This window comes from Schistocerca cancellata, chromosome 1, assembly GCF_023864275.1.
Source record: "Schistocerca cancellata isolate TAMUIC-IGC-003103 chromosome 1, iqSchCanc2.1, whole genome shotgun sequence".
Classification (NCBI taxonomy): Eukaryota; Metazoa; Arthropoda; class Insecta; order Orthoptera; family Acrididae; genus Schistocerca; species Schistocerca cancellata.
This window is the reverse complement of record NC_064626.1, coordinates 395893805-396182162: the sequence shown is the minus strand read 5'-3', so window position 1 is coordinate 396182162 and position 288358 is coordinate 395893805. Positions and strand designations below refer to the sequence as shown.

At 44.0% G+C, this 288358-nt stretch overlaps 1 protein-coding gene and 1 pseudogene across 1 annotated transcript; both read left to right on the top strand.

Annotated features, from left to right (window-relative positions):
- Window positions 1-118047: 118047 nt before the first annotated feature.
- Window positions 118048-242830, top strand: LOC126178419 (translation initiation factor IF-2-like). Its single transcript, XM_049924534.1, has 6 exons — window positions 118048-118185; window positions 130627-130798; window positions 176096-176423; window positions 194380-194688; window positions 242380-242549; window positions 242631-242830. The coding sequence occupies exons 1-6, from the start codon at window positions 118048-118050 to the stop codon at window positions 242828-242830; spliced, it is 1317 nt and encodes a 438-aa protein (XP_049780491.1).
- Window positions 190971-191088, top strand: LOC126096405 (5S ribosomal RNA; annotated as a pseudogene).
- Window positions 242831-288358: the final 45528 nt, after the last annotated feature.

Genomic DNA, 288358 nt, shown 5'->3' with positions numbered 1-288358 from the left:
GTACTACATTAGGTACTATTTGATAGGTAGTACATCGTATATATGAATATATAAAGGAGACTGACATTGCCACATACGTCTTGTAAATAATTGTTAACTCTTATTGCATGAAGGGTGACGGAGTGTCTTCATCATAAAAAAGGCGTAATGAATGATTGCCTGTACTAGTAGAGGTTGGAACGCCAGTGGAAATGAAACAGCAGGCGAAACTCAAGCCCTGGGTGGAAAGTCCACACAGGTGTGTTGGTCCTGCTTAAACACAGGAAATAAGACCGATGTTGTAGCACCTAAGCGCTGGAGCACAATAGAGTCGCGTTGTAGCCGAACTGGAAGGATTATACTTCTGGAACTATGAAAATCTTGGACGCTGGTAAGAGGAACGAAGAAGCAGCACCTCGGAAACCACACAGCCTGGATTACTTCCAAGGAGCTTTACTCAGAAGCATACCATTGTACGAGTATAGGTTTTTCCTCGCAAACTTTCCGCAGTGGACGACAATAGACTAAAATATGGTTGGTCGGCGTTCGGAAGAATCTGTAGAGAGATAGAATATTCCGTGGTTTCGGGAATATGATTCGTGAACCGTGCTCACTCGCAACTATGCGTTTTCGTGAACTTCGCTGTCTATCTGTGTTTGGTTTCCCGCCCTTGTTCTGGTTACGTCGTGATTCTTCTACATCCTACGTGTGGCAGCAGTGATGTGTATCGATATTTGCGCCGTGTACCGTCTTTGGTTTCGTGCGTATAGTTTCCGGCTAGGGGGTCTGCAGTGAGTTGGTCGGTTGCTGTGGACCAAGGAAGTTATCATCCCTGCAGGTTGCAGTCGGCTGGGTCCGCTGGCGGTCCCTGTGCAGTTTTGGAGCTTGTGTGGAGCTGTCTGATCGCTACGAGCTTGTGTTTCACCGATCCAGAACGTCAAAGTTGAGTAATGGTTTCAACTACCCAGGCCACGTCCATTCATGTTGTGGTGGTTCGTTCCGGTTGTTCGTTGTTGGGGACGTTTCCCTGTGAGCAACACCGAGTATTTCTATTGCTGAAATTTAGCCGCCATGCGGTGCAATTGACTATATTGGTTGACTACAATTCGAGTGCACCAGCGGAAGTTTCTGCCTTGTGGCCGTTAGTGTTCTGGTTACCTGCCCTGGCCACTGACGTAAATTCAGGCAATGTTAACTATATTATCATATTTCAAATTCAAGTGTACCAGCGGAATTTTCTGCCTTGTGGCTGTTAGAAGGTGAAACTGACCCCAACCTTATTGGTCATTTCCACAATCCTAATTACCTGTTCTACCTAGCGGGTTTGGCGGGCGTTTCAATTCATTTTCGGAATTACGATGGTGGGGACTTGAGCCTTGCTGGGAGTCCAGCGATGGAGAGACGTGGTCTTCCGTTGTGAGCGCCCGTGTGTGACGGTCGCTCGATAACAGCTATTGTTAGTACAAACGGACTTGCTGTCTTTGCTCTCAGGAGAGTTTATTGTTAGAACAGTTAGGCATTGTACTGTTGCGAACCTATACGATTCTGGACTTCACCTCCGGGTTCGAAGTCGTCGTTGAGTACGCAGCGTTCAGTAATTGAGAGCACTTCCTCTGCCTATACTTATACGTTGAGACGTTATCTGAACTCCGTCCTTGTGGCTGCGAGTTCGTGTTTCACGTTTGTAGAACAGAGATAGGGGAAGACAGTATTAGAATATATTAGTCAGAGGACCTCCTTCTGCCGTCCTAGTGTTTGAAAGAGTTCATTTATGGCTGCAGTTCTCCCATCGTCGCAGACCAGTACGAGAACCATCATTGACGCACCGGACGCAGTACATACGGTGATATCGCTAATTGCTTCGGCTTATTAGGGCCAAAGAGGTGTGATCACGTTAGGTTATTTACACTGAGGTTCCACACCACCGTAGATCATCTTTGAAAGTAGTGTCTTCTAGTGTTTGGTATGTAGATGATGTCAGTCATTTCGCCTTTTTGATATCAGATCGCGCAGTCATAATAAGGGGCAGAGTTGGGCAATTGATTAGCAATTTTCCTTAGCAAATGTAAACTTTGCAATCTAAAGATTCTTTTTTTTTAATCTACAGTAAATATATAAGCAGGAACAACGTTTATCATTTAGTAGGATTAGTTGTCTTCATTATTCATTTATGTTTAGATTGTAATTTATAGAATTAAGAGATCCTACGATCTGCTTCAGGGGGTAGTCAGACAGGGCCGGATCTTCATTTAGCGTTTATTAGTTTCCGCTGCGCACATTCATTTTACACCCGCCTGGAGTAGCATCTTGGAAGCTTAGTGAATGGTCTCGATGAGCAAGTTCTGTTCTTCATAGATACTGAATTCGTACTACCTTTGTAGTCTTCTCTATACTAAATCTTATGACTTTTTTATAACAATTGAGTGGTTTTATTTGTTTTTATTAAAGATAAGAATATTGCTTAGCTGCTCATGTACTGTTTCCCTCGGAGAGCATCCTTCGTGTGGCCAAACAAACGGAAATCCGAAGGTGCGAGATCCTGGCTGTGGGGTTGATGAAGAAGAAAAGTCCGATGCAGTTTTGAGAGCTCTCCTCGGGTGTGTAGATGTGTGTCAGGCCTTGCGCTGTCATGGAGAAGTCCTTCTGCATTTTTGTGGCGACGAACACGCTAAAATCGTTTATTCAATTTCCCTTAGAGCAGCACAATATACTACCGAGGACATCGAATAGAATACCCCCCTGAGACCCCATGAGACCATGACTACCGGCGGTTTGAATTTTGTTTCCGGAGAAGAGGTCCACACCACGGACTGCCGATTTGTTTCCAGTTCGAATGTGTGTAAATTCCTAAGGGACCAAACTGCCGAAGTCATCGGTCCCTAGACATGCACACTACTTAAACCAGCTTATGCTAAGAACAACACACACACACACACACACACACACACACACACACACACACACACACATGCCTGAGGGAGGACTCGAACCTCCGGCGGGAGGGGCCGCGCAATCCGTGACATGGCGCCTCTAACCGCGCGGCCACTAGTGCGGCCCCGGCTCCGAGTTTCAGGCCCATGTTTCACCACACGTGACGACGTTCGACAAAAAATTGTCACGATCAGCCTTGTAAAGCGCAAGCAATTTCACACAGATGGTCCTTCGTTACTCTTTATGGTCTTGTGTTCGGCGGTGAGGAACGCGGCGGCCACGTCTTTGAGTACTCCAACTGGTGGATGAGTGTGTCAGAATTACCGGCAGAGATGTCCATTTGAGGAACGAGGTGTTTGAGTGTGCTCCGTCGATCACCTCGCGTGAGACTGTCCGCACGTTCCAGCACTGCAGGCGTCCCAGCTGTTGCGATGATGACAGACGCATCGCGCATGACTCATCGTGCTTTTAATTCACTGCTAGATCTGCAAGCGTATTTAAATATCTGCGATTCTTTGGTTTTTCGCTGAAAGAGACAATGACAGCTCTGTCCTTGGAACGGATCTCCTTTACAGATGCCATTTTGAAGGTTACATAAAGCACCGCCATCTATTGAAACTTCGTGAAGCTATAGAGGATGAAGCGGGAATATTCGATGATATACCTCAACAAATTACTCATTTTTTCAACCGACTGACCGAGAAAAAAAAAGAAAAAAATTTATCTTGCATTACTTATTGAACACGGCTCGGACGACAACGTCCAATAAAAACTGGTCGTGCCTGAGTAAGTTAATGGTTAAGTTGCTGTTAAGCCCTCTCCTCGTACAGAAAGATACATACCATTGGCTGGGCCGTTGGTTGCTATGTGCCTCTTTGCTACAGCGAATCTAAGCCTAGAGGAAACCCTGAAAAACCGGAGCCCAGAATCTTGATCCGAAGGTGGTGTTAGATCCCGACAGGTACACAGAATCAAGACAGGCGATAGGGTTGGTGTGGTGACGGGGACACGCACCTTAATGGATGGCAGCATCAGCGAGAACAAGCCAAGCGTCGGCAAGAAACGTGATGAGGGCGAATGACGGGCACAGGCGGGGAACGGTAGGCCGCATCTGGCGTGGTTGCCGGGCTGCCATTTGAATAACAAGGGCTGTTATTTTTCAGCCATTAGCCGAAAAACGGTGCGCACCTGCAGCCCCCGGTAGTTACCGGCGATGGCCGCGCCGCGCCGCTGCGGTCGCCGCACCACTTACGGAAAACCGCCGCCCCCGGCGGAGAAACTCGGTGGCTTACCTGGAATGCAAGAAAGAGAAAATTAGCCCGAGCCAAACGAGCCGATGCTGCAGTGTGGAAGCGATATAGGACGATGGAAATGTACTGTTGGTGAGAGAGCGTTTTGCTAAAGAAATTACATTCTTTTAAAAAAAAAGTCTGGAATTGAAAGCAAGCTCAAAAAACATTTTTTAGCGGCCAATGCTTTTTGTGAAAACGACTTCGTACATTAAGTCAAATTGCATTGTATTTTTCACAGAAATCGTCTAAAAAATTAAAAAACTATTAAAATATTCTAAAAAGTTCTGGTAGTTGCATGAGCTGTTGATAGTTTCTCTATTACAGAATAATACACCATTGGTTTTGCAATGATTTAACCATATCCTCAAGTCTATATATCTATGAAAAATAAAATGAGAATTAGAGAGTGTAATAACGCTAAAAAATAATACACTTAAACCAGGAATTAACATTGGATCAGCTTCACAATTTTCGGATGGCGTTCGAATTATCAGAACCGCATAAGTTGGATGTAAGTATTTGTTCCCCTCTCTTCCTAGTTTAAATGACCTATTTTTTGAAATTATTATACCTTCTGATTCTCATTATAGTTTTGATAGATGTGTGCACCTGAGGATCACAACACAGGTCTTTATGGACCTGTAATTAGAAAACTGTTAACTGTTAGTGCGGTTACCAGGCGTTTTAGAAGTCAGTAATGGCTTTTAAAAGAAGACTTTAAAAAATGGTTCAAATGACTCTGAGCACTATGGGACTTAACTTCTGTGGTCATCAGTCCCCTAGAACTTAGAACTGCTTAAACCTAAATAACCTAAGGACATCACACACGTCCATGCCCTAGGCAGGATTCGAACCTGCGACCGTAGCGGTCACGCGGTTCCAGACTGAAGCGCCTTTGACCGCACGGCCACACCGGCCGGCAGAAGACTTTAAAATATTCCTACTACTGTGCTTGCTCAAACAGTAAAATCTCTGTACTTTTAGTTCAGCTCTTGCACCTTGAGCTAGAAATAATGTTTCATAAACTTAGGTTTCTCAGAGTAAGGTAAGACTATACCATCTGCAATAGGAGCGAGGCACTGCGGTGTTCAGACCAGTCTTACAGCGGGGGACGTTAGTAAATCTCGTTACAGTCTGACATCAGTCTAAGTGACTGTACCAAAGGCACCCTTAGAGAGGAATTCTGCCTTATGCAAGACTCTTAGCAAGCACAGAAATAAGAACTGCAGCATATACAATATGTTTAAAAAGACGCTCTGTTACTTGTCTTCCGGGTTTTTCAGGCATAGTCAGTGAGCACTTTGAAAGATTATTTTAATTTTATCCACATTTCGCAACTTCAGACGTGACCGTATTCAATAAACTCGAGTTATGAATTAAAAAACGCCTTCAGTCACAACTTTTCGTGTCTTATTCAGTACACGATGCATTTCGGACCCTGTGGGTCTATCATCAGGTGTAATCCGTCTTAATACATGCTTTATTTTTTCTCTTGAATGAGGTGAAATGCGTATTCCTGTCACGAAAAGGTGTGATATTGGGTTACCTAAGACGAATTACACCTGCTGATGGACCCGCAGGGACCGAAATGCATCGTGTACTGAATAAAACACGAAAAGTTGTGACTCAAGGCGTTTTTTAATTTATACCTCGAGTGAAAGATTATTATTTCACACTTGTACGACGTATTTTAGATAGTCGTCATCAAGACAGCGATTAGGAAACGATAACGATAATTCGGGCTTTGAAGGCGAGGGTGAGATTATTAAGATGATTATTATTGATCTTACACGAAAAAACGCAGGGACTGACTCTTGCGAACTTGTAGTCTTTGCCATGTTTTAAGAAACGTTTATGAGTTACGTCAGGGGTAATCTGACATACAAACTAAGATTTGACTACGAATACAATTATTGCCTTTCAGCGAGCCTTTTTTTATCACATTAAATACTCTTAGCTGGTATAACGTTCGTTTCTCTTACGATTCTCTCCAACTGCAGTTTTTCTGCAGGTTCAATCCTCACCAATATCGGTCACATCAAGAAAGCCCTTTTAGGACACGGACAAGGTTGATTCTACTGGTACGTTCGCCAACATTCCAAACAACGATGAAAGCTGAGACATGCAAATCAGTCTACTGTCAGAATGATTCGAAATGTGTGTAGCTGTATGAGACGTTGATCCCATAGCTTTCTCTATCTGTGAAATACACCTATAAGTATCTTCCTTTAAACCGTACATGCCATGTAAATAGTTGGGTGAGCCTCTTCTCACACGGAAGTAACGTAGCAAGGTGACGCATAAGAGAGGACAGAGATCACTTCCGTAAGCAGTGCCATTAATGCACCAGGAAACATGGCGTCTGAGCTAACATAGGAAAATTATAAGCGCATGTGGAAGCAAAGAGAGAACTGGCAATGCGAATCGGTGTCATAGACATTAACGTGGGCTCGCTGCAATCACCAGCAAATTACGGGAGGCACTCCTAATGACCACGCCTCCAGTCTTATTATAGCAGCGCCCTCACGCCGAGGTGGTATAGTCGAGCGAGAAAGCGCTCTGCCCCTGTTCATGACTTCAATTGAAGGAGTCACCTTCCTAGTATAGGCCTAACGTGATAGCGAAAGTTTCTGTTGGACTCGTTCATTTCAATGTGCAACATTGCAATGCAAGAGAACAGTTCGTTAATATGTACGTCAAGTGATACTATGATAGTCAATAACAATTATATCTTAACAGTGGTTATGATCTGTGTCGAAGTTATTCGTATTTATAATAAAGTCAGCTTGTATTCCTTGTTTTCTAGCTTTATGAGTCTTCTCGCAGAGCAACCATAGACCCACAGTCGTGATCGGACGAAAGTAGTTTTTCCTGGTCACAACAGTGGTTGTGTACACTTACTGATCACAAAATTATGGACCAGTGTCGTGTCCTGTGTTAAACCACATGTTCTCATGGGGCAAGAGAATTTGTGACTGTTAATAATTACCCATTAGTCGGAAAGCTAGGCTACCCTAAGGTTCATTTTGAAGAGACAGCTATGCTTCAGTGCCGTATTTCTGCCTCTACCTCTCTCTATCTTTATTTGTGTCTGATCGTCATTAACAATACAAAGTGGACCCTTCATTCTACGTGCATCTGCTACAGCTATAGAAGACATGTTGAGAGATTTCAGGGCACTCTCACTTCTGATTCAGTGTAGGGAATACAATCTATGGCAATTTGACTTAATACATTGTGATGAAATGGTGGGCAGCAGTTTATGGTCTTGTTTGCGACCGAGCGGGGTGGCGCAGTGGTTAGACACTGGACTCGCATTCGGGAGGACAACGGTTCAATCCCGCGTCCGGCCATCCTGATTTAGGTTTTCCGTGATTTCCCTAAATCACTCCAGGCAAATGCCGGGATGGTTCCTCTGACAGGGCACGGCCGACTTCCTTCCCAATCCTTCCCTAATCGGATGAGACCGATGACCACGCTGTCTGGTCTCCTTCCCCGAACCAACCAACCAACCATCTTGTTTGCGTGCCCTAGGGAAAGGAACAAGGTGCCAACTTAAATGACTGCAGTAAAAGCACGGTGTTGGTAGGGTGACAAAGCGGGTTTTTTCTGGGGAATGATGAAGAGACATTTCCAGACGGCGCGTGCAGCGGTCGCATTGTGCAAAACACATTAGCTTTGGCGCCAGACATCCAGGTATACGTCCTAGCGCCGAAAAGTCGCCGACAGCACATTGTAGGCCTTGTTAGCGAGCAAGCCACCAAAAGAAATGCAAAGGTTCTGCAAATGTCCATGGGACATGGAAACTGAGGCACAGACGTTCAGACTCTGTTTCAAAACATGTTTTTTCAATGTCAGTTTATGGTCGTTGTTTGCAAACTTTGAAATGGACGCAACAGGGGAGATGATAAGCTGTTTAGGGAGGGCTGTGCTTCCACCCTGTATCGTGTTAGCAAAAGACACGGCAAACGTGTGGGAAAGAGGCCGCGAAGCTGAATTTTTTTCCGTTTTCTGCCAATTAACTTTAAATCTCTAATTGATCAAATCGGTTTACAGTGCAAAGACCATTCACCGAGCTTAGAATGCTGGGTTCCAGCTCATGATTGGCTTGTGTGAAAATGGGGGAAGCCAAAAAAGAGAAATGTGCTTTTGGAACCGAGCTGACGAGGAAACGGGGAGAAAGGGAGATCGGCACTCTTGCACAAGTCTCTTGTACTGGCGCTTCGCTAGTAAAGAACCGCTGGTCTCTACCTAAACGGTGAGACTTGTGTCCTTTGCTAAGGTGCGACTTAGAGCCTGTGCCAGTCACCTTCTGAACCGTCAGAGGTACTGCTTATATCATCACGGTCACGAGTGACGCGTGGGTGTACTTATTTGTCTTGAGTCGGCCGTCTAAACATTAGACGTATTCCGACACGCACAGTCGTGGCACGGAGTCAAATTGGTTTGGCAGACCAGCAAACGGGTCCACTTGTACACTGGAATCCGTCGGGATTTCAGAGGCTCTTAGGGAAGTACCTGCGTTCTGAATTAACCAAATGCGAGACCGCGTACTTGCATTTTTCGCGGACGCGCATTTATTAACAGATTTCCGCCGTCCATGACTTTAGTCGCCGAGCGCATCGTAGTGTGCTGTCTTGACCAGTAGGATGGTGAAGTATTCGCTGCTGCGACGTAGGGCTATAATATCTATTTCTCAGCACCCTGTTCTTTCGAGCCATATTTTTCCCTTTCTTTGTATGGTAGAATATAGATGCTTGGTGGTGGCGTAGTTTGATGCCATAACCTGGATTCACGTGTATGAAGTGAGATAGAGCGAGTAGTGTTTTGGTTAGTGTCGTGTGGCGATCACCAGCAGATCACTTTATCCACCATAGATCCCATTTTAGTAAGGCTTTTGTTAAATAAATATTTTTTGTACGATGTTTCTTTAATAATTTTGTTGTCTTGTCTTGTCCGATTGTGAATTAGACTACAACTTCTCCCTGAGTTCTGATTAACAGTTCCTTCGCATTTTTGTGACAGAAACATAAGGAGTAGCTTTTTCATTTGGTGTCCACTGCGTGGATCTTTTACTTCATTAAAGTAATCTTCTTACAACGTTCATGAAGGCCTGTCGCACAGTCCAATGCAGTAACCTGTGTCAATCGAATTATTGATATGTATTGTCTTACCGTTTACTGTCAAACTTTGTTACACTGATAAACTGTTTCGTTCATATCCTCAATATCTTCAGATCATAGCAGTTGCAGAACAACCACTCGTTTGCAAATGCTGCGTATAGCGCCTTTGAGTCAGTGAGGCACATGAAATAATGTGCTGGACTGTTATAAAAACAAGTGTTTCAGCAAAGCAGGGTGACTTACGTACAGGACTGTCAAACATCGCAGCGAAAAATTTCCAGTGTGCACGAAGGGCGAAAAAAAAAAAAAAAGGCTGTTAAGGTGCTGAAACTATCTGTTAAGATTTCCTAGGAGGCAATACAACGCAAGTTTACTGTTTCGGGGGAGAATTTTGGCGTTCAAAAAATGGCTCTGAGCACTATGGGACTCAACATCTGAGGTCATCAGTCTCCTAGGACCTAGTACTACTTAAACCTAACTAACATAAGGACTTCACACACATCCATGCCCGAGGCAGGATTCGAACCTGCGACCGTAGCAGCTGCGCGGTTCCGGACTGAAGCGTCTAGAACCTCTCGCCCACAGCGGTCGGCAATTTTGGCGTTCATCCAGCTCTTGACGACCATGGTATTTTAACTTTACGACACGTCCAGGGAGCCACCTTTACGTCGCCCAATATGTGAATGCGACACGCACGAAGCACCCATCGTCGTTTGCTTAACAGCGACATGTACACGACACAGAGAGATAGCTATATACCTTCCCAAACAGGATGTATTCGTACCAACATTCGCCTGCAATATGGTTACGCTGTAAAAAAAAGGTTGTGCCTCTGCACCGAGAGCCTTCCTTCGCGGCTAGAAAAAAATGGGAAAAAAGAAAAAAAAGGGGAACCGCAGCGAATAAAGATTTTCATGGTTGGAAATGTATTCTGAGGAGCTACAGCACGCAGGAGCGTCCCGTCTGTTTTGTATTTATTATTCAGCCGGCAGGAGCGGCGTCTGTTGCTGCTGCTGCGTTTCCGATAACATCAAAGATAGGCGAGTGGGTTTGCATCATTATGCGGCGGGCTAGGCGCTTCATTATATTCAGTATTCCTCGGCGACGGCGTGTCCTTCCCTCCCTGCTTGTCCGCGTTATTACTCCAGAGGGAGGCGGCCCCCGGCGCGGCGTTAATATTTTACGTGCGCTCCCGTGGATGCGGTCGCACCCGCGCCGCGCCGTGCAGGGCCAATTTGCGGCGGGAGGGCTCGGGTATCGCCGGCGCAGCCAATAACGACGCCTATCGGCCAGGGAGGCAGGCTTTCTGCTCCGGCTTCCCGTGACGGATGCCGCACCGCGGTCAGGCGCGGGGACTCGCGCCAAATGGAAATACGCAGCAGGGGGAAGGAAAGGTTCCCGGCCTTATTTAGGGCGGAGCGGGTGTCGTTGACAGGGGGGCGATCGCTACTTCGACTCAAATAAGACAGCACTTCGCTACAGTTTCAGGACGCCCAAAAAACACAGACAATAACTGAGGCCTTGACACTGGAAAGACAGTAAGTCAAAACAGAGAAGAATACAGGAAAAGATTAGAGTGTCACTAGTGGAGCCGACAGGAGAAACGGGGACTGAAGATCTCGGAAGAAGAGCGGGAGACAAGAAGAGAAAGAATGAAGAGATTCTGGGAGAAGAAGAGGAAGCCGGCCGGAGTGGCCGTGCGGTTCTACGCGCTACAGTCTGGAGCCGAGCGGCCGCTACGGTCGCAGGTTCGAATCCTGCCTCAGGCATGGATGTGTGTGATGTTCTTAGGTTAGTTAGGTTTAATTAGTTCTTAGTTCTAGGCGACTGATGACCTCAGAAGTTAAGTCACTTAGTGCTCAGAGCCATTTGAACCGTTTTTGAACAAGAGGAAAATGCAGTTCACGAAGTGGCTACCCGTGGTCCTACAGAGGCCGTAACGCAAGAAGAAGAAGATAACATTTTTCAACTTCTTTATCGAAAAGATAGTAAGACATGTCACCAGCAGCATGCAAGCAACAGAATGTCAAAATCGAGAGCGGTTACGTACTTACAAACCACGCAAGATGGTCCTTGTAGTAACATCACGTGAGCTGGCTTGGATATGGGTGGAAGCCAAGTCATCGAGTTACCAACTTCTACCCTGCGATCAAACCTTCTTTATGTAAGTCTGCAGGCTTTCGTGGCCGTTGTCAGTGAAGTTAAAATCTGGGTTGTCAGGCCGCGTCATGTTTCTTCTAAAATGTTCGATGTTTCGACCCGTCTGCTGGGATCTTCCTCATGATCTATTGGTGTCCACTACTGTTAGAACAGTGTTCTAGCAGTAGTGGATCTTTTGGTGTCCACTACTGCTAGAACAGTGGATCTTTTGGTGTCCACTACTACTAGAACACTGTTCTAACACTAGTGGACGCCAAAAGATCATGAGGAAGATCCCAGCAGAGGGGTCGAAACGTCGAACATTTTAGAAGAAACATCACGCGGCCTAACAACCCGGAAGATTTTAACTTCAGAAACCTTCTTTACTGTGCTACTGATCTGGTGGTAACGTTACTTGGAGTTGTTAATGCAACAAAATGCCTCCGAAAACTGTTCCATGCAAAATGATAAGTCCTATTTTCCGTCTGCAACGAAATTTACTTTCTTTCATTCAGTGGTAACGCCTAGACTTTCGTTTTATTATGACCTAACCGATTTGTGTACTTACTTTTTACAGGCTACTTGTAAATGCAGAGTTTACTGCCGTATTTTGAAGAGAATTGCGTACGGAAGCTGTATTCAGAGTTTTGGAACCAAAAACTGGATATGTCAAGGTAATTTCCTTTTTAGATTAATCAACATAGTGCAGACAACTTCACCGGCCAAAATAAAAACCGGACAGTTTTAAAGGCTTTAATCTACGCAGTGGTAAATAGTATGGTTGACAACGTCAGTTTTAAATTTGCAATGTCAGGGCACTCGTACATGTCTTTTGATCGAGATTTCCCCATAATACAGAAAAGAAAGAAGGTTTCACAGCAGGTGACTGCTGACGAAATAGCTGATACGATTAAAAAAGCAAAGAATGTACAACTATTCAATATTGTAAAGATGATGGAGGAAGATTTCTGTAATTTCGGCTCGGTATTCAATACATTACTGCATACAGCACAAGTGAAGATCAGTTCTACTTCTGGCAATGGAATTCTAGGATGAGCTGTCTGTTATAGAAATAAAAGATTCGTTCACTGAAATAGAAGCATGACATTTTGAAAAATGGTAAATCTGTCAAGAACATCTTTGCAGCTCGTTCTCTACCGTTAGTTGGACGAAAGCCCATCAACAGTTAGACGGAAGCCTGTCATCAGCGACGCTAAAAAAAAAAAAAAAAAAAAACCTTCTGACGATATTAGACTACATGGACATCAAATACCACGCATTTTACCGCAATCTTTGTACACCGTATTTATATTTCATGTACAAATGTGACAGCTTACTAGCCGGCCGCGGTGGCCGTGCGGTTCTTGGGGCTCCAGTCCGGAGCCGCGCTGCTGCTACGGTCGCAGGTTCGAATCCTGCCTCGGGCATGGGTGTGTGTGATGTCCTTAGGTTAGTTAGGTTTAAGTAGTTCTAAGTTCTTGGGGACTGATGACCACAGCAGTTGAGTCCCATAGTGCGCAGAGCCATTTGAACCATTTTTTTGACAGCTTACTCTAAACAAATTTGTAAAGTTAATTTCGAGTTTCTGTAAACGGTTTGTTAATACAACTTCGTATCTCCAAGTGTCAAAGCCGATTTTTGCTTCTCCTGTCACATACGCTTTCCACGACTTATTCCTTCCCCTTGTCAACGCCTTATCAATTCCCCATGCCAACGCATCAACTGAAGTTCTGTAATAAGCACAAACATCGAGCACCGCGTCAGTTACATATAGATTTTTCACTTACGGATGAAGATGTTGTTGTATACGAGATATTGTCATCCGCACTAAACCATTTTCATGTGATCTGTAATTCTTTGTGGTCACACTTCTGCCTACCGTCATCTATTTATTGTTGTATCTACCTGAATAAAATCTCGAGTACTGTTATAAACATAGCCATCGAGCATCGCATCTTTACTTACTATAGGCCTTTGGTGACGTATCACACATCTGATTTCCGGATGTACTTTGTGCCTACTTAAACTAAAAACTAGAAGATCTTGTAAACCTCAGAAACTATGTCACGAGCTCCACACAGTTTTTCAGTAATCCACTAAGCGGTTACACTGACACATTAACCCATAATTCTTTAATGAACGTCTTGTACTTAGACCACGAACACCGAATCATTTGCATATATGACTTACTGTAGTTCTTTAAAAATGGACACTCACAGTCTCGACCGAAAAACATTTATTTTGATTTTACGAACTTCGAGCACACTAGAGTAGCTTGGGTCAGCAACTTCTGTTAATCAGTAGAACGAAAAACCAGTCAAATTTGCAAATTTTTACTTCTTATTCATTCTATGACTAGTTTCGAGCCGAGATCCATTTTCAGATCATCATAACGTAGTCGAAAATGGCATTTCCGAAGATGTCAAAAATGCGCAATGAACATTTACAGCGCATACAGATAACTGTATGCTATGTAAATGTTCATTATCATTATCTCACGGCACTATGTAAACAACTGTAAACTTACTTATCCGTGAAAATCTTATACTAGCTAAGTGGCCATTGTGGTGTCAGGTGATGGGACATCAGCACAGCATGTTGTATGGTTTAATTGTGCGTTATTTCATTTGCAATATGCTGGTTTTCACTACTGTTATTCATTACAATATGCTGAAATATCACTATGTGTTGCAAAAAGCAAGTGCATATAATAACGTTAGAAGGACGGTCTAATGTTGCAGTATTGTACACAGTTGTCACATTAAATCGTGTATGTTTTAGCCACCTTCACTTGGGAGATTCTTTTTGAAACTTTCAGATACGATGATGAAAGCTTAGATCTCTCGAAATCGGTAATACTAATAAAAAGAATAACTAGCGATCTTGGCAAACTTGATTCTTCAACAATAATACTTGAAGATCTTAGAAGTAATAGGTAAAGTTGTCCTGACAACGGGACGTGATTCTCACCACGTAGCACGCCCGACGTAGTGTTCTTATTTGGACACTGTACACTCTGAAACGACCTGCTGCATCTTACGAAGCGTGCTTTTCATCGTGATTTGCGACCTCAGGGTTCTCCAATGGCAGTTCGTGGTTGCACCTGTCGCGTAAATCACACAGTTTCTTTACGAAAATGGACGCTCGTAAAGTTGCTGCGTGAACTCTGTACCCTTTGTCGAGAAAGAGCGGAGAAAATCGGAAGAAGATTTTGGATTTGCCTATGGCTTGAACAGCAAGTTGCTAGGAGAGACACACCGCATAATGCTGTACAACCATCCGAGATACACGCTAGTAGAATTTCTTCTACTAGTAGAAGTCATTCGTTAATTCAATTGAAACTTCATCACGTTTCCGTTTTAAATTGAATATAATTAAAGTATAGCGTCTGTGAGTTTCCGCATATATATTGTCCATATTCTCCATGTAGCATTAATTACAATCACTCTTGAAGTAACGTACTTCATTACACAGATTTCAACATCGAGATACGTTTAGTAATTTCATTTGAGTTGAAGAGAAGATTTTTTCTTCCTGGGCTGATAACCACGATTAAAATGTTATTTACTGACAAGATATAAACATGAGGCAGTCCATACGACCAAAATATAGGTACACAAAGTTTCACTTGCTCACTGTTTTAATACTTGTACTGAATTAATAAGAATGACCCAGAAGCTTTTAGAAAATAAAACGTGAAGAAAATACTTGGAAAGGGGTGCATGTGAACCTGCTACCTTTATCTTTACAGCTCACAGCACTATCAGCAACACTACTCCTTCGACATGGTAGCTAAGCGTCTGTGTATGGATACACTATGTAAAAATCTTTATGTATTATTTAACTATGACAAATATTACCAAAACAACCCCCTTTAGACATGTCATCATTGGGCTGTAGTATTGAAATGGTATAGCTTCCTAGCACACATACGCTGAAGAGCCGAAGAAACTGCTATAACTGCCTAATATCGTTTAGGGCCCCCGCGAGCACGCAGAAGTGGCGCAACACGACGTGCCATGGACTCGACTAATGTCTGGACTAATGCTGGAGGGAACTGACTCCATGAATCCTGCAGCGCTCTCCATAAATCCGTAAGACTACGAGTGGTTGGAGATCTCTTCTGAATAGCACGTTGTAGGGCATCCCATATATGCTCAATAATGTTTACATCTGGGGAGTCTGATAGTCAGCGGAAACGTTTAAACTCAGAAGGGTGCTCCTGGAGGCACTCCGTAGCAATTCTGGACGCGTGGGGTGTCGCACTGTCTTGCTGGAACTGCTCAAGTCCGTTGGAATGCACAATGGACATGAATAGATGCAGGTGATCAGACAGGATGCTTACGTATGTGTCACCTGTCAGAGACGTATCAGGAGTCCCGGTGATCAGACAGGATGCTTACGTATGTGTCACCTGTCAGAGACGTACCAGGAGTCCCATGTCACTCCAACTGCACACGCCCCACATCTTTGCAGAGCCTTCTCCAGCTCTAGCAGTCCCCTGCTGACATGCAGGGTCAATGGATTCATGAGGTTGTCTCCATACTCCTAGGACGTCTATCCGCTCCATACAATTTGAAACGAGACTCGTCCGACCAGGCAACATATTTCCAGTCATCAACAGTCTACTGCCGGTATTGACGGGACCAGGCGAGGCGTAAAGCTTTGTGTCGCGCAGTCATCAAGGGTACACGAATGAAACTCCGGCTGCGAAAGGCCATATTGATGCTGTTTCCTTGAATGGTTCGCATTCTGACGCTTGTTGATGTCCCAATATTTGAATCTGCAAAAATTTGCGAAAGGTTGCACTTCTGTCCCGTTGAAGAGTCTCGTCAGTCATCGTTGGTCTGTTCTTGCAAGTTCTTTTTCCAGCCGCAGCGATGTCGGAGATTTGATGTTTTACCGGATTCCTGGTATTCACAGTATACTCATGAAATGGTCGTACGGGAAAATCGTCACTTAATCGCTATCTCGGAGATGCTGTGACGCATCGCTCGTGCGCCGATTATAAAACACCACTCAAACTCACTTAAATCTTGATAACTTGCCATCGCAGCAGCAGTAACCGATCTAACAACTACGTCAGACACTTGTTGTCTCATATAGACGACACTTGTTATCTTATGTAGGCGTTGCCGACCGCAACGCCGTATTCTGCCTGTTTACATATCTCTGTATTTGAATACGAATGCCTATACCAGTTTCTTTGGCGCTTCAGCGTAACACTAAATACATCAAATACGGCAAGCTTATAACTGCTGATATACAGTTTCCTGTCATTTTATTATAACAAATTGTACCTAAAGCGACGCGTTTTCGAGATGTCCTCAATTTTCTGGTGCAAATACGAGGATTAACTCCATGAAATGGCGGCTCCTAAGTAGTTCTTGTGACTTAAAAATGACGTCGCGACTTATTGGCTACTTTCCTCTCTAGGTAGCAAAAATGCGATGTCAGATTCTTCTTTTCACTCCTTGCAGTGTAGTGGAACGTAGAATTCCACGCAGTGACGTCATCAGCTCCTCGTGCGGTGCTTAAAAAAATGTCGATGAGAACATAGCTATTGCATGTCAAACACAGTTCGTAACGGGCTTCATTTATATTCGTTGACACTTCCACGATAAAACAAAAAACTGCAGCTCTATCTCTAATTTCAGATTCCACAAACTGAAACTTTGTCACGATGTGTACATGTTAACAGTGGCATGTGCCAAAAATCTCGGCTGCCATTAGAAGTAACGTGTGCAGTGTTTGTATCATCAAAAGTCTTTTCAGGGACGATTTCTATAAATCAGACGGTGATATAGATAACTACGACTCAGATAAAGTTCCTGAATATGTTCCCAAACGGAAATGCTCCTCAAAAGTTTTTTTATAATCACGTGAATAGTTATTTAATGAAGTAAACTATTTTATATCCCTTCCCACTGTTTAAGTGGTGTCAGAAATATTAAGGAAAATCCTTAACATTGTTTACGTGCTGTAGTAAGGCAACGATAAAGTTAATTTTATATTGCGGTGAATCAGCGATTAATTTCTGAGGTTGTTATACTTTATTATTGGACAAACTGTTAATGCGAATCTTAGTACCATAAACTGAAACAATTTGAACCTTTCAAATTTGTGTTTCTCAAAGGTTTCAGAGTAATGATTCGTTGACTCACCGAGCAAGTAAATGTCAGATGTACTCAATTTGTAAGTAAGCAATGTTAAGTACACATGACGTATTTTTAAGAATAAAGTCATGGACAGAATTTACCATTTTAAATATAAGTCGTTACCCTAGGAATGCGTGAAAACAATGACTTAGCCGAATAAAATAATCACAATGGATATACTGGAAATACCTTATTTATGATATTTCCCGTCTGAAGTTCGAGTCCTCCCTCGGGCATGGGTGTGTGTGTTGTCCTTAGTGTAAGTTAGTTTAAAGTTAGGCATGGGTGTGTGTGTTGTCCTTAGTGTAAGTTAGTTTAAAGTTAGATTAAGTTGTGTGTAAGCCAAGGGACCGATGACCTTAGCAGTTTGGTCCCATAGGAACTTACCACAAATTTCCAATTTATGATATTTCTTTTAAACTTTAATGATAAATTTCTCAGAACAATCAACTTGTCCATTCCCACTATATATATTATGGTAAGAACTACGGATGATGAAGTGTAAATGCGGGCATTTTTGGTTAGGCTTTACCGTCACTGTTAGCAGTATTGAATGAAACAATAAGTTTACACAGCTCTTTTCGTAGTTTTAAATCTCAATCATCAGGTTGATTTATTTAGATAAATATAGGATGTATATATAGTGTTACTCCTTTGGAATAACCTGTGGCACATGTTTCTCCACTAGACAGTGCCACAGGCTGCTGCGAAGTCGTAACCCAACACATACGTGCCATATTACTCCACATATACCCACATGGTGATGGACTGTGGAAATAAACAAACAGCGACAGGTAGCAGTAAACTTGCTGTTTCATTCATACTATGGATATCTGACGGTCATCGGTGCTTATAAAATATCGGTTTTCGGAGTTTAAAAACGAAAATTTTAATATCGATAGTGGCATCGTTTGGCACATCGTTACATCGTTGTTAAAGACCAAATACGATGTCGATAAATAATAATAATAATAATAATAATAATAACGTTAGCGCTACATTTTATTACTGCGAATAATTTCTCCGCCATATAAACGAACCTTTTCTGTGAACATATCTCCATCACTGCAACACCTTTTCACTTTGTCAAATATGGCAAAAGAGATGGAGGGAAGCGATATTTCAATAATTTTGACCAAACTAAGGCAGGAGCATTGGCTATCGTCGTAACTGAACGCGTATTAATGCCTTTCCTCGTTCATTCAGTTCGCGCTTGAGTGGTGTAAACAATTGTTTGCCCGAAATTATGGAATACAATAAGTTACATTCAGTCCACGAAGTTGCCAGTACTTACGTAAACGAAACGAGCTTATAATCAGTTAAGGCTTTTCAGATGTTTGCGTTCTATCAGTTCTCGAACAATTTTGCTGTTTTTGTACGCTACATTGAAAGCTAGCGTTTTTTAAAAAAATTGTGTTGACATTAAAGAGGATTACGAAATGATACGGCTGCATAGGAACGTCATATGGACCGACAGTGTCGTTAGTGGTCGTTGATAATTTTTAAATTTTTTAACAGTTACTTTGTTACGAAACTCATTACAGTAACGCAGGAGATTTCCGTGTAACATTAGATGTGGCGTAAACTGAAAGAATCAATTTATGCCTTAATTACTAAACTACCAAGCGGTAACAGAAAGCTTTACAGTTGTTGAGTAGCTAATGTTAATTGTGGCCGTTTTTATTAGTTAATAAATGACAGATGTATTTTTATACTGCTTTTTATGCCCTTTTAACTTCCATGAATTGGAGTCGACTACTATCGGCCATTGGTGATTAAATGCAAATGATTAAATCTTAAGCGTCGAGAACTTGCCATTATCGAACATCCCTCTACCCTCTTCTTCTTTCGGTTAACACTTATTTTGGCTGTATGTGTGTGTGGTGGGAGGGGGAGGAAGGGAGAGGGAGGGGGAGGGAGGGGATAGGGGGTGCGGTCTTCAGTCTCCTATACCCTCTTAAAACGACTTTCGACTTTACGACTGACAGTTCGGTGGGCATAAGTGCAGAGCAAAGTTGCCAAGTCTTGCACGGGACACACGCTTAATTTTACGTTCCATACATCTTGCTCAAACTCGCAAACTATTCAGAGTGCAAATATGCAGCTAGCACCTGTTTTTCTAAAAGTCATACACTATGTTTTAGTTCTAGTTTGATTTACGGCAACGAATTTTTAAGACAAGACAATTTTGAAGATCATCACAAATTTTACGAAAATTGATTTCTTGCTGACGTCGGCAAATTTTCGAAAAGTAAGAAACGCTGTTCTTTTTTTAAGTTTGATGTACATATTAGACGAACGAAATCTTAAAGAGTATATCATATTTTACAAGTTCAAAGCAGATCATCCCAAGGTCCTAAATAACTGTAATTTCTCTGATATTTCTAATCGCACGTTGGATAGTGAAATACTGTTGAATTCGATTTTTTTCCTTTTTTGGTTTTAAAATACAAGACTAGCAGCTGAAACTACCACAATCCCATTTGCCATTAAATAAGCGAGGTTGGTACCGATGTTTCTGTAATACAGCAACGAAAAAGTACTGTACTTCGTTTAGTGAGGACTTCCTCACAATTCATTTCGGTGAAAATGGAATTATATCCTAAACGGTTCTGGAAAAGTCTGAGATGAAGAGATTAGTTGTATCACTCCCTAGTTAACTAGGCCCTTGAAGGAGCATTAGAGAGGAAAAATAAAAGGGGTAAACGGGCTAGAACAAGTAAAGCAGATTGAAGATGTAATGTAAACAAGAAAAAAGAAAAGGTGGACAACATCAAAACAATTAACTAAACAAAGAATAACGAAGAAAGTATAATACTGCAACACACCTGGAAACATTATATGAGACATTCGTTACGTACAAATAACAGGTCATTCAGGATGCTTAAAAACAGAGGAAGAAAACAACATATAATATAAAAACAAACAATTTAACAACATTTTAAGTTGTTGCATAGACGGGCTACATCTCTAAGAAGATAATAATAATAATGAATCAAACATTTCTGGTTACTTAAAACTCGTATAGAAATATCCGAATCTTTAATTCACGCAACATGTTCTTCCTAGCTTGTAAAGTCTTGTAGATAGTCCATACCAACAGAAGACTAAAATCTCAGTTATAATTTGTTCCCAGAATTTATATGCGGCTCGAAAGAGGATTTCAAGTCCTCTTGAGCATTAACATTCGGGAGAGATTTTCAGTATACATTCTACGGGCGCAAGATGCAAGGAGCGGAATAATCCACAAAACTTTGAATGTATTAAGACCGGCGCATATAAAAGAATTGTTTCTGATAAGGTAAAGTAATAATGTCCAACTAGAACACAGGACCCTGTACTGTGGGTGTATCTCAGGGAAAGGTCAAACACACTACACTGAGACGACTAAAGTCCGGCTGCGTGACGTTTAAAGTGGACTCATACAACGCGGTTTATCGCCCTTCATAAACAGCAGATAAAGGAGCGCATCGTAAATGGAGTGATACACGACGTCCCGTAACAATGGGTGATTCACGTGGCTGTAGCTTCACGGTCACAAACTGCGTCGTAAGCCCGGTATCGAACTGGAATGTCCCGCGATATGGACTACACGCGAATGACAATGTCGCCAAAGAAAGAAGTAAAGGTGTTCCGGATTCTTTCACTTGCACAAGGATCCATCTCATCGTCGAACCACAAATGACTAAATTCACAAATAAGATAATCACAGTAACACATGTCCGAAAATATATTTAAACCGTGTTGTAAGAACCTCTTCACAGCATATGTTTTCCAGTGGCAACAATATTGTCACATTCATATTCTACTAATACGAAAAACTGCATTTAAACGATACTTTAGTAGGAGTCACAATACACACTTAACGAGTAAATCCACACACCCTCCTTCACCTTTCTTACGAAAAAAATAAATAAATAAATAAAAATAAAAAACAAAAACGGGGAACGAAGAGGAATGTTTGGATGTCCACGATAAGGTAATTAGAGAGAGTTCAAGCTCATAAAGATGCGGAACGAAATCAGCCGTGGCCTCTTCAAAGGATCTACGCAGACATTTGAGTCAAGCTCCTTAAGGCAACCATAAAACGCCAAAAAACGAATTGCAGGATGGGGATTTTATCCCCAATCTTACCGGATGCGAGTCCTGTGTCTTAACTTCTGCATCGCTTCGTTCGGTTTATCAGTTAACAGGACGATGTTCGTAGTGTTGAAAACTCTTATAAAAATTATGGAGGAATTGCGAATAACATGCTCTGCATGAAATTTTGTATTTTGGTACGAAGCAGAACTTTAAAGCTACGCAGGTCGATCACCAAGAGCGAAACAATCGAATGTTCTTCGGAAGTCGGTTAGGAGGAATCAAAGGCCGCCACGTGAAACGTAGGATATGTATAAGTAGCACGTTCTCTGCTAGAAAGACAGAAAAAGATAGGCATAGAGTGACATGTCTCACAAGTAGCTTCTTTTAATGTAAACGTCTTCTTTTCTACTCTCGGGATGAAATCGCTTGAGATATCGATCTGTAGCTCCATATGTTTTGTCACTGCCGTATTGCCCAACTAATACTTTTAACCACACGAAAATCATCTTTAGGAGAAAAATTAATACAAGCAGTCAGAGGAAACGTTAAAAAAAAAGGTAATAAATGGCCCACGTAACTGCTGAGAGAGATGACGTAGTGTTTAAGAACGAGTGGAGTTCTTATATCCATCTGGTCACCATCATTAACAGTTTGCCTAATTATTTTCAGCCTAATGTCGAGATGGTTCCTCAATTGATTGTCCTAATATTTTTGTCAAGATCATCTGTTACTTCGACTCTGTTGCAGAGTTGGGCGATAACTTGCCTGGAAAATACGAATACACACTTATTTAACTGGATCACTAGAAGGCTGTGAAATGCTAACAACAAACTAATGAATGCTAGGTTGGTGTAAACATACCTAATATTTGACCACGGTCAAAAGCAGCAGCAGAAGTTGGTGGGAGTCTGTAACACGAACAAATACGGCTGGGATCAGGCTAGCATTGGGCGTGAGAGCTATGTTGTATGTTCTGGGTGTCCTCTGACATATTCGTCTTTGATAGGTGCAGTGAACGATGATCTAATTCACGTCCGCTGTCGGGACTACGAAAATATTTCTTCAATTTATTTCTGCTCGCATAGGGGCACTAATAAGGGTAGAGAGAAAGAGTCAGTTTTCTATAGAATGATGGTGTTCAAGTCTGCCGTAGGCACCCACTTTTAATAAGAAACTAATGAATGCTAGGTTGATGTTAACATACCTAATATTTGGCCACGGTCAAAAGCAGCAGCAGAAGTTGGTGGGAGTTTGTAACACGAACAAATACGGCTGGGATCAGGCTAGCGTTGGGCGTGACAGCAGTGTTGTATGTTCCGGGTGTCCTCTGACATTTTCCTCTTTGACAGGAGCAGTGAGCGATGATCTAAATCACGTCCACTGTCGGGACTACAAAAATACTTTCTCTCTTTCTTTCTGCCGACATAGAGGCACTAATAAGAGTAGAGAGAAAGAGTCAGTTTTCAATAGAGAGATGGTGTTCAAGTCTGCTGTCGCCACCCACTTTTAATAACTAACGGGATCAGTTGAACTAATTATGCCAGAACTGGCTGTAGCAGATTACAATTTTCTCAGTAAACTCATTGTTACGCGAGATAATTAAACAGGGAGTCAGCGCCATCCGAGACCTTTTAGTAAATTATAATCCATCGCCGACGTTCCACCTTAACAATCTGCCGGAGCGCTGCCCTGTGGCTAGGCGTCATAAGAACGCGCATTAACACAAGTGATTGGTTATGAGTCGACCAGCGTGTGCGAGTAATTGATTATGAATCCTTAGAAAATATCCGCCGAGTGTAAGGCTATTGATTTGCGAATCAGCCATTGTTATGTATATCATTCATTATACGATTTGCATGCCATTTACAGACTGCTTCAACATTAATACGATATGACGTTGTCAGCGACATGGGCGGCGCAGCTGCCTTGTCAGCAAATATTGAACCGGGATACTAGAGTAACACCACTGAGGATTTGTCGATACGGAAAGAACTAACAGCTAAATAAGTAAAATATGTAGGTTTCTGAAGGATATAATTACATATTTCTCAAAATTATTACCTATGAAAACAGTTATGCACTAAAATAGCAATCTGTACCTTAAGACATCCTACAGGTTGAATCTGCCTACAGTAATACTGTGATCCAAAATCGAATTTAATTTCTACAAATCGATATTAACACGCCAGTTGACAGCTGATCGCCAAGCCATATACACTACTGGCCATTAAAATTGCTACACCACGAAGATGATCTGCTAACCACGCGAAATTTAACCGACAGGAAGAAGATGCTGTGATATGCAAATGATTAGCTTTTCAGAGCATTCTCAGAAAGTTGGTGTCGGTGGCGACACCTCCAACGTGCGAACATGAGGAAAGTTCCCAACCGATTCTTCATACACTAACAGCAGTTGACCGGCGTTGCCTGGTGAAACGTTCTTGTGAAGCCTCGTGCAAGGAGTAGAAAAGCGTACCGTCACGTTTCCGACTTTGATAAAGGTCGTCCGCCCGCATCTCGTGGTCGTGCGGTAGCGTTCTCGCTTCCCACGCCCGGGTACCCGGGTTCGATTCCCGGCGGGGTCAGGGATTTTCTCTGCCTCGTGATGGCTGGGTGTTGTGTGCTGTCCTTAGGTTAGTTAGGTTTAAGTAGTTCTAAGTTCTAGGGGACTTATGACCACAGCTGTTGAGTCCCATAGTGCTCAGAACCATTTGAACCATTTTTTGATAAAGGTCGTCCGGATTGTAGCCTATCGCGATTGCGGTTTATCGTATCACGACATTGCGGACCACGTTGGTAGAGATTCAATGACTGTTAGCAGAATATGGAATCGGTGGGTTTAGGAGGGTAATACGGAACGCTGTGTTGGATCCCAACGGCTTCGTATCACTAGCAGTCGAGATGACAGGCATCTTATCCGCATGGCTGTAACGGATCGTGCAGCCACGTCTCGATCCCTGAGTCCACAAATGGGGCCGTTTGCTTGACAACAACCATCGACACGAACAGTTCGACGACGTTTGCAGCAGCATGGACTATCAGCTCGGAGACCATAGCTGCGGTTACCCCCGACGCTGCATCACAGACAGGAGCGCCTGCGATGGTGTACTCAACGACGAACCTGGGTGCACGAATCGTAAAACGTCATTTTTTTTCGGATGAATCCAGGTTCTATTTACAGCATCATGATGGTCACATCCGTTTTTGGCGACATCGCGGTGAACGCGCGTTGGAAGCTTGTATTCGTCATCAGCACGCTGGCGTATCACCCGGCGTGATGGTATAGGGTGCCATTGGTTAAACGTCTCGGTCACCTCTTGTTCGCATTGACGGCACTTTGAACAGTGGACGTTACATTTCAGATGTGTTACGACCCGTGGCTCTACCCTTCATTCGATCCCTGTGAAACTCTGCATTTCAGCAGGATAATGCACGACCGAATGTTGCATGTCCTATACGGGCCTTTCTGGATACAGAAAATGTTCGACTGCTGCCCTGGCCAGCACATTCTCCAGATCTGTCACCAACTGAAAACGTCTGGTCAATGGTGACCGAGCAACTGGCTCGGCACAATACGCCAGTCACTACTCTTGATGAACTGTGGTATCGTGTTAAAGCTGCATGGGCAGCACGCCATCCAAGCTCAATTTGACTCAATCCCCAGGCGTATCAAGGCCGTTATTACGGCTAGAGGTGGTTGTTCTGGGTACTGATTTCTCAGGATCTATGCACCCAAATTGCGTGAAAATGTAATCAAATGTCAGTTCCAGTGTGATATATTTGTCCAATGGATACCCGTTTATCATCTGCATTTCTTCTTGGTATAGCAATTTTAATGGCCAGTAGTGCAGATACCATTTTCGGCTACCAGATGGGAAAATTCCAGGAAAAGATATTCCCTTTTCTGTTCAGTATTATATGATTGGATATACTTTCTTTGATATTTAAGACCAGTAGATCCGAAGGAGAGGCGCGGCTTCTAGAAGTAAAACTTCTGTGTAGTATTTGCTGTGTGAAAGGTGCTCGTAAGGACCAGGGCATGGGCAATGGCTATGTAAACCAACGGTGCAAAACTCACAGTGATAATGTACGCTGAGGATCTGTACTTGGCGCCTGGCACTGCTGGCAGGCTTCAAAATCTCATTCCTACAGTATGCTTTATCATTATTGTCGGAGATTTAGTCTTCAAACAAGCAAGACTGAAATTATGCCAATCAGCTTCTTGGTATCCATCATGTTGAAGGTAGTTTCAAGAAATGGCAACGGCCTTGCCGCAGTGGTAACACAGGTCCCCGTCAGATCATCGACGTTAAGCGCTGTCGGACTGGGCTAGCAGTTGGATGCGTGATCAAATCGGTCTGCCGAGCGCTGTTGGCAAGCGGGGTGCACTCAGACCTTGTGAGGCAAACTGAGAGCTACGTATTGAAAAGTAGCGGCTCCGGTCTCGTAAACTGACATATGGCCGGGCGAGCAGTGTGCTGGCCACATGCCCCTCAATATCCGCATCTGGTGACGCCTGTGAGCTTAGGATGACACGGCGGCCGGTCGGTCCCGCTGGGCCTTCCAAGGCCTGTTAGGACGGTGTTTAGTTTTAGTTTCAAGAAAGTAAATTAGTTTAAATATTTGCGGAGCAACTGAACACTGAACAACTGTCTTGATGCTAATATCAATCGGATATTCAGCTATCGAGAAATCTTTACTCAGATTATTTACTCTGAATCTTACGCGTTCTTCTGAGACGTGGACTTGAGTAGCGCAGGTACGTACGAACACTGTATCTCGTCCACGTAAAATGTCTCCGCAACATCAAGAACATCAGGTGGCCAGACCTCCATCAATATAGAGGTGGTTTGAGGAGCTAAAGTAGACTTTACTGAAATTTACACAGCATAAAGAAACATGGTAGTTAGTTCGCCAGTTGAAAATGTTTTCAAAAGAGACATACGAAATGAGGCAACACTGAGTCCTCCAAGCGCAAAGCATCGGCAAACATTCGTCTAAAGTGGAGCTCATTTCTGTAATATAGAAGATGAATTTGAGGATAGACGGGAAACTCATCTCGACATTAAACTAGATAATTTGAATAATTTAATGGCTAGAACTCATACAGCCTGGGGCCTGGTTGTACCAGGAGTAAATCTAACGATTGCCCTCTAACTAGAAGTCTGCGAATATATATGTACACTAATTAGCTTATTTTAAATTGACATGTAAATACTTTGACATTTCCTATATCTTTGTAAAAAGAGATCTACGGATGAATAAACCTACTACGGCTACTACTAGCAATAAGAAATTATCGTCGGTGGAAGAACATGTTTTGACCCGTCTTGTAATTTTATCTGCATCAAAATGTTTATCCACGTTTCGACTAAAATTTTCCTTGTTGCTGCTAGTGTACACATAAATCACCATTGTTCCCTATTTCGTGAGAAAAAGTAAAGCTAGCATGAGCTACTTAAACTTTTTAAGGGCATTAGTATCAAGGGCGAGTGACAAAACAGACGACACCCTTGACTACTGAAAACATGGCGGGCAGGAATTCAATCAGCTTCAAACGTGGCGGGCGTACAGCCACTCTATGATCTTTAAACTCGTTGTCCAAAACTCAGAGGTAATGCAACAAGGAAACTGCCACTTTTGTTTATTTGTACCGTCATTAGTATGTGTCATTAGCCCATGATATGTTGGTAATTCTTACACGTCACTGCGACACGCCAAAATACTTAGGCGTCACCTTGGATAGAGCACTCACCTATAAAAAGCACTGCATGAACACTAAACACAAAGTAGCCGCGAGAAACAACGTTGTGCGCAAACGAACGGGCACTACACGGGGGGCACAGCCTGGGATAGTCATAACGACAGCTCTTGCTTTGTGCTATTCAACAGCAGTGTACGTGTGCCCAGTGTGGTACAATTCTAGCCACGCCAAGCAAGTGGACATACCGCTTAATGAGTCCTGCCGCATCATCTCAGGCTGTCTGAGACCAACCCCGACTGATAAATTGTACTGCCTGGCACGCGTGGCCGCACCAGATATTAGAAGGAAAGTAGCGGCCAGGCGTTGACCTCACCTGCCCCCCCCCCCCCTCCGCTGTACAAACACCAGCCAGCCCGCCGTCGACTAAAATCTAGAAAAAGCTTCCTGCACACAGCAGAAAACATCGTCGGGACACCGCAGCAAGCGAAGCTAGCAATGTGGTGAGAAGAAAACGCGCACCACCTTGGGGAATGGTTAGTCCCAAACGAAGAACTCCCTCCCGGCCATACGGAAGGGTGGACGACATGGAAATCTCTTATAGGCTGCGCTCTGGTGTCACACAATCCAAAGAGAATAAGCGCAAATGGGGCCTCTCAAATGAACCGGCGCTGTGTGACTGTGGACACACTCAAACCACCATCCACCTCACGCAGTGTGTGCTGTGCCCAAGCACCTGCACCATGAAGGATTTGATGAGTGCCAGCCCGGAAGCGCTGGACGTGGCCAGGTTCTGGTCCAAGACTTCATAAAATAAAAAACTACTTGACCCTGCTTATATATCTGTATACTTTTATACTCTTTTTGTATTTGTTATATACTTGATATGTATGTGTTACTTATTCTGATTTTATATACGATGCTTCTGACACGATTAAATAAATAAAACTGCCATGTCTTCATTCATCAGTAGCTTCGTCACCGACATTTACGGTCTGCACGTTGAACTGGCAATGCGGCATGTAGTTGGAAACATTTCTTGTGTAGCTCTGTTCTTTTTATTCTGCTCCTCACTCTGCTCTCGCACCTGCTGCCCTAACGGCGTGGTTGGCCCGCATGCTGCTGTCAACACACCATGCGGGCACCAACCTGCGTCGACCGAATGGAAAATGCCTTGCTCCCGCCTTCCCACCCGCTCCCTCACCCCTCTCTTTCTCCTCCTCCACCACCTCCACCACTACCACCACCCCCACCGGCGACCTGCCGAGATGATGAATTGCGCAAAAAAGCAGGAAGCGCGTCTCCACATGATCCTCGCAGGTCTTCCGGTTTTTACGTGCACCCTCGCCCATTCTCTTTTCCCTCCCCTTCCGTTCTGTTCCTCTACCTCCCGCTTCCTGCCGAACAAAGGTATCTAGCGGCGAAGACAATGGGCCGCACGGAAAGAATACAAATAAAACGAGTGGCTTGCTAAAGGAAATGATTCGTCAGAGCCATTCTTCCCGTGTGATAATCGGGCAATCAATTCGCCATTAACACGCGTTGCACGAAGCAGTTCTATGTCGTCGACATCGGCCGACAGTTGCTTTCACTCTGTGTGAAATCGCACTGAACGAGCACACGTAACGACTAGAAAAACGAAAGGTAAAGACGAGAGAAAAACCGCACTTACAACTTGCTGCAGATAAAAGGCACGTAATTACGACTACATTAACAACGAATCAGACCCGCTTCTGCTGTCAATAATGACACCGCCGATTTCTTTCAACGGGCCATAGAGAGTTGTAATCGAAAGAAAACGGCGTAGGTTGCTGAAAATAACAGAGTTCGACCATCTGTTGCCTCAGGATAGGCTAGGCCAATGAAATAAGCTGATGTTGACGATTTTATATGCGTACCATCGCAACTTTACCATGTGGAGTTTTTGATTGTCTGACAGGTTTTTCGAATGATCTCTCGACGTCCTACGTATTCTGTTGATTTTTACAAAATTCAGATAATAACATTTTCTCTAGAGTGTGATCATATCGCTATGTGAAATACTCCCACTTCTAGCGAAACGTATTCGCATTACCCATCCTTTCAATCCTGACCTTTATCCAGTTGCTGAGGAACTCAGCAGTTCATACGATTAAAGTCAGTCTCGGGTGAAATTTAAAGAATTGTTTCAAGAGCACGTTCTCATCATCAAACACATAGATACTCCCATATCATGCATTTCCTTGACATCATGTAACTGCCGTACTTACGCTAAGCGAGTTCATTGATTTATTAGTGGTTCAAATGGCTCTGAGCACTTTGGGACTTAACAGCTGAGGTCATCAGTCCCCTAGAACTTAGAAGTACTTAAAGCTAACTAAACTAAGAACATCACACACATCCATACCTGAGGCAGGATTCGAACCTGAAGCGCCTAGAACCGCTCGGCCACACCGGACGGCTGATTTATTTGAGACAGGGTATAGGCATAATTTGGCATCGAACCTACTTAGCAAGAAACATTCGTCTTCAAGACGCAATACTTGATTACCGCTTTAACAGGACTAAGAAATCAACTTGTAACAATAGCAAAAGTTTTGAGAGGTACTATGTTATCCACTAGCCAGGTTTACAGCTATCGTAGAACAATTCCGTTGAAACTTTCAAGCACAGTGGCCCAAAGCAGGAAGAATGATAACAAATTTCAGCATCCGCGTATGTAACTTTATGGGAAGCCTTCCTCTGTGACTAAACACCAAAACAGTAGGGAAATGTGGTCCCATAAGCCCTCGGTTACTTGGCGAACGAGCCGAAACGGATGTTCGGAGACATATCGTCACATCGTGTGTGAAAAAATTAGTCACGGCCCAAGAAGTACAACAAAATAAAGTCAGTGGACAGTGATCAATGATGACTCCTTAATGACGACTGCTTCATGACGACTGCGTGTGGCAACTCTAGTAGCACACATCCGTTGCCAGTTCAGACACCTCCGTTTGAACAATAGAGATTGTCGTTACTATCGCTATTTCTGCGCGTGATATACGAGTCCTGGATGAAATTCAATTCTTGACAGCTAAACAGAACCATGTTTTTCAGTGCAGGGGAGCGTTAAGGGGCTTAAACCCCATCTCAAAGGAGACCGTTAGCGCAGAGCTGCTGCAGCTTATCCCATTTTAACAAGCACACAGGAACAAATGGCCATTATTTTGCAAAATATCATCTCTAAACACGCCCCAACAACATAGCAACGGAATTTACGGAAAAAAGAAATAGGAAAAACGAACAGGAAACAGACGTCCGGAGTTAGCGAGCTACTTGCTACGTGTTGGTTATTTGCCTTGGGGACACAATCCACGTTAGCGTTCCCTGTGCATATTGATCTAAAAGTAACTGAATGATTTGTCGCGTTTTGGAAAAAACTCTTGGATGTGATCAAAGAATAAAATGCTACACTAGAAGGAAAAAAGCTTCGTCTCCTAAAAGATACGGTGAAAATTTTTGTCACATATAAACACGTTATTATTACTACAGAGGAGATAAGTTGTGTTCGTTTTTTAGCAGTTAGGGGTTTTCTTGTGCGATTCTTCAAATTTTCCCGGCGTATATTTGCTGTTTTTCTTGTGATTATTATTATAATTTTTAATTCCTTACAGTGATGACGAAGAGGTTTGGGTTGTTTGGGGAAGGAGAACAGACAGCGAGGTCATCGGTCTCATCGGATTATGGAAGGACGGGGAAGGAAGTCGGCCGTGCCCTTTGAAAGGAACCATCCCGGAATTTTCCTGGAGCGATTTACGGAAATCACGGAAAACCTAAATCGGGATGGCCGGATGCGGGATTGACGAAGAGCATACGGGGCGAATCCAAACTCCACTTTTGGAGCTAACTCAATGGTATTTTGTTACAAGGACCCCCTGGTCTGTCGGCCGGTGTGGCCGTGCGGTTAAAGGCGCTTCAGTCTGGAACCGCGTGACCGCTACGGTCGCAGGTTCGAATCCTGCCTCGGGCATGGACGTGTGTGATGTCCTTAGGTTAGTTAGGTTTAATTAGTTCTAAGTTCTAGGCGACTGATGACCTCAGAAGTTAAGTCGCATAGTGCTCAGAGCCATTTTGCTCAGAGCCATTTGAACCATTTTTGATGTCGTAGTATAGTAATTATATTTTTTTTTATTTGTTACCTCAGTTACCTTTGTTTCTGTGAAAATACCTTCACAGTAGTTAAAAGTTCCGTATTGTGCAATTACCGAAAGGTAAAACACGAAACACAGAGTAATGCAACAACCCTCAGACGAAACACGTACAATTTTATTACACCGTCTTTAATCTGTTCTTCCAGGACACAGCACAGAAGAAACGCAGAACTCTTTCCTAACAGGTATTATTTAAAATTGTTGACCACCATGATCACGGCAAAGAGTACAGAGAAGCAGCATCGACTTACACGCTCATGAATTCCACGAGTTTATCGTACTTCTTCTGCGGCTGTCACTGATCCTACCAACCACGTTCACGTGAGTATCCACCGGAGTCTTCTAAAATAGTCTCTTGGAATAACATCTGACGACGAAGTCCAATTGTGTAATGTGTGGTGACCAAGCTGGTCATGGAACTAAATAGCTGTAACCAATCGATTGTTGCTCAAAATGGTTGAAATGGCTCTGAGCACGATGGGACTTAACTGCTGAGGTCATCAGTCCCCTAGAACTTAGAACTACTTAAACCTAACTAACCTAAAGGCCATCACACTCATCCATGCCCGAGGCAGGACTCGAACCTGCGACCGTACCGGTCGCGCGGTTTCAGACTGTAGCGCCTAGAATCGCTCGGCCAGTTCGGCCGGCTTTATTGTTGCTGAAACGAAATTCAATTACCAGCCACCGCAGAAAGCGCGTATCTGACACCAAAACAGTCAGAAAATATCCACGAATAATGTCCCAGATTTTGTTGGGGGGGGGGGGGAGGAGGGGGGGAGAGGGTTCAAATCCACCCTGAATACAAATGATTATGTGATAATAAATTCAAATGAAGAAACGATCCTGATTTGGTCGCAGATTTTTTTTCCTTCTTTGTAAGTCGCTGTATGTGAGGCGACTGCTGACTAGTTTACTGACGCGTTTCGATAACAGTCATCACGAGAAACTCTGGAAAGGCTACAAGGAAACACGAGAGCAGAACAGTGACGGTGGCTAAGAGACAAACCAACAAATATATTAACACTGTGCATGGAAGACACATACCAGTGCAGGGAGAAGAATCCGTACAGACATTATGGGGTAGTGTGAATGTGACACACTCCATAACGTTACTGAATTTCACAATACATGACGTATTTCGAAGGTAATGAAGTGGTCAATGGGTGGCGCTAGTAGCAACTGTCGTGGCGTTAAACGCAAGGAAAAACATGAATTGAAACACATGGAAATCATTAAAATGTTTTTACATATAATGTAGCACATCTTGTAAATATACTATCAGAGACATTATTAATATGCTGTTGCTAAAATAATGCTGTATGCAACTAAAAGTGAGAATAGGGAAGGGAGTGGAGAAGATGGGGAGGGGCTAACCATAAGTGAAGAGGGCTGAATTTGTTGTATTACAAAGTAAATATCAACGAAGACATACGTAACATATTTAACAACAAAGTTATGTTCTGAATGGAGTATGCAGTCATTGTAAGACTATACATGAAACATCATGGAAAGAATTACATAGAGCTAACAATTTGTGTCTGACATGGGAGCCTGTGTAGCCACGACATATAACCACTAGAGCCACTTCTTGGCCGCTTTGTGAGTTCAGTAATGTTTCGTGATATGTTACATTCACATGATCCCATAACGTCTGTATGGAGCTCTTCTGCCTGCACTGATTCGTGTCTTTCGTAAACTCCGTAAATGTATTTATTTGTTTATGTCAGCGATTTTCACTGTGTTACTCTTGCGTTTTATTTTATTTGTGTTTTTTTTATATTTCTGAGATTTTCTGATGATGATTGTAATCTAAACACGTCCATAAACTAAAGTTATTCACTGTCCATATCAGCACTGTTTCTCCATTTTAATTCATAAAATGGCCGCATACCTCTTGCGTAATTATGTGACACGCCTTGTAATATAACATGATAACGGTAGTTGGTATGCTAAGGTAAGGTAAGCATCGGAGAAGGTTTCCAAGTAGTTTCTTTTCCGATTGCCGCTGACACAAGTGAGCGAGTGCAAAGGGTACACGGCAAGACCAGACCGTATATTGCGGGACTAACGTCTCCAGGAAGCGAGGAGAGGCCGCACGGGACTCAGTGAACCCGGAACCGTGTAACACAACACGCTCACTGGCTCGCTTTTCCACTGGGCCACGCGTCTTACGCAGTCATACTTTTCGTCTCACTTTATGGTGTTTGCGACAGCATTCTTTAGTCGTTGAGCATTTCTGAAAGCAATACAGAAGAAGATAAACAAGGAAATTCTAATGTGGAGTGTTTCCTGCTGCCACTGCGTTTTGTAGTAATCTGTCCGGAGCTGCTTATTTGTTTGCCTTGCCCTGCGTTATTAACATGCCGGCGAAGTGATTAAATATCGAATGCTGTCTTATGTTATGTAAGTTATGTGGGCTATTTACTAGCAGCTGTTGTCTTTATTTTGGGTCGCGTGCAAAAAGTGAGGCGAAATTAGGAAAGGTTCTCTGAAATTTGGGAAATTTGTGGTAAGTTCCTAAGGGACCAAACTGCTGAGGCCATCAGTCCCTAGGCTTACAAAATACTTAATCTAACTTAAATTAACTTACGGTAAGGACAACAAAAACACCCATGCCCGAGAAAGCACTCGAACCTCCGACGGGAGGTGGGGTGGGGTGGGGGGGTGGGGGTGCAGCCTCTGTAGTTCTCTGAGTCGCCTGTTTCCAAGAATATGTACTTACATGGATATGGTGTCTGTTCTTTCCGACATGTCCGAAAGAACGGACACCACTGATGACCTGCAGCCGTCTGGAACGAAATTAGAATTATATTAATACCTTCACCTGCTGACGGGCGTTGATATAAATCAACAGGGACAGGTGAAAATGTGTGCCCCGACCGGGACTCGAAACCAGGATCTCCTGCTTACATGGCAGACGCTCTATCCATCTGAACCACCGAGGGAGCAGAGGATGGTGCGACTGCAGGGACAATCTCATGGGAGGCATGCGCGAGATAGTCCCTGCAGTCGCAGTATCCTCTGAGCCCTCAGTGGCTCAGATGGATGCCGGCACGGCAGCTCAGCGTGTTCGGTCAGAGGGCTGCTTGCCCTCTGTAATAAAAAAAAGAGTAAAGGAAACAATGGTCAACTTGAGCGGGCTACGGTCGCAGGTTCGAATCCTGCCTCGGGCATGGGTGTGTGTGATGTCCTTAGGTTAGTTAGGTTTAAGTATTTCTAAGTTCTAGGGGACTTATGACCTAAGATGTTGAGTCCCATAGTGCTCAGAGCCATTTGAACCATTTTTGAACTTGAGCGGATGTCTTGTGGCGTTCGCCCACACCAAACGCACGAACTAGATCGAAGAATAAAAGATGGCTAGAGCGTCTGCCATGTAAGCAGAAGATCCTGGGTTCGAGTCCCGGTCGGAGCACACATTTTCACCTGTCCCCGTTGATATATATCAACGCCCGTCAGCAGCTGAAGGTATTAATGTAATTCTAATTTTATTTCCAAGAAAGTGACGAAACTGACTTGGCTTAGGAGAAGGGAGCAGAGTGGAATGAGAGAGCAGAATGGAAGGAGGGGGGGGGGGGCAGATTAATCGCTAAACATTTCACCTCCTGCGCCGTTCCGGCAGGAGTGCATTCTTTGTCCAAAGAGTACTATCCTCTCGTATGCCCGCCCGGCTAGCCGCGCGATCTTATGCGCTGCTTCTCGAGTGGGAAAGGGGGCCGGTCCCCTGCACGAATCCGCCCGGCGGATTGCTGTCGAGGTGCGGTGTGCCGGCCAGCTTGTAGATGGTTTTTAAGGTGGTTTTCCATACGCCTCGACGAATGCGGCCTGGTTTCACTTATTCCACCCCAGTTACACTATGTCGGCGATTGCTGTGCAAACACAGATCCACACACGTGTACACCATAACTACTCTACCACGCAAACATTTTCGGTTACACTCGTTTGGTATGAGACGTTCCTGGGGGAGGGGGGTTGGGGTCCACGGTCCACTGGGGACCGATCCGCACAACTATCCGGGACAAAGCCTCTTTGTCGTTTCTAGGTTTCCGGTTTAATACACAATACACACACTATCCTCTCTGGCTGAGGAGGTTCTTCAGACAATAGGCAATATCCTCTCTGGCTGAGGAGCTTCTCCACACAATAGGCAAGAAAGGAAATCAAATGAAACTATATTGTTCTATCTGTGACATACATATGCGAACTGAAGCGACGAATGAAAATTTGTATCAACGCCGTGTTTCGAGCCAGGATGTCCTGCTCACTAGGCAGATGCGCTAACCACTACACCTCCCTGGCACAATAGCTTTGCACAACTGCACTGACAACTTCAGCACGCTTCTCTCATCAGCTAAAGTACCCATTCACGACTGAGCCCGCTTGGAATTCCCCTAAACTCGAACAGCACTGCAGACGCTCTCCAACTGTACTAGAACAGCACCTCAGCAGCTGCCCGCGGTGGCCGTGCGGTTCTGGCGCTGCAGTCCGGAACCGCGGGTCTGCTACGGTCGCAGGTTCGAATCCTGCCTCGGGCATGGGTGTGTGTGATGTCCTTAGGTTAATTAGGTTTAAGTAGTTCTAAGTTCTAGGGGACTTATGACCTAAGACGTTGAGTCCCATAGTGCTCAGAGCCATTTTTAGCACCTCAGCATCGAAAGAAACGGGATATGTTGCCTGAAACCCAGGCGAGGGTACTTTTTATCAAATGAAACTATATGCTTCCAGAGAGATTTTCAAGCCTCAGACAACAATGATGTTTACACTGACGAGCAAAAATGTTATGACTGCTGCCCACTGCGAGGTTGTATACTGCTTGGTGGCGCTGAGGGCATGTGGCGCGGTAAGAGAAGAGCGGAGCAGAGACGAATGGGGAATTATGATAGCGACGATAAGTGGTCCAAACGGGGAAATCCGCCGACTTACGCGACTTTGACAAAAGCCAGATAGCTTTGGCCCAGTGCCTGGGAGCGTGCATCTCGGAAGCGGCGAAGCTGGTCGGCTGTTCCGTGCTACTGTCGTGGTTGGAGAATGCTGAAACCACGAGTAGGCTACAAGAAGTTGGACGTCCGTACCCCATCACAGAACATAGGAATCGGAGGCTCGCCCGCTCGCTAAAGCAAGGTAAGTCCCATAGTGCTTAGAGCCAAAGCAGGGTAGGCGGCGTTCTATGGCAGATCTGCTGACAGAGTAACGGTGTTGAACATGGTGTCAGTTTCAATGACAGTGGGCACGGGATTATCGAGACTGGACCGCGGATCAATGGAATTATTTCGCCTGGTTGGATGAATCCCGTTTATTGTAAAATCCAAGTCGACGATCGCCTCCAGATATGCCGTCATCCAGGCGAACGAGCCGGCCGGGGTGACCGAGCGGTTCTAGGCGCTACAGTCTGGAACCGCGCGATCGCTACGGTGGCTGGTTCGAACCCCGCCTCGGGCATGGATGTGTGTGATGTCCTTAGGTTAGTTAGGTTTAAGTAGTTCTAGGGGACTGATGACCTCAGAAGTTAAGTCCCATAGTGCTCAGAGCCATTTGAACCATTTGAACCAGGAGAACGGCTGCTCGAAACAGGCAGCGCGCCACGGACGCAGGCCGGTGGGAACAGTATTATACAGGCTGTACCAAAAAGAATACCTGTTACGTCATTTGAAGGCTGTACCAAAAAGAATACCTGTTACGTCATTTGAGATATGTGCGTGAACAACGTACTGTTGAAAGAGCAAACTCTCGAGTTTCACATGATTCCCGCTGGGTAGCAGCAGTGTGGGCCCACTTCAGTTCTTGTAAAAATGGTGTCGGGACAACAGAAACTGTTTTGTGTTCTACTTTTTGCGCAGAGCGGGTCAGTAATAAGTGTTCAGCGAGACTTTTGTGGATCCTCCTACAGCACAGAGCATTAGACGATGGCATGAACAATCCCGAGAAACAGGTTGTTTGTGTATAGGCAAATCGCCAGGCCTTCCCCGAGTGTCTGACACAGATGCCGAACGCATCCGCATAAGCAGAAATCCGTTGGCCGTGCAGCTCGATAGTTCAGAATGCCGGCGATGTCCGTCTGGCGTATGTTGCGTCGACGTTCACACACGAAACCATACAGAATTCAGCTACTGCAAGCTCTTCGTGAAGGTGACAAACAACAACCTGTAGAGTTCTCTAATTTCGTTCTTGGCGAGTTGGAGGATGACGGTTTTCTTCCACGCCTAGTGTTTAGTGAAGAGGCAACATTCCATTTAAATGGAAAAGTGAACCGTCATAATGATAGGATATGGGGTACGGAACAGTCACATGAAGTTGTACAACGTGAGAGGGACGCTCCAAAATTTAATGCGTTTTGTGCTGTGTGGGAACAATTTGAATACCGCATGGACGTACGCCGTGCGTCTCAAGGGGGGTACATTGAACATCTATGAAAAAGAGTAAAAAAAACTTTTTAGTTTCCCGTTCATCCACAAACATTGTACATGTTGATTAGTTTCAGAAATATAGACGTACCAAATCGGATGATTCTTCTTGATACACCCTCTGCTATGGGGGCCATTCAGCCGGCCTTCCATGGGACCGGTGGGAGTAATCGAAGGCGTTATGACATCTGTGGACTGCGTGAACTTTATTAGGGATCACCTTTAACCTGTTATGTTTGATGTCTTCCTCAACAGCGATGGCATCTTCCAGCAGGAAAACTGTCCGTGTCACAAGCTCAGAAGGATTATAGTGAATTCACGATGACGTCTTGACTATCAAATTCCGCTTATCTGAATCTGATGAAACCCAACTGGGACGCTATCGGGTGCCAGCTACGCGCCTACAAACAAGCCGCCCACAAAATTACGGTAAATGTTTGACTTGTGTGTTGGTACCTGGTGCCACAAATCTCTAGAAACTTAACGAAGTACCTGTCGAAACTAATTCACACAGAATCACTGTTGAATAGAGTTCCCGAAGTGGACTAGTACGCTTTTAAGTAGGTGGCCATAATGTTTTGGGTCATCAGCGTGTATGCGAGCTGAATCGGGCAACGAAAAGTTTCATTCGCCGCTTCAGTTTTCGTATATACAGTTCATCGAGGAAAGAAAATACCTCGAAAACACTGTCAAGAATAAGCGATAAAATGACAAGATGTGTGTTAAAATCGGTAATAACTTCCGTGGTGCTAGAGGGGCTGAGAGGGTAAAAACTGTAATAGAAGACAGAGACTGAAATATATCCAACAAATAATTGTGGACGTTGGGAAGATATGCTACTCTGAGATGAAGCATTCGTGGCGGGCCGCATCCAACCAGTCAGAAGACTTATGAACCCGCAAGGGGAAATCGAAATCTCGAATTTATGAAATACAATGTAGCTTTGACCTAGAGGTGTGACGTTTTCTCGGACACACTGTGCATTGTAGTTACAGCCATCATTTTACACTGGCGTTAGTTCCTTAGTGATATCTACACTACTGGCCATTAAAATTGCTACACCACGAAGATGACGTGCAACAACTACAATATGCTGACATGAGGAAAGTTTCCAAACGATTTCTCATACACAAACAGCAGTTGACTAGCGTTGCCTGGTGAAAAGACGTTGTGATGCCTCGTGTAAGGAGGAGAAATGCGTACCACCACGTTTCCGACTTTGATAAAGGTCGGATTGTGGCCTATCGCGATTGCGGTTTATCATATCGCGACATTGCTGCTCGCGTTGGTCGAGATCCAATGACTGTTAGCAGAATATGGAATCGGTGGGTTCAGGAGGGTAATACGGAACGCCGTGCTGTATCCCAACGGCCTCGTATCACTAGCAGTCGAGATGACAGGATCTTATCCGCATGGCTGTAACGGATCGTGCAGCCACGTCTCGATCCCTGAGTCAACAGGTGGGGACCTTTGCAAGACAACGAACATCTACACGAACAGTTCGACGACGTTTGCAGCAGCATGGACTATCAGCTCGGAGACCATGGCTGCGTTTACCCTTGACCCTGCATCACAGACAGGCGCGCCTGCGATGGCGTACGCAATGACGAACCTGGGTGCACGAATGGAAAAACGTCATTTTTTTCGGATGAATCCAGGTTCTATTTACAGCATCATGATGGTCGCATCCGTGTTTGGCGACATCGCGGTGAACGCACATTGGAAGCGTGTATTCGTCATCGCCATACTGGCGTATCACCCGGCGTGATGGTATGGGGGGCCATGGGTTACACGTCTCGGTCACCTCTTGATCGCATTGACGGCACTTTGAACAGCGGACGTTACATTTCAGATGTGTTACGACCCGTGGCTCTACCCTTCATTCGATCCTTGTGAAACCCTACATTTCAGCAGGATAATGCACGACCTCACGTTGCAGGTCCTGTACGGGCCTTTCTGGATACAGAAAATATTCGACTGCTGCCCTGGCCAGCACATTCTCCAGATCTCTCACCAATTGAAAACGTCTGGTCAGTCGTGGCCGACCAACTGGCCCGTCACAATACGCCAATCACTACTCTTCATGAACTGTGGTATCGTGTTGAAACTGCATGGGCAACTGTACCTGTACACGCCATCCAAGCTCTGTTTGACTCAATGCCCAGGCGTATTAAGGTCGTTATTACGGCCAGAGGTGGTTGTTCTGGGTACTGATTTCTCAGGATCTATGCACCCAAACACTGCGTGAAAATGTAATCACATGTCAGTTCTAGTATAATATATTTGTCCAATGAATACCCGTTTATCACCTGCATTTCTTCTAGGTGGAGCAATTTTTATGGCCTGTAGTGTATGTGTATTGAACAGTGTCAACCATTCATGAGGAGTAGAGCAAAGCAGCTTTCCTCAGTCTACGTGTTCGTCAACTCGTCTCACTGACGGTTGCTCTAAGAAATTCAGCAGATGAGGACCAGTCTGGCTGCATCTACCCAGCATCTAATTAGGTACGCACATCTGGTTCGCTGGAACGTCGCGCGTGTTCCCCGCTCCAGAGGCCATGCGTCAAATTCCAGCACGCACGCGGACACGGCGACGCCGCAGCAAGTACTCGCCAGGGGCCGGTCCTTTTACGGTTTATTACATCTCAGGCACGCGAGAGGAAGAGGCGAGGCAGCGGGACGAGTTGCCGGATGAAATAATCACCGCGCGACGGAGCGCGCTGCGGCGCGAGTCGCGGCCCGTGTACCGATGCCTATCTGGCGCGCCTACATCTCCGCCGCCCGCCTCCCCGACCATCTGTCAAGCCGGCACCGGGTTACGCCCTTCTGGAAACAAGCGCCGCGCCTGCATCGCTGAATATCGCCCGCTAATGGCAAGGGATATTCTGATCGTCGATGGCCGAAAGTAAGGAAGATTTAAGGGAGATGCCGAAGGTGGTTTCTTACTTCTCATGCTGCGCGCACCTTGATAATAGTCGCGTCGAAGACAAAGACGTTAGGCTGCTAAGATTAACTACTTGCTGTCGCTTTGGGAAAGGAAAAGGAACCAGCGGAACAGTTCTGACGTTAGTCTTGACAATGGAAGCTATACTCAAGATATACAGAGACATGCCATCAAGTGCAGACGCCAAAGAGTGTCGGAGGACGGGCCATTCTACTGTAAAAGGGTTGAACGCAAAGTAATGCCTCCACCTTTGTTAATTGGGATTCGATGGGAACATTTTAATAAACCAAACACATAAATAATCCTTACAATGTGATCTTTAATTACCAATATTCACTTCTCCACATAATCACCAGCCAACTGGATACATTTCTGCCAACGATGAGCAAGTTTTCTGAACCCGTCACGGAAGAAGTCGACACACTGTTTCCGCAACCACAGTCTCACAGTTCTCTCCATGTCTCCACACGTGAAGTGTGTGGTTTGGCAATCTCATGCTGCAGGAAAACATTTCTCCATTTCCGTTTTCTTTTCGGACGCTTGTTAGCCGTCGTTTCAGAGTTCGCAGCATTGTGATGTAACGCTCTGAATTTATATTTGTTCCACGATCAGGGAAATCAACATGGATAAAACCATCTGCGTTCCAGAACACTGTGGCCATGATTTTTCCAGCTGAGGGCTGCGTTTTGAATTTCTTTTTCTGGGGTGAGACTTCGTGTCATGTTCCACAGATTGACGTTTCGTCTCCGGGTCGTAATGGTGTACCCATGTTTTGCCTCTTGTCACAACTGAATGAAGAAAGCCGTCACCTCCATTCTCGTAACGCGAGAGGCGTTCCTGGCAAATTTCAAGTCTGTGCACTTTCATTTCAGGAGTCAGCATCCGGGGTACCCATCGTGCACAGATCTTCCGATAGCCCAGTAAGCAATAATGTGACTCACACGTTGTTGTGAAATGCCCATTGTGCTTGCAATTTCTCTCTGAGTGATACGACGGTCGTCCTGAATCAATCTGTCAAAATTTCACTTGTAAAACTCGATGGTTGCTGTCACAGGACGTCCAACTCTTTCTTTGCCACACAGGTCAGATGTTCCCACCTCAACATCTTTAAACTTACTCGCCGAACGATGCACAGTACTCAAAAAGATGGTTCAAATGGCTCTAAGCACTATGGGACTTCCAATATCTGAGTCCCCTAGACTTAGAACTATTTAAACCTAACAGACCTAAGGACATCACGCACATCCATGCCCGGGGCAGGATACCAACCTGCGACCATAGCAGCAGTGCGGTTCCGGACTGAAGTGCCTAGAACCGCGCGGTCACAGCTCACAGTACTCACATCAATACGATCACTATCAACTGCTTTCATTCTCTGATGAAACTCCTTTGACGTGACACCTTCTGCTGTAAAGAATTCAATGACTGCACATTGCTTAAATCGCACTGACCAACCGTCCTCGCAGGGTTCCGTACTTTACACTGTAACGACACAGTCGTTCACTGCTAAGTCTTCCCGCCAACTGGAGCTGTAGAGAAGAGGGTGTAGAACAAGCCAGTACCTGCCGAATACCAATGCTGCGAACTGTTGAAGAGTTACGAAGGTGGAGGCATTACTTTTCAGTCAACCCTCGCAGGATAACGCCCGCCCACATATTGCCGAGGTTGTTTCGACTACGCAGCAGAAGTTCCACTGGGAAGCCATTACATGTACTCTGTACAGTTCTGATCTCTCCCCATACGGTTTCCATGTCTTCGGAGCCCTGAAGAAAGACATTCCTGGTCGTCGATTTGCTTCCGACAAAGAGTTTTAGGTCTGGATACCAACGCAAAGTTTTTTCCATGAAGAAACTGACAAAACTGTCACACAGTGGGATATATTTATTAACATTTCAAGCGAACACTTTTGAAATAGAAAACAGTTTCTAATTTTTTTCTGTCTGTCACTTTTTCATTATAAGTATAAGGTATAGAGAAAGACGGTTAATATACATGGTGCTCGAAAATTCCGCTTACAGTCTTCTGGGACTTACAGACGGAACTGAGTAGATAACATTTTGAACTGGAACCCATGTTCGGAAACGTACCATTTCCGTGCGACAACCGTTCGGAAACATGTTTGCTAGATAGGTATGCAGCAGGGTACTTGTGGTGCGGTGTGTGCTTACGTCGCATCGGCTGATTTCATTTGACGTCCGTCCTCCATCTATGTCCTGGTTCGAGTCTCATTCACGTGTCTGTGAGTGTTAGAGCAACATGGCTGAGTACATCTTTCACGTCATGTTCTGGTACGTCTGTGTTCGGGTATATCTGGACAAGCGATTCGGAAGCGGATGGATAGGCAGAGTTGGTCCAATCGCATGGCCTCCAACACCACCGGATTTGACTCCAGTGGAATTTTTCATCTGGGGCCAAAAGGAGTTTGGTTTATGAGACTCCTGTAGAGATAGAAGATCTGGTGGCACGAGTTGCGGTCGCTGCAGGGCAGATTCCAGAGACACTAGTAGCGATAGAGCGTGTGTACCATAACATCATTCGTAGGTACTAGGTGGTCGCCATATCGAACCTTATTTGTAGCGCATCAGAATGTTAACTCTCCTTTGAAAAACAACAAAGACGTTTTAACTGAATATAACTGTTTCTGAGAACAATGATTAAGTTTTCATTTTGCGTTTTTTCTTAGTAATGAGGGAAACTGTAAAACAGCTGATGTACTGTGCCACGCCTAATTACTTGTAAAACTGGTTGCGTTATCAACATGTTTTCAAATGGTTCGAGCACAGAAACGGTACGTTTTCGGACATGGGTCCGAATGCAAAATACCATCTAGTTAGTGCCCTCTACAAGTCCTAGAAGCCTGTATGGGAAATCTTAAAGAACCCTATATAAGGCATGCCCAAATGAGAAGGAGACCGTCCGCAGCTCGTGGTCGAGCGGTAGCGTTCTCGCTTCCCACGCCCGGGTTCCCGGGTTCGATTCCCAGCGGGGTCAGGGATTTTCTCTGCCTCGTGATGACTGGGTGTTGTGTGCTGTCCTTAGGTTAGTTAGGTTTAAGTAGTTCTAAGTTCTAGGGGACTGATGACCGTAGATGTTAAGTCCCATAGTGCTCAGAGCCATTTGAACCATTTGAAAAGGAGACCTTCACCGTGGCGGCTTTGTATGTAATCTCGGCGCGGGAATGCTTTTACAGAGAGATGTTGTGTCGGTATTCCTAGTTACGCAAGCGGAGCTAGCGGCTCCGCAACAGTTTCCTCATTCCTGGAGAGTTGTTTCCGCAGTTTGTTGCATGATGGATTCCTCTCGACCGGCAGAGGGAGTGAATACATTAAACAGATTCAGAAGGATGTAGGTTGCAGTAGGTTCTGGGAGATGAAGAAGCTTGCACAGGTTAGAGTAGCATGGAGAGTTGCATCAAATCGGTCTCTGGACTGAAGACCACAACAACAACATAGCTCATACAGGAGGCTATATTGGTCCAAGAAGTACGCACCGTTATATCTCGTAAAGCGCTTGCGAAGTTAGGAAGAAAGGTATATTAGACTTTAACACCAAAGTCATTAGAGACGGAACACAACTTCGGATTAGGGAAGAATGAGGAAGCAAACTGACAGTGCCGTTTCAAAGGAACCATCCCGGCGTTTGACTGGAGTGACTAAGGGAAATTTCCGATAACCGAAATCTGTTTGGCCAGGCAAATGTTTGAACCGTTATCCTCCTGAATACGAGTTCAGTGTGCTAACTGCAGCGCCACCTCGCTTGGTTCGCTTACGAAATATGGTTGTGTTGGGTTGTCTGGGGGAAGAGACCGGTCTCATCGGATTATGGAAGGATGGGGAAGGAAGTCAGTCGTGCCCTTTCAAAGGAACCATTCCGGCATTCGCCTGGAGCAATTTAGGGAAATCACGGAAAACCTAAATCAGGATGGCCGGACGTGGGATTGAACCGTCGTCCTCCCGAATGCGAGTCCATTGTGCTAACCACTGCGCCACCCCGCTCGGTACGAAATATGAAAGACAACGTAAGTGTCTGCTTTGTTTACCATATGCCCCTGTAACGTATGGAGTCTGAAGCTGCCCAACATATGGCCAAACCCGACAGAGTTACTAAGGTTGTAACCTGTAGCCGCATCGAAAAGAAACAGAATACATTCGAAAGACGGTTGAGCAACGCTACTTCGCGTATCTACAACGACGCAACGTCGATAACTGAGAATCCGACGGTACCCAACTCTTTGTTCGCAAGGATCTCCCGCTGCGTCCTCAGCCGCTTTTATTAATATCACTGTTCCTCGTCCCGACGAGCGTCGTCTACCGTGCAGCGGCCGAAAGAGATCGCCGAAGAGGGAATGGCGGCGGAGGGGGGAGGGGAGGGGGGGGGAAGAGGAGGAGGAGGCGGGTGGGAGTCGAGGGACGACCGGCGGCGGCCGAAGAGAAAGAAATGAACTCGGCTAAGAGGTCTCCCCCGTTAATAACCGGCGCGTTATTGACGCCGTTTGGCCCTCCTTCCCTCAACGTGGGCGCCGTGGGCGCGGCTGTCCCGCCGGTCAGTGGTCCGGAGGAGCGCCATTGGTCCAGACGACGGCGACGTCCTTCCTCGGATCAATAGGCGCGGGCGACGCCTTGGCCGCCGCCCATTCAGCTTACTCGCGGCCGCCCGTCCCGTGTCCACCGCAAGCGCTCGGATTCGCGACCTTCGCAGGCCGGCTGACCACTGTCGCTGGATGTGCCGCGATCTTCCCGGCGCTGTTTGCGGACGCCTGCGCGCCTGCACACTCCTCGCCAATCCTTCAACATTCGCCGCAAGAAACTTGCTCCTAGCTACTTTTGCACCGCACTTGTGCATGTGCGTGTGAGCCATGGAGATCCTCTTAGGAGCCTCTCGCGGGGAGCTGCTGAAACTCCTCTACTCGAGGGCGGCGAGGGTGGGGGTTGGGAGACTCGGCCAACTTCGCTTCCTGTTACAGCCTGCACCGCCGCAGCCCTTTGGCCAATACGTTACACAGCCCAAGCGCTTTCTACTTCGTCTCTCTCTTCCTCCCTCTTTCCCCTCTCGCCCTTCCGCTCTCTCTCTCTCTCTCTCTCTCTCTCTCTGCCTCCCTATCGCCTTGCCTCTCTCCTATACTTCTCTCTATATGTCTCTCTCTCTCTCTCTCTCTCTGCCTCCCTATCGCCTTGCCTCTCTCCTATACTTCTCTCTATATGTCTCTCTCTCTCTCTCTCTCTCTCTCTAGCCTGCTCTCCGCAGAAAACGCTGAACTTTGTTACAGAATTCCTCCTCCAAGACCCCTTGCGGGATATAAATTAAATTTCGAGCTTTCGTTGGGACACCAGAAGAAACGGCCTTCGTTGAAGGGTGCCCCTGGGAGTGTTTGTGTGTGTGTGTGTGTGTGTGTGTGTGTGTGTGTGTGTGTGTCTGTATGATGCTTCGACCCCGGCATTTTTTATTATTCGCTACCTTTGCGGTATATATTTATCTTCGGCTCTTTTGTGACCCGCTCTAATTATAGGCAAGAGACTGCTGAATTCAGAAAGCGACTAGATTTTAACCGAGTGCTTAGGTACGAAACACAGTGAACGTAAGAACCTTCAACAACGCAGCGCGTCATCAGTCGTTGGTTAATATATCAAAAAACTAAAAACCCGCCTCGACTGCGAAAAAAGCACGTAGTGTTAAGTGTTAATCCGCCATAAACTGCAGTTTGTGGCGGGTCATGGCCCATCGAACATAGGCCGGTGTGAGGTGGAGCGTACACCATTGAGCTAAGTAGTGGCTTTGACTTTGTACATATGTACTGTTTGTGTTTTCCTTTTCTTTTTCGTTTATAAATGTATAGCTATGGTGTTCTTTTAATAATTGACAGAGGTCTTCCTAGGTACTTGTGGGTTTTATTTGTTCTGAAGAAGGTGTAGTTATCTACGCCGAAACCTGAGTTAACACTTAACACTAGGTGCTTTTTTCGCAATCGAGGCGGATTTTTAGTTTTTTTTAATATACAGTGAATGTACGTTTTCATCTTGTCCAAAACTTTGTTCTGTGTTTTTAATTTATCCTTACTAACCCCTAGAACGTAATCATGGTGTACAGATTGGACATTAAAACCGACACACTGGAAGGACGGATTCCAGACTGGAAATGGAGCAAAGAATGTCCTTTGAATGTGTGTCCGGGAATGGATCGTTGCCACGGTAGATGGCGCTGACGAACGAAAGTTCCTCTGACTGCCTCCCATGTGTACTTTGTGTGCTGCAGGGTGTGTGATTGACCCAGCGTACTGTAAGTAGCAGAATGGTCCGGTATTCACGTCGGGAACAAGCCGAGATGGCGTTTGTGAACATCCAAGCAGATGGAAACGATCGAGAGGCAGCACGGTTATACCAGCCAAGTACCCTAACAGAACCGGCCGGTGTGGCCGAGCGGTTATAGGCGCTACAGTCTGGAACCGCGCGACCGCTACAGTCGCAGGTTCGAATCCTGCCTCGGGTATGGATGTGTGTGACGTCCTTAGGATAGTTAGGTTTAAGTTGTTTTAAGTTCTAGGGGACTGATGACCTCCGATGTTAAGTCCCATAGTGCTCAGATCCATTTGAACCCCAACAGACACCAACCAAATCGCTTTCATACATACGAGAGTGCAGGGAGGCGGCGGATTACCATCACCAGATATGGAGCTCGTATTATTTTTCCTCTCTACATCCTGTAGAACCCGGTCCTCCAAACTGGTGTACACACAGTCTGCCACCTTCCTAGGCGTCTGTTTGTCTGAAAGGACCAATCATCATATAAACGACGCCCAAAAAGGGCTTGGAATGTTGTTTATGTAGTTGGTGTCCGCGATGATACTCGTTTTGGTACAGCCGCACTGCTTCTCAGCCGTTTCCATCTGCTTAGCGGTAAACAAACACCATCTCAGCTTGTTCCCGATATGAATACCGGGCCATTCTGCTGGTTACAGTACACTGGGTCAATCACTTTGCCTGCAACACACAAAAAACCCATGGCACGAGGTCAGAGGAACTTCCATTGGTAAGCGCCCTCTACCGCGACAACGATGCACTTTCGGGCAAATTTTCATAGAACCTGTCTTCCTCCATTTCCATTCAGGAGTCCGCCACTGCAGCTTGTTGGTTTTGGTTCAAATGGCTCTGAGCACTATGGGACTCAAGTTCTGAGGTCATCAGTCTCCTAGAACATAGAACTACTTAAACCTAAATAACCTAAGGACATCACACACACCCATGCCCGAAGCAGGATTCGAACCTGCGACCGTAGCGGTCGCGCGGTTCCAGACTGTAGCGCCTAGAACCGCTCGGCCACCCATGCCGACTTGTTGGTTTTATTAGTGTTCAGTCTGTATAATGATTTGAATAGGAACATTAGACGGCAGCTCATGGTCTTGTGTCTAGCGTTACGGACTGTCTGTTGAGGGGCCATGGGGTTCGATTCTCCGCCGGGTCAGGATTTTTTCCGCTTGGAGCTAGGTGTATATGTTGTCTTCGTCACCACTGACGCGCAAGTCACCGAAGTGGTGTCGAATGAGAAGACTTTTACTAGGCAGGCGAAATCCCAAGAAGGGGATCCTCGGCCAAATAAGTTGTATGCATACGTATATCACATTTCAAAAGAACAACCACTCACAGACTTACCACTCGTGCCATACAGCAACAATCACAATTTTTCTTTGCCTCTTTTACTTACTACACTTGGCAACAACGCCCAATGCTAGAAGCTGTTATACTATTGGAATCGATACCAAACAAACATCGGAACAGCAAATGCTGAGTGTATAACGTGGTGTGTAACTAGCATGGATTCCGTTAGTGCCTTAACGACAGACGGTGTTACCACATTACTTTATTACCACATCACTTTATCAGCAATATGGTACATACAGAGTCCTCAATCACATGAGTTTAACTAAATGAATATGTTACGGTAACTCTTTCGCCCAGCAGATGCGGAAAACAGGAGCATAGTGTTTCGTTATGATACTGAAACTTCAAATATATTAAGTCTGTGATGCACTCACAAGTCACGTTTAGAGAGTATGCTCTCATCATAAATTACAGTATACAGAGTAATAATAATTCTCGTCTGTTTTATCTGAAAATGAGAGTCTGCTCTCGAAACGCGTCGTGCGGCTTGCGATCTTATCAAGAATTTTATGTGACTGACTCAAATTTCAGTATTTTAGAACCACTCTTCTCACCTCCAGCTAAAATGCTAATTCCATACACTATTTTACATCTTTGTGGCATACGAGGCAGTACAAAAAATCCCCCTACTGTAAAGACTCGTCTGCACATATTGTTCACGAACTTCTTCAATAGTCTTCATTATGAATACAGTAAAGATGTACACAAATCCGCGCCCCTACAAACTGAAATGTCGTTTCCAGTAGCGGCCACTAATCATAGAAAACACGAACTTATAGCTCATAACCGTTACACAGTCTCCGGAGCACAAATTATTGATGGCTTTCGACAAACACTTTTACAAAAGAGCATAATTATTGTACATTTGTTAAGGGCATGTCATCTGCGTTCGGAGCACCTGTAAGAAAATCTTTAATTAATTCAGCATATCAGTTCCTTAAAAGCTAAATTCAATCTCTCTCTCTCTCTCTCTCTCTGTCTCTACCTGTTTTACACACACACACACACACACATACACACACACACACACACAAACCATTTCGTTCGTCAATACTGAAACTATTGATTAAAAGCGAAAAGACACAATGAAAGATGTAAAGAGTGCAGCAGAATTCGTGGCTGGCTGATCACTAAACTCACTTGCCTTACAGCACACTCAAACCTCCAGCCTTAGATTATAGGCTGCAGCCTGGACAATACACATAATTTTAGTGTGCTGAAATAGAGACATATCTGCTCTCAGAATGCAAAACACAGTCCATTAAATTGCGACATAATTAACTGCGTCCTAATACGGAGACGGGTGAGGAAAATGTATAACTTCATCTACCGTGGCGGAAGGAGGAAAGCCACGAACTTATAGTCGGCTTCATAGTTCTCAGCTAATTATTCCTCGCCCTCATCTGCACTCTTCCATTCATCCATGGCCTGCTTCTAGGAGGATGCCAAATTATTCAGTTCCATTACTGAGCCGTGCGTGGCTCATGATTGGGACCTGTCCTTCCTGCATTTCTGAAACGGCGAGAATTTTTTTTTTTTTTAGTTTTGTGTTAATGTCTTCTGGCGCCACTATCCTTGCTCACATTCGCTGTCCGTGAGTGGCAGCACCGGCGTTATCGATAGTGGGTTCGTTTTACTCTCTGAGGAGCGACCGCGAGTATTTCCGGGTTCTGTTCTGGCAGGAACGAGTCAGTGGAGTGAGTCGGTGGAGTGAGTCGGCAGAGTCGCTCGGAAGGCAGATAGTCGCATGTTAGTCAGTCGGTTCGGTCGTGAACCGTCCCTAGGTTTTGCTTCTTTCTCTTATCTGACTTTAAGCCTTGGCTGCCTGTCCCACTTCACTGCACCCATAAGGGACCGTCTCAGGCCGATCCTGGAGTATTTTCTGAACACCACTTGTTACTGTTTTAATTTGTGTTTTCCCCTCTTGTAATTTTGTAAGTACTGTGCTTAGCCTTCTCTAGTGCATTAATGCTGTTTTTAATGATTGAAATTATGCCTTCAGCTTTGTTTAATTTAAATTTCTTGTTTGCTCTGTGTTTAGGCCTTCCAGAATCTGTGACTTTAATATGTAAATCCTTGTCTGTAAGGTTTCTCTTTAATTATCTTGAATTCTTAAAACGTCCTTCAGCCGTGTTCTGTAAATGTTTGTCTTAAGGTTGTCGTTAATTACTCTTGAGTAATTGCTTGGGCCTTCAGTCGACAAGATACTTCAAGTTTTCTTAAGATGTTTTTCTGTTGTACTGTGTAAAGGCTTATCTTTAAAGCCTATCTTTTATTATGTAAAGAAAATATTTTTAATTGCGCTTTCAGCCGTAGAATTATCTTGAATTTTCCTTAATATGGCCTTTAGCGGGGATTTGTAAATCCTTGGCTTTTAAAGAATTTCCATAGCTGATCTGAAATATTATTTCGGCCTTTAGCGGAGAAGATATTGTAATTTTGCTTAAGTAAGGCGTTTAGCCGTTACTCTAAATCCTGGTGTTTCAAAAGCAATCATTTAAACTTATTCGGAAGCAGTTACTTGGGCCCTCAGCCATGAATTGATCCTTGTAGTTTTAAAGAGAAAACTGTGCATTGGTTTGAGCAATAAAGTTGTGTGTGTCCTTGTATAAGTAACAGCGCCTTTCCACAACCTGATACGGTCTGTCCTGCGAAACCAGATTTCAATTACCACTACAGTTACAAAAGATGATTACAGCCCAAAAGTCTGTAAATGTTTCCTTACTTCTGTAGAACAACTGTTATTGTAGTTTACTTATCTCTTTTATGGCCCGCCCGGTTGGCCGTGCGGTCTAACGCACGGCTTTCCAGGCGGGAAAGAGTGCCTGGTCCCCGGCACGAATCCGCCCGGCGGACTTGGGTCGAGGTCCGGTGAACCGGCCAGGCTGTGGATGGTTTTTAGGCGGTTTTCCATCTGCCTCGGCGAATGCGGGCTGGTTCCCCTTATTCCTCCTCAGTGACATTATGTCGGCGATTGCTGCGCAAACAATTTCTCCACGTACACGTACACGAGTAATACTCTACCACACAAACATAAGGGTTTACACTCGTCTGGTGTGAGACGTTCCCTGAGGGGTCCACCGGGGGCCGAACCGCACAATAACCCTGGGTTCGGTGTGGGGCGGCGGAGGAGTGAAGTGGACTGTGGTAGTCGTCGTGGGGTTGTGGACCAGTGGGGCTGCGGCGGGGACGGAGTCTCTCCGTCGTTTCTAGGTCCCCAGTCAACATACAATACAATACAATATCTCTTTTACTATCGTAACTTCTTTGCAATAACTGATGTAACAGTGCCTAGTGCAAGGTGGTGTTGGTAAGTTACTATGAGACCAAAGTATTGATGTCATCGGTCCCTAGGCTTACCCACTACTTTCTCTAACTTAAACCAACTTATTATTGGGACAACACACACACAAGCATGCCCGAGGGAGGACTCGAGCCTCCAAAATGGTTCAAACGGCTCTAAGCAATATGGGACTTAACACCTGAGGTCATTAGTCCCCTAGACTTACAACTGCTTAAGCCTAACTAACCTAAGGACATCACTCACATCCATGCCCGGAGCAGGATTCGAACCTGCGACCGTAGCAACAGCGCGGTTCCGGACTGAATCGCCTGGAACTGCTCGGCCACAGCCGGCACCGACTCGAGCTTCCGACGCGGGGACTAGTGTAAGGGTTTTGTTTCATACAGAAAATTGTAATTTTGGTAATATTTTGGACGTCACGCGGAAAATTAAAGCTTCAATAGCATCTGAGTAACAGCGGGTAACATCTCTGCCAAAGAGGTTGCGCTAAGAGAGACTGTTAGTAGCACCTTTGCTTATGATTGGAGTGCAGTCTTGGAGAGAGAGAGAGAGAGAGAGAGAGAGAAGAGGAATCGAGTTGTATCTTGTGATGGAGGAAGAAGTGTTTATGCTGTGGTGTGTGCCGGCAATAATTTTCTTACACTATTTTTCATTTATGGAGAGATATTTTGTAAATTCATTCAAAAGACTCGAAAACGTACTGTAATAGCGCATTTGCCGAGACATCCAAACGTAGTAATTAATTTGGTCAGGGATATTGAATTGGAGTTTTTTATGATAATGTATCAGTGTGTGATATACTGATTGTTCTTCAAAGATGGATAGCATACGTTATTGTAGGAAAGTAATGAAAATTTATTCAAGTTTTCACACTATTACTGTAAAGTGAATTTTTAATACTTCAAGTGTTAAAATATTTTGTCTTATTGGTGTTAAGGTTTTGTTAATACAGTTACCTCATAGTTTCTCCATCAATCAGCATTCGTCTCTTTATTTCAAGTTTCACATACATAATTTTTGCTTTCCCGAGTTACTCAGTAACGGAACTTTAATTGACAATGATCATTGCAGTAATGAGATTCATTAGCACAGAAGTTTTGTGGATGTGTCTATAGTTTACAGGACGCATTAGACATCAAGATGCTAGTAGTTTCATTTTTTTTGTTACTTTTTAACTAATATAGCACCAGCCGCCACAGCAGTTTGAAGCTAGCAGAAGCGCAGCATTTATTCATTCCGCAAACAGGGAGGCCAATTATAATTTACGTGAGATACAATTAACATTTCAACAGTGACATAATTTTCAGACAGGGCAGTTTATGTAGATATTTATATTTAATATTTTCCCCGCAGTCCTATTGCTTGTATTATTGCTAACAGGACAATTTTCTCAAATTTAACGAAACAGACTGCACTCTCGCCATGAGCGTTGCAATATACAGTTTAATGTTGCATACTATTTAACGTTTGCATTGCTGGTCACTTTTCAGGAATTACGAGCTTACTTACGAACTTTAATACGAGTGCAAACTTCGCATGACCACACAGACAAAATACCAGTAAATATAAATATTCATTACCATACAACATAAACTGATTAACCACTTTGACTATTACACCCATGCGAAGCATTCACAATAGTGACCTTTGACGCAACGTTAGTTCTATTGAAGCTCTGAGTAGACAGTAGCTGCTGAAGGCAACACTTCCCTTCCAATGGACACTGAGGAGCACGTCATACACTGCTTTGCAGAGAAACAAATGTGTGCATATACACTAGACCAGCGTGTTTAGTGACGACACGGAAAAGCTCCGTTGTATGAGTGGCAGATGCAGGAACTGGAAATTTACTCCCAAATATCACCCGTTGGAGCCAAGTCGGCAGAAACCAGATTGTTCCTCGCCCCTCCCCCTCACCCCCTCACCACCCCCCTCCTGCCCCTCCAATGCTCCAGCCCCTAAGGGTCACAGAAGGTCAGCTTGAAAAGAGTGCGAAATGTGCGAGTAAATAAATAAAAACATTCTTACCTGGCCCCCGTTCTGCACCGTTTCAGGCGTTCAAAAATAGTTTACGTCTTTGCATTGTACCGTGGTACGGCGCCGTACACACCAGACACAAAGAAACCTCAATATGATTGCAGTAGTAAGATAACAGTAATATCGAGACAAAGCACGTATTTCGATTCATGGACGTAGCTTATTCCACAGACCTGAAACCAATGGGATCTTAAACTTTATTCTGAGCCCCTGATGCTAAGCAAAGAACTGTCGTTTCGAGTTACAAGTTCTCTTATTACTATCTGTTGACAGTAAAACATCCTTTGTCGGTGACTCTGCTTATAAATGCAAGTGGGCCTAAATTCAGTACTTATGCCGTCAGCATTCATTGATCTGACAGTTTACTAAATCAGCCGTCGTGCCTCAACTCTGCAATTCCTTTCGATCGGAAATTGTTTTAAATGCGCCGGACAAGCTAGGCAGTATAATCACCATCGAGTTACAGCAGAAGCTGCAATGCAAAATGGAAACAAATATAGCATTCTCTGCTGGCGAAAATGTGTTCAGATCAAAGACCGCTTCGGTATGGTGAATAGCTCACTATTAAGACATGAATCAGCCCGCTGCATTAAGTCTCGCTATTCTCGGGCTGTACTCTCTTAAAATATCTCTCTTCATAGAATATCCGCTGTGTTGAGCTCGTGGTCGTGTGGTAGCGTTCTCGCTTCCCGCGCCCGGGTTCCCGGGTTCGATTCCCGGCGGGGTCAGGGATTGTCTCTACCTCGTGATGACTGGGTGCTGTGTGATGTCCTTAGGTTAGTTAGGTTTAAGTAGTTCTAAGTTCTAGGGGACTGATGACCATAGATGTTAAGTGCCATAGTGTTCAGAGCCATTTGAACCATTTTTTTTGCTGTGTTGATTTCCGTATAGTTGCCGTTTCCTATCGCACAAATGGTAGAGTCATAACTGATATTAGTCTTATAATGGTACATTTCCCCTCCCATTAACCGTCATTATCGGCAATGCGTTATTACGTCCCAACTACTGATTAGGCTACTATTGCTCCATTAACTGTTTGTATCTGTAAGACATACACAAAACTGACGTTTCAACGAAGAATAATTGCTGAGTTAACGAAACATTTTCGCTAGCCGAGAACGCGTATTTAGAATTTCCTGTTGTTACAAACACAGATTTCTTTGTACGCGGTGTCCTAGATACTGTTCTAGGTACATAAGCGTGTCTGGTGTACGGGAAACCAGTTTACCACAGACGTTTATCAGAGAGCAGGAGGTCCCTTTTCATTTGGCAGACGAAAGTGCATTAAGTCCCGAGAGGCAATAAACGATCTTCCGATCGGGCCGTATATTTCCCCTTGACGATAAAGGAGAAAATATTACAGAAAGTAATTCCGAAGTCTCTTTCATGTGCTTTCGTCTGTGCCGCGACGAGGTAACTCCGTTCCGTTCCGAGCTGGTCTTTGTAATCGGGGAGAGCTCTCTCGAAATCGCCCAGCACTGTGCAAGCGCTATTTGCGTATTTTATCATGAATGACTCACAATATGAGAAGAGAAACATGGATAAAGGCAGTGAAACGCTCTGTTTGGTAATTGGTGTAAAAGCATTTCATATAGTGAGTTGCAATGAAACTCCGTTTGCACCCTAGGAAAGTAATTTGCTATAATGAAACATGGACTCAAAAGTACAACTTTCAATTTTCAGTTTAATAAATCGTTACCAGAGGGCTACAGAAAGATGTCTGAAAAATATTTCATTTGTTGTTTCATATTTTATTTTTAATCTTGATGCAAATGTTCGGTCTTCACAGTGTCTGAAGTGCTTCACTGAATGGAGTTGGAGAATGTCAATTTTAAAAAAAAAAAACTGTAGGCTGCAGGAGATAGCAGACGGTAGCTTTCACAGAATACGGCGGCCGGTGTGTAGTAAGCAATTTTCTTCCGAAGCGCTGGGCGACTTCATTCATTTCTTCGGAAGGGGAGGCCAACACTGTTTGCCCGCTTTCGACGGCAGCGATGTGCAATCAAGGCACACGCCTGACAGTCTTTCTAAAATTATTTTATAAAAACTAAAAATTTCATTTTTTAAATTACTTACCGCTTTACACAAAAATCAAAAAACTTTTGTATCACGCCGGTTCCCGGAACTACTGAAGACAGACGTTGACTGTGGGTATTCTATCACACACACAGTCCCTCTGACTGTTCAGAGATGTCACTAAACCCTCCCAAAGATGTAAACAACCGTCCATTAGCAGCGCCTATTAGACAGAGGGGCTCCGACAGCCGATCAGTTCCAGTCATTCCACCAGGAAGGAGGTACACGTCTCGTGTTGTCTGTAGTTCAACCATACCTATACGGTCAATACCGCGATTCGATCGCGTTCGGATTGTTACTTTGTACTAGGAACGGCTCTCAAAAAGGGAAACGTCCAAGTGTCCCGGAGTGAACCAAAGTAATGTTGTTTGGACACGGAGGATGGTACAGAGAGACAGGAATTGTCGATGATATGCCTCACTTAGGCCGCCCAAGGGCTAATACTGCAGTGGATGACCGTTACCTACGGCTTATAGCTCGGAGGAACCCTGACAGTTGAATAATGCTTTTAGTGCAACCATAGGACGTCGTATTACGGCTCAGACTGTGCGAAATACGCTGCATGATTCTCAACTTCGCTCCCGACGTCCATGGCGAAATCCAGCTTTGCAACCACGACACTGTGCAGCGCGATACAGATGGACGCAACAAAATGGTGAATGGACCGCTCAGGATTGGCATCACGTTCTCTTCACCGATGAGTGTCGCATATGCCTTCAATCAGACAATCGTCGGAGACGTGTTTGAAGGCAACCCTGCCAGGCTGAACGCCTTAGACACACTGTCCAGCGAGTGCAGCAAAAGGGAGGTGCCCTGCTGTTTTGGGGTGGCATTATGTGGGGCCGATTTAGCCGCTGGTGGTCGTGGAAGGCGCCGTAACGGCTGTACGATACGTGAATTCCATCTTCCGAACGATAGTCCAACCATATCGGCAGGATATTGGCGAGGCGTTCGTCTTCATGGATGACAATTCGCGCCCCCATCGTCCACATCTTGTGAATGACTTCCTTCAGGATAACGACATCGCTCAACAGGAGTGGCCAGCATCTTATCCAGACATGAACCCAATAGAACATGCCTGGGAAAGATTGAAAAGGGCTGGTTATGGACGACGTGACCCACCAACTACTCTGAGGGATATACGACGAATCGGGACCAACAGTCCCTTGATGAACTTGTGGATAGTATGACACGACGAATAATGGAAGAGGACGTACTACTGGGTATTAGAGGTATCGATGTATACAGGAATCTGGACCACCACCTTGAAGGTCTCGCTGTATGTAGTACAACATGCAATGTATCGTTTTCATGAGTAATAAAAAGGGCGGAAATGATGTTAATGTTGATCTCTGTTCCAATTTTCTGTACAGGTTCCGGAATTCTCGGAACCGAGGTGATGCAAAACTTTCTTTGATGTGTGTATATATATCAGCTTCATGATGACTGTCATTTTATTAACGGACATAGTTATTGTGATGTTAGCACTTAAGTAAGACACTGCGCGAAAAAGTTTGCAATGACAAATAGGGGTTCACTATGATTTCGTATTTCGTGCATATTGTATACGTTGCCACGTACAAAATTTAGCTAACATACTGAATTTTTCTTCAGATTTGAGTGGAGGTCTCTCACTCATTTGCGAAAGGAGATGAAGTCAGAATGAAATATCAGTGACATTTCCCGTATTTCAAAAACGGTTGAGATATCGAAACCAGATTTTGGCAAATTATAGCGCACAAAGAGGAGAGTCACTTTGCCACACGGTTATTACGCTAAACTTTATTATCTGCCGTGTTATTCCACTAACTATAGACTTTTTCATGAAATAGTGTAATTATTAAGGGTCATCAATAGCTGGTCAAACGAGTATCAGTATGGGTTTTGGAATCACGTAAGTGAAGACATTACACGTTAATTTGTGTACCAAGGATGTGCCTTTTCATAAGCGTTTGACCTTATTTGTCCTAAGCTTAATAAGCCACTGTTTCAGAATTCTTTCGCAACATCGACTGCTCAAAACGTTAGTGAGGTGCCATTGTGTAAACACCGCTGTGTTTAGGCAAATGAAGAAATTTTAGCTTGGAAACAAGAGAAATGTAGATTTTGCTGAAAATTCGCCACTCATGACGCTTCTCTGACAGTAGTAAATGGCTTCTGTTGCATTTTTAGCGTCATTATTTTAAGATACCAACTGAACAACTGAAGCAGAGTTGACGATAAACAGATATTTTTACGTAAGCAGCACGCATTTGTGGGTGTGGAGGGGCTCCACTTGCTATTTACCAAAAAAATTGAGTGTAGGTTTCAGTTGAGAACGGTACTTCTCCTCAAGCGCTCGGCAACCACCGCTGTCCCCAGGCTTGCCCTGCCGATTGTCCAACTACCGGCCACTATTTTTTCTATCTCCTGCAGCCAAGATGGCACTTTTTTCTACTATCTCCTGTTAAGCCATACAAACAGCGTGGAATAGAAGTGTCATATGTCCTCCGGTTAATACCACATTACAAAAACCATTTCACCAAAATTTAAAAGAAAGGAATTCCGCTAAGATAGTAGCAGGTAAGTCTATGAGGGACGCCTCCTCAAAAACAGAAATATGTGGGATAACTGGAGAGCAGGTGCTGACAGCTGTGAAAATTACCGAACTATCAGTTTAATAAGTCACGGCTGCAGAATACTAACATGCATCCCTTACAGAAGAATGGAAAAACTCTTAGAAGCAGACCTCGGGGAAGATCAGTTCGGATTCCGGAGAAATGAAGAAACACGTAAGGCAATAGTAACTGTACGACTTCTCATAGAAGATAGGTTAAGGAAAGGCAGACCTACGTTTCTAGCATTTGTAGACTTACAGAAAGCTTTTGGCATTGTTGACTGGAATACTCTCTTTCACATTCTAAAGGTGGCAAGTGTAAAATACAGGCAGCAAAAGGCTATTTACAATTTGTACAGAAACCAGATGGCAGTTATAAGAGTCGAGGGGCGCGAAAGGGAAGCAGTGCTTGAGAAGGAAGTGAAATAGGGTTGTAGCCTACCCCCGATGGTATTCAATCTGTACACTGAGCAAGCAGTAAAGGAAACAAAAGAAAAATCTAGAGTAGGAATTAAATTTCAGGGAGCAGAAGTAAAAACTTTGAGGTTTGTCGATAACGTTGTAATCCTGTCACAGACAGCTAAGGACTTGGAAAAGCAGCTGAACGGAATGGACAGTATCTTGAAAGGAGAAAATGAACATCAACAAAATCAAAATGAGGATAACAGAATGTAGTCGAATTATTAAGTCTACAACTTTGCTTCCATCGTTTTGCAATAGATGGCAGTAACGGCAAGTGGGGTTCAGGTGGTTGGTCATAGGTGTAATACAATAAGCTTAGGCATCTGTAAACACAATACCATAAAAATATTAGTCGATTTGTGATTGCATCATAAGGTTATTCTCTATTAAGTACGTCAACTTATGTATCCATTCCTCGCCATTAGCGGGAAGTTTTAATTTTCTGCTTTAACATGAAGAAATCTGCGGCTGTGGCTCTTAAAATGCTGGGTAAGACCAATGGTGAGGGAACTATTAGTGGAAGAACGTGCAGAGAATATTTTCAACGCTTTAAGAACGGTCATTTTGATGTTGAAGACCGACGTGGTGGGGGAAGACAGAACGTTTTCGTATCTACTGAAACAGACGAAGACAGTCACAAGACATCATTATCGAAAGCAGCTGATGCGTTCGAGTCCAGCACTGAAATACAAACGGTCACAATACAGCGACAGATATGTAAAGGTAATTTTGCAGCAGGTCAGTCCTCGAACCTATGTCGCAAAGCCCGTCAAAATGTACATGGAAACGTTGGAGTGAGAAGTCCTATCCCGTATTCTCCATACGATGCTCTCTCTGACTACCACCTTTTTCGATCAGTGGCATAGTCTGGCTGACCAGCACTTCCGATCATATGAACAAGTGCAAAATTGAATCGATTCATGGATCCCCACAAAATACGCCCAGTTCTTCCGTCATGGGATTCACTGCTATCCGAAAGATAGTGGCCAGCGATAGGCAGTACTATGAATCATCATTTTTTGTGAGTATTTCACAATAAAGCCCCCAACTTCGAGAAAAAAAACGGCGGGAGCAAAGTTGTAGATCAGGTGATGCTGAGGGAATTAGATATGGAAATGAGACACTTAAAATAGTAAATGAGTTTTGCTATTTGGGAAGCAAAATAACGGACGATGGTCGAAGTAGGGAGGATATAAAATGTAGACTGGCAATGGCAAGAAAAGCGTTCCTGAAGATGAGATATTTGCTAACAACGAGTATAGATTTAAGTGTCGGGAAGTCCTTTCTAAAAGTATTTGTATGGAATGTAGCGATGTATCGAAGTGAAACAAGGAAGATAAACAGTTCAGACAAGAAGAGATTGGAAGCTTTTGAAATGTGGCGCTACAGAAGAATACCGAAGATTAGGTGTATATACCACATAAGTAATGAGGAGGTACTGAATAGAAATTATGAGAAGAGTGTAACTGGACTAAAAGAAGGAATCTGTTGGTAGGACGCATTCTGAGGCATCAAGCGATCACCGAATTAATTGGAGGCAAACGTGGGGGGTGGAGGGGGGGGGGGGAGGTCGTAGTGGGAGATCAAGAGGTGAATACAGTAAGCAGATTCAGAAGGATGTAGGCTGCAGTAGTTACTCGGAGATAAAGAGGCTTGCACAGGACGTAGTAGCATGGAGAGCTTCACCAAACCAGTCTTTGGACTGAAGACCACAACAACTGAGCGAAGGGATGGTAGAAGAATGAAAGGAAACATCACAAAATGTCGGTGACTCATATGTGAGCAACTGCCCTCATTCAACAGTATGGCATATGTTACGGCGGGTACCCACTGACCGCGGCCGCCGCACATGCAAGGATGCATAGGTTTGTCGCGCACGAACTGTTACACACGGCAGCCACACTCATAGAAGATAGGTTAAGGAAAGGCAAACCTACGTTTCTAGCATTTGTAGACTTACAGAAAGCTTTTGACAGTGTTGACTGGAATACTCTCTTTCACATTCTAAAGGTGGCAAGTGTAAAATACAGGCAGCAAAAGGCTATTTACAATTTGTACAGAAACCAGATTGCAGTTATAAGAGTCCCGTGACTGCGGCTTTGAACGCGAACGCGTCGTCGTCCTCCTACCACTGCGTCAGTCATATTTCACTTTTCCTCCTTCTCTGGCTTTAAAAAAAAACACTGACTAGTTACTTTCTGTCACTAGCTGATGTAGTCCTGACAGAAGACAATGAGCAGGCCCACACACAGCTGTACGTTTCGTAACTGCCGTTCACACTTACGAAGGCAGTTCGAAGAGTTCTTCAGCTGTCACTGAGTGACTGCGGTTTTAAGGTAAAAAAATCCACTTATATTTCGAAGTATACTGATTTTTATCAATGCAGTTTATTAAAGTTTTTCCGGTGAGAAAGCTGAGCCGCGATTCAGGAAGGTCGGCAAACTATCGTTAATTGCAAGGGAAGAGAAAAAGATTGTCGCACGTAGTAGAAAAGTAAATACGAAAAGATAAGTACCGTACGGGAAGAATTAGAGGAGGACATGAAGTCAACGTATTCGTAACCTCACCTTCTTCATTGCATCCAATAGATAGGAAGAACGATGGGAAAACATAACGCGAAGAGGACATCCAAATCAGTTAATCAAAGTACTAAAATGTATGCATAAAGATGTCAGTGTACATGTCGGAAACGGAAAGTGTTAGGCGGGGTTGTAGCTTGTCTCCTATTTTGTTTACGGTTTATAGACGACGTGACTAGAGAATGGATGTAAAACATAAACGGAGGCATTTGTATTGCACCAAATATTACGCTTAGGACAATGCTATTTGCTGATAATCAGATTATTAAAAGTAAACTGCAGACGAGTTCCAAAGAGCAGTGTGCATGTAACAGAAGCTATGCCAGAATTATAATTTTAAAATTGCCATAAGTAAGACCAAAACAATGACCTTCAAAGGTAAAATACCGTTAGAAGCAGTCAGTGATACTATATTGGAAGAAGTAACAGATTTTAATTATTTAGCAACATACGCCAGTTACAAATATGAAAAGGATTTTTAAAAGAAATTATCCATATTCCAACAAACATGTAATATATTAAGTGGAAGCCTAAAAATTAAAACCGGAAAAGAAACACGAATGAAGTTCTACAAAGGAATATCTGTACTCATTTTTCTCTTTGAATCTGAAACACGGAAGTTGACAAAACCTGACGGCCGAAATGAGATTCTCAAGAACAATAACGGGATGTAACTCTTTAGAAAAAACAACAGATGAAAAAATAAAGGAAGGACAAGGAATAAATTCTTTGGAAGGTAAAAAGGTGAACTATAGAAATGACTGCATACAGCGAGTCGATAGAATGCCAAAGGAGAGAATCGATGGAGGAGAGTTGTAGTATGAGCCTCAGGAAAGGGAAGAGGATATGCGGGTAGACCAAGGAAACGATGGTCAGGTGAATTTTCCAGAGAGAACAGGCAATATTGCCTAATCCATGGACATCAGAAGAAGAGGAAATCTCACACGTGAGTCTAACAGAGACGAATGATGGTGACAGATTCCAAGTGGACAGCTAGGCTATATGAGCGCGCTCTTCAGAAAATGGCTGTGATCCTTAAACATGTTTCAAATAAAATGAAAACTGATTGATAGCTAGGTTTTCAAAACGAATATTTTATCAGCTACTAACCCGCAAGTAGAAATCTCCTTTCAGAATAAGGGAAGACACACCTCTAGGTACAATACACTTTTTTTATGTATGTGTATCACCATCGTACACCATCTGTTCACCTTCGGATGCTGCTCAAAGCGACAAAACTCGGTACATTTTCAACACCATTTGACTATTTCATTGCCTGTTCCCGAAATGTTCTTAATTGCTACATGTGTTACTTCAAACTGCAGGAAGACAGAAACTCCAACTTGAACTCAGTCGCCTTTCGCCGGTAATTACCCAAGCTGGATGTCCAAGTACGACCCACGACCCGCTCTCACACATTCTTGCCAGTGCCTGCCTCTTTATTTTCCAAATTGTACAGCAGCACTCCTGCATGTCACACTGGACTAGCGCTCTCGGGAACTGTGGAGAATGGTTCGGCGAAATCCCGGTCGTAAAATACCTTCACACTAATAATACCATAGATTGGCTTACGAAGGAATAACCTTGCAAATATTCAGTGCAGATACTCGATATTGGTTCAGTGCTGTGCAATGCTGTCCGCCTTGAAGCTGGTGCAAACATTAACACTTTTCCGATACTTTCACATTAACATATTTTTTTACTCTGATTGAAAAATGATTTCTTTAAAAAATATATTCATTGGGTTCAAATAAACACGACATGGAAATGGATGAGGTACTGATACGAGGATATCCTAATACCAAATGCTTCAGTTTGAAAACTGTATTCAATATAAAGTTTCTCCTTCACAAAATGTGATACGAAACAATTTTACTCTAACTTCAAAATCAGTGAACTTCTCAACTGTTGTACAATTCTCACATACTGTCGTAATTAAAAACACTTGAATTGTTACATGACAAAAAATCTGATATCGTTTGACACGATAGATTCCAAAATTTAACTTCTCTGTATCAGGATAACAAAACACACAAAATATTACAAATCGGGTATACCTAATTAACCTATGCATCAAATCTGATGGCAAGTACTTGATTCCTACATTCAGGGGTCAGCACTGTAAAAATTAGCGAAATCCACATTGCGTTTCTGCATACTTAAAACTAAATACACAAGATGTCATTACCTTAGAAATTTGTTCCAGTTGCCTTACCTTTGAGTTACAGAATCATTCATCATATAATTTTATAAAACCTATATTATGCTGAGTCCATAGAGCAACAGCTAAATTCTCACAACTAGCCACTAGCTTTAAGTCTTACATCCTACTTATAGCAGAGTGCAACGCCATCTGCTACTGCTCTCCGCGCGCCCCTACTTGCAATCGATTCTGCCTCTCAGGTAACATCTTTGGCTCCGTGGTCTCCAAAATAAAATCTCTCCTACATATGACAATCGTTTCAGTTCATTTTTCATGAAATATATTACAAAATCGTTCTCCACTTACAAGTGGACCCCTCACAAGAGTTGCACGAAATACATAAATGACCTTGTGGATAACGTCGGAAGGCCCATGAGACTTTTCGCGAATGATGTTGTTACACAGAAAAAATCGCAATGCTAAAAAAACTGAAGCGAAATGCAGCAAAACATGCCGAGGATCAACGCTTTCCGGATGTGCAACGTGTTGCGCTTAAATAGGCGGAAAGATCCATTCCTGTAAGTTTTCATGATCGTCGAAGAAGCACCCGAAGGATTCACAACATTAAACAAATGGGACTCGGTATACTGAACGACTTAAAGTGAAACGTACACGATAAACTAATGGCAAGTAAGGCAGACGCCAAGCTGAGGTTTATTCGAATATTCGTCTGCAATTTTAGTCCACCCACAAATGAGTCAGCATGCAAATCTGTTGTTCGAGCAATACCTGAATAATGCTCTTCAGCAGAGGATCCGCGCAAAACTAGGCTGATAGACGAAATAGAAGATATCCAAAGAAGAGCTACGCATTTCGTGACAGATTCATTTAGTACGCAAGAAAGCGTTACGGAGATGATAGTTCACTCTGCAAGAGAGGCGTTCCGCATTACGGTGCAGTTTGGTGTTTAAATTTTCCTACTACAATCAAAACGATATATTGCTTCCTCCTCAAAGCATTGCGCGAAAAGACCGTGAAGGCAAAATTAGACAGATTCCGCCCACACGGAGGCTTACCACCAATCGTTCTTCCATACGAACTGTTCGCTGCAGGATCAGGGCAGAGATGAAAGATGTTAACAAAGTTCCTCCGCCACACGCCACACGATGCCTTGCGTATTGTATATATAGACAGACATAGATGTTGTTGATTTCTGCACCTCCACTAAATTCACCAAGAGTATGCATTTGATGCCTCAAAATACAGGCATCCTGCCGCTAGCTTTCGTCCAAACTTTTCTCTTTTGTTGCATTTCAATGACGTCATTACATGCCATGCCGTCTACACTCCACATAGCGTCAAAAAGGCGGTTGATCACCAGCCGCAAAATGCCCATTAACACTGAAATATCACGTTCCTGACCATAATTTACACGCGGTGGGATTGATAATTTTTGGCCTTTCTAATTCCCTGTTACTTGAGGAAAGGGCAAGAAGACTGTGAGGAAAACTGGCCATTTGAGTGTGCGATCCTGAACCAGGGGACATTACGTGCATGGTACATGGGCCACAAGATTTTATGATGGTTTCTAAAGAGAACCGAAATAAAATAAAATAAAATAAAGACCCTTTGCGATCCAAGCGGTGAAAAATATACTTTTCACTTTAGAGATGGACAATGTATTGTTGTATCTCACTATATTCAATGAACCTTGTGCTCTTATGTTGAAATAACCTGTGTGGGAAACGGTACTTATCGTATTAGTAACGAAATATTAATCGTGGCATTTAGTGTGCGACCGTTTGTTAACTTTTAACTGTGTCCTTAGGTTGCGACACATTTCATAAAAACCGATCGGTTGAGTAGCAATGGACGGGCGTGTTACTAGAGGCAGAAACGGCCAAATTCTTGTGCAACCACACAGAAAACGACTTGCAGACATGATTTCAGCAGATGAGGAAAAGAAGGCAGACGTATGTGGATTATACGGTTCGTTATCTGGAAATGACCATGACCTGGCACTCCGCATTTTCCGTTGTAGTGCTAATATTTCCCTGTAAAAAACTGCTTGCCCACTGTCAGTGGGATGACAGATGTTGATTAAAGTAGTGACAAGGTAAGGCTTCTTTTTGTTCAAGTCTTACGACTGGTTTGATACAGTGCGCTACGAGTCCCTCTCCTTTGTCAACCTCTTCATCTCAGAGTACCATCTGCGCCCTCTGTACTTAACTATCTATTGAAGTGTATCATGGTCTCTGTGTACCCCTTCTATAGCTACATGGAACTTATTCCGCATGTCTTAAAGCATGCCGACCGTTGTGACCGAGCGGTTCTAGGCGCTTCAGTCTGGAACCCCGCGACCGCTACGGTCACAGGTTCGAATCCTGCCTCGGGCGTGGATGTGTGTGATGTCCTTAGGTTAGTTAGGTTTAAGTAGTTCTAAGTTCTATGGGACCGATGACTTCAGATGTTAAGTCCCATAGTTCTCAGAGCCATTTGAACCATTTTTTTTTCTTAACGCATGCTCTGTATTTCCGTATCTCCTTCATCTTAGTGTGTTTTCCAGACATTCCTTTTCTCGCTAATTCTATGGAGAATCTAATTGCTGTATCATTCCACGCTAATTTTCACATCCTTCTATGCTTAGATTCTCTCCTTTTCCGGTTTTCCCCACAGATTACGATTCACTTCCATACTATACTGTGCTGTGCCTCAGAAATTCCTTCCCGAAACTGCGACGTTCATTTGGTATTAGCAGACCTTTCGGTCTGGAATGGCTTTTTGCCCATGACAGTAGTCTGCTTTTTATGTCCATTCTTGCTTCCAAAGTAGCAAAATTACTTCAAAGGTAGGCGTTTGTTTGTTGGGAAGCGCTCAACAACGAGGTTAGCAGCTCCCATAGGAACAATAGTAGAAACCAATGTAAATAATACATATAAAATGGGATAAAAGAAATAAAAAGCTACGTGAGATAAAATCGTGCACTCTTTCTCAGCCTCTGTGTCTCTTAAGTTTTTTAGATAAGTTTATCAGTAATTTATACTACATCCACTCGTATCCTCCTCAACGCACTGTCTTGTTCCACCGGCGTGTTGAGCGAGTCGAGTATGGCTATATAGCTCTGCACGCTTCCTAATATCTCTTACAGTATTCTCACAATCGCTTTGCACTGTATAGAACGAGGGCAGCAGATCATTGCACAGTATTCAGCAGATTCAAAATTGTTAAGTCTTTCGTAGCCACCTGTTGACAAACTGCCTATTGGCTTCTGTCTCGGGTTCTTCGGCCGACGTTCATATAATGATTTTTACTGACGTTTCGCCAGCACGAGTGGCTGGCATTGTCAAAGCCTCACCCTACATTGCCCGGTGGTCAATCGGTTCACCACCGGCAATGGAGAGTGAAGCTTTGACAATGCCAGCCACTCGTGCTGGCGAAACGTCCGTAAAAATCATTAGATGAACGTCGGCCGAGGAACCCGAGACAGAAGCCAATAGGCAGTTTGTCATTCAGCAGATTGTCTACATCTTCCCGACAGTCTCGCGAGAACAAGATCTCTGTACCATTTTCGCATGTGCTACACCATACCTGTTACGATCCAAAGGCGGAAAAATATTCTGGCACTAATATCCCTGGCAAATAGTTCCTTCGTAATGCGAGCGGTCTCGTTTCTCTTGCGCTTCTATCCCACGTAACTGTGCACGAGAGTGTGTTTAATTCCATATTTCATTAACGCAATAGCGGCTCTTGGCAGTTTCCGCCTCTCTGGCCAGCAATGTGGCAGTCAAGGTTGTTTCGCAGTTTGTCGGTACTTTCGCGCACACCAAAGGTAAAAAAAAGAGGGGTTGTGGAAGGGTGGGGGAGGGAGGGGAGGTGAGGGGAGGGAAAGAAAAATGCTACCAACTATGCTAGCCGGCACAGGGAGCTGCAATGCAAAACGGAGTGAAAAATTTAAGAAATGCGGAGCGTTTAATCTAACGCGGGCAGCGGGCAGAAGCCGAGGCGAGTCGGGCCGGCGTGTTTGCGCTGCCAGCAAGCCGAGGGCCCCGCCTCAGAGGAGCGGCCCAAGTTTTATAACTGGCCTCGCCGCAGCCTGTTAAAAGCCGAGAGCGGACCGCTGTGTAATTGTGTTTCCGGCTCCCCCGCCGTTTCGCCTGTTCTGTTCCTACCGCACCCGCCCTTTTCTTCTCCTTTCCCTTTTGTTTTTTTTTCCTTATCCTTTTTTTTTAATCCCTCGCGGGTGTTATTGCATTAACGTGAGCATTCTCGGGAGTTAACGGCAAGGAACGAATTGCGCGCCGCGTGTATTCGGGGCCCGGCCCGGCCCGTCTCACCTACATCCACACCTACGCCACAACACCCCTGCGACCGCCGCCGCCGCCGCCTCCGGCGCAAAGCCGTTGTCGGCGCTCCGCGTCTAATTGCGGGCCGCGCACCTCCTGCGCATGCGTAGACACGACTGGTCGGTCCAACAAAGGACACCGTAACGCGCGCGGCGCTCACTGGGAGTGAAATTACGAGCGGCGTGAAGCGCTGGTGGTTACCGCGAGGCCAGGACGGCGGAACATGCAGCAGGTTGAACGAAAGCACTCTGTGACTTCAGAAAGCGGGAACAACCGGTTTTCTCTAACAAGGGGAGTCCACGACGTTTGGAACGCGGATTTACTGCAAACTTCGTATACCCGTAGTACTCCATGAGGACAACCAAATGTGTATGCAGTAGCGCGTAAGACAATTTCGATCATGTGAGACCAGTTTTACCAAGAAGCGGCTGCAGCGGACTGCTGCTAGTAAGGTAGCTCAGCGGTGGGCGTTGTAATAAGGAATAAGGAGGAGACAGTTACACTGGAAAGAGAAATCCAAAGGTATTGTCTAGCGTCGGGAGCGACAGCAAATGAAAACAAAAGTCAAATATTGAATCTACGGGGCCTAGATCACCTTCGACTGGCATGGGCAAAACAAGACAACAAACATAAAACTTTGGGAATAACCTTAATGGCATGTCCGATGCGGATGGCTGCTTTTAACTGGACAGAAACTAGGAGGAAAGTTCATGGTGCTGTAATGGAGAACATCCATCGAACTATGGACCTTGTGCAAAAAGTCAGATTCATCAACTCCTGCGTTTTGTCAAAAGCGTATTTCACTGCGCAGGTATTTCCAATCCCTAAACTAGTAGCGAAAGGGATCATGTCCACTGTTACCAATTATTTATGGCGAGGAGACATATTAAGGCTTTCTCTGAGTACTATGGGACTCAACATCTTAGGTCATAAGTCCCCTAGAACTTAGAACTACTTAAACCTAACTAAGCTAAGGACATCACACACACCCATGCCCGAGGCAGAATTCGAACCTGAGACATATTAAGGGTTGGTGCGACTACGGTTATACTGGATGTCAGAAACGGGGGCCTCGGTTTGGTGGATATTCGCAATAAAGCTTCTGCTCTGTTCCTCAAACGGACTTTCCATATACTCAGAGAACTTCCACAATGTATAACCGCAAAGCTCTTTGAGGCTGTGACACCCCATAGCCTGCAAGCACCGATTGATGTGCGAAGGATTAATGCGCGTCTGCAGTATGTGAGGAACTTTTTCCTCGAAGCAAGTTATCTTAGTGACGAAATCAGAAGCAACACACGTATCACAGCGCGCGACATCATACTTGAAAGGAAGTTAAATGAGGGTAGAAACAAAATTGAAACGAAATTCCCAAATTGTGACTGGAAAGCTGTATGGCGGAACATCAACTATGCCAGGCTATCTACAGACGCTATTTCCGCATGGTACAAAACAGTTAATAATGTCATCAGCACCAACGAGAGACTATATGGGATCGGTTTAAACCAGACACACCTTTGTGGAAAATGCAATCTGGTGGATACACTCAGCCACAGATTCACCTGTGGTGGCAATGTGCATAACTGGAATTGGATCAGGCAACAAATCGCCTTTCTCACCAGATCCTCTACGCAATATATAACGCCGTCGCTCCTCCTGAGACCGGACATGACATACTTTCCGAAATTAAAAACCAACGCCATTAGCTGGTTACTGGGAAAATATGTTAGTTATGTCATCCACACACTTGGGTCGGACAACGAGATAGAATTCCGCGTTTACATGAAGTGTGAATATGCAAAAATCAGCACGTATCGCAACCACAAGAAGCACTATGGCAACATGCTGAATATCATTTTTGAAAGAATGGGTGTTGGTTAAATATGTGAAACCACAACACCTTGAACGAGAACGAACAGAAGAAAAATAAAAGCCACTTGGTTCCTTATTATTATTTACTTTAACCTTGCTTCCGGAACTTTTTTTTTTTTAATCAGTGTTCAGTTTCTACTCGGAGAAGAGGTTTCTTTGTCTTTCTTACATCGGAGAATGGGAATATTGTGTTAAGATTTCTGCACACTTAGTGCTATGACCCAACAGGGAACATGAAAAAGGGGTGGGAGGGGTTTGGGCCTCGACGCAGTGGCAGTGCCGTGAACAGACCCCACTGCTGGTGCGGCGTGTACCACGCCCTGACCAGCCTATAAAAAAAAAGGATAAAAAAGAAAATAAAAAGAAAAAGAAAAGAAAAGAAAAAATAAAAAAAAAAGCTTTTTTTAAAAATGGACTTGTAGTCCGGGGTGATATGTTACTATACAGCTTCACCGGTCTATTGCGGTCCAACTGCGTGTTCGGTCAGAGCTTTAGCTACCCTTTCTAATAAAACAACTGAGAGAACAGATCAACGAACAAACTGAACGGGTGTCATCGGACGACCGCCCTGAACAAATTCAACGAACATTATAGAACAAAAAGCTTCTTTTTTTTAAAAAAAAAAAAGTGGTTGGCGGTCAAGCCGCTGGATCGCTGGATCGAGTTCCGTTCGTCAGTCTTTTTTTTATATTCAACACAGTCATCTTCTTTACTATTTATATTGCAGTTGATATAATTGTGAAAATACGTGTAATCGGATGAACTTTTATTAAATTTACAATATTATTTGGCAGTCTACTAATTTTTATTGTCACAAATAATGTAATATTCGTGACTATCGACTAGTAAACGACCAAACGTATAAAGTGATACTGAAAATGTATGCTTGTCCGTGATTCGAGAAATCCCTTATACCTGGAAGAAGCCCTAAACCACTTGTTACCTCCAAGTTTTGACCGGCACAGACGGCTTTCGAAAGACGTAAAATTAATCGTCGCTCTCGACATTACGAGTGCAAGTTGCAGGATGGTATTTTTCGTAAAAACATGGAAAACATAAAGTTAAACGGCACCAGCTGCATTGAATAAATGCTATGGTTCCGCATACGCAAGGTCTTTTGACGTTTTCCGGCGGAGGTTCGAGTCCTCCCTCGGGCATGGGTGTGTGTGCTTGTCCTTAGGATAATTTAGGTTAAGTAGTGTGTAAGCTTAGGGACTGATGACCCTAGCAGTTAAGTCCCATAAGATTTCACACACATTTGAACATTTTTGACGTTTTCCGTCGAAAAACAAACCTCGTTAACATTTTCAAAAACCTCTCTTTCAGGCGATAGTTTGGAAGCAAACCGTGCATAACGCAGTATTTCCTTAAAAATCGGCGCTGATAATTGGTTATGCAGTATCGATTGTATTTTAATAGCGTCTTCCGAGAGGCAATTTCTCGTTCTCTTTCGATTAAATACGAACAGTTTCGAAGACAGGGACAAGCATACATTTTCAGTATCACTTTATGCGTTTGGTCGTTTACTAGTCGATAGTTATGAATATTATACTATTTGTGACAATAAAAGTTAGTAGACTGCCAAATAACGTTGTAAATTTAATAGAAGTTCATCCAATTACACGTATTTTCCCCATTATATCAAGTGTAATATAAATAGTAAAGAAAATGACTGTGTTGGAAATAAAAAAAACTGACGAACGGAAGTCGATCCAGCGGCTTGGACGCCAACCAGTTTTTTTTTTTTTAAAAAAAAACAAAACATTTTGTTCTATATTGTTCGCTGAATTTGTTCAGGACGGACGTCGATGACACCCGTCCACTTTGTTCGTTGATTTGTTCGCTCAGTTTTTTTATTAGAAAGGATAGCTAACGCTCTGACCGAACACGCTTTTTTTTTGTTTTAAATCTCATTTTGTTCGTTGTATCTGCTCGGTGCGGACGTCGCAAGACACCCGTTTCAGTTCGTCGTTGATCCATTAACTGAATTTTTTTATTACAGAGGGCAGCCAACCCTCTGACCGAACACGCTGAGTTACCGTGCCGGCATTACACGCTGAGCTACCGTGGTGTCACCACTCGGCTGCAGTCGCTTCATGGTTAAACTGGCCACGCACAGATTTATATTTGACGACCGAAATTATCTTGCGATTTTCTCAGTAACGCTTGAGAAAGTACGCGCTACTGCTTACACATCTTGTTGTCCTCATGGAGTACTACGAATGTACGAAGTTCACAGTAAAGCCGCGTTCCAAACGTTGTGGTCTCCCCTTGTAAGTCCATTTTTATTCATATGGTTCCGGGACCTCGGCTGTTCAGTATAAAATGTCGAATCAAAACCCCTTCAGCCATCTTAAGTTCCAGTTGCTATTTTATTTAAGCAACCAGTTCATCGCTACACTACACCCCCGTCAGGTCATCTGACCAACGTGTAGGAAGAATCCCACTTCTGGTCGAGTCAAAATAGGGACCAGCTTTCAGTGATTGGTATCGTTAGATTTTTGATAGGGCGATGCTCTCAATCATGACTTGTCGATCGAAGGGATCGCTGTTTCAAAACTCTAAAGAGAGATAAAATAGAAAATGGCCTTCGCTGACAGCTTTTCGCCGTGAACGAGAAAGAGAGACCAACAAAGCCGGTGCTGGAGATTTTCTCTCTCCACATTACTGCCTAATTTATAAAACAGGGGTCATCCACAGGCGTCGTTTTTCTGATAATCAGCTCTGAGCCGTAGCGAGCTGACGCCAGCGTTATTTTGTTCAAGAATCGTCGAGATCGATTGTGGTTGAGCTAAGCTATCTTTGCTTTTAGCGTGTCTTATCTTCCGGTTTGGCGAGCGAAGCAAGTGGGTTGTTAGCCCTCGACGGGTAACACTCGAGATCTCGTGACATACGCTGGAGACGAGTGTCAACGGGTGCCGAACGAGCGTGATGACTGTTATATGTTGTAGTGTGAAACTGGTTGGGCGTTTTGGCGACATGGGCAGCTTGGGTATAGAAGTTCTGTGGCTTCACGGAGAGCAAAATTTGAAGTGAAGCGGTGAAGCTGTGGAACCCGCTCCCTCGTATTATGTACGTGATATGAAGTAAGTGGTCGTCATTGTATTTTGTTGGGCCAGCCGGAGTGGCCGTGCTGTTCTAGGCGCCACAGTCTGGAGCCGAGTGACCGCTCCGGTAGCAGGTTCGAATCCTGCCTCGGGCATGGATGTGTGTGATGTCCTTAGGTTAGTTAGGTTTAATTAGTTCTAAGTTCTAGGCAACTGATGACCTCAGAAGTTAAGTGGCATAGTGCTCAGAGCCAATTTGAACCATTTTTTTGTATTTTGTTGACCGACTCACTCAGAGCCATTTAAACTTTATTATTGTGGTGAGACTTTCATAGTCGAACTTTAAGATGGTGTAGAAGAGTTCAGTTGGCCTAGTTAAATGATGGCCGTTATCTGAAAGTTTTCTCAGAAGTTTTATTAGCGCTTTGTGTCTCTCGTAATCAAATGATTTTATGTTGGCATTTTCAGGGGCTGCACTCTATTAATACAGTTGTCCATGTGTAAAATACTTAAGGTCAAAGTTGCCATTTTGTCAGTAGTGTATCGTGTTCCTTTGCACGCTTACCCATATACCGAGACAAAGGTTCTTCCGAGTGTTTCTACGTTACAGAGTTATTGGAATGTCTTTGTGATTCGAGCAAAAACTTTTGATCGTGCCAACGCCTTGGCGGGGAGTGAAGTGTCGTCCGCGGTGTTGGCCTGGCAGTGTTTAAGAACCTGGCCACTACCGGGAGTTGTTCACATATCGCTTTCTAAATTTTAGTATTTATCTTCCTTCCGCCAAGGCGGGTTAAGCTGGTAGATATATAAATAGATATTTTATGTAACCTGTTCGCATATGAACCTGTTTCCTTAAATATTATGGATTGGCTAAACCTTAAGCTGCACAGCATCCGCTGAGTTCCTTGTGCAGCTCTTTATAGTAATTTTTTTTTACTAACACGTCTGAGCACGTGAACATTTATTTTTAAAGATCAGTGTTTCTGCTGTAGTTTTTTATTTACGTTATTCTATCATGTTATGTAATTGGATCTTAGCTTGGCACTAGTGTTCAAGTGTCATTAAGTCACTCTTCACTGACAATTCCTTTTATTATATGTATTTTGAGCAAAATCCTATATGGGAGTTTGAATTTCTGAAGTTTGTCAGTACTTCTGTTTTCTTAATAAAGGACTGTTTATTTGAGTACCGAGTGCGTTGCGTTTCTAACTGTGTTTACAAAGCTTTATTTAGTGGCTCGTCCACAATTTGTAATTGTCAAATTCCTTAAAAGGCGTAAAGTCAATAAACTGTCTTAATTATAAATTTTGACTACCGCCTCCTCTTTTATGGTATTTAAGATATGGTGTGTAAGTGTGGTACGATTAAGGAAATCACGTACCAAGCACCTTACAATAAAACCAATGCTCCACATGCGGCGACTGCTAAGTCCTCTTCCTCCGTCACAATATCGGCCGACAGATTTGTGATTAAGAGGCTATTTCATGACAGCAAAAATGGAGCAGAGTCGACAAGCTATCAGAGCCAACCGCAGCTTCGAATGGTCGGATCCCTTGGAACCAGCCTCTTGGTCTGGTGGATGAAGGGTCGAACGCCAATGACTTGGCGACCAACGTTCAACCGAATCCATTGGCTGTAGCTCGTTCGTCTTCGTGGGTTTAGTCGTCTTTAGACACGAGGGACTGTCAGGTCGTCTGCTAATATCGAAATTTAACCTTTTTTCGTCAATGTCACTCCTATTTTGTTGACGGATTTTGTGTGTTCTTAAACTTTAATTTTTTTGTTTGCTTCGTTTTCGTGGCATTGCAAAGACTGCGTGAGGTTCTGCTATTTTCCATGCTCGTGTTCTTCCCCAACAGAGACGAAATATCTGAAAGCAAGAACATATTTACGTTTTAAATAACTCGTCAAAGAAAAATTATACATCACACATAAATAAGAACGTGAATAGATAAATATTTCTAAATGAAAATGGTTACAACAGATCCGTTTAACGAGGAAGATAGTTTTAGATGAGTTGAATTAGGAATAAATTATCTCCAATTTATTTTTTATTGCCGCGCGGGTATGCCGGTCTAAGGCGCTGCAGTCATGGACTGTGCGACTGGTCCCGGCGGCGGTTCGAGTCCTCCCTCGGGCATGTGTGTGTGTGTGTGTGTGTGTGTGTGTGTGTGTGTGTGTGTGTGTTTGTCCATAGGATAATTTAGGTTAAGTAGAGTGTAAGTTTAGGGACTCATGACCTTAGCATTTAAGTCCCATAAGATTTCACACACATTTGAACATTTTTTTTTTATTGAGTCAGGGTTGGTGCTGGGGCTATCAGCTTTACCCTCAGATGCAGATCTAATCGATATGCAGTGTACGTAATCCGCTGCCGACCACAGAGGGGCTTGTTTCCTGAGTGGCGCTGCGGACACACCTTTTACGGTGAACGCCGGTGATAACAGCAAGCTACCATTCTACGATAAACATACCACATATCGATGAGACGTGCATCTGCTGATGGAGCTGGTAGCCCAGAAGCGAACACTATACAATAAAGAGTAAACTGAACATAATTTTTGCAGGTCCAAATTTATTCCCAATTTCATGGTTCAAATGTGTGTGAATTCCTAAGGGACCAAACTGTTAAGGTCATCAGACCGTAGACTTACACACTACTTAAACTAACTTCTGCTAACCTCCGGCGTAAGGAGCTGCGCAATCTGTGATATGACGCCTCAAACCGCGCTGCCCAATCTCATGCTACGAATGCTTTCCCGCTCGTGTAAAAATATGTTCACAGACCGTGGTAAAAGTCGCCTGTTGTTTTCCATGCCAACTCGATGATCTCGAAAATATCGATCTTGTGAGATCCTAACACCCACTTCCATAGCATGTCATGCAAGCCAAGGGTGAATGTAGTCAGGTAGATGAAATAATTCTTGTCTACCGCAAAGCATTTGACGTATTGCTGCATCAATGCTTATTAATGGAAATATTTTTATATGGGGTATCAAATGAAAATCATGACTGGATAGGCGATTTCTTGGTCGTCATACGAAGCAAAAACATCTATAAAACATGCGGACTAAAGTGCATACCTTAAGAACTACGAGCACCTCTTTATCGTCGATACTGTGCAACAAAATTCTTCTACTACAAACTCTTTACATCCATGTATTGGGAGGAGGTAGTATGGATCAAAAGAAGAAAAAATTGTCTGTTAAACATGCGATATAAAACGCTTAGCTTAAGAGCTAAGGATGCGTGTTCAGAAGATGTATTTCACAGTAGCGAAAATGAACACGCGGTCTTAAGTTACGCACGTTGCAGCTCATGTTTACTAGACATTTTTTTTTTCAGTGCTACGAAGTCCCAAAATGATGAGTTTGCACTAGGAGAAATCGGTTTTAGCGTATAGAAAGTGAAGAAACGCTCATAGGTCTTAAGGTATGCGTTTTGGAGAACACGTTTACTTGACATTTTTCTTCGAATGATCGTTACTCTCAGCTCTCTGAATATTGATCATTCCTCCTGGAACACCCTGTATGGCCAGCATCTGTAGCCGAGCGGTTCTAGGCGCTACAGTCTGGAGCCGCGCGACCGCTACGGTCGCAGTTTCGAATACTGCCTCGGGCATGGACTTGTGTGATGTCCTTAGGTTAGTTAGGTTTAAGTAGTGCTAAGTCCCGTAGTGCTGAGAGCCATTTGAACCATTTTTGAACACCTTGTATTTCCCAGAATTGAGGGTTTGCTGAATGCCATCCTTTGTGAGAAGACTTTTTCATTTATATGTTTTTACCAAGAATATTTTTTTTTCATTGTCACATCTTCCACGGCTGCGACATAACACAACGTCTTTAGCTTAGTGGTTTCAAAGTAACTCTACTCCCTAATATTTTTTCGTTTATCTCTCTCACTATCGATTAGGCGCTCACGAGATCAAAATATATCTCTGCTCCTGAATCACCTTTAGTTGTGATGAACGAACGAGGAAGATTAGTGACAGCTGCGCATCGAAACAAATTCAGGGGCGCACTCCCATTTTGTAATTGTTAGAGGATCGGTTATATACTAATCGCAAAGAATTAATTGCATTGCCTACGTTACATTAATCATCACTCATCAAATGTGATATACGTTAGAAACTATTAACAGGAGCTTCCTGGCAGCCTACAAAGAAAAAAAGACTGGGAGGAGGAGTGATTAACAAATAATCCGTCAGATCTTGAAAAAATTTCGAAGTGCTACAAAATTTGGCAATATCCAGTCTCATTTGGAATCAGTGAACTCTTACAAACACGTAGATGTAACTATTGTTGGAATATTAAATGAAAAGAGTACATAGCCTCTGTCGTAGGTACAAACTTCGCTTCACTGGTAAAATGGTGAGAAAATGCAGAGAGTCTACTAAGCAGTCTACGTGATGCGTAAAATCTTCAGACTGGAGTTCCTCATGCATCTTAGTGTTTGCAAGGCGACTAACAGCAGTAACTGGTAACAGGCTGTTTTCCTATGTGAAAAACATGGTTCGGATTCTTGTTATTCCGATTGACTGTAACATACAAATATTCCCATTGGTTGTAACATATAAACAGTATTTACGGTCAATATTCTCACAAAATATCAGTTATTTTTGTGTAACTGAAGCTAAAAAATCATTAAATATCAAGATCTGGTCACGGGATCGAAAACGCTCTGTTACTGGCTTATACTCTGGTGACGTCACAGGCTAGGAGTAAGACTAAGCTACACGTGTGTTAAGGAGCATTAGCCTAAGTTACGAGGATTTTACGCACTTTTTCTGGAAACAGTTTAGCTACTACCTGCAAAAAAACTCGTTCAAAACCAAGAAACCGTATAATTTTTGCGAAGGGATCCATATAGGACAACTAGATTCTCAACTGTCATGAGCTACGGGGCCCAAAGCAAAGTAAAGCTATTCTTGGCGAAACTTAAGAGCTGATTTCCTCTACAGGCGACCATCAACAGTGAATCTTCGCGCAACGAATAGCACACCAGATTGCAAAGTAAAAGATGACACATTCGAATCCTGTATGTGTCGTATATTTTTAAAAGTTTTTCACGAAAAACAAAAACAGCGTAAGCAAGAACTGATGTAACAGTTGTTTCGATTGTAGGATGTAATATAGGATGTATTATATATAACTTCATATTAGTCTTGATCTGAGAAATGAATAATGCAGAATAAATGCATTTACTGTGCGAACAAACAATTCACTTTTTGGAAAGCATTGCTAGTAGTGAAGATATCACCTTTCGCCCACAGTACAACGAGGTGTAGGACAATGACGTTATACGGAGAGATACAAAGCATGTATAGCGTGTAGGTGAGACAAACGTAAGGGCTGTGATGTTTGTGAGTGTAAATTAACTTTAGCGTCTGAAGCAAACTTACTTCATCTTTAAGTAAAACGATGAAATTTCAAAAGTTTAAATAATAAGGATCTTAGCTGGACATTACGAAGGTGGAAACATTGTTTATAATAAAGTAAAATGTGTGTGGTCACATTAACTGGAAAATATCTGTTTGAACGTGACGTATGTGAACAGCGAATGCAAATGTAAGAACACGTGAACAGCAATGAAAACACAGTGGGCCTAATATTCTGTTTCTGATCTGTGTGGTAAAGTTTTGTAATTGTGATTTGGTTTTCATGTGACAGGACTGTCGCGTCGATTTACTAGTAAATGCGCTTTCGGGTTAGATTCGAACCAGCGATCTATGGATATCGTCTTATAAAATTCGACGGTCTACCGCTCCAACAATCGAACTACCGTATAACTGAGGTGTAGGTGGGTAAAATGAAAGTTTTCGCTAGGTTTTCATAATTTCGTTGAATGACGCAATACTTCGTTGTAACAGTGAGGGAGCATATCTTGGAGGCTCGTTAATGTTAACTTCACAGTCAAACACTTTTTAGTGAAGTTAATGAACTTGTGCATCGACATGGTAGCTATCTGCTGATACAATGCAACCACATTTTACGCATATTATTCTCTGAAATACTCAAAAACAACTTTTAAGGTGTTTTTTTTATAAATATATTAGTACAATATGGTGTTACACACCGTTTGTAATCCATTTTCCGAAACGTAAATTCCAAAACCACTGTGAATTACCTGTAGGAGTGTAGAGGCAGCGAGCTAGTTAATGACATCACAGGCATCACATGACTCGAATGGAGCGTTTTAGCGGGCTTTCAAATTACTTGCATTTCATTTCTGCTTTTGTAGTAGAATACTGAAACTCAAGAGTAGAAAATAGTATACTAGTGGCATAAAATGACATAATTAACCTGCCGGCCGCTGTGGCCGAGCGGTTCTAAGCGCTTCAGTCCGGAACCGCGCTGCTGCTACAGTCGCAGGTTCGAATCCTGCCTCGAGCATAGATGTGTATGATGTTGTAATGTTGATGCATTAATTTGTTCTGAAAGCGGTGCTGATAATCAAGACAATAAAAGCGAGTTAAAAGCTGTGAGCTATCTGGGGAAGTTAATCTTGCATTACTGAGCAACTGTTCCACCAGGTATCCAGTCTAGCTTACCAAATTCCCAACCAGACTAACATTAATTATAATCTTTTAGTAGTCATCTTACGATAACCGGTGATTATATATATATATATATATATATATATATATATATATATATATATATATATATATAAAATCACCGGTTATCGTAAGACGACTACTAAAAGATTATTTATTTAAATAAAAAGAAATAAATCAGTTTATATTTGGACATTTAGTTTAACATTGATCATTGTTCTGTTAAAATTTCATCATATTAAACTTGATTCATAACTAAACTGGTGCCTTATTTAGGATTGTGAAAATGTGAGTTTGTAATCTTACGGAACACATCAAATATGGAGCCAAGATTGGGAGACCGCATACTACACTGCATTCATAAAATAACAAACGAAGAACGTTGAAACATATGCAAGAGGAAATTAACCACAACCAACCAATTCAATTTTCACCCAAAGAAGCTACGTTTGTAGCGTAGCCCTGTCCATCATGAAATTACCGCACACTGGTATACTAAATTCATACTAACTCTCTGTGAAATCTTCCCAAAAAGAATAGCTGAGGGCTACTTTGATGTTTACACTACATGCTTCACGTGGTCAACTTGGTTTACACAAAGAGTGTAACTCCACAATAATTTTCATAATTAAAATAAATTACATCGAAACACAAATTACAAAAGGAAAACCTCAAACTGGTGACTATCGTCTCACTATTAACCTGATGGGTAAAACAATTGTATACGCACGTGCTTCTGGTCTCACAAAGTACACCTCACGTGGGTTAAACATAAAGAAAAGTTGCTATATTGAAAAATATGGTCAAGACGTGATGTTATTATCTCACGCACATTCGCATTTAAGATTGATGATCTTAGTTAGAGTTACGGATCATCCACATGTAGTTCCACTTTACTCACAAAGTAGTGACAAAGCAACTGCTGGAAGATAATCTGAACTTCACACTCGAATTGCACTGCGTTGCAATTTAAGATAACATTAGATATTTTAGATCCAAATCTGTAATAAAGGTGATTAAATTTTCAGTTAGGCTGAACTTAAGAAATCCATTGTCCTACAGACTTAGCAGAGACGCGCTTAGCCGGAGATCTTACCACTTCAGATGCTCGCCGCAGACCGACTGGCCTGGGCCCATACTGAGGGTGCTTAACAGATACAAACGGAAGTGACCAGAGAGGCAGCTTCGTATACCAACATGACAAGGGACGGGCAGGACCATACTAAGAATAGAAACCTCCCTGCTTTTAGAAAGCGTAGCTACCTGTTCCGATGTTGGTCCTACTGTTCTCTAGCAGACAGGCTTGTCTGCTACCATCAAGCATGCAACTAGAAATACATTTGCTCATTCATCCTTTCACACAGAAGAGAAGGGGGATGACAGTATCTTATCATACACAGTATATAAAAGAAAGCGGATGTAGGTTCCGTATGAGACTGTGCGACATGAATTACATATAAACTGTGTTTTAAAGTGTAGTAGTATGACAGATCGTTCTTGTTTATGTGTAAAAGTAACATGTTTCACTGCTCAGTCTCCTACCGATAGTCAGAAACGCCACAGAAAATTTAGAAGAGGAATTTATGCTGTAAATGACAACAGATTTAAGAAATTAACATGAAAGGAATCCCACAGTGACCTTTCAATGTCCTTAGGTTAGTTAGGTTTAAGTAGTTCTAAGTCTAGGGGACTGATGACCTCAGATGTTAAATCCCATAGTGATTGGTGCAATTTGAACCATAATCAACCAGTTAAGACAATGTCCAGAAAACAGCCCAATTATTATGAGTGGAGTGTGGTCAGTAGTCATGCTTAAATTTCTCAAGTGGATTTATGACGAAATATGTGGTAAATGAAAACTGACTTCGATAATGCTGCAATTTTGCGAAGTGAAGAATTAATGTAAATATAGGAGAAATGTTATCTGATGAACAATTATGTTTGAAGGGTTTTGCGCAGAGCAAAACACGGGTTCTCGTTAGTTTCTATTTATCCAAAAGTATTTCCGTAATTTTACAGCACCTTTGAAAATATGCCAAACTATTTTTCAAGACTCCGTAGATATGGTAAAGATATTCGGAGCTATTTTAATTTACGATGCAGTTTGTGAAACGTCATGTGACGCAGACGAGAGTAAACATGTCCGGTAACGGGCGATTGTTTGATTATTTTCTGCAGCCAGGCGTGCATTATATATGAGCAGATGATCTGATTTGGCAGCTCTAATGCATGTCGAATGCCGGGTATTAAAAACGCACGACGCAGCTGCGGCACATTCGTTCGTCGCCTAGGCTGCCGGCGGCGGCGCTGCTGTCGCAACAGTCGACGATCGCCACGCTCCTGCGTTGAGTGCCTCATTAATCAGTCATGGCCGTCAGCAAACGCTCGTCGTAAAACGCCGAAAACGCTAAAAAAGAACGGTGCTAATTGCAGCGGTCGGGTCGTCAGCAACTTTTCAAGTGGACAAAAACGGGAGAGGGAACTAGGAAAAAAAAAAAAAAAAACCGCTTCAGGTGCTGTCCCACGGCGCTTCTTTGACAGAATGCGACTGGCATTGAATATAGCACCTCATTCAGAGGCTGTGTAGAGCAATGAATGCAAAATGTGCGACAAGCTTATATAATTTTCGTGAATGGAATGACTACCTAATTTGCAGAGCAGGCTTCTACAGTGCATTTTACTTTCATTTTTACTGCAATCGTCATCCAAACCCTTTGACGCAAATGGGGCCTCTGGTATGAAGCGCCGTACATTTTGGACGTTTTAATTGAGCTGGTTCCCCCCGCCAACAAGTTATTACCGTTCTGTGGTGAGCTCCGTAATGTAATGCAAAGTGAATGTGGTTCTATTCACAAACTATTGATTAAATCTGGAGGTACTGCATTGTAGAAACTTACCGGTAAAATTCTACAAACCGTATTTGATACATTCTAAGGAAGACAGTGAGTCCAGTTGGAGCATATTTTTAGTTGTATCATATATTACGGCCTTCATAGCACTGGCAAGCCAGGGTTGCGATAAAACTGCCCATACTGGATATAGGTTGCAGTAGTTATTCCAAGATGAATAGGCTTCCACAGCGTTGAGAGCTTTATCAAAACAGTCTTCGGACTGACGATCATGCTAAAAATCGGACAACAAGCTTTTCCGTTTTCCTTTTACACGAGGGGCGTCCAATGAGTAACATAATACTTTTTTTCCCTCCCAATTTCGAGGGAAAAAGTGCGAAATTTGTTGTGGGATACCGTGTAATGTTACCCCTTCAGCTCTTTTTGTTTCATGAAGTTCCGATGGGTGGTGGCGCTATATCTAGTCTTCAAAATGGCGTCTGTAACGGAGGTGCTTTCCAAGCAGAAAGGTGTCATTGCGCTTGTTTTGCCGCGAAACCAATCGCAGATACTCATAGGAGCTTGTAGAATGTCTACGGACACCTGGCAGTGGACAAGAGACCGGCGAGTCGCTGGGCGAGGTGTCTGTCATCGTGGCAACAAGCTCACGCAATTTAGTCCGATCTCCCGCGTGTCAGCCAGCCACACACAGCTGCGACTCCTGCAGTGCTGGAACGTGTGGACACTCTCATTCGAAGCGATCGACGGAGCACTATGAAACATCTCGCTCTCCAACTGGAAGTCCCTATTGGCACTGCTGATACACTCGTCTACCAACTTGGGTACTCAGAGATGTGTGCCCGTTGGGTGCATCACCACCTAACAGAGCAACGAAGGACCATCGGTGCGCAATTGTTTGCAGCTTACGAGGCTGATAATGACAACTTATTTGTCGAACATCGTCTCTTCGAATGAAACATGGGTTCATGATTTCGAACAGGAAACCATGGCAAACTATGGAGTGACGACACACCACTTCTCTTTCGAAGAAAAAGTATACAGCAGCACCCTCAGCTGTTAAAGTCACGGCAATGGTCGTTTGGACTATGAAGGGGTTGTTGTCCTCCCTCATGATACAACAGTCAACTCGGACGTGTATTGTGCTGCCCTCAGGATACTGAACAAACGACTTCAGCGTGTTCATCGCCACATTAATGCAGACCAGCCTTTTCCATGACAACGCAACGCCTCCTCAAAAGGAGCTCACAAAACTTCTTGTATTGTTCTTCCTCATTCACCCTATATCCGGCATCTCGCACCTTCCGACTTCCATCTGTTTGGTCCAATGGAGGCTGCACTCAGCTGGAGGCAGTACGTGGATGTTTGGGAGGTTATTGATACAGCAAGACGCTGGCTCAGACATTGACCAGTAGAGTGGTACAATGCAGGCGCACAGGCCCTCCAAGTAAATTTGAGAGGTTCCATGCCCTCTTTTGCATGTGTCCTCTCATTTTCATCAATTTTATTAATGTTCTATGTCATTGCACGGAAGTAACAGACCGAATAAGGTTATTGTAATGAGGGTATTTGTACTGAGAGCTCAAAAAATAATTTTCGCTTGATTCCTAAACATGTTGTTTTACTTCCCTGGGTGGCCTGTGCGAGGCGAGCATCGGAGGACGCGGCACAGTGCGTTTCCGGTTGGGGGCAGCACTTCCCTGAGTTCTGTGGGGTTCGTACAATAGGCTTAAGGGGCTCCGGAAAGGCTCAAAATCATGAAAAGTTCAATTTTTACTTTTTTGCGTTTTCTGAATCTGCAGACAATTACCTTTTAATAGATATATAATTTATTCAATTCCGAAGACTACAACTATTTTTAATTTTTTTTTTTGAAATGTGTTCTACATGGGCGTGACCCACTGTGGCGCTGTTAAACTGCTGTCAAATGGTGTTATTATTAACGTCCGTGTTCATCAGGTACATTTTAGAGATGTGAGATAAAGTATGTGTTGTGGCTAACCTGTGATGGTTCAATATATATCGCTGGTGTGATTGTCGATTGTTTCATGTTTATTTACTCTGTCGTTATCTCGAAAATATTCGTAATTAATTCTGTTTCTTGAGTCTCTGTTTTGTTGAAGTATAATAATGAGTAAAAGTAAAGTTATTAGAAATCCTCTGAAGGCTTTTAAGAAAAGGAGAAATGTTGGAAAGCCAAAGGTATGTGTTATTACTGTAAATAATAACATTCTAACATTGTACGAGCGATGCTTGCTTTAGACAAGGAACGCCTTCGGACTGCAGACAGGGCTGTAAAGAGTCTAGAAATACAAGCAAGAGTAAACAGGAGGAGGAACAAGAGGAAGCTGGAGGAGGAGTTTGCAGAGGATGAAGATAATCCATGCTATGGACCTGGAATACACTAAAAAGTTAATCCAATCTTTGTCGCTCGATTCCCAAAACTTTTATTTTTTCATACTAATTACATGTTTTCTAAGGATCTTCCAAACATATTTGTTTCAAACTTTCAGTAAATGTTACACAGTACCTTCTGCATAATTTAACACAGCCTTTTCCAAAAAAACTGTATATTTTTGAATATATAAATAAAAAATTGCAAAAAAAGTTCTTTAATAACTGAACTAAAATTTTGTAAATTTCCTGTGTTAAGTTGTAGCCCATATTCCAATAAATAATCTGTAAAAAGTTCAACTTCCTACCTCAAATACTTTGTGAGGAAAGATGTAATTTATAAGCGTTATTTTAACATTGCAAGAATAGGGCGTTCCGGAGCCCCTTAAGCGCGTGGCGGAACGACTGACATCGGTCGAGTTTCGCCCATTGTATGCAGGGCGAAACGACCTGCGAGACGTCTAAGTGTAGCTGTTGAACGAAGATTCCTGGCACCGACTGACTGCATTGTCCTCTTGATTCTGAGGATACTTGTGGACTGTGCCCTGCTGGGTGCGACTGTCTGGCACCGGGTGGCCGGTGGTCTAGGCAGGTTGTTTTCGTAGCCGGTCAAACGGCAAGTTCAGAGCCCTCAGCTGAATAGCAGAGGCATGATTGGTCAACTTAAACTGAGGCTAGTTGACGTCATAAGGCCCTGCTCGAAACTGGAGGGAACGGTCGCTATTGGCGTGAATGATGTTCTGAGACAGTGTGGGGGAATTTTGGAATCAGAACTGAATGCTGATTCGCCGTTTTCGAGGAGAGTAGGGAATAGAGCAATACTTGCTTCGCTGCTTGCATCGCATCATAGTTGGGGATTTCTGGATCTGATCTTCGTCGGAGTCGGACGGTCATGCGTCTTAGAATCCTCGGGAAGCCTTCGAGGCCAGGGGTTGGCACGGCAGAAGTCGGCGCCTACATCATCAGGACGCTGCCTACCGACGACGTGCTGCAGATTTCAGCACTGGTACAGTATTTGTGGCTCCGGCATTGTAGGACCTTATCAATTTTATACTGAATCCCTCAGCAGCATGCGCGTTCGCTTTGCTACAAGTCCACCTTTCTCGTTTCTCTATGTGATCCCATTTGAGTTCTCACTACTAATTGCGATACTGCTATACAGTCGGGAGATTAATATTTGATTCATTAGGACCTCCAGTCATTATCGTCAATCTATTGCAACACAGAGCATAGGAGCCCCTTGTCCTCGAGCCAACTCTTATTCTCTTAATACTTCAGTATACCCTATCCTTTACCTTATGGTTTGTGTCGATAATCATGTGCATTTATGTTCTGATATATAATACATCTCATTGTAATTTTATAATTAATCTGCATATCATTTCGTAGATATATGCAGAATCCCATTTCCTGTTGTGAGCGACGTGTGGGTGCTATTCTGTCAGTCTGCACAACGGATTAATCTGAGATGTACCCTTTACCCTGTGGCTCCTGCAAGATGCAATTTCCACAACCACACTACTACAGAAGTCAGACAGACGCTCCTAACGTTCTAAAGAGAAATACCTGAAATACTTTCAGCAATAAATGTCTTCTGGAGTCATCTGATGTAAGGAAATGACACAAAAATTCACAAAATTTGTTACGTAACTAGTGGGGTACTTGGGTACTGGAGTAGTGGTAGTTAGTGTAAGAAAAACATGAAACTAACGAAAATTATTATTTTTTTGCAAAAATTCTGAGAAATCAAAATGGCACTTTTAGTTATGAACTGAACAAGTTATTTCTGGGTTCTTTTCGGAATGTGAAGTTACCTCTTAAGGATAGAACTCACTAATGAAATTTCTATACAAAGTTTAGGATTGTTATTGACTTGGCAGAATGGCTGAGAGCCGCGCCTACTCAACTTGAATAATTATCCGTTAGGATGTTGCTAGGTACAGTCGAGGCTGTCGTGTATGAAATGCAGTGAAGTGTACTGTTGTGGAGGAAATATGGTGCTCGCAAGAGCTGTAGAGCACAATACCGTAAGCTGTGATGACTGCTGTCTGCGCCGCTCGCTGCAGACAAATAAGATAACTCTCGTTCTATCTGGATTGACCTTCGCCAATCAAACACTCCCTACGCATTGATGAAGTCAAGGACTCCTATTCGCCCCTAGTCTAACTATTGGTGTGGTACACCGGTCAGATAACCAGTCCACCGCGATGCCACTCACTTAAAAATTCGCTCGCAGGCATTTAACTATAACTCTGTCTGTTCACACCACACAATAAGTGTGTCGGCCAACACAGTGAACAACGTTTAATTGCAAGGACTCAATATCGAGTCGCACTCCAATTTTCTCTCGACAGAGGGGCTCTCCCAGTGAAGTACTGAGAAGAGACTTGTTCCTCACTCTTTGAGTACACGTACGAGCGCACACGCTCTCGTTACGTGTTCTCGCTCCAAGAGCGACAACAGAACGGCCCCTCTCCACGCCAGACGTGAAGGGGTATATCTTTCGGTCTCTTCCATTACTCCTTCAGCTCAAGACGTCAGGAATATCATCTGCCAATCAGCATTGCTCTTCTAAAACGGGAGAATGGCGTTTCGTTTAAGGCGACCAATCCAGAAATCTGTAGCATCGGCGTTTGGCGTTTGCTGTCTCCCTGTGAAAACCTCTGAAACTGCGTGTTATGTTTGTAAAGGATGCATAGGCTGGGCACTCCCAAACAATGTAGCGGAATTTGCTTTTAAACCGAACACGGGGTCGTTCTTCCTTTCACTCAGGCAAACGATGTCTGCTCTACAGGCGGTCGCCGGCAGACATATATAGGTTAACTTGTCCTCTGAAGGGACCAGCCTCCCGGCGTGCAGTCTGCCTCTCCCGAACTAAAAGCCCCTGCGACCGTAGTGTCTTGAATGTGTGTGTGTACGCCAGCCTCGAGTATTTCAATGTCGGTGCGCACTTGCGATTTACTAGTTATTTGCATATTGTTTATATGAATTCATACAACATTGACTTTATGTTATCGAGTTTGGGTTCGAATGAAGTGTCTTGATGTGCGGAATATGATTGTGAGGGTGGAATATGTAAGCAATGAAGATCAGGAGACCACGACGTCTTACACTGTTGTTTCTTATGATAAAGTTCTCTTTTTTTGGTTAGATTACGATTTTTATTAAATTATTGTGAGTGTGCACTCCTTATTTTGCCAACTAGCAGGGTCCACCATCATTTCTTTCCGTTACCGTTGTGCACATAATTAGTTAACTGGTAGATAAGGAGGGGGTCGAGTGCGTGTCTCGTTCTCATGCAAAATTCGTCTGAATTAAAGAGGTACAAGCTCTTCTCCACCCCAGCACCTTGGAAATTAGCACAAGGCCGTAGTATTGACAGAGGAATATGCTGAAAAATAGGATTTTGTAGCAAGAAGAGTGGGAAATAATTTGGTATATCAGAAAAGCTGAATGAAACAAATACACTTTCAGAAAACACATACGTTACATTGTCCACTATAATTATCGGGGCTGTTATGCCGTGGTCGGTCGGTGATTTCTTTGTCAAATCCCAACGTTTCGTCTCCGTGTGCGGGAGACATCTTCAAGGGGGTCTGTAGCTCGATGGAAGGTCCAACACACCCACTGGCTCACTACTGACTGTAGCGAGAAATCACCAACCGACGACGGCATAACAGCCTGGATAATTATAATGGACATGACATTTCCGGCCGTGAAAATCTAAATTTTAGTATACATTACATTATTTATTGAACAGCCCCTCATAGTCGACCACATTTGATGGGTTTCAGGATGGCCTCGAGGTCTGGCGCAATGATGGTGGCTTCGTTACTGAATTTGCTGACGGGGATCTGTTTGGCGGCCAGAAGCCGACTAAAGCGCGGAGGTAGCGACTCGGCTGCGCCGCTCCCACACGCAAACAGCGGCCGCGGCTGCCGCTGCCGCGCCACGCCCCGCGGTATCCAGTTACGAGAAGAATGCCACATAAAATTTTATACGAGCCGGCGAGCCGCGGCTGCGCGCTGTTTCGCGAGATGCTGGATAAGGCAGCCGCGGGCGGCAGCAGCAGCGGCAGCAGCCGTGGCGTCGCGGCGCGCAGCTGCGCGGCTTCTTCGCCGCCGCTGCTGTCTGTTCACCGGCACGTCGTTCGATGCGGCGGGGTACGTCCTGACCTTCGAGGGCTTCCAGTGCAGTAGCCGCTCACCCGCAGCTAGAAACTGAGGCCACAGAAGTCATGGGATAGCAGTATGCACAAACAAAAACAGCGGCATCGCGTACGTAAGATATAAAAGGACAGTGCAATCGCGAAGCTGTCATTTGTACTCAACTGAAAAGCTTTTCCTCGTCATTTGGCCGCACAACGGGAATTGACAGATTTTGAACGCGGAATGGTAGTTGGAACTAGACGCATCCGACATCCCATTTCGGGAATCGTTAGGGAATTCAGTATTCCGAGATCCACTATGTCAAGACTGTGCCGGAAATACCACATTTCAGGCATTACATCTCGATCTTCATTAAAAAACCGAGAGCAGAGGCGTTTGCGTAGAATTGTCAGTGCTAACAGACAAGCAACACTACATCATATACGAGGCGTGTTTTTGAAGGAAGTACCGTTTTGAAATTAAAGAAAAAAGTGCAAAGATGTCTCAATAATTTTATTTTTACATGAAAGCCTGTACCTTAATCTAAGCACTGATGCCATTACAGTCTGATTCTTCCTTGTTTACGTTGTGTGCTGAGTGTTTAAGACGCCTCCGATAATCGTGAGTCCCGCCGACTGTGAAGTACGGGCTGTTATAAGACTTCTTAGTGCTAAAGGCCTAAAAGCGATCGATATTCATCGTGAGATCTGTGCAGTTTATTGCACATTATGAGTGATGGAATGGTAAGAAAGTGCGTGAGAGCATTTAAAGATGGCCGCACAAATGTGCATGATGAACAACGTAGTGGGCGTCCTTCGGTCGTTAATGAAAGTTTGGTGCAGGAAGTGGACATTAAGGTGAGAGAAAACAGACGCTTTACGATTTCCTCCTTGCGGGATGACTTTCCTAATGTTTCTCGTAGTGTTTTGTATGGCATTGTGACCGAGCACTTGAATTACCAAAAATTGTGCGCACGTTAGGTACCGAAAATGTTGACGGATGTGCACCAAACCATACGTTTAGACAGTGCATTGACTTTCCTTGTGGGGCCAGCGAGTGTGGCCGAGCGGTTCTACGCGCTTCAGTCTGGAACCGCTCGACCGCTCGCCCGCTACGGTCGCAGGTTCGAATCCTGCCTCGGGCATGAATGTGTGTGATGTCCTTAGGTTAGTTAGGTTTACGTAGTTCTAAGTTCTAGGTGACTAATGACCACAGATGTTAAGTCCCATAGGGCTCAGAGCCAGCCTGGTGACAGTTGGCTTAATATTTTCAAAATCAAACTGATTGTTAGTTATTAAGACTACTCTGAAGGAACATCTTAAAACATTACTTTTGAACATTTATTACAAGAGAACTCACTCGGCTGATCCACAAGATCCAGCTAATATACACCAATAATGTCCCGATCTTTCAAAACACAGCAACGAACACCTTATTATAACTAATGACTGGCAAATGCAATTACAGTCAAAGAATTGAACCCTTTAACATCTAAATCTAACCACAAGGTCCCTCTTTGTTCAACGGCAATTGCTCCTGCTGTATTTCTTACCGGGAGCTGATTCATTACAGCATTAATGATCGGGTACAAACCAGAAAGGAAAGGCAATATAACAGCGGGATAAATTTTCAAACGATAACTAGTGTCTTAGTCAATACTACGGCCTATATTTACGACCAAAGAACCGACCGAGTAAAACTCTGAGGGTCGGGTACAAACCAGAAAATAATAAGGAGGGCAGGTAGACAATGACACCAGTCACCACGGCGATTACAGAATGCTACTCCCCTTTATCAGCAAGCAGTTCCATAGGTTCACGGTGGGTCGCAGCGGTTACTTAGTGGCGCCGATGGAAGCCAGGTAGAAGAGGGCAGCCAGGCCACGAGCGGTCGTCCGCCACGAATGTTGCCAACCAACCGATGGGTTGTCAGCCTGCTGCTTGTAGTCGACACTGACCTCGGTAAAGTACACGTTATCTTTGCTCTGCGCAGGCCCTCCTTGCGCAGCTCGTGGCTTCCTTCGCTCGGACCTCGTGACTACCTCTTGTCGTTACTCTACCGCCAATCCCCAAACTTCGTGCCTCCCTCGCGGGCGAGCGAACCCCGTATACAGGGTGTTACAAAAAGGTACGGCCAAACTTTCAGGAAACATTCCTCACACACAAATAAAGAAAAGATGTTATGTGAACATGTGTCCGGAAACGCTTAATTTCCATGTTAGAGCTCATTTTAGTTTCGTCAGTACGTACTGTACTTCCTCGATTCACCGCCATGATTTCATACGGGATACTCTACCTGTGCTGCTAGAACATGTGCCTTTACAAGTACGACACAACATGTGGTTCATGCACGATGGAGCTCCTGCACATTTCTGTCCAAGTGTTCGTACGCTTCTCAACAACAGATTCGGTGACCGATGGATTGGTAGAGGCGGACCAATTCCATGGCTTCCACGCTCTCCTGACCTCAACCCTCTTGACTTTCATTTATGGGGGCATTTGAAAGCTCTTGTCTACGCAACCCCGGTGCCAAATGTAGAGACTCTTCGTGCTCGTATTGTGGACGGTTGTGATACAATACGCCATTCTCCAGGGCTGCATCAGCGCATCAGGGATTCCATGCGACGGAGGGTGGATGCACGTATCCTCGCTAACGGAGGACATTTTGAACATTTCCTGTAACAAAGTGTTTGAAGTCACGCTGGTACGTTCTGTTGCTTTGTGTTTCCATTCCATGATTAATGTGATATGAAGAGAAGTAATAAAATGAGCTCTCACATGGAAAGTAAGCGTTTCCAGACACAGGTCCACATAACATATTTTCTTTCTTTGTGTGTGAGGAATGTTTCCTGAAAGTTTGGCCGTACCTTTTTGTAACACCCTATATACGGTGGTGAGCAAGTACCTTCTAAGGGCACAAACCACAGATACCAACTCTTCGTCTTAGATATTGGCAATGGGGCCGCAAGAAGGATAGTCGATACTACGCCTGAGCCAGTGGCGCCAGACAGAACAGTCTACTAACTCAGTGGCGTCACGGCCAACTAATTGGCTGGGGAAAGTTAATGTAACGGTATAAAATGATTGACGGATTTCGATGAACCGTTTATTAACAATCCGATCGGTCTCAGATTATTACCAATGAGTTCGGAAATTTGTATCGGTAGCTCGAATGTGTGGCTGAAATTATCCAATTAATTTTATTTTGCTATCTTTCTCCGTGACGTGGACTGGTTGATGTAGCCGATGCAGTAGCGCCTTGCCTGCCATACTAGTTTGTCCTCAAAAGGTCTCTGCGTTACAAGTTGTAGAGGTTTTTTTTTCGGTTCTGATACTTACGGGTGCGGACAGGCTACTAGAGACCATACGGACTGGGCCTGACACTTTTGCATTCATAGGTGCATTTTTCCTTCAAAACGGCTTGTGAACAAAAAATAAATCTCACTCGGCACTCGAGACAGCGATATCATTTATCTTAGAGACCGTGGCTTTGCACCAGGAGCTGAGAAAGGTCGTCGTTAAGAGTGCTTGGACAGGTCTCTACATGTAATCGTTACGCATTGAAATACACTGGAATATATACCATGCCGCGTGGAGTTTTAGGAATTCACACACATTTGAACATTTTTGTTCTCTGTTTTCGACTGCTGCCATCCTCAGCGTCCCCAAAGCTGTGCCAGTGTAGTTGCCTGACGAAGTGTTGTTGCGTCGTTTATGTGAGAGGTGATTAACTGATTAATAACAGTAACTATCCTCATTTTTAAATGCACTGTACAATATGAGATATGACCACAAACTATACTAAATATTTTGAAAGTCATTTTTCTTCTACTAATTATGTTGTACACTGAAGCGACAGAGAAACTGGCACAGGAATGTGTATTCAAATACTGAGATATGTAAATGGGCAGAATACGCCAACATAAGAAAGCAAATGTCTGGCGCAGTTGTTAGATCGGTTACAGCTGCTACAATGGCTGGTTATCAAGATTTAAATCAGTTTGAACGTGGTGTTATAATTGGCCCACGAACGATCTGACATAGTATCTCCGAGGTAGCGGCGAAGTGGGGATTTTCCCGTGCGCCCAATTCACGAGTGTACCGTGAATGTCAGGAAGCCAGTAAAACACTAAATCTCCGATATCACTGCGGCCGAAAAAAGATCTTGCAAGAACGGGACCAACGATGTCTGAAGCGAATCGTTCAGCGTGACACAAGTGCAACCCTTCCGCAAATTGCTGCAGATTTCAATGATGGACGACCAGCAAGCGTCAGCGTGCGAATCATTCAACGAAACATCATCGATATTGGCTTTCGGAGCCGAAGGCCCACTCGTGTACCCTTGATGACTGCACTTCGCCTCGGCCCATCAACACCGACATTGGACTGCTGGTGGCTGGATGCATGTTGCCTGGTCGGACGAGTGTCGTTTCAAATTTTATCGTGCGGATGAACGTGTACGGGCATGCAAACGACCTCATGAAACCAGGCACCTTGCATGTCAGCAGGGGACTGTTCAAGCTGCTGGTGAAGGCTCTGTAATGGTGTGGGGCGTGTGCAGTTGGAGTTATGTGAGTCCCCTGATACGTCTAGATACGACTCTGACAGGTGACGCCTAGATAAGGATCCTGTCTGATCACCTGCCTCCATTCACGTCCATTGTTCATTCCGACGGATTTGGACAATTCCAGCAGGACAAAGCGACACGGCACATGTCCAGAATTGCTACAGAGTAGCTCCAGGAACAATCTTCCGAGTTTAAACACTTCCGCTGGTCACTAAACTCCCCAGACATGAGCATTATCGAGCATATCTGGGATGCCTTGCAACGTGCTATTCAGAGGAGATCTCCTTCCACTCGTATTCTTACGGATTTATGGACAGCGCTGCAGGATTCATAGTGTCAGTTCCCTCCAGCATTAGTACAGACATTAGTCGTGTCCATGGCACGTCGTGTTGCGCCGCTTCTGCGTTCTCGTGGGGGCCCTAAATGATATTAGGCAGGTTTACCAGTTTCTTTGGCTCTTCAGTATTTTACAACAGCTTTGGTTTAATTTCATATCCCTTGCTTCAGATATGCACCGCAGTTCGAGATGACCGTGTCTTTAATCATCATTCGCGAATCCACGATTATTTCTGTGTCAAAATTTATACCACAGCAGGTGATCGGTACGAGTTGTTCACGCACGTGAACTGTCGGTATTTTACGACAAAAATTAAAATAATACCGCTCTCAAACCCTCTAATCCACGCTACGTACCTTTCTGCCGCTGATGTAACCGCCCAACTTTACTTAGCTCACGATCCCATTCGTCAGCGTCAGTTAATACTAACAGCTTCTTAAAATATTGCTGTCTCTGTAAGTACACTTGCGTCTTACTGAGTGGGAAAACTACCCTCTTACGAACCACTTACCATTGCATGATTTTTTAGGATTCGTCTGTTAGTTGTTAGATGCACATTATTATAAAATATGGCTGAGATCCGGTGTCCGCACGAATAGTTGATACAGGACGCATGCGATCCACAGACCGTAGTTTGTTGACCACTGTCCTATGGTATTGTCGGCAACCTTAAGACATTGAGTTATCGTCAAGCTAATTCTCTCAAATATTGGCGAATGTTACCGGCGGAATGAAGGAGGTTGCATTTCATACCTGAACAATTCGGTCAGAATTCTGCTCACACTGAAGGCACGCCTTAATGTTGGCAGCGATGCGTCCTGTAAATGGTAAATTTAACCTTCGCTGTTTTTTCATCCTCATAAATAATAAAACACGCTGCTGATGGAGAAAATAAAGAAGCAATAAAGCAGTCGCTGTTATTCTACTCTACTGGTGAGAGGGTCTTAGAAGATCTGGGAATAATGGACCTCAAGTAATACCAAATGCCATCAGCCGGCCGGGGTGGCCGGGCGGTTCTAGGCGCTGCAGCCTGGAACCGCGCGACCGCTGCGATCGCAGGTTAGAATCCTGCCTCGGGCATGGATGTGTGTGATGTCCTTAGGTTTAAGTAGTTCTAAGTTCTAGGGTACTGATGACCTCAGAAGGTAAGTCTCATAGTGCTCAGAGCCATTTGAACCAAATGCCATCACTGTCCCTTCAGACAAACACTTCGTCCAAGATTGCACGCACACATTACATCGAGCTATATCTAAGGGATTCCCTTGAGAACTTACCCTCACACTTCCTGATGAAAAGATACCTATGTGCACAAAGAAGTACAATCTACCGAACTTCCCTGCTAAACCTAACGGTCGTGTTCTCCCAGTCTATGATGCCATATGGTATTATTTGCCTGCATTTGATGACTGAAAATCTCAGTCTGAAATTACTAAATTACCAGTTCCAAGCGGACAAATGTAAATCACATCTCTGCTAGACACTTGGTATTGTGCTACTTTGTCAAAAACTGACGTATTGAGCCCGTGGCTGTGTACAAAATATAGGTTGACTCTTACACAGAAGATTACAGCAACTAGCCAGCCACTTTTTACAATGCTATTTATTTATTTATACAGCGCCGTTACCGGTTTCGAACGGATAGGTTCATCTTCAGACGGTTCGTTTACGTTTTACATTACATTTTGTGTTTTGTTTCCCACCCCCCCTCCCCCTGACGAAACTTCCTTGAGGTGGTGATGCCCTACAACCAAAACACGATGTGAGACAACGTCTTTTTAATTGTAATTGCGCTTCACGACGATTTTTAGTGATGTAAAAAAATTATTATTATTATTACTAAATGGAAGATGTTTTCATCCATGAGATGATAATAATAATGGCGTGATATCGAAACACTCGCTAGGTGACACTGGTGGGGGAGAGGGGGCAGGGGTGGGAGTACATCCAGCCACCTAAATGGAAAGGGTTCTCTTCCTCTGTGCGCACGACGACCCATTTCCTCGCGATGCGTGAGTTATGTTTTCAGTGTATTTGTAGGTGACTAATGAAGATGTGTATATCGTAGTGTCAGTTTTGTATTCCATGATGATCACACGATGCATAGGGTGAAACCCACGGCCCAGCACATCACCTTCTCCCTTTGAATAGCGCCAAAGGCAAACCTACGTTTCTAGCATTTGTAGACTTAGAGAAAGCTTTTGACAATGTTGATTGGAATACTATCTTTCAAATTCTAAAGGTGGCAGGGGTAAAATACAGGGAGCGAAAGGTTATTTACAATTTGTACAGAAACAAGATGGCAGTTATAAGAGGGACATGAAAGGGAAGCAGTGGTTGGGAAGGGAGTAAGACAGGGTTGTAGCCTCTCCCCGATGTTATTCAATCTGTATATTGAGCAAGAAGTAAAGGAAACAAAAGAAAAATTCGGAGTAGGTATTAAAATCCATGGAGAAGATATAAAAACTTTGAGGTTCGCCGATGATATTGTAATTGTCTCAGAGACAGCAAAGGACTTGGAAGAGTAGTTGAACGGAATGGATAGTATCTTGAAAGGAGCATATAAGATGAACATCAACAAAATCAAAACGAGGATAATGGAATGTAGTCGAATTAAGTCGGGTGGTGCTGAGGGAATTAGATTAGGAAGTGAGACACTTAAAGTAGTAAAGGAGTTTTGCTACTTGGGGAGCAAAATAACTGATGATGGTCGAAGTAGAGAGGATATAAAATGTAGACTGGCAATGGCAAGGAAAGCGTTTCCGAAGAAGAGAAATTTGTTAACATCGAGTATAGATTTAAGTGTCAGGAAGTCATTTGTGAAAGTATTTGTATGGAGTGTAGCCATGTATGGAAGTGAAACATGGACGGTAAATAGTTTGGACAAGAAGAGAATAGAAGCTTTCGAAATGTGGTGCTAGAGAAGAATGCTGAAGATTAGATGGGTAGATCACATAACTAATGAGGAAGTATTGAATAGGATTGGGGAGAAGAGAAGTTTGTGGCACAACTTGACCAGAAGAAGGGATCGGTTGGTAGGACATGTGTTGAGGCATCAAGGGATCACCATTTTAGTATTGGAGGGCAGCGTGGAGGGTAAAAATTGTATGGAGAGACCAAGAGATGAATGCACTAAGCAGATTCAGAAGGATGTAGGTTGGAGTAGGTACTGGGAGATGAAGAATCTTGCACAGGATAGAGTAGAATGGAGAGCTGCATCAAACCAGTCTCAGGACTGAAGACCACAACAACAACAACATCTCCACCAAAAGTGCTGCAAGTCTTCACTCTACGATCCAGATAATTGGCGCAATGACGCACCACAACAGCAGTGCTCAGCATGCTCAGCTAATTATTCAGTTTCCAAAATACTTACACATTGCTTAGTTTAGGCTCTTAGGAAACAAAGAATAGCACAGCATTTCGTAACTGGGTCGTTGGTTAGCGCGACGGTTGCGCGGAGTGGCAGACGTTGAGAGACCGACGTCGCGCATCACGGAGATGTTCACCGTTAAAATTCGGAGAGTGTACGTTCTCATGTGGGTCAAACAACACGTCCTCCCACGTAAATTCCATGTAATGACCAAGAAAATAAAATGAAATTCGTGTTCATTTGTTGGTTTTGCGTACAGCCGATCTTTCCGTGTACCACTCACGACGGCAAAGGAAACATTGTCATAATTGGTTAAGTACCCTCCAGCTTACACCGTAACGCTGCCCACGCGGTACATACGTAGACGTAGAAGGCGACACAGCATCTACAAACACTGTCTCTGCCAGTACTACGGGAAGCTATGTGAAACTAACTCCCATCTCGTTCTTGGCGTCGGGATGGATTCAGGTACAAGCCTGCGGCCTTTGAATAAACACTCAGTAACCGCTAGAAATAGAGCCTACGATAAAAAACGTGTGCCAGCTCGAGATCATTGACACCGCTAACTCATGAGCGGTTATATCAGAGCTGTCAACGTACGTCTGACGATCCAGACAGTCAGCAGGGCAATAAATCGATATGACCGGAGACAAGAGGAAAGCAATTCCAAAACCGTGCTGATAACATTGCTGTTTCCTTACAGACCATCGCGACAGTAAAGTTAATACAGAAATTATGTTCAACTGTAGCTTACAAGAAGTTCTGAAGTTATCACTTACGAAAGAAAGGAAGCGAAACGCTATGAACAACAAAAATCAGACTGAAATTGCTTGAGGTGCACGTGAAAGTCACGTGACAAGTGTCTAGGACAAGTTTGCGGCCTTCCTTCACGTTATTCAACTTCTGCTCAGAGCAAGCTATAAGGAAACCAAGAAGAAAGATGGAAAGTTCAGACAGAGAAATTAAAAGAGACATTTCGATGAGCTTATAATTCTGGCAGTGATGGCAAAGGATTTGAAGGCTCATTTCAAGGGAAAAGAAAGCGTCATTAGAAGAGGTTATAAGATCAACATAAACAAAACTAAAACAGAAGTAATGAAGTGTAATCAGGTTAAATCAGACAATGGTGAGGGAATTAGATTGGGAAGTGAGGCATCAAATATAGTAGATAAGATATGCTACATAGGCATAAAAATAATTGACGGTCACGTGCAGATCGGCACTAGTAAGGAAATCATCACTACAAAAGAGAAATTTGTTTACATTCAACATAAATTTGTTACGAAACCTTTTATTAAAGAATTTGTTTGAAATGTAGCCTTGTACGGAAGCGAAACACAGACGATAATCAGTGCAAAAATGAAGAGAACTGAAGCTTTTGAAATATGATCTAAAGAAGAAATGCTGGAAATCAGATGGCCAGATCGAGTAATTAATGACCTACATGGAATGGAGAGAAAATAATTTTGTGGCACAAGTTAAAGGAGTGGTCATTTGGTAGGATACATCGTGAGGCATCCGTGAATAACAAGTTTACTAATGGAGAGACGTCCCGTGAACAGCGATGTCATTAGAGACGGAGCACATGAAATTGGGCGTGGCCATTTCAAGGCCATTTAAGAGTTTCCTTGGAGCGATTTAGGGGAATCACGGAAACCTAAACCTCGACGGCCGGACGGAGAACTGAGCCATCGTTCTCCCGAAGACTATTCCAGTGTGCCAATAACTTCGCTACCTCGCTTGGCTGGAGAGAAGTGTGAGAGGGGCAAAGGGGTACAGTAAGCAAGTTCTAGACTGCAGTGATAATGAAGATAGGTTCACAGGTTAGTCTAGCGTGAAGACCTACATCAAACTATCTTTCGTGGTGAAGTCACAACAACAGCTTAAAGAGAATTCTGATTAGAGTAACAGCAGAATGCTTTACTTTGGGTAATGTGACGGTCTGCAATAAATTTTTGACTACTGCACTTTGATTTATCGAAGAAAATCCTGTTTTTTTATAATCTGAGGTCTAGTCAGGAAGGAATGTGCAGATGCATGTTATGAATCACCGAGGGAGGCAGGAAAACAAACAAGTGCAAAAAAGAACAGAGTGGATGACGAAATTATGATCGCAATGAAGAATGAAACGGAAATCAGAGGGACATGCAGTACGTAAAATATTGCTTCTAGAATATATTTACATTCAGTTTCTGAAACACACACACAGGTAATGATTTTCTTGTCGTCAACAAGTTCCTTAAAATGTATACGAATTTTCTTTTCATGATTTTCAGTCGCATTTTATTCAGTCCTTAGTATGTTGCATTCTGCAGATCCAGATGAACAGGTAGTTTCTGTGTTGGAAAGGTTCTGGATAAGCGTAAGCATTGAAGATACTAGCGCAGCTAGCTGCAGAATTTTACTCCGTATTTTGGAGTAGGCATGAAAACACACATCGAACAAATTCATGGACATCTTATTATGATCGGTGCAGCCTATATGAAAGCGTACCAGAGATCCTTGAAAACCATAAATGGGGTCCTTGGAAAAGAACTGACGTAATTCTACATCAACGTCTATACTCCGTAAGTCACGATACGGTGCAGGACGGAAGGTACCTTGTGCCATTGCTAATGATGTCCTTTCCTGTGCGAGATGCAACGTTTGCAACGTTACGCCTACGTATTTAATCGATGTGATTGTTTCAAGCAGCACGCCACTGATACTGTATTCGAACACTATAGGGTTGCTTTTCCAACTTACCTGCATTAACTTACGTCTTTCCACATTTAGAACCAGCTGCCATATATCACGCCAAACAGAAATTATATCCAAGTTATTTCGTATCCTCCATTTGCTCGACGACATCCTTTTCCCGTTCTCACGAAACTTCGTTACATAGGTTTAAACAACATGTATTCGAAGATGACTGTGCTAACGCGGTAGTATATCTAGTGCAGAGATAATGGAAATACGTCGTGATTCAAAAAGAAACAACAGATTTCAGTTGTGTATTACAAAGAAACTATAAAATACAAAAACACAGTGCACATGTCACTGGATAGGCGAAAGTTCAAAGCTTTGACGCAGTTGCGCTGTCGTATGTTCACCACAGGAGAAATCATTCTGTATGTTGGAATTAGCGTGAAATGAGTCCGTTCTTCAAGTGTAACGTGCATGCCTCGTATGAAGAGAGAAGAACACTGGTCGACCATGTACGTCTGATGAAAATGCCGAGAGTATCCGAGATTCGTTCACATCGAGACCTCGTAAGTCCACAAGACGGGTAGGCCAGGAAACTTCCTTCCGCAAACAATAGTGTGCCGTGTTCTGAAACGACGCCTGCGTATGACGCCTTACGAATTACAGTTCCTGCAGCAACTCCGTCTCAGCAACCATAACAGATGGTACAAATGTTGTAGTCCAGTTTTCCGGGATATGACTGAGGACTTTTTTCCGAATGACTCATCTTTCCGGGCGAATTGACGTTTCATTTACCGGGTAAAGTAAATTGACATATTGTAAGAATTTGATGGTGACAAAATCCAGGCGACGTGGTAGAACATGAAAGAGATTCACCGAAACTGAATTTGTTTTGTACCATTTCAGTTCACCAATTTTATGGATCTTTCTTTTTTGCGGAGGAAACTGTGACAGGAATGTCATCCCTGGACACGCTATAAAATTGATTGTTTACTCAGCTTCACGAAGATTCCAGTGGTTTCATTTTTATGCATGACGGCGCCCCGCCACATTTTCGTCTTGAGATGCGGCGCTATTATATCAGTGCCATCCCACAACGTTGGATTGCAAGAGATGGAAACAAGATCATAATTTTTTGCCTCCCAAGTCACCACACCTCACACTTTGTGACTTTTTTTTCTGTGAGGGTAGATGAAAGAGAGAGTCTTTGTCCCATCTACGGCAGTTACCCTTACAGAAGAGAAATCGAGTTGCTGAAGCTGTCGGTTCAATGAACAGGGAGAGACCTGTGATTCGTGTGTGGAATGAAATGGACTACAGTTTCGATGTTTCTGGAGCAATGCATGGTGCTCATGTTGAATGTATGGTACACTGTCTGTGCGGACATAAAACTTTGATACTTCCTCCGTCCAGGGACATGCACAATGTGATCCTTTCTTTCATAATTCGTATTAAGGAGAGACCCGGGCCCCTTTCTCGCCCATGTTAATTCACCAACGTTAATGACCCATTATCTCAGAGACTGTTGTAGATACGGATTTGAAATTTCTGCATTATATTAACTACTGTCTCTTTATTCTACTGAGCTGCGATGGAAGGTTTTGCATCAAAACAAAAGGTTTTAAAAATTTTTTACTCAATGCTGTATTTCTACAGAAATTTTGTTAGCATAAATATGTATAAAAATAGCTGAGCTGAACGCATATTCTTTGTTGTAGTCCATGGCTTACTGGATAGTTGTGCAAGACCCTGTAAAAGTTTCAGTGCAATATGATGAATAGTTTCGGAGAAAACGGGGAATTTGTAGTGAAAAATGAATAAACTGAGAAAAGGACGTTTAAAGTTTTCATATGAAATTCCTTACCTTTATTGTTACATGATGTTATTAAAAACACCCTGCTCCATATTCTAGGTCATCTTCACCACCAGTTCTATCAAGTAACAGCTGCCTTCTCCTTTTCCTTGCCTCTTTGGTCACACGTTTTGCTGAAACTTCAGCTTTTTTCACTCTTCTATTGTCCACTTTGTGAAGACCTTCCACTGTATGCTTCCCCAAAATCACTCTCAGCCTCTCAAGTACTCTCAGTCTGCCACCACATCCATTATTAAATGTGATTACAGTGTCATACGTGTCTAACTGTAGGGTCTTCATCCAACCACATACACTTTTTGGTATGCGAGTCCAGAGACCATTATTGAAAGTTTCGTTGACGTTTTGTGTTTTCCCATGCAAACACCTTTTCAACAGATCTGGATAGGACAGATCTCTAAATATCGGCTTCAGAGCCTCCATTACTGCTTGAGGCACACTGTTTTTATGCTTAAAATGTGCCAGCTTCAGATTTTCTGTATTTGCACCATGTCACAGGAGGAGGAGGACGCAAACAATGTTCGGGCTTGTTATCAGTTGAAATTTTATGATAGTAGATAGCCCACACAGCTGTCACCATCTTGTGCAAATCATTGGTGTTGTCTCTGATAGCTTTGCCATAACAATCTTGAAACTGAACTATCACCTTGTCAGTCAGTCTGCCAGGACCTTTTATGGTTTTACCATCTGATAGCTTTGCGTTGCCAAGTTTTATTTTCAACTGTCTGAGAGGTGCACCCATTCTCTTTTTCACATGGCCTACACACTCTAGTTTAGTTATGGGCACACTGTAAGTTTTGCTGTCCACTACTGTTTTGAAAGACTTGCTGTTTCCATCTCCCAAGAACTGAATGTACCTAACTCCCATTTCTTCCTCAGATCGCTGAAGAATATTTACTGCAGCAGCCACTTCCATCCCTCCACTTGTTTCCTCATAATTTTTTCCACAGTTTGGCTTATGGGCTTCTACTCTCTCTCTATCCACGCCAGCACATGTGCATGCTTGACAATATTTTGTCAAAAACTCAAGATCCAGGACTTTTCCTGTGTCAACACTTGTTGCCGTTGCAACTCCATTCTTAGATTTGTGTCCTCGTCTCTTCCAGGAACCATCAAAGGCGATACTGATAGTGCAACCATCATTTGCTTCCACTGCTTCTTTTGTTGTAGATATCATGGAATCTGTAGCCACTTCCTTTACACAATCATCACTAACATTTGTGTAGTGTTCATACTCTATAGGAGGACCTGGCAAATTCATGATCCTGCACAACATTTTCCCAGCTGTCTGACCCTTCTCAATGCTCCTCAGTCCATATACTAATCTTACGTTATTAGTGTACAAGTTGTTTTTGCACTTGCTTGATGTGCAAAACGATTTAGAGAATTCGCAGTTTTGACAGGAAATACGTAGATGACAAACAATTCCTTTCCTATCTGATTCATCTTCAGACAGTGTTACTGCACCACTACAAAGAGAACAACTCACTGCTACACTTAGAACACGAGCCAAAATACCGAACTCCACAATTATATTCGTATCCATGACTTTTTCTACACTGAGCTCTTCATAAACTCTAAAGTCAACTTTCCTTTTTGAAGCGCTGGGGGAGAGGGTGTACGCACTGCACTTCTCTTGTCACTGCTGTCGCTTGTAGTTCCTTGTGATATACTCAAACAAGCTTCATCAGCTACACATTTTCGGTAAAACCTGTTACCTTTGTTTCTTCGCTTCTTGAATATTCCGCGTGGTTTTGTCAATTTTGTTCTGCAGAATGCTGTCAATGTCTGCTTGCTGAGCAAACTAAAACCCACTAAACAGAAAGTTATTCACGAAACACTTCGCTCTGTTCAAACCAAGAGCTACAGAAACAATACACTGTGTAGAGCAGACTGTCAACTACAAAACAACAAAACCACTGCCTTCTATAGTGAATAGTTTCGGAAACATGACCGTTCAAATGAGTCAATGTAAGTCGCGAGGAGGAAAACTTACAATGCAGACATACAGTAAAGGACGATAATACCAACAAGATAATATTTCCACCAAATAAATAATATACCAGAATCTTCAGGAGATTCCGCAGATTTTAATGAAACAAAAAATAAAAATCAATTTTTTTTCTATTTTTTTGCCCCAGGTCTCCCCTTAACCAACTGCAATCTGCTTGAATCACCCTGTAATGTGAGGGAGATTAGAGCTCGTACGGAGACATTATATTCTTTTTTTTTTCCTTTCACTCAGAACGCAAATGGAATCGGATAGAAAACTGCTAATATTAGTACCAAAGAGCCCCGTTCCTCCCCTTCATCCCTCTCCCCCTCTTCATCACTCCCTCGATGAAACTCTTCTGCACAAAATTTGTGTGTTTTTCAGCTTTTTTTGACTTGTGGCAGCGTGTTCGTATAGAGTGTTAAGTACAATGTATTACTGAGGCACTGCCACTTAAAATACAAGAGATATGGTAGAATGAAAATATAAATGAGTGGTCTGTCTCACCCTTACGTTTATTGGTGAGGTGGAACATTGTACACAGAGGGGTGAACCATATAAAAATGGCTATACTTTAAAGAAAGAGTCAATTAAAATTTCATATTTTTGTTTGGAATATGTTGTAATGAATACAGAATTATTTTATCCATTTTGGTAGGAGATCACCGCAGCTGTTTTCCTAAATCGACGGCCACTTGAGGCTGGTTGCAGTATTTGCTGCAATGCAGTTAAAGAATGCGGAATTATGATATTAAATATTTTAGTCAAGAACATTTTGTCATTTTACTACACTTCTTGATTGAACATTGTCTTCTCTCATGAGTTTTTGGTTTTATTTAAGTATGAGGCTGTCTACGCCTCGCCACAGCAGTTACACTTACTAAAAAATGCTGACCATTGTGAACGGGCAACACACAGAATCCAATCGTTACTTCCATTAGTTTCGTAATAGAGTTCACCACAACCAACACAGTCATCATCACCTCATTCATAAAGTTATCTTAGTACTCTTCTACAATGTCTTCTCTGATTAACACCGAGCGGGGTGGCGCAGTGGTTAGACACTGGACTCGCATTCGGGAGGACGACGGTTCAATCCCGCGTCCGGCCATCCTGATTTAGGTTTTCTGTGATTTCCCTAAATGACTCCATGCAAATGCCGGGATGGTTCCTCTGAAAGGGCACGGCCGACTTCCTTCCCTAATCCGATGAGACCGATGACCACGCTGTCTGGTCTCCTTCCCCCAACCAACCAACCTGATTAACACGGTGGGCTACTTGCAGTACTTCTCTTACTGAGCGTCTTCAGTCTGTTTTTCTCTTCACTAGTACATACCTTTGGTGATATTTTGTGCCTGTTTCCTTTCTTACCCCTCTTTTTCTGTACAGTTTCAATATTTTCAGCAGAATTTAGCTCGACGGATATAGTTGCAGGACTCCTCTTAAAATTCGTAGTTGTATTAATAGAAGGAAGAGTTTAGATAGATAGCTAGTCAGAAGTTACGTGATCCATAAATTATTTGAACGATTCTTTTATCAAAATGATGTAGAGCGTGTCTGTTTACAGGACCTGTATACATCATTACTGTCAACATTAATGAAAACATTATCATTTTAGTCCTACTCATACAACTACACTTACAAACAATTGTTTTTATTGGCTACAAAGTTTTAAGTAGAAATTTGAGAATGCAATAGAGGGAGTTGTGCAGGAGAAACCATGTTAAATTGGGTTTAAAACTTGATTCGATGTCTGTCAGACATTTTATGCTACTGGACAACTGATCAAAATTTTTTATTGTTACGTATTGAACTCCTCTCCGAGGCACTGACAGCTTTAACAGTGAGTAATAAGGGTCATTTCTCCGTCTATGTACATCACTTTCCTTCTCAGATTGTGGTGGATTATTTATGCAGAATTTCATTAGCGATAATATGTATTGTGACGGCACAGTTAAAATGCCTTCTTCCTTAAGAAGTGCCTACATGACATCCGCGAGTGAACATCACATACTATTCTTACTGCTCGCTTCTATGCAATCAGTACTTTGTTTCTACACTGAAGGGCCAAAGAAATCGGCATAGGCATGTGTACTGAAGTACAGAAATATGTAAACAGGCAAAATACGGCGCTGCGGTTGGCAACGCTTATATAAGACAACAAGTGTCTGTCACAGTTGTTGGATCGGCCACTGCTGCTACAGTAGCTGGTCATCAAAATATAAGTGAGTTTGAACGTCGGCACAGGAGCGATGGGATACACCGTCTCCCAGGTAGCGATAAAGTGAGGATTTTGCCTATTTCACGAGTGTATCGTGAATAACAGGAACCTGTCAAAACATAGACTCTCCGACATCGCTGCGGCCGAAAAAAGATCCTGCAAGAACGGGACCAACGACGGCTGGAGCGAATCGTTCAACGTGACAGAAATGCAACCCTTCCGCAAATAGCTGCAGATGACAATGCTGGGCCATCAGCAAGTGCCAGCGTGCGAACCATTCAACGAAACATCATCGATATGGGCTTTCGGAACCGAAGACCCACTCGTGTACCCTTGCTGACTGCACGACACAAATCTACTATTTTTTTCACGATGTGGGGCCACAGTCATAATATATTTCTTTAAAGTCAGTACCGCCATTAGACTGTTTTTTATTTGCAGTGTTACATTTACACGATCATGATTTCTGCTTTAAAGTGCCGTTATCAAGTGTTTTAATGTGCCTAAGATTGTACACTGCCGTATTTAAAATACACATTACCAGAAATGTTGACCCTTAGGCAATGTGTCTAATAGTGTATTTTAAATGCGACAGTATGCCATCTTAGGCACTGTATAACATTAAAACACTTGATAATGGCACTTTAAAGCCCCAATCATGATCGTGTAAATGTAACACTACAAATAAAAAACAGTCTAGTGGCGGTACTGACTTTAAAGAGACAAAGCTTTACGATTCGCCTGGGCGCATCAACACCGACATTGGACTGTTGGTGGCTGTGTAGTGGGACGCGAAATTGAAGCGTCACCCATCCACTAGTGTCAGCCCAGTTTTCACGTGAATATAAATTTAATTTAGTGGTTTGTTTATGTATTTTTGTAATCTTTGTAATTGTTGTGAATTATCTAAAGTTTTGTATTTATTTTTTTATGTTTCATGTACGGAGAGGGCGGCGCAACGAACGGAGACAGCATCTTCACTGCCGGGGCCAGAGAGAAAATTGCTGGCCACTATACGTCGCGGGTCGACAGCCAGAGAGCAACAGAAGATCCTGAAACCGAGTTGTTGCGTCGTGCTTCTAAAAACTGAAAAAACAAGATTTTGTAATTTTGTACAACAATGATGTCATAGAAAGTTTAATCATGTTGTAAATGGTCAGTCCTATCTTGTCAAGGCTCAGGTTCACGTCTATATGTAGGAAGATAATAAACTAGTGGATACTGCTAAAGTCCAAATACGTGTTCCGAGAATTTATTTATGAAGAATTATGTGAATGAATTGATTATTACTTTCGACGACGTTCATCGCGAGTTTGAATCTGGAAAGTTTATTCAATGTGGTTCTAATATTTGTTAAATCAGATAACTTGAATTAATATAATTTCTGAGAAGAAACAAAACGACATTTAAATTGAAAAAAGTTTGCACAAACAAATTGGACTGAGTGACATAATTCTGCGCATACGACTCAAATGATGATGTTTTACAGTTTCGCTCAAGAACCATTCAGAGACAATTTAAAAAGAATTTAAATAATTTTGAAGTGTGTTGTAACTGACGTAGGTGACCAAGTCTGCCCATGGTCATATGTCAAAAAGAAAATAATTTATACAAACTTACGTCGTTACACTACAGCTGGAAACCTGTTGCCTGGTCGGACAAGTGTCGTTTCAAAGTGTATCGAGAGGAATGATGGACGTGTACGGGCATGGAGACAACCGCATGAATCCATGGATCCTGCATGTCAGCAGGGGACTGTTGAAGCTGTTGGACGCTCTGTAACGGCGTGGGGCGTGTGCAGCTGCAGTGGTACGGGACCCCTGATACGTCTAGATACGACTCTGACAGGTGACACGTACGTAAACACCCTGTCTGATCACCTGCATCCATTCATGCCCATTGTGCATTCCGACGAACTTGGGCAATTTCAGCAGGACAAAGTGACACCCCACATGTCCAGAATTGATAGAGAGTGGCTCCAGGAACACTCTTCCGAGTTGAACACTTCCGCTGGCCACCAAACTCTCCAGAGTTCTGAGCACTATGGCACTCCAAACTCTCCAGACATGAACGTTATTGTGCATATGTGAGATGCCTTGGAACGTGCTGTTCAGAAGAGATCTCAACTTCCTCGTACTGTTATGTGTTTTTGGACAGCTCTGGAGGATTCATGGTGTCAGTTCCCTTCAACACTACTTTAGAGCCGCGACGTCCAAGGCGCCATGGTACTGTTGGCACGGTTTCCCCCCCCCCCCCCCCTCCGGTGTGGTGTGTGCGTTGTCCTTAGCGTAAGTTAGTTTAAGTTTGCCTAGGGACCGATGACCTCAGTAGTTTAGCCCCATAGGAAATAACCACAAATTTCCAAATTTCCACTACTTCAGACATGAGTCGAGTGCACGCCACGTTGTGTTGCTGCATTTCTGCGTGCTCGCGGGGGCCTTACACGTTGTCACGCAGGTGTGCCAGTTTCTTTGGCTCTTCATTGTAAGTTACCCCAGAAAATTATTCCGTACGACATTAACGCGTGGAAATGTGAAAACATGTCAGGAGCTGTGGTTTCACTGTGTCAACCTGTTGGGAGATCAGAGGTGAACCGAGTCCAGTTAAAGCCGACCTCTTTCGGGGACGACAGCGCGACGGAGGAATTCGGGCGCTGGGTGCGGCAGCCGGGCCGGCGCGGCGGCGCTGGGCCAACAGGTTGCGCCGGATGACGTCACGCGGAGGCAGCGCTCCCCGTAATTGCGCCAGGCCGGCCGGCCGGCCGGCGAGTTATATTATCGGCTAATTGGCCGGGCGGGCAGCGGTAGGCGTGATGCACGCGAGACGGATGGCCGGCCACGCAACCGGCGCGCTCGTCACCGCGTCTGCGAAACGCCAGCGCACGGGCACCTAGCTGCACTCTGCTGCGAGCCGGCGTAAGCGAGAGCCAGAGACAGTTTGATTATACAATGCGTCCATCTACATCTGTTCGAAAAGAATCCGATATTACTTTTTATTCTTGAAATCCACAACGGTATCGGGGCGCGCGAGCTCTCCCATGTTTGTGGGGGCACGTAGTGCAGTGCACATTACTGATTTTCTTCATTACTGCGCCTCCGTAGCACAGCGTTAGCGCTACCGCCCATCACGCAAGGGGGTCCGGGTTCCATTCCCGGCAGGGGGCTGGGTGCTGTGTATCCTTCATTATCATTTTCAACATCACTGACACGCAAGTCACCGAAGTGGCATCAACTAAAATGACTTGCAATACGGCGGCCGAACTCCGAAGGGGATGTCCCGGCCAGTATATGCCATACGATCATTTCATTTCATTTCACGACTGAGGAAGCAACCTGTCGCGGGCAGGCCGTTGACAAGAGTTACGAGGTAGTCGTCGGATTTTGTGTTGTGGCCAGGATGATAGAGAATGTGGAGCAACGTTATAGCATCGAATTTTCTTTTAAGATTGGCCATTCTTAAGTTGAAACAATCCGCAAGATTCGGTATGTGTTTTGGGACGAAGCAATAGTTACCACACAAAGGAGTGCTACAAACGCTTCAAAGATTACGAATTACCATTTAAGAGTGAAGATTATTCAGGGGACCTTGAACGTCAGCAACTGAGGTAGTTATTCATCACGTAATGGCCCATATGATGCAGGATAGGCGAATCACGACCAGTGAACTTGCAGACGAGGATAAAATTGGCATTGGATCCGTTCATTCAATTTTAACGGTGCATTTGCACCTCAGAAGGATCTCAGCAAAATTTGTGTCAAAGTTAAATGAGCAGAAGCAACTTTGTTCAGCGGTCGCACAGGACATGCTGGATTCTGTGGACAGTAATCCTAACTTGCTTGAGACAGTGATCATTGGTGATGACATCTGGATTTATGGATACAACCCAGAAACAAAGTTCCAGTCAGCGCAATGGAAGCATCCACCATCCCCGAGATCCAAAATGATTGAAATGGCTCTAAGCACTATGGGACTTAACAACTGGGATCATCAGTCCCATAGACTTGGAACTACTTAAACCAAACTAACCTAAGGACAACATACACATCCATGCCCGAGGCAGGACCTGCGATCGTAGCAGCAGTGCGGTTCCGGACTGAAGCGCCTAGAACCGCTCTGCCACAGCGGCCGACACCGAGACCCAGAAAAGCGAGGCAGGTCCGCAGCAATATGAAAGTCATGTTGGCCGTCTTTCTTGACTCCAGTGGCGTCGTCCATCACGACCACGCCCCCGAACATACTAATGTCAACAAGGAGTACTACCAAGAGGTTCTGCGTCGCCTTCATGAAGCAGTGAAACGCAAACGGCCGGATCTGCGGGCAGTTGGCAGCAGCAGGCACCTTCATTGCGATTACGCACCCACTCATCCTTCTGAATTAATTCAGCGTTTTTTTGGCCAAACACAACACGGCCGTCCTTTGTCAGCCTCCCTGTTCCCCTGATCTAGCACTGAGTGACCTCTGGCCTTACTCTAAACTGAAAAGAGCCAGATTTCAGAACAGGGAAGACATTAGGCAGAAGTCGACGGAGCAGCTGCGCACAATATAGAAGTTTTCCAGTGATGGTTCCAGCAGTGACAGCGGCGCTGGGAGAGGCCTGTACAAGCTGAAGGGTACCAATCTGAACGAGACTAGTGTGAAACAATTGTGTCCGAGTACAGATGGATTTTACAAATAAAACTCGGATACTTTTTGGACAGTGCTCCTATATCTACAATTCTCAAGCCATCTTGTGTGACCTTAGCTACTTTCTGTGCCACGATCATTGTCCCAGATTCCTTTTACCTAGCGAATGACGCGCCCTTAAAGCGATTATTATTGGTAAGCTACCGTGAGAATTACAATCTCTCTAATCTTGCCTTCACTGTCAAATCGCATAGTATTCGTAGGAGTAAATAAAGTGTTGGTTGACTAGTCTAGAAAACTTTTTCATCAAAATAAAAATTAGTCTTCAGCTGTACAAAGATTTTTAATTTCCCTTTTAAGACTCCAGCAGATTACTCTGAGATCTGCAGAAGTTTGATACAGTAGGTAAGCCGACGTCAAATAAGGATCGGACTATAAAAGCTCTCTTCTTCTTCTTCTTCTCCTCATCATAATCTAGACTGTAGCCCTTTTCCGTCTTCTAAGTATCCGGCCATCTTTTTCTTGGTCTTCCTATAGATACTGCACCTAAAGTCTTAAATTTGTGGCTTGTTTTGGTAGTATTTAACTGGCGTTATTTGTAGATGTCCTAGACAACTTTGTCAAATAGACTTGATCTATTAATTTACAGCACATATTCCAACCTCTGCTCTTCATTTCTTCAAAAAATGTTCAAATGTCTGTGAATTCCTAAGCGACCAAACTGCTTAGGTCATCGGTCCCTAGACGTACACACTACTTTAACTTAAACTAACTTATACTAAGAACAAGACACACACCCATGCCCGAGGGAGGAGTCGAATTCCCGGGGGTTTTGGCCGCGCAGTCCGTGACGTGAATCCCTAAACCGCGCTGCCACTCCGCGCGGCTCTTCGTTTCTTACTCTATCTGATTTTGTACAGCCCTTAATTCCTCTTAGAAATTTCATTTCTACCGCTTGAATTCTACTTCCTTGCTTTTTAGTAATTCTCCAAGTTTCACTTCGAAATAGCAATGTTACGTCATATAACTTGATTTTTGTGTCTTTTCTCACTTTATTTCACCAAGTTCTATTGATTGTTCCGCATATCATTTGATGTTTCTGCTGTTTGTTGTCAACTTCAAGACTGACAACACCAACGCTCATCGCTAAAAAGCAATAAACAGTGTCACACTACAAAAAAATTACATCGTCCGATCCTTATCTGACCTCGGCTTACCTACAATTTAAGCCTGTATCAAATTTCTGAAGATTACAGATTAAACTTTTAAAATCTATTAAGTGAAATTAAAAATTTTTGTGCAGCTGACGAATGACTTTTATTTTGATGGAAATAATACGCACCGCAGCTGCCGAGCGACAGCTAAAAACTAAGCCATTCTTTTAGCAAAGTAAGATCAGGATATTTTACCAGTAAACCGCACCGTAAACTCAGAGTTTTCGCTTATGATGCAGTTATCTGTACTGAAGTATCCCCTGAAAGAACTGCACAAATATTCAGGCTGATAAACACAGCAGGTGGCCAAATTATGACATCGTTGCTCATATTTATGTAATTTACAGCTTAAAAAAACAGTTTGCCACAAACGCAGTGGTTTTCAAAGGGTTGTTTGATTTTGATGTTCCTACTCGCATCATCAGTATCGTCTGTGACTAGCGGCAGCACTGGAAATGTGCGTCATTTGTCAATTATTCGATGTTTCTTCTCATTTGGTTTTTCTATTCGTTAAAAAGTGCCGTTCGCTGTATTGTCGTTTTCAATATTTCCTATTTCTTTTTCACTAGTTTTCGTATCTGAAATCATCAAAAACTAAGTAGTGCTTATTATTACAATACTTAAGCTAAGTTTTATCTATGGATTTAGATTTTTGTTAACGGTTCCTTGTGGGAATCACAAAATTGCTTCTTTTTAGAATGGGCAAGGCTTCGGACACTTCTCCAAGAATATGTAGAGAAATAGAAACGTTGTTCCACACATTCCCAGGGAGATACAGCAACTATTGCAGGGGTTTCACAGTCTGTAGTCAACAGAATTAAAATTAAAATTGACAGTAAAAAAACCTCTTGAAGCAGATCCGTGTAGGAAAATGTGGTAGGAAAAGGATCACCACTCCTCGTACCGATCGGAAAATCAGGGACACCTGCCTCGAAAATATTAAAACGAGTGTTGCCCGTTTGAATACGATGATGAAAGGCGAGGGTATAAAAGTTTAGAAGAGGAGAATCCGGCGGTGGTTGGTCGAAGAGAATCTGATGGGTCGTCGGTCTATCAAAAAACCACGCCCTCCGACTCTAGGAAAAGAAGCGACTACAATGGGTTAGACTGCTCCGAAATATGACTTGCAGACTGGAGTCGAGTACAGTATTTCTAAATTTATCATTAACGATTTTCTACTGTTGATTCTATTGTTTTACAGGTGTGCTTCTCCGATGAACCAACATACCAAATACCGGTTCGCAAAAGTCCTTTTGTTAGACTACGCCCAGAAGAAAATTCCATGCTGGCTCGCTTGTGGACAGCTAAAGGCATCGGGTGCCTATACATCGTAGAAGGGACAATGAAACGAGACTAGTGCAATCGAGTGCTAGCAACCCGGTAACTACTGTCACAGCTCAATGAATAGTTCCCCGATGATGGCCACATTTTTGTACATGGCTCGGCACAGTGCCACAAAGCCAGAAGTATTACTGCATTCTTGGTTTGAAAAAAAATATAATTTTCGAGAACATGTCTCTCTGCGGTACAGCGATTTATTTATTATTTGAAACTGAGTTTAAACAGTCACAACCGCAATACATTTTTTAATTTTTTTTATGCACGGATAGTGGTTTAGGGTTATTTTAGACCACTTTCAGACCGACGCCATGAGAGGGACTGTAAACGAGGCAGGCGCTTCCCGTCCACGAACGCTAATTGCCCAACTGCTAACTGAGCGCCTGTCCCGTCACAGTCAGCATCCACCATCAAGGTGTTGGTCTGAAGATGGTCTAAAACAAACCGAAACCGATAAACTTAAATTACAAAAATTTTTATTGTGGTTGTGACTTGCTATATTCGATTTGAAAAAAAATGTTATTGTCGCCTTGGCCAGGTAAATCACCAGCAATGAACCCCATAGAAAACGTGTGAGCTCACCAAACGGGCGATTGCGAAGGAAATGATCACGACCAAGCACCATTTGTTTGAAACTCTCACCAGAGAATGTCATCACAACTCCGAACTCCAAGAAAGTGCAAAGGCATCTATAGAGAGCATGCCCCGACGCATATAATCTCTTACTGCAACAAAGGACGGCATCACTAAATACTGAAAATTATTTTATTGGATTTTTGTCAATGCCAATATAAGTTCTCCGAAAAATGAAAAAAATAAATTTCTTGTTGTTTTTACGATTCCAACAGAAAACAGATACAAATAAAAAACATACGTGACGTTCAATCAATCATTAGTCAGAGAAATCCACTTAAACTGCAAAATACAAAAATCTGAGTACTGTCCCTAATACTTACAGCATTATGAAAACGCGGTTTTGCATTGAGCAATGACAATTTTTTCTTTCTTTAATGCCCAAACATGATTGGGAGTAGTTTCTCCGTCTTCACGGATTTCATTTATTCTCTGCGAAATAACGTCTAAAGGCCTGTTGCATCGTAATAATAACACTTTTTGAGATTATGATATTTACATTAACAAAAGTTGTAACAGAAAAAAACCAAAATCTCAAGAACATTTATGTATTATGATGCAAAAAATCTTTATATGTTATTTGACGAAGAATAAATGGACTCACTGAAGACGGACGAATTCTTCCGAAACGTTTCGGCATTAGAACAAGAAGAATTTGTGTTCGCTCAAGACAGAACCAAATTTCAATATTATATAAAATTGAAATACATTGTGAACAGGACGGCCCTCTAATGCTGCCTTAGGGTATTCCCGAAATTAACTTTACATTTGTCGAGTTCGTTCCGTTAGAAACGACTATTGAGTTCTGTAAACAAGGAAACCTCAAATCAAGTGGCAGATCTTGTTAGATTCTAAGTAAGCTATTATTTTGTTCACTGAACGACTTTTTCGGAATACGCCTTGCACATCATGTCACACAGAGCCGCAATTAATTTTCGTGTAGCCATCAGTCGCGGAGTATAGCCCGTCTTATTGACTGTGCTAAATCTGTCCTTTTGCTTTTAGATTCTCCTCAGTCGCATTCTCCATCCCACCGCCAACGAAATTCACATTCCCTGGCTTGTGATGTACCACCGGATTTGTCCGACCCGTCTCGCGAATGCTTGCATTCACTGCAATTCTACTCTTGATTATGGGTCCGAGCCGAGACGGCCGAGACGCTGTCGGTGCCATTCGCTTTTTAATTACGTATTCTATGCATTCTAGTTGTCTCTTTCCGTGTATATCGCGACATGGTGAAGACAATCGTGAATACTTGAACTTTTCAACTTCACAGTCGTCGCCCTCTCTTATCTGCGTAGTTTTATTTTTCGTGAGATGTACTTAGTTGATTATTCCTCTTTCGAAAAACTGCCTGTTATTAACATAATGCTGTATAGAATAATTTTAGAACTTCTTTCAAGACTAATTTTGTTTAGGCTTCAGCCATCCCTCATCTTTTTTCTGTAACTGGAATAATGGTGCTCTTTCTTATGCCCTGTAAATATAAAAGGAATGAACACAAGGATTTAACTTCCATCAATGACGAGGTCATTAATAGGAAGGAGGAAGGAAGATTAGGGCTTAACGTCCCGTTTAAATCAAGGTCATTAGAGACGAGGCACTAGCTAAGGCTGGTTTTAAAGGCACCATCGCGGCATTTAGAGAATTCACGGAAAAACTAAATCTGAATGGCCGGACATGGATCTGAGCCGTCGTCCTCCCGAATGCGAGTCCAGTGTGATAATCACCTCGCTCCTCGTACTAAATCAAAGGCTATCGAAAGTTTCCTCTAATTGCAAATCTCAGGAAAAGGCACGTAAAAAAGGATGAACTTAATATCTATTCCTTCTTATCACACCATCTACTCTCTGTTTTTTTCTACAGAAAGGTATAATATTTTATAATTTTCTGATTCTGCAACAAAAGCCTCCATGGTAACTGGTATATTATCAGAATTACGTCAACGATAGAGGAGCTTCTTTATAAAGAAGCCCCGCAGAATATTATTGGCATATTCAGTAAGCAAACTTCTCTCCGATGTAAACAGAGAAGTGGTTAGTGCTAGGTGGGAGTCCACTTTATGAGTCTTTCATTGCATCATGTACCAGAGAGACAGTTTCCTTACTGTAGTGCCTCTTTGACACATCTATTAGTATCGACTGGTAAGATTTCAGCCGCTTTCTCTGGCCCCGCTCAGGCGTACAGATGTTCTACGAACGGTGAGCTCAACTTAAAACTGACAGCAAGAAGGTTGCAAAAAATCGTTGGATAGTGGAAAGAAAACGCGAAAAGAATGGGGAGGGAATGCGAGGCTTAGTTAATTTTTTTGTATTTTTATTCCAATGGATTATGAGATGCTGAGCTTTGAGAAGCATTAAGTTTTTATTTATTTATTTATGTTAACAGGATCTTACGTTTGGAAATTGAGCTACGTCGTCTGGGGCATAAGGCCGATTTCGTTCTTCATAACCTTTTCGGCGCAGTACAGATAGACACAGGAGTATCGTGACGGCAAGTAATTCAGAGAGATTCAAGGGGCTATAATGACTAAAATGATTTGTGAAATCTCAGTACGCGAATAATTTCGACGTAAAGTTCAGGAAATGTGCGAATCTTTCCGGCGTAGTTGCAAGAGAACAGGGTACCACGGTAGTAAAGGAGACAGTAGATGGTGAATTTTGTGACGGGTGGTTCTGTTGTCCGATTATGCACTCCCAATGCAAACACATTCTGTCTACACTGATCAGCCACAACAGTATTACCACCGACCTACTATCGATATAAACCAGTCCAGGCGATACTAGCGTGCATGTAGTATCAGTGAGCGTGCTGTCTACGTGTAGAACGGCGGCACACTGCGAGGGCTCTGAGGCTCGGCACGTGCGTTTCGGAAACTGCAGGACTTCTCGATTGTTCGAGGAGTGCTCTGGTGAGTGTCTTCAGCCAGTGGCGAAACCAAGGTGAAACTACGCTCAGACGTCGTGCTGTTGGGCGCAACCCCACATTACGAATGTCGAAAGTCGTAGACTGAGCAGACTGGTAAAACAGAAGAGGTGGCGAAATGTGGCACAACTAACATCCGAATTTAATGCTGTGCAGAGTACAAGTGTGTCTAAACACAGAGTCCACCGAACACGCCTAATGATGTGCCTCCAAAGCCGACGATCCATGCATGTGTCAACGTCAACATCACGGCATCGGCAGTTAGACTGAAATGGGCACGTGATCATCAGCTCTGGATGTTGGCACAGTGGCAGAGCGTTGCACGGCTTAATGAATCCCGGTACCTTTTTCATCATGAACTGCGGGACGGAGACAAACTGGCGGCGGCTCCATTGTGCTCCGGGGATCATGGGTCCAGGGGAGCTCGTTCAAGGTACCATGATGGCCAACCACTTACACCCCTTCATGACTCCTGCCTCGGGCATGGATGTGTGTGATGTCCTTAGGTTAGTTAGGTTTAAGGAGTTCCAACTCTAGGGGCCTGATGACCTCAGATGTTAAGTCCCATAGTGCTTAGAGCCATTTGAACTACTTGAACCCATCATGACAGTCATGCTTCCCGACTACAGTGGCACTTTTCAACAATTAGCCATGTCACAAGGCCAGAAAAGTGATACAGCAGTTCCACAAACACAGTGGCGAGTTGCAGTCGATGTGCTGCACCCTCAACTCTGAGAGGTGGCATGAGCCCCCTCTCATATTTCTATCTTACGATTCTCCTCTCTAATTGCATGCGGTGGATAGTTGCTATTCCTTCACACGCGGACTTCCCACGCAGCGTCTCTTGTCACCCGGGTGGTCCGGTGACAGGCGGGCTCTGCTGACTTTGAAAGGGTAAGCCGACGGGTGTGAGAGAGTCGAGTGAATGCTTTCCAGACGCCGACATTGTCAAGAGGCACGCCCGCAGGAGCCTGAAGTAGCGGCTGGGCTAGAGGTTCCGTTACTTCGCAGAAACTTAGCGAAAACACTTTCTGGCGGGCTACCAGCGAGGCGTGGGAATGACTTGTGTACCCAGGCAGTTGTGGCGGGCAAATTCCCGCGCTTTCTGCAAAATCGTAACTGTGATTGGCTTACTCAGGGCATAGCTCCGTGACGTAGCAAAATCGGCGCAGAAATTGGCGCCAAGAATCTCCATTGGTGGAATGGTAGGGTTCCGGCAATGGAGTGGAATTTTCCGCCGGTTTTCGAGTTGCTGATTGGAACGGTTAACCACGGCCACTGTCGTGGGGGCGGGAATGTTCTGTGTTCGGTTTTGTACGGGTGCTCTTGTGGGTAGTCGGCTCTCGCCTTTCAGTCGAAGACGTCGAAGCAACCAGCCATCGCCTCTGGTGCGCCAGATCGTGTTCTGGCAGTTAAGAAGACAGTTTGGTAAGGTATGTCTGCAGCACCGGCAGACAGGGATTTTCCTAGGTGATGATCAGAGCTCAGCAGAGCGCGCCTGTTCGTCTTTTTCTAACTTTGTTCTGTCTTGGGTAGCAGCAATTAATGTTGGGTTGGCTATGTGTTTTCTCTAAGATTTTTGAGTTGCAAGGAATTGGCTGCACATACCACTCCGTAATAATCCTCACAATCGAGTTTAGGGACAACTTCACATTCACAGCGTTTGTTTGAGTATCCAATTTGAGCCAATTTGATGTATTGTAAATGTTTCATGTGTTTTTGTTTATTATTTTGTGTTTAGTCTTAATAAATCATATTGTTATTTTGGACAGAACTTTCATTCTGTTAATCGGTAGAGCAACCCTATCATTCCTCACTATGTTAATGAAACCTTCGCTTATTTAACTTATCTATCAAATTAAATTATTGCAGGTGCCAAACTCTCTTCTACTCCACTGGCAGGGTTCATTAGAGTCAGTTCGCGTATTTTTTTTTTATCCTTGTGCAACAGCAAAAGTCGGAGTTAGAATAGGAGGGGGGGGGGGTTAGAGCATCATTTACATATGTAGATTCTAGAAGAATTGAGTGTTAAATACACTGCTAGCCCCGGCACCTCGCAACTCGCCAGATCTGAACCCGGTCGAACGTATCGAGGATGACTGAACGTGGTGTCAGAGTTCATCGCCCCCTCCCCTCCCCAGAATTGTTTGCGCAGATGAGGTGCCAGCTCCCTCTATCGAACTACCAATGCCTCACTGCTTCCATGCCACGCCGCGTCGCCGCTGTTATCCGTGCCAAAGGTGAACATACCGGCTATTAAGTAGGTGGTCATAAACTTCTGGCTGACCAGTGTATCTCGTTGATATCGAATGTTCTCCCTGTGGCCCGCGTCTTGCCACCATATTTCGACGCTGTAACTCGAGTTCCCATCAGGTCTCCCCTGATATTACATTCTATGTCTATCCACATAAATACACCTTCGGCCCTAGTGTGGAGCATTTTTAACTTTTTGCTGACGCACGAAACGAATGATTGTTCAATAACCTCCTTTCGCACTCTTACCTCTCTCATTTTGTTGTTACAGTGCTATTAGACAAAGAGGAGCAGGAGTATCAATAACATTCATGAATACTGTTTCCGTACGTTGTTGAACAGCTTTCTCTCGAAAGTAATCTTTCTCAGTCAGGTCCTCACGACACTTTTTCTCAATTCCTCTTTCGTCTAACTAGGTGGGGATTCGGAGTACTCTAGAAGTACAAAAGCAGAAATCGCATCAAACTCTAGTGTGAAACACCATCGCAGCCGCGCGACACTCATGGAAATTACCTCAGTAAATGTAAGTTGTTCACTTACCTGTCTTACAATTTACTTTATGCGTTCGCTGTACTTTGCACCAAATTACGACAAAACTCTCAAATGTTGAATCCAATAGCGCACGAGGAAAACGGCAATCGAAAGCAACAGCAATGTTCCCTCGTGCTCATTATCTTGCACTTAATTAAGATTTTTTGTGTTACTATTTGATACATCAAAAACTATCTTATACCGTTTGTTTGTTCAGTATGGGAAAGAACGAAAATTGTGGGCAGCCGACAGTGAAAGAAGTATTATTTCCACTGAAAGTGAATCTGAACTATTAACACTGACCCGCTGTACAGTATTTTACACAACACTGAGCACTGACGCTGATTTAATTGTTTTTGACTACAAAAGGCTGGTTCTCATCTCTGAAACAGCAACATACGTGCTGTCACACGTACAATGGCCTCCGAAACGTTTCATAAGTAGTCTAGCACCCACACATTTCGTGTCATAATATCGTCAATATCTCAAACTGTTCTTACTTAGTGGCTCCTTCAATCATGTTTATGACGTAGATCAGAACAAATCTGTCTTTTGCAACTGAAAGTTTATTTTGTTTTTAACTGAAAAATTTTCGCCTTTTCATATCAGGTGTCATCAGTGGTCTGTAATTTCAAGAAACAATACATATTTTGTTAGAGTTCCGTAGTGTTTTCCGGAAGAACGTATCAGTCATCCAACTATTTAGAATTGTATGATTGTGATTTATAAAACTAAGTGAAGAATGGAAAACTTGTAATTATAAATCGATAATTTAAAAGTGCCGCCAGATAACGACACAAAATCCTAACAAAATAAATATAATTAAATGATTTTATAGGCCACTGATGATGCGTAGTATAAATACGTGAAATATGTTTTGTTAAAAACAAAATAAACATCCAGTTGCAAAAGACGGATTTGTTCTTATCTACATGATAAACATAGTTTAATAAACAGTTTATGGCGCTTTAATAATATTTACAGTGGAAAGTATGAAAGTGCTGAGTAATCATCTCCTTGTATCTATGCCAAGGTACTGAAGCAAGTAGAATACCGTGATGCTCTTCGTCAGAATTTGCACAGAGAGATTTTCCCGGGTATTTATTTACTGCTTTGCATTCACACTGTTACCACGAAGTGACTTGCCTTGTCCTTAATACTTACGATGTCGTACCTCCTGAACTGTGTGTTATACAGTGACATAATTTTGTAGTAACATTCAGAAGGTGCAAGTCCCCTCCATGAATAACAAGACCACACTATAACATCACCACCTCCGAATTTTACTGTTGGCACTACACACACTGGCATACGACGCCCATACTTTTCACACTTTATTTTCGATTTACTGTCACTCACTGTATCACTCAGACAGCTCATACTTCGCTGTTTGTTTTTATTCACTCACTGCTCTACTTTTTCGGTCCCTCCCTCCATCACTGGTGACACATCGACATTCGAACCCACGTTGGGTATTGATTTATATAAACCTACTAATGGGTAGCCCAACCAGTGGCAAATTCCAGAACATACCAAAAAGGCTTCGGATGTTCCACAATGTTCCAGAACATTCCACAACATTGGAGAGTTTCACAATGATATTAGATGTTCCTGGATGTTGCCGAACACTTTGGAATATTCCCGAATGTTCCAGACTATTCTCGAACATTCCATAACATCCTGGAGCATTGTTGAATATTCCAGAACATTCTGGAACGTGGTGGAATGCTCTCAAATACTCTCAAATGTTCTGGAATGTCCTAGAGTGCTAAACTTCCCAGCCGTTATATCTTCAATAGCACACCCAAAAATAGGAAACTTTTTGTAGGATAGGATATAGAAGGCTAACACACCATATAACTCCCTTGATCGTACCGGGACTCGTTTCTGAGTTTTAGCGGCACGCACATTGTACACTTATACTATGTGATCAAAAGTATCCGGACACCTGGCTCAAAATGACTTACAAGTTCATGCTGCCCTCCATCGGTAATGCTGGAATTCAATATGGTGTTCGCCCACCTTTAGCCTTGACGACAGCTTCCACTTTTGCATTCTTGCGTTCAGTCAGGGGCTGGAAGGTTTCTTGGAGAATGGCAGCCCATTCTTCACGGAATGCTGCACTCAGGAGAGGTATCGATGTCGGTCGGGGAGGCCTGGCACGAAGTCGGCGTTACAAAAAATCCCAGAGGTGTTCTATAGGATTAAGGTCAGGACTCTGAACAAGGCCAGTCCACTACAGGGATGTTTTTGCCTTATAACCGCTCTGCCACAAGCCGTGCATTATGAACAGGTGATAATAGATTGTGTTGAAAGATGCAATCGCCATCCCCGAATTATTCTTCAACAGTGTGAAGCAAGAAGGTACTTAAAACATCAATGTAGGCCTTTGCTGTGATAGTTCCACGCGAAACAAAAGGGGGTGCTAGCCCCCTCCATGAAAAACACGACCACACCGTAACGCCACCGTCTCCGAATTTTACTGTTGGTACTACACACACTGGCAGATGACGTTCGCCGGCCGGAGTGGCCGAGCGGTTCTAGGCGCTACAGTCTGGAACCGCGCGACCGCTACGGTCGCAGGTTCGAATCCTGCCTCGGACATGGATGTTTGTGATGTCCTTAGGTTAGTTAGGTTTAAGTAGTTCTAAGTTCTAGGGGACTGATGACCTCAGAAGTTAAGTCCCATAGTACTCAGAGAGAGAGACAGAGAGAGAGATGACGTTCACCGGGCATTAGCCATACCCACACCCTGCCATCGGATCGCCACATTGTGTACCGTGATTAGTGACGCAACACAACGTTTTTCCACTGTTCAATCGTCCAATGTTTACGCTCCTTACACCAAGCGAGGCGTCGTTTGGCATTTACCGGCTATTTGTGGCTTATGAGCAGCCGCTCGACCATGAAAGACAAGTTTTCTCATCTCCCGCCTAACTGTCATAGTACTAGCAGTGGATTCTGATGCAGTTTGGAATTCCTGTGTGATGGTCTGGATAGATGTCTGTCTATTACACATTATAACCTTCTGCAATTGTCGGCGCTCTCTTTCAGTCAACAGTACGCTTTTGTGCTGTACGTGTCCCTTCACGTTTCCACTTCACTATCACATCGGAAACAGTGGACCGAGGGATGTTTAGGAGTGTGGAAATCTCGCCTACAAACGTATGACACAATTGACAATCACCTGACCACTTTCGAAGTCCGTGAGTTCCGCGGAGCGCCCCATTCTGCTCTCTCACGATGTGTATTGAGTACTGAGGTCGCTGATAAGAAGTACCTGGCAGTAGGTGGCAGCACAATGCACCTAATATGTAAAACGTATGCTTCTGGGGATGTCCGGATACTTTTGAACACATAATGTACTTTTATAATATATATATATTGATTATCTTTTTCGCAAAGTATGTGGTTGTGCTACTGAAAGGCCTGGATAATTTATTTCTATTATCTTGAGGATACAATGCTCTCTCATTCAACACATTTCCAAGCTACGACAAATACTGAAGTGATCTGCATCACAGTACAGTGTCATTCAAGGACTGTTAAATTTCGTTAAAATGTTTACGATGTCTTACAATTATCACACTTGTTTCAGAAGCTCTGTGGATATAAGAGTTAAGAGTTTTAACTACCGGAAAATATTCAACAGTTTCATTATATCACTTACTGAAAAACGTTTCTCGATATATATTTTGGATAAATGACGACATCGGTCTTAAAGGTAGAAACCGTTTATTTCAGATCGATTTGGGTCACTGTGTGACCATCTGCAGCGCAGACTATTCGAACCTTTAGGCCCGTACCATACCAACACAACTTTTTCTAAAAGGTGTAAGTGATAATTACTTACAACAGATATCTTCACTTCTTTGTACATATTTTAAACCGTTTATCAGATTTTTTTGGTTGGGTTAAGAATAAACAAAGCTAGGGTAAGGTCATCATAAAAACAGAGAGAGGGACAGTGAAGCGTTCATCATCCTAACTGAGAAAGACCTTGTTTGCGATAAAGGCAAAAAAAGTCTAGAAAACCAGATGACAAAAGCTGACAGAATTAGACTGGTGCAGACGAGGAAATTTCCCATACTTCAAATGAAGTAAGATATTGAGAGAGAATTAAGGATTAGGGCGTTGAGTTATCTGTCTGGCGTTGTATGGAACAGAAACAAATACAGTGAGAAAACAGGCAAAGGAAAAACAGCAAGCATTTGAAATGGGGTGTTACAGAAGACTGTTACGCGTTACGTGCATAGGTGAAGAACGAATCAACTGTTACAGGAAATGGAAGAACATAGAATGAAGTGTATGAAGAACACATATAAAAAAAGAGGCAGCTTACTGGATTATCAGATACTGCATGTAGTAATAGTTAACTGCGCGCTACAAGAAGTAGTAAAGAGTATAAATTGTAAATGCAGGCAAATGTTAGATGGGAACTATACTATGAAGAATGTTAGGTGTGGTAGGTGAGCATGCAAAGAAAAAGGCATGATCATATGGTATCGCTGTCAATGAGACCCCTTCTGGGACTATTCGGCTGCCTGGTGCAACTCTTCCTTTTTGAGGCCATCTCGGCGAACTGAGCGTCTATGGAGAGACTGAAATGATTCGGACAACACGAAGTCCTCCAGCAAAGAAAACATTCGACCCGGCCGAGTCTCGCGATCAAGTCACCTTTTTAAATTAAATCTTTTAGTCTCAATAAAACTCTTCTGGGCTGTTGATCGCATTGTCATACATAAATTTGCCCCACGTTTCGATCACTGTTGCAAATGGCCTTCCTCAGGACTGAGCCGAGTCAGCCGGAACGCCGCACAATTTTATATATTCACAATGCGATCAACAGCCCAGAAGAATTTTGACAGTGTTAACGGTCGTGGAAGCTTACGCTTACATAATTCTTTTATAGTACGAAAATACATCGAATTACAACGCTGTACAACAGATGATACAAAACTTAACCACTTCCGACACATCCTTCAAATTCTTACGTCAATCAAGGGAAAGAAGGAGACGAAGGACGGGTCACAGCAGTCCATGCACTGACTGTTTAAAAATATAGAAGTGTTCGCGTCGCGTGTGAGACACTATGTTTAGAACTCACATTAATCGCTGCTATATGCCACACTTATGGAAGCCTCGGTACTCAGTGCATGTATAATATTCAAAAATGATTCAAATGGCTCTGAGCACTATGCGACTTAACTCCTGAGGTCATCAGTCGCCTAGAACTTAGAACTAGTTAAACCTAACTAACCTAAGAACATCACACACATCCATGCCCGAGGTAGGATTCGAACCTGCGACCGTAGCGGTCGCGTGGTGCCAGGCTGCAGCGCCTAGAACCGCACGGCCACTCCGGCCGGCTGTATAATATTCGTTCTCCCTTAGGTACATAGTTCTTATTTTTCCGTTACGTCATGAAGTCAGTGAACTAACCTGATTGCACGTCTAAAATTGTTTGTCTGCTCTCGAAAAGTACTTTATGAACGTAGAGTCGTCAACAAATTGAATTTCGAAAGAAAAACCCATTTGCTGTTAAGTTCCATCAAAATAATTTCGAAATGTGTCTGCTTACCGGCACACGCGCGGTAATCGCTCTTCAACTAATTCACACGACAACGTCCGCCCATTTCGCATCGCTCACTGCTCGTCCCGGACGCAGCAAAAACGTTTCAAAATCTCGCTTCGTCTCTTTTTTATTGTGCAAATGCGTAAATTAATACGAAACAGCGATTCAGCCAAATGACTGCAATACCCACATTCCACTTTGATTTTTAAAAATCTCTCTCTCTCTCTCTCTCTCTCTCTCTCTCTCTCTCTCTCTCTCCCTCCCTCCCACCACACGACCACACACACACACACACACACACACACACACACACACACACACACACACACACAAAACCAACCTTTTTTTAAAAATAATTCAGTTATTCGCATTTATTAAATGCGAACATGCTTCTGATTTTAGCGTATGATTTTCTTTCACCAAATCAATGAAGCGTCCTGCAGTATTGATAGTTAATGAAGCCACTCGATATTCTTTCGATCTGTCAGCCTGATTTTCGATGTACACACACGCAAGTAATAATTCCGCCAAAATATTTTCCCTGGTTCACGTTTCATTTCGTCGGTTTGTAACTTGAAATCTTCAAATTCGTAAGTCCCAAGTAAAACTACAATCGGATTCCGATTATTACCTTAAACACTCACGCAAGTTTCAGCTTCGCCGTTTTCCGTTTGCGGCGCGAAACGCTAAAAGAAATAACTTTCAGAGTTACCAGATTTGTCCCTCATTGTCTTGTCAAGAAACACTGAATCTGGTGAGTGTCGCACTAGCGACATAACGGTTGCTACAAAATTTAATTGGAAACAGTAGAAACAAATTATTTGAGCTCACATTTTTTTCATACATCACGATATGAAAAAGAAGGGGTGTCGACACATTTAATCTTCCATACAGGAGACAGTAACGTTTCCTAACGGCTTAACGTACATCAGCTCATTTTTCTTAGTTTTAGTCCTGTGGAGATGTACAACGAACTAAGGTAAGCCGATCTGTGGATTAACATCACAACTTACGCTTTAGAAAGTATTATGCAGTTGTTTTTACAAGTTACCGAAATTTCAGACAGATAACATTATTACACTGCAACTCCTATACACTGACGTGATACAAGTTACGAGATACCTACTAATATCATGTCGGACCTGCTTTTGCAACTCGGCGTGGCATGGACTCAAGTTAAAATGGTTCAAATGGCTCTGAGCACTGTGGGACTTAACATCTGAGGTCATCAGTCCTAACTAACCTAAGGACATCACACACATCCATGCCCGAGGCAGGATTCGAACCTGCGACCATAGCAGTCGGGCGGTTCCAGACTGAAGCGCCTAGAACCGCTCGGCCACCGCGGCCGGCTGGACTCAAGTCGATGGAAGTCCCCTGCAGAAATACTGAACCATGTTGCCTCTCTAGCCAGCCATAATTGCGGAACTGTTACCGGCGCAGAATTTTATGCGCGAACTGACTTCTCGATTACGTGCCATAAATTTTCGATGGGATTCGTGTCGAGCGATGTGGGTGGCCAAATAATTCGCTCGAATTGTCCAGAATGTTCTTCAAACCAATTGCGAACAATTGGGTCCTGATGACATTACGCATTGTCACCCATAACAATTCCATCGTTGTTTCGGGATATAAAGTCCACGAGTGGCTGCAAATGGTCTCAGAGTAGATGAACATTACAATTTACAGTCAATAATAGGTTCAGTTGGATCAGAAACCCCAGTTCAAGCCAAGTAAGTACGGCCTACATCATTATGAGACACCACCAGCTTGTCCACCTTCTTAGCTGGGTGGAAACGTGCTTGCCTCCCATACACTGGGCCCGGGTTCGATTCCCGGCGGGGTTAGCGATTTTGTGCATCCGGGAACTGAGTGTTGTGTTGCCGTCATCATCATTTCATTCTCATCGTCGCCCAATATGGTGCCGATTGAAATAAGATATGCACCTACCGGCCGAACCCGACTGAAACATCCCGGTTAACATTGCCATACCATCATTTCATACCACCAGCTTGCACAGAGCTTTGCTGACAACTTGGCTCTAGGGCTTCGTGAGGTTCACGCCATACACGAACCCCACCATCAGATGTTAGTAAATGAAACTGTGACTCTTCTAAGGAGGCCAAGGTTTTCAAGTCGTATAGTGTCCAGCCAATACGGTCTCGAAGTCAGGAGAGGCGCTGCAGGCGATGAGATGCTGTTAACAAAGGCGGTCACATCGGTCGTCTACTGCCATAATACACTAACGCCAGAATTCGACGCGCTGTCCTAATGGATACGTTTTGGTTCCATGCTAATAAAAATTATTACATGGTTTTTTTTTCTATAGGGTGGTGTTCATCCGGCTTCTGTCTAATATGCTTCAGATCGCCACGACTTGCTCTCCGATTCTTTTTTTTTTAGTCTTTTGAGTGCGATTATTCTGTAAAGAGGTAAACGTAACGTAAACACCATTCACATACTAGGACCTGTTCCGACTGGCCACTATTGCCTGCAAGACAGTACAAAGAAGCGATCTGTGATCGAAGGACATGTGAAAAGCTTGTCGCCATTCCTTCCAGCCGTTATTGCCACTAGATGAATCCGGAAGATGCCGCTGCGTCTTTATTGAAGCAGCTCTTCATTTGGCGTCTCCAGACTGAGAGCACCCCATGTCCCTACCTCAGAATAAGCCTGCGATGTACCGTGAATCGAGCCCTGGTCCTTCCGTATCGAAAGCAGAGACGCTAACTATTCGGCCGGCAGTTCAATCCTAAAATTCTCCATTTGACTTGTCTGTCACCTGTATGCTTCTGAACTAAGAGGTTAGAGACAGAGTCAAACGCTAGTGCAGTAAAAATGGTTCAAATGGCTCTGAGCACTATGGGACTCAACTTCTGAGGTCATTAGTCCCCTAGAACTTAGAACTACCTTAACCTAACTACTCTAAGGACATCACACACATCCATGCCCGAGGCAGGATTCGAACCTGCGACCGTAGCGGTCTCGCGGTTCCAGACTGCAGCGCCTAGAACCACACGGCCACTTCGGCCGGCGCTAGTGCAGTACTGCCTATTGACACATACACATAAACGTTTCATTCAGGTTAGTGTTTTTAAATTTTTACTCTGGAGTTTTGACTTCCTCGGCCTGTCGGATATTACTTTACCTGTCAAACTCACGACACGGGAAGATATGCGAAGGACTTTTGCCTCGAAGTGTCGCTGCGTTGCCCGTGGTGAGAGGTAATGCCTGAAATTTATTATTCTCGACACACTGTTAACACTGTGGATTTCGGAATATTGAATTCCCTAACGATTTCCGAAATGGAGTGCTTCGTTAGTCTAGCTCCAACTACAATTCGGCGTTCAAAGCCTGTTAAATGGCGTCATGCGGTCATAATCACGTCGGAAACCTTTTTCACAGTACAAAAGGTAGTTCCGCCAATGCACTGCCCTTTTTATACCTTGAGTACGCGATACTACCGCTCTCTGCGTACCGTTTTCCCATGACTTGTGTCACGTCAGTGTAAAGGATGCACTATAGCGACACTTCGAGAAAAAGTCCCTCGCACATCTTCCCGTGTCGAAAGTTTGACAGGTAAAGTAATGTGCCACAGGCTGGGGATGTCAAAACTTCAGAGTGAAAATTTAAAAACACTAACCTGAATGAAACGTTTATGCGTATGTGTCAATAGGCAGTACAGCATTAACGTTTGACTCTAAGTCTCAAACCTCTTAATTCAGAAGCACACAAGTGACAGACGAGTCAAACGGAGAATTTTAGGATAGAACTGCCGGCCGAATAGTTAGCTTTCGATGCGGGAGGACCAGGGCTCGATTCCCGGTACCTCGTCGGGATACTCTGAGGTAGGGACATGGGGTGCTCTCAGCCTGGAGAGGCCAAATGAAGAGCTGCTTCAATAAAGACGCAGCGGCATCTTCCGGATTCATCTACTGACAATAACGGCTGGAAGGAATGGCGACAAGCTCTTCACATGTCCTACGATCACAGATCGCTTCTTTGTACTGCCTTGTAGCAACACCGACTCAAAGGAAGGCCTCGGCGCTTGCTGGTGACGTCACGTCAGCTAGGCACGGCGAACGCCTGGTCTGTTGTGGGCAGAAACGCCTGGGCGTGCTTATCACTATAAATCTCTTATTTTTGGACAAAATGTTTGGTATGGTTTTGGATTCTGCAGTTTTATTTAGATGAAAGATTTTCTTACTATCGTAAAGCTACACATGAAGATCATAGTTCTGTATTACTGAATCCTGTCGAAACAAACGTGGATCAATATGAGAAGATGCTTTGCCCCATTGCAAGCTTCGGAAATTTTATATTCAAGTAACTATATTTACTTGATCCATTTTGTTATCGAAACTTACCCCAACCACCTTACAATGAACTCGTTTCTTTTATTTATTTATTTTCGTTTGAAATCGTCACTAGAAATGTGAACTAATTTACATGTGTAAATGTCCAACTGTTGCCAGTCATTAGATTACAGTCGTTTTCAACGAAAGGAATTCTAAACAGGAAACAAAACAGCTTCATACATCGAAAATACTGCTGAGCTTAAACTTTTTTAAACATGCACATTAGGAAAGACAAATATTCCCCTATTGTAACTGAAAGGAGAAACTTTATAAGATAGCAAAATTTTATTTGATGAAACAAGTATCTCTCTTTTGCCTCTTCTTCTGTCCCCCACCCTCTCCCCCAATGCGGACAGTCGCAAGATATTTCATTAACATTCAGTGCTCCTCACCCCATAGTCAACCAAGATACCTAAAGAAGAGCACCAACATGTTCACAGCTTCTTGTAAAGGCAACCCAGTACAAGCGTAACTTCCTCAGATTTACAAATAAGGTAAAGAAGCACGAATTCTGTTGCTGCTGGACCATGAAGTTGTTTTTGTATGTCGATCCTTAAAACAGGTGGAAATTTAAATTCAGGAGTACACTATTTGTTAAGAAGTGTAATGAATTGCACAATCAATTGATTGCAGAAATCTCTCAGAACAATGTGTGTTGATGAACTACCGCCAATAGTTCACATTTTCCTGTGTCAGAGAGGTACACACCACCATTACGAGTATGCCTGCAACAGACCAGGCGTTCGCCGTGCCTAGCTGACGTGACGTCACCAACAAACGCCGAGGCCTTCCTTTGAGTCGGTGTTGCTTGTAGGCAATATTGGCCAGTCACAACAGTTCCTAGTACTTGAGTGGTGTTAAAGTTACATTTACCTCTTTACAAAAGAATCGCGCTCAAAAGACTAAAAAGAACGATCGGAGAGGAAGTCGTGGCGGTCTGAAGCATATTAGACAGAAGCCGGATGAACACCACCCTCCATCTACGAGTATCGTATTAGGATGGAACCAAAACACCTCGCGATTGGCGCCTGCCTCATTTAGGTAGTGTTTTGCGTAAAACCTGGTGAGTCTACCGGACGTTGGTGGATCGCACTAGGCGGCGTCCCGCAGGCAGGGCGAGGACCCGCGGCAGGTGCAAATGCCGGCATTGTTCGCAGCTGCGGCCGCGCCCATTGTATTACAATCAACCTTCACAAGGTCCCCGCCGCGGCCACGCCCTGCCGCCCGCCGCCCGAATTACCCTCCCACTCACACCGCTCCGCGGCCGACACCATTGTCTGCTGCCGGTGGTGGGCACCTTCCCACGCTCCTCTCGGACGGCGGTGCAGCGTAGGTCGTGCGCTTAACTTTGCGGTGACGACAATACTCTCATTCAGTTATCTCTAATTTTCTAACGCTGCTTCTGTCGCTACTTTAAGGTGACCCCGTTCTAACCTCTATCATCCTCGTTTTTTACAACATAAATCTTTGTCTGTATCTGATGCAGTAATAGCCATTACTGACATTCAGGAATGTTGCCACTGCAGCAAGCAGTATCTCCGTAAGTGCTGTGGTAACGATAATGTCATCCGAGTTGACCACTAACAAAACCTTAGACCTTAACTAGCGAATTGGTTTCCTCTATTCATTGTACTACATGTTTCAGAAATCTTCCTCCTATATCTATCTACATCTACATGGATACTTTGCAAATCACATTTAAGTGCCTGGCAGAGGGTTCATCGAACCACCTTCACAGTTATCTATTTTTCCAATCTTGTACAGCGCGCAGGAAGAAAGAACACCTGCATCTTTCCGTACGAGCTCTGATTTCCCTTATTTTATCGTGGTGATCGTTTCTCCCTATGTAAGTCTCTGTCAACAAAATATTTTCTTATTCGGAGGAGAAAGTTGGTGATTTCTACTTTATGAGAAGATTCCATCGCAACGAAAAACGCCTTTGTTTTAATGAAGTCCAGCCCAAATCCTGCATCACTTCAGAGACACTCTCTTCCATATTTCGCGATTATACAAAACGTGCTGCCCTTCTTTGAACTTTTTCGACGTACTCCGTCAGTCCTATCTGGTAAGGATACCACACCGTGAAGCAGTATACTAAAGGAGGATGGACAATCGTAGTGTAGACAGTCTCCTTAGTAGATCTGTTACATTTTGTAAGTATCCTGCCGATAAAACGCAGTCTTTGGTTAGCCTTCCCCACAACTTTTTCTTTTCGTTCCTTCCAATTTAAGTTGTTCGTATTGTAATTCTTAGGTAGTTACTTCAATTTACGGCCTTTACATTTGACTTATTTATCGAGTAACCAAAGTTTAACGGATTCCTTACAGCACTCATGTGGATGAAGTCACACTTTTCGTTATTTAGGGTCAACTGCCAATTCTCGCACCATTGATATCTTTTCTAAATGGTTTTGCAATTTGTTTTCATCTTCTGATAACTTTATTAGTCGATAAACGGCAGCGTCATCTGCAAAAAAAAACCTAAGACGTATGATCAGATTGTCTCCCAAACCCTTTATACGGATAAGGAACAGCAAAGGGCCTATAACACTACCTTGGGGAACGCCAGAAATCACTTCTGTTTTACTCGATGACTTTCCGTCAGTTACCACTAACTGTGACCTCTCTGACACGATGTCACAAATAGAGTCACATAACTGAGACGATATTCCATAAGTACGCAATTTCACTACAAGCCGCTTGTGTGATACAGTGTCAAAAGCCTTCCGGAAATCCATAAATACGGAATCGATCTAAAATCCCTTGTCAATAGCACTCAACACTTCATGCGAATAAAGAGCTAGTTGTGTTTCACAAGAACGATGTTTTCTAAACCCATGATCACTATGTGTCAATAGAGCGTTTTCTTCGAGGTAATTCATAATGTTCGAACACAATATATGTTCCAGAATCCTGCTGCGTTAATGATATGGACCTGTAATTAAGTGGATTACTCCTACTACCTTGCTTGAATATTGGTGTGACCTGTGCAACTTTCCAGTCTTTGGGTACGGATCTTTCGTCGAATGAACGGTTGTAGATGATTGCTATGTATGGAGCTAACGCATCAGCATACTTTGAAAGGAACCTAATTGGTATACAGTCTGGACCAGAAGAATCGCTTTTATTAAGTGATGTAAGTTGCTTTACTACTCCGAGGATATAATCTTCTACGTTACTCATGTTCGCAGCTGTTCTTGATTCGAATTGTGGAATATTTACTTCGTCTTCTTTTGAGAAGGCATTTCGGAAGGCTGTGCTTAGTAACTCTGCTTTGGCAGCACTGTCTTCGATAGTATCTCCATTGCTATCGCGCAGAGAAGGCATTGACTGTTTCTTTCCGCTAGCGTACTTTATATACAACGAAAATATCTTTGGATTTTCTGCCAGATTTCGAGACAAAGTTACGTTGCGGCATCTCGCATGAAGTCCGAGCTAAATTTCGAACTTCTGTAAAAGATCGCCAATCTTGGGGATTTTGCATATGTTTAAATTTGGCATGTATGTTTCGTTGTTTCTACAACAGTGTTCTGACCCGTTTCGTGTGCCAAGGAGGATCAGCTCCGTCGTTTGTTAATTTATTTGGTATAAATCTCTCAATTGCTGCCAATACTGTTTCTTTGAATTCAAGCCACATCTGGCCTACACTTGTATTATTAATTTGGACGCTACGGTCACAGGTTCGAATCCTGCCTCGGGCATGGATGTGTGTGATGTCCTTAGGTTAGTTAGGTTTAAGTAGTTCTAAGTTCTAGGGGACTGATGACCTCAGATGTTAAGTCCCATAGGGTTCAGAGCCATTAATTTGGAAGGAGTGGAGATTGTCTCTCAGGAAGGCGTCAAGTGAATTTTTATCTGCATTTTTGAATAGGTATGTTTTTCGTTTATTTTTGGAGGATTTGGGGGTTACAATATTCCATCTCGCTACGGCAATCCTGTGTTCACTAATCCCTGTATCCGTTTTGATCCTCGTCATTAACTCAGGATTATTTGTTGCTAAGAGGTCTAGCTGAAACACACTAAGAAGGCAAAAGCGACGCACCAAGCATGAATTATCCGAATAGGACGAAAATCGGTAGATGTGATGCACATGACAGACAAACAAATGATTACAATTTCAGAAAAAAATTGAATGAGTCATAAAAGAGAAAGAGTTTGACGAATTGAGCAAGTCAATAAAGTGTTGGTCCTTCTCCGGCTCTTATGCAAGCAGTTATTCGGCTTGGCACTGATTCATACAGTTGATGGACGTCCTCGTGGGCGACATCGTGCCATATTCTCTCCAAGTGGCGCGTTAGACCGTCAAAATCCCAAGACGGTTGGAGGGCCCTGACCATAATTTTGGAAACGTTCTCAGTTGGGGAGAGATCTGGGGACCTTTCTGGCAAAGGGTAGGGTTTGGTGAGCACGAAGACAAGCAGTAGACACTCTCGCCATGTGTGTGCGGGCATTTTCTTTCTGAAATGTAAGCCCAGAGTGGTTTGTCATGCTGGGCAACAAAACGGGGCGCATACATCGTCGACGATCCACGGTGCTGTAGGGGTGACGCAGATGACATTGCAAGGGGTCCAGCTACGAAAAAAAAGTGGCACTCTCTCCTGACTGACGAGCCGTGTGGTGGGGGGACAGTCAGGTTCGTATTTCATCATTGCCCAGGGCTTCCCCAGACATGCCTTCGGTCTGGAATCTCACTGACAGGAGTAGAACTGTCTTCAGTGATGAGTCCCGTTTCGAAGTGAGCCCCGATGACCCGCAAAGATGTGTCTGGAGGCGCCCCAGACAAACCATTCTAATTATCGCCCGCCATTCGACTTGACAGTTAGCAGCGATGGTCTGGTACGCCATTTCTTTTCGTAGAAGGACCCCTGGGTTGTCATCCGCGGTACCCTAACAGCACAGTAGCCCGTCAATCATATTATGCGCCCCGTTTTGTTACCCCTCGTCGTAAACCATTCTGGGCTCACACTTCAGCAAGATAACGCCAGCCTGCGCAAGCCGAGACTTTCAGCTGCATGTCTTTGTGCTTGACAAACCCTACCCTGGCCAGCACAGTTCCAGGATCTCTCCCCCAATTGGAGGGCAGGGAACACCAACCAGCTCGGGATTTTGACGACCTAATGCACCAACTGGACAGAATTTAGTACGATATCCTCCACGAGGACATCCAGCTACTCTGTCAATCAACGCAAAGCCAAATAACTGCTTGCATTTGGGCCAGACTTGACTTGCACACTTGCTGAAGGTCTTTCTCATGAATAAATCATCCAATTTTTCTGAAATTGTAATCATTTATTTGTCTGTACATGTACATCACATCTACAGATTTCTGCCCTATTCGGATAATTCCTTCGCTGGTGCGCCGTTTCTTTCTTTCCTTTTTTTTTTTCTTAGAGTGTGTTTAGGCTATTGCCGAGATACACTGATGAATTGAAACATTATGATTACCGCTCAGTGATAGACTGAATGCCAGCTGATGGCACTGTGGACAGAAACCTTATTGGCGAGGAAAATCCACTGACATAAGCGACTTTGACAGATTTTAGAGATAAGATAATTCTGACTTATTGTTCCGCCTCAGTTGAAGGTTTTTTAAATTAGATTACATTCTGGATCATCTTCAGATCATATTAGCGGATCAGAACCCATCTTTTTGACTCAAAACCACACATCAGAGTACTGAGTGAATGTTATGGTGCGGCCTGTGCGATCGAGCATCTCGGAAAAGCTGAAGTTGGTCAGCTGTTCTAGTACCAATGTCACTAGCATCGATGGAAAATGGAAACTGAGTACCTGAGCAAGATGGAAACGTCCACCCCTCAACAGACAATCTAAAACACAAAGGTTTTCGTGCTTTGTAAAGCTCGAGAGTCAGTAATTTGTGGCAGATATGTCAAATTAGTAAAGTGTTGGCTCAGGTACATGTGTTATGCAGTACACCGTACATCAAGGGTGGATATACGGTTCCGCAACAGACAACCTCTACGTGTTACCATACTGACACAACAACATAGTCGATTAAGACCAAACTGGGCTCGCGATCATCAACTGCATCTTGGAGTAATGGAAATGTGTCACCGACTCAGATGAATCAGGTTTGATGTTACACCAATTTTCTGATCCTGTCCGGATACTCTGACACCTACTGAACAACAACTCGAAACATGTACAGTCCCATGGATGCACTCCTTCGGAAGCAGTAATGTGCTGTGGGAACTTTCTTCCGGGCCTTTGTGGTATCTATAGGAGCAATCGAAATCACAAAAACCGTTCAAATGTGTGTGAATTCATAAGGGACCAAACTGCTGAGGACATCGGTCCCTAGGCTTACACACTACTTAAACTAACTTATGCTAAGAACAACGCACACACTCATGCCCGAGGGAGGACTCGAACCTCCGGCGGGAGGGGCCGCGCAACCTGTGACATGGCACCTAAACCGCGCGGCTGGAAATCACATTGACGGCCATGGACTACGCGGAATGTTGCAGACCACCTGCATCCCTTCACAACTGATATTTTCCCCTAAGGCGATGGTATGTTCCACCAGGATAATTGTTCATGCAACAAGGGCATACTTGAGTAGCATGCCAGCAAACTCTCGTTGATGCTTTGGATACCAATCTGAATTCCCCTTTTGTAGTTGGTGGGAGCTTTGCTCTACTGCCTTCCCATTTCGGCTCTTCACACTAAATACGCCCTCCCACTGTTTTTGTAGCAGGTGTCAGAGGAGAACCCTCACACAGTTACAATCGTCCTATTTTCGTCTCGAACGTAATTTGTCTCCCAGATTTAAGAACCGGAATTTCTTTCCGGAATTAGAGTCCTTCGGCTAGCGTTGGTACTGGTTCGGTAAGCCTTCAGCCTCGCCTCCACACCGGTCTGATTTAAACCCCTTTTCCTCTACGTTTTGTCTGGTCTTTTTTTGCTGCTTTGTTCCCCGTTTTCTTGTGTCTTCTTCCCCTGGTTCTGTTCCCGCTAGGAACCATGGTATAGTGTGAGGAGTAAATGGCTCGGCAGCGGTGCCAGCGTCTCGTCACGCGTAAGTGTCTCAACATCTGTGGAGAAATGGTAACCCGTTCTTCCCCTGCTCGGGGACTATGCTGTTGGTGTTGTCCTCCCTTAGTTTCTGCCATCTCAAACAGATGGACTGATGACCTCGTTGTTTGGCCTCCTCTTCCCCTACAATCAATCGACCAACATACCATCAGATGGAACAGATCTGGGTTGCTACTAAAGTTAATGAAGTTATCGGGGATGGTGTTCAAAAATGGCTCTGAGCACTATGGGACTTAACATCTGAGCTCATCAGTCCCCTAGAACTTAGAACTACTTAAACCTAACTAACCTGAGGACATAACACACATCCATGCCCGAGGCAGGATTGGAACCTGCGACCGTAGCAGTCGCGCGGTTCCGGACTGCAGCGCCTAAACCGCGTGGCCACCGCGGTCGGCTGGGGATGGTGTAAAAGGAGCAAACTGTTATCTACATCTTGTACAGTAACTACAGTACAGTTGAAGGACACCGACGGGAGGCAGTGACTGTGAAAGGTATACCTATAGTGAGGATGCAACCTATCCGCCACATCACTGAATCTCAACGCAGCGCAAGCACTACAAGAGATTACTATCTGATCAAATGTATCTGAGCACCTATTACTGGGCATTAACGTGGGATGTGTCCGCCCTTCGCCTTTATGATGGCCTGAAGTCTAGAGGGGACATTTTCAATGAACGCCTGTGGAGGTATGACAGCCCATTCTTCCATAAGAGCCGAAGCCAGAGAGGACAGTGATGACCGCTGAGGTCTGGAGCGAAGTCGACTTTCTAACTCATCCCAAAGCGTTCAACTGGTTCCACCTAGGTACTCTGGGCAGAGCAGACCATTTAAGAATGTGATTGTCAGAAAATCGTTGCCTCGAGGAGACTGCTATATGATAGGGCACATTGTGAAATGGCTCTGAGCACTATGCGACTTAACTTCTGAGGTCATCAGTCGCCTAGAACATAGAACTAATTAAACCTAACTAACCTAAGGACATCACACACATCCATGCCCGAGGCAGGATTCGAACCTGCGACCGTAGCGGTCGCTCGGCTCCAGACTGTAGCGCCTAGAGCCGCACGGCCACTCCGGCCGGCGTTCATTGTCATGTTGATGCAAGCCATTATCTTCTCCCAACTATTCTTCTACTGTACGCAGTACACAATGCTGTAAAACGTTTTCATAATTGACGCCATATCGTAGGAAACCGTCATCTCATTTGTTACGATAAATAAACAAACACAGTCTGGGCCACTTCTTTCATTTCCGACTACCGGTTTAAATCTGCACCGTAGATTATCTTCAGGTCCTACACTTTGCGACGTCTTAGCTGAAGATGATTTGCAGCGTAGATCGAAACCGGTAGTCGGAAATGAAAGTAGTGAGCCTGATATTATTTTTTTTATCCGTACAAATTGCAAAAGTGGATTTACGTTTGAACGTATGTATATATGTTCCACATCTTCTCCTAAACTGCTGGACCAGTTTCCATCAAACTTGGAGCACTTACCATTTATTGTCTGAGAAGAATCACTGTGGCGTAAGAACCACGCACTTGTCCAAGGGGTGGCAGTGTGGGAGAAAAATCTGTGTACCCCACGACGCGAGAACACACATAATTCAGTCATCCTGTATTTGAGAATGAGAGCACTTAGAGACTTGCAACAAACTTTGCACGTAATTTCAAACTTTCACGTAACTTTTTCTCGTTGACGATGCCCACACAATGGTGAAAAGGAAATAAGTTTTCCACTTTCTTAATTTTCGCTATTCATGCAGTAAATCTGCTACAAGAAGCACCACGTTTTAATTTATTACTTCGTTACTACCAAAAGTATTCGTTACACATTTTTCACACAATATTCTCATACACCAGTAAATGTACCCAAAGATTACATCATTGTGCGGCGCTTACATTAGGACAGGGCTTCACACAAATGTGCTCCGCGAACAGACGGTGAGTGCAGGCCAGCGAGAAGCCGGCACTGTACCCCCCTCCATCGTCACAGGGAACAGGCTGGGAGAGGTGTGGAGACTTGTGTAAACGAAGAAATCGATGCTGAGGGAAGTCCTTAGAGAAAGCTATCACACTACAAATCAATTACTTCAAGCTACATCCACCACGAAATGGCTACTGGAAGGTTTTTCATTTTCCATTCAGCTGTGTTACGAAATCTGACTTTATATGTACATTGAAGGGGATCACTGGTGTCAGTTATAGTGGGACATTATGCGCAATCAGCGGCGAAGAGGGAAAATATGTACCGGACCGGGATTCGAACCCAGGATCTCCTGGGCATATCGCCGGCCGGAGTGGCCGTGCGGGTCTAGGCGCTACAGTCTGGAGCCGAGTGACCGCTACGGTCGCAGGTTCGAATCCTGCCTCGGGCATGGATGTGTGTGATGTCCTTAGGTTAGTTAGGTTTAATTAGTTCTAAGTTCTAGGCGACTGATGACCTAAGAAGTTAAGTCGCATAGTTCTCAGAGCCATGTCCTGGGCATATCAGTTACATGAATGACGTGTCAGAAAGAACAGACACCACGCATTCATATAATTGTAAGCTGACTTTTCCCAACATGAATGGCGCTCCATCTGTAGCCACATAAATTAGTAAATTAAACTACGAACCTACATTTTCTAGACTTAACGCTGCTAAGAATGTCGGATGCAACTGTGTGTCTGTGGTATCTACACTGTCACAGAGCGCTAAAGAAGATACAATAAACACTTTCTATCCTTTACAAATGGTTCAAATGGCTCTGAGCATTATGGGACTTAACTTCTTTGGTCATCAGCCCCTAGAACTTAGAACTACTTAAACCTAACTAACCTAAGGACATCACACACATCTATCCCCGAGGCAGGATTCGAACCTGGTCGCGCGGTTCCAGACTGTAGCGCCTAGAACCGCTCGGCCACTGGCCGCTGGCTCTGAACGTTGTCTGCAACAACCAGTTGGGCTACATGATTGTCATGTTTGATAACGGTGCCACGTGAAACTGTTCTACCTTAAGCGGACATAAATGTTCAGCTGTAACTACCATGTTTCTTTTTTTTTTCCTAAATAACTATCCTTGAAAGGGCGCAAGGTCTTTGATAAAAGTAGTGCAGTTTTGTAGCTCATCCGAATGACACACACTTGAATTTCCTTCTCCTTCTCCTCCTCCTCCTCCTTCTTCTTCTTATTCATCTTCTACCTTTTCGAGCTTACCCTGTCTTGTGATCTACTAACGTAACGAAACTAAGATTGTTTTTTTTTGTACTTGAGTTTACGAATATTTATTGTACTTAAGTTGGTGAACGTTTAAATTCCATCCGTAATTCACTGCTCTTGATAGATTAGCCTAACTTTGTTGCACACTTCTTGTAACTCATTGGAAGATTACCAGACTTGAAGTTATAAATTTGCCCTCTTTCTCGGAGGGCTGAGTCTTGTTCTTTGTTGTTGTGTAATTTAAATTAGGAACCTTCATTTAATTCCATTTTTGTGTGAAAATTCCACATAAGAGCCTTACGGCCGTTTAAAATTTTTGGTTACTTTAATCTGTTACCTACTGAGATTTAAAAGTGGCTTCTGCGGAGGTAGGGGTGGCTTCGCAGTATTTATTGTGATAAACTGTAGCTATTTCAGTTATTCTTTCTCCGTTTTATGTTGGTTTGTGTAAGTGAAGCTTGTTGATTAAATTGATGTTTCTTTTGTTTTAAAGACTGCTTACGTTAGAGTAACTTGCAATTCCTTATTATATATCATGTGCAAGAAAACATTGTGGTTTTAATTATCATTCTGATGGTGGGCATATTTTGAAACAAATTTGTAATTTCTTGAGGAAAACTGGCGTGCTCAGCCAGGTTTCGCCCTTCCACGTCCGCTTTGCTTTGCCCATCCCATGTTTGGACAGTTCAAACGTGATTCGTCACCCCAAATCGCTCTTTTCCACTCATAATCTTCCAGTGACGTCGTTCTTTGCATCGCCTCAAATTCCTTTTAACTCCCTACGCACAGTCCTTGAGTTAATTGGACAGCCTGCAGGGCTTTGTAGCTCACGAATGATTTCATTCGCTGATTCCGTGCGACTTTTTTTTTTACAACCATCCTCCGCGAAGCTCGGCGATCGCTGTTCGTCAGTATATGAGGTCTGTCTGGTATTGGCTTAGATGTGGTTGTTCCTTCACGTGTCCACTTCACAACCACGTCACCAATCAACTGTACACTTGGACAACACTTTTTTTTTTTTTTTTTTTTTTGTGAGACCGCAGTCTTCTGGTTTAATGCATCCTGCCACGAATTCCTCTCCAGAGCCACAACCTCTTCGTCTCAGAGTAGCACTTGAAACCTACTTCCTCAGTTCTATGCTGGATGTATTCCAATCATTGTCTTGCTCTCCAGTTTTTGCCCTCTACAGCTCCCTCTAGTACCATGGATGTCATTCCCTGATGTCTTAGTAGATGAGCTATCATCCTGTCCCTTTTCCTTGTCAGTCTTTTCCTCATATTCCTTTCTCCTCAATTTCTGCTCAGAACCTCATCGCTCCTTACCTTATCAATCCACTTAATTTTCAACATTCATCTGTAGCACCACATTTCAAATACTTAGAGTCTCTTCTGCTTCGGTGTTCCCACAGTCCATGTTTTACTACGATACAATGCTGTGCACCAAAAGTACATTCTCAGAACTCTCTTCCTCAAATTAAGGCCCATGTTTGACTTCTCTTGGCCAGGAATGCCCACCTGGCCAGTACTAGTCTGCTTTTGGTGTCCTCCTTCCTCCGTCCGTCATCGGTTATTTTGTAGCCTACGTAGTAGAATTCCTTAACTTCATCTACTTCGTAACCATCAATCCTGGTGTTAAGTTCCTAGCTGTTCTCATTTCTGCTACTTCTCATTACTTCCTTCTTTCTCCGCTTTACTCTGAGTTAATAAACTGTGCTCTCTAAACTGTACATTGCATTGAGCAGAGCATGTAATTCTTCATCGCTTTCACTGTCATCAGTGAATCGTATCATTGGCCGGCCGGTGTGGCCGAGCGTTTCTAGGCGCTTCAGTCTGGAACCGCGCGATCGCTACGGTCGCAGGTTCGAATCCTGCCTCGGGCATGGATGTGTGTGATGTCCTTAGGTTTGTTAGATTTAAGTAGTTCTAAGTTCTGGGGGACTGATGACCTCAGATGTTAAGTCCCATAGTACTCAGAGCCATTTGAACCATTTTTTTTAGTATCATTGATATACTTTCAACTTGAATTTTAATTCCACTACCGAAACTTTCTTTTATTTCCATAACTGGTTCTCTGAAGTACGGATTGAACAGTATGGGTGAAAGACTACATCCTTGTACTTCACCTTTTTTCATCCGAGGACTTGGTTCTTGACAGGTTTAGAAGGGTTGAAATATCGCTGAAGGATTTATGATTCGGATGACAATCAATGACTATTACACATTCGGCGAAACTAAGCTGACCTCTGCGCTTCCTTTTATTCTTGTTTGGGGGACGGGGGGCAATGCCTCTCGTGATCTCTACTGGACAACACCACATTACGTAGCGGTGTTCGCATGGTTGTGATTAGTTCGTGCATTTGGCAAGGGAAGAAATAACCAGCTCCTGAAACGTGTGAGTCGAACTGAATATCTCTTCAAAGTCATCATGGACCTAACAATCCATCGTCGTGCAAGAAATGACGACTGTGGCGGGACGATCCCTGCAAGCTACTAAAGTGACAAAACCCGCTGTCGCACCAGAGCTTAACCCGAATATTTTTTAAAAGTGACGCTGCAGAAAGTTGGAGAGGCCAGATTTAGTAGAAGCTCTCGTCTAGCTGTCGGCGGCTGTGCCAGGACGCTCGTATTTCTGGAGAGGAGAGCGACGCCGCAGCTCGCGTCACGCGCCTTTGCGAATGCGCTTTGAGCAGTCACGGCGGACAGGCCGAGGCACTTGGCTTCCAGAACAAACAACGCATTAGCAGTTCTCGCACATCACGCAGCAAAGCCCCTCTCACACAATGGAGGGCGGCCAGGTGTTCCGCGGTCGCTCACAATGCCCTAGCCGCTCGTCGCTTCTGGACGGCCGGTAATGGCTGCTGTCACCTTTACGGACGCAGCAATGGCGATATTTTCCTCCCCTCCTCCTGCTGCTCTGCCTTCGTAAGGATCTCAGATATCGACATACATATTTTTTTTATTTCGGGGACCGGGAAGTAGTCAGGAGGAAACCTGTTCACAGTGCCCAGAGCAGAAATCCAGCGGGTTGTTCATTCGACGGCAACCGAGGTGCTCGCATTTCCATTTAGAATGTGCTTTAACAAAAGATACCCAACTTCCGCCCGTTGCGTGTTCGGAAGAATTACGGGACCGGAGCAACGGGGAGTAGGAAAGAGGGTTTTGGGGAGGAGGAGAGATGGGGGGGGGGGGGGAGCTTATGTGTAATTCATCGCGTACTCCTCCCCGAGGCCTGGAGGTACCTGCGCGAAGAGCACCGTATAATCATCACGTCCGCCGCTGATTGCCTCGAAAAAATTCTCACCGGAGTGGCTGGCCGCTCCAGGGGCAGAGAGAGCGGGAGGGGAATTCCCTTATTAGGGTGACCGGACCGCGAAACAGCGCAGCTTGAGACACGGGGATAGCGCCGGCCAGTTAACGTTTCATTAGCCCGCACGCCACGGCAGAAGGCCCAGCGCCATGCGTACCGCGGCCGTGGAAGTGTACACGTTTTGCACCATCCCGCTCTCGCAACAAACGTTTACGTGTCAGGTTCACATCGCAGTGCTAAATACAATCGGCATCACACGACACGCTTATCGTACACAAGCCTGCAACATCGCCCCAACCGTACATGTCCGGAACTGCCAACTTTTTCGTTAGCCCTACACGATACATCTAGCGTCTAAGTCTGCAAGAAACCTGTTCACAGTCTGCATGTCCGGAACTGCAAGTTTGCTAACGTCATTGGGTGTGAAAGTTGACATTTTTGAACAGCTGATATTCACTCATATTCAAACTTTTGACTCCTGAGGCCGAGCGGTTCTAGGCCCTTCAGTCCGGCATAGCGCTGCTGCTACGGTCGCCGGTTCGAATCCTGCCTCAGGCAGGGATGTGTGTGATGTCCTTAGGCTAGTTAGGTTTAAGTACACTACTGGCCATTAAAATTGCTACACCAAGAAGAAATGCAGATAATAAACGGGTATTCATTGGACAAATATATTATACTAGAACTGACATGTGATTTCATTTTCACACAATGTGGGTGCATAGATCATGAGAAATCAGTACCCAGAACAACCACTCTGGCCGTAATAACGGCCTTGATACGCCTAGGCATTGAGTCAAACAGAGCTTGGATGGCGTGTACAAAACAGCTGCCCAGTTCATCAAGAATAGTGACTGTCGTATTGTGACGAGCCAGTTGCTCGGCCACCTTTGACCAAACGTTTTAAATTAGTGAGAGATCTGGAGAATACGCTGGCCAGGGCAGCAGTCCAACATCTTCTGTATCCAGAAAGACCCGTACAGGACCTGCAACATGCGGTCGTGCATTATCCTGCTGAAATGGAGGGTTTCGCAGGGATCGAATGAAGGGTAGAGCCACGGCTCGTAACACATCTAAAATGTAATGTCCACTGTTCAAAGTGCCGTCAATGCGAACAAGAGGAGAACGAGACGTGTAACAAATGGCTCCCCATACCATCACGCCGGGTGATACGCCAGTACGGCGATGACGAATACATGATTACAATGTGCGTTCTCCGCGACGTCGCCAAACACGGATGCGACCATCATGATGCTGTAAACAGAACCTGGATTCATCCAAAAAATGACATTTTACCATTCGTGCACCCAGGTTCGTCGTTGAGTACACCATCGCAGGCGCTCCTGTCTGTGATGCAGCGTCAAGGGTAACCGCAGGCATGGTCTGCGAGCTGATAGTCCATGCTGCTGCAAACGTCGTCGAACTGCTCGTGCAGATGGTTGGTGTCTTGCAAACGTCCCCATCTGTTGACTCAGGGATCGAGACGTGGCTGCACGATCCGTTACAGCCACGCGGATAAGATGCCTGTCATCTCGACTGCTAGTGATAAGAGACCGTTGAGATCCAGCACGGCGTTCCGTATTACCCTCCTGAACCCACCGATTCCATATTCTGCTATCAGTCATTGGATCTCGATCAACGCGAGCAGCAATGTCGCGATACGATAAACCGCAATCGCAATAGGCTACAATCCGACCTTTATCAAAGTCGGAAACGTGATGGTACGCATTTCTCCTCCTTACACGAGGCATCACAACAACGTTTCACCAGGCAGTGCCGGTCAACTGCTATTTGTGTATGAGAAATCGGTTGGAAACTTCCCTCATGTCCGCACGTTGTTGGTGTCGCCACTGGCGCCAACCTTGTGTGAATGCTCTGAAAAGCTAATCATTTGCATATCACAGCATCTTCTTCCTGTCGGTTAAATTTCGTGTCTGTAGCACGTCATCTTCGTGGTGTAGCAATTTTAATGGCCAGTAGTGTATTTCTAAGTCTAGGGGACTGATGACCTCAGATGTTAAGTCCCAAAGTGTTTAGAGCCTTCTTTTTTTATACTTCTGAGATGTCTATGTTTCATTTATTAAGCACCTATTGTTACCCTGTACCGCTAAAATGAAACTATGTTATGATCAGACAGAATTGTGGACTAAAATGTTGGTTTATGTCATGGCGCTACAAGCAAATGCTTAAATCTAAGTTTCGCAGCATTTCGGACATGGATTCTGCTTATCTGTGTAAATCTGCCGTGACAGTCTCCGTCTTAGAAGCTAGGAGAAGGCACCATGACTACGTAACGCCCGGAGAAGCAATTGCGTTCGACCCTGGCTGGGACAGAGGGATGCAGGCATGGTCATATACTCCCAATGAAGGAGCTGAGGCACGAAGATATGCAGGAATTTAGGAACCTCGACAGAATGGATTTGTCGGGCTTTGACAGCTGCTGTCGATAATACGTGGAGGGATTCGCGCAACTGACACAGTAATATAGGAAGCTATTTCACCAGAGTGATACCCAAAAATGCGAAACAGCTTTTACAGTCTTCACCAGTTGAGGCAGGAACAACTGCTCTGACTCTTGCAGTTATTCTCTCAACACTATCCTTCCTGACATGCTGTAGTAACACAAAAGATACAGTCAAATCAAACACGTGCGGTACTTTCACCAATTAAGGTTATACGTACACATACCGAAAGTAAAATTAAATTCACATTTACGTAAAACAAATAAACTCAAATTTAAACATTTGCAGACGTACCTTGTTATGGTACAGCGTATCTAGGAGATAGTTCGCTGTATGCCTCAAAAAGCACTCATATTTGCTGTGTTTCCTTCCTTCTACGATAAGAAGCTATCATTAGATTTCTCAACGGAAATACACTCCTGGAAATGGAAAAAAGAACACATTGACACCGGTGTGTCAGACCCACCATACTTGCTCCGGACACTGCGAGAGGGCTGTACAAGCAATGATCACACGCACGGCACAGCGGACACACCAGGAACCGCGGTGTTGGCCGTCGAATGGCGCTAGCTGCGCAGCATTTGTGCACCGCCGCCGTCAGTGTCAGCCAGTTTGCCGTGGCATACGGAGCTCCATCGCAGTCTTTAACACTGGTAGCATGCCGCGACAGCGTGGACGTGAACCGTATGTGCAGTTGACGGACTTTGAACGAGGGCGTATAGTGGGCATGCGGGAGGCCGGGTGGACGTACCGCCGAATTGCTCAACACGTGGGGCGTAAGGTCTCCACCGTACATCGATGTTGTCGCCAGTGGTCGGCGGAAGGTGCACATGCCCGTCGACCTGGGACCGGACCGCAGCGGCGCACGGATGCACGCAAAGACCGTAGGATCCTACGCAGTGCCGTAGGGGACCGCACCGCCACTTCCCAGCAAATTAGGGACACTGTTGCTCCTGGGGTATCGGCGAGGACCATTCGCAACCGTCTCCATGAAGCTGGGCTACGGTCCCGCACACCGTTAGGCCGTCTTCCGCTCACGCCCCAACATCGTGCAGCCCGCCTCCAGTGGTGTCGCGACAGGCGTGAATGGAGGGACGAATGGAGACGTGTCGTCTTCAGCGATGAGAGTCGCTTCTGCCTTGGTGCCAATGATGGTCGTATGCGTGTTTGGCGCCGTGCAGGTGAGCGCCACAATCAGGACTGCATACGACCGAGGCACACAGGGCCAACACCCGCCATCATGGTGTGGGGAGCGATCTCCTACACTGGGCCGTACACCACTGGTGATCGTCGAGGGGACACTGAATAGTGCACGGTACATCCAAACCGTCATCGAACCCATCGTTCTACCATCCTAGACCGGCAAGGGAACTTGCTGTTCCAACAGGACAATGCACGTCCGCATGTATCCCGTGCCACCCAACGTGCTCTAGAAGGTGTAAGTCAACTACCCTGGCCAGCAAGATCTCCGGATCTGTCCCCCATTGAGCATGTTTGGGACTGGATGAAGCGTCGTCTCACGCGGTCTGCACGTCCAGCACGAACGCTGGTCCAACTGAGGCGCCAGGTGGAAATGGCATGGCAAGCCGTTCCACAGGACTACATCCAGCATCTCTACGATCGTCTCCATGGGAGAATAGCAGCCTGCATTGCTGCGAAAGGTGGATATACACTGTACTAGTGCCGACATTGTGCATGCTCTGTTGCCTGTGTCTATGTGCCTGTGGTTCTGTCAGTGTGATCATGTGATGTATCTGACCCCAGGAATGTGTCAATAAAGTTTCCCCTTCCTGGGACAATGAATTCACGGTGTTCTTATTTCAATTTCCAGGAGTGTACAAAAAGAAGAATCTTTATTTGTTTCATTACTGTAATTATAAAGAATTACTCACTGGAAATGTGTAGAATACCGGGTGCAAATACAAAAAGAGATCCCAAGATCTTACGTAGTTCCCGTTTGCTGACCACAAGTGAAAACAATATTAAGCAGGAAGCTCGCTAAAAATGTGGAGATCTGCGCATGCGCGCATAAACCTCTTACAGCGCGAATGCATGGCAGAACGGGTCCTACTTATCCCCGGCGGATAAACCGTCTGCTAAAATCGCAGATTCGCCTGTTCTGCTACTAGATGGCAGGCCGTCTGCACCTGGCTTATACATGTTAGGTGTGTCGCGTAACACCGGCTTAAGGCCTCGCTTGCTTCGAAATTGTTGTAGGCGAATAGTGGATTTCGGTTTATAATGAGAAATATAGGAAAGCGCAGCTCATCAGTAATTGAGACGGCGAACATTGCACCAGTGCGAACCAATCTTGAGTACTACAATAGAGTTTGGAATCACCACCAGGGCGGATTAAGTGGAGACATCCAAGCAACTGAGACACATGCTGTTGTATTTGTTACCGATAGGTTCGATCAACAGGGGAGTATTGCAGAAATGCTGCGTGGACTGAAATGATGTCCTTTTCGTGAAACACGGTTGAGAAATCTTATGGATCCGGTATTCGCGACAGACTGAAAAACGGTCCTGTTGCTACCAACGTACATATCGCGCAAGGACCACAAAGGCATGATAAATCAGGGTTCTCTCGGAAATATACAGATAGCAGTTTTTCCTTTCGTTCTATTTGCGAGTGTAACAGGAAAGGGAATGACTAGCACTGGTACAAGGCACCCTCCGCCATGCGCAGCATCGTGGCTTGCGGAGTATGTATGTAGATGTAGATGTAGGGGCAGCGAGTCGGTCTAAATTGCCTTTCGGATGCAGGTAGTGCCGCCATGTTGCTGTCATGCTGCGAACGTCAATCCGCATTTAACATTGGCGCGAAAGCTATTTTTAAATCACAATTGCGCTTTACTTTGACAGTAAGATTTTTTATTCCTTTACTTCCTACTTAAAGCACAGGTAACAAATAAGATGCTACAATTTTATGAAATACTTACCAACTCTAATTTATCGACCATGGCTCGTGAACATTCGCGTGGCTACAAACGAGACCAGGTTGAATTCCTTTCATAAGAAGGTTAAAGAAGGAGACGCACACTGTTACAGAGCAAAATTTCTAACTTATGTTTGTTACAGTATCCTTAAATACAGGATGATTCAGATGCTCCTACCGATGTTGTTTTATGGAACAACCTGCCTCGTGATGACTGGGTGTTGCGTCGTCATCATCATTCATCCCCATTACGGTCGGAGGAAGGCAATGGCAAACCACCTCCACTAGGAACTTGCCTAGTACGGGGGCGCGGGTCTCGCGCGTCGTTCCCCTGCGATCTGTAACGGAGTTTCTGTTTTTTTTTTTTTTCATTTAACCACATGCGAAACCCACCGCCTTGATAACTATGGTGGGTTGTTGGCTTACTGATTTCAGTATGTATGCAGCAGGTCATGGTCTCTTAGCCGTTGCGGCCACTCACAAATGGTTTATTTGCGAGTAGCTGCACCGTTTCCGTCCCTAGCCACGAGGAGGCGGACCAGATCTACGCTTTCACATGCTGCATAATGCGTGCGTGGTTTGCTGTTCCATTTACAAAGTATTATCATGTTAATAATATTTAGTATAAATAGAAAACTAAATGAAATATAAAGAAGATATGAACATAGTGAGTTAGAAAAGAACAATATTACTTTACACGAAAAAAATAAAAAGAAAAATATTTACATTTATTGAGAGTTGCCTATAGTTGCTTTGACCTTTTAGCTTAGAAGCTTGATTAAAAACAGGTAAACATTTCTAATACAGACTGCATTGTCTACTTCAATAAGGGGCAGAGGCACTACAGTATTATGATTGGTCTACATTGGTCTACATACACCCTTGTCTTATATGATACTGTTTTAGAACATTTAAATTAATACTTAATAATGTACTCATACTGGTATTAACCAAGGCCTATCACACTCTCTTACGACTGATGAAACTAATAACATGTGAACATAACGATGTATAAATATTGAGATTGGTTATTGCAACTAGTTTCAAGCAATTACTAATATTTACACAACTTCACTGATAGTTATTCAATTAGGCTTTATAGGGTCCTGACCCCATCTAGTTAAAACTGCTTTAAAAAGATCTAATACATAGAACGCTCTAAGCAGTACAAGTATTTATAAGATATAAAACATAAAAGGCTCTAAGCAGTGCAATTATATGTAACGGCCATAACGGCGGGCACAGGCCCTTCAAATGTAGCTACTTTGGGATTATAGTTATTGCATACATTGTTTAAAGTATTTGCACTCCATTCCTGTTTTGGGGCATCACAAATTTAAAGGGCAGAGGCACTACAGTATTATGATTGGTCTACATACACCCTTGTCTTATATTGTACTGTTTTAGAACATTTAACGGAGTATGGGACGTCATCATCATCATAAACCACGCGCGACGTTCTTTAGCTCGTTATGCGCAAGCTGTTAGTCCTACAGAAAAACATGAAGCCGTTTCGTAGGAATACAACGATTAGCTGTTTATTTCATGCTGTTAAAATTCACGTAACTGTTTGATAAAATTTATACAAACGTCAGCTTTACAATTCGTAAGTACTCGATTAATCTGGTGCCGTAATAAGGTCCGTCAACGAAGACCAACGAAGGTTGAATGTGGGAAATAGTTCACACAGTCGCAAATTTTAGTACACTGATAGGCAGAAATGATACGAACAACATACTAGAAATCCTGGCGAGTGAGAGTTGAGTGCGGGAGTGGTGGTGCTTTGGAGAGTCACTTTTCCTGAATAGCTTGAAAGCTACGGTATCCAGCGAAAATGTATCCGATGCCAAATTTAACTTCTTTAAATTTCCTAGAAATAGGTCCCGTTCATTTTTCCTGTAAACAGTTTGCGCGAGGGTCGCCTCAATCAATCTATATATTAAGCGATTTATCGGAGAGGGCGACAGTTCACTCAGCTTTTTTAATGATGACGCCGGCCGCGGTGGTCTAGCGGTTCTGGCGCTGCAGTCTGGAACCGCGGGACTGCTACGGTCGCAGGTTCGAATCCTGCCTCGGGCATGGGTGTATGTGATGTCCTTAGGTTAGTTAGGTTTAAGTAGTTCTAAGTTCTAAGGGACTTATGACCTAAGATGTTGAGTCCCATAGTGCTCAGAGCCATTTGAACCATTTTAATGATGACGCTGTTATTCAGCAGACCCTTGTCACACGTTTGCAACTGTGTTAAAAGGTGACGGAAACAGTGTAAGGTTGTGACCGACATAAAGTAACAGCACTTCACTTCATCCTACAATCTAATTGAAGCTATAGGCGAAGCTGATGAAAATAATGTGGTTCACAGGCTCAAAGAACGCAGCCTCTGCCTACTGACTTGCTGAGGGATACCAAGTGAGTGTTTTCACAAATCAGACGTACGATTTTGAGACTTCATCAGGACATTTGTGAGTGATAACAAAGGGTAAAGGTGTTCTCAACCCGAACGTAGGTTTGCACGCAGTGCTTTATCAGCCATTGACCGATTGGAAGTAAGTGATACGGCCTTCGCTTCCTCCGACTTTAGAACTGGTTTACGCAGCCAGTTATAGTGGCACTTACAATTTCACGTGAGCTCCAAACTAAGGTTCAGCGTTAACATTTTTCTAACATACATATAACTGCCATAAATGAAAGATGGAATTAAACCTACGCCCGAGTGACGAACTGAATTTATAATCTGACATTTGGCAACTTAACCATCGAGCCAGAGATTCGCAGATAATTATTGCGTCATTCTGTCTAAGATTATTGTGTTATCATACCGGCAAGACAAATACGCGTAAATACGTGACAGGGAGTGACCTCAGATGTTCACTATGCGATCAAAAGTATCCGGACACGACCAAAAACATACGTTTTTCATTTTAGGTGCATTGTGCTGCCAGTTACTCCATATTATCGACCTCCGTAGTCATTAGACATCGTGAGAGAGCAGAATGGGGCGCTCTGTGGAACTCAAGGACTTCGAAAGTGGTCAGGTGATTGGGTGTCACTTGTGTCATACGTCTGTACTCCTAAACATCGCTAGGTCGACTGTTTCCGATATGATAGTGAAGAGGTAACGTGAAAGGACACGTACAGCACAAAAGTGTACAGACCGACCTCGTCTGTTGATTGACAGAGGCCGCCGACAGTTGAAGAGGGTCGTAATGTGTAATAGGCAGGCATCTATCTAGACCATCACACAGGTATTCCAAATTGCATCAGGATCCACTGCAAGTAGTAGACAGTTAGGCGGGAGGTGAGAAAACTTGGTTTTCATGGTCGAGCGGCTGCTCATAAGCGACACATCACGCTAGTAAATGACAAACGACGCCTCGCTTGGTGTAACGAGCGTAAACATTGAATTGTGGAAAAAAACTGTGTGGAGTGACGAATCACGGTACACAATGTGGCGATCCGTTGGCAGGGGGTGCATATGGCGAATGCCCGGTGAAAGTCATCTGCTAGCGCATGTAGTGCCAACAGTAAAATTCGGAGGAGGTGGTATTATGGTGTGGTCGTGTTTTTCATGAAGGGGACTTGCACCCTTTGTTGTTCCGCGTGGCATTGTCACAGCACACGTCTACATTGATTTTTTAAGCACTTTCTTGCTTCCCACTGTTGAAGAGCAATTCGGGGATGGCGATGCATTTTTCAACACGATCATAATGCACGGCCTGTTGCGGAGTGGTTACACAACAATAACATCCCTGTAATCGACAGAATACTACTTAAACTACCCTATGCTAAGAACCACACACACACACACACACCCGTGCCCGAGGAGGACTGGAACCTCCGGCGCGAGGGGCAGCGCAATCCGTGACATGGCGCCTCTAACAGCGGGTTACTCCGCGTGGCGACATGGTATCTTTTATCAGACCCATCCGAACGATCAAACAGCTTTGTTGAACAAAAACAGATGACTTCGTTACAAATCAAGTACGGCAATCATAAAAAAAGACATTTAATCGTGTCTGGTTCGTCAGTATATTCTGTAAATTCCAACAAATGATTTCACACCTCATGCTATTCATGTCCCCTCTTTGGACACTAATGTCTTTGAAATATTAAATTTAATAGTATGTGTAAGGAAATACACGGAAGAAAGAACAAAGATTACGGCCTAACGCCACGTCGACATCGAGGTCATTAGAAGAGCTAGGAGGAGGAACCCGTAGGGCTCTTACTTGGGTCCTACCCTTTAGAATATGTATACGAACGACTTGCCGATAATCTCCCTTACATATCAACGAACCTAATAGGACACTCAATGGTACCATCTTTAGAAGATCAGACGCAACTTCGAGCTGTTATGTTTGCATCCAGAAAGAGACTGCTCAATCGGTAAATTGGAGTCAAAACAAGAGTAATCTCTAGTGTTAATCGGTCAAAGATCTCGGCCCGAAAATTCATAAAGGAAATAGTCTACTCAACGACGTTAAACGGTTGCTGCGAAAGCCAAATTATTGATGACTGATAAGTCTATGGTACACATCTTGAAATTCCCTTACGATAATTACGAACGGCTCTTCAGCATTGTTGGAACTATTACATGACAAGAGTTAGTCAACTCCCCATTACTTCGTTATCTGATGCGTCATTCGGTTAAGATAACTGTGAAAAGAACTACAAGCGCCCTCAATAAAATCTTAATACTTATTTAAGGTACCAGAGAATCTTCAAAACATTATACAGACTCGTTAATGGTCTATTCCTAGCTGAAGCGAAAGACAGGCAAAAACATCGTTCGGACCTTCGAAACGGCGTGGGCAGCAGTCCAAACGAGCTGACTCCATCAATACGCCGGAGCCTGGTTCGAGGCCAGACAGTGAGCACGTCTATCGTTCTCAGTACATAACCGATTCCTGTCGCTGCAGGATCGTGAATTTCCTGCATAAACCACGTCGCACAGGAATGTCTGCGATATTGGCGAACGTAGTCGCTAATGGCCAGAAATTCTTTCAGAGCACAGTAACAGTAAACCGGCCAAGGGCTATTACCGCGAAACAAAGACCCATTTTCTTCGATGGGATTCCCACGACAAGAGGTAGGCAGGAATTTTCCCAGAGATGATAAAGAAAAAGACAAACGGCTACAACAATAATAATGCTACAAGGGAAGTCATACCGAATAACAGATTCACTCCTCACTAAGAAGCATTTTCTTTGCTTCCTTCGAGCTGTTGGTAAACAACTTGTCATGAGAGAATTCGGAATTGAAAGTGAATTGATGCGCATTGACATTTTTCGTACCTCGACACATTTGAGTAATTATTTCTCCAGAACCACGATACACTATTAAAAGTGGTGGACGCCTGCAGAAATATCTAAAAATTTGAATGTAACTGACATCATGCACTTCTTTGATTAATCAGAGACACCGGATGGTGGAGAAATACCTTGGAAATGTGTACTGTCATTCCAGAATAATATTTGGAGCAGAACAAGCACTTACTGTTCATTTTAGACTCCTGCTCTCTATGAATAAAGCGAGCAGAGTAACACAAAGTCTGCAGTGAAGGAGACTAATGTTTGACGCAAATGGGTTACTAATTTCTGCACTATTAACATTCTAAACAGTTTCATCAACTAAACAATGAAAGCATCTGCAACGGACTGAAACGGAACTGGACAATCTTAACAGCGTTATTTAGCATCTGGAAGGAGAAGTACACTGAGATCGAAAGCTTTCACGTTAATGGCGAGACGTTGCTAAAAGTCAGACCGAAGGCTTCTACCATCAACACAGCACAATATGTACATAGGGCGTCCGGAAATTTGTACCCAAGCTCTCCATCGTCTCATACAATCATTACACAGTCTTTCTTGACGTAAGTGATCCTACTTAACATTAGCAGTGCAACTTAACATGTGACAGAAAGCTACCAGAGACTATTTTAAACAACAGCATTCCTTCATGTCAAATGATACTTATTGCAAATTGTTTGAATTTACACAATGCAGCCGCTTCAGTCCGGAACTGCGCTGTTCCTACGGTTGCAGGTTCGCATCCTGCCTCGAGCATGGATGTGTGTGATCCCTTACCTTATTTATGTTTAAGTAGTTCTACGTCTAGGGGACTGATGACCTCAGGCGTTAAGTCCCACAGTGCTTAGAACCATTTGAACCATTTTTTACAAAATTCAGCGGTCAGAAATATTTACTGCCGCCGACGAAAACTGAGTATAAATTGGAAAATAAATAATTTCAGTGTTTAGTATTGTTGAGAGCTGTCCAGCGTTGTGGTTATAATCATACTGAACTTTGTATTTATTTTAGCTTTATGCCTCATCACTGAAGGGATATAACTGCAAATCCACACCAGTCAGTGTAGTACATATACCTGAAATCATACTGCAATGGGGCGAGTAGAACTGAATGGGCTCGAATCCCAAATTTTTGGCAGCAGAAACCCAGTTTTACCATTCATCTACGATAGCGAGATAACAAAAGTGCTTTAGAGTCGTGTTGTCAAATTAAACCACAATCTCCAAGACAGCACATTTTGTCCCATTGCTCACGTTATCATGTGTTTTCTCGCAAACGTGAAACGTACTACACACTAAGAAAGGAATACTAAGCGTTCTATTAAACCGTATATTGTACTACGGAGTTAACTCACATATAGTTAATGAGTGCTCTTCTGAATACCATGATGATGGTCGAAGTACCTAAAATGATTTATTACGTCAAGATCGCCTAATTACTACAAATATTCACATTACGGATTTCAGCATTTCAGATCTGAACATTAACCCACAAACAGTTTCGTCATGATGTATAAATTCTAGCTGTATCCATACTGAACGTTATGAAAAGATTATTGAATATGATATCCGTAATGTGACGCTATGATACAAATTTTAATGGAAATATTTTATACCATTTTAATAACGTCCAATACGTATATAAATACAGATTAATTACCTCATCTGAAGATGACAATATGTACTGAAGTCGATAATGGGATTATTCGTAATAATTAGGCAATGTTGACGTAATAAGTAAGTACTTGATTTATAAGGCCCCATTTATCCAATTTCTTTAAAAAATACCTTGCTCAGAGCTGGGCTGGGTAGCCGCGCGGTATAGGGCGGCCTGTCACGGTCCGCTCGGTTCCCCCCCCCCCCCCCCCCCGTCGGATTTTCGAGTCCTCCCTCGGGCATTGTGGTGTGTGTGTCGTCCTTAAGTTAAGTTTAGATTAAGTAGTGTGTAAGCTTAGGGACCGATCAACTCAGCAGTTTGGTCCCATAAGACCTTACCACAAATTATTCCTTGCTCCCAGTTAAATAATATTTGATCGACAAAGTACGAAACTGATTGTAATCAAAGCATATATGAGCGTCAATTGATTGGAAATAACGGAGAACCAGTTCCGAAAAACAGATTTATTAACTCTTGATTCTGAAGAATACAACTTGAAAACTTGGTCAACATTTAATAAACATGTATTTTGAAACTGGTCAGCTGTTATTTCCAGTCGTTTGAAGCTCTTGCAGGTATAGCTACGGATATGCAAACATTTTATTGTATGAGCGTGTTAATTTTTTTTTTTACAAATAATTAAAGTTATATGATCTCACAGAAATTTTAATAGCTGTGCTGTTGTTTCGTACACGCAATTTTGTATAGTACCGTGCTTGTTTCCTGTTGCTGTAAATTGAGAGTGTGTTTCAGGGTAGCCAGAGAGGACTGCAAAGTGATGTTAATCCTGGAAAGCGATCTGGACACAGTGTTGCCACGGAGGAAACTTAAGCGGAACGTAGAGAAACCAGTCACGTTGGAGTTTCTGGCTCTGGCAGCGGATCTCGAAGCTTTCCGCGATCCGGGCCGTTAAGCGCGATCCCAGATTGCCAGTCCGTGGCTGCGCGGCGCGGCGGCTGTCCCAGCTCCAGCGACAGCTGGAAGGTAGCTGCCAGCAGCAGCCACAGCACTCAGCATTCCGGCACGGAAGGCCTCCTGGGAACTCCCACGGGCAGAGTGCCGGCCGCGCTGTCAAACAGGCACAAATTACCTCTCCGCTCGCCGCGAGGCGTCATGTACCGAACAACGCCTCCTAAGAACGTTCCTTCTTCCCCTGTGAAGGCAGGCTTTTCACAAAGCGTGCGCAGTACAACTGACGGAACTGCAACAGTGTATGAGTTACAGCCTGGGAACAAGATACATACACTACTGGCCATTAAAACACGCAACACCAGGCAGGACAACAAGCACACACTACTTAAAAAATGTCATATTGCCGCCTTGAGCGGCTGGTAAAATCATTTATTTACACAACCACTTTCGGTGGACTGACCGCCTTCACTTTCATAAAAGTATTCACGGCTGCATGTTAGGAGAAATCATTTTCGTCAGGTGATAAAACAATTAATTACACACTGTTCCATGTCGTTGTTGTTGTTGTTGTGGTCTTCAGTCCTGAGACTGGTTTGATGGAGCTCTCCATGCTACTCTATCCTGTGCAAGCTTCTTCATCTCCCAGTACCTACTGCAACCTACATCCTTCTGAATCTGCTTAGTGTATTCATCTCTTGGTCTCCCTCTACGATTTTTACCCTCCACGCTGCCCTCAAATAGTAAATTGGTGATCCCTTGATGCCTCAGAACATGTCCTACCAACCGATCCCTTCTTTTGGTCAAGTTGTGCCACAAACTTCTCTTCTCCCCAATCCTATTCAATACTTCCTCATTAGTTATGTGATCCACACATCTAATCTTCAGCATTCTTCTGTAGCACCACATTTCGAAAGCTTCTATTCTCTTCTTGTCCAAACTATTTACCGTCCATGTTTCACTTCCATACATGGCAACACTCCATACAAATACTTTCAGAAATGACTTCCTGACACTTAAATCTATACTCGATGTGAACAAATTTCTCTTCTTCAGAAACGCTTTCCTTGCCATTGCCAGTCTACATTTTATATCCTCTCTACTTCGACCATCATCAGTTATTTTGCTCCCCAAATAGCAAAACTCCTTTACTACTTTAAGTGTCTCATTTCCTAATCTAAGCCCGCATCTCGTGGTCGTGCGGTAGCGTTCTCGCTTCCCACGCCCGGGTTCCCGGGTTCGATTCCCGGCGGGGTCAGGGATTTTCTCTGCCTCGTGATGGCTGGGTGTTGTGTGCTGTCCTTAGGTTAGTTAGGTTTAAGTAGTTCTAAGTTCTAGGGGACTGATGACCATAGATGTTAAGTCCCATAGTGCTCGGAGCCCCTCTCCTAATCTAATACCCTCAACATCACCCGACTTACTTCGACTACATTCCATTATCCTCGTTTTGCTTTTGTTGATGTTCCATGTCGTAATACACGTATAATACACTGAACAACCAAAGAAACTGGTACATTCGCCTAATACCGTGTAGGGCCCCAGCGAGCACGCAGAAGTGCTGCAACACGACGTGGCATGCACTCGACTAAAGTATGAAGTAGTGCGCGAGGGAATTTACACAATGAATCCTGCACGCTGTCCATAAATCCGTAAGAGTACGAGGAGGTGGAGATTTCTTCTGAACAGCACGTTGCAAGGCATCCCAGATTTGCTCAATAATGTTCACGTCTGGGGAGTTTGGTGGCCAGCGGAAGTGTTTAAACTCAGAAGAGTATTTCTGGAGCCACGGTGTAGCTATTCTGGACGTGTGGGTTGTCACGTTGTTCTGCTGGAATTTCCCAAGTCCGTAGGATTGCACAATGGTCATGAATGGATACACGTGATCAGACAGGATGCTTACGTACGTGTTACCTGTCAGAGTTGTATCTAGACGTATCACGGGTCCCATACCACTCCAACTGCACAAGCCCCACACCATTACAGAGCCTCCAACAGCTCGGACAGTACCCTGCTGACATGTAGTGTCCATGTATCATTAAGTTGTCTCCATACCCGTACCCTTACATCCGTTCGATACAATTTGAACATATTTCCAGTCATCTACAGTCCAATGTCGGTGATGAAGGGCCCAGGCGAAGCGCAAAGGTTTTTGTCGTGCAGCCATCGAGGGTATACGAGTGGGCCTTCTGCTCTGAAAGCCCATATCGATGATATTTCAGTGAATAGTTCGCACGCTGACACTTGTTGATGGACCAGCACTGAAATCTGCAGCAATTTGCGAAAGACCGCACTTCTGTCACGTTGAACGATTCTCTTTAGTCGTCTTTGGTCCCGGTCTTGCAGGGTCTTTTTCCGTCCGTAACGATGTCGGAGATTTGATGGTTTATCGGATTCCTGAAATTCACGGTACACTCGTGAAATGGGCGTACGGGAAAATCCCCACTTCATCGCTACCTCAGAGATGCTGTGTTCCATCGCTTGTACGCCGACTGTAACCCCACGTTCAAACTCACTTAAATCGTGATAACCTACTATTGTAACAGCAGTAACCTGTCAAACAACTGCGCCAGGCACTTGTTGTTTTATATAAGCGTTGCTGACCGCGGCGCCGATTTCTGCCTGTTTACATATCTCGCATGCCTATACCAGTTCCTTTCGCGCTTCAGTGCATATAAAAACAGTGCTAGGTACTCTATTCACTTCTGTTATAAGTCGTAATTCAATGTAAATTCGTGTACTTACACATCATCAGCGCGTGTGTAAACGATTATGAATTGCAATTCCCTGTAGTTCGGCCACCAGCGTACACTAGTGTTGTTCGTCATTAATATTGTTAACAAGCCTGGTAAGGTTCAGAAGCGACGCGAACAGCACCAGACGCAGGGAGATCAGCGTGAAGTACACGGAGATTCCGCGTACTCGCGTGCGACAGCGTTTTCAGCTCCTAACAGAGTTTGGAAGGGAGCCTCATTGTGGATCTCTGCATGCCGCTTGATCGAATCGTGCAATATCGTAATCTGTGGGGCATTCTGATATAAGACTGGCTCAGTGTTGGACAGCAAGGGAATGTAAAAGCGGGCAGACTCGTCAAGGTTCCTGTCAACCACATCAGATCACTATGAGGAGGATCGCCATATTTTGCACCATGCACACCGTAACCCCTTTACATCAGTGCCTGCTTTCCGAGAACATGTAATGGATCTCTTGCAACATTTTGCGACATCCCGCACCGTGATTACCAGACTGCCGTTAACACCACAACACAAACGCACGTCAAGAGATAAGGTGTGAGTGTGTGTGTGTGTGTGTGTGTGTGTGTAACTACACATTATGGTAATCTTCTTACTTCTCCGATGAAGGGGCACTGTATGCAACATTCAAAGCACTATAACGATGCTCGAGGCATTCAGCTATATATTGACTCGCAGTCCTGTGTGAAACAGCTGCAAATTACTTCTTCCCTCTTAATGAGACGGCTTATGTGCAACCGCACATCATGAGAACCTTCTTACAGCTCCAGTGAGTCTCCCACGTTGTGAGAAGCAATTTTTTGTCGGGCTCCGTGGTCTCGTTGCAGCCTAGTTATATGTTGAATGGTGAAGTGAGTTCGAACTGCGGCTCTAACGGGCGTGTGTGGTTTTAGTGTTTCATTAGTGTGTGTGTTTCTGTATACGTTAGGCACAAATATGAACAGGTTGACGGCGGTGCATACAGTAAATGACAGACACTTAAAAAAAACGAAATAAAAAGTGACTTTTGTGGTGATATATTAATTTTACAATATATAATTTTTATAATTAATTTTACTATATTTTTTGCTACATATAAGCTCATGACGTTCTGCAACAATAAAACTGTGATGTTGTTTTTTCCGATTCTGAGAGTTTTATTTCCCACCTCGAAAAAATAAAGTCACGTTATTAATTACTTTTTAGCTTGCATACTGTATGGTTAGTTACGGTTAATAACAATATGTACGGTTTGAGAATGGGCGTGTATACCCGAAGCCAGTTATTACAAAAATGGTTCAAATGCCCCTGAGCTCTATGGGACTTAACATCTGAGGCCATCAGTCCCCTAGAACTTAGAACTACATAAACCTAACTAACCTAAGGACATCACACGCATCTATGCCCCAGGCAGGAATCGAACCTGCGACCGTAGCAGTCGCGCGGTTCCGGACTGAAGCGCCTAGAACCGCTCCGTCACCGCGGCCGGCTCGTTACAAGCAATGTTCTGTAATTGAACTGCTGGTTACGGAAAAAGAAGCCGTGCTGAATATCCTTAAACGTTAGTTGCAATGTGGAATAGTGATGCAGCAGATAGGGGTTGTGGGACGGGTCAAGTGAGTTAGAGCGTCATGAAACGCAGAAATCAAGCTCCGTGATCGGCCATGTTCGGGAGGTCCTACCACAATCGTTGCTGCCTACATGGCGAATCTCGCAGATGCCGTTATTCGTGCGGACCTGCACATCACTACTTGGTCAGAATTGCAAGTATTTGTGCAGTGACTGGATAATCAAAGTTATGCTCACGATGAGCTCAAAGAATGCTGACAACAGAACACAAGACTCAAAGAAAGGCTGATTAATCTTAAATGTTGGAACAATTTGAGGCCAATGGAGATTGCTTTCTGTCACAGATCGTTACAACTGACGAAAGAAAGGCATTCCGTAGAATGACACAGCACGATCTCACGAGAAAAAGAAATTCTTGGCAGCTTTCTGTGCCGGAACAGCGATGATGACGCTTTTTGGGATAGTGATTTCATTCCGCCGGCCGGTGTGGCCGAGCGGTTCTAGGAGCTTCAGTCTGGAGCCGCGCGGCCGCTACGGTCGCAGGTTCGATTCCTGCCTCGGGCATGGATGTGTGTGATGTTCTTAGGTTAGTTAGGTTTAAGTAGTTCTAAGTTCTAGGGGAATGATGACCTTAGATGTTAAGTCCCATAGTGCTCAGAGCCATTTGAACCATTTGATTTCATTCTCGTGTACGTGTTAGCAAAAGGGTCAGCAATTAAATCAGGCGCGTGTGTGTAATTCAACGACCGTTTCCAACGATTTTGGTTTCAAAACAATCCAAAAAGAGTCTTGAGCCAACACGACAATATACGCCCACACACAGGTTTCAGAAGCGTGGAAAATTTCGCCAAATTGGGTTGAATATTGCTGCCTCATCCACGTTACAGAGATACCGCCCTTTGGTATGCATGTGTCTGCGCCGCGTAAGGATTCTCTGAGCGGGACACACTTTGAAGATGATCAGCGTCAGTTTCTGGTGCGAATTTGGCATGATCAGTTTAAGAGCTACCCTTCCTTTCGCCACTCCCTCCCCCGCCATTCACCCCTCCCCCCTCATCCACAGCCCCCTCCTCCCTCTTCCCCCCTCCTTCCCGGGATGGAATACGTGTACCCGAACTGTCTGCATGCAGTGTTATTCATGGGAAAGTGAGTGAAAGTTTTGTAAATGTTTGCCATTCATGTGACAGCCACATCTAGTGGCATGTGGGAAACTGCCTAACAAATCGCATCCAGGCTGGTCGGCATACCGATCTTGACCTTTAATCCTCCGGGTGGATTGCATCCGGGGCTGGCGAACCTCCCCTTCCAGGAAGCGACGCTTCAACGCATACAACTAACAAAACGGGTACACACTTCGAATGTAATGATGAGAACGTAGTTCAGGCAATGAAAACATTGCTCGAGTTTACGACAAGAGCCTTTATACGACTCTGGCGTAGAACCATAGAACGCAGTGGAGGCTATGTAGAAAAATGGCCCACCAGGCTAGCCGCGCGGTCTAACACGCTGCTTCGTGAGCGGGAAGGCGTGCCGATCCCCTGCACGAATCCGCCAGGTGGATTAGTGTCGAGGTCCGGTGTGCCGGCCAGTCTGTGGATGGTTTTTAAGGCGGTTTTCCATCTGCCTCGGAGAATACGGGCTGGTTCCCCTTATTCCGCCTCAGTTACCCTACGTAGGCGATTGTTGCGCAAATGCGTATGCCATAATTACTCTACCACGCTAACATTTGGTGTTACACTAGTGTGGTATGAGACGTCCCCAGGGGGAACCACTGGGGGCCGAACCGCTCAATAACCCTGGGCTCGGTGAGGGGCGGCGGTGGCCTGTTGTGGGATTGCGAACCACTGAGGGCTACTGCGGGACGAAGCCTCTCCGTCTTTTCTAGGTCCCCAGATGTAGAAAAATACATTGCTGTGCCTGTGTCATTCCGAATTACGATGCAAAGTTAATTTGGAAACGTATGCATGTCCGAAGGAACAGGCGCCGCGGCGACTACAGCCGTGAGTCGTGCACGGATAGCCGAAGACAGGTGGTAATCCGCGGTAGGCAGGAAATCCGGGTTCGAGTCCCAGTCCTGCAGAACTTCTCATTGTCGTCATTACATTCTACAAGTGACAGTTGTACACATTCTCAATTGTGAATACATTTAATGTACGTAGAAAAACACGTAACAGGAATGTTGACTGATACTGTCACAAAATCCTAAGGCTTAAGAATAAATATACACTGAGAAAAGAAAGTCAACTATCGAATGACCCCGTATTTCAAACGTCTTTATTGTGATATCATTGGCGGGAAAATTTTCTTCGGTCAGAATGACTGAAGTAGCAGTTGGTGTGCGCAACAAAGGCGGTACCAAAGAAGGCCAGACCCAAATGGGTACACTGCCGGTTTTAGGCGCGTGCTAATATGGTGGCTTTGGAGGGCGTGCGTGCCCTGCTGCCCGCGAGAAGCCATTAGTCTGCCGCGCGGGCGGTGATATTTTGCACCCGCGCGCGTGCGCGCTGGCCTAACTCCGCAGCCGATGTTGTTATTTCCCTTCTGCCGGCACGGCGCGCGCCCTGCCCTTCCAAACAGAGCCATAAAAAAGGGAAACGAATAAAGGAGGGCACAGCACGGCGCAGCGAAAACACCGGCCTGGCACGCCGCGCCGCGCGTAAGACAATACACAATACTGGCAACGTATTTTGATTACATCACGGCGCGACGGCGCGGCGGAACAAAAGGGATTTCAGTATCAGGCCGGCAGTATACAATGACACTCTCAGCGTTTGTTCTTTGTTTGCTAATGTAATATCGCTGTACATATAAAGAAGAATGGGGGGTCCCTAAACTAAAGAGCGTGCATTACGCCGCCGGGGCAAGGAATTCCGGGGAGATTTTCCCGTGAGACACTGTAATTACTGAGAGTGAGCTGGCAGATTACCTCCCCTCCAGCAATTCCGGGAAAGAGCACGAAAACTAAAGTACGCCCGTAGCTCAAGCTTTCACACCACAGGCGCATTTGGCGGGACGTAGTCAATTGGAGTGTAACGTCAAAACTTCGTCTTTTTTTCCCTCGTTTAAGGCAGTCGTGGTTATTTAGGTTCAGTGCCTTTTCTTTTGTCCTCTCTACGCAAACTGTACTCAGCGTCCATAATGTTCCCTATAAAAATGACTGAGAAAACAATGGATCGAACTCCACGAAAACGACAAACATAAATATGGTCTTCTACGATACTTGGTCTGTCGATTAGATGACTCGTCCTTCACAGAAATGATTCAGGGTGAACACATGCTTGGTTTAGATCCTACTTAACGAGAACATATAATTAGTCCAAATCACAGAGGAATTCCGCATCATCTGTATGGGGGTGTTCCAAACCTTTGAATCTAGACTCCACCTTTTCTGAATGGTTATAGTTGTCTCTGAAACACGAAAAATAAGGTTTTTTTTTCAAATCATGCCAAAGGTATGCCATAGTTACTTTCAAGCCTGGTAAAGTAGCACGAACACTAAAAAATTCAAAGCTATTTTTCTGAGACTTAGTTACTATTTTGCACCAAAGAGCTTTACACTTCGAAAAACATCTCGTACAGCTAAAAATATAATGTGAGAAATATTTTTTTACCAACAGTAAGTGTCAGTTGTGTAGGGAAGTTTTTAATTTTTCACATCCTCACACTGGTGAGAAATGAAACTGCTAAATATGACAGACCAGATGGAATCTTAAAGTAACATATAAATTAGTAAACAGCAAATCTTCTTGGCGCCTACGGGATGCCTAGTTTTAGTACCTACTCCTTACTCCCTTGGGCAATATACATACTTTGGACGAATTCAAGCAATTACAAATGTGTGTATCTTCGAAACGTCTATTCTACTCTAAGAGTATTTATGGAAGTATGGCCATGGGAATAATATCGACATAAACTAATCTTAGAATAAAAAACCCTTCTTTCGCTTTAGAGAAGAGTGAATTACAAACACGTATGCCCAGTGACAATTTATATTTAGAAATAAAAGGCTAGTCCAATTCGAAATTGGCCCACCACCCACGACAATTTACTCCCGTGTGTGAATTTCTTCATCACAAAGAAGTACCTACACGCAGTGCTCTCGCTTATTTGTTGGATGTATTCCAGTATCTATCTACTCCAGCAATTTTTGCCCTCCGCAGTTCTAAATAATGGAAGTTACTCCCTGTTGTCTTAAAAACGCGCTATGGCCCTGTCCTCTTCTTCTAGTTACCTCTCCTCACCAATCTATGGACAGTCAGCTTCTTTCTTATCAGTTCATACTTCGTACCGCTCCATCTCAAAAGCATGGATTCTCTTCCTTTCCTGTATTATCAGTCCATGTTTCACTTCCGTGCATACTGCGCTCTAGGGACAAATTCTCCGAAAATTTCTTTCCCAGGCTAAGGCCAGTTTTTTATTTTTTTTTTTTTTTTAGTCATCAGTTTCCTGACTGGGTTGATGAGGCTCGCCACGAATTATTGTCACCTAAGAGCAACACTTGCAACGTCTGTTATTTGCTGGATGTATTCCAACCTCTCTCTTCTTCTACAGCTTTTACGCTCTACACCTCCCTCTAGTGCCATGGAAGTCATTCCCTGATGTCTTAACAGATGCCCTATCATCCTGTCCCCTCTTGTTGTCAGTGTTTACATATATTCCTTTCCTCGTCAGTTCTCCACATACCCTCCTCATTGTTCATCTTTTCAGTCTACCTAATTTTCAACATTCTTCTGTAGCACGACAGCTCACAAGCTTCTGTTCTCTTCTGTCCGTAAGACCAGGAGGAGTTTAGTGTTTAATGGCCCGTCAACAGCCGCGTGGTCTAGGGCGCGAGTGTGTGTGTTGTCCTTAGCGTAAGTCGCTTTAAGTTAGATTAAGTAGTGTGTAAGCTTAGGGACCGATGAACTCAGCAGTTTGTTCCCAGAGGAACTTACCACAAATTTCCAAATTTTCCCGTCGACAACGAGGTCAATAGAGACAGAGCACAAGCTCGGTTAAGAGAAGAATGCAGGAAGAAATCCGCCGTGCCCTATCAGAGTTACCATTCCGGCACTTGCTTGAAGCGCCACCTCGCTCGTTTTCACACAGTCCATTCTCATTGCCACGCAATGCTGTCCTCCAAACGTAAATTCTCAAAAATTTCTTCATGAAATTAAGACCTATGTTTGATACTAGTAGCCGGCCGAAGTGGCCGTGCCGTTCTAGGCGCTGCAGTCTGGGACCGCGAGACCGCTACGGTCGCAGGTTCGAATTCTGCCTCGGGCATGGATGTGTGTGATGTCCTTAGGTTAGTTAGGTTTAAGTAGTTCTTAGTTCTAGGGGACTGATGACCTCAGCAGTTAAGTCCCCTGGTGCTCAGAGCCATTTGAACCATTTTGTCTCATGGGAGCAAGTGTGCACTGACTTTACTCTCTGAAAGGGAAAACATTTGACTGCGTCTGGCAAGATGTCTCATCTATAAGATAGATCAAATAGGGCGCCCAGTTTACCTAATCTGGGTCATTGGCTCCTTCCTTACATACATCACTTCGTTGTAAGGACCGGAAACAAGTGCAGCCAGAGACGGCTGATTACAGTAGGAATCCCGCAAGGCTCGGTTTTAGGTCTCGTTCTTTATATCATATACACGAATGGCATTCCTAGGCAAATCAGCGAGTGAGAGCTGTTATTTTCTTGGATATATTTCTTTTTATTTTTCTCGTGACAGAAAGCTAATTTAAAAAGAGCAGTGTGCCATAAACATTTTCTGTGATGAAAGCACCCCCTGGGTGCGTATAGGTTATGGACGTCATCCACACAGTAGTCATGTAGAAGGAAGGCCTGAACGGCATAAAAACTGCATTGCGGAAGACACTAGAGTGCATCTTTTTTTGGCGAGATAAAGATCTGCCGGCCGCTGTGGTCGAGCGGTTCTAGGCGTTTAAGTCCGGCGCTGCGCGGATGATACGGTTGGAGGTTCGAATCCTGCCTCGGGCATGGATGTGTGTGATGTCCTTAGTTAGGTTTAAGTAGTTCTAAAAAACAATGTTCAAATGTGTGTGAAATCTTATGGGAGTTAACTGATAAGGTCATCAGTCCCTAAGCTTACACACTATTTAATCTAAATTATTCTAAGAACAAACACACACACCCATGCCCGAAGGAGGTCTTGAACCTCCGCCGGGACCAGCCGCACAGTCCATGACTGCAGCACCTTAGACCGCTCGGCCAGTAGTTCTAGGTCTAAGGGACTGATGACCTCATATGTTAAGTCCCATAGTACTTAGAGCCATTTGAACATTTTTGATAAAGACCTGAAAGCCAGGTGAAGCATCCAGCACTTGAAAATGTGGGATCAGCTGTTGTCGACGGCCATAAAGGTATGTTCATTTGAGGGACTGTAATTGGCTCTCAGGAATTATTTTGGTAGAGGGCGCATTTTCCACCGTTCGTCTATGTGCAACCCTTTTGGTTGGCTAGGGTGAAAACCTGTCATGTAGTGGGAGAGTTTTTCGCCTTTGTTCCGGTGCAACAACGTTAGTGATGAACTGTGTGAAAATTTATACAAGTACGAATTTCTTTGTAAATTATCATTGGTTGGAACTCGCAAGGTCTGTTGCAATTGGCCAGCGAGATGCTGGCAGAACGATATTAGTTTAAGAGAGAAAAGTCAACGCACACTTGCTGCCAGGAGACTGAAGAAGGCGCTTGCTTCAGGGAGATCAATGAGAAGTTGCAGAGCTCCGCTTGACTCAGAAATTCCAGGCATTACTGCAGCCTTATTTCACACTCATACCATTTAGAAGTGGTAAGCGCATGATTTGGCGATGCAATTTCCGAGCTGGGGGGGATGAGGGTGGATGATTTACAGCAGGGTTTATGCAATGTGGTAAGGAGGTATTGTTGACTGGAAGGATACTGCGCAACAAATTTACTAACGTATTTATTAAAACACAAACCACTTCATTAAAACACAGAAAATGAAACAAGACAATTTGAGCAGCTATTACAGAATTAATTAAAATTTCCAACAACACAACTGTTGGTAGATATTACATAACTTTCAGAAGTACTAAATGAAATTAAATAAAATATTTTGTGAGAAGAACAGTAATTAAAAAAATGATAGATGCATAACACAGAAGTCAAATCAGACTACAAGAGTATAAAATTAACCTGCATATTCCACATTACAAGTTTCAAAAACATATTGAAAATAGCTAATACGTCATTAACATCAACCATCCACTATCACGTGACGGTCTGCAGGTAATTGGAAGAAAGACTACTGCTTCCGTCATTTAGACAGCATTAAATTAAAAAAATGACACAAGTTGGAGTTTCAGAACCAAGCAACTGCTTTTTCTTCTCTTAAGTGTTGAGAGCGATCACCATTAGAGAGATAGACACTCTGAATAAGGGCATTTATCGTAGCCACACCTCTTTATATGGACCTACAATATAAACAACAGTTACATCAAGCTATCCGGTAACATATGAATCACCAATTAACAATGACATTAAAATAGTACAAATATACTTGAAAAAGACGAACGTAGTGCATAAAGCACTCTATTTCAAAATAAACAACAAATTTTAATTATAGGTTCTGTAAAACTTAGTCAAACAGCTCGAGCTTCACTACTTTAGTCACACAAATTTACAGAAACGTAAGTTGAGTGGGATCATGTAGTGTGTTCGTGAATGAAGATGTTTTACATCTAACGAAGGATAACCAGGATGACGAGCTAGAATAGCCACTGCGCGACACGACAGAATCATATACACGGTTACCAGATGCTCACCATAATCTTTTGCAGGTCGAAGAGTAAGCTGAGAACCACACGATCAAGGGCTTCCATCAAGTAGGTGTTATGACAAGTTTTCTAAGAATCAGGACCCGACGAATGCTTTTCAGCAGACGCACCTGCACCCGGTTCTAAACTGGCCGACAGGAACCCAACCCGGCATCACAGTGGACAGCGGTTTCTTGAAAATTTAGATGCCGAGAACAACTCGGGTTCCGTGCATCGTGCAACTTTTTCAGCGAGCAATCTTCACGGCTCCAGCCGACACTTAGTCCCAAGGAACCCGCCGAGACCGGAAACAAAAGTTTCAGGATCGGACCAAGGATACTATCGGCCACAACGTCTTGGTGCTTACTCCAGTCCCTGTCAAACACATCACTCAACCAGCCGTCACTTCGGGAGGGTTTCCTAGCCGGGACAGCACTTAAATGTTCGCCCGCAGACCTGTCCTCTGTAGGCAACAAACCGCTCGAGAAGCTGTTGTGGCCAGGGAGTCTAATAACGAGCGGGAACTGTCGATATCAAAACGTGCCCACACAGCACAGTTTAATTGCACAAACGTTCGCATCCAGCTGTTCGCACCTACCGTCTGCTTTGGCAGTTCGTTTTCGTACTTTAATTCTATGAAATTCTTCCTTCAAATCACTAACCATTTACGTAGTCACTGGCCGAATCCACGATCGTCATTCTTTGATGCATCCACCCACCTGTCCCATGACTGTAGTTCATAATTAAACACTTCGTCCACTTGTTATTGTTTATATGCTTGGTTCAGGCGGAATATCATTTGTTTGACGTCTTGCGGTAATAAATCAAATCGTTTTAGTGACCACTAGCTTCATATCGTAGTTAAATGAACCTCTTCATTAACATATCCGTGTGAGGTGTGCTACCCGTATTTTCATGTGTAATTGGGGTCCCCGGAGTAATTTCAGTAAGACGTTATGCACTGTATAACGTTGTTTCTCTTACATTTGTGCAATCTCATGTGGAGCTTACCTGCCCTGTAGGCCACTGGATATCTTACTTAAAGCATCTAAGGATTCTAAAGGGCTCTGACTTTTCGCGCCACCTAAACAATGAATTTTAAAATTTTCATCGAACTGAGTGTTGGAAAATATTTCGGGCTTGTAGCTGGTCGTAGTCAACTACGCTCCATGACTTTTCGCGTAGACACCTGGCAACCATCCTCAGATGATCCATCGAAGAGCGTCAACTGCACTTCCACTTTTAATCCGTCACACGTAGATGGTCTCATGACCCTAACTGATTGTCAGTTGGTAAATATACAGGGTGTCCATAAATTATCATTACAACTGAAGACTTGAATAACTGTAAAACTGTACTAGGAATTAACAAATGGTTTTGAACATTTTATAAGATAACTCATAAGGTTTTTTACGTTCCAGCCGACGCAGTTTTGACGCAAAATCTAACTTGAAAACATGATAAAATGTAGACACCACAGTAGAAAGCTTAGTGTGTGGCTTGGTTCATACAGACGTCCGATATCCAAGTGCAACAAAATTTTCGAACACTGTATGGAAGGCAGCCAAAGTCCCGACCAACTATTCGGGCTTGGCATGCGTCATCTATGAAAACAGGTAGCGTTGTCCATAAAAACGGGGCGGGTTGCCCGTCTGTTACAGATGACAACATGCACAAGGTATGGCTGGAGTTTGCACGGAGTCCGTCTCCATGATATTTCGACGGCCACTTCCCAGTCGTCGATGACTCACTGAAATGATTGGCAGGTGCCCAGTCCAAATACCGTGGAGTGTAGTTGATGACTGGCTGGAGTCTCGTATTTTATTGGAACATTTAGAAAACGTTCTCACATTTTAATGTAACACCAGACGCAGGCAGATGGGGTACACGAATTCCATACGAGGGGGGGGGGGGGGGGGGGGAAGCGGTGATGTGAGGAAAATTATATGGCCATCCACTGCTACTAACATTTCCAAATTCAAAATAAGATGCCCACCCCATGGAGACATGGAGAGAAGCCAGCAAGTAGAGAAAGAAGATCGGCACATATAATATCTGCGAGTATCGTCAGGGATTTTCTGACTGCCCTGATTTTTCTAGTAAATTATGCAATAGTAATTTCTCTATGGGAATGATGCAACATTAACGTAATGCTGCTTTAACAACATAACGGAGCCATCAAAAGCTGTTGTTATTCATAAATCATCTTTACAAGTTCAGACTTTAATACCTTGGAAACAGTTGACAAATAGTTTTCAACGTGTGAGAAGATAACTCATAAAGTTTTGTTTCCTCTTTCATACACATCAATGTGTGTACCCTTAGTGGCATGGACAACGTCTAGTTGTAAGTGTCAAGATCTCCACAGTGACGTGTTTAAACACGTTGTGAATGCTTGCCTTCAAGATCTGATCGCCTCTAAACTTAGTTCCATACACCAAATCCTTTACCAAACTCCACAGGAAGAATTATAGTGGCGCGACGTCAGGGGATAGTGGTGGCCATCGAACTGAACACTCTCGTCCAGTCCACCTATCCTAAAAATTTTCATCCGGAAGTTGACGGATATATAGGCACCCGTGGGTTGGTGCCCCACTCTGAAATACGACAACAGGTTGCAGGTGTTCCAGTTGTGACACAGCAAACTCTTATAACATGTCCAGGTAAACACCATCGATGACAGCAGACTCAATGAAAAAGAATGGACCTACGATGCAATTGTGCATCAATCCGCACACGTGTAATTTAAGAATACTGCGAACGTCATATACGAACGTTTTTTACAATTCAGTTTCCAGATACTTTGCCTCTCCAAAAAGTCATTACGTCAGTCTTCCTTATCATATTCACTGCACACTGTTGGCTCTGAGGTTTGTCCGTAGGCTTTAAAGCCTGAGCAGCTGCACATCGTAGGGATACAGCCGTAAGCTCTTATGCGAGGCATTGTGCACCGTTGATCGTTTCATTTCCAACTCTCAGACCGCTGTACGCACCGATTTTGTCGGACTCCTTGTAAACTTCGTTGTCGCCGTTGCCGTCTGAAATAGATGGTCGAGCCGCCCCCTTTTTTTTTATGAAGAACACTACCCTTTTACCAGTGATGACGTATGCCAAACCCTGTTAGTTGGTCTTGCCGGTGGGTGCCTTCCATACCAACTTGGAAAGTTTCTTTGCACTTCGGTGTCGGACGTCACTTGTATGAACCAGGCTCCACACTGAGCTTTCTCCTGTGGCGTCTACATTTTATCAGGTTTTCAAGTTCAAATTTGTGCCATAACTGTGTCACCTGGAAAGTAAGAAATCTTTGAGATATCTCTCAAGTTGAAAATCATTTGATCCTATGTAGTACAGTTTTAAAGTAATTAAAATCTTAAGTTGTAAAGATAATTTATGGATTCTCTGTATGTTTACCCACAGATAATCATTTAGGGTCAAGCGACCATCTTCGTATGACGATTAAAACTGTTAGTTAAAATTACGTTTCGTAGCGATATGTAACCTACGTAATTGCACTGTGACGTAAGCTTCCACACAGACACGAAGGGGTTGCTGGACCGACTTCATAGATCTGAAGATGGTCCAAACAGATCAAAACATGGAAAGTACTAAAGGTGGCAACTGAGACTGAAGAATAAATAATAATTATTTTGAAATGTAGTATGTGTCACATACACATACATCTATTAGCCTATCCATTTTTTATCAGCCAGCAAGCGCAGAAACGATAAATCACTGATGCTGCAACTAAACTCACTTTAACGTGATGTACTGTTGATGTGTGCATTGAAGAAGGTCGCTTCGTCAAAACTGGTGAAACAAAAATATTTTACAAACGCTATTGCTGGATCTATGATGTCGTTTTTTAAAGTGCAGCATTATCTACGCAATATGACGTAACTGCTTTGAAACAAGTTTACGACAGAAAAATTTTGGGTTTTGCAAAAGGCAGATCTTTACTAACAAATTACTGTTCAGGAAGTAGAGAAATGCAACTAGGAGCTGCTCTGTAACTGTGACTGCTATCAAGGGAAGTCTGTTCGCTTTAACAGGAATTCGATGCTCTAATTGTATTTAGAAGCTTTACGTATCACTTTGAGTAGGATGGTGAAAGCATTCGATAGTGCTACTCTTAGTTCGCCCAAAATCGGACTTTAAAAATCCACATGAGGTTCCTCAACAAAATGCATGAAGTAATACGCGAAATCACAGTATGCAGATTTGGCAAAGGCAATATCTGGCCAATCCTCGGAATCATATTCTTGAGCTGCTAAATCAAATGCTACTTGAATGACATTGTTGAATTCAACAACATATGTGTTAATATTGTACGCAGCAGATTGCCAGGAATACTGAAGTATAGGCTGGTAAAGTGGAGGAGACAGTGGGTTATGTATAGTAGAATGCTATTCCAGCGTGAAAATTCTATTTCCTAATTTAATTTCGCAGTCACTGTAAAGAGCCCTTACAGAGTCTGTTATTACATTGTCGAAAGAAATATACATCCAAAGGCTATACGTATTTTGCTGTTTTTGGCCGAATGTTCATGCCTGTCTTTACCCCCAAATGAATGTTTTACTGTCGTTGTGTCCTTGTGAACACTCAAAGTGTCACAAAGTAGTATTCACTTAATGTTATTTGTGACATTGTCATAACGACATCTACGAAATTGGATTTTAAATTATCTTTTGACATTTTCCCACTTGCATTGGCCACCAGATGCATGGATGGTGGACGATTGTCTTCCATAGCCTTTTTATCGTCCACGCCAAAAGTTTTTTTTCCTGAATATAAGCATACAGGTTTTTTGTTAGGTGTCTACTCAATCAAAGTCCAACATCTATTGTGTAACTATGAGTTGTCAAAATCTTAAACATGGCTGCGGATCAGCAACTGTATAAGTCTGAAGAGGTTGAAAAAAATCAGACAACAAGTTGCAAAACAAAGGTTTATTGGCTAATAAACCTTTGTTTTGCAACTGGTTGACTGATTTTTTCAACTTCTTCACCATGGGTTGTGTTGTGTGCAGACTGGACAAAGACAGCTGTTGATTTTTCCCCTTTTTAGATAGTGTAGCACCAAAAGTTACTTTATAATTAAATCCATTTGATCAGTGGTGCAAATGAAATCTCAGTGTACCTGGAAAAATGCAGTGTCATTGTATCTGGAAACTTGCAGTTTTCTGATTTAATGCTTCGACAAAGTGAGCTTCAGCCTGGCAAATATTTGGTCTTTCTGTACATCTCTGGCCGGCATGAAAGCAGTGTTACGTGTATGGGACTTTCTGTATTCTTTCTTGAGACGTGCTTTGAAAGCTGCAGAACAGTTAAACTTCGTTGCGCAATTGCTCTTCCTTTTTGCATTGCGCAAAATGTCAAGTGCCAGTAATAGACATATTTTCCTTCATTTGTTGCTATGTCAGATTGGGATGGACTGTATTCTTTTATGTGCAGTTCTTTGATTGCCCTGTTTCCTCGGTATGGATGTTCATTACGTCTTTTTTCCTCCAAACAATCAAATTTTAATTTGATGTTTGAAGTGCTTTTTGTAGGTGGATATCTGTTTAGTAGCGAGCTGTAGGTCCCAACTTTACGTGGAGGTGTATGGTAATCATCATAGCGTGAAATTTAAAATTTTCCCGACGAATCGAATGTTCGAAGAGATTTCGGGATTGCAGCAAACTAAGTTTACGACTACCGGCTGCAGTCCCGAAATTTCTTCGAACAATCATTATAAATACGTTCAAGACGTTCTTCTGAAAACTGTGTTCAAATGCTAATAGTATTGGATTTGTTTTTTGGTGAATGTTTATAATCACCAGAGCTCTTTAACTTCCCCTGGAGGAATACTGTTTACGCCACTGTCCCAAGCACCACACTCTTGAACTCTGTTAATCGCGTAAAGTTCTATAAAGTCGTTTTCTTCATCCACTACCCTGTCGATTATAACTTCAAATGAATATTCATTGTTCTTGAATACTCAGATCCACCAAAACCATTGCGAAATTGTCACCATGTTGTTCTACACCGTCTTCCGTTGGATAACGCCGTCTTAACTAGCATTCCACGATATTTAAAATGTTCTTAGCATCAATGGCTTCGGTCATTCTTGCTGCATATGTATGACAATACTGAGACATGCATACCAAACACGTCAACTACTTGCCGAGGTAACTGACTGACTGGAGTGTTAACCCTCCCCCCCCCCCCTCCTCCTCCTCCTCCAAGACTGCAAGCGCTGTTGTGTACAAACCAAGAACAACACAATTACACGCCGTCCCAGGCGTTGTTACAATTCTGAGACGGATCTGTGTACAAATGTTTAAATACAAATTCCGGTTCTAGCCGAGAGACGTCCCTTGTAAGATTCTCCTCGTCTCATCTCAGATCCCTCTGTCTAAAATGTGCTGGAACTATTTCTGCTAGTATTCGTGTAAATTACTGTCGTATCTTTTGCGCGGTGTCAGGACACCTTTAGGTACTCCGTAACGTGCGACCCGTTGTCTCTCTCTCTCTCTCTCTCTCTCTCTCTCTGAGTTTCGCGGCAGCTGCAGAAAGCTGTACTTTCTCCCGGTGGCCGGGTTTTACTGCACTGTGCTAATGAGGTCCTGTTCCCCGGCCCTCCATTAATAAGTCAGTTGGCCGCCCCAGTATTTCAAGGCGCACGCGTGTGCGTGACGCGGCGACGCCCCCACACAGTTGCTGCGCGCCGGACGAATATTTGATTTGGCCACTTCAAAAGCGGGAACTCCCCCCTGCAAAAAGCGGTGGAGCTAAGGGCTCTGCAAAAACAATATCTCTCCTTCCTTGGCTCCGGCTTTTACGATTCTCTATCTGCCCTTCCCGTTCTCCCCCTCCAGACCTTCCCTGCCCATCTTTCCGTTCTCACCACTTTCTCTCTCCATCACTCTTCCTCCTTTTAGAATTATTATATTTTAGTTCATTGCTTCATCTTGGCTCCAACATACATCATGTGCGCTGTAAGTAACTGTGATTGCTGCGATGTTCTCCTTAATATCAGCAGTACGTCCTTTGTCCACAGAATAAGTTACACGTATAAACACTGTCGGGTCACTTTGTTATATCTACGCGAGCTAAAAGCAAGTTGAACGTACGGAGCAGAAGGGCACAGGAAAAGAGAGCATTCCTCTCGAAATTATACGAATAGCAAAGAGAGCCTACTAGTATCAAATGGTTTAAATGGCTCTGGGCACTATGGGACTCAACTTCTGAGGTCATTAGTCCCCTAGAGCTTAGAACTAGTTAAACCTAACTAACCTAAGGACATCACACACATCCATGCCCGAGGCAGGATTCGAACCTGCGACCGTAGCGGTCGCGCGGTTCCAGATTGAAGCACCTAGAACCGCTCGGCCACCCCGGCCGGCCCCATGAGACAGAAAGAGTGAATTGCTTCAGGGAGATCAATGAGTCATAACAGAGCATTGCAGAGAGGGACGTCAGTTCTCCACCTGAAGGTAAGGGGGTGAACCATCGAAATCCGTAGTGCCAAAATAAACAAGTGACTGGCGCAGAAACTGTTTTACTTCTACGATTTTGTAGTTTTAAGATTCAGCCAGCAGACTTACAGCCCTGCTTCCAGCAATGGGGAAAACGCTAGAAGCGCTGTATACAAGCGCTGGGAGACCGATGGTGACGACAAAAATGAGGTTTGTGTTTTTTACGAGGATATTTGCGATAGTGGAAACGCGCAGTGTTTTTCAGAGCAAGGGCACGGCGTTCCTCGTGTAGAAGTAACTCAGCCGCGTTCGGTGCGGCTGCGGGGAGAGTTGGCAGGCCTGGAGCGCGGGTGGTCGCCCGCAAAGGCTGGTTTATTGCGGTCGGCGCGCCGCGCACCCCGTTGCTTCCGATTATCCGGCGGCCTCTCCGCGCCGCGCTGCGCGGCTTTGTCTGCGCGCCTAATGCGGCCGTCCGCAGGCCCGCGCCTATTCTTCGGGGACCGCCCGGAAGCACGCAGCACGCGGCACGCAGCCGCCTCTGTGTTAGACGCTGCCGCCACCCCGCCCTCACCGGCAACGCCGCTGCCACGGCTGTGCGTTCTGCCATTTCGTCGGATTACCGCATTACCAAACCGTGAAGGGGCTCACGGGACACACCCGATTTACCAGCTGCAGTTCGAATTCTGAGAAATCCTCAGATGAAAAGTGGAATTGTCAACGTTCTAAAAGGGAACCTCCCCATCGCACCCCCCTCAGATTTAGTTATAAGTTGGCACAGTGGATAGGCCTTGAAAAACTGAACACAGATCAATCGAGAAAACAGGAAGAAGTTGTGTAGAACTATGAAAAAAATAAGCAAAATATACATACTGAGTACTCCATGTGCAAGATAGGCAACATAACAAGAACTTACGAGCTCAAGAGCGCCGTGGTCCCGTGGTTAGCGTAAGGAACTGCGATACGAGAGGTCCTTGGTTCAAATTTTCCCTCGAGTGAAAATTTTTTATTTTCAGACAATTATCAACGTTCAGGCACTCACACATAATCAACTTTGCTCTCCAAAATTCCAGGACATGTTCAGATTTGCTTGGAGATATGCAGGATTTGACGGTCTACGCACGATAAAATTTGAAAACGTTAAAAACATATGTTCTGACAGAACACATGGAAAACTGTGCGACCGTGAAACTGTTGCATTCATTTGTTGCAGTTTGTGACAAACTCTTACATTTTCATCACTTTTTTGGGAGTGACTATCACATCCACAAGAAAACCTAAATCGGGCAAGGTAGAAGAATCTTTTTACCCATTCGTCAAGTGGACAAGTTAGGTGGGTCGACAACATATTCCTGTCATGTGACGCACATGCCGTCACCAGTGTCGTATAGAATATATCAGACTTGTTTTCCGGTGGAGGAATCGGTTGACGTATGACCTTGCGATCAAATGTTTTCGGTTCCCATTGGAGAGGCATGTCCTTTTGTCTACTAATCGCACGGTTTTGAGGTGCGGTCGCAAAACACAGACACTAAACTCATTACAGTGAACAGAGACGTCAATGAACGAACGGGCAGATCATAACTTTGCAAAAATAAAGAAAGAAAAATTTCTCACTCGAGGGTAGACTTGAACCAACGCCCTCTTACTCCGCAGTTGCTCACGCTATCCACGGGACCACCGCGCTTCTGAGCTGTAAAACTGTGTGATGTTGCCTATCTTGCACATGGACTGCTCAGTTTGTATATTTTGCTTATTTTTTTTTATAGCTCCACACAACTTCTTCCTGTTTTCTCGATTGATCTGTGTTCAGTTTTTCAAGGCCTATTTACTGTGCCAACTTATAACTAAATCTGAGGGGGGTGCGATGGGGAGGTTCCCTTGTAAGTGCCATTTTTCCACAAAACGTGTTCTACTATTGTTCTGCTCTCGGTACTCTGTTGTTTATCCCTAGACTTGTATCAGCTTCAGATCATGGAAAAAATGTTTCAGACATTCTTTACTACAGGGCGCGTGACCTGTGTGCCAACCAATGTCTTCGTTTGGAGTTCCAAACGTCAACAGTCGAGGTCTTCTCCGTTTAGTATGAAGACATAGCAGACAAGTGATTGGTGAATGTGCATGGCTTCTCGAGCTTTGTCGGATATTTTTCAGTTACAGAGAAATGAAGGAAAGAGAGCAAGAGTAAGGCCTTTGTTCTGCAAAATTTGCACAATATTATCGAGTCAGTTATAGCATTCCACGTAATTCCAATGCTTACTATGGTTCAAATGGCTCTGAGCACTATGGGACTTAACATCTGAGGCCATCAGTCCCCTAGAACTTAGAACCACTTAAACATAACTAACCTAAGGACATCACACACATCCATGCCCGAGGCAGGATTCGAACCTGCGACCGTAGCAGTCGTGCGGTCCGGACTGAAGCGCCTAGAACCGCTCGGCCACCGCGGCTGGCTCCAATTATTTTATTTTAAAGATGTCCCATAAACATTGTTGTTAATGCAGGTGTGTAAGATCTGCGAATGCTCTATGATCTCCAATGACTGTTACAAATTCGTACACTCACACAGATGAATGCAAAAGAGAAAACACCGTAACTGATGGACGGCATGCCGTACTTCACCTGAGAGACCAGCCATGTGTATTACTTCAGTTTCACAAAGACCTCTTGTTGATGTTGCCGTTTTTTATTTAATCGTGCAGGAAGCTCCAGTTAAATTTGCAACATCTTATTCTGCGTACAGAGTAGTGTAAGAAATGGTACTGAGACACTATTTTTCTTGAATTTAATGTTGTTGTTGTTGTGGACTTCAGTCCTGACTGGATTGTTATTATCTTGTAAAAAGACGTAAGAGATATCAGAAATGGTTTTTGTTGACTACAGTTCTACTAGTTAAACATTATGCTGTGTTTCTGTACTTGTATGATCACAATCAAAACATGATGCTTCATTATTAATGGCACTTCCAACAATAACGTCTCTGAAACTTCCTGGCAGATTAAAACTGTGTGCCGGACCGAGACTCGAACTCGTAACCTTTGCCTTTCGCGGGCAAGTGCTCTACCATCTGAGCTACTCAAGCAAGACTCACACCCCGTCCTCGCAGCTTTACTTTTCTAATTTCTCGAATTTTCTCCTCATGGTCAATACACGAGACATATGGAGGAGGACGGGGAGGGGGGGGGGGAGGGAGGTGCGGGGGGGGGGGGGTTAGTTAAGTAATATGTTGTCCGACTCTTCCGGGAAAGTACTCTCTCTGTATGTCAATAGTAAATCTCTCCATGATGCATTGATGCATAACGCCTCTTTTGTAACATCTGCCACTGGAATTTGTTGAGCATCTCCGTGACGCAGTCATGCCAACTAAACGATCCCGTAACGAAACGTGCCGCTCTTCGTTAGATCTTCTCTACCTCTTCTGTCAGTCGTATCTGGTAGGGATCCCAGACCGATGAACAATACTCAATAATCGATCGAACAAGCGCCGTATAGGCCACTTCCTTCCTGAATGAGTTACATTTCCGTATTACGCTGGACCGAGCGAGGTGGCGCAGTGATTCGCACACTGCACTCACATCCTGATTTAGGTTTTCCGTGATTTCTCTAAGTCAAAAAAATGGCTCTGAGCACAATGAGACTTAACATCTGAGGTCATCAGTCCCCTAGAACTTAGAACTAACCTAAGGACATCACACACATCCATCCCGAGGCAGGATTCGAACCTGCGACCGTAGCGTTCGATCGGTTCCAGACTGAAGCGTCTAGAAGCGCTCGGCTACACCGGCCGGCTTCCCTAAGTCGGTTCAAGCAAATGCCGAGATGGTTCCTTTGAAAGGGCACTGCCGACTTCCTACCCCATCCATCCCTAAGATCATTAACCTCGCTGTTTGTTCCCCTCCCAAAAACCAACCAAACAGCCTTATCGTCCCGGATCCGAATTTGGGACGGTTCAAACCCGCGTCCGGCCATCCTGATCCAGGCTTTCCGTGATTTCCCTAAATCGCTTCAGGTCAGTGCCGGACTGGTTTCATTGAAAGGGCACGGTCCATTTCCCTCTGCCATTCTTCCTAATCCGAGCTTCTGTACGGTCGCTAATGACCTCGTTGTCGATGGGACGTTATACACTAGTGACCCCCCCCCCTCCTCCTCTCCACTCATACGGCATTTGTTTGTGTCACGTGTAGTACCAATTCCTCTTCAAAAGCAATGACGAGACTTACTTTCGGAACGTCCCTCGTATTTGCCACATCTCTGCTGGCTCTTCGTTCTCTCAGATTCGCGTTACACTGACATCTACAATCACACACGAGACAGCACTGCAGAACCTACATATACGACGCCTTCATACAGTCTTAACACGTACTGCAAGCACCCTGTTCTACATATTTCTGAATTTGGTCTCAGACCATTCTTTTGGGGTGTTACCCTTCCACAAATGTTTGCCTAATTCTGCTGAGTTAATCATCCTAATTACTGCCAGTTCTGCTCCTCATACGCTGCTTTCTGACCCGACGGCACGGGCGATTTGCGGCGCTGGCAGCGATCCCCTCTACGACTAGGCAGACAAGCGGCACGGGTATTAATCACTTGTCCGTGGCGCCGCTGCCGGCCGAGTCAGCCTCATTACCGGAGACTGTAATTAGCGACCCGCACGTGAGCGGACAGCGAGGACCAGCCAGAGAGGTCCTATTCACCGCCTCACCCTGCAATCCCAGGGACCCCGCAGCTATTAATATCTCCGACGCCAGTAATTGCGTGCAGCACTGATAAGATTACTCCGTGTCCTTTCATTCACTCAGCCAAGTCGAGCCTGACCTGCGCGCAGTTCTGGCGATGTGTGACATAGGACTACGATTTCACCGCTACTCCTTCGCCTTCGATTTCGCATAGATGCACCGTGATCAGCATTCCATGTTAGGTTGTACGCCCCAATATGACTGGTTAGGTAAGATATAAATTCTGAGTGTAAAGCTTCTAGGGATATCAGGCGAGTGGTAGGGCAGCCTCGTACCGCAGAAATGTTTCAACGAACTTCCTACTTGTCAATGTCTGACAATATCGCTTGAAGACGACGTATAGAAAAATCGTTGAAAGGTTGTTATAAGAAGACCCTCCTACTCGGTTGATTTATTTGATCAATGGAGTTTTCCGAGAAAGCCTTCATTCCCGTGTAAGACTGAAACACTCGTGTAACCAAGTGATTCCGCTGCACGATTTCCAAATAAAACCTTCTTTTCCGGAGCTTGCAACCATCCACGTTCTTCACAATTCTGTTCTTTTTTGGTGGTCCGTCACTCATTTGGCAAAAACGGAACCTCAGTAGGATCATTTTGTTGTCCAAGACCTCTTTTCCTCAGGAACGCGTAGAAGTATCAAGTTAAAATTTACCTAAAATACTGTCCACTGGCGGTGTAAAAAGTCAAAAGTAACGGCCATTTATGCCACTCATATTGATACTCGCACACTCGCTCCTCGAAATGAGGACTTTGACACTAATCCGCCGGGCGAATTCGTGCCGGGCACGGCACGCCTTCCCGCCCGGAAAGCAGTGCGTTAAACCGCACTGCTAACCGGGAGGGCTCTTAATAAAGCTTACTAGGAACACTTTTCTTTTTAAATATGCGTTACGAGCCGGGCTTTAGCACAAAAGACACGGTCAATTCGTATCTAAACTTACGTGTAGACATGGGCGGTGTTACATGGAACGAGATGGCGCAGGCAAAAAAAGAGTTTATCAGAGAATACGACGATGAAATCATTAGAGACGTGGGCCGGCCGCGGTGGTTTCGCGGTTCTAGGCACATCAGTCAGGAACCGCGCGACTGCTACGGTCGCAGGTTCGAATCTACCCCGGGCATGGATGTGTGTGATGTCCTCAGGTTAGTTAGGTTTAAGTAGTTCTACGTTCTAGGGGACTGATGACCAGAGATGTTAAGTCCCATAGTGCTCAGAGCCATTTGAACCATTTGATTAGAGACGAGGCATAAGCTCGGACATGGGGAAAAAATAGGGAAGAAAACTGGCGGTATATTTCTCCAGGAACCAGTCTGGTATTCGCCTCAAGTACTTTAGGGAAACCACAGAAACAAGAAACGTAATAAAAGAAGAATTTTTTGGTGTGTATCAACAGACGGAACCCAAACCTATCATCTGTTAAGCAAACACAGCTGCATTTAGACCATCGTCAAATAAGAGAGAATTTAAACAGTCCTCAGCGTTAATCCGATGGGCGCCTGCGATGTCTGCATTCTTGTTTTGTAATCTACGTAAAATATTTGGCCTATTAATAACGGTTACATCTACACTCCGCAAACCACTATGAAGTTCATGGATGAGTCCTTCGCACTGCACTACTTATTAGGACTTCTACCCCTTTAATACGCTTATGAAGCGCGGGCTGAACATAACGCCTCAGATTCCTCGCTTTTGCATTCGGGAGGACGACGGTTCAATCCCGTCTCCAGCCATCCTGATTTAGGTTTTCCGTGATTTCCCTAAATCGTTTCAGGCAAATGCCGGGATGATTCCTTTGAAAGGGCACGGCCGATTTCCTTCCCAATCCTTCCCTAACCCGAGCTTGCGCTCCGTCTCCAATGACCTCGTTGTCGACGGGACGTTAACCACTAATCACCACCACCATTCCTCGCTTTAAAGATAGTCGTTGAAATTTTGTAAACAGATGTAAGCGGTTGGTGAGACACAGCCTCCTTGTTATTGGCGACTGAAGTTCAGCATTGCTGAAATATTTTAGTCCCAGCCTACAAGTAACGCTGCTAATTCATACGTATGCCGCCCAAATAGTGGCGAAAGATTTTTGCACCACGTCGCTCACATATTTATGATTCACTGTTGTTGCTGTGTCGCATTTCTCAAACTCGTCGTCTTTAGGAACAGGCAACTGGGACGTAGAAGCTGACACAATAAAAAGTGTTGACAGTTTATGATATTTTGAATATTAGGTATCATTGTTAATGGGTTCGTCTAATTGTTATGTTCACATAATTTCAAAACAAAATGGAACTTAACACATATACTGGGTGTGAAGGGCAACTGTTCACAACGTACCACAGTGGTGTAGAGGCCATCCAAACGAACAATTTAATATAGGACACTTGTAGGCTATCAAGGCGAGAAACTACCTCAGAAGGCCTACAGAAACCACCTAAGCTATAGCCCATGCACGCAGGTTGAGATTCTGAACACATTTTCGCCCTTTTACGCCACCGGATTAGCGGGTCTCAATTTATCTCTTTAACATCTTTAAGTTAACATCTAGTAAGGTTAATGAAATAAACATTATGTATCAATTAATGATGTACCCAATTCGATCAAAACTTAACCTTTACAACTACATTAGTTCCATAATAAGAACGCCAGGAATACAAAACGGTTTAGTAAGACCTGGTATCAGCTGACGGAAACACGTGATGTGATGTAGTCCTAGAACTTGTACATAAAACTTTATAAAATGTTTTGTCTTGATCGCAATAATGTGTGTGTGTGAATTTTTATGGGACTTAACTGCTAAGGTCATCAGTCCCTAAACTTACACACTACTTAACCTAAATTATCCTAACGACAAACACACACACCCATGCCCGAGGGAGGACTCGAACCTCCGCCGGGACCACCCGTACAGTCCATGACTGCAGCGCCTAAGACCGCTCGGCTAATCCCTCGCGGCTCGCAGTAATGCATTGTTTTATAACTGATTACCAGTTTCGGTTGCTAGACAACCTTCTACAGGTTACTCATGCTAAACAATCTGTGTATACGTGCACTGTAGGCTACAACGCCAACGTCTGAAGATATATGACAGCACATGCTCACTAATGAGCCATGCGTTCAACACACTGGGCTATGCCAACGAGATTATAAAACGCAAAGTACAAAGAGCAAATGCGTAACCTCGTTAATGTAACCAACAGTATGTCGAAAGTCTGGCTCACTAGCAAACGTGTGCCGAGATATACTTTCAGATGCTGACGTTGTAGCCTATGGTGTACCATTATACACGCGATCAGAACCTTCAGCATGAGTGATCTGAAAATATTAATCAGTTGAAAAGCAAAGAACTATTGCAAAACGAATTAATTGTTAGTTATATGCTGGTGAAATTCACTATATTTGGAGGAGAATTTTACAGGAATGCCAGTTTCACAATTTATAAGTGCAAGAACAAGGTATATTTAATATTCAAGGATGACTTCAACGAGAAAAAGATATGAACAATATACGGTTAAAACATACTAAGCTGGTGGCCTATCAGTGTGAGAGGATACTCAAAATCTTTCACAGCGCACATATGTTGCAGCATAGCTGGCTTTGTTAGACAAGTTTCAGGTTTTCTCCGGCTTGATAGACTACAATTGTCCTTTATCAAACTGTTCGTGCCGACTCCCTCTACGTGGGACGCTGTGAACAGTTATTTCTTACACCCTGTACGTTCCTTGTTCCAAATCACCACTAAGACTTTTACTTCCTGCACCCTTGTCCGCCTACAGACTAATTTCCCGTCCACAGTCACGTTCCTGAACCACACTTGCGAACTCTCCCCTCGTGGGGGGTGGGCAATATGGAACATGATTACACAGGGTTTTGCGTGACATTTGGCGACTGTATGTTCGGACTTCCTGCGTCTCCGTAGTTCTCCCGTGGGTCGCACTGTCCAGTCACACTAATGTGACCAGCTGTCGAAAGGCTGAATAACTAGCTGGCAACTGTATGTTCAGGCTTTCTGCGTCTCCGTATTTCTCCCGTGGGTCGCACTGTCCAGTCACATTAATGTGACCAGCTGTCGAAAGACTGAATAACCAGTTGGCAACTGTATGTTCGGGCTTTCTGCGTCTCCGTAGTTCTCCCCTGGGTCGCACTGTCCAGTCACATTAATGTGACCAGCTGTCGAAAGACTGAATAACCAGTTGGCAACTGTATGTTCGGGCTCTCTGCGTCTCCGTAGTTCTCCCGTGGGTCGCACTGTCCAGCCACATTAATGTGACCAGCTGTCGAAAGACTGAATAACCAGTTGGCAACTGTATGTTCGGGCTCTCTGCGTCTCCGTAGTTCTCCCGTGGGCCGCACTGTCCAGTCACATTAATGTGACCAGCTGTCGAAGGACTGAATAACCAGTTGGCAACTGTATGTTCGGGCTTTCTGCATCTCCGTAGTTCTCCCGTGAGTCGCACTGTCCAGTCACATTAATGTGACCAGCTGTCGAAGGACTGAATAACCAGTTCGCAACTGTATGTTCGGGCTTTCTGCATCTCCGTAGTTCTCCCGTGGGTCGCACTGTCCAGTCACATTAATGTGACCAGCTGTCGAAGGACTGAATAACCAGTTGGCAACTGTATGTTCGGGCTTTCTGCATCTCCGTAGTTCTCCCGTGGGTCGCACTGTCCAGTCACATTAATGTGACCAGCTGTCGAAGGACTGAATAACCAGTTCGCAACTGTATGTTCGGGCTTTCTGCATCTCCGTAGCTCTCCCGTGGGTCGCACTGTCCAGTCACATTAATGTGACCAGCTGTCGAAGGACTGAATAACCAGTTGGCAACTGTATGTTCGGGCTCTCTGCGTCTCCGTAGTTCTCCCGTGGGCCGCACTGTCCAGTCACATTAATGTGTCCAGCTGTCGAAGGACTGAATAACCAGTTGGCAACTGTATGTTCGGGCTTTCTGCATCTCCGTAGTTCTCCCGTGAGTCGCACTGTCCAGTCACATTAATGTGACCAGCTGTCGTAGGACTGAATAACCAGTTCGCAACTGTATGTTCGGGCTTTCTGCATCTCCGTAGTTCTCCCGTGGGTCGCACTGTCCAGTCACATTAATGTGACCAGCTGTCGAAGGACTGAATAACCAGTTGGCAACTGTATGTTCGGGCTCTCTGCGTCTCCGTAGTTCTCCCGTGGGTCGCACTGTCCAGTCATATTAATGTGACCAGCTGTCGAAGGACTGAATAACCAGTTGGCAACTGTATGTTCGGGCTTTCTGCATCTCCGTAGTTCTCCCGTGGGTCGCACTGTCCAGTCACATTAATGTGACCAGCTGTCGAAGGACTGAATAACCAGTTCGCAACTGTATGTTCGGGCTCTCTGCGTCTCCGTAGTTCTCCCGTGGGTCGCACTGTCCAGTCACATTAATGTGACCAGCTGTCGAAGGACTGAATAACCAGTTGGCAACTGTATGTTCGGGCTTTCTGCATCTCCGTAGTTCTCCCGTGGGTCGCACTGTCCAGTCACATTAATGTGACCAGCTGTCGAAGGACTGAATAACCAGTTCGTAACTGTATGTTCGGGCTTTCTGCATCTCCGTAGTTCTCCCGTGGGTCGCACTGTCCAGTCACATTAATGTGACCAGCTGTCGAAGGACTGAATAACCAGTTGGCAACTGTATGTTCTGGCTTTCTGCATCTCCGTAGTTCTCCCGTGGGTCGCACTGTCCAGTCACATTAATGTGACCAGCTGTCGAAGGACTGAATAACCAGTTGGCAACTGTATGTTCGGGCTTTCTGCATCTCCGTAGTTCTCCCGTGGGTCGCACTGTCCAGTCACTCTAATGTGACCAGCTGTCGAAGGACTGAATAACCAGTTGGCGACTGAAAGACGTGCAAGAAGAGAGTCAGTGACGTTCTGGAAGGACCGACAGGGATGTGGAGCCTGCCGACTAGAGTGCCGCGGCCAGCTGCACCAGGTTTCTCAGCTGAGGATTCATGGCGCGAAGAGCCCGATCGAGGCGATCCCACAGATTTTGGACGGTGTTCAGTGGCCGGGGGAGTACGGTCAACTCACCTTGCTGCTCTTCGAACCACACATATAGGCCTTCACTGTGAGCTGCGTGACACATTCCATTGTCCTGCTGGGGAAAAACAAACTGCTTGTAGGGGTGATCATCGTCCCCAAGGATAGATGTATGAAGGACAGATGTACACTTGTGCTGCTCCAACGTGCCTTCCAGAATGACAAGATCAACCAGGAAATGACCTCGGCTTGGACCCTCCCAACGATTGTTGTACGACGATTGCTTTCAGAGATTTCACGTCGTACACCCCAATAGTCATCTGTCCGATGGATTGTAAAACGCGAATCACCTGTAAAGGCCACCTGTCGCCACTCACTGGATGTTTATTTACTGTACTGGCGATGAACAGCAGTCAGTATGGGTGCATGATCTAGACACCTGCTGTGGAAGCCCGCACACAGCAACGCTCGCTGAGTAGTCGTAGAGGAGACACTGTTGATAGCCCCTCGGTCCATCTAGGCGGTCAGTTACTCAACAGTTACGTATCTATTGGCCCGTGCGCGTCCCGTGATTGGTCTTTCACCCTCGACATTTATGGCCCTTGGCTGAGGACATGTCTACAGGCGAACAGACGTGCAACTCTTCACTTAAAATTCAATAAAAACAAAACCGATAGCCGTTCTATAGGTTTATTTCTATGCAACCAGTTTCGACGTTACACTACGTCATCTTCAGGCCAAAACTGTTCCAATCCAGTAACCTTCGTGTTACAAATATACCATTTTTGGCCTGAAGATGACGTAGTGTAACGTCGAAACTGGTTGCCTAGAAATAAACGTATATAACGTCGACTGGTATTGTTTTTATTGAACATTGAACAGGCGTAGTCCCATACTCCACCATAAGATGGAGTTACATTCCTCGCTCAAAACTTCCGGGCTGATAGGCCATGGTCAATGTATAAAAATCTCCCCCGACATTTCGTCTCCGACTGCAGGAGACAACGTCCGAGGTAAATCCGCTTTACGCCGGAGGATGTCTCCCACAGTCGGAAACGAAACGTCTGGGGAGAGTTTTACACATCGACCACGGCCTATCAGCCAGGAAGTTTTAAGTGAAGACAATATCGGCCCTGAAAGCCTACATTGTACGATCAGACGTGCAACTGTTGAGTAAGTGCCACCTAGATGCGCCGAGGTGCTACCAACAGCGTATCCTCTACGACTGTTCAGCGACCTTTGCGCACCTCAATTGCCTCGGCGCCGGTTTTGGATACATGGTATGCTTTAACCAGAGCGGCACACGAAGCGTTTACAAACTTAGCCATTTCGGAAATTCTTCCTTCCTTGGCCAATGATCTTGTCGTTTTGGGCGTGAGATAAATCGCTCCGTTTCCGCATTACGAAGACTGTTTTTCCGCGTCCCTCCGACGCGCTCTATTCACCCTCCACTGCTAGTGCTGCCACCTGCCATATGTGAGTCGATATTACACATCGACAATGAACGTTGGCGGTGCAAGTGGTCGCTTTCTTTTATCATAAATAGATGTCCAAGTGATTCTAAAATTAATCATCAAATTAACTAATTTAATACGGTTGAATTTTGAATTCCTAGTGTATCTTTGTATATCCACAATAAAATAAAAACAGTGAACGGTTGGACGAATGAGAATGAGAAGAATGGGTATTTAAGTCTACAAAAATGATAGCAAGCTTTTATTCATCCTTTTCTAACTACAACTGAGCAGATAAATCTTACAGAAAAATGACAAACATATATCATGAAAGTCTTGGTGACTGATTGGAAAAGAATTCATTATGATGGAAACCAAACAAATTCTCCCCTTTTACAACACATTCAGTTTTCAGAATGAGATTTTTCACTCTGCAGCGGAGTGTGCGCTGATATGAAACTTCCTGGCAGATTAAGGGAGAGCTTCTGTAAAGTTTGGAAGGTAGGAGACGAGGTACTGGCAGAAGTAAAGCTGTGGGTACCGGGCGTGAGTCGTGCTTTGGTAGCTCAGATGGTAGAGCACTTGCCCGCGAAAGGCAAAGGTCCCGAGTTCGAGTCTCGGTCGGGCACACAGTTTTAATCTGCCAGGAAGTTTCACATTCAGTTTTGTTTACATGAATCCACTGTGAGGCCGGATGCTATTCAAATGGAATCAACTAACACCGGAGAACAGAGAGCTCTGAATATCATTTGACTATGCTTTGCAGGTGCAGCAATACTTTACCCTTTCTCCTTGATTCAGGCGGCAGCAGAAAACGGCACATTGTAGGCGAGGAGCGGAGCTTGGCGGCAATTGTAATGTTCTGAAGCGTGCACGAAAACTTGCAAACTGTGCAGACTGGCGTTCTGATTATTAGAATGTGGGCAACTTCCCTATCAGAACCCTGGTATCCCAGGAGATTCCAGTGTGAGGTGCAACCGTTCACTAGTCCAGCCAACCTATTTGACTCAAAGGCACGATAGCGCGTGACGCAACTGTCAAACGTCAGACAGCTGACTCATGACGAGTAAGTTCATCATGATGAAACAAAATGAGATGATATGGAACTCCACAGTCGGTACAGTTGGCAACTGCCACTGACTCTCAGTCCACCACAAGTTGCAGACGATAAGTCTCATCCACTAGGGAAAACCTGAAATTCTCCACCAGGGCAGGACCAGAAGACGAACAAGGCAAAGAATCGCAATCACTTGCGACCAAGCCTCAGTACGTGATCTGAAGTAGCAGAAACAATCCGCCTCCACATTGTGAAAACCAATCAAACTATCCTCCACTGACTGAGTATCCCCTTTTGACTGGTAGCCAATCCAGATACAGTAACAGGGTTCCCATGCTTGGGAAGGAAGCTCTGCTTTGCATATCCTGAGAGGAACCAATCAGCGACTCGAAATCTCTCTTGTCTGAAAAAATAAGACTCTAGACCAGGAAGGTGTCATTCTCACGGTAAGTACGGCTATGTTTTGGCAAAAACCACCTACCTATATGAAGCCAAAGTTCCTCATTTACAGAGAGATCTAATCTTTCGAGAACGACCATTTTTAATTTCTGAAATTTTGCCTATGAAATATATGTTTTTGACGCTCGGTAAAAGAAGATGGGGACTTCCTGGCGTCAGGGGAATTACAGTCTAGCCTCCACTAAATACGTGCACCAGCCACTCCATATCGTCCCAACTTCTAACACGAGAATGCTTGTAGTTTTATGACCATCCCACCGTTTGCACAAAAGCTCAGATTACAATAGTCTCTCTTAATAGCTTCCTCCAACAACTTTCCACCAACTGGCCGCCTTCACGGTGATCTGTCGCCGGGCCCAGGTAAAATGTTTTGCAAGCCACCGCCCTCCTCCTACAGCCCTAAATGGGAAGAGTGGAGTGCCACAGCCTCTCTGCAGGTACAATTCACAGAGCACTGCTTTCCGGAATCACTCGCACAGCTAGGTTGCTGGAGACAGCATTTATGGCCCACAACCCATCTTTCTCCCTGTTTTCCATCGCCTCCACCACAGCCCTTCGAGTATAAGTTCTCTACAGGGTACACATGCAGTTATATGGACATTCTGCCAACCATTTCCTCTTGTAAAAAAAGTCATAAACCATATGTACCAAACATAGTACTGGGGAACACGGAGGTCATGACCTAAAATATGAATATGAATCTGACCGACAGTACAGTTAAAGTGAGAGAGTGGCATGTCACCTCTGAGGCGATGGTCAGATTAATGTGACTGGACTGTGTATGTGTCATTTAACAGCGACAGAATGGATGCTGGCGTTCCAGGTCTGCAGAGCGGCCTGCGGCACTAGGAAAGCCTTTCGGGGCCTCTGGGGACGGTGTCTGGTGTCGCACCCTGTACCGGCCTCGGCCCACGTTTAATGTATCCATCGACCGACCCCGCCAGCCAGGCCGACAACGCCCGTCACACAACAAATGGTCGCCATCTCGGGCACTTGCTGCCCTTCTCGAAAGCTGACACTGTCGGAAGCGCTGAAACTTTCTTCTGTGCCCCGAAACTAGGCTACGAGTACTGAGACGTCGCAGGAGAGTTGTCTGCCCTTGTAAAGTAACCACTTCTCTAGTCTGAATGGACATCGCGTGTGCATTCCGTCGATCTCCACGGAAGAAAAGAACAGAATTGGTTTTACCTAAATGAGAAGTGGCCCAAGAAAATTCTGTTCTGAAGTAATTCTTGTCATAGGTTTCTTCCAGACAATTTTAAGAAGTCGGTATGTGTTTCAAAAAACCCATGACACTGAACTGCATTAACTGTATTTTATTAGTACTACCAGTTTCGGCCGTAAGCCATCACTTAAATGTTTTAAGTGATTTTCGTACTGGGTGATGGCTTCCGGCTGAAACCGGTAGTACTAATAAAAGACAGTTAATGTAGTTCGGTAACGGCCTTGTCGCAATGGATACACCGGTTCCCGTCAGATCACCGCAGTTAAGCGCTGTCGGGCGTGGCCGGCACTTGGATGGGTGACCATCCGGGCCACCTTGCGCTGTTGCCAGTTTTCGGGGTGCAATCAGCCTCATGATGCCAATTGTGAAGCTACTCTACCGAATAGTAGCGTATCCGGTCACAGAAAACCATCATAACGACCGGGAGAGCGGTGTGCTGACCACATGCCCTTCCTATCCGCATCCTCAGCTCAGGATGACACGGCGGTCGGATGGTCCCGATGGGCCACTTGTGGCCTGAAGACGGAGTGCTTAATGCAGTTCAGTGTCATGGGTTTTTTGTAATTCCTGTCAAACAATTATTTTTATTTATGTTATTTGTTTATGCAGTTACTTAATCTGATGTTTAGGGCTCGGGTTTCACACAAGCAGTGAATTTTTAACATAATATTTAACTAAGAAATAACAGTTTTAATATTAAAGATAGTATTAAAATGTGTCTATGGTGGCAACGTGAGTAAATAATACTGACTTTCAACTGACAAAGTTAATACAGGCGGTACTTTTACAGCTGCACCTGCGGCTGCCACTAACAGTGATAATACTAGTAATAATAATAACAATAATAATAATAAAAGTATTGATAGTGACAGATGCATAAAGACTTCGTAGGTATACGTAATAGATGTTTCCTGATGTAGCGAGTTGCTGGGGGAAGGAAATTTAAGGAGAGTACCTGTTAAGAATGCTAGGAAATGAGGAAAATATGGAAGGAAAGAAGAATGTACAAGCGTAGCGAGTGCGTACAGCAACAATAGTAATCATTATTGCTGCTTTAGTAGATACAGGGTGACAATTATTGAACTATATGAAAAAAACCTAAATTAGTTACAAACTACGACGTACACACTCATTATTCAACGTGTAAACGTCACAACAGATATTCGGATTTAGGTTATGACATGTTCGATATGGCTGCCATCATTGGCGATGATGTGGCGTAGACGAATAGCGGAATTCTGAATGACGTGCTGAAGTGTCGGAAAATCGATACTGCCGATGAGCTCCTGAATGCTTGAGCTCAGCAGTGGTTTTGGAGTTATTGCTGTACGCCTTGTGTTTAATATAGCTCCACAAAAAGACGTCGCATGTGTTCAAATCCGGAAAATATGGCGGCCAAATGAGGCCCATGCCACTGTCCTCTGGGTACCCAGAGCCAGAATTCTGTCCCCAAAGCGCTCCTCCACGACATCAAATAATCTTCTGCGTCAGTAGGGTCGAGCTCAGTCTTGCATGAATCACATCTTGTCGAAGTGAGAGTCACTTTGGACAATGGGTATGAAATCATCTTCCGAAACCTTCACATACCGTTCGCTAGTCACCATGCCACCAAGGAATATCGCACCGATTATTCCGTGACTGGACGTTGCATACCACAGCCACCAGTTGAGGGTGACGGGAGTTCTCGATTGCGAAATGCGGATCCCTAGTCCCCCAAATGCGCCAATTTTGCTTATTGGCGAACCCATCCAAATGATAGTGGGCTTCGTCACTAGACCAAACCAAATTCACATCAAAGTCCTGTTCGTCAGTTTTGTGCACAATAGTGTTGACGAAACACAACCGGTGTTACATGCCCCGGGAGCTTAATAGTTGATAGCTTTGAATTTTGTATGGGAAAAGATGCAGTTCTTCAACAAAAATTTGTCGCAGTGTATCCCGATGGGTTCCTACCTGCTGTACCTGCTGTACAGCTCGTCCGATCGATTGCCTGGGGCTAGTTTGATACAGAGCTCGTGATGTTTTCGGGGGCTTTCAGCCTTTTTGGACGACCTACATTGCCAACATTGTCATGACGAACACTACCCGTTCCCTCAAACTTGCGGATCAATTTCTTGACTTTTAACACACGTGACGGGTTTTCTTCAGCCTGAATTCGGTTGCAAACTTCGTTTGAGCCACAGGTGGGCTGCGGGCATAGTAGGCCTTCGCAAGTGCTAAACGCTCAGGCACGCTGCACCGTGACATTTTCACGTTCAAATCGCCGACAACAAGCGCGTGGGCATGCGCATACTAATTCCCATCATGCCCCGATGGCCAACCGTGCAGTTTCAACGTCCTAACGCCAACCGCGCAGAAGTTATAACGTTTTTATTTCTTATAATTCGATAATTGTCATCCAGTATGTTATTAACTGTATTGACACCCCAGACCATCACCTCTGGGTGCCTGGCCATAAAGCAGGTGGCAGTAATGTTGGTATCCCATCGCTGACGAGGGCTTCTCCAGGCACGTCTTCGGCCTGGAATTTCATTGACTGGAGTATAATTGCCTTCAATGATGAGTCGCACTTCGAAGTGGGCCCGCGCGACCAGCGAAGACGTGCCTGGGCACGCCCCAACAACTTTATTAATATGGGCCGACAACCAGAAGTGATGGTCCCGGGTGCCAATTTTTTTCATAGCAGGGCCACTTTGGTCGTCCTCTGCGTCACCCTTACAGCACAGCGCGGTACGTCGTCGGTATTCTGCGCCTCGCTTTGTTGCCCTCCATGGAAAGCTCTCCTGGGCTTACATTTCAGCAATATAATACGGCAGTACAAGAAGAGCGTTTCTATTGCTTGTCTTCGTGCTTGCCAAAACCCTATCTTGGACAGTATTGTCGCCGGATCTTTCCCCAAATGAGAAAATTTGCAGCATTACGGACAAGGCCCTCCAACCAGGTCGGGATTTTGACAATCTATCCCGCCAATTGGACAGAATTTGGCACGATATCCCTCAGGAGGAAATCCAACACCTCTGTCAATCATTTCAAAGCCGAATAACTGCTTGCATAAGGACCAGAATGGACCAACGCTTCATTTATTAGCTGAATGTGTGAGGCTCTTTCTCTTGAATAAGTCAACCAGTTTTACGGAAATTGTGGTCATTTGTTGATCTATACAGGTACGTCTCCTATTTCCGCTCCAATCTGGTAATTCCTTCTAGTTTCATCTTTTTCCCTTCCTTCTTTTTTCTGTGTATCAAGGCAAGTGGAACAGCTAAAGATATACTACGACTTCCACATCACTGGCAACAGATTGTACACATTTCTGGTGACTACTTTGGGCGGAGGACAGTAAAAATTTAAACCGTGTATCTACAGTACGTTGAATAAGTTGTAAATAAATAGTTGCCACTATTAAAGATCCAACCTTGGTGTACGGTTTTATGGACAGCTACAGCCGGTGCGTTATTCGTGCACCACTGTCGCATCTGTGCTATCACGTCATTCGTCTTAGCCTCAAGTCGCCCTAGAGACCGTGGATATTGAGACACCATCCACTTCCGCAGTAAGACCTCCACCGGTATTTACGGAATGCTGCACTGCAGCAGTGACAAAGAACAGTAATTTGCACGCAGGAAACGTCACAGATTTAGCCCTGAATCAGCACGGCGCCCGGCGCTGCGAGCGAGCCGTGTCGACGGCAGCAGACCAGTGACCCTACGACGGGGCGGAGGGACCCCTGATACGGCGACGTCGACTAACGAGGCAGCCGGCGCCCCTCGGCTCCATTCTTCGCTTCCTCCCAGCAGCCACAATGGCCAACGCGGCGCCAGCGTGCGTGCGAGTGGGGCCCGGAAGCGGCTCGTCGCGTCGCGGCTGCAATTACGGCGCCACCTGCGACCAGCTTCTGCTCCAGCTGCATCGCCGCTGCCACCGCCGCTGGCGTAATTGCTGGCCTGGCCCTGGAGGCTATCGGCTTCCCCGTACTCGAGTGCTTTTCGTGCATCGCACCCTACGCCCGCGCCGCTACATCGCAGGTGCCAGCTCAGCCATTACCAGTCTCCACACTCCTCCAGTAACACCCGCACCGCGTGCTCTCGCAACTACACAAGTGTGCTGCCTAATATACATCCAGCGTTGCTCCATGCATCCCTTCGAAAGCACTCACAACACTTCTCTCCGTTCGGTAACACGTATACAAGCATGCAGCATACGCTCAAAGAAAAAATGCCGTTCCAAAAATTTGCATGATTTGTTCAAGAGAAAGAACGAGTTGATCCATCTCTAGCGTTAATCCAAGCAGCTATTCGGCTTGACGTTCACTGACAGAGTTGTTGAATGCACTCCTGAGGGAGATCATGCAAAATTCTGTCCACTTGGCGCATTAGTTCGGGAAAATCCCTAGCTAGTTGGAGGGCCCAACCCATAGTGTTCCAAAATAGGAAGACATCCGGCGACCTTGCTGGGCGAGGTAGGTTCCGCTGCATGCGGACAGGCATTATCTTGCCGAAATGTACAGGGTGTCCGAAAAGTCTTTCCCTGATTACATAAACTGATAACTCAGGCTAGAAGTAAGACACAAATATGAAACTTGCGTCGAATTGTTTACAACTATCAAAGTTCTTTTTCCGTTTTAGGTTCGCAGTACGTAAGCAGTGGATGAGGTGCAGTGCCCAAGAAGCCATGTTAACTAATCATGGGCCAACGGTTTGGCCTACACGCTTTCCTGACATAACCCCATTAGACTTCTTTTATGGGCTTATTTCAAGGACGAGGTCTACCGAACACGTGTACCAGATCTTGAAACCCTGCGGCAACGGATAACCACAATCGTTCAATCGATCTCTCCAGTGATGTTGGCTAATGTGTGGACGGAAATTGAATATCGCCTAGATGTGCTACGTGCTACCAAGGGTGCTTATGTGTGAAAAAAAATTTGATAGTTTGTAAACAATTAGACCCCAGTTTCATATTTGTATCTTACTTCTAGCTTGAGTTATCAATTTATGTAATCAGGGAAAGACTTTCCGGACACCCTGTAAGTCCAGAACGGCTTAGCATGAAGGGCGACAAAATGGGGCGTAGAATGTCGTCCACGTACCTCTGTGCTGTAAGGGCGCCGTGGATGACAACCAAAGGAGTACTGTTATGACGGGTGACCTTCAGCGTAATATCCACGGCAGATTGAGGCGTCTCAAGACACGTTTTAGGTCTGAAATCTCATTGACTGGAGTAGAACTGTCTACAGTGATGCGGGATACCAACCTGACTGTCGCCCGCAATTTCAGCAATATAATGCCCGCCCGCACACGACGAGAGTATCTACTGTTTGTTTTCATGGTTACCAATTCCTACCTTGGTCAGCAAGGTCGCCGGATGACTCTCCAATTGAGAACGTTTGCAGCGGGATTTTGATGATCAAACGCGCCAATTGGACAGAATTTGGCACAATATCCTCAGAAGGACTTCCAACAATCCTGTCAGTCAGTGCCAAACGGAATAAGTCCTTGCAAATGGGCAAGATGTGGCCCAACGTGTTACTGACATCCCAATTTGTGAATCCTTTTCTCTTGAAAAAAGTCACCCAATTCTCCTGAAATTTTAATCATTCGTTTGTCTATACATGTACACCGCACCTACCGATTTCAATCCCATTCTTATAATTCCTTCGTTTTTCGTCGTTCTTTTTGTCTTAGGATGCATATACGCTATTTTAATACACAGTATTTTAATTTTTGGTTGTGACAACGATGTCAATGAAGGACATTGTCCCAGAAATAAATTAATACGGTTGCAATCCACCACTTCCAACCAAGTCTTTTGGGAGGTTTGACTTGGTTGTAAGGCGAATAACGGAACAGGTAAGTCTCTCACGTTTATTCCCAATTGGATTCCCCATTTGCCTTACTATCAGCTTGTCTGATAATGGCTACACAGAACAGCGTCTCTTCAGCGGGTCAAGTCTCTAACAGCCCGCTCTACTCCTTAAAGTGGAGAATGAAAATATTTAAAAAATGTGTCCTACAGTACATCCCATATAGTAGCACACGAGCACATACAAAACATGTGTACTCAATACTTACAAACAAATTTTAATTTTGTCGAGGACAATGTCCCAGAAATAAAATGGTTCCTATTCCCCATTTCCGACGAATATTTTCGGGTCCCACTAACTGCTCGTCTGATAACTGGCTGAAAAGGCCACAACTCCACAGTGTGGACGGAAAACAACTCCTTATTTTGAATTCTCAATTTCTGTTGATGTTATGTGTAGATGGCAAGTAAAGTTACATTGTTTTACAGACCAGACTATCCCATTTATTGATATTTTTTCCAAATTCTATGAAGCTTTTTCTGTCCCTTTGTAGCCACTGAGATGGCAAGACGATTAAGCACTGAGGACAGAGCCAAAATTACAGGAAGATTTGAGGTGTAATAGTCTGAAATTCAGGTCCAGCGGTGGTGGACGGGTCAAGGGAGAGGCAAGCTTTTCTGGATGCAAAAAGAGATAAATATTGCCACAGAAAATAAATGACTACCGTAAGTGTCATGGGCATGAAGACGTCAGGTTGGCCCTCTACTTCGGTAGTTCAGGAAAAGGAGGCCACTGTGTGGAGATGTTCGCTAGCAGGCGGATGGCTGCGTGGTTGCTACCGGGTGAGAGAAAACGCTTTGCCTGTCGATCAGACAGATACGTCCACAGTAGACCCAACTAGCTGTAGACACTGTAACGCTTCAGGCGTATCCATTCCGTGTCTTTCAGTCAGCATGACATTCGCGTGGTAATTTCACAAATATAGATAACAGTTCATTGCAATATGACCTTTCTTTCCCTGCAACCATTCCTCTGTAGGTTGTGAAATACGAAAATATAGAATAGTTAACTATTAATGGTAAGTGATACCAAAAGCAGTAGCAGTACCGTAGTAGGGAAAACCTCCAGAGAGAAGCAGAGGAAGGCCAGGAGGGGGTCTGGCCCACACAATAGATCAGCGTGGGCACCGTTAAGGTATTTCGGAAACCCCCCCAGATTGGGCACACAGGTAAGGGGCAGTTTACGGTAGGTTTAACACAGCCTCGGAACACTACAGTCTCGTGACAATGGGCCAAATCGCGTTCAGCTCGTCAGTTAAGGTCGAACACAAATGTTCCACTGACAGTCACCCGCCGCGCCCCTGGAGCTGTGGGTGGACAGGGGTTGTAACGGACCCTGGCCGACTGTGTGTGGCGCGCTACGATCGTGAACACATATACAAAGCCACCTCCTAACATTCTTGAAGTTCCGTTTACTCCCTCCCAACAGTACGTGAAGGCATTGTGACAAAACGCAGGACTCTTCAGTTTCTTACCCGTTACTTTTAAGAAATGCGTATCTGACACGAGGGAAGATAGTGCCTCTTCGATCAGTTTTGTTTGCCACTGATACGAAATGTATGACGTCAACAGAAGACATGTTAGTATCATATAGGACAGATTTTTCATAACGGATGTATCACGCAAACCTGTAAAATTATTCTTGAAGAATCATGTTTGCCAAGATCACTATCAGTTCTTTTTATTACTGTGATCGGTTTCGACAGGTTTACGCCGTCTTGTAACATTGTTAGATGTACATGCTTGTTACAACTTTGAAAATCACTATAGATCACTGTAGAGCCGTCGAAACCGATCATAATAATAGAAGGAACTGATAGTGATGTTGGCAAATAATAAAAAGTACTGCTAGCGATCTTAGCAAACTTGAGTCTTCAATAATAATACGACTTTAAGATGGCGTAATGTCAAGCATACATACCCGTAAAACGTTTCTCTTTTCTGTTACATCGACACTCTGACCGGTTTGATGCGGTGCGTCACAACTTCCTCCTCTAACCTAACCTAACCTAACCTGACGTCCATCGTCCTCATTTGTTGATTATATTGCAATCTTCATCTTGCTCTGCGGTTTTTGTTTCCTACTGCTCTCTGTAGTACCACTGAAGTTCATCCCTCACGTCCCAACCAATGAGCGATCACCCTGCTCTTTCTTAGTTTTTCCACATATCCCTTTCATCGCTTATTTCTCATCCCTACGGCTCAGCATCTGTGTGCAACACCTCATCTCAAACGCTTCGATTCTGTTCCTTTACAGTTACTTCGGAGTCCATGGCTCACTTTCACAGAATGTTGCGTTCCAGGCGCAAGTTCTCGGAAATTAATTCCTCAAATTAAGCTCCGTGTTTCGTACTTCCTTTTTTAAATCATTAAGTCTTCTGACTGATTTGGCGAGCCTCGCTACGAATTCCATTCCTGCGCCAATCTCTTCATCTCAAACTAACGAACTTATATTAACGAGGAAACCTCTCTGTCCTGTCGTAGTCTGCTTATTACGGCTGACTTGCTTCGTCAAAACAACATTCTTTAATTAGCTTCCAAGGTTTCGGAATTCCTTCACTTTGTCTAAGTCATAGCCTGCAATGCTGACTTTAGCGATAAACTTAATCTTGCTTCAACTACTCCTCATTACTTCCATCTTTCTGTGATTTACTATTAATCTATAACGAGCAGTCAAACGAAAACGAGACAGATGGAAAAAGTAAGTAAACTCTTCATTACAAAATGAATCGCCATAACTTTTAATACATTTATCCCAATCTGAGACAAGACAGTCAGCGCCATATCTACGGAAATATGATCGTACCCAGGCGGGCAACTCTTCATCGACAGCAAATCGACGGACACTAATGTCTTTCTTCAGGGCTCCAGAAACACGGATGTCGCATGAAGAGGGACCGGGACTGTATGGAGGATGTGTAACGGTTACTCAGCGAAACATACGCAATGCAGTCGAAATGACAGGCACACCAGTTCCAAAAAAGTCATAACATTTTTACTTGGCTGCAAGGGCTCGCTGCTCATTGGCACTTTGGAACACCGCTCCACAATTAACGCGCAGCGGTGCTTGGACACTTTGCAAAAACTGAAGCGTGCCTTCAAGTCCGAACGACAGTCGGACGCCATTATCCAGTTGCAGGATAATGCCCACCCGTATGTTGTCAAAGTTGTTTCGACTGCGCTGCAGAGGTTTCGCTGGGACGCTCTGCACATCCCCCATACAGTCCACTATTCGATTTCCGTATTTCTGGAGCCGCGGAGAAAAACTTGCGTGACCGTCGATTTGCTTCGGACGAAGATGTGCGCGCCCGGGTACATAGTTCCGTCGCCAAGCGTAAACATTGACTGTTTGTATTCTTTGTATCACGTTTCGACAAATGTATAAACAGCTAAGACGATTAATTTTCAAATAATAAACAGTTTACTTACTTTTTCCCGTCTATCTCTTTTTCATTTGACTGCCCATTGTATACTCTACGCTCACTACTGTGTTCTTTCGATTCAGTGCAATGCAATTTTGCTATGCTTATGACAGCAAAGTCAATATTGAGTCTCTCATATTTTGCGCCCCTTATTTTAATTCTTCTGCTGAACTTCTATTACCGTCATTACTTCTTAGACGTGTCTCAATAGAACATAGAAATATGATATAAAAATATTAGCAGAAATTATTGGAAATATATTCCGGAACTGCACATTATCTTTTTAAAATTATCAGCTGACTGGGACTGTTCATACTGCCATCGAAGTATCGAAGTATATGGAAGACGTAAAAAAAATGTCCCAGCTTGGTAGCGTGGACGCATGAACTACTTGTATAATTCAGATTCCTCCATACAATGTTGAAAGGTTTCGCAGAGTTCACTGACATAAATAAAACGTCTCAAGGAATGTCCGTAGCACATGCCACCTTAGTTGATACCCTCAGAAAAAAGTCATTAAACTGGTTCAAAATGGCTCTGAGCACTATGGGACTTAACATCTATGGTCATCAGTCCCCTAGAACTTAGAACTACTTAAACCTAACTAACAGCACACAACACCCAGTCATCACGAGGCAGAGAAACATTAAACTGGTCCTAAACTATCTATCCATACGTTAGGGCAACTGAAATACATTGAGTATAAGGTAGTGTAGCAACGTCAGCGATGTATCACATCATTCTTTTTAGTGCGTGTCGCAGCTTGTGAAGCACTGCTGGAAACATTCATCAGCACGTCAACTTTTGCTGGAACCCTACACAATGGCCGTATGCTGTGGCCGAGCGGTTCTAAACGATTCAGTCTGGAACCGCGCTGCTGCTACCGTCGCAGGTTCGAATCCTGCCTCGGGCCTACATGTGTGTGATGTCCTTAGGTTAGTTAGGTTTAAATAGCTCTAAGTCTAGGGGACTGATGACTTCAGATGTTAAGTCCCATAGTGCTTAGAGCCATTTGAACCTATAAAATGTTTTATACACTCCTGTAAATTGAAATAAGAACACCGTGAATTCATTGTCCCAGGAAGGGGAAACTTTATTGACACATTCCTGGGGTCAGATACATCACATGATCACACTGACAGAACCACAGGCACATAGACACAGGCAACAGAGCATGCACAATGTCGGCACTAGTACAGTGTATATCCACCTTTCGCAGCAATGCAGACTGCTATTCTCCCATGGAGACGATCGTAGAGATGCTGGATGTAGTCCTGTGGAACGGCTTGCCATGCCATTTCCACCTGGCGCCTCAGTTGGACCAGCGTTCGTGCTGGACGTGCAGACCGCGTGAGACGACGCTTCATCCAGTCCCAAACATGCTCAATGGGGGACAGATCCGGAGATCTTGCTGGCCAGGGTAGTTGACTTACACCTTCTAGAGCACGTTGGGTGGCACGGGATACATGCGGACGTGCATTGTCCTGTTGGAACAGCAAGTTCCCTTGCCGGTCTAGGAATGGTAGAACGATGGGTTCGATGACGGTTTGGATGTACCGTGCACTAGTCAGTGTCCCCTCGACGATCACCAGTGGTGTACGGCCAGTGTAGGAGATCGCTCTCCACACCATGATGCCGGGTGTTGGCCCTGTGTGCCTCGGTCGTATGCAGTCCTGATTGTGGCGCTCTCCTGCACGGCGCCAAACACGCTTTCGACCATCATTGGCACCAAGGCAGAAGCGACTCTCATCGCTGAAGTCGACACGTCTCCATTCGTCCCTCCATTCACGCCTGTCGCGACACCACTGGAGGCGGGCTGCACGATGTTGGGGCGTGAGCGGAAGACGGCCTAACGGTGTGCGGGACCGTAACCCAGCTTCATGGAGACGGTTGCGAATGGTCCTCGCCGATACCCCAGGAGCAACAGTGTCCCTAATTTGCTGGGAAGTGGCGGTGCGGTCCCCTACGGCACTGCGTAGGATCCTACGGTCTTGGCGTGCATCCGTGCGTCGCTGCGGTCCGGTCCCAGGTCGACGGGCACGTGCACCTTCCGCCGACCACTGGCGACAACATCGATGTACTGTGGAGACCTCACGCCCCACGTGTTGAGCAATTCGGCGGTACGTCCACCCGGCCTCCCGCATGCCCACTATACGCCCTCGCTCAAAGTCCGTCAACTGCACATACGGTTCACGTCCACGCTGTCGCGGCATGCTACCAGTGTTAAAGACTGCGATGGAGCTCCGTATGCCACGGCAAACTGGCTGACACTGACGGCGGCGGTGCACAAATGCTGCGCAGCTAGCGCCATTCGACGGCCAACACCGCGGTTCCTGGTGTGTCCGCTGTGCCGTGCGTGTGATCATTGCTTGTACAGCCCTCTCGCAGTGTCCGGAGCAAGTATGGTGGGTCTGACACACCGGTGTCAATGTGTTCTTTTTTCCATTTCCAGGAGTGTAATACTGCAATGGAAAAAATGTTCTTTGGGCATTTTTCCTTTGTTTTATGTCAGGAAATTTGTCTCATATGCCCATCTGTGTTTGATACACGTGGTGGGGAACTGTTTCCAACGAGGCACCTGTTTCTGTTTTTTGACAGTAATTGTTAGTTCGGCGTGTGCTAGTAAATATCTGACCTTGGCGAATGTACTTTGTCTTGAACTACGGTTTCTATTGTGGAGTATTGCTGTGCGATGTGGGATCCGCATCAGGTGGAACTGACGGACGACATTCAAATAGTACAAAGAAGGGCAGCTCGTATTGTACTACCGCGAAATAGGGGAGATAGTGTCACAGACATAATACGTGAATTGGAGTGGCAATCATTAAAACAAAGGCGTTTTTCTTTGCGACGGGATCTTCTCATGAAATTCCAATCACCAGTTTTCTCCTGCGATTGCGAAAACATTCTGTTGGCACCCACCTACATAGGGAGAAATGATCATCACGATAAAATAAGAGAAATCAGCCCTCGCACAGAAAAATTTAAGTGCTCGCTTCTCCCGCGTGCCGTTCGAGAGTGGGACGGTAGAGAGACAGCTTGAAGGTGGTTCATTGAACCCTCTGTAAGGCACTTTATTGTGAATAGCAGAGTAATCACATAGATGTAGATAGATGATAAAATGTAATCGATGTGAGACACTCGCATTTTGATCAAAATAACTTTGTGACTGACATTTCAGTGATTCGAGTGGTAGGGGCCAGCCAACTGCAGATCTCATTCGGGGACCGCGTACGGCGCGTGTTCTGTGTGGTGTGTTCAGCAGGCACACTGAGCGGCTTGTCGAGTGTGGCTGGCTGCACGCAGCCAATGCTGCTCACCCTCCCTCCTCCACCTCTCACCCCTTCCGCGAGGCTGTACGTTGCCAACCACAAAGATATGTTATTAGTAACTGTAGATAATACCCACAAAATTTCGAGTCGCAAGACAGATTAAGTGGCGCTGTAGAACCTGCCATTGTTATCTTAATGAAGGAACGTATGAGGTAAATTATCTGCCAGAAAGAGAACTAAAAATTACATGGTACTTGGACGTTTACTACACAACTTTTTGTTTTGTCAGTCGACTGCGTTTCAGTAAATAACTGCAACCTTATTTTATGTTTAACATTCATACAGAAAGTAGTCGTTCACGTGTTTGAACGAACTCTATCAGTCGATATTGTATACAGTCCAGGCTCTTGGTGTATTTGAGTAGAGTGAAATCGAAGTTCGGTCACCCACTTTGCTCCATTCTACGGAGTACATAGCGTTTCGAGCCTGGGAGAAACGCGGTTTATTTGATAAGGATGATCTCTTTAGCTATCTGATGACTGCGACAGTTATATTCACGTTGCAGACTACTTGGTATATCCAACAACGTCGCCGAGATGGACAGCCAGTGCTTTGCCGCGCTCGGGTCAATCTCAAGTTTGTCGCTCGCAGATGAAAATCATACGAGCAGGTGGCAGCAGGAACCCGTCGGTCACGGTCGTTTGATGACTCACGTTCTAAATGTTGTGAGAAAGGCAACCTGGCGGTTTAGCACGAACCGAAAGACGTCACTGCAGTCTGCTCACGGTGTTGTGTCCCTTCTTAGCGGTAACTTTCTAAATGGATTTTGTGGTGAAATGTTCAAAGAGTTTTGCAAGATTTCAAACACTTGCGCCGCGTAAATGACACGGATCCTTGATTTGCAGCTTCATGTTTTTTCGGTCAGTGATAAACGGAATGCATGTGAAATATCTGTTCCCAGTTTGTGGATGCAAATCAGAGTGGAAAACCACTCCATAATAGCGCCAGTCGCGTGGGACTACTATGGAGACAGGTTTTGTTTCACACGGAGCAACCTTGGATGAAATGGAAACTCCTAATTGGAAAGGGAAGTATTCCAGATTTGTAAGCCGGCATGTTCCAGGGACAACTACGGAGGTAGTCTGAGAAAGAGGCTGCTTAAGAAACGCTCCTGCGTCTAATTTTTTAACAGTGCTCAAACATGTGGGATCCATACCAAGCAGGGCCAACAGGGGATACCAACATAACGTTGGAACTGGCTTATCCAATGAATTCCTTGTCCCGGTGCAGCTTCACATTTTCACGTTAACAAATCGTTGCCAGAAGTGAAAAAAGCGATGGATGAAAAAACAAAATTTTAGCACCCAAGTGGAACTGAACCACAATTCCTTTGAACATTAGTCGAGTATCTGCTGACTCACCTACCAAACCTTGCTAAGCAGTATTATACACACTGATGAGGCAAAACAATACGACCACCTGCTTAACAGCTTGTCAGTTCATTTTCGGAACGAATTACATCACTGATTCTGCTTATCACAGATCCGACAGTCTGTTGGTAGCTTTGTGGAGGTATGTGGCATTAGGTAACTACGTTCAGGTGAAGTAATTCGCGTAAATAACGGGCCGTTGATTTGAGTGCACGGTAATGGCGTCCCATAGCGACCCAAATGGGTCATCAGGCGAATTTGGTCGCCGAGACATCAGTGTGAGTTCACTATAATGCTCCTCAAACCACTGCAGCACGGTTCTGGCTCCGAGACAAGGACAATTATACTGCTGAAAGACGACATCGCCGTCAGGGAAGACATCATGAAGGGATGCAGATGGTTCGCAGCTGTCATCGTGTCTTAGATTACTACCACAGGTCCCATGCAAGCGCCGAAGAACGTCTCGTATAGCATAATACTGTTCCCACCTGCGTCCGTGGCGCGCTGCTCGTTTCGAACTACCGTTCACCTCGATGACGGCCTTTGTGGAGATGACCACCGATCTAGTGTAGCAAAAATGTGATTAAACCGAAGAACCGACAAGTCTCCACTAATGAACGGTCGAATCCCGATAGCTCCTGCCCACTACAATTGTAACTGACGTGGACTGGTCAACATGTGAACACGTAAGGGAGATCTGCTGTGGAGGTCCATGTTCAACAATGTATGATGGGCGGTGTGCTCCGAAACAGTTGCGCGTGCACCAGCATTCTGCTCTTTCGATGGAGACACCACAGATCACTATCTGTCCTACTTTACAGAGTAGGCGAGCCTCCGAAAACCACGTTCTAAGAAGAATCTTAGACGTCTTAGCGTCTAGTGGTACTTTCACTGTCATTGCACATCTTTACGAGGATGCTCGCGACAGCAGCACGTGAATATTCTTCGCCGTTTGCGAGATACTCGTTCGCAGGCTCCGCATAATAATAATCTGCCCTTTGTCAAAGTCGCTTATCTCTGTGGATTTCCTCTTTTGAAGCCCACACCTTTGTCAGGATGATCCCCCGTCCGTGCCTCCTCCGCTTACATATCTCCTCCGCTTACATACTTGTGTTATCGCGTCACAGCCCGCAACGCCACCAGCGTCGCGGTGAACAGTGATCTTCATGTTTCACCTCGTGAGTATACATGCACTCATACAGTCTCTGCTATTGCGGAAGGGTGGATCTATAACAATCCAAATTAGATGAATTTAGCATGTTCCCAGTAAAGAAATGCAGCAATAGCTTCTAAGATTGTAGCAAAAGTGCCATAATAGCAAACTGCAGCAGGATCACGGTAACCTGACGGTAGCAACATCTGTATGTTCTTGCACGACTACTATCCTGGCTGTCGCTAGCTGCAGGAAATGGCAACAAGGCGGAAAGCTCGCCAATCGAACACTGAGGGCGTGCACGACGCACGGTGTCCTGTCTGTTGCATCCCCCGGCCAGTCACGGCTCGACGTCTACCCTCAAGTAAGGCAGCTTCGGGAGAGCAAGTACATTTCCAAATACGAGTCTAATGACTCTTTGCACCGATCAACAAATACTCACTGAAATGAAAAAAAAAGAAAAAAATCTACATTGATGTAACTACATAGGCTTCAGCGGTCTGTGTCAAGATGATTAGAATTCTTCTAACATTTGAATCTCAACATTGCACAAAATAAAATATATAAACTATAAAGAAGACGATCCGACCGCATTACAGGCCCTTCCTCAGGAAAAGAGTGGTTTTGCTGGTTAGAGGATGTCCTTACGTAAACTATCGGTGTCGATCACTGGAACTTTGTTCGCCCTGGAGAGGAAGAGGAGGAGGACATTACTGTTTAACGTCCCATCGACAACGAGGTCATTAGAGACGGAGCACAAGCTCGGATTAGGGACGGATGGGGAAGGAAATCAGCCATGCCCTTTCTAAGGAACCATCCCGGCATTTGCCTGAAGCGATTTAGGGAAATCACGGAAAACCTAAATCAGGATGGCTGGACGCGGGATTGAACCGTCGTCCTCCCGAATGCGAGTCCAGAGTGCTAACCACTGCGCCACCTCGCTCGGTTGGAGAGGAAGAGGACAGGACAGAGGCTATTCGTGGAGTGCACTATGTGATCAAAAGTATCCGGTCACTCCCAAAAACGTACGTTTTTCATATTAGGTGCACTGTGGAGCCACCTGCTGCCGGGTGCTCTATATCAGCGACCTCAGTAGTCATTAGACATCGTAAAAGAGCAGAATGGGGCGCTCCGCGTAACTCACGGGCTTCGAACGTGGTCAGGTGATTGGGTGACTGGGTGATGGGTGTTTGTACGCGAGATTCCACACTCCTAAACATCCCTAGGTCCACTGCTTCCGATGTGATAGTGAAGTGGGAACATGAAGGGACACGTACAGTACAAAAGCGACCTGGTCTGTTGACTGGCAGAGATCGCCGACAGTTGAAGCGAGTCGTAATGTGTAATAGGAAGATATCTGTCCAGACAATCGTATAATACAGTTAGGCGGGATGTGAGAAAACTCGGATTTCATGGTCGAGCGACTGCTGGTAAGCCACACATCACACCGGTAAATGCCAAACGACGCCTCGCTTGGTGTAAGGAACGTAAACATTGGACGATGGACAGTGGAAAAAAAAAATGTGGAGTGACGAATCACGGCACACAATGTGGCCATCCGGTGGCAGGGTGTGGGTGTGGCGAATGACCGCACAACGTTGTCTGCCAGCGTGTGTAGTGCCAACAGTAAAATTCGAAGGCGGTGGTGTTATGGTGTGGTCGTGTTTTTCATGGAGGAGGCTTGCACCCCTTGTTGTTTTGAGTGGCAGCATCACAGTGAAACACGTATGTAACATAGCAGCGATGGCGAGGCATTGTAGCATCTGTGACCAGAGAGTATGCGCTTGACCGCGCGAGTGTTGCGAGCGGTTCTCAGTCTGTCAGTCAGTCGTTGCGAGTCTCATGCAGAGCGGTCGGTCAGTAGTAGCAGTCCAGTGCGGTTGTGTGATGTGGTCTGTCGGCAACACTGGTCAAGATGCTGAATGAGGTATATTGTTAATTAAGGTAATCATCAGATAATGTAAATTTTATTTATTGTAATTAATTTCCAACAAGTGCCCCAATAATAATTTGATTTCAAGCTAAGCATTTTTAATAAACAATTCTTTTTCAATAATATTTCCGTTGCATTTCCTTAAAGAAAAAAATTCCCTTAAAGTTAAAAAAAATATACATAACAATTATATTTGCGATGCATTTCCTCCAAGCTGTGCGCAAGAATAAGAGCAGAAATTTGACTAGCAGTTACAATGAGGTAAGAATTTAATTCTGATTTGCACAGGGTCAAAGACCGATATTTCGGTTTAATTGAATTTTCATTTTTTACTCAGATTTTCTTATCACTGAATCGACTTTCATTTTTTTGTGACGAGCTTACACCAGAGTCAGATTGCGAATTTCACATTTTTATTGCCTTTGTCAGCACATTTCATTGCAAGGAGGTTATTCTTGGGTCCCATTTATTATTATATTTTATTTAAATATTTCTGTGGGGACGATATTGCTTCTTGGCTTCATTGCTATATAATATTGTCATACGAAATTTTTGTGGGGAGGTTACACTTGGCGACACCCAGTCCAGGATCGTATTTCGTGGAGAATCTTTTGAACAACAGTCAGATATCTGCTCTTATTTGCTTAAGTATAATTAGAATTTGGCGCAACGCTTGTACTAATCTTGTGACTTTCCATCTACAGGTCAACGGCAATTGGTTGCTCTGTTGTATTTGTGTGTTGTTTTTGCATTTGTGCTTCTTTGTTTTGTGAATATTTGTGACTATTGTAAAAATGCCGCGAAAGACTGTGAATAGTGTATCGCGAGGTATTATGTACGAAATTACCGACTTAAACAACGTGACCGATAGGACATGTGACACGCAGTGTAGTGATGACAATCCTGCGTTCACTAACAATCAGTGTATTCCAACCACTAATGATGACTTTTACCTTAATGATGAACAAACGAACTCAATTGTCTCGTCTGTTAATTTGACGACAATTGATGACGCGGAACGCTCTATTGTAATGAGCGCTGCCCAGCTTAATATACCCGATTTGGAAAATTCAAGTAACGTACAGACAAATTTGTCTAATGAAAATGAACAGGATACTCAAAGTACGACGGATCTATTTAATTCCGAAATAGTGTCCGACAGTGTACATTTGACTGGCAAACCTTTTTATAAGTCTCAGAATAACCAAATGGTTACTGAAAGCGAAACAATTTCAGATCCACCATTAAACAGCACAGATAATAGAAATGCTAATTTAGGCTCGGATCCAATTTTGGCAATACTGCTACAATTTAGGGAAGAATTTAAACAACAGAATGAAAAACAGGACAAAAAATTTAATAAAATTGATGAAAATTTCAAACAACTTAGTGAACAGGTCAGACAACAGAATGAAAAATTAGACGACAATTCCAGACAGCTTAGTGAACAAATTAGAGCCGTTGCCGCGCAGTGCCATGACACTAAGGAACAGTTGCGCGTGGAAATTGAGGCTTGTTCAAAAAAAAGTAGCGAAGAAATTAAGTCTGTTGCTCAGGAATTAAGGGAATTTCAAACAGCTGCAACAGAAACACTCAGAGACGAAATTAGCGGAGTCGCTAAACAATGCTCTGAAAAAGCTACACAATTACGCGACGAGTTTAAAGCAATGACGGTAGAACTTTCGCGCACAATGGACGCAAAGATAGACGCGAAATTCGAACAGCAGAACACTCAGATTAACGAGCGCTTTAATCAGCACATACAGAACAGTGATACGCGTTTCCGCAAATTTATTCAGGATCAAAATAAAGTCAAACGTCAGGTCATGGAAACAATCACTGCACAAAGACAAGAAGACAAACGTAAAATGTTCGCGAAAGCGAAGACGTATGTAGACAATAACATTACTACAGTGTCCGACAAAATTAATACCATAGAACAGTTGAACGCGGAATTACGGGATGAAATTTCTGATCTTAAATCAAAAACAGATACACACACAGTAAATATTCAAACAGTGACAGACAGATTCGAACAATTAGAACTAACACAGGATTGCGATGTCATCAAAGCTGATGTTAAAAAACTGAGCGAGACTACGCGTAAATTGCAAAAACAGATTAATGCGTCCGATTCTAAAACCGATGATCAAGCAAAAATACTGACCGAAAAATATGATGAATTGGCCAGTCGTATTGATGCTATCGAAAGTGCTAATGATAATAAATCAGATGATACTGCACCGGTTTCCTTTAACCAAACACCAGAATTTCAGAATTTACAGCAGACAGTTAATGAGATCGATTCATCTAACAACACGTTACGTAGGAAGTTGTCAAATTTACAACAAGAGGTAACAGAGATTAAAAATATTTCAGTTAATAACATACCACAACAGACGCCACTTTATGAACATTTGTCAGACTCACGCAACGCGTATAATGTGAGCAATTTACAGAGACTACGCGAATTAAAATCCGAAAAGCTACGCGACTTAAAATCTGAAAAGCTACGCAACTTGAAATCCGAACTGACACAGAAAAACAGATTCTCGCACAAACCTCAACGTGTTCACAAATTCAGAGACGAGAACGTTGATTACGAGCAGTTTTTATCCGTAAGAAAAACTAAGGAATTTAATAATGACAGAGCACAGATACACGATTTGAACTGTATGCGACAATTTATTTTTGTACCTTCACCGCTATTACCTGTAACGCAGAAACTAGCTTTGAACTGGATACGACAATTTGCTCTTGAATTTTTACCAACATTTCGTGTATTGCAAAAACTTGAATTAGTATGGATACAGCAATTTATTTCTCAATTTTTACCGACATTGCCTGTAAGACAAAAGCTGAAAAGTATTTGCAGTGCATAATCAACCTCAGGGGATTCATTATGCTTTAATGAATATGTGCCGTAGCGAGCATAGGGCCCCGAGCTGTAGTAGTGCTGTTTCATCTTTAGTTTTCTGCACTGCTGCCTTCTCTTCTACTATACTTTATATCTATCAAAACCGCTCTTTAACTATTGCTCTACCTAGAATTAAGAATATGTAATGAAAACCCGATGTGACAAATTTTTACCGAAAGTGACAATTTTTATTAGGCACTCCACAACTACCAGCGTAATTTTAATAACTGACAAAATCTTAATCATCAGTACGTGTAAAATTATCAGTAACAGTAAGCACATTTTGTAACAATAGACGTTTTTCACCACAACAGCATGAAAGTCAGCCGCTTAGCATTCCTAACCAACAATGCAGTCTACAAGGTCAACCAAGCTTTAATGTTCCGCCGCGAGCACGTATAGTCCCTGATACAACAAATAGTAACGCACGACAGCAAGGAAACAACTATGTACAAAGAAGACAGTATTTCAATTCCCATCGCAATACACCGTATAGGAGTGACTATCACGACAGACGTAAAATTAATGAGCACAATTTTCAGCGTACATTTAATAACAGTCGATCTTTTCAGCAGCAAGAACTTCAGCAACAACATATTATCATGAAGGAACCAGACAATAGATGTCATCTATAGCGTAATACGTCAGGAAGAACTAACAGAACAGTTCAAATAGTCAAAATTCCACAGTGTCTCCCTGAAAATAGTAACACGTCAGATAGAATATGATTAAATACAGTACAGGTTGCATATTCCAATAATGTAAGCAATACTTTTGACACACAGAATCTTGTCCACGAAAATGTTATTTGAAATACGCTTTGCTGAATGCTCCACTTTTATCGCACCCAGATCTTACCAGAAATTTTTCCATTGCCACCGACAGTTCTAACACCGATTTAGGCGTACACATTTTCCAGGAAATTGAAGAAGATGGTTCGATAGTAATTAAAAACATCGCATTTGCAAGCCGCATTTTGTCACCCGCTGAACGAAATTATTCCGTTACTGAACTTGAAACATTATGTGTTGTTTGGGCTTTTACGAGATTTCGGCACTTTCTTTATGGAAGACACACTACAGTTTACACAGACCACAGAGCGATACAATTTTTACTTTCAGCTAAATTCACTCACGACAGGTTAAGCAGATGGAAACTTTACTTGCAGGAATTTAATTTCACAATTGTTCACATTCCCGGCACACAAAATGTTGTAGCAGACGCATTATCCCGTTCTCTTTGCAACAATCAGCAAGACATCGCAACCAACTTCTGTAAAGCAAATTTCAGCGTAATGTACATCCAACAAGTTGCATTTGAAAATTTTATTTCGTCGTCATTACAGGACATAGCAAAAGAGCAAAGTAAAGACAACGTGTGGAAAGAAATTAAACGCCTTTGGCAAGATAAGAATAATGTTACGATTAGAAACCATTACACTGTACGCAATGACATTTTGTTTCGCCGCTCTCACCCTGACACCAACAATTGGTTATTATGTATTCCTGACGAACTGGTTAACAAATTAATCTGGTACACTCATTTAAGTTACGCACATTACGGAGCACGAAAATGTTTTCTTATACTGAGACAGAACTGTTATTTTAACAACATGGAGAAACGTATACGACGAGTTTTAGCGTCTTGTAAAATTTGCCAGAAAGCTAAATCAGACACCACTTCACATATTCCTCCTTTATATCCCATTGTACCTTTTAAATTAAGACACATGGCCGCAGTAGATATTTTTGGTCCGATTCCGAGAACTAACAGAGGTTTTTGCTACATCTTTGTCGCTGTTGAGCTCACTTCGAAATTTGTTGCTTTCACTCCGTTACGCAAAGCTACTGCTAAAACTGTTTCAAAAGCATTTGTAAAGCATTTTTTATTTCATGTAGGGCATGTGATGAAAGTAGTTTCCGACAATGGACCACAGTTTCGATCTGCAATATGGACACGTATGTTACGAGCTAGAAACATTTCTCCGATCTATATATCCAAGTACCATGCTTCTTCGAACCCTTGCGAACGATTAATGAAAGAAATTGGTAAACTGTGTAGAATATACTGCCACAAAAGACATATTGATTGGGATACACACATACTCTCATTCCAAGATGTAATTAATTCCATTCCAAATGAATCCACTATGCTATCTCCGTCTGTTATACTGAAAAATGTTGAACCACCAAACAAAATTAAAGAATTTGTAAATTTTCCCACATCTCGTCGCTTACGACACCACGAAATAATTGACATTGCGCTGAACAACATCAAACGTGCCGCAGAGCGCCGGAGAAGACAGCAAAAACAGGTTTGTACATGCCGCGACTTTCACGTTGGACAGAAAATATTAGTACGTACACACCATTTATCCAGCAAATTAAAAGGTAAGTGCAGTAAATTTGAACTTCTATACGCAGGTCCATTTCGGATTCGCAGCATCCCTCACCCCAATGTTGTACACGTCGAAACTTTGAGAACCAGAAAATCGAAAGGCAATCACCATATCTCAAACATTAAACCGTTTATTGAATGAAATCACTTTATGATGTAACATGCTATGATGCCATTTGCTAATGCAATTATTTCACCTGACTAATTACTGAAGATTATCGTATTTTTCTTGGCAAGTGCCCGGCAAGGTAAGGTTAGCAGGTCGCTTTTCTTGTCGTTACACATCAGACCATGCACATTTTCCACTTTTTTATGTACGATTGTATTCCAGTTTTGTCTATATGCACTGTGAAATAGTTAAGATATAAAACACACCAGTCGACTTTGACATTTTTTTTTTTGGGGCTTATGACATCTCAACATCGTGACTTTTACATTTTTTTTGCTGCCGCATTGTGATATTCCGTGTACATTTTTTGCCTTTGAACACTGTCTATGCTTTTGACATATTACGTTTTCTGTCACGTTATGCTGTATGCTTGATTCTATTACCGTTAATCAGTAATTACTTAGTGGGTATATGATGTAAATGCAAGACATTAATCTTTGTTCATCATTTTCAGAAAGAAATAACGTGTAAAGGAAATAAATTAAACAGAAATGGGAATTTCACCTATGGAATAGACGAAAGAAGATGCAATAACTTTATGAGGAAGAGTAAATGGATCAGGATTAACAAGCATTAACAAGAATATACTATACTCATCGTAGAATAGCAGTCTTAACTAATTTTTTCTTTCAGAATACAAGGTGATTGATGCAGGCTGTCAGACAGAACTACACGTCTTAGTTTTAGTGATGAAATATGCTAGAGATAAGGAATAGTTGTATAATGAGTAATGAAGTGATATTTTTGCAGATGATAATGAATACTGATGAATAATGATGAAGAATATGCTATTATGAATAATGAAGTTTTTCTTTACAGGTGATGATAATGATGGAGTTATGAATAATGAAGTGATTGATAATGAAGTTTTTTTTTACAGATGAGGATAATGTTGAAGTCATGTATTTATGCTACGTAGTTATTTAAGTATTTGTTGCAGTTTGTTTTGACAGCAGGTGTTATATTGCATAGTAGGATGACGGAAAGTTTTGGAAAGGACAGCTATGGAGCACATTTTATACACATTTCACTACTTGTTAATTCGAAGTTCACTACTTTTCAGCATAGTGTGCGTTTCTTCTTTCAGGTCAATAATCCATTTTGTATTTTTTCCAGGAGAAGTTTTTCATGATACATACTAAACCTATTACTTATTATACCTGTACTAGCACTTACATTTTTTTACCCATTATATTATTTATAAATGTGATCACATTACTGCCTTGTTTCACAATCTTGCTACAGCTGACTTATGACGAATGACGTTACACATTTTTCATTTACAGGAAAAACCCACTACCAATTATTTTTTTCTCTCTTTTTCTCTTCTGGCTTTCTCTTATAATTACCAAACGCAATGCATTGCTAAAAAAAAAAAAAAAAAAAAAAATGTATTACCAGTCCCAAATAGTGATACCAGTTTGAGAAAGTTCTGAATAATACTGATCAACTCTGAATAGTATGTCACTTCAGTAATGACTTCGTAAAGATACAAAAAAAATATATGTATAAAATAATGCTTTGTAACTGGCTAATAACTGCCACTGTTTATTGTAATGAGACTACTTATAATGTGTATGATTATTAATGCTATGACTGTAATTAGCTGATTTTTAATAATGACTTCATAATGATCTGAATGTCACTCAATGAATTGTTATTACTTCTTAATGATCTGAATAACACTGAATGAGGAACAATGTTTTATACTATTCGATACTTGATGGCCACTGAGTGCCAATAATTAATGTCACTCAATGAATTAGGGTATTAATTATGCCATTAATTAGCTTCTGTTTTCAATTATGACTTTTCATGTTTTAATAGCTGACCACTGAGTGCCAAGAATTAGTGTAATGTTCTGTACTATTCAATACTTGCTGGCCACTGAGTGCCAATAATTAACATTATTCTGTCATACTAAATATGCTTTGTAACCGGCCAAGGACTGCCACTGTTTATTGTAATACCATTACCCATGATGCCAATAATTTAATTTTGTGAACATTTTTCTGTAATACTACATTCATGGTACAGAAATGTTCAACACTGGGCTATGAATGCCCCAAATGAAAACTGTAATTGTCAATATTATGTGACTTAATGTCCTTCACCTCATGAGCTAACTACCCTGAATTACTGCAATGTCTATTTGTCCTGTCTATCCTAGTGATCATGGAGCACTACCTTTGGGTTTGCACTACTTCTACGTTGGTGTGCCTTGTAAGAGCGTGGTGTTGACGCGACATGCTGTCCACCACCATGAGCGATGAAAACGTTATTATGGTCCCACTGTTTGGTGTACCTAATGTACTGCCAAAAGGAGAACATGAAATATTACTACGAGAGTTCAGTGTCTTGGCTACACTGATGAATTCTGATGGGAAAAGAACTGCAAATTGTGTCACTTGGTGTTGTACTTCTGTGGAAAGATATGGACTTTCAGAACAGCTGCGTGCAATCTAAAGTGCTACAACCATGATGCAATCCTTCCCTTTCCTATCCTAATTCTTGTCACATAGTGAAAATAATTTTTTGCTAACATTATTTATGTTCATGACTACATTTTTTTTGATTCGCTGAACTCCAGTGCGAGTACAGTTATGTCACTTGTCGATATGATTTTTGCCATTATGTTTATTTATTGCAAAAATACCTAAGACATTTTTTCGATTTGTTCTCAAGTACAGTATATGTACACTCTTGTATTTTATATTGTATATACATTTTTTAGTATTTTATTTTAATGATATGTTCTGAACTACAGTGCATGTGCACTTATGTTATGTGTTAATATGTTTTCTACTGAACTTCAGTGCCTGTGCTCTTTTCTCATTTTTCAATATGATTTGTACTATTCTGTATATTCAATACTTCAATGCGTATGCACTTATGTCATTTGTTACTAATTGTATATACATTTCATCATTTACTGATATGTTCTCAACTGCAGTGCATGTGCACTCATGTCACTTGTCAACATAATATTTTTTGCCAGTCTGTTTATTTGTTCTGAATATGCTAAAGAATTTTTTCAGTGCCTGTGCACTTTGTTATCTGTCAAATAATTTGTATATACATTTTTCTGATTTGCTACTATGTTTTGTACTCACATTTTGTCTTTGTCTGATATATTTTGTACTTAGTGCGTGTGCACAACATTTAATTCATGTACTACATCTAAATATTCTGTAAGTTGTAGAAGTTTGTTAATTAAAGAAAAATTTTGCCGCGCTTGGCAAGTCCAAATGACTCACCATCGCTGCCAAATTTTTGCCCCCCCAGTGGAGGGTTATGAAACACGTATGTAACATAGCAGCGATGGCGAGGCATTGTAGCATCTGTGACCAGAGAGTATGCGCTTGACCGCGCGAGTGTTGCGAGCGGTTCTCAGTCTGTCAGTCAGTCGTTGCGAGTCTCATGCAGAGCGGTCGGTCAGTAGTAGCAGCCCAGTGCGGTTGTGTGATGTGGTCTGTCGGCAACACTGGTCAAGATGCTGAATGAGGTATATTGTTAATTAAGGTAATCATCAGATAATGTAAATTTTATTTATTGTAATTAATTTCCAACAAGTGCCCCAATAATAATTTGATTTCAAGCTAAGCATTTTTAATAAACAATTATTTTTCAATAATATTTCCGTTGCATTTCCTTAAAGAAAAAATTTCCCTTAAAGTTAAAAAAAATATACATAACAATTATATTTGCGATGCATTTCCTCCAAGCTGTGCGCAAGAATAAGAGCAGAAATTTGACTAGCAGTTACAATGAGGTAAGAATTTAATTCTGATTTGCACAGGGCCAAAGACCGATATTTCGGTTTAATTGAATTATCATTATCACTGAGATTTCATTAGCACTGAATTGTTTTTCATTATTTTGCGGAAGCTTACGCCAGAGTCAGATTCCGAATTTCTGTTTAATTGTCATTGTCAGTAAATTTATCTGCTGGGAGATTACGTTAGGTTGTATTCTTGTTAACATTCAAATTATAGTCTTTCAACATTTTGTGGGAAAGTTTTACTTGGCTCCATTTCTATTAAATAATTGTCTTACGAAATTTTTGTGGGGAGGTTACAACAGCACAGGCCTACATTGATGTTTTAATCACCTTCTTGCTTCCCACTGGTGAAAACCATTTCGGGGATAGCGATTGCATCTTTCAACACGATCGAGCACCTATTCCTAATGCACGGCCTGTGACTGAGCGGTTACAGAACAGCAACTTCCCTGTAATGGAGTGACCTGCACAGAGAATCCTATAGAACACCTTTGGGATTTTTTGGAATGCCGACTTCGTGCCAGGCCTCACCGACCGACATCGACACCTCAGTGCAGCACTCCGTGAAAAATGGGATGCCATTACCCAAGAAACCCTCCAGCACCTTATTGAACGTATACCTGCGAGAGTGGAAGCTGTCATCAAGGCTAAGGGTGAGCGAACACCATATTGAACTCGAGCGTTACCGATGGATGGTGCCACGAACTTTTCAGTCATTTCCAGCCATGTGTCTGGATACTTTTGATCACATGGTGTATCTAGCTTGTCGAAGATTGGTGCCTGCCTGCAAATCAACTCTTGGCTTCTGCTGGGCTTGTTTTCCTTCTGCTGCGGTTGCCAATACTACTCGTGCATCACATGGCTGCACATGGGAAATTCATGCCTTGAAGAAGCCCGCTTCGGCCCATACGCGAGGAAAATGAAAAGTGAAAAAAAAAACAAAAAACAAAAAGCTTTGTTTTGGACACGTTTCGGCCGGCGGCGTATTTAGCTTTGTTCGACGAATTGGCAGGATACGGTGTGAACTGCTCTGTGCCCTTCCTTACTCATTCCATGTCTTCAAGCATCTGCTCTTAGAAGTCTGAGAGGCTAAAAGAAGTGGTCCCAATCCACTCCGTACCAGTCAGTCTTTTATCTGCATTTCGCGGGTATTAAAGTCTTGGAAATCACTTTGACCTATTTGATACGCCGGAGATCTGACGGGACGCTTGGACTTGGTTAAGGTTTTCATCTGCTGCAGTCGGACGTCGAAATTTACGCACCATTGACTAAGATCGACGAGGCCTATCGTGACTACAAATTAACACGAAAGGTGTGTGTGACAGGTACAGGCCAGTGAGAGGCAGCAGTTCCATGAACCGGTTGCTCACGTCATCTGGAGTCTTTCGTCTGAAGATGGTGGTGCAGACCGAAACCGGTTACCGGGATTAAAAATAAATGATTTACTACGATCTGAATTGGTCCTTTTTTTTTAATGTTACATCATAGGCTCCTCCACTTTTACATGCTCTAAACGTTATAGTTTACTGTCTTAATTGTGGAAACTGATTTTGTGAAATTTTCTGGGGAACATTTCTGAAACATTAGGAAGGCAAAGGAAGCAGCTACAAGCTATCGTCACATACTGTTCGCTATCAAAGTGTAGTTCATGCATCAAATGTACGACGATTCACCATAATATTTAATCCTGTTAACGCGCTTCACGTTTCAGTATAAGAAGCGCCGCAAAGTGTACTTGTAAATACAGTTAAAAATGTTCAGATATTCACCGGTTTGACACTGAACATTATTTATGTCGTAGCCTACGTAACACACAAACAGGATCTGACCACGGTGCAGAGAACCTAGTCGATGAAGCGTCGTAAAATAGCCGCCGTCTCGCTTTTTGCAGTTTTCGGTAGTTGCTTAAACGGACAGCTATCATTGTAAGGGAAACCGGAATCTTCGAGACATAAGATAGCTCCTAGAACGAGGCAACTGCGCTGGAAATCTGGGTGGAAGGCACATTGCCGTCTTTAGCTCTTACAGATGTCTTCAACATCCTTGCACTATGCAGGACACTGTACCTTCCAGCCAACGTACTGAAACTGTGTCCCAAACGGTTAGCAAAAGTGAAAACAATAATTATTATTACTATCAACCGTGAATAGCCCGCACAGAGTAACGTCGTAATATTGATATTCATCAAATTTTAAGAAACAACTGATTCTTCCACCGCTTCTTGGCACAACATCTTCACGGTTATAAACGAAAGGCCTTACACTGCTGATATTCTGCAGTACTCATTTATTTCGTTAACCGGTTTTCGGCTCACAAGAGAATGACCAGGTTATCTATGCTCGTCACCAGTATCATTATTGTATGAGATGCGACAATAAAGTAATGAGACTGATGCGAAAAAAAAATGTTGCTTACAGTTTCAGTCAAGTTTAGTGTTGTCTCCTTTAAAGTAGTTCCCTTCTGATTGTACACACTTTTTCCAGCGCTTCTGCCATTGATGGTAACATTTGTGGAACTCATCTTCTGTAATATCCTCAAAGATACTCGTCACAGCTTTTTGGACATCTTGTGTTGTTTGAAAATGGTGTCCCTTCACCGCCGTTTTGACTCTTGGAAATAGAAGAAAGTTGCATGGAGCGATATCTGGCGAATAAGGTGGCTGTGGTAGTACTGAAATTTGTTTTGAGGTTAAAAATTGCTGTACTGACAGAGCAGTATGGGATGGCGCATTATCGTGATGCAGAATCCAGTTATCAGCAATGTGGCACAGACACGAAAAACTCTTTTACGAAGTCGGTCCAAAAAATCTTTGTAGCAATATTGGTTAACTGTTTGTCCAGGAAGCAACTACTCTTTATGAACAATTCCCTTGGATTCAAAGAAGCACACAAGCATGCATGGTCGTCCACTGCGGTCTTCATCTTCAACATTCGTTCTGCCTTCACTACACATTTTATGCTAACGAAAAACTTGAGCTCTTGACATAACCACCTCTCCAAAAGCCTTCTGAAGCTTACCATAAGTTGTCGTCGCGTTTCCACCCAATTTAACACAAAAAAGAAATACATACCTTTGTGCAATATTATGCGGTTCCATTTCCGTGACGAGAGACACAAACACGTGTTAACTTATTACAGCACAAATCATGACTGAGCAGTTGTATCGATGTGCCGCTTGGACTAGAAGCAGCTTATAGACCAAGGTCAAAGATATTGTACCTACGCAAGCCTGCAGGGTTGCCACATCTTACAAAGAAGATCAGTCTCATTACTTTATTGTCGCACCTCGTATGCTGTTTGATGATGATAGTTTAAGTTTGATGATACCATAATAAGCTGAAAACGTTTAATGAAATATATTAATACTGCAAAACATTCACAGTGTCGTGCTTTGCATTTACAATAACAAAGTAATTATTCGCTATGTGCCGGCCGGAGTGGCCGTGCGGTTCTAGGCGCTACAGTCTGGAACCGAGCGACCGCTACGGTCGCAGGTTCGAATCCTGCCTCGGGCATGAATGTGTGTGATGTCCTTAGGTTAGTTAGGTTTAATTAATTCTAAGTTCTAGGCGACTGATGACCTCAGAAGTTAAGTCGCATAGTGCTCAAAGCCATTTGAACCAGCCATATTCGCTATGTTCAAATGGTTCAAATGGCTCTGAGCACTATGGGACTCAACATCTTAGGTCATAAGTCCCCTAGAACTTAGAACTACTTAAACCTAACTAACCTAAGGACATTACACACACCCATGCCCGAGGCAGGATTCGAACCTGCGACCGTAGCAGTCCCGCGGTTCCGGACTGCAGCGCCAGAACCGCTAGACCACCGCGGCCGGCATATTCGCTATGTAATTAGAACTGTTTGATATCCGAGGACGTCTGCATCCACGCTGCCAATACTCGTTGTTTATTGAAAATACTCATATATCATTTAAATATAGTATTTGCAGTGTCTAGGAAGCCTGTATACTCGGTTCGCTAGACAAACAATCAAGCAGGTCGTATTAATGAGTTTGGCAATTAGATAGATGTGTATCTAGCAAAAGGGCGACATACGAAATAATTAGTCTTCTTCAGTATAGACATCCTACCTCTGTGCTACATATGGAGTGCAAGCGAAGTGACTAGCGTTGACGCTGCTGCCCTAGCTAATCTTGAAGCTGCTACTGAACTGGGCCGTCACCAGGCGGTTGCGGCGTTTATGTCCTGTTCACATAGTGGCCACTGCAGTCGCTTTGTCGTCCTGGAGGGAGGTCCGGTCAGAGTGTGATTGGCTGATTTCTTCTCACAGCCTTCTCTTTCCTGTCGTTCCCAACTGGCGTCTCGGCGCTTCATTTTACGCCGTGGCATTATTCACTCTTTTAGGTTCTCTACTTCGTTCGTCTTTCTTCAACGCATTAGCAATTTACAATGCACGCCCTGATTTAGGAACGACAGAAGAAAGCCAGGTTCCAGATTGGTCTTGCCTGCATGGTCTGCCTTGCTCCATGTAAGGCGGAGACGGTCCATTAGCATCGCAATGAAACATTAGCCACGGGCCTCCACATAACGGCATGCCGAAACGTTCGTACAGAAAGTCGCACACATGCACGGCAACGGGTAAACGGCGTGCAACGAATTATACGTCTATACTGATGCGTATCAGTGATAAATTAAAGTGATATTTCCAATCCTGTCACGAATTGAGAGCCGTGTCATAACGGCCAATTATTCTGCACAGACAAATGCAATGAAAACAGTCCGGGGCCACGCCCGGCTAATGTACGACATTAATTTCGTCGTGCGCAGTCATAACGCTGTTTGCGAAACAGATATGACGTGTCGGAGATTAATCTCCCGGAAAATACGCGCGAGAAATTTCGGCCGTGGCGTTTCGGCGTGTCGTGCGCGCACGAATCGCCGGGGTGAGGCGAGCTGCTACGCTGGCGGCCGCGGCGTAGCGAATCCCGCCAGCCGGTTGTCCCGCGGTGAGGGATTGCGCGGCGGAAAGACGGCGGCGGTTGCGCGGAGCGGAGCGGCCGCGTCGTATCGCCGACATACATCTCTGTCGCCGTGCCTCGGCAGCGCTGCCTGCGCAGACAGGGGTTGCAAATCGTGAGGCGCACAGATATACGCCGGGCGGCTGATGCCTGGCCCCGGACGGGGCTGCCACAACCGAAGGGGAGCAACTGCCCAACTATCGGTAACTGCGAGACGGCGGTCTATTATCTTCGGCCAACATACATCAATCCGTAATGGGCGTCTAGTTTGCTGTGGGAAACGCTCCGCCTGGGCTTGGCAGTATCCTTCGATCACAGTCAACGTCGTGGGAAACTTTTCTCTTTACTTCTCCCCTCTTGAGAGTCATCAATCGGCCTAGTTATGTTCTACCTACACTCCTGGAAATTGAAATAAGAACACCGTGAATTCATTGTCCCAGGAAGGGGAAACTTTATTGACACATTCCTGGGGTCAGATACATCACATGATCACACTGACAGAACCACAGGCACATAGACACAGGCAACAGAGCATGCACAATGTCGGCACTAGTACAGTGTATATCCACCTTTCGCAGCAATGCAGGCTGCTATTCTCCCATGGAGACGATCGTAGAGATGCTGGATGTAGTCCTGTGGAACGGCTTGCCATGCCATTTCCACCTGGCGCCTCAGTTGGACCAACGTTCGTGCTGGACGTGCAGACCGCGTGAGACGACGCTTCATCCAGTCCCAAACATGCTCAATGGGGGACAGATCCGGAGATCTTGCTGGCCAGGGTAGATGACTTACACCTTCTAGAGCACGTTGGGTGGCACGGGATACATGCGGACGTGCATTGTCCTGTTGGAACAGCAAGTTCCCTTGCCGGTCTAGGAATGGTAGAACGATGGGTTCGATGACGGTTTGGATGTACCGTGCACTATTCAGTGTCCCCTCGACGATCATCAGTGGTGTACGGCCAGTGTAGGAGATCGCTCCCCACACCATGATGCCGGGTGTTGGCCCTGTGTGCCTCGGTCGTATGCAGTCCTGATTGTGGCGCTCACCTGCACGGCGCCAAACACGCATACGACCATCATTGGCACCAAGGCAGAAGCGACTCTCATCGCTGAAGACGACACGTCTCCATTCGTCCCTCCATTCACGCCTGTCGCGACACCACTGGAGGCGGGCTGCACGATGTTGGGGCGTGAGCGGAAGACGGCCTAACGGTGTGAGGGACCGTAGCCCAGCTTCATGGAGACGGTTGCGAATGGTCCTCGCCGATACCCCAGGAGCAAAAGTGTCCCTAATTTTTGGGAAGTGGCGGTGCGGTCCCCTACGGCACTGCGTAGGATCCTACGGTCTTGGCGTGCATCCGTGCGTCGCTGCGGTCCGGTCCCAGGCCGACGGGCACGTGCACCTTCCGCCGACCACTGCGACAACATCGATGTACTGTGGAGGCCTCACGCCCCACGTGTTGAGCAATTCGGCGGTACGTCCACCCGGCCTCCCGCATGCCCACTATACGCCCTCGCTCAAAGTCCGTCAACTGCACATACGGTTCACGTCCACGCTGTCGCGGCATGCTACCAGTGTTAAAGACTGCAATGGAGCTCCGTATGCCACGGCAAACTGGCTGACACTGACGGCGGCGGTGCACAAATGCTGCGCAGCTAGCGCCATTCGACGGCCAACACCGCGGTTCCTGGTGTGTCCGCTGTGCCGTGCGTGTGATCATTGCTTGTACAGCCCTCTCGCAGTGTCCGGAGCAAGTATGGTGGGTCTGACACACCGGTGTCAATGTGTTCTTTTTTCCATTTCCAAGAGTGTATTTTTTTCTCTATTTCCTTAACCTGGCAGCGCTAGGGACATTGTTCTTGTGTCGAAAAGCCCATTTACATTCACAGCCCTTAATACTCTTAATTCCAAAGGAAGAAGGTCCTGACAGGTGTCAAAGCTACGGAACTATCTGTTTAATAATTGGCGGCAACTAGCACGAATCCTTTACAGAGCTCTCCGTCAGAACACGCCTTGGAAGGCCCAACAGTGCCGACCGGCCATCGTGTCACCCTCAGCTCACAGGCGTCACTGGATTCGGATATGCACGGGCATGTGGTCATCACACCGCCCTTCGGCTGTATATCGGTTTACGAGACCGGCGCTGCTATTTCTCAATCATGTAGCTCCTCAGTTTGCCTCAAAAGGGTTGAGAGGACCTTGCTTGCCAACAGCGCTCGGTAGACCGGATGGTCACCCATCCAAGTGTTATGCCAGCCCGACAGTGCTTAACTTCGGTATATCGAGCAAGCAGTAAAGGAAACAAAAGAAAAATTCGGAGTAGGTATTAAAATCCGAAGAGATAAAAACTTTGAGGTTCGCCGATGACATTGTAATTCTGTCAGAGACAGCAAAGGATTTCGAAGAGCAGTTGAACGGAATGGACAGTGTCTTGAAACGGGGATATAAGATGAACATCAACAAAAGCAAAACGAGTATAATGGAATGTAGTCCAATTAATTCGGGTGACGCTGAGGGAATTAGATTAGGAAATGAGACACTTAAAGTAGTAAAGGAGTTTTGCTATTTGGGGAGCAAAATAACTGATGATGTTCGAAGTAGAGTGGATATAAAATGTAGACTTGCAATGGCAACGAAAGCGTTTCTGAAGAAGAGAAATTTGTTAACATCGAGTATTGATTTAAGTGTCAGGAAGTCGTTTCTGAAAGTATTTTTATGGAGTGTAGTCATGTATGGAAGCGAAACATGGACGGTAAATAGTTTAGACAAGAAGACAATAGAAGCTTTCAATATGTGGTGCTACAGAAGAATGCTGAAGATTAGATGGGTAGATCACATAACTAATGAGGAGGTATTGAATAGAATTGGGGAGAAGAGGAGCTTGTGGCACAACCTGACTAGAAGAAGGGATCGGTTGGTAGGACATGTTCTGAGGCATCAATGGATCACCAATTTAGTACTAGCGTGTGGGTTAAAAATTGTAGAGGGAGACTAAGAGATGAATACAGTAAGCAGATTCAGAGGGATGTAGGTTGCAGTAGTTACTCGGAGATGGAGTCACTTACACAGGATAGAGTAGCATGGAGAGCTGCATCAAACCACTCTTTGGAATGAAGACCACAACAATAACAACGACAATACCCTAAGGTAACAATCGTATGGGATAGCGATATGCACATGTACAGAGGAAGGTAGTATCACAAGATATAAAAGAGCAGTACATTGCCCAAGCGTCATTTTCACTCAGGTGATTCATGTGAAAAGGTTTCCGACGTGATTATGACGGCTCGACGGGAATTAGTTGACTTTGATCGCGGAATAGTAGTTGGGGTTACACGCATAGGACATCCCATTTCGGAAATCGTTAGAAAATTCAATATTCTGAGATCTGCAGTATCAAGAGTGCACCGAGAACACCAGATATCACGCTTCTCACCACGGACAACGCAGTGGCCGACGGCCTTTAGTTAACGACCTAGAGCAGCGGAGGTTGTGTGGAGTTGTCAGTTCTAAGAGACAAGAAACACTGTCATTTAACCACAGAAATCAAAGTGAGATATACAGAGAACGAGTGCGTTAGGACAAATCGGCGAAATTTGGTGTTAATGGGCTACGGTAGGAGGCGACCGACGCTACTGTGCCAACAGCGCAATATCGCCTGCAGAAAATTTTCTGGACACGTGAACATACCCGTGACCTGGTCAGATGAGTGCCGATTTCAGTCGGCAAGACCTTATGATAGGGTTCAAGTGTGGCGCAAACTCCACGCATCCATGGACCCAAGTTGTCGTCAAGGCACTGTCCTCCATAATGCTGCATGTGCATGGAATGGACTGGCTCCTCTGGTCCAACTGAACCGATGATTCACTGGAAATGGTTATGTTCGGCTTCTTCATTTGCAGCCATTCGTGGACTTCATGTTCCCAAACAACACTGGAATTTTTGTGGCTGACAATGTAGCAGGTCACCAAGCCACAGTTGGTTTAAAGAACATTCTGGGCAATTCGTACGAATGATTTGGCCACCCATCGGACATTTGTGGGACGTAATCGAGAGGTCAGTTCTTGCACTAAATCAACTCGCAATTATGGACGGCTAAAGAGGCAGGATGACTCAGTATTTCTGCAGTGGACTTCGAACTAGTTTTTGACTGCATGCTACGTCCAGTTGCTGAACTACGTCAAGCGAAAGGAGGTCTGACTCGATATTAGGAAGTATCCTATGAGTCTTGTCACCTGCCAATATTCGGACCATCGGGCCCTCTCTTTCATCTAACCATGCATTCTAATTATCCTAATACGTAAACATTAAGGACGAAAGTAGCTTTCGCATGATGTATCACTGCCTTGTAACATAGTCCAATGAAATTTGGGCCATACGTAAAAGAACTGCTACAGAGTAGCACAGAAAGCATCAGAAGGAAATACACAAGAGACTGTTCCTCCATCGGCGGGGTCGACAACTGCATGATCAAAGTTGATGTTTGAAGATGTACCGCAATCGATCTCCTGAACACACCACATACGTTGTCGGTGGGATTTAAGTCGGGCGAACGGTTAGACCGCTCTATTCATCCAAGACGCTTTCACTCCAAGAGCATACACCAGTGCTGTTCGATGCGGTCGGAGATTTTCATCCATAAAAATAAAGTGAGCAGCGAATGCACCCTTGAAGGAGTGACGCTCTTGGGGAAGGAGTACAGTGACACAGTAACGTCTACAGGCGAGTATGCTGCGCTCAAAGATTTGGAGATTAGTTTCCCAATGCAGCATTATGCCTAGGGTGTAACTCCTGGACCATCAAAAAGATCATGTTCGACAACGTTCCTGGGTGCATTAAATGTTCCCACCTTTCGCCATTTGGGGGTACGACCACCATTATCAAATGCGTTGGTCCAGTGTTATGATGTTGGATGGCATAATGATGAATGGGCGTACTTACATCCAAATTACTGAACCCCATCGAGAGCGTGTGGGATGCTTGGAGGAAACTCTTGGCGGCATTTCCGTGTGCACCAACGACCAAACGCGCTGTTCCGGAAGGGAATGCCTTACCAGTCTTGTGGGCGGTATGGAAGTACAGTGCAAAGTGTGTACTGTCGTTCGTAGTAATGTCCAGGACACTGTCATGAATTGAGGAGCTACGTCAGAAATAGCGGCTCCGGTCTCGTAAACTGACATACGGCCGGGTGAGCGGTATGCTGACCACATGCACCTCCACACCCGCATCCAGTAACGCCTCTGGTCTGAGGATGACATGGCGGCCGGTCGGTATCGTTGGGCCTTCTTGTCCTATTCGGGCGAAGTTTAGTTTTAGTTTTTAGGGGAGTGTTACGCAACGTGGTGACTTATGTATAGCTGTTGTCTCTAAACGCCAGTGTAATTTCTGTTCGTCTGATAACGTTTTCCCTTAGATTACTTTCTGTACTATAGCAGTTCTTCCTATATAGTGTCCAAGTGTCATCGAGCCATGTTAGTTGGCAGCGACGCATCATTCGAAACTTGCTCAAATCCTTAAGATTTGCATACGGGTACTGCACATTTACGGCAAGGGCGAGTTATATGTGCGAGGGAGTTACACAGTATTAATGCAGATCAAGTGACTTATATTAAATGCCGCTCTAGACTTCAAACACTGATACATGTCATTATTTTTCAGCATAGTCACCAAATCTCAGTAAATAATTGTTGGGACGTGCTACCAATCGTTCAATTCCTCGACGATAGAAATCCGCTCCCTGATCACAGAGCCGATCGAGAATCGCTGTGTGCACGTCTTCATAGTTGCAAAATCTGCGATTCGTGTGAATCAGATAGCCGCTGTGGTCGTTGACGATCCTTTCCGATCAGAATCACCCGCGTTTGTTCCTCTTTGATCAAATTGATGACACCAATCTACTACGACTGGTGCGGCACTGGACTTTGTCCATATATCGCCAGAATTTCAGCGTGAATCTGTGTGCAGTTTAAACGTTTTGCCCACAGGAGTCGTACTGTCCACAGTACTTCAACTTTGGGTTTCGTTCCCAGTTGGCGCGCCATTTCAATCGCGCACTGTGATGCATGTGTTATCCGTACAGCAGCAAAACTGTGTCTTCAGGAAACCTCAAACGTGTATTCTTTTCTGACAATGGACCACTCTTGTTGCGCGATGGTCTTAACGTGGGACGACGTGTTTAACTTACGGTTGATTCGGGACTGGGGGAGGAAACAGCGAGGTCATTGGTCCCATCTACGTACGGATGGACGGGGAAGGAAGACAGTCGAGCCCTTTCAAATTAACCATCTCGGCGTTTGCCTGAAGCTATTTAGGGAAATCACGAAAAACCCAAATCGGGATGGCCGGACGTGAGTTTGAAGCCTCATGTTCCCGAATGCGAGTCCAGTGTGCTAACCACTGCGCCACCTCGTTCGGTATATATGGTGTAAAGGTTGTAAGTACATATATTTTTATACTTTATATGTGGTGCCTTAATATGAAAATATCAGTGTGCTGGTTCTTCTTTCTCTGCGTCAAATAGTCTCTCACAAAGACGTCACATACTTCACGACCTGATGTTTTCTGCCCAGTCATACTGAAGACTAAGTGGACTATGCTAGTCAGTACAGACGAACCATTTTGCATCTACGCGTCCACGCTTTAGTGCCTGACCTGCTGCCCAGGGTAAAAGCATTGATGACTTGCTGTTGCCACATGTCCTTGGAGGTACTAACAAACCTAAAAAAATACTACTTTTAATGGGTATAATTATTAGTCTGCAACTGACATAAATACTGGCGTAATGTTGTTCATTACACATTCTTCAATCACCAATATAAATATTAGAAATATCTGTGTATCTGTGATTGACTAAAATAAGTACGTTTTGCGTTGTTCATTCACAACTCGTCCCCTCCGAATGATCAGTTGATGAAAACGTTTACAATTCCACTGTAACACAGTGCTTGCAACTCACTAGCGACCGTCTGCCATACAGATCAAATGTGCGATGAAGAATAACTACATGTTCAACTGCGTACAGCGACAACGTGGAATGAGGAGCTATTTCCAGCAATCTAAGTAGTACGAAACTTCTCACGACTGAAAGATTATCATAGCACTACTGAACATACAAATATTACTAACCGCTCTCATTTATAGTTTCCCGAATGACTATAGCTCCTTATCTGTTCTGGTGACAGACAAACCATGGGGATAATAGTATATAAGGGATTTTCTCAGGTGGAAGAGCTGTGGTGTTTCCCTTGTGTCGTAGACTCCGCATTATTGATCGGAACTGAAGAACGGTATGTCGAATTATATATCGTAGGGTTTTTTTCCGTATTAAAAAGCGCTAACTTCCGCGTTTCTGAAGAGCATTGCGTAACATGCTGTCTCTTCTCTCTTCGAATCCTAAAGAACACAGGACCGAGTTTGCTGCGGAACTTCATTTATGATGAGTAAAATGTCGACCATTGCTAAACAGGATTTATTTCAAATTTATTATGCTAGCAGCATTTGGATCCATACCGACCTAGTACAATAAATTTCAAATAAATACTACGCAGCCGATGCTGACATTTTAGTCACCAAAACAGAAGTTCCTGAGTTCCGTTTGGGCTGCAGAGCACCGAGGGTATACAACCTATTGTGGTTACGCTGAACAACATGTGAAAAATACGTCCTATTCAACTGTAACTGCCGGCCGGAGTGGCCGTGCGGTTCTAGGTGCTACAGTCTGTAGCCGAGCGACCGCTCCGGTCGCAGGTTCAACTCCTGCCTCGGGCATGGATGTGTGTGCTGTCCTTAGGTTAGTTAGGTTTAATTAGTTCTAAGTTCTAGGCGACTGATGACCTCAGAAGTTAAGTCGCGTAGTGCTCAGACCCATTTGAACCAATCAACTGTAACTGACAGACGCTCACAATAACGAATCGTCTTTTAACAAAGAATTCGCCAAGTTCCTGAAAGGTACTGTGGCGTCGACAGTTGCGATGCCACAATGTAGGTGCACACTCTCGTACGTTGGCACTACGAGAGTAACTACGCCGACCACAACGCCCTCTGGCCAACGCTGTGAAGTTCAGCGAGTGCCGTCTTGATTTCTCCGTATTTCATCAAGAGCAGACGTCTTAGAAACATCTCTTCTACTACCGAGTGGGCTAGCTTGCTATTGAGACTTTGTATTAGATTAGACATAGACTACGGCTTCACACCTAAGTGTTCATCCTAGCCAAAGTTATGTATGCCTTTGACATTTACTTGTGTTTTTGATTCCAGTACAATGTGTTAAAGTTACATGCAGTACCGAAGTGCTTCACCTCTCCTGCTCCTACTCGCTTCCATCACTCTCGGCCTATATTACAGAAGCAGTTACAGGAGCCGACCCACGCTCCGCCTATCCAGGCGGGATACGAAAGGTACACTTTACTTCTTAGTAAGGATGATTAGAGCCAGAATGCCATTAACTTTAGAGATTTTGCTCTCCGCGGCGTGAATTTCGCAAGTAGTCGAAGGGATATTCAAAATGTTATCACAGTTACTATTCGTTTCGGTTTTAAAATATCTTACTCGTAGAGACGTTTCTGCAGGGAACCATTGATTCACATTTAGTGACCCAAAGCTTACGCCATTTCACCGTATGCATGTGTTTACGCGATACTAATGTACATTAATAATTGTGCACCAACAAATAAACAAGACTATTCTCGCACGTAATGTAGTCTGTGCCAAAGAAACGTATCAAGAATTAATACTAACTTGATATGCTATGCACCTGTCTGCCGATCATTATCTTTAACTCGACACTAAAATATATTCACCGTTACCGCGTTTTTAGTATTTTTAAATCTGAGGTAATTAGCTTGGGGATTAGTGTCTGGTTTCGTTGTCTTTCGTAGATTACACGCCAGAATATAAGATTCCAGAAACTAGCTTTTGGTCTTGGTAGCAGTCACTTTTCATACTTGCCCCTATTTTTTTCTTATTTCTAATTAATGTCTAAGGACTGTACGACATTGGTCTGAGTATGTCCAAGTAGCAAACGAAGAGATGTGGCCGACTCGAGATGTTTTCTCCGGTACCTAGACTACGCAGCGGCAGTCTGTGGTGCCCTTATAGTTAGACGCTAGGGCATCTGCATTCTTTAGACATCGCTGGCGTGTTTCTGCTCCTCTTTAACTTTAAACTGCAGTCATTTTCCACCTATTTCCATTAATTTAAATGCATTAAGTGGCTTTCATTCCAGCAGCCGCCCTCCCTACCTTGCCAAGTGTTCGGCTGGTGTATGCACCGAGAACACGCCCCGTCATTTATCCTATGCCTGCTGGCTGTGCGAACGCAGAGGTGCTCCACTGGGGGGCAGCGCTACCTACGATTTGTTTCACAACAAAAACAACTCCACCTGTCCAAACTGGCGTGACTTCAGATTAAAGCACCAACCAACCTGGAATAGCGCCAGTACCTTTTCTTATTTTTGTCATATCTCCACGGATAATTAATTTTATAGCTTTAACTTTTCTGAAATGCCGTCACACCGAATTTCACCTGGTGGCGCCGTAAAAGGGGACGCAAAAACATACCTTGTAATTTTTGTTTTTTTTCTGCTATGATATTCATAGTTGATGAGCAAAAGTTTAATAAATTCAGCGACTGAGCGCGCAGTTAATGTGCTCTGTTTGTGCGTCATCAAACGCATACCATCTCATTAAGCATCGTACTCTGAAATTACAAATAATTTAGTAATTTTTTGTGAACATATCTCGTGGAGAAAAGCGGTCTGGCAAAAAGTACTTTAAAAATTAGCACACACTGCAAAGAGCATTAATTTTTTGTAACCGATTTCGGCCAGTTTTTGACCATCTTCCGACTTCATACCATGATGGTAGGCGGCGGCTGTTACAGCTCCCCGAACGTCTGCTGCAGATGACTAAAGCCGGTTGCCACAAAATAAAAGTTTATTGCTGGCGACACTGTTTGTGCTCATTTTTAAATTACAAATTATTTAATTTTTTTGCTTCGATCTAAAACAATAATTTGCCACAATACTGAACTGGGGTTAGTTGGCTGACTCATCATCCTGTTTTCCATCATCAAGAACTGCTTTCTGCATACGTCCTTTCTATGCTTTATCGCCTTCGGGACAGATTATCTCTAACCGTTTTTTACCTGCAGCGCAACTGGTGGTATCATCAAGTGCTTAAAAGGTCGCTGCAGCTACCATAAGTCTTGAATCAGCAGGGAACTAACGTCCGTTATTCCGAACATTGCAATCTAATCATGAGAGTCCTGAAGTCTGAAAAGACAAATTAAAACTTCAAAGATATCACTATGGGGTGCTGTATCTTCTACAATTATCTCTTGTTCGCAAAACGGTCGCAGCATTAGTTCATTTCTGCAATTGACTTGAAAACAAACGAATGTTTTAATGAGGATGTTACTTGAAAGTCGTTATTTTCTTCCAATCTTTTACTTTATTATCTCTAGCTCTATACGGAACTTACTGCCTTTCGTTTCTGTGCTTAGACATGCGGCCCTATCAGCGCCAACTTTATTCTTGAGACCTACAGCTAATGTACTACTGTCGGTTCTTCTGAGAATGGTCCATATCTGTAATAGCTGACGACCGCGGTGCTATGACAATTAATTCGTTACAGCTGACACGCAATGGACAGTGATCTCGCTTCTGCTTTCGCTTTTGAACTGTTTTACGTTTGCCGGCCGCGGTGATCTCGCGGTTCTAGGCACGCAGTCCGGAATCGCGCGACTGCTACGGTCGCAGGTTCGAATCCCGCCTCGGGCATGGATGTGTGTGATGTCCTTAGGTTAGTTAGGTTTAAGTAGTTCTAAGTTCTAGGGGACTGATGACCACAGCTGTTAAGTCCCATAGTGCTCAGAGCCATTTGAACCATTTTTTGTTTTACGTTTGCCTTCCGTTTGATGGTGACCGGGCAGCATGCTGACCGGACAGCATTGCGACCTGCCCTCCTAAATGACGACGACCATTTGACAGTGGCATTAGATCAGAAATGGGCCAACAGTAGAAAATTAACAGTAACTGCAGTTGCCGGCAGAGATATTATCATTTCATAAATAACGCAGAAGATTTTGAAAATAACTGCGAATTGTCCTAAATTTGTAACGTTACGAATACGCTGCATGACCAGAGAAGTGAAGCACCAGGATAGGCAGTGAAAACGAAGTGAGACATCACCGGTTGGTGGGATACGTGATGTTATTTTACTGATTACGGAAGTCGAGTCAGCTTTACAAAGAATTTGGCAATATGATCTCTTTCTGCAGCAGGGTGCTGTAAACCCGCTCGCCTGCTGGATCCACTGATTCGGTTGGGAAGGGTGTCATGAAGCCGTTGTAACCATTCCTGAGGCAAGCACAACTGTTGTAACTGGTTCTTGATATAACTGGATATTGACAATGGGTCAGATGTTCTATCGGGGACAGATCTGCCGCTCTTGCTGTCCACGGCAGTATCTCAGTATCACGTAGTCAGTCGATAGAGACATTGCCGTATGTAGACGAGCGTTCTAATGTTGAAAGCAGGCACCACGATACGGTTTCATAAGAGAACGTGGCAACTCCGCGTCCATCACAATGATCACTCAACATCTGACGCTGTTCACTTCCCTTATACATTGAAGCGCCAAAGAAACAGGTACAGGTACTCGTATTCAAATACGAAGATATATAAACAGACAGAATACGACACTGCCGTCGCAACGCCCATATGTCTGGCGCACTTATTATGTCTGCTGCTACAATGGAAGGTTATCAAGATTTAAGTGAGTTCAAACGTGGTAGTCGGCGCACGAGATGCGGCCGGAAAAAGATCCTGCAAGAACGGGAGCAACAACGACGGAAGAGAATGATTCGACGTGGCAGAAGTACAACCCTTCCGCAAATTGCTGCAGATTTCAATGCTGGACCGTCAACAAGACTCAGAAGGCGAACGATTCAACGAAACATCATCGATCTGGGCTTTAGGGCCCGAAGGATCACTCTTGTACCCTTGATGACTGCACGACAGAAAGCTTTAAGAGTCGCCTGGGCCCGTCAACACCGTCATTGGACTGTTGATGACTGGAAACATACTGCCTGGTCGGACGAGTCTCGTTTCAAATTGTATCGCGCGGAAGGACGTATACTGGTATCGAGACAGCCTCATGAATCCGAGGAACCTGCATGTCAGCAGAAGACTGTTCAAGCTGCTGGATTCTTTGTAATGGTGTGAGGCGCGTGCAGTTGGAGTGATATGGGACCCCTGATGTGTCTAGATACTACTCTGGCAGGTGACACGTACGTAAGCATCCTGTATAATCATTTGCATGCATTTATGTCCATTGCGCAATCAGACGGACTTGGGCGATTCGAGCAGGACAATGTGACACCCCACACGCCCGGAATTGCTACAGAGTGGCTCCAGGAACACCCTTCTGAGTTTAAACACTTCCGCTGGCCACCAAACTCCCCAGACATGAACGTTATTGAGCATATCTGGGATGCCTTGCAACGTTGTGTTCAGAGGAGATCTCCAACCCCTCGTACTCCTACGGATCTGTGTACGGCTCTGCAGGATTCATAGCGTCAGTTGCCTCCAGCACTACTTCACACATTAGCCCAGTTCATGCCACGTCGTGTAGCGGCACTTTCGCCGGCTCGCGGGGGCCCTACACTATATTGCTCATGTGTACCAGTTTCTTTGGCTCTTCAGTGTATATTCTACCAGTCTTGGTAACAACACCAAACACAAACAACAGTAAACCACTCTTGTCGCCGTTCTTCCTGTCACAGACAATCGCTTCTCCCTTATTTACCCGCCGACGGTCTGTACGCGGACGAACTTACATTGTCACCCGACCAGGTCTCCTGGGTGCTTCACGCTCACGTTAGGCAGTGTAAAAAAAACTAGTAATTAAGTAATTCTATTATGATGAAGACTTACAAGTGCTTATCTGCAAGAATATTTTAAAAACAGGTTGCCAAAACATAAGTACTTGCTTCAAATGAGCACTTTTGTCGCGTTCCACAATAAGGACCCTTTCCTCTTTGAAGAAACATTACTTTTAAATATAATGACGTGAATACAGAATGCCCGCCCATGTTTGGGCTACATTTCTTTCAAGCAAAGGCGGATTTCATTCCCTACAATACATCAGGTGGTTATAATTAAAAGTGAAGCCTCTCATGCCGGCCGCGGTGGCCGTGCGGTTCTCGGCACTTCAGTCCGGAACTGAGTGACTGCTACGGTCGCAGGTTCGAATCCTGCCTCGGGTATGGATGTGTGTGATGTCCTTAGGTTAGTTAGGTTTCAGTAGTTCTAAGTTCTAGGGAACTGATGACCTCAGATGTTGAGTCCCATAGTGCTCAGAGCCATTTGAACCATTAGAAGCCTCTCATGCATGTTGAGTGTGAGCTCTAATTATCGTACAACAGCAAAACGTGGTAGATATGCTAAGACGTAAATGGGAAACTCATTTGTGGAAGAAAAAACATTAATTCCAATTTTGGACACCAGGCGCAAATCTGACGCTGCACAGCATCTCATCGACGTCTCTGGTGCAGTTAATAATGAAACCAACATTATGCCTTTCTCAACCGTCTGACCGTTTCTGTTTCTAATCCATTACACAACCAAACATTTCTGTTCGTCTTTCTTGCATTCAGAGCGCCAAATCTGCACTTGCTGGTAAAAATTGGAACTAACTTTTTCCTATTTTAAATTGGTTCCAAACTAACTCACTAGTTACGCTGTAATACGATAGTTAAATATCACACTGGACCTCTATGAGTAGCTGCACTTAAATTGGAACCACCCGATACATTGTTTACGGCAATACGCCTACTAGAGACCAAAAGCACGGAAGGGTGATCAAACGGAATGTGCATAATCTCTATAATAACGGCATACACTAAAGTCCTCTCTAATACTCTAATATCACGGTACTGCTACAAGAAAACGAAGTGCTTGGTTGCGAATCCCACATCTCTATGCTTGTTTCGTAGGTAATTGCCATGTTTGTAGAGCGGAAACGGCCGTGTCACAGTGGTCTGGTGTTGATGTTGTTGCTGCGGCAGATAGCGACCGGATTTAATTACGAGGTCCAATTAAAGTGCTCGGCGGGGACACCGTTAAGAAAAGTAAAACGACGCAGGACGCAAGGGAGCGCGGTCCCTGACGGGCTTCCCATCTGCGCAGTAGCACAGTTTGGAACAGAAGGGCGTCCTCGGGCTGTGTGTGCACGTCTCTGTCCTTTTCTCCGAAAAAGCGGGCATAGTTGCGAACAGTGAGCTCTTATCGCCGGCTCAAGGGACATCTCTTTCCCGTCTGAATGCGTCTTCTTGTTGCCGCGGCGCAGCGGTTTTCCGGCCAAGATCATTATCTACAACCACGGAAAGTACCGCGCTTCGTCTCAACTACCGTCGTCACATCTGCGCCACGTCCGCGAGCTATTCTGGCACGCAGACACTGTGGCGTTGGGGGGGGGGGGGGGTTGTGGAGAGGGGGAGAGTGGGGAAGAGGGGTGGCAGGGGGGGGGGGGGACACGTCACTTCCAAATGTCTGTAAACACAGCCTAATAATATTCGGCGACGTAAAGCTGGTAGCAGGCTAGAGAAACTAGGCGAAACTCCGTCCGTCACTTCAGCTGGTACTGTGAACGGCTGAAAGCAAGGGGAAACTACAGCCGTAATTTTTCCCGAGGACATGCAGCTCTACTGTATGATTAAATGATGATGGCGTCCTCTTGGGTAAAATATTCCGGAGGTAAAATAGTCCCCCATTCGGATCTCCGGGCGGGGACTACTCAGGAGGACGTCATTATCAGGAGAAAGAAAACTGGCGTTCTACGGATCGGAGCGTGGAATGTCAGATCCCTTAATCGGGCAGGTAGGTTAGAAAATTTAAAAAGGGAAATGGATAGGTTAAAGTTAGATATAGTGGGAATTAGTGAAGTTCTGTGGCAGGAGGAACAAGACTTTTGGTCAGGTGATTACAGGGTTATAAATACAAAATCAAATAGGGGTAATGCAGGAGTAGGTTTAATAATGAATAAAAAATAGGAGTGCGGGTTAGCTACTACAAACAGCATAGCGAACGCATTATTGTGGCCAAGATAGACACAAAGCCCATGCCTACTACAGTAGTACAAGTTTATATGCCAACTACCTCTGCAGATGACGAAGAAATAGATGAAATGTATGACGAGATAAAAGAAATTATTCAGGTAGTGAAGGGAGACGAAAATTTAACAGTCATGGGTGACTGGAATTCGTCAGTAGGAAAAGGGAGAGAAGGAAACATAGTAGGTGAATATGGATTGGGGGGAAGGAATGAAAGAGGAAGCCGCCTTGTAGAATTTTGCGCAGAGCATAACTTAATCATAGCCAACACTTGGTTCAAGAATCATAAAAGAAGGTTGTATACCTGGAAGAATCCTGGAGATACTAAAAGATATCAGATAGATTATATAATGGTAAGACAGAGATTTAGGAACCAGGTTTTAAATTGTAAGAGATTTCCTGGGGCAGATGTGGATTCTGACCACAATCTATTGGTTATGAACTGCAGATTGAAACTGAAGAAACTGCAAAAAGGTGGGAATTTAAGGAGATGGGACCTGGATAAACTGAAAGAACCAGAGGTTGTACAGAGTTTCAGGGAGAGCATAAGGGAACAATTGACAGGAATGGGGGAAAGAAATACAGTAGAAGAAGAATGGGTAGCTCTGAGGGATGAAGTAGTGAAGGCAGCAGAGGATCAAGTAGGTAAAAAGACGAGCGCTAATAGAAATCCTTGGGTAACAGAAGAAATATTGAATTTAATTGATGAAAGGAGAAAATATAAAAATGCAGTAAATGAAGCAGGCAAAAAGGAATACAAACGTCTCAAAAATGATATCGACAGGAAGTGCAAAATGGCTAAGCAGGGATGGCTAGAGGACAAATGTAAGGATGTAGAGGCTTGTCTCACTAGGGGTAAGATAGATACTGCCTACAGGAAAATTAAAGAGACCTTTGGAGAGAAGAGAACCACATGTATGAATATCAAGAGCTCAGATGGCAACCCAGTTATAAGCAAAGAAGGGAAGGCAGAAAGGTGGAAGGAGTATATAGAGGGTTTATACAAGGGCGATGTACTTGAGGACAATATTATGGAAATGGAAGAGGATGTAGATGAAGACGAAGTGGGAGATAAGATACTGCGTGAAGAGTTTGACAGAGCACTGAAAGACCTGAGTCGAAACAAGGCCCCGGGAGTAGACAACATTCCATTTGAACTACTGATGGCCTCGGGAGAGCCAGTCATGACAAAACTCTACCATCTGGTGAGCACGATGTATGAGACAGGCGAAATACCCTCAGACTTCAAGAAGAATATAATAATTCCAATCCCAAAGAAAGCAGGTGTTGACAGATGTGAAAATTACCGAACTATCAGTTTAATAAGTCACAGCTGCAAATTACTAACGCGAATTCTTTACAGACGAATGGAAAAACTGGTAGAAGCCGACCTCGGGGAAGGTCAGTTTGGATTCCGTAGAAATGTTGGAACACGTGAGGCAATACTGACCTTACGACTTATCTTAGAAGAAAGATTAAGAAAAGGCAAACCTACATTTCTAGCATTTGTAGACTTAGAGAAAGCTTTTGACAATGTTAACTGGAATACTCTCTTTCAAATTCTGAAGGTGGCAGGGGTAAAATACAGGGAGCGAAAGGCTATTTACAGTTTGTACAGAAACCAGATGGCAGTTATAAGAGTCGAGGGGCATGATAGGGAAGCAGTTGTTGGGAAAGGAGTAAGACAGGGTTGTAGCCTCTCCCCGATGTTATTCAATCTGTATATTGAGCAAGCAGTAAAGGAAACAAAAGAAAAATTCGGAATAGGTATTAAAATTCATGGAGAAGAAGTAAAAACTTTGAGGTTCGCCGATGACATTGTAATTCTGTCAGAGACAGCAAAGGATTTGGAAGAGCAGTTGAACGGAATGGACAGTGTCTTGAAAGGAGGATATAAGATGAACATCAACAAAAGCAAAACGAGGATAATGGAATGTAGTCAAATTAAGTCGGGTGATGCTGAGGGAATTAGATTAGGAAATGAGACACTTAAAGTAGAAAGGAGTTTTGCTGTTTAGGGAGTAAAATAACCGATGATGGTCGAAGTAGAGAGGATATAAAATGTAGACTGGCAATGGCAAGGAAAGCGTTTCTCAAGAAGAGGACTTTGTTAACATCGAGTATAGATTTAAGTGTCAGGAAGTCGTTTCTGAAAGTATTTGTATGGAGTGTAGCCATGTATGGAAGTGAAACATGGACGATAACTAGTTTGGACAAGAAGAGAATGGAAGCTTTCGAAATGTGGTGCTACAGAAGAATGCTGAAGATAAGGTGGGTAGATCACGTAACTAATGAGGAGGTATTGAATAGGATTGGGGAGAAGAGAAGTTTGTGGCACAACTTGACTAGAAGAAGGGATCGGTTGATAGGACATGTTTTGAGGCATCAAGGGATCACAAATTTAGCTTTGGAGGGCAGTGTGGAGGGTAAAAATCGTAGAGGGAGACCAAGAGATGAATACACTAAGCAGATTCAGAAGGATGTAGGTTGCAGTAGATACTGGGAGATGAAGAAGCTTGCACAGGATAGAGTAGCATGGAGAGCTGCATCAAACCAGTCTCAGGACTGAAGACCACAACAACAACAACAACATGGCTCACCATGACATTCTTTCCTCTGCCAACCTCTTAATCACCAGAGAATCAGTTGCACACTACGTCCTCAGTTATTTGGTGGATATATTCCACTCTCCGTCTTACCCTAGAAAGTTTATCCTCTACAGGTCCTTCTGATACCATGGACGTTATTCCCTGATATCTTACCACATGTCCTATAATCCTGTCCCCTACGGTTTTCAGCGTTTTTCCACATTCTAATTTTCTCGCCGATTCTGAAGAGATCACCCTCATTTCCTATCAGTCACCGTAATTTCTAATATCCTCCTACAACTCTAAATCTCAAACGCTTCGATTTTCTTCTTTTCCCGATTCCCCACAGCCCATGATTCAGGTTCAAACAATGCTGCGCTCCAAACGTACATACTCAGAAATTTATTCTTCAAGTTGAGGCTAATGTTTGATGCTACTAGCCTAGTTTTGGACAGGGATGCCCTCTTTACCTATGTTTGTCTACTTTTTCAGGCAACCTGTTTTTGACAACCTACGACTACAAACGTAGTGGTTTTGTATTTGGTACCAAAAAAAAATTCTGCTACGTCGGTATTTTTATGTATATGGTTATCCACATATGAGACGTTTACTCAAAAATACCAATTTGACAGTGTGTTTTTGTTACAAATGTGGTTTAAGAGGTCAAAGAGGGACTGAAAAACGGAAAATATTTCCCGGAAAGAGCCGTCACAGGTTGCATCACATTTGAAGTGATAAAAGTCGTGAGATCCCACATAATACCGTGTCCGACCTACTTTTGTCGGGCGCAGTGTAGCAGCTCGACATGGTATGAACAAGTTGTTGGAAATCCCTTGCAGAAATATTGAGTTACGCTGCCTCTACAGCCGTCCAAAATAGCGAAAGTTTTGCCCGTGCAGGATTTTGTGCCACTGACCTGTCGGTTATGTTTCATTATCGTTCGATGGGATTGAAGTCAAGCGATCTGCGTGAGCAAATCATTCGCTCGAATTCTTCAGGCTAATCGAGAACAATCCTGGCCTGGTGACGTAGTGCATTACCATACATAAATTTCATCGCTGTTTTGGAACATGATTTGGTTCGAATCCCACGAATCCATGGATCCAGGTTGTCGACAAGATACTGTGCAAGCTTGTGGTGGCTCCGCAATGGCGTGGGCTGTATTCACACGGAATGGACAGGGTCCTCCGGTCCAGCTGAAGCGATTATTGACTAGACATGAATAAGTCCGCCTACTTGGAGACCATTTGCAGCCATTCACGGACTTCGTTCCGAAACAGGGATGAAATTTATGTATGGTAACGCACTATGTCACCAGGCCAGGATTGTTCTCGATTAGCCTGAAGAATTCGAGCGAATGATTTGGTCACGCAGATCGCCTGACTTCAATCCCATCGAACGATAATGGAACATAACCGACAGGTCAGTGGCACAAAATCCTGGACGGGCAAAACTTTCGCTATTTTGGACGGCTGTAGAGGCAGCATAACTCAATATTTCTGCAAGGGATTTCCAACAACTTGTTCATACCATGTCGAGCTGCTACACTACGCCCGACAAAAGTAGGTCGGACACGGTATTATGTGGGATCTCACGACTTTTATCACTTCAAATGTGATGCAACCTGTGACGGCTCTTTCCGGGAAATATTTTCCGTTTTTCAGTCCCTCTTTGACCTCTTAAACCACATTTGTAACAACAACACACTGTCAAATTGGTATTTTTGAGTAAACGTCTCATATGTGGATAACCATATACATAAAAATACCGACACGTCTCGGTCACTTCTTGTTCGCATTGACGGCACTTTGAACAGTGGACGTTACATTTCAGATGTGTTACGACCCGTGGCTCTACCCTTCATTCGATCCCTGCGAAACCCTACAGTTCAGCAGGATAATGCACGACCGCATGTTGCAGGTCCTGTACGGGCCTTTCTGGATACAGAAAATGTTCGACTGCTGCCCTGGCCAGCACATTCTCCAGATCTCTCACCAATTGAAAACGCGTGGTCAATGGTGGCGGAGCAACTGGCTCGTCACAATACGCCAGTCACCACTCTTAATGAACTGTGGTATCGTGTTGAAGCTGCATGGGCAGCTGTACCTGTACACGCCATCCAAGTTCTGTTTGACTCAATGGCCAGGCGTATCAAGGCCGTTACTTGCGCCAGAGGTGGTTGTTCTGGGTACTGATTTCTCAGGATCTATGCACCCAAATTGCGTGAAAATGTAATCACATGTCAGTTCTAGCATAATATATTTGTGCAATGAATACCCGTTTATCATCTGCATATATTCCTGGTGTAGCAATTTTAATGGCCAGTAGTGTAGTTTGTGTACTACCGCCGTCTTATGTTTGCATATCACTATCCCATGTCTTTTGTCACCACAGTGTATAACTTAAATTCATTACGTTACTTCGATGCTTTAATCAGAACGTTCTTATTGTCATTCGGTGTGGGATGTATACGCTTCCAGGAGAACAGTCTTTTTTAACCTTGCTTTCACCATGTGATGACACAGATTTATCAAACTGTACGATTTCACTTACATCTGGCTACGGCATTGAGAATTTATTCTGTGTGCCTTTTTACTCGGCTCAGCAACAATGACGGACACTGTATCCCGGAGAGCCTAAAATTTCGAGCTCGCCGAGCCGTGCGTGGGCGGCAGGGCGCCGCGAGCCAAACCACGTCACGCCACGCGCAGGCGCTGGCAGTTCCGACGCGACTGTTGCCGGAGCCGAGACAATCTGGACATCCGTTCCGGACAGGCGGGCGCGTGGAGCGGCACTGGCGCGAATGGAGATAGCGAGGCTCTGGCAGGCACGGAGGCGGCATTGGTCACGGAGCAGGTGGGGGCGGGCGAGCCGCACCAAGCGAGCCGGCTGTGAACAGCGCTCCCGCCGCGCCGTGTGAAGAATGTAATTGCCGGCCCGCGCCCAGTCGCCACCGCGGCCGCTGCGGCGGCGCCGCTTCCTCGCGGCCCGAGCCGGCGGAAGCGACCGCCCTTACGCCGCGGCTGTGGCGCGCGCCAATTTGCAAGTGTAATTAACTCGTTCCTGCGCTTTCGTCGGGCGTCGCTTTCCAGAAAGAACGCGAGAATTTACGGCTGGGCCTCCTGCCTCCCCCCCCCCTTCCGCCACCCTTTCTCTATCTCTCTCTCTTTCTCTCTCTGCCGCATTACAGCTACAGTGAAGCATCAAAAGAGTGGAACACTTCCGAGCGACATCTGAAGAGTGGCTACAACAAAATGGACAGGAGGAGCGGGTTTTAAACAGCCAACTGGTCATCCAGATTCAGATTTCCCTCCGGATCTCTAACTCGCTCAAAGTAACTGTACTGATAATTCCTATAAAGATGACATTAGTGTTTGGCAGCTCCACCATTACCCAACCTACGTCTTCATCTACATACACACCATCCGTCCTAAGGGTTCCAAAAATGGTTCAAATGGCTCTGAGCACTATGGGACTTAACTTCTGAGGTCATCAGTCCCCTAGAACTTAGAACTACTTTACCTAACTAACCTAAGGACGTCACACACAAATCCATGCCCGAGGCAGGATTCGAACCTGCGACCGTAGCGCCTAGAACCCCTCGGCCATCGCGGCCGGCGTTCGTGGAAAGAAAGTTTGTGGGTATGCCTCTGTGTGGGCTCTAATCTTACTGATTTTATCCTCATGGTCTCTCCGCGAGATATACGTAGGAGGGAGCAATATACTGCTTGACTCCCCGGTGAAGGTATGTTCTCGAAACTTCAACAAAAGCCCGTACCGAGCTACTGAGCGTCTCTCCTGCAGAGTCTTCCACTGGAGTTTATCTATCATCTCCGTAACGCTTTCGCGATTACTAAACGATCCTGTAACGAAGCGCGCTGCTCTCCGTTGGATCTTCTCTATCTCTTCTATCAACCCCACTTGGTACGGATCCCACACTGGTGAGCAGTAATCAAGCAGTGGGCGAACAAGTGTACTGTAACCTACTTCCTTTATTTTCGGACTCCATTTCCTTAGGATTCTTCCAATGAATCTCAGTCTGGCATCTGCCTTACCGAACATTAATTTTATATGGTCATTCCATCTTAAATCACTCCTAATACCTACTCCCAGATAAATTATGGAATTAACTTCTTCCAGTTGCTGACCTGCCATATTGTAGCTAAATGATAAAGGATCTTTCTTTCTATGTATTCGCAGCACATTACACTTGTCTACACTGAGATTTAATTGCCATTCCCTGCACCATGCGTCAATTCTTTGCAGATACTCCTGCATTTCAGTACAATTTTCCATTGTTACAACCTCTCAATATACTACAGCATCATCCGCAAAAAGCCTCACTAAACTTCCGATGTTAACCACAAGGTCGTATATATATATATATATATATATATATATATATATATATATATATATATATATATTGTGAATAGCAACGGTCCTACCACACTCCCCTGCGGCACACCTGAAATCACTGTTACTTTGGAAGACTTCTCTCCATTGAGAATGTCATGCTGCGTTCTGCTATCTAGGAACTCTTCAATCCAATCACACAATTGGTCTGATAGATCATGTTCTTTAAACGAGTGTGGGGAACTGTATCAGACGCCTTGCGGAAGTCAAGAAAACCGGCATCTACCTGGGAACCCGCGTCTATGACCCTCTGAGTCTGGTGGACGAATAGCGCGAGCTGGGTTTCACACGACCGTCTTTTTCGAAACCCATGCTGATTCCTACAGAGTAGATTTCTAGTCTCCAGAAAAGTCATTATACTCGAACATAATACGTGTTCCAAAATTCTACAACTGATCGACGTTAGAGATATAGGTCTATAGTTCTGCACATCTGTTCAACGTCCCTTCTTGAAAACGAGGATGACCTGTGCCCTTTTCCAATCTTTTGTAACGCTACACTTTTCTAGAGACGTGGCGTAAGAGTGACGTGAGTGATGCAACTACGGTGTCAGATGGAACTAACTGCTGGAAACTAAGGGTGTGTTTTCGACCAGTCAGTTGTGAGCATGCAGTGTTAGGCCAGGCGCATATTGGGACGCAGGCGACGAAGCCAGGGTAGGGCAGTACAGCGAAGGAAATCCTTCGCGCGTATTGGGAGACAGTACCCATTGTCGTTCCCACCCTGCGAGAGCACGTGATCCGTATGCCGCCCCGTCAGCAGCGTGGCGCTCGCACAGTAAACTGTGACACAGATACAGCGTGGCGAAGGCTGAAGCAGGCACTGTTCTGCCCTGCCCTGTGCCTAGATTTGTTCTGTTGCATTTACACCTGTGGATCACAAAAACCTGCGCTATGATCCCCTGCCCTGCCCTTCGTCGTCTGTGTTCCAGTATGCGCCTGGCCTTAAATCGCGAACGTGCGACCCTTACTGTGTCAACGCTGTTGGGTCACAAATCGTAACGGAGCAACATCTCCAAATAGGATTCTCTAGATTGTTTTGAAAACAAGAAAACTGTGTGCAAAGTTTGCCCCGCATGTCTTGATTCCTGAACAAAAGCCGGCCGTTGTGGCCGAGCGGTTCTAGGCGTTTCAGTCTGGAACCGGGCGACCTCGGGCATGGATGTGTTTGATGTCCTTAGGTTAGTTAGGCTTAAGTAGTTCTACGTTCTAGAGGACTGATGACCTCAGATGTTAAGTCCCATAGTGCTCAGAGCCAGTTTTGAACCCGAACAAAATCAATGACGTGTGGACGCCTCCCGCGACTTGACTGAAATGAAAAACGCTGACATTTCTTTCCCGGATTAAATCATCAAGGGTGACGGCACTTGCTGTTACCAATACGAACCCATGGCAGAACGACCAAGTGTAAGGTGATTCGCCATGAAATTGTGCGAGTTCCACAACATTCCGAAGGAAGACTATTCTGAGCGTTTCACATGGTTGCACTAACGTTCTGTGCGTTATAATGAAGTATATATACAGGGTGTCACAAAAAGGTACGGCCAAACTTTCAGGAAACATTCCTCACACACAAAGAAAGAAAAATGTTATGTGGACATGTGTCCGGAAACGCTTACTTTCCATGTTAGAGTTCATTTTATTACTTCTCTTCATATCACATTAATCATGGAATGGAAACACACGGCAACAGAACGTACCAGCGTGACTTCAAACACTTTGTTACAGGAAATGTTCAAAATGTCCTCCGTTAGCGAGGATACATACATCCACCCTCCGTCGCATGGAATCCCTGATGCGCTGATGCAGCCCTGGAGAATGGCGTATTGTATCACAGCCGTCCACAATACGAGCACGAAGAGTCTCTACATTTGGTACCGCGGTTGCGGTACCAACACAACCACATGTTGTGTCGTACTTGTAAAGGCACATGTTCAACATTACCTTCCTTCAATTGGGCCAACTGGCGGTGAATCGAGGAAGTACAGTACATACTGACGAAACTAAAATGAGCCCTAACATGGAAATTAAGCGTTTCCGGACACATGTCCACATAACATCTTTTCTTTATTTGTGTGTGAGGAATGTTTCCTGAAAGTTTGGCCGTACCTTTTTGTAACACCCTATATATATAGGGTGAGTCACCTAACATTACCGCTGGATATATTTCGTAAACCACATCAAATACTGACGAACCGATTCCACAGACCGAACGTGAGGGGAGGGGCTAGTGTAATTGTTTAATACAAACCATACAAAAATGCACGGAAGTATGTTTTTAACACAAACCTACGTTTTTTTAAATGGAACCACGTTAGTTTTGTTAGCACATCTGAACATATAAACAAATACGTAATCAGTGCCGTTTGTTGCATTGTAAAATGTTAATTACATCCGGAGATATTGTAACCTAAAGTTGACGCTTGAAACCTCCGACGTTCAGTTGCGTGTTGTAACAAACACGGGCCACGGTCGGCGAGCAGCATCTGCAGGGACATGTTTACGATGACGACCGTGTTTACGAGTGTGGCTGTAGTGCACTGTTGTGGTTTGGTCTAGCTGTCGCAGTGTCCGCATGTAGCGCTTGCTGCTATTGTTATTCTGCATTCGTCTCCGCACGCAGACCAACTGTAGTACACCGTGTTACCAGACGTCTGTGATAGTGTAGTGTTGTAGGAACTGTGACCATGGTGTATTCGAACTCTAAAAAGGTGGAGATGATACTCATCTAAGGCGAGTGTCGACGAAATGCAGCTGAAGCCTGCAGGGTGTATGCAGAACGGTACCCGGACAGAGAGCATCCAACGTGCCGCACATTGCAAAACATCTACTGCCAACTGTATGCAACAGGTATGGTCGTAGCACGCAAACGGGTCCGTAACAGGCCCGTCACAGGAGAAGCGGGTGCAGTTGGTGTGTTAGCTGCTGTTGCCATGAACCCACACATGAGTACACGAGACACTGCGAGAGCCGGTGGACTGAGTCAAAGTAGTGTCATGCGCATACTGCATCGTCACCGCTTTCATCTGTTTCATATGTCGCTACATCAGCAATTACATGGTGATGACTTTAATCATCGAGTGCAATTCTGTCAATGGGCATTAACAGAGAATGCGTTGCAGTTCTACCTGTTTACCGATGAAGCGGGTTTCACAAACCACGGGGCAGTGAATCTACGGAACATGCATTACTGGTCCGTGGACAATCCTCGCTGGCTCAGACAGGTAGAGCGACAGCGACCGTGGGCTGTAAATGTATGGTGCGGAATCATTGGCGACCACCTCATTGGTCCTCACTTCATTGCAGGGGCCCAAACAGCTGCAACATACATCGAGTTTATACAGATTGATCTGCCAACGTTGCTCGAAAATGTCCCACTGGAAACGTGTCGACGTATGTGGTATCAGCATGATGGTGCACCTGCACATTCCGCAATTAACACTAGGCTGACCCTTGACAGGATGTTCGACGGGCGTTTCATAGGACGTGGAGGACGCATAAATTGGCCAGCCCGTTCTCCTGATCTTAAACAAAAGCAAAACGAGGATAATGGAATGTAGTCAAATTAAGTCGGGTGATGCTGAGGGAATTAGATTAGGAAATGAGACACTTAAAGTAGTAAAGGAGTTTTGCTATTTGGGGAGTAAAATAACCGATGATGGTCGAAGTAGAGAGGATATAAAATGTAGACTGGCAATGGCAAGGAAAGCGTTCCTCAAGAAGAGGAATTTGTTAACATCGAGTATAGATTTAAGTGTCAGGAAGTCGTTTCTGAAAGTATTTGTATGGAGTGTAGCCATGTATGGAAGTGAAACATGGACGATAACTAGTTTGGACAAGAAGAGAATAGAAGCTTTCGAAATGTGGTGCTACAGAAGAATGCTGAAGATAAGGTGGGTAGATCACGTAACTAATGAGGAGGTATTGAATAGGATTGGGGAGAAGAGAAGTTTGTGGCACAACTTGACTAGAAGAAGGGATCGGTTGGTAGGACATGTTTTGAGGCATCAAGGGATCACAAATTTAGCATTGGAGGGCAGTGTGGAGGGTAAAAATCGTAGAGGGAGACCAAGAGATGAATACACTAAGCAGATTCAGAAGGATGTAGGTTGCAGTAGATACTGGGAGATGAAGAAGCTTGCACAGGATAGAGTAGCATGGAGAGCTGCATCAAACCAGTCTCAGGACTGAAGACCACAACAACAACAACAACTAAAATAAATTAGATCGAAAAGCAATTGACAAAAGAAAAACCTTGAACTGGTTACTAACGTCTTACTATTAACCTGATGGGTCAAACAGTTATATAAGCTCGTGGTAGTGGTCTCGCAAAGTACACCCCACGTGGGCTGAACATAAAGAAAAGTTGCTATATTGAAAATATAGTCAAGACGAGACGTTATAATCACACAAGCATTCGCATTTAAGATTGATCTGAGTTAGAGTTACTGATCAACACGTAGTTCCACTTTACTCACAAAGTAGTAACAAAGCAACTACCGGTAAATAATCTGAACTTCACACGAGAACTATATTGCGCTGCAATTTAAGATAACATCGGATATTTTAGACCTAAACCCGAAATAAAGGTGATTAAATTTTCAGTTAGGCTGAACTTAAGAAATCCATTGTCCTACGGACTTAACAGACACGCGCTTAGCCGGAGATCTTACCACTTCAGACGCTCGCCACGGCCACCCTGCAACCGCCCTACTGCCGAGCGTTCTTCCTGAGGGTGGCTCACAAAGACCAACGGAAGTGGCCAGAGGGGCAGTTTCCTATACCAACATGACAACGGACGGACAGGACCATACTAAGGATAGAAACCTCTTTGCTTTTAGGAAGCATAGCTACCTGTTCCGACGTTGGTCCTACTGTTCTCTAGCAGACAGCCTTGTCTGCTACCCTCAAGCATGCAACTAGAAATACATATACTCATTCATCCTCTCACACAAAAGGGAAGGGGGATGACAGTATCTTATTATATACAGTATATAAAAGAAAGCGGATGTACGTTCCGTATGAGACTGTGTGACATGAATTACATATAAGAATTACATATAAACTGTGCTTTAAAGTGTAGTAGTGTGACAGATCGTTCTTGTTTATGTGTAAAAGTAACACGTTCCACTGCTCAGTCTCCTCCCAGATAGTCAGAAACGCCACAGTACATTTAGAAGAGGAATTTATTCCATAAATGGCAACAGATTTAAGAAATTAAACATGAAAGGAATCCAACAGAGACCTTTCACTAGTTCTGACGTGATCACGAAGAGAAAACTTTGCACACTGAAAACAGGTCATCAAAGAGAGTAAGTAGCCTGTATAATTCCAGAGTACATAGAAAGCGGAGAAACACAAAGTAACTCGCCGAGGAGCGTTGAGGAGACAGGGGAAGTCCGGGCTTGGGGAGCCAGCTACTCTTAAAAAGTTTGTTCCCTACACGGGCCAATCTGCAAATGTAATTAACTTATTCCTACACATGCTACCGACACACAACCGTGGTTGTTTTCTAGAAACAGCTGCAGAATTTTTACTCGTAGCTAATCTTCTTCTCCCTCCACCGCATTCGGGCTACAGTAATGTACATCCTTTTATTCTTTACTTACTGAATGGAACACCTCTAAATAAAAATTTTGAAATGATAGTAGAGAATTAGGATACTTATGCTGTAAAAACAGAGCACCGATTACTGTCCACCTTGTGTAGAGTGATGGTTGTTAAGTTACCTAGAAAATTAGTCACTAGCGTGCTGTCACAAAAACAACAGTTATTACGACAGCAGAATAACATAAAAGGATTTGACGGGTTTAGCAGAGAGACGTACTTGTGTAAGTAAACGTAGTTTCAGCAGTTGTACGGGGCGATTTTGTTCACTGAAAAGCTGAGAGAGACGAGCAATAAGAGGATGAGGAACAAATAATGTTTAGCGAACATACAACTACATTTAATACATGGTTTCTATGCAAGGGCCGTTTCATCTGAGTCATGCACATGCTGTGCAGTACATATTACTGGCCGAAATGAAGCCATACGAATTAGCGAATATGATTAGATTCCCCAGCCGCCCATGGGTTTCGAGACAGCTACGCACTAGCCGTTGTGCGGTCCGCTGCAGTGATTCTAAAGCACAAACCTCCGTCACAATGACGTCCCCGGCAGACTTGATGTTCGAGTGTGCGTACGTCTCGCACGAGTTGCACCTATACGCCAGATTTCATGTTCTCTCTCAGATAAAGTCCCGTGCTGAGACCAAGGAATATGTCTGTCACAGCACCTTCCTGGGGAAGATTGCTAGAGCGACAACAAATCGCATGACATTACGTTCCGGCAAAGGTACTTCTTCCAGGTGGTAGACAGTGTGTCCTCGCACCGCCTATGAGGCGTCGACAGCCCTGCCTGTTAGGCGTCGTGCATGAACGGTCGGACACAAGACATGGTCACAGTAATTCTCGCCCAGTACTAATACTTCGTCCCCATCGATGAGTGCTGGGAAGATGGCGTCATAGACAGTCAGAATTACTTTTTCTTTATTGCAGTTCCGTCACAGTTGTGTTTTACTAATCTGGCGACTAGGTTCGAACTACCAAGTTCATTTTCGTGTCAGGCTAATTAAAGCCGCACTGACAGTGTTTGGTTATGCGACGATCAAATCTCACGTAGGTAATACACACGATACACAGTCGGAAGGAATGTCAGACCAGTTTCGCAATGTCTATGTATTCATGAAGTGCAGGTGAACTAGTTAGCCGGCCTCGGTGGCCGTGCGGTTCTAGGCGCTCCAGTTCGGAACCGCGCTGCTGCTACGGTCGCAGGTTCGAGTCCTGCCTCGGGCATGGATGTGTATGACGTCTTTAGGTTTAAGTAGTTCTAAGTCTCAGACGTTGAGTCCCATAGTGCTCAGAGCCATTTGAACCAACCCTTGAAAACGGACAAATAAACACGAAAAATATAGTTCTTCAATCTGTTTTCACCCTTAAGCTCAGTTTTTATCCTCTAGCACTGACTATTCGTAATGACCAAATAGTGGTATGATTCCCGATACAACATGGTTTTTAGCAGAGTTTCAAAAAAATTAGAATCAATAGGAAATAAATGGAAATGTCGTATGGCTAGGGCCTCCCGTCGGGTAGACCGTTCGCCTGGTGCAGGTCTTTCGATTTGACGCCACTTCGGCGACCTGCGCGTCGATGGGGATGAAATGATGATGATTAGGACAACACAACACCCAGTCCCTGAGCGGAGACAATCTCCGACCCAGCCGGGAATCGAACCCGGGCCCTTAGGATTGACAGTCTGTCACGCTGACCACTCAGCTACCGGGACGGACTAATCAATAGGAGAATACTGATGATTTTTGGTAGTGTTCAACCACTTATCACTTTTCGAGGAAGGCAGCGAACGGTGGACGGACTAAGTTTTCTTTTGTTTGCCTATTTAACTTTACTATTTTGATTTTATTTATCTTGAAAGTGAGAGAGTAAAAATTTCCAATCTTTGTTGGATTTCAAAATAATAGGAATAAATACCGAGAATTGGTTATTTCAGAAACTGATTATTTTGAGTGGTTTTAATAGTCAGATTAAACTGGCATGAAAAAAAAACGGTAACCGAAAACCGGTTGTTTCAGCAACAGCCGACATTCCTGCCACGGACTTTCAACTTGTCGCTTGCTCGTGATCCACCGTTCAAAAATGGTTCAAATGGCTCTGAGCACTATGGGACTCAACTGCTGTGGTCATAAGTCCCCTAGAACTTAGAACTACTTAAAACTAACTAACCTAAGGACATCACACACATCCATGCCCGAGGCAGGATTCGAACCTGCGACCGTAGCAGTTGTGCGGTTCCAGACTGTAGCGCCTTTAACCGCTCGGCCACTGCGGCCGGCCGATCCACCGTTCTTCAACCTCTTTCCGTAGATGGTCACGACAGTAACACGCCAACAGCCGACCGGCTTCGCCGTTTCTGAGATGCCCGCTCCCAGGTACTGGTACGCAACAATAGTGCTCAGAGCCATTTGAACCATTTGAACTAGTTAAACCGCCAGCACTTGTCCTCCAGCTATCCACGGTAAACAACTGAGGGCGCATCGCTGTTAAGTTGGAGCGGTAGAGAGCACGCTTATCCCCTGACGGCATGCGAACGAGGCGACTGCTTCGCTTCAGAGGCAAAGAGAATATATCGTGCTTTCGATTTCACACCGAATCAGCGCACGGGTCAGTTAAAGGTCACCGCTTCCTGTAAATCCAAGACTGTTTCTTAATAAATCATGAATTTCATTAAATGGAAGTCACCATCGATAAGTGGGTGCGACTTGTATTTAATGTTGGGCTCTGTATCTATATAAACACTGTGCTCTTTAAAGTGAACTTTACGGGGACATCTATTGCCACTAAAACCAGCATAACAGTGAAATTGCACTTAATGCTGTCATAGTACTAACTGGACGGGACCATTCTCATTCCCCCTGTATTATCCGCCACGTCACACCTAGTCCAACAGCGTACAACGTAGGAGACGCACGGTCTCGATACAATGTCATAGCGATTGCGGCGAGCAGAAACACACATTCACCCGGTATTACTGAGCTCTAGAAAGGAAAACGCATTGTCAGTTTGAGCAGCGGCCTACTTCGTCAGAGAAAGATTAAAAGGGAGATTACAGTATCTTTTAAGGACTACATATTGCACAGCACTTGCCGCTGTTTCATACCGCGTCTGTCGAAATTTCCCGATTGCTGTTGGATAAACATGTTAGGCAGTCAAATAACCTTCATTTTAACAAACTGCCACCTTACTGAAAAACGATTTTGAGTTTCACTTTCACGTTCGTTAACGTGCATTAAATTCGACAGGCAAATTCTTTAAGCCACTGGTGCTTTTGCCGTTGATTATTCGTTATCAATCATTCACGTGTCCTCTAAACACGAAAGTCTGTAGTAGGAAAAGATCCTTATATTTTTTATGACCTTCAAATAGTAAAAGAGATAATGTTTTGAGCCATTATACCGCAGTTATATGCCCATCGTTCGTCTTTCAGGAGGTAAAGTGTTTCCAACAAAACAATCTGCCAGACTTCATTTGTTTGGTATACCACAGTATGTAAACAATACAACACAGTGTGATAAAGCCCATATTTGATCACATTTAACTAGATATATTTAAATAGATAGATCACGAGATGAAACTTAATGAAAAACGTTCTGGGATCTAATACAAAGACGTTTAAAGAACTAAACGGAAGCAACTACAGCGTAATTTCTATCACATTATTTACTATCAAAAACAATTTATTTATTACGGTGACCGGTTTCGACCACTACTGTGGTCATCTTCAGACCGATGAGTAAGAACCTCCTTCTGGTGGTAAATAACTTGTAATAAAATAAATCACCGTAATAAATAAATTGTGATCGAGACTGTTTTTTATAGTAAATATTTGTAACACATTGATCACTGATCACTCCCACAATATATTCAAAAGTAATTCATCACATTAGTTTGATGGTTGAAACACTGAACTTGTAACGAGCGCAGCGTATTTTGAATTTGAACTCAGCCATTTTGTATTTTCTGCCGTTACCTTATCACTTAAGGTGAATATTGAAGCATCTATAGCTTTCGATTAAGCCATTGTTCCATCTAACTGGACCGTAAGAAGGAAGAATTAAATTTTGAACAGTATATTTTCGCAATATCAAGCTACTGACCTGTTACAAAAGAATATCTCTCGGCAGTTTAAAATTTGCTCCCGACTGGGACTCGAACCCGGATTTCGTCAATTTCGCGAGCGATCACATTAAGAAAATATTGATATTTGATTTAGCAAGAGCATGTTCGCAGTATGGTGACGAGACTGATGTGTTGTTACATTTCCGGGAGAGCTGAGAATCTGAAAATGGCAAGTAGCTGTCGAAACTGCTCATGAAATAAGCTGTTTCACATCAAGCGATCTTAATTTCTAATATAACAAATTACAGTATCAGATCGCCCTAACATCATGTGTAATTCACAAGTATAGGTAAAAGTCCGGCTTTCAAGGTTCTCTCAAAAGGTGCGTGGGAATAGCACCACTGGGGGAGGAATCTGGCTTGCCCAGCCAAAAGGGATATGCACATTACGAATTCTCAGTGAACTGAAATAAAACGATTGGGCAGGTCACCACCTAGATGAACTCTTTCAGGGACTTCGATTCCTATTCCCATTCAAATTTCTGATTCACGCATTCACTCCGATAGTAAGACACAATACTAACACTCGTATCCAATAGAAACAATACGTATGCCTGCCAACGAGATATTAGCAGCTGGCTCTCCACTGTAGTGGAAATTTCTCGCGCGAGGAAATCCAGGATGTCCGGACCTGGCGCCACGGTTGTTTTCGCAGTCGGCCGAGCATCTGGCGGAATAATGTGGCGACGCAACCCTCCACAGTGCCCCGACAACACGCACGGACGCGAACGACGCGCTCTTGCGTAACGCAAATACGGTCACCAGCAGGACGGGATGCGCTGTTGTGCGTCCTCGGTAAAGGAGAGAGAGAGGAGAGTAAAAGAAAAGAAAACAGTTGCCGGCGCGCAATCTCACTAATAGCCTCTGGGGAAAGGAACGGCGCCCCACGGCGCAGAAGCGTAGGTACGGTAATTTATGCCGTTTTCACTGCCATCAGTCTAAAGCACGTCGCCCATTACCGCGGAAACGCGGCGCGTAATTTATCTACTGATGCCTTATCTGTCGGAGATCCATTGTGCGCAACATTGTGATTTAACTTGTATGGGAGGGAAATCTTTTCTCCGCCTCGCCATAAAAGAAGAGGGACAAAGCGGGCGCTTAATGCCGAATGCTGCGTTCGTTCCGCGTGCACCCTCCTTAATATCCTACACACAGGCTTGTTCCTTCGTTGCGCTACAAAGGTCCATCTGTATGTTATCTCTCATGCAGTAACTGTATTCTGAATCAAATTAGGTCTTTTGAAGGTCAGACCAATTTTTTTAGTGGGAACAACTGATCGGATGGAATCGTAATTTTGCTGGGTTGGCTGTACGCTCAAGCATGGCCTGTGTGCTGGGCAGCAACGAAGACGGGAACACAGAATTAAGAAACAAAAATAATTATTTTATTAAAGTTTATTTACACTACTGGCCATTAAAATTGCTACACCACGAAGATGACGTGCCACAGCCGCGAAATTTAACCGACAGAAAGAAGATGCTGTGACACGCAAATGATTAGCTTTTCTGAACATTCACACAAGGTTGGCGCCGGTGGCGATACCTACAATGTGCTGACATGAGGAAAGTTTCCAACCGATTTCTCATACACAAACAGCAGTTGACCGGCGTTGCCTGGTGAAACGTTGTTGTGATGCATCGTGTAAGGAGGAGAAATGCGTACCATCACGTTTCCGACTTTGATAAAGGTCGGATTGTAGCCTATCGCGATTGCGGTTTCTCGTATCGCGACATTGCTGCTCGCGTTAGCAGAATATGGAATCGGTGGGATTCGGAACGCCGCGTATCACTAGCAGTCGAGATGACAGGCATCTTATCCGCGTGGCTGTAACGGATCGTGCAGCTACGTCTCGATCCCTGAGTCAACAGATGGGGACGTTTGCAAGACAACAACCATCTGCACGAACAGTTCGACGACGTTTGCAGCAGCATGGACTATCAGCTCGGAGACCATGGCTGCGGTGACCCTTGACGCTGCATCACAGACGGGTGCGCCTGCGATGGTCTACTCAACGACGAACCCAGTTTCACGAATGCCAAAACGTCATTTTTTCGGATGAATCCAGGTTCTGTTTACAGCACCATGATGGTCGCATCCGTATTTGGCGAAATCGCGGTGAACGCACATTGGAAGCGTGTATTCGTCATCGCCATACTGGCATATCACCCGGCGTGATGGTATAGGGTGCCATTGGTTACACGTCTCGGTCACCTCTTGTTCGCATTGACGGCACTTTGAACAGTGGACGTTACATTTCAGATGTGTTACGGCCTGTGGCTCTACCCTTCATTCGATCCCTGCGAAACCCCACATTTCAGCAGGATAATGCACGACCGCATGTTGCAGGTCCTGAACGGGCCTTTGTGGATACAGAAAATGTTCGACTGCAGCCCTGGCCAGCACATTCTCCAGATCTCTCACCAATTGAAAACGTCTGGTCAATGTTGGCCGAGCAACTGGCTCGTCAGAATACGCCAGTGACTACTCTTGATGAACTGTGGTATCGTGTTGAAGCTTCATCGGCAGCTGTACCTGTACAGCCATCCAAGCTCTATTCGACTCAATGCCCAGGTGTATCAAGGCCGTTATTAGGGCCTGGGGTGGTGGTTCTGGGTACTAATTTCTCAGGATCTATGCACCTAAAATGCGTGAAATTGTAATCACATGTCAGTTCTAGTATTATATATTTGTCCAATGAATGCCCGTTTATCATCTGCCTTTCTTCTTGGTGTAGCACTTCCTATGGCCAGTAGTGTATTTATTAAAATAGGCCTAGTCAGAGAGGCCTAGTCACTGGTTAAATGAATGAACTTATTTCTTTTCTCCAGAGTCTGTTCTCTGGTGCGTAATAAAACGTCTATTGTTCACAAAAGATATCACAAAGGTTTCTAAATTGACATGTACTACTTTTATTAATAATCTATCTTCTTATACTGAGGTGACGGAAGTCATGGGATAGTGATATGCACATATAAAAATGACGATAATATCGAGTACACAAAGTACAAAACGGCAGTGCACTGGCGGAGCTGTCATTTGTACTCGAAGGGTAAATGTGAAAAGATTTTCGATGTGATTGTGGCCGCTCAACGATAATTAACCGACTTTGAAAGCGGAATGGTAGTTGGAGCTAGATGCGAGGGACAGTCCGTTACGGTAATCGTTAGGGATTGCAATATTCCGAGACCAATAAGGTCAAGACTGTGCCGAGAATACCATATTTCAGGTATTGTCTCTCAACACACGACAACGCAGTGGTCCACGGCCTTCACTTAACGACCGAGAGCAGCGGCGTTTGAGTGGAGTTGCCAGTGCTAACAAACGAAGAACACTGTGTGAAATAATAGTTCATGATGAGCATGTCCGTTAGGACAATGCGGCGACATTTGGCGTTAAGGGGCTATGGCAGCAGATGGCCGATGTGAGTGCCTTTACTAACAGCACCACATGCATGCAGCGGATCTCCTGGGCTCGTGACCGTATCAGTTGAACCCAAGACGACTGAAAAACAGTGGCCTGGTCAAATGAGTCCTAATTTCGGGTGGTAAGAGCTGACGGTAGGTTTCAAGTGTGGCGCCGATCCCGTGAGGTCTTGGACCCAAGTTGCACCAAAGCAATGGACAAGCTGATGATGGCTCCATAATGATGTGGGCTGTGTTTACATCGAATAGACTGCGTCCTCTGGTCCAATTGAACCGATTATTGATAGGAAATAGTTGTGTTTGGCTACTTGGGAACCATTTGCAGCTATCCATGGACTTCCCAAACAACGATGGAATTTTTATGGATGACAATGCACCATGTCACTGGGCCACAACTGTTCGCGTGTGATCTGAAGAACATGTTGGACAATTAGAGTGAATGATGAGGCAACCCAAATCACCCGACATGAATCAAGTCGAACAGTTATGAGATATAATCGAGATGTGAGTTCGTACACAGAATCCTGCATCGGCAACTCTGGACCACTATAGCTGCACCATGGTTCAGTATTTCTGCAAGGGACCTCGAACTACTTGTTGAGTCCATGCCAAGTCGTGCTGCTGCACTGTGGTGGTCACAGGGAGGTCCAACACGATATTAAGAGGTATCCCATGACTTTTGTCACCTGTGTATGAGATGTACTGCAATAGTCTGTTTCAATTCCATTGTTGAACTATTCATTATATGGAACACGTAATAAGTTGTAGAAAGGCATATGTTGAGCACATAACAAACGATTTCTAAATAAATTTGCTTACTCATTCATCCACTGGTTAAAAGTCTAAAACAGCACTTATATTCAAAAAACGTTTTCGTAAGTTCCTTTGTTTACTGTACGGGAAGGACCAAGCTGCCAAGCCATGAAAATATTCCACTATCTCCTTTCCAAATTAAATGTTAGTATGGGCTCAAAACTTAATCTTGAAAACGAATTATGAGTAATTTTGTTTGTCGACATAGTATCCAAGTGTTGAACAGACGCACTCGCGCTCGTCTTTCTGTATATGTATGTATGTATGTGTGTGTGTGCGTGTGTGTGTGTGTGTGTGTGTGTGTGTGTGTCAAAATTAATAATAAAATCTAATGACACGTAGTAATAAATCCAAACTATTTATGTAATCAATAATTCCGTCCACAGGCTCTTTTCGAGCCCATCGGTACCGACTTCGGAATTTCAGACCCACCCTTAAATCGGAATACGGTTTCATCCATATGGTATTTTTTTTTTTTTTGCAAGATGGTTACCTAAGAAATAACAATAATTTTAATATGACAAATAGCAAGAAAATGGTATTAACAGAATTAAAAATGAATGTGTATGGGGAAAGTTTGAATAGGCAGTACTGAGACCTAATAAATAAAAAATAAAAAAATTTCTGGATTTGTGACCGCATTGTCAATATCTAAAAGTACTGACTTTTCGCTCACTATTGCAAGTAACCATCTTCAGGGTGTGTTTTTTTTTCTTTTTTACTGCTGAATGAGAAAACTTTGTCTCTCATACACCTACAAACGTGGCTGTTATCTAATTCTGGTAGGCTGTTAAAGATGAAGGAGAGAGATGTTAGAAGTGTTTCGGTGTTTTTATTATTTCTTTTTATTGGTGGAAACCCGATGTTTTGATTAGCGTTTGCACTGCTGGCTGTGGTTGGTGGAAATCGGCGAATGGGAAACTAGGCAGCAGTTGTGACGGGGCGTTGTTTTCCTGCTTTCTAGCAGCGGCTGAGGCGCGCCAGTGCTCTACGGGGTTAGGGGCAGGCACACCTCTAGCTCATCTTCCACTCAGACACAACGTCGATGTGCACGGCTCGACTGGTGCCGTCAATCACTTGAACGATGGACATGCGTGCCGTGGTCCTCAGCGATGAAAGTAGAGTCTTCTTGCACGCAAGTGATGGTCGTTTGCACGTGAGCACTGTCTCGTAGAGTGCATTAGTCCGAGGCCCCACCCCAGGCCTTATGGTCTGGGGTGCGATAAGCTACAATTCTCGTTCACCCTGTTTCTGGAGAGGTCACTAACTTGCGTGCGGAACGTGCAGAATGTTGTTAGACTAGTTCTTCCACCGTTCTTCTTTATCTCCAACAGGATAATGCGCGCTCAAACATTACCCGAAAAACTCAGCGTTGTCTGGCCAGCACGATCTCCAGACTTGTCTCCAATCGAGGAGGTGTGGTATACGACCGAACGAAAAGTGACCGGTGCGATTCGTCGTCTAACAACTCTTGCAGAACTACGTGGAGAGGTTGGTTCAAATGGCTCTGAGCTTGGGACTTAACTTCTGAGGTCATCAGTCCCCTAGAACTTAGAACTTCTTAAACCTAACTAACCTAAGGACATCACACACATCCATGCCCGAGGCAGGATTCGAACCTGTTACCGTAGCAGTCGCGCGGTTCCAGACTGTAGCGCCTAGAACCGCTCGGCCACTCCGGCCGGCACGTGAAGAGGTCTAGCAGGCGTGGCATAACGTATCCTAGGCTAGTATTCTCCAACTGTTCGATGGACCGGATGCCAGTGTCAGCACCTGTGTTGCCGCCTGTGGAGACTACACCACATACTATGGGTGTTTCGGTATGGGTCTATACCTGGTACTTCGCTGGTGCCGCTTGGGTTATTGACCTGTAAATGTCATCGTTTCATGTATTCCATGTGTACTGTTGCAACAATAAATGTAGAGTGAATTGGAATCTTTAAGAGGGTGTACTAATCTTTCTCCGACAGTGTGGAACAGTCCCGATTTAGGGAATCTCCTGTGGATATGTGGGCAACCGGCTTGCCACAGTGGATACCCCCGGTTCCCGTCAGATCACTGAAGTTAAGCGCTGTCTGGCGTGGCCGGCACTTGGATGGGTGACCATCCGGGCCGCCATGCCCTGTTGCCCTTTTTCGGAGTGCACTCAGCCTCGTGACGCCAACTGAGGAGCTACTCGACCGAATAGTAGCGGCTCTGGTCAAAGAAAACCATCATAACGACAGGGAGAGTGGTGTGCTGACCACATGCATCTCCTATCCGCATCCTCCGCTGAGGATGACACGACGGTCGGATGGTCCCGGTGGGCCACTTGTGGCCTGAACACGGAGTGCACTGCATCATCTGCATATGTAATCTCAACATCAAGCAATGAAGGAATAAAAAATTCTGCCGCCGTTGCTCGTTGCTGGAAAATTTCATAATTGTTATTAATCGTCATTTGTCATTGCAGCTACATATGTGCTAGTGGCTCCTGAACGAATTATAATGCATTCCTAGGCGTCAAGGCAGCAGGATGACACAGTGGGGGAAGCGGGAGTTGAAACACGTTATTGATGACACTGTCTGATTATTATTCTGATGGTTGTCAAAGACGAGCCCAGAGCCAGCTGCTGCCGTGACGTGGCATAGCTTACGCATTTTCCGGTGGCAGCTGGGAGCCGTCAACGCTTCCTGTTCACAACACAGAATGGATTACTACCGTGGGCGGCAGAGCAGCAGCCTGTACAAATAAATCTTGGATTCATTTGCCTGTAGGAGCTCAACTTTTTCTACGTCTGAGATCTCCGTATATAATTCGAAAGCCCACAACTGTCCGGATTAAACTGCCGCGTCCTTCCCCCTCGCCCCTTCCTCCCTCCGACCTCAAAATACAAAATCCAACTTACGGTGCTGCTCACAGTCAAAATATCGCAATAACACGTTTCTCTATTGCCCGGTTCCACTGTGTTAAAATAACATTAAGATATTCAAATATCTTACGGTAATGCAGCAGGATGACGTCTTCGACACACTGTCTTTTTCAAGGCATAACGACTACAGCAAGTAAGCGCTGTGCAGAGGAATGTAAAACTACGGTATCATTAACTCTGTCCCTCTGTTTTTTGACAAGGTAGAGAGCAGGGTTCCCTGCAGAATTTAAACAAAAACCACCATTTCTATTTAAAGGTTACTTGCAAATTTAATTTCAACAGATTTTTTAGTAACACGTAGCTGGAAGTGCATACCGGAATCTAAGTGTTGTTATATTTAATTGTCTAACCAATAAATGACATGACAGAATTCCAAGGAAAACTGTAGACATCCGCCTTATGCAAATCCAGATCAACATTTACGGAACAGAAAAGCACCCTGATTTTAGATGGTGGTCTAAAAACACATTTCACATCAAATTTCTGCAAAATACGACCAATCTCTTTCGAAATTCTACCTGCAAAAAGGCTGTGGACTTGGGTGCCACTTCGGTATTATCGACCAACTGCGCGCTCGGTGAGTGATAATATGGAGGTGGCGCCGACGTTACGGCTATGTATTTTTCGACTGCTATTTAAGATTAGGATCCTTTTAGGTTTCGTAAAGGATCATCTAGTTTTGCGTAAGCTGGGTGCCTATTGCATTCCTTGTAGTTGCGACATGTCATGTATTGGTCTGACTTTCAGGACTGTGGAGGACCGGTGTACTGAGCATTAACGTCACATACGCTTAGAACAGCTGAGCAAATCCGCCACTCGAGAACATCGTCTTGCCATCGGTCACCCCACGGATAAGAATAACACGGAGATTCTTGCAGCTACTGGGGTACTGCTGTTGAGGAATGTGTTGAAATTAAATTAGCAAGTAACCTTATTGTTGTTGTTTTCTTCAGTCCAGAGACTGGTTTGATGCAGCTCTCCATGCTACTCTATCCTGTGCGAGCTTCTTCATTTCCAAATAACTAATGCAACCTGCGTCCTTCTGAATCTGTTTCGTGCATTCATGCCTTGGTCTCCCTCTACGATTTTTACCCTCCACATGCCACTCCAATACTAAATTGGTGATCCCTTGTTGAATCATAATGTGTCCTACCAACCGATCCCGTCTGTTAGACAGGTTGTGCCACAAATTCCTCTTCTCCCAAATTCTATTCAGTACCTCCTCATTACCCATCCAATCTTCAGCATTCTTCTGTAGCACCACATTTCGAAAGTTTCTACTCTCTTCTTGCCCAAACTATTTATCGTCCATGTTTCTCTTCCATACAAGGCTACACCCCTTACAAATACTTTCAGAAATGATTTCCTGACACTTAATTCTATACTCAACGTTAACAAATTTCTCTTCTTCAGAAACGCTTTCCCTGTCATTGATAGTTTACATTATATACCCTCTCTACTATGACCATTATCAGTTATTTTGCTCCTCTAATAGCAAAACTCATCTACTACTTTAAGTGTCTCATTTCCTAATCTAATTCCCTCAGCACCACCTGATTTAATGTGACTACATTCCATCATCCTCATTTTGTTTTTGTTGATGTTCATCTTATATCCTCCTTTCATGACACTGTCCATTCCGTTCAACTGCTCTTCCAGATCCTTTGCTGTCTCTGACAGAATTACAATGTCATTGGCAAACCTCAATGTTTTTATTTTTTCTGCATGGATTTTAATTCCTACTCAGAATTTTTCTTTTGTTTCCTTTACTGCTTGCTCAATATACAGATTGAATAACATCGGGGAGAGGCTACAACCCTGTCTCACTCCCTTCCCAACCACTGCTTGCCTTTCGTATTCCTCGACTCTTATAACTGCCGTCTGGTTTCTGTACAAATTGTCAATAGCCTTTCGCTCCCTGTATTTGACCCCTGCCGCCTTCAGAATTTGAAAGAGAGTATTCTAGTTAACATTGCCAAAACCTTTTTCTAAGTCTACAAATGCTATCAAAGTAGGTTTCCCTTTCCTCAATCTATCTTCTAATATAGGTCGTAGGGTTGTATTGGCTCACGTGTTCCAACATTTCGACGGAATCCAAACTGATCTTCCCCGTGGTCGGCTTCTACCAATTTTTCCATTCGTCTGCACAGAATTCGTGTCAGTAGTTTGGAGCCGTGACTTTTTAAACTGGTAGTTTGGTAATTTTCACACCTGTCAACACCTGCTTTCTTTGGGATTGGAATTATCATATACTTCTTGTCGTCTGAGGGTATTTCGCCTGCCTCAAACATCTTGCTCACCAGATGGTAGAGTTTTGTCAAGGCTGGCTTATCCACGGCTATCAGTAGCTCTAATGGAATGTTGTCTACTCCTGGGGCCTTGTTGCGAATTAGATCTTTCAGTGATCTGTCAAATTCTTCACGCAGTATCATATCTCCCATTTCATCTTCATCTACGTCCTCTTCCATTTCCATAACATTACCCTCAAGTACGTCGTCCTTGTAAAGACACACTATACACTCCCTCCACCTTTCCGCTTTACCTTCTTTGCTTAGGACTGGTTTTCCATCTGAGCTCTTGATATTCATACAGGTGGTTCTCTTTTCTTAAGTAACCTTATAAATATAAGTAGTGGTTTTCCTTTAAATTCGGCACGAAATCCTGTTCTGTCCCTTGTCGGAAATCAGAGGAAGAGAGTTAATGCTACGTAACCCGATGATTATTAATTTCACAATCGATAACTTATGAGGTTCGTCATCTGTGCTTTGTGATGGCGATAGTGTTTACAGTGTGTGTGTGTGTAATTGTAAGTAACAGAGTGGGTGACGAAATAGTTTGCACAGATTCGGCACTAAATTCGCGGATTCATTTCTCACTGCAATGATCTGACTAAGGAAATAATTCTTTTTCGAATTTGCCGATTTTTTTAAATTTTATTTCTTCTCTTAGAGGTCGCTGTATTCTAGAGCTGTGTGCCTCTGTAATACTTTCCGCTGTTTTAAACGATGTTTACGAGATCTGCTAAAATTGAAACGAAACTGTACCCTGTTGTAACACTGCCTGCTGGTAAAATATATGACTAGTCAGTTCGTCTGAAATGATACGGTTCACATGGGAGAATCCACATCTATAAGCAACTTCGGCAAAGAACAGATTGTTGCATACCAGTACCTGGGACTGGGCATCTCAGAAACGGCAAATCCGGTCTTCTGTTGGCGTGTTACTGTCGTGACCATTTACGGAAATAGGTTGAAGAACGGTGAATCACGAGCAAGCGACAAGTTGAAAGTCCGTGGCAGGGTTTTCGGTTACCTTTTTTTTTCTTTTTTAGACGCCAGTTTAATCAAACTGTTAAAACCACTCAAAATAGTTTCTGAAATAACCGATTCTCGATTTTTATTCCCATTATTTTGAAATGGAACAAAGATCGAAAATTGTGACTCTCTCAGTTTCGGGATACATGAAATCAAAATATTAAAATTAAATAGGGAAATAAAAGAAAACTTAGTCCTTCCACTGTTCGCTGCTTTCCTTGAAAAGTGATAAGTGGTTGGATACTACCAAAAATCGTCAGTATTCTCTTATTGAGTCTAATTTTTTTGAAACTCTGCTAAATAATCACGTTGTATTCGGGAATCATACTACTATTTGTTCATTACGAATAGTCAGTGCTAAAGGATAAAAACTGAGATTAAGGGTGAAAACAGATTGAAGAACTCTGTTTTTCGTAGTTATTTGTCCGTTTACAAGGGATATAAGCAGATGAAAGTGTATTATGTAGACACTACCAGCAGATCAACTACTTCCAATTTTTATTACATACTGCGAATGAAATGTGAAATGTGTAATTTATTACTATTACCATACTTTCCCTCGCCTTTTATTGTTTCATAGAAACGGCAGAAAAATGTTTAACCATTGTATGTAACTGTTACATCACTTCGTAAAAATATTCGGAGACTAGAATTGGTGCCATTGTGCAATACAATGAACGTCGGACGACGACAGCGAGAAACTACGGTATACACCAGGTCTTGCACACTGCACACTGCACGACACACGGCAACAGGGAAATTATTGTCTAAGCAAAGCTGTACCAATTCTTATGCCATGTGTTTGTTGCTCGTTTATGTCAGCATTGTTATAAAAATATCACTGATCGCTTTCCCATTTTCTTTGATAATGCAGGATTTTTAACAAATGCATACTTTAAGAATAAAAATCACTCTCTTTTTAAGAAATTTTATTTAAAAGCGAAAAATTGTAGCACTGTTACTATAGCAAACTGATATTTCGGTTTTATACTCGGTCATTAGTAAAAAAAACACCTGTTGTAACCGAGACTAAACAAGTACCGAGAAATACCGGTTATTGGAAACTAAAAAACCAGTACCAATTTCAACAGGCCGGTATTTCCCAGCCGGCCGCTGTGGCCGAGAGATTCTAGGCACTTCAGTCTGGAACCGCGCGACCGCTACGGTCACAGGTTCGAATCCTGCCTCGGGCATGGATGTGTGTGATGTCCTTAGGTTAGTTAGGTTTAAGTAGTTCTAAGTCTAGGGGACTGATGACCTCAGATGTAAGTCCCATAGTGCTCAGAGCCTTTGAACAATTTTTCGGTATTTCCCATTCCTAGCCCACGCCCCATCATAGAACAGGATAGACGGTGATGTGTGGCAGATCTGTCGACAGAGTACAATGCTGGGGCAGGCACACTGCGTATGTTGTTAAATATGGAACTCCACAGCAGACGAACCGTATTTGTTCTCACGACGACCCAGTGATATTAGTATCTGTGATTGCAGTGGACACGGGATTGTCAGTTGGGTCGTGGATCAATGCAACTATGTCGCCTTGTTCGATAAATCATGTTTCATGTTTAGCAGATCGACGATCGTGTCCGGTTATGCCCTGATCCAAGCGTACGTCTGCTGCAAGCATGCACTGGGTCCCGGACGCAGGCCGGTGTGGCTAATATTATGCTGTCGGGGGATATTCACTATGCAACCTATAGCGGGAATCTGAGGCTCCATGACAGTTGTGGACTACGAGAACATTATTCAAGATCACCTGCAACCCTTCATAAGGGGGGCGTTCAATAAGTAATGTAACATTTTTTTGTACTTTCAACATTGCAGCACTGTCAGCAAATGTGATAATCTAATCTGTAAGAAACTATCACCCTCCATTGCGGTAATGAAAACAACTTTTACCTAGGTTTCAGCCCAAATAATTGAGCCTTCTTCAGAAGATGTACCTGAATCTATAATTTGTCTAAGAGGGCATGGTCTAGAAATAAAACTAAAATAGCCTGAATAGGCGTAGTCACATTTTAAAAATGCGGTACATAAGTACTAAGTCAACACCAAGACTTAAGCTCTGGCGTGCGCCTCGTCTCCATGGACGCCGTGCGGTGGGCCTCGGGAGCTCACGTGAAACTAAGTAGGACTAGATACACAATCAGACGGACGTCGTAATGTTTTGTCCCGTCAGTGTATTTAACGTTAGGATCAAAGGATACCTCAAGATTAAATAGCGATCATTTATCACACATCCTGACTCTCTACCTCTTTAGTCACTGTTGTTATTTCCCGTCGTTATTATCATTATCATTTTATTCTATTTAGCCAACCCCAACGAAAACATTACCATCATAATATTCTTCTGTTTTGCACAACCCCAACGAAAACCACCGGTACCATACGTGCGGGGAGAGAGAAAAATTCGGCTTGCCTCTGACTTCACCAGACCTGAGATGGTCTGGTGAAGTCAGAGGCAAGCCGAATTCTAAGAGAAGAGAAAATTATATTTTGAAAACTCCCGAAGAAGAAAAGACAAAAGTTATAAAAATGAGCTGAATGTCAAGAGAAAACGTCAAGTCCAGAAGAGATTTCCATCATCCCCTGAAACGGAGTCAGAGGAATAAACATACAACCACAACATCAAATATTACGACCACAGACCTGTGAAGAAAGGGAAATGAATCAGGTGTAATAAGAGCAAGGAGTGGGTTTTCGAAATTTGTGTGGGGGGCTGAGGGTTGCAATTACAAAGCATAATCTTCCATACTGTGTACAATTGTATAAAAGTTTACGATTCACTTAGCCTCATTAATTGCTATTTACGATGAAAAAGATTAGGTCTTGAAGCAATGCACTTTTTCATGCAAAACTTATAACTATAATATATTCACCATTACAGTTTAACGTGGGTAGTAAAATTTTAATACCTCCTTGGGCCCCATAAAGTTGAAATGATTTATTTAGCCTCACCTTATCCTATTGAACGCGAATAATGAAACTTCTCTTACTGTATTCCAGTGACAGAGCTGAACTCGCATGTGAAAACTGCGACTTTCTGCTTGTAAACCGACGTACTCGAGTCTGTCAGACGGGTTGGAGCACTGCTGTAGGACGCTACTTCTGCCTTATGTTGGAGGCTCCCATCACATCGTTATCGAGAGTTTCCAAGAGAAGCGTTATTATATTGATTAACGGAAAATTTTATCTGTCAGTCTCATCACTGACACAGGAAACTAACTTTGTCCGTTGTCTGGTGGCGATTGTGTACATAAAGAGAATAATTCGATAAGCAAACGCAACGTTTATAAAAAAAATGGTTCAAATGGATCTGAGCACTATGGGACTTAACATCTGAGGTCATCAGTCCCCTAGAACTTAGACCTACTTAAACCTAACTAACCTAAGGACATCACACACATTCATGTCCCAGGCAGGATTCGAACCTGCGACCGTAACGGTCGCGCGGTTTCAGACTGAAGCGCCTAGAACCGCTCGGTCACACCAGCCGGCGCAACTTTTATAACTTGAAGGCTGAAAGTGACTATCGGCCAGCAGACAGATGTATTATACACTAAAGCAAAAAAAATATGAAACGCCCAGAAGAAGTTGTGCGACGTAAACGAAAGTTGGTATGCGTGTTTCTACATCTGAAAGATGATGTCTGTTCAAATTTCGCCCGTCTCATAACACTGGCGCTGGTAGGGCCACTATGAGGACGCAAACCATGCTTGCTTTAAATACACCCTCTATCGGTCATGAGCGAATTACCCTTAAGATCGGACATTGTGAATTGATGTTAGTCAAGGAAGCCTTTAAGACGACAAACACGTCGTTATCAACACCTCATTGAATTACAACAAGGTAGTGTATTAAGGATACGAGAAACTGTTTATGTTCCTTCTGCGATACTGCAAAATGTCTTGGCGGGAATGTAGCAACTGTACAAGACTCTGGCAGCAGTGGCCACGAGAACGTACGGTAGCAAGAAGACCGTGCTCCGGACGGCCACGTGGCGCTACCGAGGGGAGAAAGACTATCGTGTTAGGCGTTCGACTCTGGCGTAACGTACCGCCCCTGCAGCAGTAATTTGAGCAGCAGTTAGCTCTTCAGTGACACAACGAATTAGACGCTTTGCGGCCTGCATTCCGCTGACCCGAAGCCAGCCCCATTTGTGACTTCAGTGGTGTCAAGCGAGAGCTCAGTCGAGGGCAAGGTGGAAGTTTGTTTTGTTTCCTGATGAAAGCAGGTTCTGCCTCGGTGACAGTGATGAGCGTTTGTTGGTTAAAAGGAGGCCAATTGAGGGCCTGCAACCAACTTGTCTGTGTGCTGGACATACTTGACGTTCACCCGGAGTTATTGTCTGGGTTGTGATTTCGGATGACAGCAGAAGCACTCTCGTGCTTTGACCTGTTGTGCTGTTACTCCAACAGGATAACGCTCATCCACATGCCATTGTTGTAAGCAACAAAAAATGGCTCTGAGCACTATGCGACTTAACTTCTGAGGTCATCAGTCGCCTAGAACTTAGAACTAATTAAACCTAACTAACCTAAGGACATCACACACATCCATGCCCGAGGCAGGATTCGAACCTGCGACCAGAGCGGTCGCTCGGCTCCAGACTGTAGCGCCTAGAACCGCACGGCCACTCCGGCTGGCTGTAAGCAACATACTCTACAGAGTGTCGACATGTTGCCTTGGCCTGCCCGATGGCAAGATATGGGACATCATTGGACGCCAACTCCAGCGTCATCCACAAATAACATTTAACCGTCACATTATTGACCGGTCAAGTGCAACATACGTGGAACGCCATCCCACAAACTAACATCCGGCATGTGTGCAATACAATGCAAGCACTTCTGCATGCTTGCATTCAACATACTGGCAGTTTCGCTGGTTATTAATGTGTCAGCATTTCACATTTGGAATGGCTATCTCACGTTTACGTTGATCTGTGCTTTTGCAATGTTAGTCACTTAAATGTGTCACCTAGACGAATGTATTTCCCGAAATTTCATTACTCTACATTAGTCACTTTTTGTTTTTGCGTTTTTTTTCCATCAGCGTTGTTAGAGTGCCCATTTCCATGAGCGAATGAACGGTCTCGCTCTCTTACTTGATGTGAATTCGAATCGAACCGAAGCATGGAAACCCCGTCGAAATCTGACAGCCCCCGCGCATTTCGTAACTGATACATCGCTGTCGCGTGTATCAGAACAATTCACGGTTCCGCTGATTAAGTCTCAGACGCAAATTTCACTAAACGTGAGAATACAATAGAAGGTAGCTGTAACCTGCGCCAATTCGGACAACTGGAGGTAAATTACTCCCCGCACAGCGCTAAATTGGGCTACGCCGCATCTGCTTTCGGCATTCACAGTGAAGCGACGGTAATGACGCAACAATAGTTTCTGCTCGTGATGCGGATATGAGGTCTGAATTCGCGTCTATCAGGTGCTGGTTCTGTGCCTGTGTCAGGGGAGCCAGGGATTGGGGTGGTTGGGAGGGGTGAGGTGGGGGAGGGTATGATGCTGTGAGTGGGGGGGGGGGGGGGCTACTAAGCCGAACCATCGGAGGACCATCAGGCGCACGTGTCGGACATGTGGAGCCGATCGGCAGGACACCAGACCTCCCCACCCCGTCCCCTCTCCGCCCCCATCCATTCATTCACAGCAGTACGGGCTAAGGCCTCGGCTGTGCGCCACCCCTTCTATGACATATCGCACCTGAGATGTCGCAATGGTCATTCTCTTTGCCACTTTTGTCTTTAAGTCTTAATCATGGAAGCCTCTTGTGAAAACAATAGGTAATTCCCAGGTCAATTCCCAGGAGCTTCCTAAACAGGGAAAACATGTTTCTGCAGTAGCGAAGCAAGAGCGTATTGTTTATAGTATAACTTACAGCCGACTTCGTGATCGCTGGACAGCAAGTCTTGTTTATAACGAGTAGTGGAACTGTTCTCTCTAGTGCGCTACATATATTTCTCGAGCGCAGTTCGTACCTGGGTCAGAGGGGATAGTTTTCATTATTCTCGGGTATATTTCCTTATTGTGATGAATTTGCACTTGCAGTGGACGTGTCTCACCGTGCAATACAGAGCGCAAGTATGACATATCGACAAAGTCTCAGTCAACTTATTAACAACAACTCGCACACTGAGGATTCCGTACGAACTTAAATAAATAAATATATAATTCGTGAAGTATCCAGGTTTGAGCCATCCATGACACTTTCCTTAATATTTCCCATTCTTTTCATACTTTGACCTGGCTACCATTTTTAGTTGACGTAAGAAGTCTGTTATTGGTAGCAGAATATCGAAGTAAGATCCGAATACATCACCTTCAGCGGCCAACTGGTCTTATGTTTCCTGCACAAAATGCCTGCGACAATTTTTATCCAAAGCACACACTTGCTTCGAGACTTAGACGTCTAATGGATTGCAAGTTTCTTACTGTTACTCCCGAAGTTCCTTCTCTCTATGGCACTGAGGTTCATGTAGATATAGGATGCTGTGGTTATGCAGATATGAGGGCGCATGCACAAGACAGAGTAGTGCGGCTAGCTGTATAAAACCAGTTTTCGGATTGAAGACGACAATAATAGCATGTTCTATTATGTACTCTCGCTTGGACAGTAGGCAGGGCTTGTTGTAGAACATTTGTCCTCACAAGCAATATATCATCATCCTCCCCCCTCCCTTAATATTTCTCTCTCTCTCAGACGTTAGCTGCCTTTCCTCGTCATTTTACATAAGACCTTTAAAAATAAATCTAAATCTAGTTACGGAGGAAATAGTTTGTTTCTTTTCTTTGAAAATAAGCGCTGTGTAGACCATTGGTAGTCAAGCTGGTCCCTACCGCCCACTAGTGGACGTTCCAGTTTTCATGGTGAGCTGTGTAGGTGCTAGGCGTTTAAAAAACATTTTCTTTACATTTACATAAAATCTAGATATAAAATATTTGGTAAGTAATTGTTATCACATGCTTTTACTTGTTGTAATTTTGCTTTATAAATTTTGTAAAGTTACTTCCCTACTTTACAGATCACAATTAGTGATAAACCGATGGACTGTTAGAAAATTATACTACTAAGAAAGATAAAGAAAAGGGCACAAGGTAAAAAAGGTTAACTATCCCTGGTATAAAATGTGGTCTGTAACAGAATTAAATTTCTGAATCTTATTTCAGCGTTAAAAGAAGAATCAATTCATTTTCATTTAAAGTAATTCCTCAGATTTTTGTAAACTTTTAGTGAAACGAGAATTATCTCGACCTATAGTATTAGACCACCTTCAATAAAACTGTGGTATCTATTACAATGATTGGAATGAATGAATATATAACATTTTAGTTAGTTTGAGTTTAATAAGGCAGCTTACTTAATTCTATAATTTACAAAACATTTCACTCCTCATCAGAAAAGTAGGACAGAAATACAAAACAAATATCAAGCAACTTTATATTACCGCGTTAAATATAAAACATTGTTTCACTGTGCATGTTGTACTTCACATGTGATGAAAAATAACGTGAAACGTGTAATGTACTGAAGCTGTACCATATTCCTTGTTAAGGTAGGTACTGGGTGAAATCTGAGCCCAAGTAGAAAAGTTTACACTGTAAATTCATTTACACTAATTTGGATAACATTTGACGCTGAAGTTAGTAGCGGCTCCTAATGACGTTGCATATCTTCCAAACTGCCCATTATGGACCCATGTTTATATTTCTTTTCTTCTATTACGGTATATATTCATCCTTGTCAGTATTCGCTACTAATCAAGATACGCGCAAAACAAGATGTGAATTATAACTATTTGCATCGTACCACAATGGTGTAAGTGAAACTGAGACGAATAAATTGACATTGGACAATTGCGGTCCATCAAGCCAGGAAACAGCCTCACATCAGCGTACAAAAGCCACCTAAATCACAGCGCATCTCAAAATAGCGTGAATGTTAAAAAAAAATCCAATTGAATTTCTTTGTGTGTGTGTGTGTGTGTGTGTGTGTGTGTGTGTGTGTGTGTGTGGGCTGCTTACTTCGAAACTACAGTGCTTGTAAGAGTTGTTTAGGTCGAATTTTAAACGTGATTGGTTTTTGCATGAAGTTTACAATAGTATCTTTTCATTCATTGCCCTCACGGGGTAACCACTCGCACATTTTGTATAACAAGAGGTTATTAATTTACAAGGATGATTTTAGTCTAGAGTTGTAAAGTAGCTGCAGGATACTGTAGACTATCGTAAGTTATCGTACAGTATGGTAGTTATCCTGATTGTTTTGGCCAGTTATGATCGTAAGTGAGTTACGTGCACGTTAGGTGTGTTGCATACCTATTGAGTGTTACCTCATTTCGGTCGCTTTGTTTGATCAGTCACACTATAGGTTGCCCTAGAAACCGGAAGAGGTGCACCGTCTAGAGAATGAATGAGGATATATAAAGGGCCGCGTGTCATACAGAATATTTTTGTTCTATATAGTTATTGTCCTGTCTGTTACTTAAAAATAAACAGTATTCATAGCAAAACTGAAATTGTCAAACTGTGTTATTTTTTCGAAAATGTTGATTAGTAACGTGAAACAGAGGGATGGTGTAGTAGCACAAATAAAACAAAATATAGATTTACCATACAGCGCTAGAAAACTCAGTTTCCTAAAAAAGGTAATAGTTTAAAAAACCCAAAGCAAAAACATATCAAACATCGCTTCAATACTTTGTCGAGCTTACATAATACATATTTCTATTATTTATAATGACAGGAAACTTTTGCTTTTTGCCTTGATCAGGAACATTCTATTAACTAAAAGGTAACAACAATAATTATATTTTTTTTTGCTTTGGTATCATAAAAACGAAGAAGTAACGCGATCAAATAACTTTTATTACTGATAAAACGGAATTTTAATTTCGTAAGGACATAAAATACTCAGTGGACTAACACTGAACGATACGGTTCTAATTATGTGCAAAACAAACAAACTATAAACAAAGAGAAGTCATCGACTCCCAGTTTCTCTCTGGCACGTTCATTTATGTTTCTTTCACTACCAATGCTACCAATAGTACCGATAATCCTACTATTTACAACGTCGTTTATGTAGTACACCAAAACCACCGAACGGTTGTTTTGGTAGAGAGCAACTTCATTCCAGGCAAAATACAGGGTGTTACAAAAAGGTACGGCCAAACTTTCAGGAAACATTCCTCACACACAAAGAAAGAAAATATGTTATGTGGACATGTGTCCGGAAACGCTTACTTTCCACGTTAGAGCTCATTTTATTACTTCTCTTCAAATCACATTAATCATGGAATGGAAACACACAGCAACAGAACGTACCAGCGTGACTTAAAACACTTTGTTACAGGAAATGCTCAAAATGTCCTCCGTTAGCGAGGATACATGCATCTACCCTCCGTCGCATGGAATCCCTGATGCGCTGATGCAGCCCTGGAGAATGGCGTATTGTATCACAGCCGTCCACAATACGAGCACGAAGAGTCTCTACATTTGGTACCGGGGTTGCGTAGACAAGAGCTTTCAAATGCCCCCATAAATGAAAGTCAAGAGGGTTGAGGTCAGGAGAGCGTGGAGGCCATGGTATTGGTCCGCCTCTACCAATCCATCGGTCACCGAATCTGTTGTTGAGAAGCGTACGAACACTTCGACTGAAATTTGCACGAGCTCCATCGTGCATGAACCACATGTTGTGTCGTACTTGTAAAGGCACATGTTCTAGCAGCACAGGTAGAGTATCCCGTATGAAATCATGATAACGTGCTCCATTGAGCGTAGGTGGAAGAACATGGGCCCAATCAAGACATCACCAACAATGCCTGCCCAAACGTTCACAGAAAATCTGTGTTGATGACGTGGTTGCACAATTGCGTGCGGATTCTAGTCAGCCCACACATGTTGATTGTGAAAATTTACAATTTGATCGCGTTGGAATGAAGCCTTATCCGTAAAGAGAACATTTGCACTGAAATGAGGATTGTCCCATTGTTGAATGAACCATTCGCAGAAGTGTACCTGTGGAGGCCAATCAGCTGCTGATAGTGCCTGCACACGCTGTACATGGTACGGAAACAACTGATTCTCCCGTAGCACTCTCCAGACAGTGACGTGGTCAACGTTACCTTGTACAGCAGCAACTTCTCTGACGCTGACATTGGGGTTATCGCAACTGCACGAAGAATAGCCTCGTCCATTGCAGGTGTCCTCATCGTTCTAGGTCTTCCCCTGTCGTGAGTCATAGGCTGGAATGTTCCGTGCTCCCTAAGACGCCGATCAATTGCTTCGAACGTCTTCCTGTCGGGACACCTTCGTTCTGGATATCTGTCTCGATACAAACGTACCGCGCCAGGCTATTGCTACGTGCTAATCCATACATCAAATGGGCATCTGCCAACTCCGCATTTGTAAACATTGCACTGACTGCAAAACCACGTTCGTGATGAACACTAACCTGTTGATGCTACGTACTGATGTGCTTGATGCTAGTACTGTAGAGCAATGTGTCGCATGTCAACACAAGCACCGAAGTCAACATTACCTTCCTTCAATTGGGCCAACTGGCGGTGAATCGAGGAAGTACAGTACATACTGACGAAACTAAAATGAGCTCTAACATGGAAATAAAGCGTTTCCGGACACATGTCCACATAACATCTTTTCCTTATTTGTGTCTGAGGAATGTTTCCTGAAAGTTTGGCTGTACCTTTTTGTAAAACCCTATATATCGCGACGCGCAAGTGCCCTAATTTAGGTGGCTTTCGTAGGCCAATTTGAGGTTTTTGCCAGCTTGATGGACCGCAGTCAAGTTGTTAGTCTCGACTTCACCTACAATACTGTGATACGTTATAAACAGTTATTATTTGTAGCCAGTACATGGAGTTGGCACCTGGACATCTTCGGCACCCTTCTCAGCTTGGCGTCCCAAGCGATTACTTGTGTCTCTTGGACCAGAGACCAATCCTGATAGTGCAATGGCGGAACTCAGGTAAAGGCAGCCAGGCTTCCTACGAAAGTGATAGTATAATGTCTGTAGCACAGGTAGATAATATTACAGCGTCTGTAACGTACTGTATCGAATTTATTATGAAAGTAATAGATCAATTTAAGACATAAACAATCCTAACGGAATCACTTAGTTTCTTTGATAATACAAGTAACAAAATAATGCCTCTGCATTTCGTGGGTGGAAATTGGTATATAGGCACTCACTGTCCTGTTGTGTTACTGTATTGTTAGTACTTTGCCGAACTTCCGTTCTTCCTAATTACCTCAAAAATTTTCTTCAGCATTGCTTTTGATAGGGTCTGTAGTTCTTGCAATGAGATTGTCGCCCAATGTTTTTTATCGCGCTATTCAGCTCGCATACGACCAAAAATTGCCTTTTATTTCGATAAACACTCCTTGAAAGTATTCCCCAAAGGTTTTCTGCAGGTTTCATATCTGAGCTGTGTGCGGGGCAGGGTAAGACATCGATATCTTATCTTCAAAACGCTTTTTGGTTGTAGCAGAAACATTCACAGACACATTACCATAATGAAACATTAGACATTCGTTCCCTGGGTCCTCATACATTCCAATCAACTCTGTCTCTAACATCTCATTGTACATATTAGAGTTCATTGTAGTGCTCAGCCAAGCAACGTGTGATTTACGTTCAGTGCAGAAGGCTGCCCAAATCATACTTCCACTACCAACCGAGCGAGGTGGCGCAGTGGTTAGCAGACTGGACTCGAATTCGGGAGGACGACGGCTCAAACCCGCATGCTGCCATCCTGATTCAGGTTTTCCGTGACTTCTCCAAAACGCTTCAGGCAAAGGCCGGAATAGTTCCTTTGAAAGGGTACAGCCGACTTCCTTTCCAGATCCTTCTCTAATCCGATGGGACAGATGACCTGGCTGTTTAATCCTCGCCCCCAAATCAACAAACCAACCAACTCCCACCACCAAAATTTCTGCACTGTCTTAGCTGCTATGTTCTCAGGTCACGTCAATAATACTGAAATCCATCTGGCCCCTCTAAATTAAAATTCTTCTCATCACAGAACTTTATCCCATTTTGAAGGCCATGACATATGTTTTTCAGCCATCTCCAATCTAACCCGTTTATGTTAGGGTGTTAGAGCAGGTTTCCGCAGTCGTTTCTTGAAGCAAGAAGTCTATCATTCGATAAATACACGTCTTGCATTTACTGACAACTGTGAAACAGCAACGGATTTAGTAGAATGGCGGTTTTTGGCCCTTGCTTTGTGCAAAAGGAACCGTTTCGCTGCCTCGGTTTTTTAAGTATCCAATATTTCATTTTGTCGAAATCATGCGTCCAGTCTAACAAAACAATCTATAATCATACTTGAACGGTTCAACTTCTTGGCAGTTTGATTATTAAAGAGTCCCATTTCCCTGTAAGCACTGATTTTTTATTTTTCATCTCATGATAGCTGTTTTCCGTATGGTATTGTAACAATTGGGGTTTGTGTGCACAACACGCACTGTCACTTATGGTGTTATCTGCAGTAGAGGCAAATACGCACACACTAACACAACGCAGAGCCGGCTGAGTTTCACCCTTCAGCTCATAAATTGTTGATGTCTTGTTACATACTGTACTACTGGCATCAAATGCGATCCGATTTGACAGCATCTGTTAATACACCGTATCTCATGCTAGTGCATATACAATTTTTGGGTGTGAAGTTCGCCAGTTATGCAAAGCACCGTTTTTCTCAGTACCCAAACATGTTTCGGCGCCGGCCGGTATGGCCGAGCGGTTCTAAGCGCTACAATCTGGAACCACGTGACAGCTATGGGCGCAGGTTCGAATCCTGCCTAGGGCATGGCTGCGTGTGATGTCCTTAGGTTAGTTAGGTTTAAGTAGTAATAAGTTCTAGAGGACCGATGACCTCAGAAGCTAAGTCCCATAGTGATCAGAGCCATTTGAACCATGTTTCGGCACCACTGTGCCATCATCTGTGGGTTTTCGTTTTTATTTATTCCGCAAAGTGAACATTTTAGTTAAATGATTATAAAATTATATGCATTTTTAGTTCAAACGACAGATCGTTTCTTTTTGTAAATGCCTTTACATTTGGTGTGCATGAATTTTTTGGATCCCTTGTGTGTTAATTACTACAGGTAGCTTGTCATCTGCAACCAAAAGATGCTGATGAGAAAGTTTTTGCTGGGAGTTAACCTCTCTTCTAGAATGTAATTTAGTTTTTGGCGACGTTTTCGCGCCTATTTTCGTATTTACTTACGTTTTCGTGTGGCAAGCACTTCCATTTTCCGCATCGTGCTAAATGTTATGATGCATGCGTAACTATAAAAAGTATTTTCCACAAATAACGTAGTAAAACACTTTTCACTACACCAGAACACAGTGTGATTGTGGTTTGTTATGTGTCCCAGCCCAGTCAGTATTCATTTGTTCACCAGAGAGTTCGGCGCCAAATTTGAATTTTGTTTGCATTTTACCTTTGTGTGTGTGTGTGTGTGTCTTTTCTGTGTGTTTCTTAGCTGTGTGTGTTGTCTTTTATATGGTATTCCTTTTGTGTGTAAATGGTGCGTACATACACTGTACATAAATATTCCAGCCAAGAATGTTAATTTTCCTACAAATATCCATATCTTTATACACATTTTTACTACTGATGGAATGGAGCCTTTAAGATAGACAGTTCTTAATGTGTACTGCAGGTCTGTTGTAAGTCAAATCGGCCTCGACAAAGAGCATCGGCGTTAACGACTGAACTGTACACGGTAAACATTACAGTACGTATATATGTTTTTTTTCTGTGCCGCTGCATAGTTAACACGTGTTGCTTTGTTGTTACTTCCTGGTGCGTGCAGTGGATGTGAATAAGTGAGGAGGAAGCGGTGAGTTGAGCCCGTGTGGCAGACAGGAGCTCGGGTGGTGCTTCCGCACTGCCTGCGTCGGCTGTTGCTGTCCCGTCGGGCCACCGGGACGCTGCGTCGGCAGGAGGCTGCGGAGTGCAGTCAGAAGGGGGGCCCCTGCCACACGCACCTCGCCTCGCTTGTGAACCTTTGTGTGAAAAAAACTTGCCGGCGTGAAAATGGGAACTGCGACTGACGTCAGCCCGACTGATGAATATCTAACAATGGCAGAGGAAGCGCGCCCCGAAAGCATGCATAAAGCATTGGGCCGGCCGCCGCGTTCGAACCATACGTACGCTCGTACAAGGGAACTCGCCCGTGGCGTAGGCCTTCGATACACGGAACGCGTGTGACCGGACAGCTGCTCCGTAGCAGTGGGTTGGTTCAAATGGCTCTAAGCACTATGGGACTTAACATCTGAGGTCATCAGTCCCCTAGAACTTAGAAGTACTTAAACCTAACTAACCTAAGGACATCACACACATCCATGCCCGAGGCAGGATTCGAACCTGCGACCGTAGCGGTCGCGCGGTTCCAGACTGTAGCGCCTAGAACCGCTCGGTCACGGCCGGCCGTAGCAGTGGATGACTGGTGCTAGCCACAGTACCGAATGATCACTGCAGTCCACTCTGATCTGCTCGATACGACTTTATTTCCAACCCACGTCCATCTTTCCCCCATTTATTCAACCAGCAAGTACAGTAAACCAATGCTTCTTACACCATTAGGCTAGAACCTTCAGTAAGTGTTCTACACAACCGTTACCAATCGCGTTTTATTTCAACACATTTATTCTACTACTTTATATCTACAGTCTTCCTGTCGCCAGAGCTTTGCCACTCGAATTGCAACTCCTTTGACTACCTGGTCTTTCAGTTTTCAGTTTAGTATTTCATTTCGTGCTGTCTTCAACACAAATTTTAAATGATCGTTCGGGCAAGGACTTTCGTTTATGTAAGTATGTATTTCAAAATAAGCGATGTTAGGTATAGCTCCATTAATTATAACACACTGCAGAATGAAGCACATGACATGTTATTATTACAATGAACAGCATAAGAAACTGATATAGACATGCGTATTCAAATACAGATATACGTAAACAGGCAGAATACGATGCTGCGGTAGGCAACGCCTGTACAAGAAAAGTGTCTGGCGCAGTTGGTACTGCTACTACAATGGCAGCTTATTAAGATTTAAGTGAGTTTGAACGAGGTATTGTAGTCGGTGCACGAGCAATGGGACACACCATCTCCTAGGTAGTGATGAAGTGGGGATTTTCCCGCACCACCATTTCACGAGTGTACTGTGAATATCAGGAATCCGGTAAAACATGAAATCTTCGACATCGTTGCGGTCGGAAAAAGATCCTGTAAGAACGGGACCAACGACGACTGAAGACAATGGTTCAGCGTGACAGAAGTGCACCCCTTCTGCAAATTGCTACAGATTTCAATACCGCGCCATCAAGAAGTGTTACCGTGCGAAGCATTCAACAGAACATCAACGATATGCACTTTCGGTGGGGACGGCCCACTCGTGTATCCTTGATGACTGCACGACACGAAGCTTTACGCCTAGCCTGGGCCCGTGGATATCGACAGTGGACTGTTGATGTCTGGAGACATGTTGCCTGGTCGCACAAGTCTCGTTTCAAATTTTATCGAACGGGTGGACGTGTATGGGTATGGACACAATCGCACGAATCCATGGACCCTGCATGTCAGCAGGGGACTGTTCAAGCTGGGGGAACCCTGATACGTCTAGTTACGACTCTTGACAGGTGACACGTACGTAGGCATCCTGTCTGATCACCTGTATCCATTCATGCACATTGTACATTCCGACGGACCTGGGAAATTCCAGCAGGACAATGCGACACCCCATACGCCCGGAAATGCTACAGAGTGGCTCCAGGAACGCTCTTCTGATTTTGAACACTTCCGTTTGATCATATCTGGGATGCCTTGCAACGTGCTGTGTAGAAGAGATCTCCAACCCGTCGTACTCTTACGGATTTATGGACAGCCCTGCAGGATTCATGGTGTCAGTTCCCTCCAGCACTACTTCAGACATGAGTCGAGTCCATGCCACGTTGCGTTGCGGCACTTCTGTGTGCTCGCGGGTCCTACAGGATATTACCATTTTCTTTGGCTCTTCAGTGTATTATTATTATTATTATTATTATTATTATGTCATATCGTGCACAATGTGAAACTGAATGTGATTTTGCTTAGATCCAAGGTATTGTACTGCATGTCAATGGCAGCAAATAAATAAACGAGTGTAGAAGTAATACATGTGATACTGTGATATTCGCAGGGTGGTAAAATGAAGCAATGCAGTACCTAAAATCACCCGCCTCTTTCCCGTGAGTCAAAATGGAAAAGGCTCACGGTCAGACTCGTCACTTAGGAATTTGCAACTTGGAGGTTCTGTGCTGAAGGTCCACTTGGGTTATTTTAATATTTTCGATATTTCGGGACTTGGACATGCATCATATTACTTCCCAGGTCACAGGTTTGATTCCTAGTGGCTGTTCTTGTTACAAAAGCATCTAGTTATTTCTATACTTGTCAAATGGTTCAAATGGCTCTGAGCACTATGGGACTTAACTTCTAAAGTCATCAGTCCGCTAGAACTTAGAACTACTTAAACCTAACTAACCTAAGGACATCACACACATCCATGCCCGAAGCAGGATTCGAACCTGCGACCGTAGCGGTTGCGCGGTTCCAGACTGTAGCGCCTAGAACCGCTCGGCTATACTTGTGTCATTACTCCTGAAGTTGGGGGCACCTACTGTATAGGCTGTACATTTTCGAGTATTAAATACGTAAAACATGCGGGTTATAGCTGAATCAGCAAGGTATTAAAATGGTTTGAAATACTTTAGGTAAATAGTATTAATAGTTATGTCCCCCGCTTTCTTCTCCTGCATCATACTTAGCGAGACAGCATCGCCTCAGACTTGATATTTCTTTAACATTATGTCGTCCATGCTGGACTGTTGATTGGAAAATGCATCTATGTGTGATATGAGAGACAAATTAAAACACTTTGGCTTCGTGTTCCTGTAAGGTTCAGAGATACAAATGTATGTTCGTAGCGATCTAGAGCGTTCTCTTTTCTTGATCTTCGAAATGAAAATTAAGACAGACAACTGGCTACACTCAAGAAAAGAAATTCTAATAGAGCAGACTGATGCACTTGAAGATGATGGTATAACCATTACTCTCTCTCTCTCTCTCTCACTCGTGCGAAGGGTAATACAGTTGTGAAGGCTGCCGACGTAAAATATCAGATCATTCAATAGAATGCTTTCTTTCAATAGAATACTTTCTTGAAAAAAGCGATATCGATCGGAAACAAATAATCTAACAGCGTACATTAGTATTTGCCAGTTGTGTGAACCCTACAGCTTTGCTCATTACATCACATGACTGTGGGAACCAAGAAACAGACATTTAATGCCCTTCTGGGAGGGCGTTCGCTAATCACGTGCCAAAAACACGGGTCAAAAATAATATTTCTGCAGTGTCTGGTACTATGACAATGTTTGACATGTCGAGCTCAAAGAGAGGAAGAAGTTTCCAAACGAACATTTATGTCTTTGTACTGAAAGCTGGTGAGAGATAATGAATGGTGATGAAATACATTCCTTTTACAAGGACTGCAAACTGACCCTCAACACTAGCAACGTAATGAGTTCTGTCCGTTAGGACATCCACAACCCACTCGAAGAGTTAGTTTGCAAATCCATCTGCTCCTGTTCTGCCGCCTAGGTGACAGTGTAGTATTTGATACCTTACGGAAATCAAGGGACACGTCATTCAGTAAGGATCATCAGTCTTCTAAGTGGTTTGGTCCGACCAGCCTCGAATTTCCCTCTGATGCCACCTCTTCATTTCATAGCAGCACTTGCACTCAACGTCCACAGGTATCTGTCGGATGTGCCCCAATTTCTATATTTCCCTACAAATTTTACGTTCTGCAGCTCCTTCAGATACCGTGGAAATTATTCCCTGATGTCCTGACTCATTTCCTGTCATCCTGTCCCGTCTTCTTCTCAGTGTATCCCACATGTTCCGCTCCCCGCTGATTCCGTTGAGAACCTCCTTATATCTGTCTACCTAATTTTCAAGAGCCATCTATAGCATATCAGAAACGTTCTCCTCTCCTGCGGATTTTTCACTGTACGTGATTCACTACCGTGTAATGCTTTGCTCCAAACGTACATTATCAGGAATTTCTTCCTCAAATTAAGGATTTTGTTTGATACTAGTAGACTTCTTTTGGGCAGGAATGACCCCTGCGATTTTGGTAGTGTTTTTTATGTCCTCAGAATGAGATTTCTACTCTGCAGCGGAGTGTTCGCTGATATGAAACTTCCTGGCAGATTAAAACTGTGTGCCGGACAGAGACTCGAGCTCGGGACCTTTGTCTTTCGCGGACAAGTCCTCTACTATCTGAGTTATCCAAGCACGACTCACGCCCCGTCCTCACAGCTTTACTTCTGCCAGTATCTCGTCTCCTACCTTCTGTGAGGACGTGGCGTGAGTCGTCCTTGGATAGCTCAGATGGTAGAGCACTTGCCCGCGAAAGACAAAGATCCCGAGTTCGAGTCTCGGTCCGGCACACAGTTTTAATCTGCCAAGAAGTTTGCGAACACTCCACTGCAGAGTGAAAATCTCATTCTGGAAACATCCCCCAGGCTGTGGCTAAGCCATGTCTCTGCAGTATCCTTTCTTCCAAGAGTGCTAGTTCTGCAAGGTTCGCAGGAGAGATTCTGCGAAGCTTGGAAGGTAGTAGACGATATACTGACAAAAGTAAAGCTGTGAGGACGGGGCGTGAGTCGTGCTTGGATAGATCAGATGGCACAGCATTTGCCCTCGAAAGGCAAAGGTCCCGAGTTCGAGTCTCGGTCCGGCAGACAGTTTCAATCTTCCAGGGTGTTTTTTATGTTCTTGCTTGGTCAGCTTTCGTTATTTTGCTCCGAAGGCAGCAGAATTCCATAAATCTGCGCACAACATGGTACCCCAATTTGAAGTTTATCCTCATCTCTGACACTGAATGCTTTCGTCTCTCTTCGGTTTAATCTCAATTCATAGGCCGTTGATTCTGTTCAACGAGTCCTGCAGTTCTTCCTCAGTCATCAGTTTATATTCGCTATCCTTTCACCTTGAATGTTAGTACTACTCAATCTTTCTGTTATTTACGTCATTGCATCCTGAATGTACACATCGTACAGCAGTTGCGAAAGACTGCATCGTCTTACAACTTTTTTAATCGGAGTTCTTGATCTTCATCGTCATCTTGAAGCACTGGCCTTTTTTTTGTATTGCCTTTAACCGTACTCTTTGCTTCCTCGATCTTCCTTGACTTCTTCTCCCAACTAGCTCAAACCTTCCAATCGGCAGAGGTTATCTTTCTCCACTCGTTCCTTCGTGACGTTCATTTCAGTTTCTCCTATTTTCTTGTATTTTAGTGCGGACGTTAAATACATTCATTTCTTCCCGAATTTCAAAATCAGTCGATTCTTGTGCATCGCTTTACTGCTCTTAGACACCCAATTTCTGTTGCTCGTATGTGGTTTTCTTGACGTTTACTTATAACCCACGATTCTTTCCCGTAAACAAGCATTGGAACTTCCATTGTCTTACAAAATTTCAGTCTCGTATGTTTCCTCGTTTCATTTTTTGAGCATCTGCTTATTGTTCCACATATATTCCCGAACTTCGCTAACTTCTTCTCTATGTCTTCGTTGCGACCTAAACAGTTACATGTATGACCCTTCCATTGCTCTGTTGTTCATTACAATTCTTGCCCGCACAGGATGTTTTCCTCTGAAGCTACCCTCAGTGGGCACCAACGTAACGTAGCACTGTCCTTGCGGGGCTAGGCCGGTGGTAGCTTAGCTGTCAGAAGGGTCATATGAGCAGGCAGGCCGGCGGGGAGGAGAAAGACCGCGTCCCACAATGGCCTATTTGTTCCTTTCTCCTGTCCTAAGCCCGTCCATCCCATGCCCCTTTTCCTGTCATCTCCAGTTACAAGTAAAGGGTAGGGAGGACTCTCAAGCGTAGGGAACCCGGTCTCCCTAGCGGAGTAAACACTTAAAAGATAATCAGGTACGTTGTAAGGCAGCAAAGTGGCAGATCCATTATCCAACTACACTTACGCAGCCTTCGTAGGGCCAGGTGAATTTTCACAATTGCTACTAGCACCCAAAACAGCCTCGGAACAAGGACAAATGCACCAATGTCGAAGACGGCGAAGAGAGAGATCAAGAATAAATGGATTATTAAAACAATCAGCCTCAGAATTTCGAACATTTTACACTGTCGAAAGCTTTTTCTACAGGTTCGTTTGAGCAGTTACCAGAAAGCGCCAGACAACAAGCTGTACTGCGCATGCGCAGCTCCGATGACTTAGGCAGCCCGTGCGTGGTGCTTGCTCTGCTCATACGCTTTTCGTCTATTTCTGCTGGTGCATCACGTGACCATTTGTAGCCGTGCGGCATGTTGTTGAGAGGACTTACTGAGTTGTACTTAGAGCAATTGTTTTATCATATCCCACACAGATAAAGGATGCACATAAGGAAGCAGTTCTTGGCAAAATATCATTTCAAAATTAGACTCCACAGCTCGAAGTACCATAAGTTTTGCTAAAGGGTGACTTTGAAAGATTTTTTTTTTAAATTCGTACTCTGCAATATTGTTATGTAGCATTTCCAACAGGTTTACATCTACACAGCACTGCAAAAAGCTAGTAGGATGGAATACAAATTTCTTGCAACAATAAAAGAGACAGTTTCTTGTGTAGCTTACACCAGAATGAAGGACAATATATTTCAAGACTATTTCAAAATGTGAAAAAATTAACATGGTTGTCTGTGAGGCAAAGAAACTGTACAACTGACAGTTTATATTCTACTCTAGGAATATAAATGAAGCCATGTGGAGAGTTAAAACGATAAAACACGTTATGCTGCCAGTCTAAAATTTAGCATAGAATGGCATTCTATAAATTTAAGACTTAAACACAAATTACGAAATAACTTCAGGCCTAGAGGAAGTACTAGACAAGTGCCTTGTGATCTAAAAACACTTTCACAGAAGGCAGATTTGTAAAATTCTGCTACAGCTGTCATTATATTTGAAACAAAATATTTAGTTCAAAACTACTGACCAAATTTGCCTACTTAGTCTGTTTCAAGTCAATGTTTACGTATGTTCGTACGTATATATCATTAAGAGATCTTACAATGTCATAAAAGGAACAGGGCATCAGAGACTACTCCAGCAGCATTGGAATTTCATAAACCAAACTAAAATGCTTCATTCCGCTCTAGTTGCACATATCTATGTCCAGATGCACTCGGAAGTACCTGATATTCAGCTTTTCATGTGGTTTTCGTGATACCAATTTTCTTGGAGGTCCAGTACTGTATTCTCATGTTTAGTTCTTTATTATGGTATAACGTCATTCGTCCCAGAAAATGAAAATTTGCACTTTGAATTGAACGAGGTTAAAAGTAGCCAATAGTGCGGAATGAAACACTTCGTTTCAAATAAACTAACTGCCTTAGCAGAAAAACAATTAAATGAAGTAATTTTCTCTATAAAACAGACAGAAATAGCTTCATTAAGACATTAATGGTTGATTGCTAATAATGAAAATAATATAAAATCAGAACATTGAAACTACTAACTTATTTTCGTCTTTCATGGTTATGAGAATGTATATTAATTCACTTGATGGCCCCCGGCCACAGAAATCTGTTTTGATTTCATTTGACGTGGGAGCTGTAAACGAAGACACGAAACATATACATGGGTCACGTGGGGAAGGACCCCCCCCCCCCCCCACTATAACTCAGCTTGCTCTGCGCATGCGCGAATCTGGCAGCTTGAGCGCGGCAGAAAATTTTTTCTGTGTAGCTTCTGGCTACTTGCTGCTACTGCTCATACAGCAAACAGCCTCGCTTCAAGTAGCCAGAAGCGGGAGGAAGGCACTGCTCATACGCGTATTCAGCTCTGCGCATGCGCACGAGCCCGCTGCCAACTGCTCGTACGAACCTTACGTCTAGATTTTACTGAAGCCTTGCCTCCATTGTCAGGCGCAACGTCAGAGCTGAACAATACTGTGGGTGGAGGATCAGCACGGAATTCTCACGGAGTCAGCTGAAGAAGACACTTGAGAGCGCTCGCGCGACACGGATGAGTGGCGAGTGCCTCTGCCGGGAGTTCCCACACATCCGCAGGCACGTCGCGCGCCGCCTGCCTGCGCCGAGTGTTTTATAAGTGCTCGCCGGCGCAGGCGCACCTGTGATTTCCGCTGACGTTTCCGCTGCGTTGCGCTGCTCTGCGCTACGCGTCTCTGCCCCGTGTGTACGCAGCGTCCGCTGCCGGCCAGCAATTTGCGACGGCCGCGCAAACAAAGGACGGTTATTTGCAGACGGCGGAATGCGTGTGCGTGGTGCGTGCAGCCCCGCGCGCGTGCGTGCGTGCGTGCGCCTTTCTGCGTAGCAGCGTCCCTGCAGCCGCGGTGACTGCACAATGAACGCGTGTGAAATGTTTATTCTACAGCTAGCAACGTTACGAGGGACACAGTCGACCCTCTAAAGAAACGTGTGGGACTGACCACGATGTTAATTTAAAAACAGATAGTTAAAAATACGTTGTAGGGCCCAGGTGCAAAAATCTTTTTATGGCATTTTTACGTATAACCGCTACAGAATGGCATAATCTTCGTTGTTGCGCAATTTGCTCCTACAGTCTCGCAGACTTTAAATCGTTTTTAAATGGTGTGCACCACTTGTCACTAGCTTTAAAATATTTTATACAGGGTGTCAATAGTCTAGGCGTAGCTAACGATGAGTTATTTGCATACACTGTAAAGGTTCATTTCCCATTTTTGACATCTTCGGAAATGCCAGTTTCGACTAGTTATGATGATTTGAAAGTGGGTCTCGGCCCGAAACTAGTAAAAAACAGTAAAAATTTGGCAACTTGAACTGGTTTAACGTTCTGCTGATTAACAGAAGTTGCTGACCCAAGTTACTACAGCATGCTGGCTGTTCGTAAGAATCGGTGTCTCTAACGAGGAAACCAACTTGACCTTCCATTTGCAGTATTACGTGGCTTTATGCTTAATTACAGACTTACTATTTTATCAGTTGATTTGTTTTCACCGCGTAACGCCCACTTTTTACGTCCTCCTTCGTTGCTGAGCGATGTATCACTTTTCGTTCTGACGCCTCAACTCTTCCTTTCCTATATCTTTACTAGATTTTACCTATTTTCCCGTTTAACAACTTTTTAATAACTGTGGAAGTATTACAGGCATCGGGTCCCAGCTAATGTGTCACCCGCCTATACGTTTTACATGAACCTTTCAAGACTCGATCGGTCTGTTTACAAAGAGAAAGCAGAATATCTCTTCCTTTGACGTTGTCCAACAACGAACTAAGAAACTTCCTGGCAGATTAAAACTGTGTGCCCGACCGAGACTCGAACTCGGGACCTTTGCTCTTCGCGGGCAAGTGCTCTACCGTCTGAGCTACCGAAGCACGACTCACGCCCGGCACTCACAGCTTTACTTCTGCCAGTATCTCGTCTCCTACCTTCCAAACTCTACAGAAGCTTTCCTGCGAACCTTGCAGAACTAGCACTCCTGAAAGAAAGGATACTGTGGATACATGGCTTAGCCACAGCCTGGGGGATGTTTCCAGAATGAGATTTTCACTCTGCAGCGGAGTGTGCGCTTATATGAAACTTCCTGGCAGATTAAAACTGTGACTGCTAGTTCTGCAAGGTTCGCAGGAGAGCTTCTGTAAAGTTTGGAAGGTAGGAGACGAGATACTTGCAGAAGTAAAGCTGTGAGGACCGGGCGTGAGTCGTGTTTCGGTAGCTCAGATGGTAGAGCACTTCCCCGCGAAAGGCAAAGGTCCCGAGTTCGAGTCTCGGTCGGGCACACAGTTTTAATCTGCCAGGAAGTTTCATATCAGCGCACACTCCGCTGCAGAGTGAAAATCTCATTCTGGAAACGAACTAAGAAGCTCGACGCCCT

What these genes read in the sequence shown, in the direction of transcription:
- LOC126178419 (XM_049924534.1), top strand. Translation starts at nt 118,048, where the DNA reads ATGTTCTGTGTTCGGTTTTGTACGGGTGCTCTTGTGGGTAGTCGGCTC. An exon ending in CCGCTGCCACCGCCGCTGGC is followed by an intron (nt 194,689 to 242,379) that starts GTAATTGCTGGC and finishes TACTCGGCTCAG; the next exon opens with CAACAATGACGGACACTGTA. An exon ending in TGGACATCCGTTCCGGACAG is followed by an intron (nt 242,550 to 242,630) that starts GCGGGCGCGTGG and finishes GTCACGGAGCAG; the next exon opens with GTGGGGGCGGGCGAGCCGCA.